At 35.5% G+C, this 288,358-nt stretch overlaps 1 protein-coding gene and 3 long non-coding RNA genes across 4 annotated transcripts; 3 read left to right on the top strand and 1 right to left on the bottom strand.

The window, feature by feature from the left end:
- Positions 1-60,324: 60,324 nt before the first annotated feature.
- On the bottom strand, positions 60,325-280,224 carry LOC131944537 (uncharacterized). Its single transcript, XM_059305211.1, has 9 exons — positions 280,113-280,224; positions 279,843-279,941; positions 279,558-279,675; positions 278,847-278,984; positions 278,040-278,494; positions 61,479-61,583; positions 61,290-61,314; positions 60,781-61,073; positions 60,325-60,351 (listed from the first exon to the last, which is right to left on the bottom strand). Exons 2-9 carry the CDS (start codon positions 279,939-279,941, stop codon positions 60,325-60,327), a joined length of 1,260 nt encoding a protein of 419 aa, XP_059161194.1. The 5' UTR covers positions 280,113-280,224.
- Positions 113,010-113,542, top strand: LOC131944534 (uncharacterized). The gene is made up of 2 exons (XR_009387042.1): positions 113,010-113,077; positions 113,386-113,542. It is a non-coding gene; the product is annotated as an uncharacterized LOC131944534 (long non-coding RNA).
- Positions 205,616-206,329, top strand: LOC131944533 (uncharacterized). The gene is made up of 3 exons (XR_009387041.1): positions 205,616-205,721; positions 205,824-205,973; positions 206,215-206,329. It is a non-coding gene; the product is annotated as an uncharacterized LOC131944533 (long non-coding RNA).
- Positions 217,323-222,592, top strand: LOC131944535 (uncharacterized). Its single transcript, XR_009387043.1, has 3 exons — positions 217,323-217,356; positions 218,748-218,821; positions 222,492-222,592. It is a non-coding gene; the product is annotated as an uncharacterized LOC131944535 (long non-coding RNA).
- Positions 280,225-288,358: the final 8,134 nt, after the last annotated feature.

Genomic DNA, 288,358 nt, shown 5'->3' with positions numbered 1-288,358 from the left:
TCTTATCTTATCTTATCTTATCTTATCTTATCTTATCTTATCTTATCTTATCTTATCTTATCTTATCTTATCTTATCTTATCTTATCTTATCTTATCTTATCTTATCTTATCTTATCTTATCTTATCTTATCTTATCTTATCTTATCTTATCTTATCTTATCTTATCTTATCTTATCTTATCTTATCTTATCTTATCTTATCTTATCTTATCTTATCTTATCTTATCTTATCTTATCTTATCTTATCTTATCTTATCTCATCTCATCTCATCTCATCTATCTCATCTATCTCATCGTATCGTATCGTATCGTATCGTATCGTATCGTATCGTATCGTATCGTATCGTATCGTATCGTATCGTATCGTATCGTATCGTATCGTATCGTATCGTATCGTATCGTATCGTATCGTATCGTATCGTATCGTATCGTATCGTATCGTATCGTATCGTATCGTATCGTATCGTATCGTATCGTATCGTATCGTATCGTATCGTATCGTATCGTATCGTATCGTATCGTATCGTATCGTATCGTATCGTATCGTATCGTATCGTATCGTATCGTATCGTATCGTATCGTATCGTATCGTATCGTATCGTATCGTATCGTATCGTATCTTATCGTCTCTTATCGTATCGTATCGTATGGTATCGTATCGTATCGTATCGTATCGTATCGTATCGTATCGTATCTTATCTTATCTTCTCTTATCTTATCTTATCTTATCTTATCTTATCTTATCTTATCTTATCTTATCTTATCTTATCTTATCTTATCTTATCTTATCTTATCTTATCTTATCTTATCTCATCTCATCTCATCTCATCTCATCGTATCGTATCGTATCGTATCGTATCGTATCGTATCGTCTCTTATCGTATCGTATCGTATTGTATCGTATCGTATCGTATCGTATCGTATCGTATCGTATCGTATCGTATCGTATCGTATCGTATCGTATCGTATCGTATCGTATCGTATCGTATCGTATCGTATCGTATCGTATCGTATCGTATCTTATCTTATCTTATCTTATCTTATCTTATCTTATCTTATCTTATCTTATCTCATCTCATCTCATCTCATCTCATCTCATCTCATCTCATCTCATCTCATCGTATCGTATCGTATCGTATCGTATCGTATCGTATCGTATCGTATCGTATCGTATCGTATCGTATCGTATCGTATCGTATCGTATCGTATCTTATCTCATATCATCTCATCTCATCTCATCGTATCGTATCGTATCGTATCGTATCGTATCGTATCGTATCGTATCGTATCGTATCGTATCGTATCGTATCGTATCGTATCGTATCGTGTCGTATCGTATCGTATCGTATCGTATCGTATCGTATCGTATCGTATCGTATCTTATCTTATCGTATCGTATCGTATCGTATCGTATCGTATCTTATCTTATCTTATCTTATCTTATCTTATCTTATCTTATCTTATCTTATCTTATCTTATCTTCTTCGCTTAGCTTGGCTTGGCTTGGCTTGGCTTGGCTTGGCTTGGCTTGGCTTGGCTTGGCTTAGCTTGGCTTGGCTTAGCTTAGCTTGGCTTGGCTTAGCTTAGCTTAGCTTAGCTTAGCTTAGCTTAGCTTAGCTTAGCTTAGCTTAGCTTAACTTAGCTTAGCTTAGCTTAGCTTAGCTTAGCTTAGCTTAGCTTAGCTTAGCTTAGCTTAGCTTAGCTTAGCTTAGCTAAGCTTAGCTTAGCTTAGCTTAGCTTAGCTTAGCTTAGCTTAGCTTAGCTTAGCTTAGCTTAGCTTAGCTAAGCTTAGCTTAGCTTAGCTTAGCTTAGCTTAGCTTAGCTTAGCTTAGCTTAGCTTAGCTTAGCTTAGCTTAGCTTAGCTTAGCTTAGCTTAGCTTAGCTTAGCTTAGCTTAGCTTAGCTTAGCTTAGCTTAGCTTAGCTTAGCTTAGCTTAGCTTAGCTTAGCTTAGCTTAGCTTAGCTTAGCTTAGCTTAGCCTAGCTTAGCTTAGCTTAGCTTAACACATTCAAAAAGACGTCACACCTTAGACATGATTTTGTCTTTTAAAATCACTGATTTTGGCTGAGCCAGTGTCTGACCACGCTATCTCCACATACGCTGACGTCACAGGTAAACTATACACTTACCCAACTCTACTTCACCTGCCAAATCTCTCGCCAAGTCTTAGACAACATGTTTTTATCGTTTAAAAAAAATATTTCTGCCGAGCATGGCTCTGACCACACTATCTATTTATATGACGAGGACAAAGAAACAGGTGAACTCTACTTAACCTGCTCTGTATTCCGCCAAGTTCCGAATGCATCTTTATCAGTCTCATCTAAAAAAAAAAAATTACCGTTGCCATGATTTGCCTCGAACCCGCGACACCCTATCACGCTAACACTTTAGCTATCTAGGCTCTACATGTCAGATACGATACATAGTCTATATTATACTTTGTATATATAGTACTTTGAATCTGCGTAAGAAACTTCACGAAAAGGCTCTAGTATTATTTCAAATTAAATTTTACCCCAATTTGTCCACTTCCGTAGCTAAACAAACACAGATTTATATAAAAATTACTAGACTTACCCGGTCAGCCCTTGGATAACTGTAGGTTTCGGGGGTCATCCATAAATGACATCACGTCTGTCACTTATCATCGCAAAATAATCAGACCCCACATTCAACAAGACGTTTTTTTATCTTTTAAAAACACCGATTTCGGATGAGCATAGGTCTGACCACACTATCCCTTCATATATGACGTCACAGGTGACCTACTCAACTCTACTTCACCTGCCCAGTGTCCCGCCAAGTCTCAGACAACATGTTTTTATCGTTTAAAAAAACGATTCCGGCCTAGCATGTCTATGACCACACTATCCCTTCATATGCTTAGGACAAAGAAACAGGTGAACTTTACTTGACCTGCCCTGTGTCCCGCGATGTCCTGATAGTCAACTTCATCATTCTCGTTTAAAAAGCAAAAATTGAAAAAAAATTACTTTGTCGTGATGTGTCTCGAACCCGTACCACTCGCACAATATCCATTCAACTGTCATCTTAGCTATAGCGGCACTGACTTACCAATGTAAAATTAGTCCTATACTGTACTGCAAAGTAAGAAACCAGTTACGCAAATTGGTCCTAATATTTTAAATTTAATTAGGGGCCTAGATCTATATCCCAAATTAGGCAAATTCCATAGCTAAACAAAGAAAGATTTATATAAAACTAGCGTACCCGTCCCCCGCGCGTTGCCGCGGGGTAGAAGTAAGTTTGACGAAATGTATTAGGATTTCAGCAACGCGTTACCAATTATATGTTCTAAGACGGGTGACGGTTTTTTCTAAAAGTGAGTTATTTAAATGTAAACAATGCCTGCGCTTAAATCATAAATATCGGGACACGGGTTTACCTACACTACCGCATGTAAACATTGAGTGTACATTAATCACTCACCGAAATAATGTTAGAACACACTACGGTGACCGCCCATGTGTCAGAGACGCACAGGGGCGCTCTCAGGGCCCCCACCCCCACGATTAGACTACCGCATAGGCGCGGCGTACGACCCCTGGCTCCTTAAACTAACAGGCGCCATCGTCCAAATAGCATCCTATTAATAATGATGCAGATTTCGTCATTCGCTAAAGTGACACAAATAAACAGGATTTTTTCTTTAACACGTAAAAAATTATTTAACGTGTTTTAAACATCAGTGTGACTGATGCGATATGCTAGCGTTACTAATGGTCTATTATTAGATGCTCAATCTCAATTTCTGACTGGCTTGTCTAATAGTAGATGCTTATTGCATCATTCGCAAAGTGACGAAACTCTACAGTAGGCTCCTCATATTCAAAAAGTTACTTTTTTCATCTTTGGAAAGGTGACGAAACTGCACTGAAGGATTTCCTCGCGTTACAAAGTTATGTTTAGAAGCATGTTGTAGTTTTACCGCTGAATATTATAGTACCCCTTTCTCTAGGATTGACTCTCTCTAGATCTAGAGAAATAGATTGTACACTGAAATTAGAAAAGTTTTGAAAATTGATAATAGTGTTGGAACCTTAAAAAATAGCAAACGGTCGTATCTTTAAAGCTACAGCCGACAGAAAATTAGCTTTATAAAGCATTAAACGCTAGAATAAATAACAAAATCTTCGATGGAAGCCGCCATTATTGTTATAAAAAGTTAATAAATCATGTGACTTCACTATAAGTAAAGTCCATCGTTCTGAACTTTTATAACTAATGTGGTTAATCTACCAATGAATATGTCAATACATTAATTAACGTCTTTAAATTAATTTCTGATTACCAGTATGTTTAAAAAAGAAAATTGTTCTCTACCTAATTACGTATTGTACAACACTACACATGGTGCAGATTCTCTCCTTTAACCAAACGGACAAAAAAAATAGTATTCAAACATGTAAACAAACTTGAGTTTTAGAAGTATATAGATAGATAGATTAACTCTAAAAACATATCTCAACCTCAACCACAACCACAAACCCACACTCAAACATAAAAACAACTATAAACAGAACCATATTTTGTACCTATATCTCTTTACTTAACAATACTCCTTAAATGTCCTTATTTTTAACCTTACCGGTATACCTAGTGCTATCGCTCTAGTTTTCCTACATTTGTCTTAAACTTCCGTTTCCGTTTCTCTGTCTCTATCCGATTTCATTATCCTTATTCATATCCCCATCGCGATCTCTTACCCATACCTGCAGCTGTCCCTATACTTATCTTACACGCTATCCCTGTCTAAAAACTATCCGTTTCCTTATTTCTGTCCTATCACATTTCACTTACCCCATATCGTTAACCCTGTCGTTTTCCTATATATTTCCCTATACAATGTCATTTCCCCTATTGCTATTTCTACTCTTTACCTCTATTGCTATTTCTACTCTTTACCTATTAATGTTTCTATAACTATATCTGCAGCTGTTACCATTTATGAACCTACTGTTCGAACAAAACTTATACCTTGTTACGAAAAGTTTATTTGGCCTATTCAACGCTTTATCCAACACAAAATACCCCAACCTTAAAAAATATCAGTAAAGCTTATGGTTGCTGAGCCGAAAAGACATGCGGTCGAGCCCCTGGGCAGATGAAGCCAAATAGATAAACAGCAACCCATCTGGGGAAGAAAACGCTGAAATCAAGCAAGTTATACTAACGCGGCATCATTGGACGTATGACCTTTCTATAATGGTTACTGGCCAGGGATCATAAGTGACTAGACGAACTTCCCCGGCAACGTTTTCGTGACCAAGTCACGACACCTAGAAGGAGCCAACCGGCTTTGGTCAGGCATGGAGAGGGTTTGACGACGCAATTTGGCACTTAGCCCTAGCCTCAACTCTTTAAAGTTAAGGGTTATTAACATTTTAGATACACATTTTAAATTTAACGTAGATTGTATGCCTACATTCATGTATAACACGTTTGAAGTAATTGAGGCTTCGACCCTTGCTCTTGACGACACACATTGTCTCCCTTGCATTATGGTTTTCACCCCGTGGATCATGTTAGTTTAATGACCTTATGGAATAATACCTGGTCATAGGATGAGATTACAATTAGTAAAAGTCTGCTGTACCTTTGACTGTTGCCGAAATATAATTGTTTTCTTGAAGTGTAATAGTCAATTATCAAGAAAAGTTAGTATCCATGCTTGAATCAAATGAGGTTTGTGTTAAAAGTTAAGATTACAAGACTGCGTTCCACGTGGGTTGAAATCAGCTAAAATATGTTGCTCATGCGCATGAAACACGGGTTCAGTTGACCTTGCAATAGCTGTCTAATGGCTGCTGGATATAACATTATCTATGCAGTTGATACCAGTATTAAAATTTAGCCCAACGTTTGGGGAAGAAAAGGGAATCGTTTAATTCTCACTACACATATCAACCAGGTTTGGTAAGCATTTCTTATCCACAGCGTAGGCCTATAGCCCTGGGCTTGAATTTGTGAAATTATTTGATTCAAATTATTAAATCAATATTAATATTGATGGTTGATTTAATAAAAAGAAAAACATTGATACTATCGTGACACGGATATACCGGCTCAGGAGTTGGACTCCCATTAGCAGCAGAGTTTCTTCCAGGCATCTCTTCGGGGGGGGGGGCCGAAAATTTTTTACCGCCCCCCCCCCCCCGAACGAATTGAAATTTATATAATTTATATAGAAAATATATACTTTTAACAGTGTCCGCCACCCCAAAGAAAGTTTACCGCCCCCCCCCCCCCCCCCCGAAAATTTCAAGTGCCCCCCGGAGAAAAAAGTCTGGAAGAAACACTGATTAGCAGTCAGGCCTCGACATGGTGAATTCCGACTAACTGGCAAAATTGTGGACTGAAACAGTCTCACGAAGATGTCGGTTTGAAAACCGCATGTTTGTCGCTCACCATCCGTAGATTCTTACCAGGCTTTTCTTCCCCGTTTACCATACGCCAGACTACGTGTCCGACCGTCTGGTATCCAGCTAGATCGCGTTCGGACGTTCTCACCAGGCTTATCATCCCCCACTAGATGCGGGGCACCTTACCCTACCATCTAGCACCCGGCTTGGTTAGGGGGTGTTTGGGTTAAAAACGGTCTTGGGATACGTAAATGCCCCCACGTATGGGGCCCGCAGTGCTGGCAAGTAGGTCCCCCAACCTTTGATAATAATGGTGATCCATTACAACTTCAACGGTTGTTGAAGAAGTGCATTTAACAGAGGTGAAAAGAATAGACGCCACTTTGAAAAAAGATGGATTAATATTAATCTCTGACATCTGCCGCTGTCATTTGGATGAAAGAGGTGTTACAATAGACGTAATCCCATTATTACAAAACAAAATATTCACTTTGCGGGAAATATTTTAGAAGAACTATTGTTACACTTGACAGTGGATACATAATACACTTCGATGGCAACATATTGATCCAGAAGAGTCCGAATTTCTTGTAACTTCTCTACTCTTAAAAGATCATGTGATAACAAGTCAGTATTTGACGCAGATTGTTAAAGCATGGATGACTTCGTTTCTCAAAATCGAGCGTATCGACCAATTTTGTTTTTGTCTGTGGACTAAAAATATATTAGCGTTCAATAGATGAATCATCACATACATTTCCATCTCTTTTTGAAATTCAAAGTGTGAAATAGGATACAATTCTCTTATCGCACAATCTCTTTTGATTTTAAATGTGAGTCAAAGCAATTCATAATCAGCGACAGAGTTTACAATAATTGTCACTCATACATTAGTCATGCTGCGCAACCATTCATTTATTACAAACAAGAAATATTAATTGTGCCGACATAGCGCATCAGCCCTAAGAAAGTTGCTTCCTGTAGCAAACCGTGAATACATCTACCTGATTGTTACAGTCTGGAAGACTTGCTATATCTTTTTATTATGGTTACATTTACTTATATTGACTAAAGTGCTATCTAGTATAAAATACAATTTGCTTAATATGTTTTGTTTCTGGTGTAATGTCGCATACAATGTTAATTACGTAAAAGCTTGTCTGATTTAATATGTTGACAAAAAACAAAACCCATATATCCCAACATTCCAAAATGATAAATATAAACAAGTTGATAATTAGTTTATATTTTTATTGACTACAACTACGTTGATAATAGCAATTTAATGAATACAATAACGAATAAAAAGTAGTAAAAAGACCGGAGATTATATTATTTAAAACTATTTTTTTAAATACAGAAAACGCTAAAAGTTATATATTGCAATAATTCAAAAAGATACTAGCGAATAATCCTCAAGATCACATGACCAAATAGAATATTCAATAAAGATATGTGACAAAACACAAAACAGCAGTTGATCGACAGGAATATTAAAATCCGCAGATGGTAATGGATCTGGCATGGAATGAGGTCAAAGCTCGAGGCAAGGGTTGGACTGGTAATTAGTAATTCTTTCCTAATCAAAACGGCATACTAATAAAAATATTTGCTTTCTTCTTCTTCTTCTTCGTTCTTAATTATTAGTGTTGAAGGGGATCGAGATTTATCTGCCAGTGGGTTTGAACTCGAGACTTTGTTCGAATTTATCAACCATGAGCTTTTTGCCGACTCGACCACGCCTCCAACACAATTAAGCGTTACGTGTCAACTTGTTATGCGCCATTGAGGCCATTGACTCCGATTTCAGCCTGCTTTTCTTTTTGGATTTGCTTCCATAGCCTTTGTCCAACCAAGAACAAACTACAAGGCAGCAGTTGTTTTAATTTTGGAGTTTTCTCTCCTAGAAGAGTGGCTGTCCCCAGTTAACGAGCCTCATCTGCCCGAGGGTTCGAACTCAAGATTTTTCGGTTTAGCAACCATGAGCTTTACCGACTCGACCACGCCGACCCCTATATTTGCTTTAAACCTGACCGGTTCATTGCGACTAACCGCTTTTTAGTATATAATCTTATTATTATCACTCTTATCATTGAACTTAGCAAAGTTGTAATTACATGTTATAACTAAATTAATGTCTAACTAGATTAAAATTGATATATTCTTGCATTGTCATTGGAAATGAATTTATTTGAAAAAAAAAAAACACAAGAAAAAGGAAAGAGAAAAAAAAACCGAACCAAATATATTATTACCTTATTACATTAACCTAATAAAACTTAAAAAAGAGAATAATTTACATACTCAAGCACATATATATTAGTGTGATATATTTTAAATGAATAATTATAATACTTTGGCGTTTTGGTTTTGGTTTTTACTTACATTTTAAAAGAATGTCTCTATTCGTATCTATTCTTACACACTTTTTAAAAATACAGGCCTACATCAATTTTTACTTAATTATTTATAAAACAAAATTAAGTTCATCAAAATTAATCTTTACTGGCAACCATTTCAGTTGTGAAAATATATAAATCACAACTGCATTCGTCTTTGGAAAATTTTGCCTTTGGCTCTCCGATATTACCAGTGTCGCTGTTTTGGTCTGCTGTAGACGCAAATAATGTATATTACACTACTGTTTTATCACTCTAATTAATAACTAAAATACACGTTAAAATTGGTTAAAATTTAAAAGTTTAAAAAATATGTATGTTTTACCTAAGCGTTTAGACCTTTTCGGTGGCACCTGTATGCAATTAAAAGCAGAAGTAAATAATTAACAAAATAATAATCGGACATAGTTTGACAAAGTAGTATATTACTTTAAATAATATTGTTTTAAAACATAATTATTTATTTTAGCTAAGGTTTTTTTTTTATCATAACTAGGACACGCTGAGTATGTCAGCGTTGAAAAAATAGAAACTAATATTAAATCACCAAGGGAAGGAAGAGAGCTCTGATGGATACCTAACCTACATTAGGAAAAGTAAAGGTATAGGCCAAGGTGGTTTTTACATTAAAATTGAAATGATATTAAGAGTTTACTATATTATATATGCGATAAACAAAAGATAATTTTTTTTAACACATAGATGTATTGCAATAAATCATTCCGACATTCCTATAACTATTGGACTTGTAAATTTAATAATATTTACCTGTTTAATGTTCTTTCCCTCCGATAATTCCCAAGAGATCAAAAGTGTGTCATCTATTATAGCTTTGCTATTGCTTATATCTTCTTTGAGTAGCTTAATAGACTTATTTGTTAAACAATAGTATTTGCCTTTTTTCTTCCACACATACGTTATTGATTTGGCTAGAATCCCCTCAGGAAACTTCATGGTAAAATCGATACTTTTTCCTTCAAATTTTCTGTCTTTACTTTCACCCGTCATAGATACTTCTAACTCATCATCATTTTCGTGAAAGTGTAAGTTGATCTGCAGGCTGTAGGACTTACTGCACGTTAAGTCTAAAAAGATAGAACTTGTCTTTGATTTTCCTTCCATTCTGTTCTTTAAATCAGTGATACGGTAATCTTTGAACCGTAAGTCAATATTATTGTTTTCAACAATGGTTGTACTGCAGTGTGCTGAATGAGTGTTAACAAAATGTTGAGAATAGTATCAGTTAATTAATTGCAGTATACTATAATATATATATATATATATATATATAAATATATATATATATATATATATATATATATATATATATATATATATATATATATATATATATATATATATATAAATATATATATGTATGTATATGTATATATATATATATATATATAAATATATATAAATATATATATATATATATATATATATATATATATATATATATATATATATATATATATATATATATATATATATATATATATACATATATATATATATATATATATATGTAACTAGGTGTAGTTACCAGAGACGATAACAACGCAATAGTGCAGGTGTTAGGCTGATAACGATCACAAAGCCGCTGCGCAGTTCACAGGCTGACGAAACAGTGCAGATGGCTTATTAATCGGACTGTATGACAGAAGCGGCGTAATTAACATTCTGATGCAACGATTAGAATCGATTACGATTACGATTACGATTACGAATCCGATTACGAATACGAAGGGATATATAGGAAGGCGACGGCTGAGATGAGGGAGACAGAACAGGAGACAGAACGAGGATCAGTAGATCAGGGAGATCAGTTCAGTCAGTCAGTAGGAGAGTGGCAGTATCAAGTTGGTTATTGAACGGGTTAGCCGTATTGTGTTAATAAGGACGATAGACATGTGCATTCAGTTATGTGAAGACTAGTGAGGACTGTTGGGGGTCAGTTGATTCAGACTATTATTGTGAAGCCTTTCTTTTGATTCATTATATTATTGTGAAGCATTTCTTTGATTCATGTAATAAAAGGATCAATAGTGAACCTGCATCTTCGAGTATCTATACTGTGGTCGATGTTGTGTAGAATGAGTGGTTAGACTCGTTAACATTTGGCACTACAGGCAAATAGACTCGTTACATTTGGCGTTGTCGGCAGGATAGACTCGGGAAGGTCACATTTGGCGCTGCGAGCAGGATGATTCAATTAGACCAGCCGCTAGGGCACCCATAGTCAACCTAGATCCAGTTCATAACTGTGTTTCGTGTGTGTGTGAATTCGGACATCCAGGAACAGTGAAAAGTGAGGAACGAGGAAAATTTTTCATACACACACGGTAAGAAAGGTCTTTTCTTTTTTGACTCAAGGAATAAAAATTATAATGTCTACTCTGGACGAGAAGCAGACCCATATTGTGGTCCTGCCCAGAGAGTCCCACATTAACAAATTTTACGGGGACGGTGATCCAGCTTTAACCAACAGGTTCAGTGAAGAGGTCAAAGCGGCCTGGGCCTCGAGATACTTGTCACCAGAGGAAAGATTAAGACTGCTGATGGGCAGTATAGGAGAGACGGTTAGGGCAGAGGTCAAATGCCACGATAAAACCATCCAATCAGATCCAGATAAGGTGCTGGATCTAATTATGGAGACCTTTGGGGAGAGACGGTCGGGATCGCAACTGCTATCGGGGTTTGTAGGCTTAAAGCAGAGAATGGCGGAGAGTGTGATGGAGTATTCACACAGAATGAACAGGGCCTTTGATTCGGTAAAGGGCAAAACACCTGACATTGATGTGCGCCTACCGAGGGACCATTTCATCGAGGGGCTAGCAACCCCGATCTTAAGGAGAGAGTTGAAAGAAGAGGTCTACAAAGACCCGCAGTTGACCTTCCTTCATATCAGGAACTCAGCGATCCGCAGGTCCGAGGATGAGGACCAATCGAACTGTTCGGTAGACAAAGTCTCTGTGCCGTAACAGAAACAATCCCCACCCACAGGGACCGGCAAGATGGAAACCATGATGGCTCAACTGTTGGCCCACCTGGATAAGGTTGACCAACGATTGGAGAGGTTGGAAAGCAGGTCAACAGCTGAGAATCAGGGCAAAAACGGGACAAAACAGGGACGGGTTGGACAGCCGCGACCTGCCGGTCCATCGCTCCGGTGGACGGCTGACGGTCGACCAATTTGCTGGTCCTGCTCACAACCCGGACATATGGCACGGTACTGTCAGGGAAACGGTCGTCCTCTGTAAGGCAGGGCCAGGCTACAGAGGGGCGAGGTTATGGCCCAAGAAACAAAATGATGGGAGTCTGTCCCGAAATGATGATTACGATCGGGGACATCGCGGTGAAGGCAATTGTGGATACAGGCTCCCAGGTGACGACAATTACGGAAAATTTTTACACCAAATGGATGAAAGGAAAAGACCATAGGTTGAGGTCTGACACATGCATGCGCCTGACGGCAGCTAATGGACTAACCATTCCATACTGTGGTTATTTTCTGGCGGATGTCGTGGTGGCGGGACATAGGTTGAAGCAGGTTGGGGTGTTCGTTACGAAACACAACCTAGAGACAAATGTGTCAAATATACCTTGCCTGTTGGGCATGAATATTCTTGGCCAGTTGCCAGAATTTCTTACAAATATTGTCGGATCGACCACACCAGGTCGGGGATCCAAGTTGGCCAGGTTTGCCAAGACCAGAGGAAGGATATCAGTCCCGGCAAACACGGTCAAGGCAATCACATTACAAATTGGTGATAGAAGCGTGAATGGTGATGTGATGATAGAACCATGTGGCGCCGCACTGAGGGCAGGCGTCGTGTTACTGCGGACATACACATCAGCGGAAAATGGACTAGTTCAAGGATTAGTGGCAAATGTTTTGGATGAGGAAATTTTTATACCGCCTAACACTCTGGTAGGAGTACCACAGAACGTCGAGGTACAAAGGTCGGCACAGTGCATCGAACTGAGCAATACCAGCAGTAATGAAGTAACAATTAGGTCGGTAAATGTGACGGCCGAGGTGAAGAAAGAGGATGGCCGATCATATACATTCCCGGAAACTGAGGACCCAAAACTAAATGAATTGCTGAATAAGTACAGGGATATATTTGCCTCGTACGAGGGTGATTTGGGTTACACGGAAGTAATAAAACACCAGATACCCTTACTACAAGACAAGCCGGTGGCGCAACCTTATCGAAGATTACCACCAAGTCACTACTCTGCGGTGAAAGCACACCTGAACGATCTACTAAAAAAGGGAATTATTACAACCAGCACGAGCCCGTATGCGGCACCGATAGTAGTGGTAAAAAAGAAGTCAGGGGAGATAAGACTGTGTTGTGATTACCGGAAATTGAACAATATCACAAGAAGGGATGCATTCCCCTTGCCTCGTATTGATGAATGTCTTGATGCGTTGGGGGGAGCAAGATTTTTTTCTACCTTGGATTTGGCTAGTGGTTACCACCAAGTGGCCATGCACCCCAACGATCAACATAAGACTGCATTTATTTCTCCACTGGGACTGTACGAGTGGACCCGTATGCCGTTTGGTCTAACTAATGCGCCTGCTACATTCCAGCGAGTAATGCAGAGTGCTATGAGTGACTTTCTATTTCAAATAATGTTGGTGTACTTGGATGATATACTAGTTTACTCAAAAACTTGGGAGGACCATCTAGAAAGATTAGAACAAGTGTTTCTCCGTCTTAGGGAGATAGGAGTAAAGCTGAACCCAGACAAATGCTGCTTCGGTCTGAAATCGGTACATTTTTTGGGTTATGTGATTTCGTCGGATGGCATCGCCACTGACCCAGATAAAATTGCAGCTGTTAAAGAATGGAAACAGCCAACAACTACGGTAGAGGTCAGATCATTCTTGGGCTTTGCTTCCAATTATAGAAAATTTGTGCCTGGTTTTGCAAAAATTGCCGCACCATTGCATGACTTGGTAAACAAAATGACAAAGAAACACAGTAAGGAGAAAAAGAAAGGTAAAACACAACTGATAGGTGAATTATGGACTGATGAATGCCTGAACTCGTTTAAGCTATTGAAAAAGGCTTTGGCAGAGGCGCCGATATTAGGATACGCAGACTTTGACAAACCATTTCGGCTAGAAATTGACGCCAGCTCTAAAGGTCTGGGAGCTGTGCTATCACAACAACAAAAGCAAGGTTTCAGGGTTATTGCGTATGCCAGTCGAGCTCTGAAGGAATCAGAGAAGAACATGACAAATTACAGCGCCATGAAACTAGAACTTTTGACATTAAAATGGGCTGTGACTGAAAAATTCAGGGACTATCTATTGGGTGCTAAATGTGTGGTATACACTGACAATAACCCCCTCAGTCACCTAAAGACAGCAAAGTTGGGATCCATCGAACAGCGATGGGCAGCAGAATTGGCACTCTTTGACCTAGAGATAAAATATCGCCCGGGGCGGTCCAATGGCAATGCGGACGCCTTATCAAGGAATCCTTACGAGAGACCGGGCGATGAGGAAGAAACGCTGACAGGAATATGTGAGGTCAGAGCGTCAACAGATATCCCTCACGGGGTGCAAGTGATGCAAAACGGGCAGACTGTGGTGGAGCACATATCCACAGAGCCCCGTCACATGGACATTAGTGATTTTAATTGCCTTAATAATAAAGAGATACGAGATGCCCAGAGAACGGATAGCGGGTTACAGCCGCTATTGAAATACGTCCAGGAACAAAAATTCCCAGGAAAGAGGGAAAGAGAACAATTTGGTCGGGAAACAAAGAAACTACTGAGTCAGTGGGACCGTCTCAGTATAAAGGATGGTGTTCTCATGCGGAGAATTCATGACCAAATAGATGGGACAATACACCAGGTGGTGGTGCCTGGACAATTACGAGAAGAAGTGCTAAGGTTGGCACATGACAGGGCAGGACACCAGGGTCAGGACAGGACACACAAAATATTACGACGGCGGTGTTACTGGCCCAATATGGAGATGGAGGTCAAACGCCATTGTGAGGCTTGTGTTAGGTGTCAGCATGCGAAAATGCCAGTTGTCAAAATGAGACAGCCATCAGGACACCTACTGGCGACAAAACCACTAGAGATTGTGGCTATGGACTTTACGTCGTTGGAGCAATCATCGGATGGGACGGAACATGTGTTGGTAATGACTGATGTATTCACCAAATGGACTGTGGCGGTGCCCACACGAGATCAGACTGCCAAAACAGTGGCAAAGGTCTTAATAGAACATTGGTTCATCAAATATGGCATACCAAGACAATTACACTCTGACCAAGGAAGGGCCTTTGAGTCAGAAGTAATTAACCAACTGTGCAGCCACTACGGGATCAACAAATCTAGAACAACCACATTTAATCCGAAAGGAAACGGACAGTGCGAGCGGTTCAACCGCAGCATGCATGATTTGCTGCGTACTCTAGAACCTGAACAGAAAAAACGTTGGCCTGATTTTCTCCCAGAGTTGGTATATCTATACAACTGCACCCCCCATGCCACAACCGGCTTTTCGCCACACATGTTACTGTTCGGACGGGAGGCTCGACTCCCTCTTGACTTGTTCCTAGGAAAAAAGGAAAGTATGACTGGCTCATACACCGCACTAGAATATGTGAATGAACATATGAGACGAATTAGAGAAATGTACAGGGTAGTACAGGAAAGACTAGAACATGAAGCACGGCGAAGGGAACCGCCGGTACAGACAAAGGACCCGCCACTCAAACTGAACGACAGGGTATTACTGCGTAGCCACCCGTTAGGCAGAAACAAAATCCACGACCTCTGGGGACAGGAGATATGGCAAGTCGTGGTGACGCCTAAAGTAGCAGGTGGCCCCTTTAAGATAAGACCCATCGATCACACCAAACCGGATCGGTTGGGGAATATTGCTCAATTAAAGAAATATTGGCATAGTCAAGAAGAGCATTTACATTCAAAGAAACCTAAGACAATTAGGGAACCGAAAACTATAACGGAAATTCACATACCCATCCCGGAACCATGTCACCATCAACAGCGCAACAGCGATACACAAGGGGAGGATAACGGCAACAAGGAGGATCCCGGTCCTCCCAGAAGCAGAGACACAGTAGAACAGCAGATAAGTGGTCCGCGGAGAAGTTTGAGAAACAGAAAGAATACGAGATTTTTCGTCAGCAACCATCAATTCTTTCATGGTCGCGCTGGTATGAGAACAGACTGTTCAAAAAGTTATAAAAGGGAACTGGTGAAGGCACCAAACGAAAAAGGTGGATGTGAATTCTAGAACTGCCTTGTGTCTGAGGAATATGATGTAGACACATTTGATATGTGAAATAGGGATAACTGTCAATCTTTTACGAATGTGACGACATTGACAGTGAATGGAACAATAAATTTTTTTACGATGGTGAGATTGACATTTAAGAAGTGCACCTACCAAGCGTTGTTTGTGGTTGAAAACACACAAAAAAAGGCGGCGGTGGATGTAACTAGGTGTAGTTACCAGAGACGATAACAACGCAATAGTGCAGGTGTTAGGCTGATAACGATCACAAAGCCGCTGCGCAGTTCACAGGCTGACGAAACAGTGCAGATGGCTTATTAATCGGACTGTATGACAGAAGCGGCGTAATTAACATTCTGATGCAACGATTAGAATCGATTACGATTACGATTACGATTACGAATCCGATTACGAATACGAAGGGATATATAGGAAGGCGACGGCTGAGATGAGGGAGACAGAACAGGAGACAGAACGAGGATCAGTAGATCAGGGAGATCAGTTCAGTCAGTCAGTAGGAGAGTGGCAGTATCAAGTTGGTTATTGAACGGGTTAGCCGTATTGTGTTAATAAGGACGATAGACATGTGCATTCAGTTATGTGAAGACTAGTGAGGACTGTTGGGGGTCAGTTGATTCAGACTATTATTGTGAAGCCTTTCTTTTGATTCATTATATTATTGTGAAGCATTTCTTTGATTCATGTAATAAAAGGATCAATAGTGAACCTGCATCTTCGAGTATCTATACTGTGGTCGATGTTGTGTAGAATGAGTGGTTAGACTCGTTAACATTTGGCACTACAGGCAAATAGACTCGTTACATTTGGCGTTGTCGGCAGGATAGACTAGGGAAGGTCACATATACATATATATATATATATATATATATATATATATATATATATATATATATATATATATATATATATATATATATATATATATATATATATACATATATACATACATATATATATATATATATATATATATATATATATATATATATATATATATATATATATATACAGTCCTTATGCTTATATGATGTGCAACAATTAGAAGTTATTATTCTTATTAATATATCATTACTAATAATTTTATCATAAGTATAATTAATAAACATTCTTATTATTCTATTAATATTACTTTTTTCTTATTTTAGTAAACCGTGAAATTTAATTAGCTAATGATTCGAAACATGCTTTAATCCGAATAGATACTTACGTTTAGATTCTTGAAAAGTGCAATCTGTCATTGCTTTCCTTTTTTGACCAGTTGATTTCTGACTTTTCTAAGAAAGAGATAGATAAATCATATTCTAAATGTTTAAAAATATGCATAAACCGGTATATTACAATCTAGGCGCATACGTTTTAATGCATTACATCATCATATGTCGGTTACCACTGATAGAATATGGGCCGCCAACTAAAGATATTTTTAATTGCGTCACCATATTGTGCTTATTGCCACCAAATATTGATCAGAAGCTACACACGCCTCTCTTTGAATCATAACATCTTTAAAATGTGTTTGTATTTTTTTACTAATGAATACTGCATATATAGTCAAACTTGATCGCTGTCGACGCACCGGATGATATCAAATTGTTTTTGTGTATCCTTTTATGCGGATAGATAATTCCTCCAATTACCAAGTATTTCAGTGCGCATACATCCACAAATCTTTCTCCTTTATAATTTTTTTCTCAAACTCGTGGGTATAGAAGAATTGCTCATAACCGTTCTATTTTGGCGGTTATGTCCCCTAAGAAAACTATAAGTCACTGCAAAATTCTGATTGTTTTATATTAACTGCTGTAGGAAGTAAACTAAATAATTTACAAATTAAATAAGAACATTACCTGTTTGGCCCCTTGTTTATTAGGTGTATCTGTGGGCGTCCAAACTGTTTGTACACTATTCTCATTTTCAAGATATACGACCTTAGGATCTAAAAGCAAACATATTAAATTAGCTTCTTTGCTTTTCAAACTTAAACATTGTTTGCAATTCTTGTACATTTCTTTTTCATTCATGTGAATCCACAACAAAAGTTATAGCCTTTAATTGTATTGTAAATATAGTATAAATATTGGCTAGTAATTGTAAATATTAAATACTTATTACATGATAATATTTAACGCGTTCTATACTCTAAAGCAATACCTGCATTGAAGAAAACTGTCTTCTTCATTTTTTCGGCATCCGATACAAAATTCAAAGGCATTTTGATACAACAATCCTAAAAAAGAATACCAATGTTAGTCAATGCCAAATCTAAATAGGGTGTAAATGAGAGCACTATTTTCAGTTTACATTTAGTCAAGAAATAAGACCAGGGGATTTAAGCTGTAAATATTGGAAGGAAACGTAAAATATGCACTTTTAATACTATGTTCTCAGGAATGTCGTATTAACGGGTTAAAAATCGAACCGTTTTAAGCTCAGTTTTTACTATAAAATGGGTACAATTTTAAATCCTCCCCACGCCACACCCCCCCCCCCCCCCCCCGTTCTTTGACTACAAGCAAAAATTAACGAAGAAAACATTTGGGCAAAAAAAAAATTACTTCTAAATTTATCCTAAAAGGTTTTCAAATTTAATACAAACGTTTGACTGCTCACTTGTACCTATTTAAAAGAATATAGCTGCCTTTAAACTATTAATTTACCCCATTCTTTGACTACACACAAAAATAAAAGATATAAACATTTGGATACAAGAAAAAAGGCCTTTAAATTTTAAACCAAACTGTTTTCAAATAGGTGTTAAAATTAATTAATAATGACTAATAGTCAGTATTTCTTATTGATAGCTTAGTTCTTCTTTCTTCTTCTTCTTCTGCGTTCTTAAATTAGATTATGGTGGAGGATTTAAACATAAGTCCAACAAGCATAAAAAAGGTCATCGTTTTTGAAGAAAAAGATACAAATCGATAAGCACTAAAAACATTATTTAAAGGCAATCAAACCGTTTTTCTACTAAACCAGTACAATTATCTCTCTAATAACAGTTTCGCTATTTTGTCACTCTGTCTGTCTATCTATCTATGTATATGTCGGAGAAGCTATATAGAAAACTAATGGAAAGTACAAACATTCACAGTCAAACTGAAAACGAAACGTGACGTCACACGGAACATAGAGCAGGAAATAGTCTAAGCCGGTAAAGTACAAAAAATAATATGATGTCATTGATTATCAAATAAACATAATTAAATAGCCATTGCCTCTTTCTAACTCAACGTCGTGAGCTGCCTCAGTGGCCAACCCTAAATTAAGTTCGTTATGTAAGCATACGTAGATAAAGTCATGGTCTTTTTGTGAAGTGGTCACGCAATTCTGGGGTCGTGTCTTCCCCCAACTTGAAAATCAAATTATTATTGCTGCCAGTTTTAACCGAGACTGGGTAGGTTAGTTAGAATTGTTATGTGTTGCTGGTACTTGCAAGTGCTGTACCTGGTAATATTCAGCCTACAGGTTAGAGACGTTATATATTGCCTGGATCATAAAAACAATATATATTACGTCTTTCCGCTTCAATTTCACATCATGATATATCATGTTGCAAGGTTTGACCTGTATTCAAAATAGAACAGCCACGCCTGCCTTGACAGCAAACACAAGCAACCCTTCGGGAATTTTCAATTCGGTGGGTTCATGGTTCAACACACTAGCACAAGTGCGTATAGTTGACTTGTGGCTTTCACTTGACACACCGTACCAAATAGTGGCACGATACAGCTCTACCTACAAGTTTAATTTGTCCCAGTTTCACACTTTCATGGGCTCTATCCAGCTGATGAGCCATCACAAAACAGCTTTCTCCTTAACAAGTCGTTCTGCAAGTATATGGTGCGTCAGCTTCTTGAATGCGTTAGTTCCCAGAATCATGGGCAACCGACACAATGGTAACATGGGAGTTTGGTGTCAGTGGCGTAGGCAGGGGGGAGGGTGGGTTAGGTATATATATAAAGTATGAAGGGGTGTAAATCGAAAGTTTGAGGGCGGTGGTGGGTGCAAATTGAAAGTTTGAGGGGAGTGCAAATCGAAAGTTTGTCCCCGGGTAAAAATTTGAAACCCCCCTCCCCCATGAGACGATCCTGGCTACGCCGCTGTTTGGTGTAATAGCTGCCGAACAGTGATAGTTAGTGCGTCGACCTGGATAGTCATATTAGTTGCTTCTCTGCTGCGACTGGGGACAGTTTTCCAATCCAGCCTTTTAACAGCTTTTAGGATGTCCCCCAGTTTCGGACTGGATTCCCCTGCGAAACTAAATGTACCGCGAAGTTCTAGAATAGGTGAAACCCCCTTGCAGAAGGTGTGATACCCCTTCTTCTAGGCGTCTGCCTAAGTAAAGACACGCTGTTGGTCCAGCCTAGTCATCTCTGACCAAAATCTCTTGGCTTTGGGTGAAGATATCTGTCGTCCGCACACCGGGTGTCGCCATAATTATTTTGCAGTATATACAGCATTTCCTTGACACTCGCAGCATTTTTACCAACTGCTCATAGGCAATCCCTTTCAGGCTGCCTAAGACGCGCGGAAACAGGGTAGGGAACAATGGTGTTTCGCAATACACACCCCCAACATCATGGGCCGTCGCGCACCTTCGTGTAAGTCCGCTATCAGCTCGGCCAGCTGCTGTGACAACTTCATTATGGGGTCGTCATTGTCAATGTTCCTCTCATGATCAAGCCTCACATTGGGCGCCAAAATGTAACACTGCCTTAGTATGGCTAAGGAGTGATGGTCATTCACTGATGTGTAGATCGGCCCAAGTATCTGTCTGCAGTATTTCGTCATCAAATATTTTGTCCCTGCGTTGTTCCGTAAATGAGATCATTTGATTATGAAATATTTTTGTCCTCGAAGTATTTTGTGTTAGTAACTTTGTAAAATATTTTTTAGAGATCATGTTTCCTAAGATTATTTGTCATGGAATTTTTCTAGCATGTTTTACTGCTAGGTTTAATTGTCATAAACAATGATTAATCCAAGCTAATTTCATGTGTTGAGACTTAACGTGCGAAAATTAAAAGAAACATCGTGTGAACCATTTAATACACGTTGCGAAAATGGTATTGAGTATATAACGGAATATATATATATATATATATTAGTAAGATACAAAGTTGTTGGATTTTTTTTGGATAAAACCGAAAATTCAAATGTCATGAAATGTGTTGGTTCTAATTGAAGCCAGAGGCGCGCTAAAGTTTTACCGCTACCGCTATGTGCATGGCTACCACTATGTTTATGTGTAACGCTTTAGTGCGCGGACTTTTAACCACAGGTGCTTTGACTATATGGGTTTGACAATAGGTTGTTTGACCATATGGGCTTTGAACATAGGGCCTTCGACCCTAGGGGGTTTGACCAAGGTGTTTTCTCAGCAGAGAGTCCTCAATCGCAGGTGGTTTTTCAACTGTTTTTTTTATCACAAGCGCTGTTTCCGGATTTGACCACAGGTCTTTGCCAACAGTTTACAGCATTGACGAGGTGGTGACATACTTCAAACACCCCTACATCCGATGTTGTCGCATCCGTGGTCGTGGCGAAAAGTACAAACCTGCTGTTTCCAGTTGAAACTTGGAACCAAATGCACACGATTGGCGATTGTGTAGCACGAACAACGTGCTGTTCAGACATTGGTCAAACAGATGTACTAACACATGGCCAAACAGATGTACTAACATATTTGCATGCTATAGCACATCTGTCATTTAGTTAACCATACAAGTACTACTTCTTTGACTATATTTTTTGGCATGTTTTTTAATCCTTTTTTATCCTTTATGTATGCTAAGTATTTTCAGGTACATCTACATTATCTATTTGTGAAACATGTTATATGTCGCATTTATGTTCCATTTATATTTTAAATAAATCTATCAGACATAGCACCAGCTTTTGTGTGGAGACTAACATATCATTCTTGATTTTTTTTAAGTACATGTTAATTTCTATTTATGAACTCCCAGGAAAAATGAATAAAATCGGGCAACAGAACATTACCCACATTGACTGTGGGTAATTACTCCGAGGGATAATGTCGGAAGGGAAATGTCCGGGGGTAATTGTACGAATTGTATCACAAATTTAAATCAAATAACGGTTTATAATTTCTATTTTAAAATCTATTTATTATAATCAAAACACTGTTGTGGTCAAAGTCCCGCTCTTCATTGGGATATAAATTTATTTGCCGTTTCCGGGAAATTAAAAGTATTATTTTCATGTTGAGTATTAGTTTACATCGAAGGGGCATTTATTGTAACTAGCCATCGGTACCCGTTTCACGTGAATTATAGGCCTATATATTTTAATTTTAAAATGTTGTACTTGTTTGAGAAAAATAATTCATGAAATTGTTATTGGTCAAACCCAATGTGCTTTACTACACGCTGAACGATATTAGTGACAAAGCAAAGAAATAACTAATTAGCTAAAAATCCGACACATTTAACATAACACAGGCACACACTGATTAAGTGACTTAAATGATTCCGTTAAAAATCTGGCTATTCAATGGTTATTATATTGTTTTTAAATAATTTGTATTAGTTTGACCGATAAAATTTTATATATTTCATGGCGTACGTCTTGATGATTAGATCTAAAGATCTAGATCAATTTGAATGAAGTAGTTCCTTTTTTGATAGTCTAAAATCGGATGATTCACATATAAAAAAAAATTTCGACTTGGTATGTCTCGATCAACCACCACCTGCGTGGTATTAAGTACACTATCCTCTCAGCTACTTAGGAACCTTATATTTAATGGAGAATGAAAGACATTAAAAAAGTTAAACTTATGCGAATATAGTTAAAAGAATAGTAAAAATTAAAGATACTTGATTTTAATGGGATTTTTAAAGACTTCATTACTTAGTTTGTTAAAAAGCTAACCGAACACATTCAAACCGCTCATAATTTAAATGTGTCTTAGTCAATTTTTAAACTCGAACACTTGCGATTGTTATATGTAAAATGTAATAACAGGTATTGGCTGTTATGTAGTGCGCTTTCTTGAACAAACGATTTAAGGTCATGTTAACCTTCTGCAAACAAACACAATTGACCTAAATACCAAAATACTCAATGGAGATTTATTGTGCTACGATTTTATTTGTGTCTATTGTAATCACAAATTTACATGCTGCAAAGAAATATTTATGGTTGACTGCGTTTCAAATAATGTGGTTGTTATCATCCCGTAGACCAGTGGTTTCCAAACTTTTTCGAGTGGTGACCCCCTTTTATAAAAAGTAAGTGACCCATGACCCCCATAGAATTAAAAAGCCGAAATTAGAATGGAAATTAATAAGCGATAAAATAAGACTTTCAGTATGAACTACTTTTGATAAATGTTTTAATAACATGAGTAAAATTGAATGCTATTTACGAAACATTCGCGGCTAAGTTTTTATTAACGCCAGCCTATGTTTTTATCAACATTCAATTTATTTCTTAATTTCGTTTTTTATCAGAGAGTAGTGTTGAAAATCTATTCTCGAAAAGTCAATCAATTTTACGTTTGGGTACGAATAGTGAATACTACACCAAAATTGTATGAGCATTTTTTCATCTTACGCGAAATTATTCTTCAAATCAAGGAATTTATTTTGTAATTCATCGGGAATGCTGGCAGCATCAAAGGAAGAAGAATGGGCAATGCGTCAATGCAGATTCTTCTTTTTTTTTAGCTCAGAGAAGTAGCGCTGCAGTTTGTTTTCAAGATGCCCAGACATCGCTTTTTTACTTTCTCGATTATACGAAGTATAGAGAAAGTCTTGTAATCGTGCAAAAAATAAAACGAGATTTTTGCAAATCTCGACGTTTTACACCTCACTGATACGGAAAAACATAATTTTGCAATCTTGTCCGTATGTCTGTGTGTGTGTGTCTGTGTGTCTGTCCGTGTGTAAACACGATTACTTGAGTAATGTAAATGTTTAAAGTACTAATACTATTGCGCACTAGTATGCACTTTTTTATTTGGCGTTCACTTGGTGTGCAATTAATTTGTCTACGAGATTTTATTCTATTTTTAAAACTTTAAGTATTTAAAATGGATTAAAAATCATGTCTGTAGCCCGAGTTCCCATCCCCTGTTATTTTATATAAGAATATTCGAGAAATTTTAGGAGAGATCACTCCCGGTTTATTAAAACTTTAAGTATTTAAAATTGATTAAAAATCATGTCTATAGCCCGAGTTCCCATCCCCTGTTGTTTTATATAAGAATATTCGAGAAAGTTTAGGGGAGATCACTCCCGGTTTATTCAAAATGTTATTTATCTCACAATTAGATTCATCTACCACACCGCAGAGTTTCTCAAATTTACAATATTTCCTAGATTTATTTTCTTCGCCGATTTTACAGCTTTGAAGTTATCATGGAAAGTGTTAATATTCGTTCGTTTTCCCTGCAGTTTCAAGTTAATCTTATGTTGATGTTCGAATACATCTGCTAGGTATGATACTCTCTCCAACCACTCTATTATAGTATACCAAAAGGTCTTGTTTCCTTTGCACTTCCAAGAACAATATGATTAATGTTTCATTCAAAAATACGATTCACAACATTTTGTACAGCGTACTGTAGTGTAGAAAAGCAGAACTTCGTGATCTTTATTTATCTCTTTGCTCAGTTCTTTGAAGGCTCCAGCTTTAATATAATTTACGACTTTTACTAGCAATGGAGTCTTGATGGCGAGAACAGTGGTTAGGGAGCTAAAATTAATCTTTTCTGTTTTCTGAAAGTCCGATTTTGACCTAAAAATGGATGGCGCACCATCTGTACAAACCCCCACAGCCGTTTTAACCCATTTTAATCATACAGTTTCAAAAAACGAATTTATTTTCTCCATGCTTTGTCTTGTTTTCAATAAAAATGTGTTATTTAACACATACGGTCATGTCTGTAAACCGCTGAATAGTATTATTAAACTGAGATATTTTAAGCATCTTTACTGCACAGAAATCCCCAAGAGTTAACTTCACCATCTTCAACATGCAAGGGCCGCTCTTCTAACGAAATTTTTAAAAAAATGGCAGAAAATTTTACAGGAGTTTCTTTCTGGTCTCTATTCGAGGTGAGAGGCAATTACAATTGAGCCAATTTTTTCTAAAGATAAAATCGTCAAACACAATGGGAAGTCGTTTAGAATAGTTCAGACAAACCTCTGCTGAACGTGAAACTCCTAACACAACACCACACATGAGGGGCAGCGCCTCTCACCTCGAATAGAGACCAGAAAGAAACTCCTGTAAAATTTTCTGCCATTTTTTTTTAAATTTCGTTTGAAGAGCGGCTCCTTGACAGTAAGTCGGTTCGGTTTGCCACCCAGAGTGTCCCAGCGGCTGTATTAGCACCTGGGGTCAGTTAATTGGGTGTGATGTACAAGTGGTCATGGTTGATGATTAATTCAACGGCCAAACTGCACATGTGAATAAGCTGGATCCCACGACTCCCCCATCTTGAGCACTACGGCGCATACACTTGTTTTAATGAGCACCATGCCCTATGGATAGGGAAGGCGAAAATCAATGGCGAAAGAAAATAAGGGGTGTCCTCCAGCCGCCTCGGCAATAGTATACAGTTGGGCACCCAAGTCTCTCCATTATAATTATGTTATGAAACAAGTTGTAGATATGCCGCTGGGTCAGTAATTTGTCCATCCTAAGTATCGAACACACAGAAGCAGCTAAAATGGACTTCAAGGAACATTTGCAAACTTATAACAAAGAAAATAAATCTAAATAAATCAAGAGCAACTTTTAAGGGTAGACACCACGGATAGAATTTTTTTTTTAATTTAACACATTTCTGGGTATTTAATAAGTACATATGTTAGTAGTTGTTAAACTATTGACAAAAATAATATGTGGCCGTCAATAACAGTACTGGTTGCCATGGGAACCGCGAAAAGGTGTGAAAACTAACACCTTTTCAAATCGCTAAGGCTTTGTTCCCATAAGCAATTTTGTAAAGCGGATGAAAGATTTAGATTTACGAAACCAAACTATACATTTCTACGTTTGTTCATTGCGATAGCTTGTACTCAATTTTTATTACAAATTTTTACGTAAATTTAAGTACAAAAATTAGGGGGTGGTATAACATAAGTATTGATATTTTCTAAAGTATTGTAGTAAACTTAATGTACAAACGTAGTTTTGTAGATGGTATAATGCTAAATGCATGTGGAATGTTTCAGTGCTGTAAGACTAAGGGTTCCAAAGCCTTAGCGATTTGAATGTTGAATTTTGAGTAAAAATGCAAAGTTGAGAAAACGTGAAAAGAAAGGCAGAAAAAGGCACTGTGCGTTTCCTCTTATAGCAAACAGAAAATGACTTCTTGTTATGTGTGGAAGAACCATTTGGCTAATAAAATACGCGATTATTCATGTTGTAAGTTTTAGATAGATTTTTCTGCGTAAGCAGAAAATATGCATACAACAGAAAATAAATTAATGACTGTTAAGTCTTAAACATCCTATCATTTGATTGTTATTCTCAGAACAGCTATCATCAAACCAGATTAAGTTTTGTTTGTTAGCCGGTCTTCTCACGTCAATAGAATGTCTATTGTAGCTTACACAAGTTTATTGCCTTATGATAATAGCCTACTACACAACGCTGGGTACAACGCTTGAGGTTAGACACGCCCCTTCACCCCACCCCACCGCTGGATAGTGCGTGAAGAACCGATGAGCCATAGATTACCAATGTTCATTCAACCGTGAATAACATGTCTGTGTAGATAGGGTCAAGTACAAGGCCTAAGTGAATGCTTATCAGCTATCCCATCTAGTATTTCCATTAGTTGCTAGCAAACCCTGTACGGAGAGATGGGCGGGCATACACATTAACACATGTGTCGTATACAGTCCGGTGTAAAGCCTGATGAACGCGTTCAAGCCTATCACAGCATGCCGTAACAAGATTATAAAACAGCCGTTGGTTGAATGGCGAGAAGGGGATGAGGGGGATAAAGGGGATGGACTTAGTACATTCTTCAAACTGATAGACATGTCCATGACGCATTGTTTCAGCTTAGTATAATAAAGCGTACGAAACAGTGTTTAATAGTGTTCCAGTGACAATCAACAGAACATTTGTTGGTAAAGTTTCAATTATTAAACTTAATGTTGTTCTATAACTTTAAAACAACAAATAGAAGAGTATACGCTAATGATGTAAACAAACAAGACAGGTGATTGTTTTGTTTATCTAGAAACAAGATGGCTGCCTTGCACACGTGGTTAGTTGCAACCTATCGCAGATTATTTTGATTTACTGTACTATTGTATGATTGGTCAAACGTATCAATGAATCTCTTCCCATTCATAATTTTTACGCACATGCCCATATATGGACTTTGACATCAAATTTTACTTGGTAGAAAACAACGTTTATCCCACTTATTTGTAGAACAAAAGAAAAAGTCACTACACCAGCGGGTACACGAGTGCTTGGCCCTTAGATTGCTGTAAAGTTTATGGTGCCTCGCGGGCAATAAATGATGTAATACTCGCTCGAAGATAGCCGCTGTCCACGTAGTAGTGTGAAAACTTGCCGGGGGGTACCATGTTTCACATGGCAATAAACGGATAACCGTAAGGCGTAGAAGTCCGAAATGTTCGGGTTAGATAGATAAAAGGTATTAGTACCGAATTAAGAAATAAAAATTTTGGGGAGCAAAATTATTTTTTTATCGAAAACATGGGTATCTTGTATCCTTAAAAATGTGTATTTGGTTAGTGGCGTCATAAGTTTCTAATATCACCAGGACGTTTAGTGAGTGTCACCCCCACCCCGTCTAACAATTATGCATTTTCTGTGAAGTGTTGCCCCCTCTCCTTAATATTTTATTATTTTAAATTAATAAAACATAGTTTTGACAGTAAATTTTACGAGTTTTCGTTATGGTGTCACGCCTAAATTGTGAGGCCCCCACCTCGTGAAGCTACTGTGTTGGGTTACTTAAAGTTTACAGGCATACAATTAATTAGTTAGTTTGTTTTTTTCATATAGGTGATTTAAAATCAACGGTATTTTACGCTACGTGGTACTTCATATGAATACCGTATAAATTCACAACTATGGAAGTATAAAATACACAAATTGCAGATTAAGGTAGAGGCCCAATAATAATGTTTGCATACTGGCCCGAAAAAAATCCTAGCTACGCCACTGCACCACTGCCTTTAGTAATATTATTGTTTATGTACCGGTATGTAATCAATATTAAGTAGACTAAGTACGTAGGCATATTCCTAATATTTTTATTAGTTTTCTTCAATAATAATAAACTATACTACTTCCTTTGCTTATTAGACCCAAACATTGTCTATATGTATAAATTAGTATTATTAGATAAATATATGCAAGTTGTTCTAAGGAACAGTTTGTAAACATCATTACTATATTATTAATGTTATACATTATGACACATTTTTTCTTTAATTTTAGCACCACATTTTAAACTCTTTATTATGGGCTTAATAAAATCGCACACTGATTATATGTATGTAAATAGTACTGAGTAATTGCAAAATCTAAATAAAATTAGTATACAATAGCCTAATTATTGACTATATATCTCAATTGTTACAACTTATTTTTTGGTAAAATTACTCACCTGAGATTGTGTAATGGCTTTCTCAAGAAGAAAAACACGGCCTGTGAGTTTTTTTTATTTTCTCAAAAATACCTCGACCTCAATTGTCCGACCTGTGTAAACAAACGGCATTAAATTCGAATTGTACAAAAACAAACACTCATAAAGTCTGTTTCAGGTAAGAATTGGGTAAAAAATGATCAAGCTAGAGTATGGCATATTAAAAACTCAGATTTTAAAATGTTTGTAGATTCATTGGGGGTTTCTTCACTTTGTAGCAACATTGTACAAAATTAAAACGATAGATTATAACATCCATCAACACGCCATTTTTTACTAACTGACACACAAGGTAACAAAAGAACATTTGGCAACAGCAACGACAAAAAATCAAGCACTCCAAAAAAAAAAAAAAAAAAAAAAACGACGAACATTGATCTAATAATTGAATTTATGTATTCAAGACAAACAAAGCAATCACAAAGATTATTAAGTTCAAGAGAGAAGAAAGAAGATAACTGTAGCTCTGCGATGTCGACCGTAGAAAATATAATTCGATTTTTAATTTCAAGTGCTTTATTGCATTTCGATTGTTGATCAACTAAAATATACTATTTCTGACTTGAATATTGGTTTTTAAATTATTTATTTTCTCAGGGGGAACAAATTACCAGCTTCTATCTACAAAAATAAACACTACCAACCTAATAGACACGTACATAAACATATTCGTCACTATTTACTGTATTCTCTCCAAGTCAAACTGTCTACACAAAAATGACATATAGCAGCTTACCGGTTGATCCAGAAAAGGCTCTCACCAGCTATTTTAAATTTAGTAATTGTTTAACTGTTGATAAGTTATCGTATGAAATACACTGTTTCTGTATATTCTCGACCTCATCAATGACGAATGCATTGTTAAAATGGATGTTTAGCGTTTATTTAATTTTTGTCGTAAATTCTTTCGACTGATATAAATTAATATGAATTGTTTTAAAGTTAAACAAATAATCTACACCAACTAAACAGAAACCATGTAGAAAATGAACACTAGTGACAATGTATCCAATGTATTGTTGTTTGCTGTCTCGTCGCCCAGTCACATCAACCAGTCTACACGGGTAACGCGTCTCAAGCGGAATTTAATTGGCGGTAAACCCCTGTAAAGCTGGGAGAGGTCACTACGCTTCTAAATGCCGAGGTGCGACATAGAGCTAGATAGGGAAATACTTTTTTTAACTAAGGCATCAACGTCTAGAGTCTCTCATACAATGTATTCGCCCAACAACATTTTACTGAGAAAAATAGGACTTAGAAAATCTGTCTATTTAAGCATTCAATTTAAGCATTTTTAAGTTTTTCAGTACTCAATAATATAAATAAACCGGGAGTGATCTTCCCTAAATTTTCTCGAATATTCTTATATAAAACAACAGAGGATGGGAACTCGGGCTATAGACATGATTTTTTAATCCATTTTAAATACTTAAAGTTTTAAAAATAGAATAAAATCTCGTAGACAAAAGAATTGCACACCAAGTGAACGCCAAATAAAAAAGTGCATACTAGTGCGCAATATTATTAGTACTATAAAAATTTACATTAGTTTTTTGAGAAATCGGAAGTAGCGTAAATTACTACTTCCTGTCAACGGAAATTACTCAAAACTTAACAGAAGTTAGAAAATTAGATCTTTTACACACATGTGAAACTTCGTTTATCTATCTGAAATAGTACTCAAGTTATAGGCTTTTGAAAAATTCAAAGTAGAAAAAGTACCACTTCCGGTTATCGGAAATCGCTTAAAAGTTGATACGGATCTACCATTTTGATAAAATACTTATATATGAAATTTTATCAACCTAGCTAGCTGTAACGGTACTCAAGTTATCGTGTTTACACATAGACACACACACAGACACACACACAGATACACAGACAAACAGACAGAATTGCAAAGCCCAGTTTTTCAGACTGGATTACGCATTAAACCTTTTAATTTTGATAAATCTGGATTGATAATTTTTGGCCGATTAAAATAAGTCCTCTATACTTCGGATGTGAAGAAGAACTGAGGTGTAATACGGTGAAAATTGTTAAAATTTCAAGTGATTTTTGTGCACGATTACAATACTTTCTCTATACTTCGTATATACGAGAAAGTAAAAATGTAATGTTCACACTTTTCTATCATAATTTTCCGACTTTTTAAAATATGTACCAGTAGCTCTTTCAAAAAGTTGTCGTGACAAAAGTTTTAATATATATGAAAATATAAGCCGTTTAAAATTCATTGCTTAGCTTTTTTAAAAGTACCGAAAAATTGAAAATGGCGGAGGTATTTTCGCATTTCCATGACAACCCAATTTATTTACCTTGTTTTTGCTGTTTAATACTTTTTTTGTGTGCAAAACATGGTCAAAGTATTCAAAAGGCTTTAGTCTTAAGTTGTAAAAAATAGAAAACAACAATACTTTAAGCTATTTAAAATAAATAATATAGTAAGATACACATGTGTGAGACGAATTCTAATTATAATAGCCTACTGGGTTAATGTTTTTGTCTTATGTAATGAAAGTAATGAACTAAACTTTAGCCCTTTAAAATCGACCCAATTATGCCAAATTTAGCTAGTGGGTTGACACACAATGAAAATCCAATGTGACAGCAGATTTAACTAAAGTGGTTACTTAATTTTCAACGAATTTATTGACGTTTCCAAATTAAAGCACTAAATCTAGGTATTATACGCACACTATTTGAGGTTTTCGTGCACAGTTCTTTTGTATCTTCCACTTTTTTTTTTTTTTGCTAACGAGTTTCACAACATGACAGATCGAAAATGTTTAAAATTTTCCCAATGTTTTTTTTGTTGTTGAGAAAATTGTGTTTAAAAATAGACACAATGGAATTCCTCGCTTCTATCTCCATTGTGCGATTTGTATACGACAACAGGTCAGACGTATTTGTTTGCTGAAGGTTATCTTGACCTGAAAGTATTGGTTCTGCACCCACAACAAAATAAGATAAACATGTTCTGCCACATTCCAAGTAAATCGTCTTAAGTTTTCGATTTAAAAACATTAACCAAAAAAAAAAGAAAAAAAAAGCTGAAGGCCTATAGTTTATGTTTGTGCAGTTGTATTCACATTTTAAGTGCTGTTTTCTCGGAAATGATGGCCGTCCTTAAAAATCAAGCCCAGTAACAAGTTTCTTTAATTTGTTTTTAAATTTTGCAACGATCTGGATGGTATTGGCAACTTAAGTAAATATATTAACAATATATATATATAAGCAATATTCACATTATTTTATATTAGTATATTAGCAAACTATTTAGTTTTGCCTTTATACCTGACTCAAGAAATTAAATATGTACATAACGCCACTTGCAATCAACAATTCCAAAACACGCACCCACATCTCAAACCCCAACATACCACAACTACCCCTCCCTACCAAACCACAACTAGCAACTTATGATTCCTTACCACCAATAGCAGCTACCAGTACCCAGTAAATACACCGCCAATATCCAGTATCCGATTTCCACACCCCATCACTACACACGCAAAATCTTCCGATTCCTAAACTTTCCACAGCCTAAATCAAACGCAAAACCTCAACTCCAAAAGACCCTCTCTGTAAATTATCTATGGCATACGATAGTCTTTTATGACTGAAATTTTGCTTGTATATTAGATACTCATTTATTTTGCGTTAAACTACAAATGATTTACACCACGCCCACAATTAATCCAACTTGCCCATCTCTACTCCATACTCTAGGATAAATACAGGAATGTTCCCTCCCCCAACCTGGGTTAAATACAGCAATGTTCCCTCCACCTATCTGGGTTAAATACAGCAATGTTCACTCCAATTTTCTGAGTTAAATACAGCAATGTTCCCTCCCCAACCTGGGTTAAATACAGCTATGTTCCCTCCGCCAACCTGGGTAAAATACAGCGATGTTCCCTCCCCAACATGGGTTAAATACAGCAATGTTCCCTCCCCCAACCTGGGTTAAATACAGCAATGTTCCCTCCCCCAACCTGGGTAAAATACAGCAATGCTCCCTCCGCCTACCTGGGTTAAATACAGCAATGTTCCCTCCCCCAACCTGGGTTAAATACAGCAATGTTCCCTCCACCTACCTGGGTTAAATACAGCAATGTTCCCTCCCCCAACCTGGGATAAATACAGCAATGTTCCCTCCACCTCCATGAGTTAAATACAGCTATGTTCCCTCCCTCAACCTGCATTAAATACAGCAATGTTCCCTCCCCCAACCTTGGTTAAATACAGCAATGTTCCCTCCCCCAACCTGTGTTAAATACAGCAATGTTCCCTCCCTCAACCTGGGTTAAATACAGCAATGTTCCCTCCACCTACCTTGTGGGCTGCAATTAATCGCACTAGCATTAAAGTAATTAATTACACAGTTAATCATACAAAAAAACTAATTACTATATAGATATCAATGAGCGACAGCCAACATACTTAACTTCTAACAATTGATTACTTTTTCGTTTATACAGAATATAGAGAAAGTTTTGTAATCGTGCAAAAAAAATATGAGATTTTTGAAAATCTCGACATTTTACGCTTCCCTGAGTCTAATAATGCACTTTTATGCACATTTTGTTTTGCATTAGCGTGGTGAATTTCTTTTTTCTTCGAGATTCATTCTATTTTAAAAAGTTTAAGTAATAAAAAATGGAATTAAAATCATGTCTATATACCGAGTTGCCATCCTCTGTTGTCTTATATAAGAAAATCAAAATAAAAGCAGATGCTTAAAAACATAAGATAAAAGCCTTTGCAGTTTAGATTACAATTGCCATGTCATAGCGTTAGGACAACAAAATAACTTTTTTGCACGGACCTTTGACCACAGGTGCTTTGATCGTAAGGTTTTTACCATAGGGGGTTTGACTCTTTGTACATGATATAGATTATGCACATTTCCATTTTGCTAGCTTAGTAACAGTGTTTTAAAACTCAAACTTTGAAACCGGCCTGGCGTAAGTTTATTTCATTGATATAATTGAGCCTTACATTACAGGTCTAGGTCTAGGTCTAGGTCTAGGTCTAGGTCTAGGTCTAGGTCTAGGTCTAGGTCTAGGTCTAGGTCTAGGTCTAGGTCTAGGTCTAGGTCTAGGTCTAGGTCTAGGTCTAGGTCTAGGTCTAGGTCTAGGTCTAGGTCTAGGTCTAGGTCTAGGTCTAGGTCTAGGTCTAGGTCTAGGTCTAGGTCTAGGTCTAGGTCTAGGTCTAGGTCTAGGTCTAGGTCTAGGTCTAGGTCTAGGTCTAGGTCTAGGTCTAGGTCTAGGTCTAGGTCTAGGTCTAGGTCTAGGTCTAGGTCTAGGTCTAGGTCTAGGTCTAGGTCTAGGTCTAGGTCTAGGTCTAGGTCTAGGTCTAGGTCTAGGTCTAGGTCTAGGTCTAGGTCTAGGTCTAGGTCTAGGTCTAGGTCTAGGTCTAGGTCTAGGTCTAGGTCTAGGTCTAGGTCTAGGTCTAGGTCTAGGTCTAGGTCTAGGTCTAGGTCTAGGTCTAGGTCTAGGTCTAGGTCTAGGTCTAGGTCTAGGTCTAGGTCTAGGTCTAGGTCTAGGTCTAGGTCTAGGTCTAGGTCTAGGTCTAGGTCTAGGTCTAGGTCTAGGTCTAGGTCTAGGTCTAGGTCTAGGTCTAGGTCTAGGTCTAGGTCTAGGTCTAGGTCTAGGTCTAGGTCTAGGTCTAGGTCTAGGTCTAGGTCTAGGTCTAGGTCTAGGTCTAGGTCTAGGTCTAGGTCTAGGTCTAGGTCTAGGTCTAGGTCTAGGTCTAGGTCTAGGTCTAGGTCTAGATCTAGGTCTAGGTCTAGGTCTAGGTCTAGGTCTAGGTCTAGGTCTAGGTCTAGGTCTAGGTCTAGGTCTAGGTCTAGGTCTAGGTCTAGGTCTAGGTCTAGGTCTAGGTCTAGGTCCAGGTCTAGGTCTAGGTCTAGTTCTAGGTCTAGGTCTAGGTCTAGGTCTAGGTCTAGGTCTAGGTCTAGGGCTAGGGCTAGGGCTAGGGTTAGGGTTAGGGTTAGGGTTAGGGTTAGGGTTAGGGTTAGGGCTAGGGTTAGGGTTAGGGATAGGGATAGGGATAGGGTTAGGGTTAGGGATAGGGTTAGGGTTAGGGTTAGGGTTAGGGTTAGGGTTAGGGTTAGGGTTAGGGCTAGGGCTAGGGTTAGGGTTAGGGTTAGGGTTAGGGTTAGGGTTAGGGTTAGGGTTAGGGTTAGGGTTAGGGTTAGGGTTAGGGTTAGGGTTAGGGTTAGGGTTAGGGTTGGGGTTAAGGTTAAATCAATGTCTAGAGTTGGGTTTGGTTTTTTGGAAATTGTGGGTGAGGTGAATTCTTAGGATTTTCGTCAGATTCTATCTTATTGGATTGATGGGTATGTGAGGGTTATTGTTAGTGTAATTGACAGTGGGTAATTGCTCCGGCTGCGGGGGCAAAATACGGGGGGGGGGGATGTCCGGGGTACGGATCGGCCGTGGGGGGGGGGGGGGTAATGTTCTGTAGCCGTTCAACATACGCTTTGGTTTGTGTTAGGATTGTAACATTTAAGTATTCGCATAGATTCGCTTTTGTTTACATGTTTTTATTACCCTTCAAACTATAATCTATTTTAGTTATATTGAAATTAAAGAATGTAAATAAATAGTACACACAATTATGTTGAATAGTAACGATTGGGAGGGAAGTGACATATAGCGCAGGATATTTAGAGTTTAGGTAGGGTATAAATGGTGGAGTAAGGAAAGTTTGGCGGTCCATTCTCTAATAGGCAGTCTAGGTCTCGATCGTTTTTTCAAACAATAAAGAAGCTTATTATATAAAGAGGCTTACCTGTCATGTTAAAATAAATAGCATGTAATTGAGTTAGTTCGAAGTGAGTTTTTATAAAGACCAACGCACTGATTAAGGCTGTCGAAAAAGATGTCAAATATTCAATAATGTCAATGCATTATATTAAAAGAAAAAGATGTCTAGTGCAGTTTACAAAACTAACGAACAACGCCGATACCTTTTCTGTGTGCGGAAATTTCTGTGTGTGCATTTTTTCTGTTTGCGTTTTTTTTTTTACTTTTTTCGCTTTTTTTTTGTTTGAGCTGTTTTTAGGTTGCGCTTTTTTCCGTTTGCCTTTTTTTTTGTTTACGCTTTTTCTGTTTGCCTTTTTGTGTTTGCGCTTTTTTCCGTTGCGTTTTTTTCCGTTGCTCTTCTTTCTGGGAACCACTTTTTTATGTAAGTCATAAAACAGTTCAACCTTCCCCGCTAGTTTATCAGCTACATCTACGTCGTGTGTCACACAATACATGTGCGTCTCTGTGTCTGACCCATTCACCTCGTACCAATAAATATTGACCACTGAACTTTTCTCCTCATCAAACCACAACCTACACGTGGACTGTCTCGACTCACTTGAATCAAAAACCACATGTCTGGCTGCCCACACACGAACCTGCCACCACACTTTGCTGGGTGTGTCCGAGTGGTCACATTCAGGACATGGAAAAGTTCTGTAGTCCCTCAACCCCTCTGTGTACTTGATCACATCCCACACCTTTCCAGTCCCTGTCCTCAGTAAGTTCTGTCGCCTGATGTTGTAGCAAGGATATGGATCTCTAGTGCCTGGTACAAACTCTGGTATGTTTGGGTTGTTGAACTTGACGGCTATACTCATAGTTAGATCAGCTTCGACTTTAGTGAGATCACATAAGTCAATGTCATGAAAACCAGGAGGAAACTGGTTTATACATACAAACTTATCAAGGTCAGGATGTTTGTTGTAGTTTGTATTGCATGTGTACCTGTACAAGTAAATAAAACAATGGTATTACTGTAAACGTTTCATTAAATGGCACACCCACAGAAGTAGAAAAAAGCCAGTACTAGCTAGCGCAGGTATCTCAACAATTACCATAAAACAACCTGAATGCAAATAACTTAAGCACTTCATCTGATTTAATAATGTCATTGGTGTTGATTTCGCTCTGTTTTTTGTTCGATTTCAACAAATACAGTTTTGAATAAAATAAAGAGCTTTTGCATGAAAAGTGAAAACAAAATGATCTTACCTATAAAACATTTAGAACTTGCAAACTCACAGGTCAATTTGTGTGTATGCAACTCTACTTTTTAGTCATCTTGTTGCCGTCGTATAGACTATCCTCTACTTCTCCTGTCATGCTGTTCTAGTCGTTTAGATTATCCTACACTATATTGGCCATCTAGTTATGCTATTTTTGAGGACAAAGTATTGTTTATTCACACACTAAACGCATGTCATAATAAAAGATGCTCGCGCTTACACAGAAGATATGCCAATATATACTAATGTGACAACACCCAATACAAAACTAAACCGCTAAACTAAAATACTAAAGGTGTAAAACTAAAAAGGTCTTGACAGGGTTGATAGACAATGATGTTTGAGGGTTACAAATGGGAGAGAGTTCACGGTCCTTCTCTTAAAGACAAACTTGTGCCTAAATCTGTCAACTTCTTATATACCGTATTGACGTAGAATATTTTGGCATGTATTTGCAATACTTTTAATAAGTAATTTTCGATGCGAAAACAATAATCAAATTGTTGATTAAATTTTCAAATAATATAATCTTATATTAAGAACATACCAACCATACATTTCTTATTAGGTGAATCTAATAATATTAAATAATAATATTAAACAGACAATTGTACTTGCACGTTCTAAAAGATATCATTAAAAATTTACCTAGTGTCAAATAGCGTTGTGTGAAAGGGATTGTCTTGGAATGTAGGCAGGTAAGTTACTAAATATAACGCAAATACGTCACAAGGAAAACCGAGTTCAGCAGTTCCCACATTATCCGACATAAGAATTGAACAAAGAAATATTTTAAATCTTTTACTCAACAAAAACATAGAGACGGTTAACTTTGTTGTATTGCCTTATACGGGGAATTAAAATGACATCAATGTTAATCTACAGCTTTAATATATTTAAAATAAAGTCAAATGTAATCTAAGCCTTTAGCAGTGTTGTTTTAGAACAAAACTTTTAGATTTTCTAAAGATAACAAAAAAATTTACTTTGGAAATATAATTTTTTTTATTTTATCTATCTCTCTCTCTCTCTCTCTCTCTCTCTCTCTCTCTCTCTATATATATATATATATATATATATATATATATATATATATATATATATATATATATATATATATATATATATATATATATATATATAAAGCAATGTATTTTTGTTTGTTTGTTTTTTTGTCTTTTATGCATTACTAGACCTTTTATCCGATCGCTATGAAACTTTGGGAAGTTGTTGAGAATACTTATGGGGAGGTTTCTGCGAAAAAAAAATTCAAATTCGCAGGTCGCAATTTTTGTTTTTTCAATATACAGTATATAAAAATAAAAGTCAATTTTGGTTTGACGCCATTCATCCGATCGCCATCAAATGTTGGTGAGTTCATTATAACAGCCGGGGGAAGCGTTCTTTAAAAAAATCATTTTTAATTTCGCAAGGGCGGCGCCACAGGAAGGTGCGATTTTTCTCTATATACAGTATATAAAAATAAAAGTCGATTTTGGTTTGACACCATTCATCCAATCGCCATCAAACGTTGGTGAGTTTATTAGAACACACTGGGGAAGGGTTCTTTAAAAACAATTAATTTCGCAAGTGCGGCGCCACGGGAAGGTGCGATTTTCTCGATGTACGGTATATAAAAATAAAAGACGATTGCGGTTCGACACAGTTTATCTGAGTGCCATAAAACTTTAGGGAGTTGATAAATACTCCAGTGAAGGTGTGGTGCGAGTGATGGTTGGAGGGTGGATTTCATTTTGCATGGGCAGGTTGCGATTTGGCGCCTTGGTCTTTCCCGTGAACGCTATAGCGACTACGTTTGGTCTAAACAGTGTGATAGGCAATGGATAGGATGAGGCATTACGAATGCTCACTACATTGCATCAGGCGTATTCGCCGGCGCCCTTGTAGGGTGCGATTTGGCAGCAAACAAAAATTTCAGTTTCGGCCCTAAACGGCTCACTTGGGCCGCTGAGGGCCATGTTATACGTTTTATTTTTATAATCAGAAAAATTAACCAAGGTTAGATTATTAACTGGGATGCTTCTTTTTGTCCGTAAAAATAATCCAAACAGTTTCATAACTTTGTGAATGATGAAATTAGCATCTACTTTTAGACAATCCAATCAGAAATTGAGATCGAGCATCTAATAATAGACCATCAGTAACGCTAACGTATTGCATCAGTCACACTGATGTTTAAAATAATTTTAAATAATTTTTTTTAAGTGTTAAAGAAAAAATGATGTACATTTGTGTCACTTTAGCGCATGACGCAATTTGCATCGTGGTTAAAAGGAGGCTATTTGGCACGATGGCGGCTGTTAGTTTTAAGGAGCCAGGGGCCGTACGCGTAGCCTATCCGGTTGTATATTTGGGGGGGGGGCTCCTGAGTGCGCCCCTCTACGTCCCTGACACATGAGAGGTCACTGAAGTGTGTTCTTCTTCATTATTTCCGTGAGTGATTTATGTACACTAAGTTTTCATGCGGTAGTGTAGGTAAACCTGTGCCATCGATATTTATGATCCAAGCACAGGCATTGTTTACTTTAAATAACACACTTTTAGAAAACAAGGTCACGCGTCTAAGAATACAGGAATAGTAACGCATGGATGAAACCCTTCTTATATATTTCGTCGGAGTTTCTTCTATTCCCGCAGCAACGCGCGGGGACGGGTACGCTAGCAAAATATATTTTAATCTGTTTAATGTGCTAAATATCAAATCAAATTTTAACATAGAATACAGAGTGTGGTTTTCGCTGAAATTATTTATGTGTATTTAACAATGTCTTATGCTTGCGCCCATGTGTATAAAGAACAGACCAGTTAATTAGCATATCCAATTATTCTAAATAATTGCTATATTAAATACATTAGGTGCAAATTCATGATTTTTATTATTAAAATTAAAGGTATACAATAAAGTGTTTCTTAAATTGTAAATGTTTTACCGGTTCCCTCCCTTGTAACATCATGCGAATTATTCCAGTACTGTGGTCCCCACTTTATCTCGCCTACTCGTTGATTAAAACTTTCATGTCTGAGTCCAGCTGTTGTTTAAACCACACCTCCATCAATCACTCCACACATAATGTTTGTTTAAGTCTTCTATAATAGCATTCTAACATACAAACAAATGTAAACCACACCTCCATCAATCACTACACACATAATGTTTGTTTAAGTCTTCTACAATAGCAGTCCAACATACAAACAAATGTAAACCACACCTCCATCAATCACTCCACACATAAGGTTTGTTTAAGTCTTCTATAATAGCAGTCTAACATACAAACATATGTAAACCACACCTCCATCAATCACTCCACACATAAGGTTTGTTTAAGTCTTCTATAATAGCAGTCTAACATACAAACAAATGTAACCACACCTCCATCGTTCACTCCACACATAATGTTTGTTTACGTCTTCTATAATAGCAGTCTAACATACAAACAAATGTAAATTACACCTCCATCGTTCACTCCAAACATAATGCTTGTTTAAGTCTTCTATAACAGCAGTCTAACATACAAACAAATGTAAACCACACCTCCATCGTTCATTCCACACATAATGTTTGTTTAAGTCTTCCATAATAGCAGTCTAACATACAAACATATGTAAACCACACCTCCATCAATCACTTCACACATAAAGTTTAAGTGTTATATAAGTGTTATATAACATACATATTGAGAATCGCAAAACCCAGACTCTGCAGAGCTTCAATGTGTTAAACCAGCTCTTACGTGTTCTTTAGTCAAGTTCTGGGCATTGTACTGATCGTTCATTTATATATCTGGTAAAATCTTTTAGTCGCTATATAAAAATTATGGAACAATGGTTTCAAATTTTAATGTTTTTACAATAAATCATTGGCGAAATAATTTAAACACAAACACAATAAAAAAAACATTTAGGTTTTCAGTGCAATTCGACAACTTTACAAAAAAAATTTCTTAAAAAAAATGACAAGGATTTATGTTACTAATAATGAAATCATTGAAATGATAATTTAAGCACCACAACAATATGTTGAAGAGCAGACAACCATTTTACGCCTTGTTTGTTTATATTCAAGAAAAGAAAATCACGAGACGTCATGTTTTATTTACATTATAGCAAAGATAGACAAGAAATAGATGTTTTTTTTTACACTACAACTAGAGCAGTAAACTACAAGCCTTAGTCCGCCCACACCCCACTATAATTTAATCCTCCAGAGTTAGCTCCACTGTGGGGATGGTCAGACCAGTCACACCCTGGTCTGTAAACTAGAGCCCCACTGCTACCTGGACAGGTACTCGTTGTGTACGTGTACCTGGTCCACTTACCCGATTTCTGCCTGTCTACTTGCCTGTGTACCCAGTGACCCACAGAGACCTGCTTAGAACAGCCATGAGGATGTGACACTATAATGGTCAGCTTGTCCACATCTCTACGACTCGCGTATTTGTCCCTTACTTTATTATGTAGAATATCAAATCGCCTCACCATTTTCTTCAGTTTATCAGCTACATATACGTCATGTGTCACACAAGACAACCAACACCAGTCTTCATCAGTGTCTGATCCAACCGTCTTCCACCCATAAATGTTGACCACTGGACTTTTATCATCATCAAACCACAACCTACAGCTGGACTGTCTCGCCTCACTATCATCAAAAACCACATGTCTGGCTGTCACCAAATGAACCCTCCACCACACTTTGCTGGGTGTGTCCGAGTGGTCACATTCTGGGCATGGACAAGTTCTGTAGGTGTCCTGCCAAATACCATCTGTGTACTTGATCACTCCCGACACCCTCCCAGTCCCTGTCCTCAGTGCGTTCTGTCCCCTGGTGTTGTAGCAAGGATATGGATCTTTAGTGCCTGGTACAAGCTTAGGTCTGTCTGGACTCGTGAACTTAACGGCGATTCTCACCGTTATGTCAGCTATCGCTTTTGTGAGGCAATACGATTTGTTTCTATGGAAACCAGAAGGAAAATGATGAACACTTAAGTGATTTACTGGTACAAACATTTTATGACCAGGGTTTTTTTCACAGTTTGTCAGGTGTGTGTGTAGATCTATCTCACCTTGACCTTCAAGACATTCTTGTATTTCTTTCATACCTGTATAGGTAAACAAAACAATTTTATTAATGTAAACATTGTTTCGCTGTTTAAGTATGGTGAAAAAAATGAAAACTCTCTCCAAACTCAAACTGATACTGTAACATCAACCACCACCACAATGCCTTAAAGAAAATAATAAATACATGTTTCAACAATAGGGCTTATTCAGCATTGAGCAGTTTCAGTGACGCCTTTCAATTTTGAACATATTTTGCTACATTAAAGTAAAATAAATAAAAGGACATTACCTGTAAAATATTTTGAAACGTCTTTTTCACAGGCCGTTCTCTTGTCGTCATCTAGACTATCCTCTTTCTAACTTATTCCTTTGATGAGTTTATATTTTTCAGTTGATGTGTTACCAGTTATAAATCTCACTGTAAATGAATTAGGTCACTGGTATCGATAGAAAATATGTATTAGATTTAAAATTGAAGAGTTTAAACAAACAGACATTTTGTTTTTATTAAAAAACGTATTTTGAAATCGACAGGCCCTATATATGTAAGCCCTGCTAGGGGGGGGGGGGATACCTTAAAATCTATCTAACTGTCCGGGTCAGTGCAACCGTGGTGAAACCCACGGTGGTTATATCTTATCCTTAGTCTAAATAAAATACTAAAATAAAACAAAAACTTTAACAGTTAACAAAATTTATTTATCAAAATTAAGGAACCAATGGAAAAATCACAGAAAAAGAATAGATAAAAACTGACACAAAACAGACAAAACAAAACCAAACAAAACATTACGTTTGACCATTTGATGGTGTTGCGCCGACTTATGATGTCTAGGATGGTCCAGGCCCTGACACACAGAAACCTCCCTTCATCCATTCTCGACATCCAAAAGTCGACACCAAACAAAACACAACGTACAGCCACTACGTACAATACATTACGTAGAAAACATTACGTATAAAACAATACGTACACAACAAACCTTTTACACCAAACAAAACAATTCATGTATAACAAAACATTACGTTCGACTATTTGCTGGTGTTGCACCGACTTATGATGTCTAGGATGGTCCAGGCCCTGACACACAGAAACCTCCCTTCATCCATTCTCGACATCCAAAAGTCCACACCAAACAAAACACTACGTAAAACCACTACGTACAATACGTTACGTACAATACATTACGAAGAAAACAATACGTACACAACAAAACTTTTACACCAAACAAAACAATTCATATATAACAAAACACCCAGCCAAGTGGCACAAGCAACCTCACTCCACGCGTGAGCTGCGCCACGCGCCCACACAAAAACCGAAACCTGACCCGACCTACATCTCGCCTCGGGTCAAAAAAAAAAAGAAAATCCTCCGAGAGGTCAATTTATACTGACCGCTTCGGGCGGAAGGGGACCCCGTGGCCGTTCCCCATTGGACCACTATGCACTCACAGATTCGCACCAAATAAAATAATACAAAATAATCCATTCACCCGCTCACATATATATATATATATATATATATATAAAGAGAGAGACACAGAGAGAGAGAGAGAGAGAGAGAGAGAGAATTATTTAGCGTGTCTCATTATAATAATAATTTTTTTTTGTGTTAATTTGCTTTTTACAAAACTATTTAAGTGAGCTTTAAGGAAACCCCTATTAAGACAAGTCATGGAAGTAAATGTTTTCGCAACAGTAGAACAATCACCGCTGTAGTAGATCTATCAAGTTACAAAAAAAAAATTCTTTCGTTTTTTTTAATACGGTTTTTGGGACCCGTCCTTTTCCTGGGGTCATTTTGCATAGTAGAGAAAAAAGCAACCTCAGACCAATTGACCCTATTGAGTGAAACTAAATTTTTAACCGACTACTTGAGTGTTGATTTAACCTATATTGCCCCATTTTGACATTTGGGAACGTACAATTGTGAACACACACAAATCTTTAAATTTACAGGTCCACATAAATTATAGTGTTGCATCCCTTTATTATAACCTCCCTTACAAAATACAAAAAAAGCTCAGCTTTAGAAAATAGGGTCATGTGTCTAAAAATACAATATCTTTGGTAAGTTTAAACATTACCAAACGTTACATTTCTGAAAGTAATGTTTATGGAAAAACTCGATTCTACTCAAAGCCCTCGACTAGAGCGAAAACTTGACCGAGAGTGAAATTTTCCTTTCTAGTGTTTTAAATCAAAAACTTTTTTGCCAAACGACCAACCTTGATATTTTTTGAGATAGTAGAATAAATCTTAAAGTTATCAGAAAAAAATCGCTAGACCAGGCAAAAATCTGAAGAGTGGTCAAACCTTACCCGTCGAATTTAACTATATAATCATTGTAAAACATGTGAGAGTAATTTTAACACAGATTTTATGGTACATTTTCCTATTTCTTCGCATGCACCTCTATAGCTGACTAGGACGTATAGAAAAAATTGTTGATCAGATTCTAAGCCCTCGCTGAGGGCTAAAAATTGACCGCGAGTGAAATTCTCAATAAATGAACTATAAAAAAAAAAATATTGCCTAACGACCCCCCCCCCCCCCCCCCCCCCCGCTAATATTTTGTAAATTCGTAGACCGATCCTGGAGGATAACCAAAAACCGTCAGAAAAAAAACACTTGGACTGTTAGATTTGTCTAGATGTTATATTTTCTAATATAAACGTAGTAATGTTTTTGTAACAAAATAAACAAACACCATGGCATTCGGTCTAAGTACAAGGAGGTAACCTTTTAAAGTAATTACTTTTTTTGTAATTATTATATATTAATTTCAACAAAAACAGAAAACGACGCATTATATTATACGTTTAAGAAATAAATTATGTTGTAAATTAAGGTATATATCCAAAATAAATGTTAGTACTAATTTTAAAAGTCAATAATCTGTGAGCTATACTATCAAGGAACGACCAGAAGTTTTAAAAACCTTTCTAGTAAGATATTGCAAACATTCCAACAATTTCTCTAGAAAAAAATTACATTTTAAACTTAAGCATTCCACATAACAGCAAAACATTAATTAATCATTCAAAAACCTAAGCGAAGCTAGGCAGTATGCCTAATTATTTATAAAAAAAAATATTTACCGATAAAATCAACCGAGGCCAAATTATTTACTTATTTTATCCAAAAAGCCCAAATTTTACTCTTAGCCGCGAACATACAAGTAGTTTCATGATGTACAAGAACATGGACAAATGGGAAATGTGCAATTTAAAAAAAGAAAAGTCAAGGCCACCGATTGTCTGATTGTTTGAGCGATTTTATATTACACTAGCCGACCCGGGCAGGCCCTGCACTGGCCTTTATGAAAAACCTATATGTATTGGGCCGTGACTTGTATATTTAATAAGCAGCATCTTATACTCGGCATTGTCCGGGTTTATGAAAGACATTGCATTTCCAGTTAGACGTCTATATTCAAATATGGACGTTTCAAAAACATATATAAACCTAACTCTATCATTAACTACAATCAACAACAACAAACAAAATGACAATCGCAAACGCAATCGTAGACTTGTACCTAAACACAAACATAAACTTAACATCAAACATGAAAATAACTATAAACCAAACCTCACTAAAACCTCAAACTACAACTCAACCACGAACATAACTCTCAAAGAACGAGGAAGTGATAGATCATTAGTTGGAAGAGGAGAAAAATATTGCTGTGAATTAGGTGCTTAGAGGAGAGAGCGAGAAATGGGGGTTAGATCATCATGGGGGTTACGATTTTTGGAACAGATGTTTATGTGTGGGGGGGGGGGGGGGGGGTACTCTGTCCCCTGAAGAAATGCCTGGAAAAAAACTCTGCTTAGGCTCACATAACACAAAGTTCTCATTTGTCGATAATAGATCACACAGACTAAGACTAAATCTACATCTAAAACCAAATTCTGTTTTCTACATGGAGACTCTAAACATAGATCTATATAATATAGACCAATATTAATTTTTTATCAGAAATTTTAACCTTTTTATATTAGACCACGACAGACAGACACCTATTACTCACACTTAGTCGCTTCACCTAGACAGAACTAAATGAACAGTTTACTTTCTTGACGTTTTAAATCTGTTTTATGACATTGGTTTTTATTGTACCTGCTTATCCTCATATTTTACATTTTTACAACAATATTTATTTTTCATCTGCATTATTATGTAATTCGTATTTGCCGTTTAGTTCTTATACATACACTTAAAGAAATAAATTCGGCGGTGATATTAGTGTCATACTTATCCATTATACATTGTGTCATTTTTTTTGTGTATCATTTTCAACATTTGACTATCAATTGCGTTTTAATCTAAAACTAAATACTTTATTCTTGTGTGTACTTTGTAAGTTTTGTTTATAAGACTTTAAATTATTTTTTTCTTCTTTGTTTCATGTGACAGCATTCTCTCAGCCTGTGAAAGTTTTTAAATTTCAAGTTTCTTTTTACTATATTTGTGTCTTCCATAAACATACATATAAAGGTCAAATGGATTATTTGTTTCCTTATATTTGTAGGCCCCCATATGTATCAAGATACACATAATCCATTTGACCATTTTTTATAAAGTTCCCCTTTCAAACCTGACGGTCTATAGGGCAAGTGAAGTAGAGTTCCCTTGTTTCTGTGACCTCAGGGACGGTCTACTGACTTGAACCCGGATTCGAACTCTAGACTTGCGGGTTAGCAGTCCAGCTCTCTAACGCTAGACCACTCCCTTTTTTATAAGCTAATATATAATATAGTAAGAAGAGTATTATTTTGTGGCATTAATTTATAATGTACGTAGGCTCCGGGTCTAACCTACGCTTAGTTAAAGTCTCACTCACGTCCGAAGCAAAACATACGTTTGACATATGTACAATTTATCACGTCATGTGTCTGGTTTTATGATATTTTACCTTTTTAAAACCCAAAAAATAAAAATATTTAGGCTTAAATGTATTTGACAGTTATGAAATGTCTGATTTTAGTATTGTCAGTAGCAACGAATTGAAATTATGTCGCCTAATCTATTTAGAAACTGACAAAACTTGAACATATGCCTGTTTTAGTGTTTTATTATTATGTTTTTCAATTTTGAGAGTTCTCTTTATGTGTACGTGTGTTGCGGGGGGGGGGGGGGTGTAAGGATCAGAATGTGAAAGGGAGAAGACACCACTAGGCTATCTTACGGGCAATAATACCTGCTGTATTGACGTCTAGATCCGTAGACACAGTGGGAGATTATTTGTCCTGATTACTAGTGTTTGTTTAAATGGCTGCTGGTACTTGTACAAATAGGTGTAGTCAAACTTACGGAACGATCCAAGGAACATATTTCTCAATATGCTAAAATTAGCAATAGTCAACTTTGCGAAGTTGTAATTTTGCCTCTGTGTTAAACTCATAGGTCAAGACTCAGTTTTACCAAACGCTTAATCATGTTAAAGTTAGATGCTAGTGTTTTACTTACCTTGTCGTGTATTTAAAGTATTACACTAGAATATACATCGTTGTTAGATGACTGTGGACAGTTAATTGTTTTAAATTTAGTTTCGAAAAGTTAATGTATGTGTGTCGCACATTCCATTTAACACAGGTTGGTCTTAGCAGTTTTTCAATTATTGACACTCCACCCTTAAATGTTGACCACGGGACATTTATCAACCTAAACGTCGACTGTTTCGCCTCACTCACATCAAACACATGACAGTTTTCCATATACGTTACTTACACGCGTCTTCCACCACACTTTGCTTGTTGTGTCCGAGTGGTCAAATTCAGGACATGACAAGTTCTGTATTTGCAGTCTAACTTGTCCATCCCCTCTGTGTACGTGGTCACCCCATACACAATCACATGCCTTGTCCTCAGTGAATTCTGTCCCCTGGTGATGTAGCATGTTGATGATGTGATAATGTGTTATCATGTTGTTGTTTTATAGCCGACGAGCCGACCCGCGGCGTATCATATTTTCTATTTTTTATTTTCTACTTTTCAGTAATTCATAATTTGTGAATTCGACAGTACCAATGCCTCGAATAAAAATGTTTGCTTTAAAACATAATCAGTAGGTCGTTAAGGACGATATCCTCCCCCCCCCTCATTTCCCCCAACCCTACCCCCCTCCCGTGAAAACAGCATAATCTTCGTTACCTCCCCTAAGTTTAAAATCGTTTCAAACTAAATTATCTGCCCCCAATAGCTGTCACTAAACCCGGCTCTATGATTGTAAACATTTAGCGTGAACCACAGCTCACCAGACCATGTGGGGTGGGGGTGGTAGGGCTATGCCCAGAGAGGAAGAAAGGGGGCTGCAAGGCGCGCTTACAGCTTGGTGTTTTATATTGTCTCCAAGAAGAGAATTAGATATATACGAGCCGACCCGCGGCATATCATACGCCACGATTTAGTTGTTTTATTTTCTACTTTTCAGTAATTCATAATTTGTGAATTCGACGGTACCAATGCTGCTACTGAAAATATTTGCTTTAAAACACTATCAGTAGGTCGTTAAGGACAATAATACCCCCATCCTCCTCTCCCCCAACCCCTACACTACACCCCCCCCCCGTGAAAGCAGCCTCCTCTTAGTTACCTCCCCTAAGTTTAAAATAGTTTCAAACTACATTATCTGCCCCTAGTAACCGTCACTAAACCCGGCTCCACGACTGTAAACATTTAGCGTGAACCACAGCTCACCAGACCATCTAGGGGTGGGGGTTGAAAGGAGCGCGCTTTCAGCTTGTTTTCTAGCGTCTCTAAGAAGAGAATTATATATATATAGATAGATTGATGATGTGGTCTAGTGTGGTGGTCTCATATTTTAGCTCATGCTGTCGTGTCAAAGTGTCATACTTTGTTCACATATTGTGGTCTTGGTCTAATTTTCTTGTCTGATGTTGTGGTCTGATGTTGTAGTTCGTGTTTTAGCATAATTGTTTTTGCAGTATAATTTCAAATAATGAAAGTAATTCACCATATACAGAAATGCGACCAGTGTTTCTTTCAAAATTTATCCTCCTCGGAGGGTGGGTTTTGAAATTTCCGGGGGTGGGGGGGGGGGGGGGGTGGGGGGGAGGGGTTGACTAAATTACTTGTGGATGGTGGCGGACATTGGTAAAAGTGTATTTTCTCTATAAATTATATTTGTTTGAAGGGGACGGTAGACGTGCTGGGAGCGGCGATCTCCTTAATTTCCCCCCTCCCCGCGTAGAGTCGCCTTATCTCTACATGCGACTATTGTCATGTTTTAATTAGGTTTAAGATTTAGGGGTATGACTTTGACTATAGTAAGTATCAATGTGGAGAAGTTACGTGTAGATTAAGTTTAAATTCGGTTAAAAATGCCGATTCTGGATGATAAACCAATAATAATGACATAATCGATACTTGATAATAAAGACAAGTACATTATTGCCTAATTTATTTGTCTAATCTTAATAGAGGTTTGCGTGCAGTTTCTTTGAAGCATATTCACGGATAAGGTCGAAGACCCCTCCTCTCCAAAAGGAAATAGAATTTATATAGGAAATATACATTTTTATTTACAATTGTCGGCTTTAAAATTATAGGATTTTGGAGGTGGACTAAATTTTCCGGTGAAGAAAGGGACACTAGTATATGTATAATTTATTTATAAGTTCTATGTCATTATAGGGGGCGGTAGACTTTCTTCGGGGGTGCCACTCCACCCTCCCGAAAAGTTTCAAAAAATAAACTCTATATGCGACTTTTGTCAAGTTCAAGGTTAGTTTCAATGTTTTGGTTATGACTACTACTATATTTAGTCCTAATGTTGGAACCTAATTTTAAAAAAGCAGTCAGACGTATTGATAAAGCTATTGACTAAAGAAAATTTAGGTTTCAATAGCGCTAGACTTTTGAATGGGGAACATGGTCTTTCATAGAAACCTTCATGTTTGTTGTAAAAAAAGGTAACTGAACCATGTGACGTCTATTATGTAATTATTCTGAACTTTTATAATTAAAGTGGTGTTTCTACCAACGAATATATCAGTAAATTAATTATTTGTCTTTAAATGAATTTGCTATTAATAGTTTGGTAAAAAAGAACATTATTCACTACATAAATACGTATTTTACAGTTCTAACCATAGAAACATAGTGCAGATGCTGTCATGTAACCAAACAGACAAAAACCAATAAACAAACATGTAAACAAAGGAGACTTTTTGTAGAATATAGAAGCGTAATACACAATTCAAGAAACAAAACACATAGAAAAAAGAATTATTTCCAGTGAAATTGTTTATTTAGGCTACATTCATATTTACAATAAAAGTCGACAAGTCAATTTTTTATTATTTCACTCCTATTCAGGGAACGATAATCTTTAATAAAAATAGTCATAAATTGTTAAAATATTTTTTCAGAAATCAATAATCAAGAATGTGCCTAGAAATATATAAGAGCAGACAACAAGTTTTAGTCAGGGAACACACCACTGTAATTAAATCCATTAGAGTTTCTTCCGCTGTGGGGATGGCCAATCCCCCAGCGACAACCAATTCTATAGACCATAGCCCCACTGCTACCTGGACAGGTACACGTTGTGTACGTGTACCTGGTCAAGCACCCCACCACAACCTCCCTGTCCACCCAGTGACCTACAGAGACCTGCTTAGAACAGCCATGAGGATGTGACACTATAATGGTCAGCTTTTCCACATCTTTACTGTTCTCGTATTTGTCCCTTACGTTATTACATAGACCAATATACCGCCTCACCATTTTCCCCAGTTTATCAGCTACATCTACGTCATGTGTAACACAATACAACACACTCACGTCTCTCTCAGTGTCTGACCTACCCCTACTCCACCCATAAATGTTGACCACTGGACTTTTATCATCATCAAACCACAACCTACAGCTGGACTGTCTCGCCTCACTTGAATCAAAAACCACATGTCTGGCTGTCCACACACCAACCCTCCACCACACTTTACTGGGTGTGTCCGAGTTGTCACATTCAGGACATGGACAAGTTCTATAGCCCAACCTTCCCTCTGTATAATTGATCACTCCTTCCACCCTCCCAGTCCCTGTCCTCAATGAGTTCTGTCCCCTGGTGTTGTAGCAAGGATATGGATTTTTAGTGTCTGGTACAAACTCTGGTCTGTCTGGACTGGTGAAGTTAACGGCTATCCTAACCGTTATGTCAGCCAGTGCTTTTGTAAGGTCACATAAGTCATTATCATTGTTGCCAAATGAAAGATAATTTATCGGTACAAAGCCTTCATGACCAGGATTTTTATTGCAGTTTACTAGGTGTTTGTGTAGATCTACCTCACCTTCACCTTCAACACATTCTTGTACTTCGTGTGTACCTGTACATGTAAGCAAAACAATTTTATTACTTTAAACATTTCATTAATGGTATGTCGCGGACTAAGTGCGAAAACGCTAGACTGCTAACTCGAAAGTCTGGAGTTTGAACCCGGCTTCAAATTAGTAAAACATCCATGGGTCCATCCAGCTCTGATAAGTAGCCTAGCTAACACATGTTAGGGAAAGTAAAGGAGGTTAGGCAAAGTGGTCACCCCCCCCCCCCCTCCCTTATATGCCGCGGTCGATAAACATATGAACTCTACTTCATCTGCCTATTGGATGTGCTGTGTCTAAATTGGTCTTAACTATTTTCAAACATTGCATTAGCTGTAAAACTTAAACAAAAAAAGAAAAACATAATAAATACAATTTTCAACTGTCACAACCAGCAAGCACTAACATACAATACAAACTAAAAACTACGTAATGTTACAACACAAAGATTTCATCAGCAACCTATTTAGCTCTGTTAATGTTAATTTTCATTTTGATCTTTTTTTTTTACTTTCTCCTATATCAAAAATAAAGGACGTATTTTAAGCTTGCAAATAATCGAAAGCCAGATTTTCACAAATCTTGACGTTTTTGCACCATTTTGAGCCGAACACAAAACTATTTTACAATTTTTTTCCATATGTCTGTGTGTGTGTGTGTGTGTGTGTGTGTGTGAGTGTGTGTGTGTGTGTGTGTCTGTGCGTGTGTGTCTGTGTGTATCTGATAACTTGAGTACCGTAACAGTAGATTGACGACATTTCACATATTATACCAAATTGTGGTTCTGTGTCGCCTTTTCAGCGATTTACGGTAACCGGAAGTAGAACTTATTAGTAAGTACTGTTTCATATATATGTAAAAAGGTCTAATTATCTGTTTTCTAACGTTACCCTATTTCCGTTTTTTTTTTTTGCAAAACAACGCACATGATTATATTTGTTACTTGATTCCTCTGACTTTCTTAATAAATTACTAATGTTACGCACTGTTTTACACAGATTATTTGCTGTTCGTTTGATGCGCAATTCTTTTCTTTACGAGATTAAATTTTATTTTTAAAAAAAAAAGTTGAAAATGATTTTCAAAAAATCACTGCAATGGAGTTGCCATCATTATTAGTGTTATCTAAAAATATCCAAGAGTGTGTAGCGGAGATCACTCACACTTCATTTTCTAAATAAATGGAAAAAAAAGATGGACATTACCTGTAAAATACTTGGATATGTCGACTTTACTGGCCTTACTGTTATGGTCATCTAGAAGACCATACTCTTTTCTTTCTCTTTTTGTGTGGTAATTTAAATGTTTTTTATTTGATGAGTTGCCCATTATATATCTTTATATATATTTCTGTAAAAGAATTGGTTGTAACATTATAATTTACTAGCCGTCCAGGCTTTTATGAAAAATCTATCTGTGGAGAACCATGACTAGTCTAAATATATAAAAATAAATGTATGTCTGTTTATTTTATACACTGGACGTACTGTTCACTAATTATTGTTTTCAATCAATAACAGTTAAGAAGCCGCTTCTATCTTTCGGTTTGCGGATAAGCTGATTGAATGGCAGTCATTCACTCAATTGAACCAGGCACGCCCGGCTGGGTTCGATTTGGCGCCCTGGGCTTACCTGTAAGCAACATTGTGCATACGCCCGTTTTACACAGTGCTATAGACTATAAAAAGGCTTTGTGTGATGGCGTCAGGAAGTTTATAGAATACACTAAAAACACATTTAGGCTATGTATAACAGTCTCTTTTATTTTCCTCAATCACATTGTCAGTTCCACATCAACCTGTCTACTTTCACCCCAACCAACAAATGTCGTCCGCATACATTCCTACACACATCATTCCTCCCTCTCACAATACACCAGTTGCTTCCCTTGTACCCTCGTTCACTCAGTACAACAACACACGTCAACACACACGGCCTTGCGCACGATTACAGTATAAACACACATTGTTGTTGTATAATTGTTTGTGTTTTCTTTTTGTTTGTATTTCTGTTTCTGTTTGTATAAGAGGTTTTTTTTCGTTTGATATTTTGTTTGTGTTTGTGTTTTCTTTCTGTTTGGGTTTGTGTTTGTGCTTGTTTTCTCGTTTGTGTTTGAGTTTGTGTTTGCTTTTTTTGTGTGTTTTGGTTTTGGTTTGGTTGGTAATATATTTCCAAACCCGGGATATGCTGGGTATATGCTGCTTAATGAACACACGTCGTGGTCCTTTACTGATAAGATTTTGAAAGAGGCCAGTGCAAGGCCTGGCCTGAACGGCTAGTTATATATTATCCTCACTCGACCACTAACCCTCACTACAGTTAACACAACCACAATCATAAAAACATGGACGTAAACGCAACAATAAAGGCTAACGTACACGCTAACATAAACCTAAACTTAGACGTAGACACGTAGCTATCCGGTGTTAGAGCCGTGTCGTGGCTTTCTATTTTATGTATCCCGACAACATTTAGAGCTATACCAGCGGGAATGTAAACTTATTGTAGTTCCAACCAGGCTGAGAAAATCTGCATGGGGTTAAAACATAAGGCAAGCAACCTGATCTCGAAAAATCAGAACCGCTACAGTAACTGCAAGTACACAAACCCAACTTGCTCGAGGTAGATCCTCTCTAGTACATCCCTTGATATCTAAAACTTACTCTCCCCCTGCATATGACGTGTAAAATTATTTTCCAGGGAAAAAAAATTACATCATGATTCACTACAATTCCTCAAAAAACTAAATGAAAGCAAGGAATGTCATTCAATGGCGAGCAGCGGATCTGTACACAAAAAAGCCTTTCAACTTCGGCATCCCACACTTTGCCGTGTGCACCAGAGCTTGTCATTTGATACTTGTGACGTCCACAGGATGTTTGAATAGGGAGTGGGACCACTCGACACGTAATGTGGGTTAGTTTACATTGAAACTCTTACCTTGAAAACCCTGATCAGATTTATTGAAAGTGCCCTGTTTAGTCTATATATCTATATCTTTAAATACGACAAAGCCGGGTATATACTGCTTAATAAACACACAAGTCACGGTCCTTTACAGGTAGGTTTTTCGCAGAAGCCAGTGCATTGTCTTACCGGGACGGCTAGTTAAATGTATAAGGCAAGAGGTGTTCCGTACGTACGGTGATCACATTCGACTGTACAGTATAGAAATATAAATGCGTCTATCGATTCGATTTATTTTCGACACACTTGAGAATTATAACAAAAGAAATGTCATCAAGATCTTTCTAGCTAAATATTGTTAATATGGATAACATTCTTTTCTGAAAATATTTTGACATCATGGTGGTAGTAACAATTTAAAAAAAAAACTTAAGCCTAAAAATTATTTAGTAATATAATATTTTTAGAATCAATGTTAGAAAAGTTGAGTTTAAGACTAATTTCTATTTCATCAAGTCTAAATTATAACCTTTGAAAAACATTGATTTGCTATATAGGAAATCCAAGATCGGATTTCTACAGCCCCTTATAAAATAGATAGGCCGATCGTGTAAAAAAATGTGCCCATAAAGTTTATAAAATTATATTATTTTTAAACCATATGAATAGTTGTGCCATTGTTGTTTACATTTGAATACTAAAATTTATTCTATCCTATCGAATAGCAGAATGTCTTTGTTTTTGTCGCAAATTACGACGTGAAAACGAAATTGCTTTTGATTTTTTTAAAATTGTATTTCAATTACTTAAAGTAATACAAAGTCAATGCATCCACTCTTTTTTAAAGTCCGGAAAAAAAAGTCAGGATAATATAAACATATTCATTTAAATTACACCGTGTATGTTTAATTTTTAATTTAATAGGCCTCACAAAAAAACGTATATGAAATTAGAGCTATCGTGTTAGTCATATTCTTATAGTTACATCTAGTTAACTCTTGCATAATCATAACTACTGAGAGTAATTGTAGGGTCTACGGTAAACCTGCACAGCGCGTATAAGCTGGTGATTATTGTGGTCACATCAACGTTTTCTTTTAGAAATGAGAATTATCTCTGATGTTTATAAGGAATGGACTTGCAAATAAAATTGATAAAAAGCATAAAGTAAAAATTCTAAACATAATACAATATAATAATTTTATCAATTATTTTACATTTCAGTCATTAAAATGTGAATTACAACAACATTTTATTATTTATTGCCGCGGAAATAGAAGAAAGTCTGTCCAAATATATATGAAGGGTTTCATCAATGCGTTCCAAGTCCTATATTTTTAGACGCCTGAATTTTTTTTCGAAAAATGAGTTATTTAAATGTAAACGATATCTGCGCTTGAATCATAAATATCACGACACGCATGAAACCCTTGGGTGTACGTTAATCACTCACCAAAATAATGAGGTAGAACACACTACGGTGACCGCCTTTGTGGCACCAAATCGCATCCTGCCGGGGGTCGCCCGTGCGAAATTAAATGCCCCTCTTCTTCAGAAACCTTCTCGGGGGTATTCATCGATTCCCTAAAGTTTTATGGCACTCTGATAAAAGGTGTCGAAACGCATCCAACATTTTTTTTAATACATCGTATATAGAGAAGAATCACATCCGCCAAGAACGTCGCCCTTGCGAAATTAAAAAATGATTTTTTACATTAGAACACCTGGGGTGTTCTAATCAGCTCCCCAAAGTTTGATGGAGTTTGATGAACGTTGTGGAACCGCAATCAACTTTTACTTTTTATATACCGTATATAGAGGGAAAAAAATCGCGCCCTGGTAGGGCGCAACCTCTGCAAAATTGAATTTTATTTGTTTTTTTATACATAGATAGACAGATAGATATAGATCTAAGCTGAGTCTACGATTTTGAAGAAAATAAGTAATGTACTTAAATTGTTCTGTGTAATAATAAATTGTGTAATAAATCATATTTGAAAAAAAAATGAAAAATTCGTTTGTACTCATGTTAATATTCATAAGATAACCAACGTAATAAGTACAAAATTTAGTAATGCAAGTTTAATTGTATTAACAGCTATTATTTATAGCGGATCTTCAGACTTACTGCATATTTTATTCCGAAAACTTAATTGCTTTGATAAAACTTCTAAAACGATACGGTGAGCTAATATTTTTGTTTTATGTATAGGTAATGTAATCCCCGATAAAATAAAGAGAAAGTATACAATTGTAAAAATAAAATAAAAAATAAGTAACTACCTTATTACATTCAGCTTGTCCACAACTAGTCATTTAACTGCACACAACAGTTATGTAAGTAGGTGATACGGGTCGTGAACAGGAAGTCATCTGAGTATTACGTCAGCCACGGGTTTTGTTTGTTTACCACGCTTGAGTGGCTTTATAAGATCAGATTTGAAACGGATCTGCGTCTACCGTCGTTAGTTGTTTTTACTGGAGGCGTATTGAAACATGATGGTGTCATGTACCATAGTTAAGTCACCTGAAAATTTAAGACACGTAGACATTAAGACAAGTAGAAAATACGACAGTATATCATGGACCAATATAACATAGGACCAGCTGAATATAAGTCCAATATAATATCCACTCCTTTTAATGCCAACTATGACATTAGTTACGGACAGCTGAAAACGTTGACAAATTTGAACTAAGGTGCATGTAAATACACTAGACACATGTAGACTTAGACACAAGTTCAATTCGAGAAATGTATAGATTGACACCTGCATATTTGGGCACATGTAGGCTTTAATACAGGTACAAATAGATACCTGTATACACGGACAACTGACTTTTATGTAAGCATATAATATGTTATACACGTGTGTCGAGGCATTAAAACCAACATTAATTGACTAGCCTGACAATTTTTTTTTAACGTTTAGAACTCCAAAACTTCAGTTACACATTTAGTTAGCATTATATTTACATAACAACAGTAGCTAAAGTAAACAATAATTCTGTACTTGCAAGAAGCGGTTTTATGTTCTTTCAAACTTTAAGAAGAAAGGTCACTGACACGTTATTTTTAAACCAGATGACTTTAGTTCCATTAATGTTTAACTTGTAATCTAATTTAATTGTTGAAGTTAGTAATAAACATTCGCTTTTTGCCGAGGAATTACTAATATAACAAACATATCTTTCACAGCATGATTTTTTTCAGAAAAATTCTTTAATGCAACAAGAAAATAACAGGGACATAGCCCCGCTAATAAATAAAACAATCTATTAGAACTAGAACGTCTATTTCGGTGAAGTAGAAACCAACAGATTCATGTTGTAACCTGACACAAGAGACTTGAAGCGGCTGGTGTGTCCCGTTCTATGACACACATAGTGACTTGTTTGTTTGATGAACCTTTGCATTGGTTGGCTTCAAGTTAAATGTTTACATGTTATTTTTAGACTTGGTTTTTCTGACTTACATCACGATCTAAAATTCCTTCTAGTTTTGACTTTAAACTTCTGTAAAACGTCAGTGGTGTCGTTGTAATTTGAGTTCATTATTTGTAGCCGACATTTTAAGAAAAAGTGTAAACTCACATCTTCAACTGCAAAGTATGATATTTCTCCTTAACTGATGGTTTTTATTTAATGCCATAGAAACAAATCAATTCAAATTGTCTGTGACACCTCTGGAAACATGAGGTATGGACTTCATAATTACGTACACTGTAAAGCAGGGGTCTCCAAACTACGGCCCGCGGGCCGGATACGGCCCGCGAAGTCCTCTCATCCGGCTCGCTGAGATATTTTTTTCCAAGAAAAATCCTTTGTTGGTGATGGCCTGGGAACTATGCCCAGAAAAATCAAAAACATGCCTGGAAGAAACTGGCCCCCGAACTGAAATTTGATAGTTAATTAGGCCCTCGGACTGAAAAGTTTCGAGACCCCTGCTGCAAAGCGATAGTCTGTATTTCATACCACACGACATGTGCTTACTACAAGACATACGGTACAACACTTGATCCAAGCGTTAGAATTGCAGGTGCAGTTTAATGAATTGTAATGGTTCAACTAATTGTATTAATGTCTAAGGACATGTTTCTTGTGGCCTACTTAGAAAACCGGGGAATGGGACAAGCGAAACTCTTAAGATTACTACAATGCTATTTGTTAATTTTAGAAATTATGTTACAACTATTCACAATGAGAAACAACATTATTAATACACTACACCATATTCAGTGGCTAGTGTTACAGTGGAAACTTGTGACAGTGGCTAGTGTTATACTAGAAACTTGTGACAGTGGCTAGTGTTATACTAGATACTTGTGACAGTGGTTAGTGTTATACTAGAAACTTGTGACAGTGGCTAGTGGTATAGTAGAAACTTGTGACAGTGGCTAGTGTTATAGTAGAAACTTGTGGCAGTGGCTAGTGTTATAGTAGAAACTTGTGGCAGTGGCTAGTGTTATACTAGAAACTTGTGGCAGTGGCTAGTGTTATACTAGAAGCTTGTGACAGTGGCTAGTGTTATACTAGAAACTTGTGGCAGTGGCTAGTGTTATACTAGAAACTTGTGACAGTGGCTAGTGTTATACTAGAAACTTGTGACAGTGGCTAGTGTTATAGTAGAAACTTGTGGCAGTGGCTAGTGTTATAGTAGAAAACTGTTACAGGTAAACAGAACAAATCAGCGGCCTTTAATTACATTATGTCGCGCAAGTGTTCATTTTTTAATGAAGAAGATTTTGTCATGTCCAGTAGTGCACGCCATCCTACACTGTTGTGGTTCGACGTTAACAAATATTTAGAAACAATGAAGTAACATTTGGAATTTCTAAAAGGCAATACATACAATATTTAGAATGACAAAAACGACACATACAATATTTAGAATGACAGAAGCAACACATACAATATTTAGAATGACAGATGCAACACAAACAATATTTAGAATGACAGAAGCAACACAAACAATATTTAGAATGACAGATGCAACACAAACAATATTTAGAATGACAAAAACGACACATACAATATTTAGAATGACAGATGCAACACAAACAATATTTAGAATGACAGATGCAACACAAACGATATTTAGAATGACAGATGCAACACAAACATTATTTAGAATGACAGATGCAACACAAACAATATTTAGAATGAAGGATGCAACACAAACAATATTTAGAATGACAGAAGCAACACATACAATATTTAGAATGACAGATGCAACACAAACAATATTTAGAATGACAGATGCAACACAAACAATATTTAGAATGACAGATGCAACACAAACAATATTTAGAATGACAGATGCAACACAAACAATATTTAGAATGACAGAAGCAACACATACAATATTTAGAATGACAGATGCAACACAAACAATATTTAGAATGACAGATGCAACACAAACTATATTTAGAATGACAGATGCAACACAAACAATATTTAGAATGCAGAAGCAACACATACAATATTTAGAATGACAGATGCAACACAAACAATATTTAGAATGACAGAAGCAACACATACAATATTTATAATGACAGATGCAACACAAACATTATTTAGAATGGCAGAAGCAACACATACAATATTTAGAATGACAGATGCAACACAAACATTATTTAGAATGACAGAAGCAACACAAACAATATTTTGAATGACAGAAGCAACACATACAATATTTAGAATGAAGGATGCAACACAAACAATATTTAGAATGACAGATGCAACACAAACAATATTTAGAATGACAGAAGCAACACATACAATATTTAGAATGAAGGATGCAACACAAACAATATTTAGAATGACAGAAGCAACACATACAATATTTAGAATGACAGAAGCAACACAAACAATATTTAGAATGACAGAAGCAACACATACAATATTTAGAATGAAGGATGCAACACAAACAATATTTAGAATGACAGAAGCAACACATACAATATTTAGAATGACAGATGCAACACAAACAATATTTAGAATGACAGAAGCAACACATACAAGTATTTGAAGTATCACATTTAGATTTACATAGTGAAGTATCACATTTAGATTTAAATTGAAAATTATCACATATAGATTTAAATCCAAAAGTATCACATTTAGATTTCCACAGTGAAGTATAACATTTACACTATCCAACAACCAATGCTGTGGCTTGCTACAGATGTTAAATTAAAACGTTTTACAAATTGTGCAAATATGGATCTAACAAGTGGGTGTGTCGAATATAAATAATTGTTTTATTACACAAAATAATACGACAATATAATCTTCGATGAACTATGCCAGAAGAGTGAATCTCGTAATTAGTTTGTGAAAAGGCACGTTTGTTGGTTTTAATCTCTTGTTGTTGTTGACCTTGTTTATCATTACTATGTTTACTGCAATAACCTTAGTAAACATGTTATACTTCTGACTGTATTGTGAAAACAATTTAGGAACAAATTCGGAAACAACTAAACAGTGAGCAATCAGTCAATGTTACACTCGTGCTTGCAAGACACAATTTTAAATACAATTTATCTCCCTCTTGTAGATCTAGAACTGTTAGACAGGACCCGTGTGTGACCTTATCCCTAATCCAAACTTCACTTATATAATCTTCTGTGTTGTTGTCATCTTGATAGCCAGTCTTGGTTTTTGTTGACAAACGTTTGCGATATAATGCGATGGATGCTTCACCCTTGAATACTGCATCTATATTAAAACTGAGACAGTAAAGCCCGTCTGTGGGTACTGTAAACTCTCCAGTCGTTGGTTGAAAGCATCCACCAGTATTACAGAACACTTGACTAAACTCTGTAATGGCGGCACCAGCGGTGAGAGATAAATCATGTTTTATCATGGCACTAAACCCAACATTAGATTGACATTTTGTTTCTGTATAAAATATAAAAATGATAAAATTAACATTTGCTCATTGATAACCTATGACTTTATAAAGGTAAGCGAAGGCTTAAGGTAATCTATATCGTATGTGTGTAAAGACATTTATAATTACATTATTAGATCTAAGACAAAACTTAATAAAACACATTTTTTACACGCATAAATTAGATGTCTAGAAAAAATATCACATGTTGCCGATATACTCACCTAATGCATCAAGCTTTTCAGTTAACTGAAGATGTACATGGAACAAACATAAAGACATATATTTAGCTTCCCTTAACTTTAAAAAAAAATTCAAATGAATATTCCTAGTATCTCACAGAAATACCACATAAAATCTAGCTTACGATTCAATTTACCCGAAGACCTAATCTAAAATTAAAATCAATTTACCTGAACAGAGCTTTGTTCTCTTGATTTCATCAGTTGACTGAAGACATTTTGTAAAGACTCAAATTGTGAAAATCTTTTTGCCAGTACTTGACACATGGCTCCAGTCTGTACAGATATAAAGGGGTAAATTTACTTGTCTATAATTTCATAAAGGATTAATTTAGTTGTTGTGGTTGTCTTTAATTTATAATTGGTTAATTTATTTTTCACTGAACCGTGGTTGTAAATAATTTTATAAGGGGTTATTTTATTTGTTCCTTATCTGTAGCTTTCTATTATCTAATTAAATGGTTCATTAAAATCTAACGTAACAACAATCTCTAGTATTTTTTGAAGGGTTTGACTTGGAATGGATAACGTGTTAAAGATAAGAATGTACAGCTACCTTTAATTCACCTTGTGTTAATTTTGTATCAGTTCTAGACAAACTTTCTGATAATTCGTGAAAGGATGTTTCGTGATCATTTGTTGTCTTGACCAGACCTTTAGTGACCACACTTAGTTCTTCTATGTGTTTCTTGTTGTCACAGCTAGCTTCATTTATTTCTTGTATTGACGTCATCATTTGCCTCATGTTATCAGAATGTCTTTGTGTCGCGTTATATTGTTCTTCTACTTTTTCTGTCAACACATCCAAGTTTTTCTCTATTTGTTCTACCCTTCTATTTTGTTGTTTTGATTTCTTTGCTTGAGATTTTAGCTTGCCTTCAAAACGTGTGAGTTTATCATTGACTGTGTTGATATTTTCTTCTATCTGGAGATATTTTCTTTCTAGTGAACCAGTTGTCATGTCAGTGACGTCTAGCTTGTGTAGCAGAGACTGGAACTCTTCTATCGAGACTTGATGTAAATAATATGTAAGTAGTTAGATACACATACACACTCGAATCTAATAACGATTATGTTCTTCGAAACAAGTTATAAAATAAACAATAACAATTCTATTATCGAACACAGACGAACACAAATAGCATATATATATATATATATATATATATATATATATATATATATATATATATATATATATATATATATATATATATATATATATATATATATATATATATGTATATAAAGTAGCTACCATATTTGGAACTGCCATCTGTTGATTCATGTTGTGATTTTTCAAAACTGCCACCTGTGTTGCGACTGTCTGATGGTGAAGTACTAGAGAGATATTCAGCTGGTCCTGGGCTATGGGTTGTGTCCCGTTGATTTTCTGCAGTATATACACAACACACGTAACAGTTAACTCAAACATAATAGATCATTTTTTTTAATAAAAAATCTATCTTACTTTTAAGTATTTATATCTAAATCTATTCATATACCTAATAAAGAAGAATAACTCCTCAATGAAGACATATGTGTCTCTTCTAATCCTTGCATCAAGTCTATAAATGATTTTGTGTTTGTATCTGTATCTGTTAGCCAACAGTTACATTCCTTTATAACCTGGATTAAATGTAAAAATGCTATAGGTATATCATCTATAACATTATGCCTATTAATATTACACGTACATCCCCAACACCTTCAATCCAACATGTTAAACACGATGATCGTATAAACTTCATGTATGTGTTTATTTTAATAGCGTTAACAACTTACATCATTGATGTTATTTAGTACTGGAGTCAACACATTATTTTGATGTTCTAAAAACTTTAGAAATGTTGATAAAGTTTGTACCTGATAAGTTGGTCTCATCTAAAAAAAAAGTTTTAGAAAATTGTTAAGTAAGTGGTACGTCTAATTGATAGCAGTTTAGACTATAATATTTAGAGGGTAGTAAACTTGAGATTTTTGTTCATTTTTTAATTATACTTGGAATATTGCCCTTTTTTAAAATAATTAATTACAAAACTGAAAAATTTAATGTTTACATTATGATGTTACAATGTTAACTCAGTGAAGGTCGTCAAATGTCATGACACAGTAGCTGGACTAGTTAACGAGAGATTATACTCAATATGAAAAAGAAATTTAACACATCAATGTATTGTGAACCGTATTATAAAAACAGATCCAGATGGACAGACTTACTTTTCTAAAGAATTTTTGCTGTAATGGCGACAGGTTTACACTAGACTTTTGATTTCGGTTTTAAAATTTCTATTTTTATAAGAAAACATGTCATATCGGGATTTCCCAATGTTATTTTAAAGGTTAAAAATATTACGACATGTCTCCGATTAGTTAGCACTATACAAAACGCGAAATCAACTTATTGATTATATTTTTCCACTTGCCCTATTCTAGGTATCGATAATATTATATTTAAAGATTTGTTTTTCTATCTATTTGTTATTATTGTTATTTTTTGACAACAAATTAGAATGGTACATTTATCCACTATTATCCAGAAAAGTGAAATTTGGCAACATCCGTCTTTTCTTAACTTATTCCTATGGTTTGCGTCTTGATTTACTATGCGCACTTTTCTTAATGTATTTAAGACAATGGAACCATTTAGTTAAAATACGTTAGACAATGGTGTAGTCCGGCTGTAGACACAGATCCTGGGCTCGATGCAGTAGGTCGTCACCTGATGGACTGTCCCACATGTCCCAACCAGGTGCTGGATTACATGGGGAAGAAAACAAAATACCAAAGGAAGCCAACGTGTATAGCTACTTGTAATGTGGGTGAGAGAAATTCGTTATTCTCAACCATTTTTAGAGTGTCTGACTAATTAGCAATAGCTTAAGCCGGTAAAGACCTTATAGTTGGCCGTTTAAAAAGTATAAGTAAATAAAATAACAGACATTTTAAATCATAGAAATGTTTACACGCTTTGTATGAATTGTTAGTAGAATTTGTTATTACATTAAATATGAATGTATGTGGGAAATGATTTTGAAATGGATTTGAATATAATTTTTGTTTGTTACATTTCCAACAAAAATTAAAATAGAAAATGGCTAAATACCTTTCAAGACTGATACATAACAGAAGTACTTTTTAAATTCATGTACTAGCCATGGTGATGTTTCAAAGCTAATATTACTCTTTATAGACAATCACCAATTATACCGTTTGCTTTAGATTTAATCCATTTCCCTTGATAAAGATACTACAGATTTGTGTTGCTGTAATATTCATATATAAGTATATCGATCAGAAGAACGTTTTTCTCTTAATAAAAAAAATACTGTTCTTTTAAAAAATATATATATATTCCTAATTACTTCCTGTTTATTCGATTAGCATTTCAAGGGAAACATCAGAAATTAATATTTCATTTACACAAACAAACAAAAAGAAGGGACAAAATGTTCACTATAACATATGTTTTTTTTTATTTACAAAAACATGTTTACAAAATAAATGTTTTTCTCGCCGTATTAATCTTACATAAAAAGTATAAATAAACAAGACTATGTGTAGATTTGCTGTCCATTTGCACAACGTTCAAATTCTAAAATAAAATGTACTAAGTAAAAATATACCGTTGAATATTGGAAAGCTTAGGGTAAGCTGTTCAATAATAGTTTCAGAAATATTTTAAACATATTTTTGTTTACATTTAAGAAAAACCAACAACTAATCCTCGTCCCAGTGCACCCCACTAAAATTGAATACGCCGTAGTTAGTTCCAACGTGGAGGTGATCAGACCAGTCAAAACGCAGTCTGTAGACCTGAGCTCCACTGCTTCCTGGGCAGGTACATGTTGTGTACGTGTACCTGGTCTCTCCTAACTTCCCATTATGTCTGTGTATCCAGTGACCTATAGAGACCTTCTTAGAACAGCCGTGAGGATGTGACACTATAATGGTCAGCTTGTCCACATCTATCCGACTCTTGTATTTGTCCCTTACTTTCTCTCGTAGATCATCAAAGCGCTCAACCATCTCTCCCATTTTATCAGCTACATCTACGTCATGTGTCGCACAATACAACAAACACGTGTCTCCAACAGTGTATGACAAACCCACCTCATATCCATGAATGTTGACCACTGGACTTTTATCATCATCAAACCACAACCTACAGCTGGACTGTCTCGCCTCACTTGAATCAAAAACCACATGTCTGGCTGTCAACACCCAAGCCTTCCACCACACTTTACTGGGTGTGTCCGAGTGGTCACATTCAGGACATGGACAAGTTCTGTAGCCCCTCATTCCGTCTGTGTACTTTTCCACAAACCACACCATCCCAGTCCTTGTCATCAGTGAGTTCTGTCCCCTGGTGTTGTAGCAAGGATATCGATCTTTAGTACCTGGTACAAACTCTGGTCTGTCTGGAATGGTCAACTTAACGGCTATCCTGACTGTTAGGGCAGCCAGGTCGTTGTCATGGTAACAAGAAGGAAAATTTTCAACAGTTAACTTATTTAAGGTATTAATTTTTTATGGCCGGGATTTTTGTTGCAAATTACCAAGTGTTTGTAAAGATTTATCTCACCTTGACCCTCAAAACATTCTTGTAATTCAAGTGTACCTGTACAGGTAAACAAAAACGGGTCTACGACAAATTCCCGAAAGACACTTGCCCGAATGCCGTTTGCCCGAAGGCCGATTTCCCGAATGGACACTTGCCCGAATGCGACAAATGCCCGAATGGACACTTGCCCGAATGCGACAAACGCCCGAATGCACACTTGCCCGAATGCGACAAATGCCCGAATGGACACTTGCCCGAATGCGACAAATGCCCGAATGGACACTTGCCCGAATGGGACAAATGCCCGAATGGACACTTGCCCGAATGCGACAAATGCCCGAATGCCACTTGCCCGAAGGCCGTTTGCCCGAAAAACGTTAACATTATATATTACTAAATTTAAAATGTTGGTAAACAAAACACATCTACGCAAAAAGAAAGTGAAAAAAATAATATTATATATTACCACGCAGACATTTTAAATTAATTTGAATTTGATATTTAAAAAGTTTAGAAACATACTTTCTCTTCCATATATGAAATTAGACAAAAATACAATTTTCATTCATCTCCGGATTTTAAAATGAGTTTTGCTTTCTTTATTAAGTAATCGCTTCAACACATTGTCTTAACAAGGTGCATTAAATGGAGATCAAACATATTTGACTACGTTTAGTTTCTAAATTTGCCACCTAGACCTCGCCTCATTCTTCTGTTAAATGATCACTACACAAGTTAAGCATAATAAGATAAATCAAACAAACGCGCCTCTGTTCAATGTTGCGAGACGCCGCGCCGCCTACACCATGTCATAAGCGCTATATAACCACTGCGACACGTCGGCTAAACAAGGTGTTCAAAACATTCATCAAAAGAATGTTAGAACACCGCCGCCAACATCACCTTACATTTATTAAAGAATAAAGTTTCTCTTACTGCACTTTCTTAGTTTTGAAAAAAAAGCTAAATTTAAAAATATAAACAACATTGTTTTATGCTTAGAATTGTGTTTATAATCAAAGTTTAAAATTTAAATTGATTAAAAAATGTCTATTTGGATATATTATTTATTATCTAATATTAACATTTTTCGGGCAAACGGCCTTCGGGCAAATGGCATTCGGGCATTTGTCGCATTCGGGCAAGTGTCCATTCGGGCATTTGTCCCATTCGGGCAAGTGTCCATTCGGGCATTTGTCGCATTCGGGCAAGTGTCCATTCGGGCATTTGTCGCATTCGGGCAAGTGTCCATTCGGGCGTTTGTCGCATTCGGGCAAGTGTCCATTCGGGAAATCGGCCTTCGGGCAAACGGCATTCGGGCAAGTGTCTTTCGGGAAAACGTCCGGCTCCCAACAAAAACAGTTGTATGATTATAAAAATTACATTTGCCGTTAAACATTAATAAAGTAAAATAAGAATATAAACTCTATAACTTCATGTATTACAACCTTTTCTATCATCATTACCGTCCATATGATATCCGAGCAATAAAAAATTAAAAACAAAATATTTTATAATCATCGAATAATTTAAGCTGGCTTATTGACAACGTTATTTAATTTGTGTTGTTTTATATGAATAATATTTTACATAAAATAAATATATTGGAGCTACCTGTGAAATATTTGGTTAAGCAATCCTCACTGGCCATACTTTCTGAATCATCTAGACTTACAAAGGTACTGTAATCTAAAAGAGGATATGTTTGTAATAGATTTCTTCATTGATAAGTGTTTATAAAGTTAAATAAAAATACTACCATTGGCTTCAATCACACAATGGAATGCAAAAAAAAACTCCCAAAATCTAAGACATATATTAAGATGATGTAAAAGTTCTAATATAATTAAGATGTCTTATATACTCTAAGATTCATTATACATATATAAGATGATTCATTAGACATATATTTTTGAGATGTTCAAAACACTTCCTACCTAATGTATTATGTTTTTCAAGTAAATGAAAAAAAAAAAAAAGATGACAATAATTTAACGAAAATAAACGTTTGTTCAATAAACATAAAATAAAATGACCTAAACTGTGTACAAGCCTTATTAAAATGTTGTCGATGATTTAAATACGTGTTTGAATCACTTCGTTGATCACATCTTGTTGCTCATAGTTAGTGTTCGCATTGTTTAATGTGCTGTTATGCAGCTATTCCTACCTTCGACTGTATATAAAAAAGTCTATCGTCTTGTTTAGTAACAAAAAGACTGAGTCCACTGGTGTCCACGGTTTGGAAATGTTTTGGGCACGCCACTATCGCGTCAATAACTTCCTCATTCATTTCTCCAGTCACATCGCGTACCTGTCTATACTGTAGACTAGACTAACAACACACATACTCACCATTAAGGGAAACCCTTCCAATACTGTAGACTAGACTAACAACACACATACACACCATTAAGGGAAACCCTTCCTGTACTGTAGACTAGACTAACAACACACATACACGCCATTAAGGGAAACCCTTCAAATACTGTAGACTAGACTAACAACACACATACACACCATTAAGGGAAACCCTTCCAATACTGTAGACTAGACTAACAACACACATACACACCATTAAGGGAAACCCTTCAAATACTGTAGACTAGACTAACAATAACATACACACAATTAAAGGAAACCCTTCCAATACTGTAGACTAGACTAACAACACACATACACACCATTAAGGGAAAACCTTCAAATACTGTAGACTAGACTAACAACACACATACACACCATAAAGGGAAACCCTTCAAATACTGTAGACTAGACTAACAACACACATACACACCATTTAGGGAAACCCTTCAAATACTGTAGACTAGACTAACAACACACATACACACCATTTAGGGAAACCCTTCAAATACTGTAGACTAGACTAACAACACACATACACACCATTAAGGGAAACCCTTCAAATACTGTAGACTAGACTAACAACACACATACACGCCATTAAGGGAAACCCTTAAAATACTGTAGACTAGACTAACAACACACATACACACCATTAAGGGAAACCCTTCCAATACTGTAGACTAGACTAACAACACACACACACACACACCATTAAGGGAAATCCTTCCAATATTGTAGACTAGACTAACAATGCACATACACACCATTAAGGGAAACCCTTCCTATACTGTAGACTAGACTAACAACACACATACACAACATTAAGGGAAACCCTTCCAATACTGTAGACAATACTAACAACACACATACACACCATTAAGGGAAACCCTTCCAATACTGTAGACTAGACTAACAACACACATACACACCATTAAGGGAAACCCTTCCAATACTGTGGACTAGACTAACAACACACATACACACTATTAAGGGAAACCCTTCCTATACTGTAGACTAGACTAATAACACACATACACACCATTAAGGGAAACCCTTCCAATACTGTAGACAGACTAACAACACACATACACACCATTAAGGGAAACCCTTCCAATACTGTAGACTAGACTAACAACACACATACACACCATTAAGGGAAACCCTTCCAATACTGTAGACTAGACTAACAACACACATACACACCATTAAGGGAAACCCTTCAAATACTGTAGACAGACTAAGAACACACATACACAACATTTAGGGAAACCCTTCAAATACTGTAGACTAGACTAACAACACACATACACGCCATTAAGGGAAACCCTTCCAATACTGTAGACTAGACTAATAACACACATACACACCATTAAGTGAAACCCAGCAAATCTATGACGTCAAACAGTGGGGTTTTTAATGAAACAGGCGACACTTTCTTTTGGCGTTTGCTCAAGTACACCCAACTGTAAACGTCTTTTTGAATTCTAAAAATAGAAATGGAAACATTATTGCAGTGTTGTTTTTTTTAATCTAGACCAAAGTATTGTTTGCTGACCGTTTTGTTTGATTTTTAAATTTTTTGAGTGCACTATGATTCACTTTGCTCTTTGGTTCCCTACACTAGGATACGGTGGGCGACTAAATTTGATGATTTATTTAAAACAGGGACGCACACGACTCCTTTCAATAAATAAAATTGACACATCCTATCATAAGTTGTGCTGTCCGTTAGCTTTAGATACGTTACATTTTCTTATAGCTTGAGCTTAATATAAGTTACAATGTCTCATAGCTTCAGATAAGTTACACTGTCTCATAGCTTCAGATAAGTTACACTGTCTCATAGCTTCAGATAAGGTACACTGTCTCATAGCTTCAGATAAGTTACACTGTCTCATAGCCTCAGATAAGTTACACTGTCTCATAGCTTCAGATAAGTTACACTGTCTCATAGCAAAAGCTTCAGACAGCTTACTCCATATAGTATACCCTAACTTTTAAAACATTAGCAAAAAGGTAACTATGCTCCACAAATAAATATATACCATAATTGTTAACTATAAAACAAGTCCTAACCGGTTGCCACAACAAGATACATTTTTCTTGTTTACTTTAATTAAACGAATTAGTTAATTAACCCCAATAAAGAATAACCAACTTAATAAACAGTGTAAAAACTGTGGACAGCAGCTCGGCCCACGCACGTATACGGTACGTGTACATTTTTATTTTACCTTTAACTGAATACTTACAACAAACACAAAACTGTATGCTAAAAGAGAAAGATAAAGCAGTCATTGTCTAATTCGTGAACAAATATTTGAGTATGAATTGTAAACTACATAGAGTGGCTTCTATTTACTTGAACGAAAATATTAAAATATTATTTTGTTTGAAACATGTAGAATACACTTTGTTTTTAGTGGTGCTTATGTTGGTTTTCATTTGGCCTCGACAGTTAAAAATCATGAGAAATTAAAACAAGTAATAAAAATGTTCGTCTCTAAGGGTTCATAGCTGGGTAAAACTCCATTTCAGCGTATTTTATTCTCCGTTGCTTGTTTACCTCCAGTTGAGCGTATTTTATTATAACAACCGAAACACACCAAAACATTAGGAAAACACGATTTATTTTTTGTATTGTATTTTTGTTTTAGCAAATGAATAAAAATGAATATTTAAAAAAACACGACTTGTTTAGTTGTATTGTATTTTTTTAAAAAAAAAGGCATTTGTCTCATGGTGAAACTGATACGCTGTTAATCATTCTGTTTTGTATTTATGCAACAAATGTACAAACTCTGTGTTTTTTAATTTGACAGTTTTGCTAAAACTGAAAAAATTATTTTACTATAGAGTTGTATGTTATTTAAATTCATAGTAAATCTACCATCCTTCCCTTTTTTGTATGAGTAAATTTCTGACTTTTAAAAAAATTGATGTGGGGTCGTCCATAAATGACGTCACACTCGTAAGGGAGAGGGGGGTCAGCAATTTTATGACGGTGTGTGATGAGGGGGAGGGGGTGGGGTTTCAGATGGTGTGACGTCCCTTTTTTGCATTATAAAAAAGCAATGTTAGAAAAACAAGTTTTAGCCGTTATTTCACGTTTTAGAAACCGGTTTTAATAAATTGTAATATGAATTGATCAAAATACTCTATGTTGACAGAGTTCTGACAAGATTTTGGAAAAATTATCGATGTTTTAAGAAAAATTCAACAGAAATTTTGAGGAGGGGGGGGTTGTAGGCTGAAGTGTGACGTCATTTAACGGAGGGGAGGCGGGAGGTAAAAATCGTAAAAAAAGCGTGTCATCACAAAAAGCAAGACCCCCCCCCCCAAAATGACGTAGCACCATCTGAACCCCCCCCCCCCCCTCATCACACACCGTCACAAAATCACCCCCCCTCCCCCTACGAGTGTGACGTCATTTATGGACGACCTCTAACATTTTTTTTAAAATGACAACGTGAGTTGTCACACTTTCTCTAACACTCCAAGCCATCCCTCACCAAATTCCACCCCCCCCTCGGCCAACTTTCGGCAGCATCATTGTGCCTTTTAATACTTTTATTCAGTTTAGTTGAAATTGGAACACTTAATTGTACAAAGTGTGCATCTCTATTTTTGTAACCAACAAAGCACTTCAGTCAGTCTCTTTGTTGTTTTTTATTCATTTGTTAAAACAAAAATACAATACAAATAAACAAGTCGTGTTTTTTAAACATTCATTTTATTCATTTGTGAAAACAGAAATACAATACAAAAAATAAATCGTGTTTTTCTAATGTTTTGGTGTGTTTCGGTTATTATAATAAAATACGCTCAACTGGAGGTAAACAAGCAACGGAGAATAAATTACGCTAAAATGGAGGTTTACCTCATAGCTGATTACATAGTACATATACACGGGGTCTGTTTGTTATGTCAATAAGGGAGTGATCAAATTAGTAAACAGAGAGAACAGTGACGCACGTTGGTCTGTCCCGTAGCTCTGTCCCGTGGCTCTACTCTGTCCCGTGGCTCTACTCTGTCCCGTAGCTCTGTCCCGTGGCTCTACTCTGTCCCGTGGCTCTACTCTGTCCTGTGGCTCTACTCTGTCCCGTGGCTCTACTCTGTCCCGTAGCTCTGTCCCGTGGCTCTACTCTGTCCCGTGGCTCTACTCTGTCCCGTGGCTCTACTCTGTCCCGTAGCTCTGTCCCGTGGCTCTACTCTGTCCCGTGGCTCTACTCTGTCCCGTAGCTCTGTCCCGTGGCTCTACTCTGTCCCGTGGCTCTACTCTGTCCCGTGGCTCTACTCTGTCCCGTAGCTCTGTCCCGTGGCTCTACTCTGTCCCGTGGCTCTACTCTGTCCCGTGGCTCTACTCTGTCCCGTGGCTCTACTCTGTCCCGTAGCTCTGTCCCGTGGCTCTACTCTGTCCCGTGGCTCTACTCTGTCCCGTGGCTCTACTCTGTCCCGTGGCTCTACTCTGTCCCGTGGCTCTACTCTGTCCCGTGACTCTACTCTGTCCCGTGGCTCTACTCTGTCCCGTGGCTCTACTCTGTCCTGTGGCTCTACTCTGTCCCGTGGCTCTACTATGTCCCGTGGCTCTACTCTGTCCCGTGGCTCTACTCTGTCCCGTGGCTCTACTCTGTCCCGTGGCTCTACTCTGTCCCGTGGCTCTACTCTGTCCCGTGGCTCTACTCTGTCCCGTGGCTCTACTATGTCCCGTGGCTCTACTCTGTCCCGTGGCTCTACTCTATCCCGTGGCTCTACTCTGTCCCGTGGCTCTACTCTGTCCCGTGGCTCTACTCTGTCCCGTGGCTCTACTCTGTCCCGTGGCTCTACTCTGTCCCGTGGCTCTACTCTGTCCCGTGGCTCTACTCTGTCCCGTGGCTCTACTCTGTCACATGACGCTGTCCCATGGCTCTACTCTGTCCCGTGGCTCTACTCTGTCCCGTGGCTCTACTCTGTCCCGTGGCTCTACTCTGTCCCGTGGCTCTACTCTGTCCCGTGGCTCTACTCTATCCCGTGGCTCTACTCTGTCCCGTGGCTCTACTCTGTCCCGTGGCTCTACTCTGTCCCGTGGCTCTACTCTGTCCCGTGGCTCTACTCTGTCCCGTGGCTCTACTCTGTCACATGACTCTGTCCCATGGCTCTACTCTGTCCCGTGGCTCTACTCTGTCCCGTGGCTCTACTCTGTCCCGTGGCTCTACTCTGTCCCGTGGCTCTACTCTGTCCCGTGGCTCTACTCTATCCCGTGGCTCTACTCTGTCCCGTGGCTCTACTCTGTCCCGTGGCTCTACTCTGTCCCGTGGCTCTACTCTGTCCCGTGGCTCTACTCTGTCCCGTGGCTCTACTCTATCCCGTGGCTCTACTCTGTCCCGTGGCTCTACTCTGTCCCGTGGCTCTACTCTGTCCCGTGGCTCTACTCTGTCCCGTGGCTCTACTCTGTCCCGTGGCTCTACTCTATCTCGTGGCTCTACTCTGTCCCGTGGCTCTACTCTGTCCCGTGGCTCTACTCTGTCCCCTAGCTCTGTAGCGTTTTAAGTGGTGAATCTTTAAACAGTGTACTGCAATTTACAAAGCTTATTTGTAATTATATATTAACAGGTTGCATTTCATGGTACTATTACTTAGTCGGATAGGCTCCCGAAAAAAAACGGGGAAAAAAACTTTTTAATTAAAAAGCCTTTTACATTTATTTGCGTATGTATAAGTTACAGTACTTAAGGAAAAATATTTGGATGTACCAGGGACTCTTCTGAAAATATGGTTGCCATGGAAACGGCGGCGATCTTGGAAAAAACTACCTATGTGGAGTTCTAAAATTTCCTAAAGTAACATATAAACCGCCCATATAATCATTGATCTTTATTGTACTAACACCAATAGAGACAGCTGGCTAATTTTTGTAACCGAAAAACAGCTAGACATATTTTTTTCAAATTTTCAAAAAACATTTTGGTGAAATTCCATTGAATTTAGCATTATTTTCATTGGAATTTCGTCACACCAAATTTTGAAAATTAAAAAAAAATATTTCTAGAGTGATTTCTGTTACAAAAACTAGCCAGCTGACTCTATTAGCGTTAGTACAAGAAGGATCAATGGTTATATAGCCGATATTTATGTTAGTTTATGAAATTTTAGAACTCCAGAAAAGGATGTTTTTTTCAAAATGGCCGTCGTTGCCATGGCAACCATATTTTCAAAAGAGTCCCTGATGCAGGGAAATATTTTCCTTCAAGTACCCTAACTTAGATATACACAAATGAATCAATAAAAGCTTTTAATTAAGAAGTTGGTTTTTTCTAGAGCCTACCCCCTTAAAAAAAATCTCGATTATTTATTCATCAGAGTTTAAAATTACTTGAGCAGATAGGCTTACACGATTTAGGATGGAAATATATCTACAGTGGTTTTTGGATATCACACATTTGAACTGTTGTATAAAATAAACTAGATGTTTATTTATACGTCTTTTTTTAAATTTGTAATTTCCTTTAACGTATGTACTAAAAATGTGTATTTACATAGACAAAACATGTTAGCTTTTTTTTAATTGTTTTTTTTAATTATGAAATATAATATGGCGACACAATGCAACATGTGCAGACAGACGACAGCAAACTATTCTACATCCAGATAATTCTAAAATTTATGTACAAACAGGAAAAATAACAACTTGAGAAGAAATAAAATATTGTGGAAGTGACCCGCAGCATGATACGACATAAATGAGTAAGAGAAAACGCAATAGGGGTTAGCTTGCACTGGAGTCAATCATGGGGTAAAATAAGGAAAAGCACACAGATTTAACTGTTGAATGGTAAATTATGATTATTTAGACAAGTTTGTTATTGCTTGTCATGAAAATACAGTTTATATTTTTCAGTTTCGATTCCATTTATTAATCGTTTAAATAAAATGTTAATATAAACTATTAATTACAAAACGCTTTAAAATGTAGTTAATTTTTTAAAATTTAAGTTTAACTTTAAAACGGTTAACTAAATAACAGTACCATGAAATGCAACCTGTTAATATATAATTACAAATAAGCTTGGTAAAAGGCAGTACACTTTTTAAAGATTCACCACTTAAAACGCTCGACAACAAATTTTTTTTTGGAGTTTAAAAAAAAATTATAACTTGAATTTTGTCAGCCTGCTGAAGGGATCAGTCAACTAATGGCATTATCGTTATTAAATATTCAGAAAACAGTCTCTAACAAACATATGTGATCTTCAGTTACTTACACTCCGATCACTCTCAAGGGAAATAACCATGGTATTTGTTATACAAGGGACGTTATAACTAACACGAAATAATGTAACAATAACTAACAAAACAAAACATAACACGTGTGTTTGCGTGTGTATGAGGGCGTACATGAGTTTTTCCACTTGAATGCGTGTCTGTATGTCCTCATGTATTTGCTTGCGTATTTCATCAAATCATTTAACGGTAGTAGGCTCAAGCAAAATAGTTATTTAAATAGAAGTCTATAATTTATGTTCTACTTTTTAGTGCATTAGTACTTAAAAGCTTGTTATTAAAACGTTTTTTATGAACATTTTTTATGCATCTTCTGCTTGTAAGAACCCACCAAAATACGAGTCCGCCTAACAAATACCCAATATATCCTATCTGAGCAACACAACGACTTAAATGAGAAAATGTCTGGCATCTACTATATTGTTACCGAATGTATAAATAAAGAATAATGTTACAGTGATAAATAAAATAACACAATGCATTATAACATAACAACTGGCTGTTTTTAATTTAACAAACATAAAACCCTGAAGACTATCACAAAGTTCAACCACGTTTAAACTATTCAAAAAATTATCTGATCGAATTGCAAGTATTGATTACACGACAGACATGTTTGTAAATTACCGTCACGAGTTTAATTAAACCAATCAAAGAATTGTCAGATCAAATTACAGCTATTGATTACATGCAGGCACGTTTGTAAATTACGAGTTTAAATAACTTCAGGCCGAGAAATCGACATAAAACTGCAACACTTATCTGCATCGAAAATAGCGATTAATTTGAGTATATTTTTACGCGTATTTTTTACCAAGTAACTTCCCGAAGGGTATACATGAATTTTCGCAAATCATTTAGCAATCCGATAGACTGGGTAGTAATTCAGTTCAAGTCAATTGTAATAATGGACATTTACTGGAAACTCCCACTCAGCGGGCACAATTTTCATCGAATACTAAATAACAAAATTCGTTGTAACAGCTATATGTAAATGATATCGCTAAATGCCAGGGGAAATATAAAGTGGTTTTCTAACTAATTGGATAAAATTGTAAGTGTGATGTAGTCGAAAATTGGATAAAATTGTAAGTGTGATGTAGTCGATTATGTACCGTAGGCTGTCACGTGATCTTGTCGTTTAATTAAATCGATTAGAGACTACACGTCAATACACCTAACGACTTATAACATCGATGTATATGTCAATAGTGGTTAGAACAAGGGAGGTAACTGCCTCAGACAAATGCAGTAAATATTTCGAATCTTCTACAACTTTACAACGCCGTTGAAGCATTAACAAACACAAGTTTTTTTTTTAACCATCCACAGCTTAAAGTTATTCAATGCTCTATATTAAATTTACATTTTCTCTTTTACTTAGTTATTTTTAAAAACAATTATTTCTATACCCAGAAAGCCTATATGAGACGATATTTTTACCAGAATAATCGGTGCATGATTTGCACGAGAATCGAGGTTATAATCACATTAGTTGTGGTTGTTTTAGAATAAAAATAAATAAATACACAAAAGAGTATTTTTCTGAGAGTTTTTACAAAATGAAAACTAAAATAATATTTTCTCTCATGGTTATTTAAGCATTTTAAAATTACCTAAACTTTTAACTGAGATTTATTTTTTTTATCACATTCGCTTACTGGTTTACTAAAATAAAAATAAAAATATAATAAAAAATATAATAAAATGATACAAGTTAAAACTGTGTATAAAAGTAGGTACAAACAACCAATAAAAGCTCTATAATATTAATTTTGTCAAATTACATTTTAACCTGTGTTTACTATCCTTATCATACCCATCTTCGTTGCCCTTTCTAAAAAACACCAATATATATCAACATATATATGTGCATATTTATACATAATTTATATATAGTAATATATAATTGAAGTTCAAAATGTAATCTACATAGAATAATAATTTCAATATATAACCGAAATCTATAGTTGGACAATAAGCAATTAAGTTATAAACACTAATTAATTAGTAGCTCGGTTATTGAGTGGCTCCGAAAGACCATGAGTCCCAACACGACTCTGCCCACCGAGAGCCCCCCCTCCTTGTACGTGCTTGACCCCCACATCGTGGATCTCGTCCTGACAGTCCAGATCTTCATCTGCGGCACCGCCGGGCTCTTCGGTATCCTAGGCAACGCCATCAACATCCTGGTCTTCTACAAGCAGGGCTACAGCGACAGCGTCAACATCACCCTCACGGCACTCGCCGTCAACATCACCCTCACAGCACTCGCCGTCAACATCCTGGTCTTCTACAAGCAGGGCTACAGCGTCAACATCACCCTCACGGCACTCGCCGTCAACATCCTGGTCTTCTACAAGCAGGGCTACAGCGACAGCGTCAACATCACCCTCACGGCACTCGCCGTCAACATCACCCTCACGGCACTCGCCGTCAACATCACCCTCACGGCACTCGCCGTCAACATCACCCTCACGGCACTCGCCGTCAACATCCTGGTCTTCTACAAGCAGGGCTACAGCGACAGCGTCAACATCACCCTCACGGCACTCGCCGTCAACATCACCCTCACGGCACTCGCCGTCAACATCACCCTCACGGCACTCGCCGTCAACATCACCCTCACGGCACTCGCCGTCAACATCCTGGTCTTCTACAAGCAGGGCTACAGCGACACCGTCAACATCACCCTCACGGCACTCGCCGTCAACATCACCCTCACGGCACTCGCCGTCAACATCACCCTCACGGCACTCGCCGTCAACATCCTGGTCTTCTACAAGCAGGGCTACAGCGACAGCGTCAACATCACCCTCACGGCACTCGCCGTCAACATCCTGGTCTTCTACAAGCAGGGCTACAACGACAGCGTCAACATCACCCTCACAGCACTCGCCGTCAACATCCTGGTCTTCTACAAGCAGGGCTACAGCGACAGCGTCAACATCACCCTCACGGCACTCGCCGTCAACATCCTGGTCTTCTACAAGCAGGGCTACAACGACAGCGTCAACATCACCCTCACAGCACTCGCCGTCAACATCCTGGTCTTCTACAAGCAGGGCTACAGCGACAGCGTCAACATCACCCTCACGGCACTCGCCGTCAACATCACCCTCACGGCACTCGCCGTCAACATCCTGGTCTTCTACAAGCAGGGCTACAGCGACAGCGTCAACATCACCCTCACGGCACTCGCCGTCAACATCCTGGTCTTCTACAAGCAGGGCTATAGCGACAGCGTCAACATCACCCTCACGGCACTCGCCGTCAACATCACCCTCACGGCACTCGCCGTCAACATCACCCTCACGGCACTCGCCGTCAACATCACCCTCACGGCACTCGCCGTCAACATCACCCTCACGGCACTCGCCGTCAACATCACCCTCACGGCACTCGCCGTCAACATCACCCTCACGGCACTCGCCGTCAACATCACCCTCACGGCACTCGCCGTCAACATCCTGGTCTTCTACAAGCAGGGCTACAACGACAGCGTCAACATCACCCTCACGGCACTCGCCGTCAGCGACACTGGGGCGCTGGTGACGCTCCAGGTCTTCTACCTGCTCATGAACCCCTGGTTTCTCAAGGCCGACCTTGACCTTAACCCCACAGATCTGATCATGATTATATCCTTCTACCCCCACAACTATTTCATGAGGGTGTGTGGGTTCATCACGGCCTACGTTCTCTAGAAAGATGCGTGTGTGTGGTCTGTCCTTTAAAAGTTAAACGCATCTTCACCAACAAAACCGCCATCGTCACTGTGATATTAATCTTCGCTATCACGACACTGGATCTGTTTCCTCTGTACTACACCATCTACTTAGACTGGAGTTTATCACCGTCTCTTAATAAATCCACCCTTCACATCATCTACCGCCAAAACCCGTATATGGTGTTTAACATCTCGTACTACATCAACGATCTCATGGCGCCGTACACAACCTTCTTCATTATACTAATGAGCACAGCCATCATTACATTATACTAATGAGCACAGCCATCATTACATTATACTAATGAGCACAGTCATCATTACATTATACTAATGGATACAGCCATCATTACCATCAAGCTAAAACAACAAGCCAGATGGAGACAGTCCATGTCACATGTCAAGACAGAGACACACATCTCCAGCAAGGAGAGTAAGACAGTCGTCATGCTGTCTACCATCTCCATCGTGTTTATCGTCTGCCTCATCCCGCAATCTACCATCCTGACGGTGGTCATCTTCGTGCCAGACATCAGCTATGGGGGGAGGTACTTCTACCTGGCATTGATGGGCTACTGCGTCTCCTACCTGTCTGAGACCGTACTCTCTAGCGTCAACATCTTAGTCTACCTCAGGATGAGCCACAAGTACAGAGAACAGTTTTTTAGCATCTTTTCCCGGAAGAAGATAATTTAACAATAAATGTTGTATCGCGTAAAACAGGATGTGGGATTGTTGTATACTAATAAAAGCCTTTTAATAGTCCTGGTGATGGTCATTGTTCTTGTATTTATAATGGTTAGATAAACAAATCTCGACTTCGTGACACCCGACCTCGCTACGCCACTGTTTTTAATTAATTTTTAGATACAATTTTTATTTAGTTTACATCTACAAGCCAGCCCATTGAATTTCCAGGCAAGTGTATGCGTAATACACATTAAAATCAATTCTCAATTTCTAAACGAGAATGCTGATTTCATCACAAGATTGTACACGTTGTGAAGATTTTCCGAACACAAATCTCATTAACTATTATTGTAATTCAAGAGATAATTAGATGTAAATATAAAATTCCGAAAAAAATACCGTAAACATGCTAAACATGATAAATAAAAGGAATAGCTATATTATTTTATATTTCAGTAAATAAAATGTAAATTACATTTTATTATTTATATATAGATCTACGCAGTCTACGATCGTCACGAAAATAAGTTATAATCTTCAAAAGTAATGTGTAATAAAAAATGGTCTAATAAATTAATGTCATATTTGACACTAATTAAAAATTCATTAGTACTAATGTACAAAAAAAAAACACCAAATTAATGAGTGATGCAAAGTTAATTGTAATAGCACCTATCATTATATATATATATATATATATATATATATATATATATATATATATATATATATATATATATATATATATATATATATATATATATACATATATATATATATATATATATATATATTGTACATTTTATTAAGAAAACTTCATTGCTTTAATAACACGATTTAAAACGAAGCGTTAAGCAAGTTGCCTAGACAGGATCGGCTTATGGAGGGGGGAGTGGATTTCAAAATATTCTAATCATATATATATATATATATATATATATATATATATATATATATATATATATATATATATATATATATATATATTTATATATATATATATATATATATATATATATATATATATATATATATATATATATATATATATATTTATATATATATATATATATATATATATATATATATATATATATATATATATATATATATATATATATATATATATTTACATACGTATTACCTGTAATATAATATGTATATTTTATTTTCAATATCTCATTTACACCCGCAAAAAATTGAGAAAAAAATGTAATGTCTGGCAAGCCGGTCAAAAGTATGTATACTCGGAGCTTAGATGTGTGTTATGGTTTCCCGTGTTTGTTTTATTCTTTTATTTTTCTGCATTTATATACATAATTTTTAACAAATTTATTTTTACAGCTGTGTCTATGTAATAGTGTTTGTTAGTTACTGTTGAATAACTACTGCTGTAGCAGATATTGAAACAAAAATAAAAATCAAGGTGAAAAGGTAATTATTTCGATGTTTTTTGTCGGATTAAGAGTCCACTAACCGGCCTTGGCTTCCCCCCCCCCCCCAGCGGGGTCTGGTGGTACTTTGGGTACCTCATTGCACGAGATCAGTACGGGGGTAGGATTTGAACTTCATTTACTACTGTCTGGTCTTTTTAGGTCTATTGTCTTACCCAGCGTATACGTATGTGTGACTTTAATGTCGCTCTACACAATTACGACCTGTTCCGTTCTGGTGGTGAGTTGTTTTTTTCAGGATGGGTAGGGGTTATAAACACCCATAACCCCCCCCCCCCCTCCTGCCTACGACACTGCGCTAAGTTAATATTTTTTAATGTATAGATAACAACATACTCGATAAATTAAAAACAAAGAATACAATAAAAGAAAGTATATTTAACTACCTTATTAAGTTCAGCTAGATCACAATACCTCAGTTAACAGCACTCACCCGTTGTGTAAGGAAGTGATATGTGACGTGAACAATAATTCACCTGAGTTATATACCGGACACGTATTTTAATCATTTACCACGCGTGAATGGCTTTATGTGATCAAATTTTAACGGATCGAAAAACATCTAACGTAGATAGTGGTGTTTACTGGAGACGCGTGGACACATGATGTTGTCATGTAACAAGGTCAGGCCACCTGAAAATTTAAGACAAGTAGACATTAGGACTAGTAGAAAATTTAAGACTCGTAGACATTTGGACCAGTAGAAAATTTAAGACAAGTAGACTTTAGGACTAGTAGAAAAAAGGACAGTATATCATAGGACCAATATAACATAGGACCTGAAGAATATAAGACCAATATAATATCCAATCGTTTTAATGCCAACTAAAACACTTTTAGGTAGAGACTTATAGGTATGGACATCTGAAAACGTTGACAAATTAGATTTATTGTGCATGCTAAGACACTAGACATCTATACAAATAGAAGTATGTATAGATGGACACCTGCACAAAAGAACACATGTAGACAAGGACAACTGCGCATTTAGACATATGCTGATTTGTACACAGGTACAAATTTATACATGTTTGCATGGACAATTGATTTGTACACAGTTACAAATGGATAAATGTATACATGGACAACTGATTTGTACACAGGTACAAATGGATACATGTATACATGGACAACTGATTTGTATAAAAGTATATAATCTGTTCTACAAAAATGTCGACGTATTAAAACCAAAATAGTTTGCTTTTAAAAATATTAAAAACTATTAAAACAACTTTTTAAAAAATTCTTTTCATGAGGAACATTTAAGCACCTAAACTAAGGTAAATTAATTGCCTCTTACAATACAAAGATAGTTCTTAAACTTTAAAACGTAATTCATTGTCTATTACTTAAACAAGATACCGGATCAAACTGAAATACTAATGACGTCACATGCTTATATTGAATAGAAAGATCAATTGATCGATCATTGAAATCGAACTATGCTTTATTCAGTGACCAATTGTTTTTAAAGTTTATAAAAAGCAAAACGTCAGGAGCCCATAATGATGTTAGCCCTTCTATTTACATAGCAACAGTTGCTAAAGTAAACAAACATGCTGTACTTGTAAGAGGCTGTTGTATTAGATTTAAAGCTTCAAGGTCAAAGGTCACTAACAAATCATTGTTAAACCAAACGACGCTAGTTCCGACAATGGTTTACGTGTAATTCAATTGTTGACGTCAGTTATAAACACTGGCTTTTTGCCAAGGACATTGTAATATTACAAAATATCTTTCATTACATGAATTTAAAGTTAAAACACTTTAAAGCGACAAGAAAATAACATAGCCACGCTAATAAGAAAAACAACATAATACAACTAGACCGTCTACCATAGTGAAGTAGAAACCACCTGACTCATGTTGTGACCTGACACACGAACCGGCTGTAGTGTCCGTTCATAGTCATCTACTCGTTTGATGAACCTTTGAATTTGTTGGATTCAATTTAAATGTTTACATTTAATTTTAGACTTGGTTTTGTCTGACTTAAATCATGATCTAAAATTCTCCCTAGTTTCGAATTTAAACTTTTGTAAAACTGGTGTCGTTGTATTTTGGGACTGTTTGTCTTAGCCCGCACTACATAATAATTGTTCATTAGTAGTAGCCGTCATTTAAAGAAAAAGCATAAACTCACATATTCAAATGTTAAGAATATCTCACATTAACTGGTGGTGTTTTTTTTTGTTCCTATAAAAACGATAGTTCTCCTATTTGTAAAGATGACTAAAGACATGTTTCATCGGCTACAGGACATTACCCCCCTGGAAATTACCCCCAGGACATTCCCCCCCCCCCCCCGTATTTACCCCCGGAGCAATTACCCCCCTGTCAATTACCCCCCTGTCAATTACCCCCAGGGGAATTACCCCCCCCCCCCCTCTCAAGTTAGAATCCTAACGCTAACTAGAATTCTATACCTATATACTACTTTAATCCAAACCTTAAGAAAAAGAACAAAACCTAAACATCCACCTTAGTCTAAAACTTCACACAAAACCAAAACCAACGCTAGACATTGGTTTAAACTTAACCCTAACCCTAGCTCTAACCCTAACTCTAACTCTAGCCCTAACCCTATCCCTAGCCCTGACCCTGACCCTGACCCTAACCCTAGCCCTAAACCTAGCCCTAACCCTAGCCCTAGCCCTAACCATAACCCTAACCCTAACCCTAACCCTAACCCTAACCCTAGTCCTAAACCTAGCCCTAACCCTAACCCTAACCCAAGCCCCAAAACCTAGCTCTATCCCTAACCCTAACCCTAACCCAAACCCTAACCCTAACCCTAAGACTAGCCCTAGCCCCAAAACCTAGCTCTAACCCTAACCCTAGCCCTAGCCCAAAAACTAGCTCTAACCCTAACCCTAGCCCTAACCCTAGCTTAAACCCTAACCCTAACCCTAGCCCTAGCCCCAAAACCTAGCTCTAACCCTAACCCTAGCTCTAACCCTAGCCCAAACCTAAACCTAGCCCTAACCATAGCCCTAGCCCCAAAACCTAGCTCTAACCCTAACCCTAGCCCTAAACCTAGCCCAAACCCTAGCCCTAACCCTAGCCGAAACCCTAACCCTAGCCCTAACCCTAGCCCAAACCCTAGTCCTAACCCTAACCCTAGCCCTAACCCTAGCCCAAACCCTAACACTAGCCCTAACCCTAGCCCAAACCCTAACCCTGTCCGGGGAGGGGAATAATGTCCTACTGGGCGGGGGTAGTTGACAGGGGGGTAATTGACAGGGGGGGGGGGGGGGGAAATTGACTGGGGGATAATTACTCCGGGGGGTAATGTCGGGGGGGGGGGGAAATGTCCGAGGGGTAATTGACAGGGGGGAAATGCCCTGATCCCGTTTCGTCTGGCCTACTTAGAAAACAGGGAGATAAACAAGCGAAACTCTTAAAGATGAATACAATATATTGATTTTAAAACATGTTACAACTTTTAAATTGGGAATCAATATTGTATATTACACCTTAATCAGTGACGGAACTTGATAAAAGCACACACCCACCACTGCCAGAAAATATTCTTTGCTACCCTGTGTAGCCTATGTGTAGACTATAGGACAAGACATCTAATTTAGCAAAACTGTTTTAATATGTGTCCTATCTGTTGTATTAAACTAGATTTTGGTGAAGTCGATAAAACCTTAACATTTGTAAAAGACTTTATTTGATTCATTTAATCAGTTTCATATATGTTGCGGATTGTCGACATTCGATTATGTTGTCTGACAACACATTCAGGCTAAAACACAACTGACACAGGTTTTTTTAAAGTTCAAATAGTAATTAAAGTTATTTACAATATACACAAATACTAAATCCTATTAGTATTATATGTTATACACTGAGTCCTACAACCCACCCAACTGTAGTTCGACTTTTTAATTCAACATCTACTTAACTATCCGTGAATAACCATTTTCTACTCATGGATTTAATCATTAACTGTAACTTCCTATTACTACGTCATCTACAGCCCGAATGACTTCGTAAGCCGTCTCTGACTATCTGCTGTGACACGTGACTGGTCATCTCACTTCTCTTCTGAATATGATTTTTTTGTCCATGATATCATCTGTCTTGATATATTTTGTCCATGATATCATTTGTCCTGATATATTCTGTCTTGGTTTCTTTTGTCGTGCGATCATTTGTCCTGAGATCTTTTGTCCTGAGATCTTTCGTCCTGAGATCATTTGCCCTGAGATCTTTTGTCCTGAGATCATTTGTCATGGAACCCTATCATTTTATCATTTTGACATTCCGACTGGGACAGAGGCTAGTGTTATACTAAAGTTTTGAAACAGAGGATAATGTGATAGTAGAAAAACTTGGGACATAGGCAGAGGCGTAGCGAGAGGGGGGGGGGGGGGGGGGCGGGGGTTCAAATGTCCCCTGGCGCCGAAATTAGGAGGGGCGCCAAATCAGTGTTTCTTCCAGACTTTTTTCTCCGGGGGGGCACTTGAAATCTTCGGGGGGGCGGTAAACTTTCTTCGGGGGGGGGGGGGGCGGACACTGTTAAAAGTATATATTTTCTATATAAATTATATAAATTTCATTTCGTTCGAAGAGATGCCTGGAAGAAACTCTGCGCCAAATGGGTTGGAAAAACAAATTGAAAGTTTGAGGGGGGTGAAAATGAAAAGTTCGAAGGGGGGGGGGGTGTAAATTGAAAGTTTGAGGGGGGTGCAAATCAAAAGTTCGAGAGGGGGGGGGGGGGGAGGATATAAATCGTAAGTTTGTCCCCGGTCGCCGGGAAGGGTCGCTACGCCTCTGGACATAGGACCGTGTTATAGCAGAATCTTGGGGCATAAGATGATGTAATAGTAAAGACTTTGGACAGCGGTTAAGATTATAGTTGCATTTTGGGACAGGTGGTAATTATTGTAATTGATGTTACTTCAAGAAAGTAATGACTTGAAACTATATGACATTTGTAATGTATTATTTACCCTATGTAATTTTATATATAACAATGTTACCACAAAGACTTTTGATAACTAGATAACGCCGACTCGAATTAATGTGTGTGTTAAGTAAGACGTTAAGTTAGTATTGGTAGCGTTGCGAGGGTTTACATCAAGGTTTGTTGACAGTAGGTAACTTTGTGCAACGATGCATGCCGTTACCACAAGTTATGTTGAAACTAGTTCATGTTGTGCAGCTAAGTATCACATAACTAAATTCTAGTGTATTGAAAACGGTTAAAGGTAAACAGAACAAATCACCGGCATTTAAATTATGTCGCGCAAGTGTTTATTTTTTAAAGTAGAAGAAGTCTTCGACTGGTCCAATAGTGAACGACATCCAACACTGTTATGGTTCGACAGCAACAAATATTTAGAAATAATGAATCAACACATACGACTTTTAAATTGGCTGTAGGAACAAATATAACAGTGTGATTGCATTAACATACACAACATTTAAGATGACTAACTTACAACGTGTAACATTTAGAATGATTGCTTTACGAATCATAATGTTTAGAGTAACTGCAATAACTCTTTAAAATTATGTATCTGATACAGCAATGAAGCTAGTAGCCTCAGACTAGTTAACAAGGGGAAACAGATTATAACATGCCCAGTTCATCCATTGAGCCACAAACTTTGGTAACTACGTTGGCTGATACGCCATTTTCTATTTTCATCGTACAGTAATGTATAAATTATAACATCAAAAAGTATTCGTTTGACAAAACGTTATTCTGACCTGATTAGTAAATCAATTATAATAATTTGATTTTCTCAACTATTTGCTCAAACATGAAGAATTAAACATTTCTGTAACTCATGTTACAAGCTACTTTAAGTTGTGTTGCCTAGTCCAGTGTATCACACGGCCTGCTATTGGCATGTTACAAGCTACTTTAAGTTGTGTTGCCTAGTCCAGTGTATCACACGGCCTGCTATTGGCATGTTACAAGCTACTTTAAGTTGTGTTGCCTCGTCCAGTGTATCACACGGCCTGCTATTGGCAAGAGAATAACTTCCAACAAAGGACCACTTAGTTAGAGTGCCAAAATATTATGACGTTAGGGTTTATCAGATCGTGCCCTAGTTATTGATCAGTATATAGTTGAACTAAAATGTAAAATAAAAATAAAATGAAATATATTTAAAAAATACCAAAAGCTAGAAAATCTATAATTATTTTAAGTCTAATTGTATATCTAAATGATTGAAGTTCTTTTAAATATTGCAGATTGAAATATATTGTATAAACCTAATGTCTCTATGCCGAGCACATTTGTGGAGAAAATCGGTTGCTTTTTACATTCGCTTGAAATGATGGCAGTATGTTTGAGACAAGAAAAGATTCAGTGTCATGATGCATAGTAGATAACTGTCAAATTATCAACAAAATATTTGCAAAAGTTGTATAAGGACTATACGGTTCAAAGGTTACTGGTATTTCTTAATTTCTTAGCTTATAGACTTAGAAGATAATGATCCATTATTATGTCATTTTCACATCAAGATGACCAGGTGACAATTCATATATATACGAACTCAGTGATTCCTTAAGAGGGATCTTTTGAATTTTTCAAAAGCCTATAACTTGAGAGTAGTATATTAGGTCACTTTTGGTTATCATGGGTGAGCAGGAGCAGGAGCAGGAGCAGGAGCAGGAACAAAGGCTATATAGGAAAATACTCCCCCAGCCTGGGACAATGACATATAGCAAAATACTCACCCACCTGGGTGAGCAGGATGGTGAGCCTGGGACAACGAGATATAGTAAAATACTCCCTGGGTGAGCAGGAGGTACACCGACATATAGCAAAATACTCACCCACCTGGGTGAGGGTGGGTGAGCAGGTGGCGCAGCCTGGGACAATGACATATAGGAAAATACTCACCCACCTGGGTGAAGGTGGGTGAGGGTGGGTGAGCAGCCTGGGACAATGAGATATAGTAAAATACTCACCCACCCTAGGGTGGGTGAGCAGGTGGGGGAGTAGGTCAGTAGGTCACCACCGGTGACCTTGTGACGTAATTAGTAACATTATGACGTAATCATTGACCTAGTTACGTAATTTTAATGCGTTTTTTAATTAGTTTTAATGAGTTTTTTAAATTTTAATTAATTTTTGACCTAGTTACGTAATTTTATTGTTTTTTTAATTAATTTGATTTTAATTACTTTGTTTGTGTTTTGTTTGTTTATTTTTAATAAGTTTAATTAATTCGATTTTTTATTTATTTTGTATTTGTTTGATTTTAACTTTTTAATTATTTTTATTTTGTTTATTTTTAATTTAATTATTTTATTTTTAATAAGTTTAATTAATTTGATTTTTATTTATTTTGTATCTAGTTACGTAATTTTAATTTTATTTTATAATTAGTTTGAATTTTTATTGACTAGTTATGTAATTTAATTACTTTGATTGTTTAATTAGTTTGTTTACTTGTTGTTTAATTTAATTACTTTGTTTATATTGTGTAATTTTTATTAACGAGTTACGTAATTTGGTTATTTGTTTGAAATTCATTTTAATTAATTTGATTTTAATTACTTTGTTTAATTTATTTATTTGATATATTTCTTTTCTTTGTTGTTTAATTTGTTGGTTTGTGTATTTGGTTGTATGTATGTTTTAAATTCTCCCCTACAACGACCGTGTACAAAAAACAGGTTAAATTCTCCACCACAACGAACGTTACAAACATAGAACATCCATTAAAGATAACGATCAGCCACAGCTGTTACGTATCGACCCGCCCGCGAAGTTTTCTCACCGCTGCCCGTTTTAATGGGAATGTATTGATCGCAGCCGCTGGCCCATCACACCTAATTAAATTTTTGTTATGCTTCACCGAGTTTCCCCCGAGCGGTTGACAGGTTATGGTAATTAACGACGTACATTAAGTGCCTCTCGGCGTTAAGTGTGGGAACATCTGTTACCACTTTAATTGATTTTTTCCCCTGGTTGGGTCCCTTGCTTTCCACTAACAGTTATACAGTGTCATGGGTTTTTAAGTTTCTGGTACGATTATGTTAAACGTATACACATTCATACAATCACAGAAACTCACTTTCTTACTTTTATATTAAAAGACAAGTATGTGTTATTGTTTTGTTACTTGTACCTGTAAATTATGTAACCCGGTATCCTATATAAGATTTTTGACTGGAAGCAAAATCAACCATTTAAAACGATGGATCCGAGATGGAAACATCCGTTTACCGCTCTGATCGCTGGGCCAACTGGGAGTGGTAAAACAGTATTTGTCAAAACCTTTTTATCCCAGGTGTCAGAGATGATGGATCCGGCACCCGAGGAAATTTATTACTGTTACGGGGAGTGGCAACCTTTGTTTGATACCATAAAGAACGTTCAGTTTGTGGAAGGTCTTCCTGACTTAGAAAATGGATCAATGGGGGATGGAAAACGTCGACGTCTAGTCGTCATCGATGATTTGATGGCGGAAACAGATGAGCGAATTACAAAATTGTTTACGAAAGGGAGTCACCATCGTAATATTAGTGTCATGTATATTGTCCAAAACCTATTCGGGAAAAATAAAGAACAAAGAACCATCAGTCTCAATTCGCATTACATAGTGTTGTTCAAGAACCCTAGAGACGGTTCACAAATTACAAATTTGGCAAAACAAATGTATCCCGGTCGCGTTTCGTATGTCCAGGAAAGTTTTAAGGACGCAACATCGGCCCCTCATGGTTATTTGTTGATCGACCTTCGACAGGAAACACCGGATAATCTGAGATTACGCAGTAGTATCTTTTCTTACGAGCAGCAAGTCGTTTACGTCCCGAAATAAAAGCAACCATGTCTGAGTCGGTAAAACAACAAGGTGAGATGTTAAGGTTTTTGGCTCGGGCCAAACCACCCGCCGTGAAAGCCGTTGTCGAAAATGCTACCCCACAACTCGTAAAAACGTTATGCGAGTGCTGTCACAATGTCTTAAAAGGCAACGTTCCCCTCACGCCCGGTCAGAAGAGACGTTTGCGTCGTCACAAAGTGAACTTGAGACAACTTACCAAAAAGTCATTGACCGTCAAAAGACGAAAGCAAATTTTGCAGACCGGTGGTTTCCTAGGTGCTTTACTCGGACCAGTTCTCGGTGTGCTTAAAGGTGTCTTGGGATTTTAAAGATGGCCAGGAAAATGCTTTTAATGGATCCTCGAATATTAGAGTCTATGCAACAAAAAGCATATGTACCACCCGATACACTCAACGATAGTCTACGCCTTTTGGATATGCAAATGGAACATATCTTAAATAGGGAAGATTTGTCACCACACGACAAAGTGAGACAATATCAAAAGACACTACAGCTCTACACGACGCGACTTAGCGATTATAGAAACAAGTCCCTAGGATTAGTCGATGTGAAACCATCCACCGTGAATACCCCAACGACCGAGGTTGAAAAACCACAAGAAAACATAACCGAACCTAAAAAAGAAACGATAGACATAACAGAATCTGAAACTAAAACGAAATCCGGCTCGCCTGACTCTGATATTCACCCCTCGAAGAAAACGAAGACACACGTAGAAAAAACACCACCATCGAAACGTACCAGAAGTAAGAAAACTAAAACAAGCACTACCAAATGGGACGCGTGGGAAAAAACCAAACACTAAAAAGACATTTCTATGATCCTAGTAGACCAGGTGCCTACGGCGGCGTGTTTAAGCACCCTGAAATTGGAACTAAGAAAATTAAAGAATGGTTAAGTCATCAGGATACATACACGTTACATAAACCTCTTCGGCGACGCTTTCAGAGGCGCGCCACCATCACAGGTGGGATAAATCACCAGTTTCAAGCGGATCTTATAGATATGCGCATGTTACGAAAGTACAATGGTGGTGCTTCTTACCTAGTGACCTGCATCGATGTGTTTAGCAAATTCGCCTGGGCGATTCCGATAAAGAAAAAAACGGGTAAGGCTCTAGCGGAGGCCGTACGTAAAATATTTACTACTAGAAAACCTATAAATTTTCAAACAGACAAAGGTAGTGAATTTGTCAACAAGACATTTTTAAAATTTCTTAAAGATGAAGGCGTTCATTTCTTTACCACTGAGAATGAAGATATTAAGGCGGCTATAGTTGAGAGATTCAATCGAACATTAAAAGAAAAAATGTGGCGGTACTTTACAAAAACAAATCGTCTTCGTTACATTGATGTCGTAGACGACTTGATCACCAACTATAACCACTCGTACCATAGGAGTATTCGTATGGCCCCTGTGAATGTTAATTTGTCTAATCAAGAAAGGGTCTGGAATACTTTATACGAACATGGGGACATTACTTATCGAAAAGTATTTAACGAAGGTGATCGTGTACGGATCGGCCAAAGCCGAAACACGTTTAAAAAGGGTTATACCCCGTCGTGGACGGAAGAACTGTTTACGGTGAGCCGCGTGAACGCGACAACGCCTGTAACATACGTCTTGAAAGATGATTCAGGTGAAGAAGTGAAAGGTTCGTTTTACAAAGAGGAGCTTCAGAAAGTGGGGGACAAAAAAGTGTACCGCGTCGAACAAATTATACAAGAAAGAAAGGGTGTCGGTGGTAAAGAGTATTTAGTCAAGTGGTTCGGTTATAACCCTTCATTCAACAGTTGGATTTCAGCTAGAGACATTTCGAAATATAAAGACTAAGGATGGAGGAAACGGTAAAAAGCCTAAGTCTGGATGACCCCGTGTTGGAAGAAACGCTCAGACCGTTCGGTGGGATCGAGGTGAGACCCAGAGCCACCACGTCTTCTATCGGTTCGACCATTTCGAGTTGGTTCGGTAGACTAAGGACACGACCGGAAATCGTTTTCATCTCTCAAATGTTGGTTATATTTGTCGTCATTGCTTTTTTACTATTTAATCTGACGCGTGGAACGGTCGACGACAAAGAGGGAAAACTCTGGGTCGTGTTGTTATCCAGCTGTCTCGGATATATTTTACCTAACCCAACCATTGCAAGGACCAAAATTTTACAATGAGTTTTTATGTGACCCTGCCTAGCAATACATCACCGAATGTTTTTCCAGACAACGAGGCTGGGCATTTTTTCGTTAAATTACCACAGACTATCGATGTGAGTTTACACTACGAAGTTGGTCTGGTCGAGATTCAAATGCCGAACGCGTTTTGTATGCTTAGAGAACATCAAATTTGGCTCCAGTATCATTCCAGTACAGAAGGTGAAGACGTTAACCTTTTCATATATGGAGTACGACAGACCAAAAATAATTACATAGACCCGCTTGTTAACGCTATTAAAAAACTAATAAAAAGAGATATTGATGAACAAAAAGTGGAAGTTATAATTTCAAACTGTAACAAGGGATTTAAGAAAGTTGTCGTAAAAGTAATTGCGGCTGGAATAGAAAGTACCATCCGTGACAGGTTGACAGGCTATTTACATATTCCTGGTAGAGTTAGGGAGAAACATCTCCCTGAAGACGAAGTAAAAACGGTATTCGTCTATTGTGACCTCGTAAAAACGAGACCGGTTGGTGATGTCATGGTCCCTTTGCTTCGAACCGTACCGATCGTTGAGAAGAAACCAAGTTCCGTTTTTCGTATTTACGACAAACCACACTACATCCCCCTGAACCGCTTTTCATTCGACACTGTGGAAATACTTTTATGCGATGACTTGGGACAAACGCTCTCATTCACAAGCGGAACGTCGGTGTTGACACTCCATTTTAGAACACGTAAACATTTCGATCTCGAATAACTCACACCATGGTGAAACACACACTTTTACATCGAAACCCTAAATTGTACGAGGATTTTTACTGTAACCAGTACGGTGATGGTTTACCCGTTTTTATCGGTGGACGAAATCAGAGAGGACACGGTATTGGTAGTTTCTTTAGTGGTCTAGGTCGAATGGTCCTCCATTGGATAAAGACGGGAGGTAAGGCTTTACTCAGAGAAGGTGTTAGTACCGGGTTGCAAGTTGCAAACGACGCATTAGCGGGAAGAGACGTTGGAGAATCGTTTAAAGAACACGCCAAGGAAGCCGGACATCGTTTATTGCAAGGCGCCGTTGATCACCTAGGACAAAACCAATCAGGAAGCGGGTTGAGAAGAAAGCGGGGGTTCTCGAGACCACCGGGTGAACCCTTCGAACAACAGATAAAACTAACACGCAGACCAAACCACAAACATTCGAAGACGTGTGTTAAGAAGAAGCATCCCAAGTATTCAGATATATTTGCTTAACCATGGCTCTTATTCACCCGAGTTCCTGTGAGTGCTTACATTCTGGATTGGATTTATTTAGTACACCCCCGACACAAACTGCCGTCGAGGAGGGTCAATTTGTTGAAATACATCCCCTGGCGTCCTTGGCACAAGGTGCACCTATAGAATTTGCCATTTCTGGCAACAGTGAAGACTATCTCGATTTGTTTAATACTTATTTACACGTGCGCGCTAAAGTGACTTTAGCGAATGGTGATTCAATACCTCCTGACGTTGATGTCGCACCCGTCAATTATTTTTTGCACAGTTTATTTTCACAAGTGGATATTTCTCTAAACGATACGCTAATTACTGCTAGTGAGAACACCTATCCGTATCGCGCCTATCTGGAAGCTACGTTAAATCACGGGGAAGAGGCCAAGAATGGGTCTCTATCGGCCGCTCTTTATGCGAGGGACTTAGCCTGTTATTTCGAGGAATTCAAAGATGACAATAATGAAGGGTATAGGATTCGCCGCACCACCGCTGCTGAAAGTCATGAGATCGATATGATGGGACGTATACACTCTGACATTTTCGCTCAAGATCGGTATATGCTGAATGGTGTTGACATTAAAATTAAACTTACACCCGCAAAAGACAGTTTCACTCTCTTGACAGCAGAACCAAACAAGGGATATAAAGCGGTTATAACGTACGCAACATTGGTGGTTAGAAAAGCCAGACTTAACCCCGCCATTTCTATCGCACACGAAAAGGCTTTAACGACAACAAATGCAAAATACCCTTTTAAACGCGTTGTAATAAAAACCTTTGCTATACCGAAAGGTATGTTAAGTCACAACCAAGACAATTTGTATATGAGTCAAACACCGACCCGTTTAGTGATCGGTCTAGTCGCCTCTACCGCCTTTAATGGAAGTTACACGAAAAACCCCTTCAATTTTCAACATTTTCACTTGACGTATTTAAATGTAAGCGTTGATGGTCGCTCGTTATCGGGAAAACCACTGGTCATGGACTTTGATAAGAAACAAGCCATTAGAGCGTTTTTCAATAGTAACCTCGCTCTTGGTATGGTTGGAAAAGATGCTGGTAATGGGATAGATTATAAAAACTTTAAGAACGGGTATACCCTGTTTGCTTTTGATTTAAGCCCTAGTCTTTTGGGTGGTGAACAATTTGAATTGGCTAAATCCGGACCTGTTTCTATTGAACTTAAATTTTCACAAGTTACAGCTGACCCGATTCAAGTTATTGTGTATGCTGAACTTGATTCGGTGTTAGAAATTTCGAAAACGAGGCAAGTGCTGACAGATTACACCGCCTAACTTGGCCTATAAAAGAAAATGAACACAAGAGAACTACAAAGTATACTGGCCGCGGACTTATTTGTGCAACGCACAACTCTCTTTGCCGTTTTAGCGTGCGATCAGTTACCCGCGCGTCTCGATAGAACGAAGCAAGCGGCATTCATTATCAATCTAGATTCGTCCTCGGAGGCAGGGAGTCATTGGGTTGGTCTATTTTTCAACGGACTATCGCAATTTACTTATTTCGATAGTTTTGGCTTACCACCTCGGGAGCCGGCCATTTTGTCTTTTATAAAAAATAATTCAAACAGACCACTCGTTTACAATTCAAGAGTGTTACAAGATATTCTAACCAACAGTTGTGGGCTATATGCAGCCTATTTTGTTTTGAAGAAAGCTCGAGGTGCAAATTTAAAAGTTATATTACAACCCTTTTCAGCGTCAGCGAGTCGTCAATATATTAACGATCGTATTATAACACGTTTAACACTTCAAATTATTGGAACTAGTTATAAAAGATTATTTCAAGATGTCTAATGAAGATTGGATACTTGTGGCCAGAGGTAACAATAAAGTGACTGAAATACGAACGATGAATCACACCGGATTTAAATTGGCGATTGTCAGCCAATTCATGAACAAAAACACTTTAAATCTTAGAGAGCTTATAGATGGGACCGATCTTAATTTTCCTACAAATTCTGGTGTTAGTATGAGTCGCGTCTGCTTTGAGCGCCTAATAAGTTTACAGGATGAAATTTTAAAAGCCTTTGATGAATTGGAAAAACGTTAATAAACAAATAAAATATAAGAAGACTTTTGTTCTAATTTTAGTGTGTGTATGTGTGTGTGTGTGTTGTGTGTGTATAGCGTGTAGCATACGCGTACTAGAAACTTAAAAACCCATGACACTGTATAACTGTTAGTGGAAAGCAAGGGACCCAACCAGGGGAAAAAATCAATTAAAGTGGTAACAGATGTTCCCACACTTAACGCCGAGAGGCACTTAATGTACGTCGTTAATTACCATAACCTGTCAACCGCTCGGGGGAAACTCGGTGAAGCATAACAAAAATTTAATTAGGTGTGATGGGCCAGCGGCTGCGATCAATACATTCCCATTAAAACGGGCAGCGGTGAGAAAACTTCGCGGGCGGGTCGATACGTAACAGCTGTGGCTGATCGTTATCTTTAATGGATGTTCTATGTTTGTAACGTTCGTTGTGGTGGAGAATTTAACCTGTTTTTTGTACACGGTCGTTGTAGGGGAGAATTTAAAACATACATACAACCAAATAAACAAACCAACAAATTAAACAACAAAGAAAAGAAATATATCAAATAAATAAATTAAACAAAGTAATTAAAATCAAATTAATTAAAATGAATTTCAAACAAATAACCAAATTACGTAACTCGTTAATAAAAATTACACAATATAAACAAAGTAATTAAATTAAACAACAAGTAAACAAACTAATTAAACAATCAAAGTAATTAAATTACATAACTAGTCAATAAAAATTCAAACTAATTATAAAATAAAATTAAAATTACGTAACTAGATACAAAATAAATAAAAATCAAATTAATTAAACTTATTAAAAATAAAATAATTAAATTAAAAATAAACAAAATAAAAATAATTAAAAAGTTAAAATCAAACAAATACAAAATAAATAAAAAATCGAATTAATTAAACTTATTAAAAATAAACAAACAAAACACAAACAAAGTAATTAAAATCAAATTAATTAAAAAAACAATAAAATTACGTAACTAGGTCAAAAATTAATTAAAATTTAAAAAACTCATTAAAACTAATTAAAAAACGCATTAAAATTACGTAACTAGGTCAATGATTACGTCATAATGTTACTAATTACGTCACAAGGTCACCGGTGGTGACCTACTGACCTACTCCCCCACCTGCTCACCCACCCTAGGGTGGGTGAGTATTTTACTATATCTCATTGTCCCAGGCTGCTCACCCACCCTCACCCACCTTCACCCAGGTGGGTGAGTATTTTCCTATATGTCATTGTCCCAGGCTGCGCCACCTGCTCACCCACCCTCACCCAGGTGGGTGAGTATTTTGCTATATGTCGGTGTACCTCCTGCTCACCCAGGGAGTATTTTACTATATCTCGTTGTCCCAGGCTCACCATCCTGCTCACCCAGGTGGGTGAGTATTTTGCTATATGTCATTGTCCCAGGCTGGGGGAGTATTTTCCTATATAGCCTTTGTTCCTGCTCCTGCTCCTGCTCCTGCTCCTGCTCACCCATGATAACCAAAAGTGACCTAATATACTACTCTTGAGTACTGTTTCAGATAGATAAATGAAATTTCACATGTAAGTAACAGATATAATTCTCTACCTTCTGTCAAATTTTGAGTAATTTCCGTTGACCGGAAGTAGACATTCTTGTACTTCATAAGACATTCAAATGAGTTACTGCCATTAAATTTCAACTGATATCATATTTTCCTTAGCGATATAGGTCATCACTATTTGGGGGTCTATTGATGGTGTGATTTTGAAAGGTCTTGTGGTTGTTTACTGCAGGTCTTTTGATGGTCTATTGATGGTCTATTGATGGTCTATTGAAGGTCTATTGATGGTCTATTGATGGTGTGATTTTGAAAGGTCATGTCGTTGTTTACTGCAGGTCAACTTTATTCTGGTACTAGACGTGTGTTTATAATCTCCATCTACATTTACATCTCACAAATCAATCTCCCAACTTGATCGACATTTACCTTCTGATGTTTATAATCTCCATCTACATTCACATCTCACAAATCAATCTCCCAACTTGATCGACATTTAACTTCTGATGTTTATAATCTCCATCTACATTCACATCTCACAAATCAATCTCCCAACTTGATCGACATTTAACTTCTGATGTTTATAATCTCCATCTACATTTACATCTCACAAATCAATCTCCCAACGTGATAGACATTTAGGCTACCTTCTAAATATCATGACCAATCAGCAACAAATAGCAAACATGACATTACCACCCTGGTAAACACATAACCCTCTGTCAGCTTGTGTATTGTATATCTTGATAACCTTAAGAGCTTACCACCGGGTTTTCAAAATCCTAATTGGCTCGACCAAGGTGGTAAAATATGTGCAGGTAGGGTTTGTACGAAAGCCAGCAGTCCTCCAGGTTGGGGATTGAATATAAAGCCAAGACTATATTAATTAATAATAAAAACATTACACAACTTATTTAACTAAAGTTTTAAAATCGATGAAAACGTCGATAAAACCTGTGACATAGAATCTGACACCCTAACAACCAAACGATTGTAGGAAAAAAAGTCACAGGAAAAAAAACACAGGAAAAAAAACACAGAAAAAAAGTCACAGGAAAAAAAGTCACAGGAAAAAAAGTCACAGGAAAAAAAGTCACAAATATATATTTGCATGATATTTGTTAATATTTTTATGTATTAAATATTTAGAGAGTGCAAATTAACTTAGGATTAATTAAATGTAATGTAATGTGTGTAGGCTGTGTACGCATAGGAATTTTTATAATTCATCTAAAAATATTTATTATGAAGTATGTAGATTGTAATTATTTTAAACTTAATATTAGTAGCATTTAATAGAATTCTCCAAAGTCCACGTTTTTCATCGTGTTTTTTTAAATACTTATATTAAATAACCGTGAAATGGTAAGTTAATCTGACTTGCTGCCCTCAACTCATAGCAACAATAGTTATGTTTAGTTCAACCACCTTTACTGCCCACATTTATCACGCTCATTACATAACAAAACTTAGGATCAAAACAGAAAGCCGACAAGGTTTAAAGGCAGTCATTGACACATAACGTCAACAACACAAAATATGTTCGGACAATGCCTAATGAGGAGAGGCCGACCAGAGAATAGCCTACGGCAAAATGTGCCTAAATTTCTTTTATAATTAACTTTTCTGCCGCCTATTTAACTAAATACGTAACAAAAGTTGAGATTGTTGTGTTAATTATCTTAGAGTATTTTTACTTACAATTGTTATAAATTATAATGCTTTTAACGTCTATAAACAATTTATGCTGTCAAAAAATACAACCCACAACAATAAACATACAAAATTTTACAATTCTTAACAAATTAATAATAATATTTCTAAAAAGATTTTTGTGACTTTTTTTCTGTGACTTTATTTCTGTGACTTTTTTCCGATAAAATTTTTCCACTGTGACTTTTTTTCTGTGACGTTTTTTCCTAGCAAAAACTGTGACTTTTTTCTGTGTTTTTTTTTCCTGTGACTTTTTTTCCGTTCACCCAACCAAACCCCAGACACCAAAACCGAGTCGTTTCCACCACAAAAGTAAAAGTAGGTAACTGATACAAAAGGATGCTTAATATGAAAACAAGCAGATGAAGATGGATCATATTTGGAAGTATTTAGGATACAAGATACACATATTTTCGATTTTAAAATATTGCTCTTCAAAATGTTTATTTCTTAATTCGTTACGAATACCTTTTATCTATCTAACCGAACATTTCGGACTTCTACAGCCTACGGTCATCCTTTTATTTGGATCTGAAACATGGTACCCCCCCCGGCAAATTTTCACACTACAAAGCGGACAGCGGCTATCTTCGAGCGGGTGTTACATCACTTATTGCGGGGCACCATAAACTCTACAGTAATCTAAGGGCCAAGCACTCGTGTACACACTGGTGTTGTGACCTTTTCTTTGGTTCTAAAATAAGGGGATACACGTGATTTTTTTACAAAGTAAAATGTTAAGTTTAACTCGATATAAGGGCATACGCCTAAAAATAATGAATGGGAAAAGATTCAATAATATTGTAGTACAGTAACTGAAAATAATTAACGACAGGTTGCAACTAACCACGTGTGCTAGGCAGCCATCTTATTTCTAGATAAACAAAACAATTGGATTGTGTTTGTTTAATTATACAACAATATTTAGGTTAATAATTAACTTTGCAAAGAAGTGTATTGTTGATTGTCGTTGGAACACTATTAAACACTGTTTGGTACGCTTCATACTAAGCTGAAACAATGCGTCATGGACATGTCAGTCAGTGTGAAGAATGTACTAAAGCCATCCGCTTCATTTCCCCCCCCCCCCCCTTATCCCCAACGAACAGTGTATAATCTTGTTACGGCTTGATGTGATAGGCTTAAACGCGTTAATCAAAATTTACATCGTTCTGTAAACGACACATGTGTAAATGTGTATGCCCTTCGCTCTGTATAGGGTTTACTAGCAACTAATGTAAATACTAGATAGGACAGCTGATAAGCATTTATTGCACGGAAACATAGTGCTTGAACCTATCTACACAGATGTGTTATTCACGGTTGAATAACCATACGTAATCTATGTCTCATTGGATCTTCACGAACTGTCCAGGGGTGGGAGGGGGTGGGGGAGGGGTGGGGGACGTGTGCGATGGGAATCCCGAGTTGCCACCCCTGTTGTTTCATATAAGAATATTCGAGAAAGTTTAGGGGAGATCACTCCCGGTTTATTTTAGAAAAAATGATATAACAATGTTTATTTTGTGGTGAAAGATAATCATAATGTATATTGCGTATCCACAGCATATCAAAACATCCACCTAGCCGATTTAAACAATGGACCGTCCATTGTAAAATTCCCCAAGGAAAACTAAAACCGCCTCACCATTTGCAGTTGTTTATCCCCTACATCTAAGTCACGTGTCAAACAAGCCTTTACACGCAGTTAATGAGAACATTAAAAAAAAACATAGTTTAAGAATTTTACTGCTTTTTGTTTAACTTCTTAGCTAATAAATTGGAATTTTAGATGTCTTCAAACAAAATTGACACAACATGGGTACAAAATATCCAAAAATTGTTTACAGGTATATAACTCATGTTTCTTAAAGTACCTTTCTATATTCATTGTTACTTCCCTTAGACCTTAAATCACAATTGTTTGTGTCACATATTCGTAGCATATTTCAAGATTGCAAATAAAGCCACATGACTTAAGTGTTAAATTGTCTAGTCAAGTACTGCCATATCAAGGTGTCGATCATGGCTTAAGTGTTAAATTTTCAAGTCAAGTACAGTCATATCAAGGTGTCGATCATGACTTGACGTGCTAAATTGTCAGGTCAAGTGCAGTAAAGAATCCTTCATCTAACGATCCATAGGGCAGATGAAGTAGAGTTTCTAATTAATGAAAAACGCAAGAAGGTCAATAGATCGCAATTTAAGCGTCAATATTGAGAATCGCTAGATCCAAGCTTTAGCGTCAATATTTAGAGTCGCTAAATCAAACGAAATCAAACGAAAAACGTTAGCGTCAATATTGAGAGTTACTAGATCCAAATTTTAGCATCTTTTTTTAGAGTCGCTAGATCCAAAGTTTAGCGTCAGTATAGATAGTCGCTATATCTTAACGTAAGCGTCAATATTGAGAGACGCTAGATCAAAACTTAAGCGTCAATATTGAGAGGCGCTAGATCCAAACTTTAGCGTCGATATTGAAAGTCGCATGATTAAAACTTTAGGGTCAATATTGAGAATCGCTTCATTCAAACTTTAGCGTCAATATTGAGAGTCGCTATATCCAAACTCTAGCGTCGAAATTGGGTGTCACTATAATAAAGCTTTAGCGCCAATATTTAGAATTGCTAGATGCAACATTTAGCGTAAATATTTAGAGTCGCTAGATCTAAACCTAAGCGTCAATTTTGAGAGTCGATAAATTCAAACGTTAGTGTCAATATTGAGAGTCGCTAGATACAAACTTTAGCGTCAATATCTAGTCCCTCGAGCCAAATTTTAGCGTAAATATTGAAAGTCGCTAAATCAAAAATTTAGCGTTAATATTGAGTCGCTAGATGCAAACTTTAGCGTCAATATTGAGAGTCACTAGATCCAAAAATTAGCGTCAATATTGAGACGCTAGATGCAAACTTTAGCGTTAATGTTGAGAGTTGCTATATCCAAACTTTAGCGCCAATATCGAAAACCGCTAGATCCAAACTTTAGCGTCAATATTGTGAGTCGCTCCACACAAAATACAAACAGAAACAAAAATGAAAAAGAAAACGAGTTGATTAAAAAATGTTTATTTACGTTTATTTTTACTTTCTCGTATATACGAAGTATAGAGAAAGTATTGTAATCGTGCAAAAAAAAAAAAATCGAGATTTTTACAAATCTCGACGTTTTACACCTCACTGATACGGAAAAACATAATTTTGCAATCTTGTCCGTATGTCTGTGTGTCTGTCTGTCTGTCCGTGTGTAAACACGATTACTTGAGAACCGTTACATCTAGGTTGGTGAAATTTCATATATAAGTATTTTATCAAAATCGTAGATCCGTATCAACTTTTGAGCGATTTCCGATAACCGGAAGTGGTACTTTTCCTACTTTGAATTTTTCAAAAGCCTATAACTTGAGTACTATTTCAGATAGATAAATGAAATTTCACATGTAAGTAAAAGATCTAATTCTCTACCTTCTGTTAAATTTTGAGTAATTTCCGTTGAACGGAAGTAGTAATTTACGCTACTTCCGATTTCTCAAAAAAACTAATGTAAATTTTTAAAGTACTAATAATATTGCGCACTATTATGCGCTTTTTTATTTGGCGTTCACTTGGTGTGTAATTAATTTGTCTACGAGATTTTATTCTATTTTTAAAACTTTAAGAATTTAAAATGGATTAAAAATCATGTCTATAGCCCGAGTTCCCATCCCCTGTTATTTTATATAAGAATATTCGAGCAAGTTTAGGGGAGATCACTCCCGGTTTATTTACAAGAAATTTGTGACAATTTTTTCTTCACTCCCAATCAAACAATCAACAACTTTTTCTCTGATAACAATAACGAGATAATTAATTAAAATTTTAATTAAGCACTACAATAATGTCAAAAAATATTTTAAGAGCAGACATCCAACAGGCGCCATGTTTGTTTACATTCTAGAAAAGACAGACAGACAACAGGCGCCATGTTTGTTTACATTCTAGAAAAGACAGACAGACAACAGGCGCCATGTTTGTTTACATTCTAGAAAAGACAGACAGACAACAGGCGCCATGTTTGTTTACATTCTAGAAAAGACAGACATCCAACAGACGCCATGTTTATTTACATTCTAGAAAAGACGGACATCCAACAGACGCCATGTTTGTTTACATTCTAGAAAAGACAGACATCCAACAGTCGCCATGTTTGTTTACATTCTAAAAAAGACAGACAATCAACAGACGCCATGTTTGTTTACATTCTATACAAGAGCAGACAACTACAAGTCTTTGTCCAAGTACACCCCACTATAATTTAATCCACCAGAGTTAGCTCCACTGTGGGGATGGTGAGACAACCAGCCACACCCCAGTCTGTAGACCACAGCCCCACTGCTACCTGGACAGGTGGCCGTTGTGTACGTGTATCTGGTCCAATGATCCACCACCACCTGCCTGTCCACCCAGTGACCTACACAGACCTGCTTAGAACAGCCATGAGGATGTGACACTATAATGGTCAGCTTGTCCACATCTCTACGACTCTTGTATTTGTTCCTTACTTTACCACATAGATCTTCAAACCGCCTCACCATCTCCTCCAGTTTATCAGCTACATCTACGTAATGTGTCGCACAATACAACCTACACCAGTCTAACTCAGTGCGTAACACACACACCTTCCACCCATAAATCTTGACCACTGGACTTTTATCATCATCAAACCACAACCTACAGCTGGACTGTCTCGCCTCACTTGAATCAAAAACCACATGTCTGGCTGTCGACACATAGACCTCCCACCACACTTTGCTGGGTGTGTCCGAGTGGTCACATTCAGGACATGGACAAGTTCTGTAGTCCCTACTCCCCTCTGTGTACTTGAACACCCCCCTCACCCTCCCAGTCCCTGTCCTCAGTGAGTTCTGTCCCCTGGTGTTGTAGCAAGGATATGGATCTTTAGTGTCTGGTATAAACTCTGGTCTGTCTGGACTGGTCAACTTAACGGCTATCCTGACAGTTAGGTCAGCAATGGCTTTTGTGATGTCATACACATCGTTGTCATGGTAACCAGAAGGAAAATGCTCAACACTTAACTGATTTACAGGTACAAAGTTTTTATGGCCAGGATTTTTCTTGCAGTTTGCCAGGTGTGTGTGTAGATCTACCTCAACTTGACCTTCAAGATATTCTTGTACTTCATGTGTACCTGTTCAGGTAAACAAAACAATTTTATTACTGTAAGCATTTCATTAGCTGTGAAACTTTGACAAACATAAAACATGAAAACTATCTACAACCTCCAACTGTCACAACCATCTCAACCATCATCACCTTAAGATACTCATCCAGTAAACATTTAGGACTTCATCAGCATAAAACATAGTAAGCATATAGTATATGGACATTACCTGTAAAATATGTTGAGATGTCCTCTCCACTGGCCATACTGTTGTGGTCATCTAGACTATCCTCTCCACTGGCCATACTGTTGTGGTCATCTAGACTATCCTCTCCACTGGCCATACTGTTGTGATCATCTAGACTATCCTCTCCACTGGCCATACTGTTGTGGTCATCTAGACAATCCTCTCCACTGGCCATACTGTTGTGGTCATCTAGACTATTCAAGTTGTTTCCTGTTAAATAAACCACAACACAAAGATTTGACACATTGTCTACATCAGCACTAAACCATGGCTGTACACTTGATTAATTAAATGATAATTAACAAACTTACCTGTAACTTGATGTGACAGATCTCTACTGGCCTTTACTGTAGTCTTATGGTCATCTGTGGCAGCTGTTTGATTAAAATAACCTTAACCTTCACATCACATTCAGCAGATGTCAGTCACTCTGTATAGTTAAAAATATTTTGACTTTTTAAAGATAGAAGTTTATATGGTACATGGACTAGTCATCAACCAGTTTCTTTACAAATTACATAACAATAGCCACTGGTCAATAATATGGCTAACAGAATTCAGCATAATGGTCAGCTTTAGAAGATTATGGTTAAATACATTCTAAGACCAACATGTAAGATAGATTGACTGACCTTTGAACTCCCCACTTGACTTAAAATAATATCAGTCAGCACACACCACTATGGAAGATCCTTCAGGCTCTGGAGAGAGAAATAAAATTATAGTGGAACTGTCATTAGCATAGAACTACAGAATGACAACATTTATGGTGGAATTGTCATTAGCATAGAACTACAGAATGACAACATTTATAATGGAACTGTCATTAGCATAGAACTACAGAATGACAACATTTATGGTGGAACTGTCATTAGCATAGAACTACAGAATGACAACATTTGTGATGGAACTGTCATTAGCATAGAACTACAGAATGACAACATTTATGATGGAACTGTCATTAGCATAGAACTACAGAATGACAACATTTATGATGGAACTGTCATTAGCATAGAACTACAGAATGACAACATTTATAATGAATTATAAACAATTAAAGAACAAAACATGTTTTTATAATTGTGATGTAACCTAAAGATGTCAAATGTTTGCAACACAGGGGAGAAATGTTTGTATCTAGATCTACCTGGAAATGTAGGTAACAGTTATACTTATAGGCCTGCAAGGAAAGTAATTTAGAGAAATATATTAATTGTAATCATGTTAATTCATATTGCATTAACATAGCAACTGAATGATAATAAGCCCTGATTATGTTAGGATTTTTAAGTTTCATTTTATCATTGATCAGTCTACATACAGGTTAATTGACATAGATCTACTAGTTAGTTACAATATTTTACAAAAGGTTTTTGCTCTAAGATATTACTGAATAGTTTTTAGTTTCCTAGCAATTTTAAATGAAGTGTTTTATAATAAAACCATTACTGCTTAATACTATTTAAAGACTTGAAATAAAAGAGCATTAATTTGAATAATTTCTGCAATAAATTGTATTGGCTGATAGTGTTACAGTGATAGTTTTTACAACGTTTAGGCTTATTTTAGTTACATAGTTTTAGTTTATGTTTCTGACAACACAATGCATCTATAGATCTAGAATCTAGATCTCGATTCGCTAGTAAGGGACTTGGATGAAATTTCAATTTTAAAAAAATAAATAATGTAGTAGCACCAGTTTATAGAGCTCATTTAGACAAGAACACAGATACTTTTATTTTAATTTTAGCTCAAACGGTTACGGAGTTATGAATTTTTAACGTATTTAATTTTCGGGTTTTTTTACTATGGGGTTTTCTCAATTTTTTGCTTCCCTGCTTTTTTGGATGCGAACTAAAATATCTGTAACTTTATAAATAGCAGGTATTTTTTAATGAAAATTCACTAAGATCAAGCTCATGATATCAGTAAAAGAGTAAGATAAAAATAATTGAACTGGATGAGAATGATCATAAAAAATAATGTTAACAAAGAGGGTCACCCCCCTAAAATTTTTGAATAAGCGTCTTTGATAGGCAACACACAATCTGTTGCCAAATTTGTATTATATGGAATATCTTACTGAAAATTGGCCTGAATAGTGCCAACACTGTATACATTAACAGAAAGTCAAAACATTTTACTTAGCTTATGTGGTTTTATTACAATGTTGGACAAAATAAAAAAGTCATATTTATTCTGCGCAACTACTTTTTTTGCAAGAAAGAAGTACAATGTTGAGCTGATTTTAGATTACTTAACTTATATGCAAGAAATATTGTAAACATGAAGGTTATTATATACTTTGATATTACCATTGTTCAAATTTGATTTTAAAAATATTTTATTTAATGAAAAAGGGGTTTAAACTCATATACCCCCCTTAATTTTAAACAATAAATTCTGCTATAGGCAACACATAATCTGTTGTCAAATTTTTATTATATGGAATATCTTAATGAAAATTGGCCTAATTGGTGCCAACATTGTATACATCCACACAAAGTAAAAATATTTCACTTAGCTTATGTGGTTTTGTTACAATGTTGGTCAAATTTAAAAAGTCATTTTTGTTCTGCGCAACTACTTTTTTGCAAGAAAGAAGTACAATGCTAAACTGATTTTAGATTACTAAAATTGTATCTAAATGTTGTCAATATTCATATTTCATTCATGTTATGTGTATGTTATCATAGAATTGATATAATTTAATTTACAATTATTGTTGAACAAATAATTTAATAATTGAAATGATTTTTTATATGGTGGAGTAAAGATCACCATTTAATGTTAAAGGTAAGTTTTATAATTTAGAAACATGTGTCATATATTTAAGTGACATCTCATGCTGTGTGGATAACATGTTTAAGTCTATTAGCTTGTGTCACTTTTTTACTTTAAAAAATAACACCATCAATGATTTAAAAATGAAATCTGATTAAACATCTACTGAAGCTGTGTCTCCTCTGGCTGATAGCTTTTAGAACTGTAATAAAAACCAGCAACATCCATTCTTAAGTAGACCTATTTCTCCTTCATTAAAGTTGCTTATGAGTAGATCCACATCTTTTGATTCTCTATCCCCTTGCTGAACTGGTACATTTTATCTAGGGCCAAGACTAGTAAAGCTCCAACTGAAAAATATAAAATAGCAAAAATACAGTATTATAGTGTAGCTTTACACAGAAAATTGTGTAAATGTACATAAACTAAGTAGTGAAAATGCCTAGAGTTATAATTGAAAAGGGCCTATACAAGTTTAACATAAATAAAGAGGACTTATGTAATAAAAAAGTAAAAACTTGCTCTAAAAAATCAAGTAGAAGGCCGAATAAAAATATACATATTATGGTTCATTTGGAATTAAATATTAACACTTGTAATAGATCTATATTCATTTTATTTTTTAAATATTACTAGACCTTAAGTCCCAACAAACTCACTGAACTAAGTCTAATAGCCTGTAATAGGTCTATACTAGGCCCTATCATCTATTATGCAAATACTTCTAATAGCCATAGGGCCTACTATTAAGCTTTAAAATTAACTTGTTCATTTAAGAAATTTGTATAGAAAAGCACACTAAATATAACTAACATTCTTTTGTTTTTAAATATAATTCTTAAGTTAACAATTTAGATCTAGAATCTACTGTTTAAAAAATAAACATCGCAAACTGAGAGAAAAAAACGATCTTATTTACAATCCTAAAATTACCTAATTAATGAATCTAACAACAAAATACAAATGAAAAGTCATCAAAAATAACAAGTTTAATAAATAACAAATGTAATTCGATAATTTAAAAAGCTTTTGGAGTCAGATTCATGTGGATGTTGCTGGATTTAGATAATCAAGTAGATTTACATTGTATAGCGTCATTAACAACAACACACCACTTCCGGTTTTAACATCGATCTTTTCCGGCAATCTTAAGCTGTTGTAAGCCCTATGCTTTCAAAGTTATTTATAAAAAAATACGTCGCTAATGAATAACTAAATGAAATTTGAAACACATATGTAAAAATGGTGTTTACGCTCGGAGATCGCATTTCTAGCCTAAAGCGACAGTAAATTTTTATGGAACAATAAGTTTTACTTACCCAATTTTTGCCTGAAACACACCATCACGCACTGGTAGCAGAAAAAAACAAAAATAACACAGCAATCGGTGAAATCCATTTGTCTTTCAGAATAAAGTGACACTTTTCTATTAACAATGGTGATTAATAGTGAAATTATTTTTTTTTAATTATCACCCACTGCCGCACGGCTAAATTCACTAGGTTACGGTATGGGGAAAAAACTCTCGTTTTTAGAGGGGCAAAATCTACGTCATCCAAGGTGACTGTAGGGCAGTGGCGTAGCGAGGTCGGGTGTCACCCGGTGCGGCACTTAATGGTGTCACCCCCCCCAGAGGCATAGAGACCCTTCCCAGGGACAAAGTTTCAAGTTTTCGATTTGCACCCCCCCCTCAAACTTTCGATTTGCACCCCCCCCCCTCGAGTTTTCGATTTGCACCCCCCCCCCTCAAACTTTCGATTTGCACCCCACCCCTCGAGTTTTTCTCTATATATTTTGCTATTTTTTGCCTTGGTGTCACCCCCCTAAATGGTGTCACCCGGTGCGGTCCGCACCCCCCGCCCCCCCCCTCGCTACGCCCCTGCTGTAGGGTTTTTAGTTTTTATGTTAGCTAAATTACTGGCATTTTAGTTTTCAGAGTTTTATTTAATAACATTATTTTAAGGCAAATGTAGTAAAAGTTTAAAGTTTTAAACTGCTTCTAGATCTAGAATCTTGACGTCTACTAAGGTCTAAAGTTAAAAAGCTAATTTTAAAATTTAAAGCTTGGAATTAAAATTATTAAAGCTAGATCTAGGCGATTCTAGGGCTCTAGATCTAGGACATTCTTCTTAAATCTAGATCTAGGACTAGGACATTCTTTTTAAATCTAGATTCTAGATCTAGAAGAACCAAAGCGCCAAAAGTTGAATAACAATAATTTAATATAGATCTAGATCTAGAATTCTAGATCTAGGCCTTGCCATAAATTCTCCACGACGTTTTAACAAAAGAAAACATGATTGAAATTAGATCTAGATCTAGCTAGATGAAGATCTAGATCTAGAATCTAGAATCTAGCTAGCAGCTAGTCTAGATTACTACAATTACATGGTACATAGCAGTAAAACTAAAACAATATTCTAGACCTAGAATTAGATCTAGATTAGAGATGTGTTGAGATCGGAGACGTATGATTTTGGAAACCCAAAAGTTGAGGCCGAGTGTACCACTGTAATGCAGTCTCGAGTCATCACTTTCAATTTTCATCGCTAGCAGAAATAAAGATCGGCCTTCGATGGCCAGAACAGTTTAAACTTTTATTGCCATAAACATCTTTAAAGAAGCAACAACAACAAAAAAATTAGTAGCAGTTCTACAATATCACCCCATGCGTATTGTCTTAACGACAAAAACGTTGAGTTTCTCTCCAATAGTGTTGATGAGAATAAGACCCTTCAAATCGTTCTTAAACGAGACTGTCGTAGAGAATTAATAAAAAACTCATAATTCCGAAGACTCTATATTTTATGGTTAAAAAAAAAGAAACGAAACGAGAAATGTAGCTGAAGATTCCAGCCATTTTGTTTTGACGAGAGCTAGTCCAGATCTAGATCCTCTAAAATCTAGATCTAGAATCTAGATCTACTTGATCAACGATTTACACTGATGTATAACCTACGTAAATCTGCAAGATCTAGATTTAAATTTAGATCTAGAATCTAGAAATCTACATTATTGACTAGAGAGAAAAGTTAAAAGTATGCCTATATAGTGCCTCGTAAGTAAATGATAGATCTAGCTTAGTAGTAATAGTAGCTAGTAGATCTAGAATCTAGATCTAGAATTTAGATCTAGTAATTTTTCAGTAGCACTAGAGATCTAGATCTAATAGATTCTAGATCTAGAATAGAAAGATAATTATTTCCGTGGCATAGCTGTCCTTTTGGATCTATTCAATTTTAAATCTCTTCTATTTCAAATTGTTTGTAGATCTAGATCTGTATGTACAAGCTTAGGCTTAGGTTAGGTCTAAAAATTACTAAAGCTACACATTAGGCCTACACATTATTCCTAAACTTAATGGAACATGGCTAAAATTCACGGAGCATTGTTGCACTTGGCGCTTAAGACTTAAACGTAAGGCCTAAATAATAATACTAAATAAAATTATTACGTCTACGTTAGCTTAAGTAAGACCTAGATTCTCTAATTTTCGTGACAGCTTTTTCTTCTTTTTTTGCCCTGCTTTATTTAAGTCACTTTTATGTGCTGGTAGCTTAAAATAAAACTTGTTCAGGAAGTTAATTTCTTTCTCCCTTTCATAATGCTGCAAATATGAGTAAGACGCATATTATTAAAATTAAATAGCTGCGATGAATAATCATTTGCATCTTTTTGGGGGTATTTCTTTTCCATGAACTGTGAAAGCCACAGAATATGGTATCTCAAATTTTGCTTGTAACTCAAAGCGATTACTCACTCAACTGCGCGTATTTAAAAAAATCTCGTATGTCGAGGCACTAAAATGTTGAGGTACCACAGGATCTACTATGTATTGAAAGAAAACATAAATTAATTATAGAATAATAGGCCTATAATAATATAGGCCAATATAGTAATAAAGGATAGCTTTAGATTTTATTCAGCCTACTAATAAATAATTAAATAGGCCTAAAGAAGTACTAGATATTAGATAAATCACTAGTTCAGACTGAGAATCATGAGCAATGAACAAAAATGTCATGTGTGTATTGTATAGGCTTATTTTTATTAAAAAAACAGATCATATCTTATACATTAAGGGCTCAATCAAATAAAAATAATTTATTTAGGACCTAGGCCTATGTATTGGAGATCTAAAATTCTAAATGAAAAATAAATTATTAATTAGACCAACAATAGGCATAGTAGTATGATAGTAGGCTAAATCTATTTTAGTATTTAAATTTAAGGCTCAGCCATCTACTAAAAGTATTATAATTGTCATAAGTTAAAACTAGACCAAGCCTATTTTATTAGTAGAAATAGTATTAGCCATTAGAGTTAAGATGTTATAGCCTTATGTAAATTAATGTAATCAGTGTTAGATATTATGATATCGAGAGCATATATTATATAATATCGGATAGGGGCCTGCACTTTCTTAGTCATTAGTCTATTAGGTCTTACAAGTAGTTTAGCTTACTTATATATATATTATATAGGCTAAGTTATTAAATTAGGCCAAAAGCTTATTAGGAAAAGGCTTAATAGGCTTTAGTTTTTAATTAGGCAACAAGGCAGAGGCTTAATGTTGCGTATAGATTTAATTTTAATTTATGATTATATGCTACTCTGCGGTTATCACTATAGAGTATATTATAGCCTAGGCCTATCTAAATAAAATAATTCAACTCACTTAGCTTACCATAATTTTTAAAAATGTTTTGTTAAGTATTCAGCTCTCTATGTCAGCTAAGGCCCATAATTGTAATTATCCTACTGTTAGATCTATTAATTATTTAATAATTAGTAGGCCTTATTATAGGAATTAGGTCTGATTCATTGTCCTATACATTGGTCGTAGAGTAATACTATTGGGCTAGTAATTGTATACAATATCTATACAAGCCTACTTATCGTTAATTTGGAAGTCTTTGCATTGACCTTAGTTTTCAGATGTAGCAGCCTAATAACTTTTTATAAAGGTATCTTGAATTTCAACTGGAGGTAGTTTTGATAACTATTAGTATTCTGAACATTAAAATAGGTAGACTTAAGATAAATTTGTTCTGAAAACATATTTAGAAATTGGTTTTAAAAAATGAGGTTAGGATTGGGGTGATAACTAGTTGAGGATAAGATATCACAAAAAATTCATTGTGTTTATGCATGTTGTAATTTCTCTTTTACAGGTTCACCCAAAAAAAGGGAAGATCTGATTTTTACCAGTAATAAGACTACAGCATACTAAATGACACAAGATGTTCTTTCTCTACATTTGACATAAAAGTAGGAAAAGGTATGACATTTATTAATAAGCTGCTTTAAATTTTATAATTTGTTTTTTTTATAACTTAATTGTACCACATTTATTTCCAATGATGATAAATATAATTTAGTGTCATTTATTTTTTAAATATTTATATTATACTTATACTAGATATAATTTACTTCTATAATATTACTATCCAGGTTTAACAGTCTATGCCTACAACATGGATCTCCAGGACTAAAACTGAAAAAATTTGCAATCAGTATATCACAAGTGTTATAATACAAGCATCTAATCTGCTTCAGTGGCCAGAACTGGGTGAATCCTCTCAAACTTGAATCAGGTAAGTTATCACAACTTTACTTTGGTTTATTTTGAACATGTTGATTGAGATAGATTTTTATTTGTATAAATATTGTATTTAAAAAATATTTTACCTAGTATTTTACCTTTTTAAATATTTGTTTTGCAAAATATGCTGATTTGCAGGCAGGATATATATATATATATATATATATATATATATATATATATATATATATATATATATATATATATATATCTTACATTATCATTTAGTGGTTTGTCTTACAAATTTGAATTATTTACTTAATTTGTCTTAACTGCTCAACAGGAACTAGCCATACCTAATGAGCGTCAAGCTGATACAGTAGATGTACAGAAGAGTTTATACACAAGGTAAATATTGATAAATTTTAAGTTTTCCTTTTTTTAGGGATACATGTAGTGTTTTGGGAGAAAGGAATTAAATTATTTAAATTAGGCCTAATAGTTTATTTCTCTAGCTTATGTTTCACTTAAAAGAACTTAAATTTTTCCCCCTTTATCACTAAAGCAAAACTTTATAGATATCTATGCCATGATTCATCCCATTCAATCACTTTTTTCTTGTTTTGTTTTGATGTATTAAACTAAAGATTATTTTTTTTTTGTTAATGTTATTATTTCAGATGGATTTTTAAGAAAATCATTTTGTTTTGTTTAAGGAAGTGAAAAGTGATGTGAAAGGCAACTAATACTTCCATCTACCATAGTTAAACAAGAATCTGCAAATGGCGATAATTGCAATAATCCTGATATATTCATTTTTGGCTTTAAATGCAATTGTCAGGTTTGATAAATAAATTATTTCGCAAAATTTGATGTATTTGGTTTTCTTACTGTGTACATAAGATGCGAGTGATTGAAAGCTGAAAAGTGTAGTATGTAGTTATAGTATTCCAAGCACAATTTGACATTAAAACAGTTGAAGCCCTTTAAAAAAAAAACAAAAAAACTAAAAATAAAATAATCTAGGAATGCTGTTTCTATTAGCTGAGCACATATTTGGAAAATAACTTAATTGTTTACCAGAGAATACTGTGACCCAGTTTGTACTCCAGGCAAAAAGTGCCTATGTTTATTATTATTAAGTTAAAAAAAAGTATCAAACAAACAGGATAATATTAATAATAAAGACCTCCACACTAGAGAAGTATGGAATGAGTGTTGCATGGAATCCAAATCAACTTTGATGTTGCTAATTGCTACACTGGCCATAATTGGCCTACATTGACTTTTGCTGAGGTAGGCAACTGTTTTTGTTTAACTTTAGATGTCGACTAAATAAAGAAGAAAACTGACACGCCAATACCAAAATCAAGAACTTGTAAAGTTCGTGGTTGCTAAACCGAGAAGTCCTGAGTTCAATCTCCCGTGTAGATGAGGCTCTATAGTTGGGGATACAACACTTGTTCTTGGATTGACAAAAGATAAGAAAAGAAATCCAGAAAGAAAAGCAGCTGAACGAAGAAGAAAAAGGCTGGATATATTCGGTATCAACTGTACAATTTTAACAGACACACATTTCAAATTACACATGCATTTCAATGACAAAGTTCAGTGAAGCCATATTGTTGAGTTTGACTGAATGAAGAACGATATTGTTATTTCAAGCAAAGTTAAGGTTTATTGTCTTAAAGACATTGTCGTGGATTGATTTAGACTAAGACTTCCGTGTTAAATAAGCCGACAACGATGGCTCTTCTTATTTCTCGTCTTTGATGTTGCTTTCAAGAACTTGAATGAGATTAGATTACCTACATAATGCTACAAAATTTGGAATCTTGGCTTTCTAATAGTGGACCTGGCTACATGACATTACCCCCACCCCGTCAATTACCCCACCCCCCGGAGGAGACCCCCCTCCCGTATTTACCCCCCGGGGCAATTACCTCTTGTCAATAACCCCCCTGGAGAATCCCCCCACCCCCCACCCCCGGCCTCAAGTTATGATCCTAACTCAAACTCTATACCTATGTATTTCCTTAATCCTAATCGATTAAAAAATGACCAAACCCTAAGCATTCACCTCAGCCTAAAACTTAACACATAACCAAAACCAACTCTAGAGTTAGGTTTCAGCCTAACCTTGACCATAACACTAACCCTAATCCTAGCCTTAATCCTAACCCTGACCATAACACTAACTCTAATTCTGAACCTAACCCTAACCTTAGCCCGAACGCTAACCCTAACCTTAGCCCGAACGCTAACCCTAACTCTAGCCCTAACTCTAACCCTAGCCCTAACGCTAACCCTAACCATAACCCTAACCTTAGCACGAACGCTAGCCCTAGCCCAAACTCTAACTCTAGCCCTAACTCTAACCCTAGCCCTAACGCTAACCCTAACCCTAGCCGTAACCCTAACCATAATCCTAACCTTGGCCAGAACGCTAACCCTAACTCTAACCCTAGCCCTAACGCTAACCCAAACCCTAACCCTAGCCGTAACCCTAACCATAACCCTAACCCCAGCTGTACCTTAAGAGGTGTGCCCGTGGGGGGGGGATGTCCTCCTTGGCGGGGGGTAAATGACAGGGGATAATTGCTTCAGGGGGGGGGGGGAGAGAACTAATAATCTGTAAGTCCTACTATTCAATACATTTGGTTAACACAATGTCGTCACACATGTAAAACAAAATAAGCAGTGTTTTTATTATTTGTTTGTATCCTTAAAAAATGCAAAATAAATGCTACGCCATTAACACAACCCTCTTTTTTCTCGTTACATATCGTCACATAAAGCCACCGCCCAAAATGATGGTGACGTCAATATACAATCATAAAGTGGTCACCCATTAACGACGACTCACTCTTCAGACGATTTTGCACCCAACCCCCCTTCTCTAATTGTAACACATTTTCACAAAAAGCCAGATCTTCGCTTCCCCCCCCCCCCCCACCACCACTCTTTTTAAAAACACCACACCTCAACACATAACCCCCTCCGCCGTTCCCCTGAAACTGCATTTTTACTTTCTCGTATATACGAAGTTTAGAGAAAGTCTTGTAATCGTGCAAAAAAAAAATCGAGATTTTTTACAAATCTCGACGTTTTACACCTCACTGATATGGAAAAACATAATTTTGCAATCTTGTCCGTATGTCTGTGTGTGTCTGTGTGTAAGCACGATTACTTGAGTATCGATACAGCTAGGTTGATGATATTTCATATATAAGTATTTTATCAAAATCGTAGATCCGTATCAACTTTTGAGCGATTTCCGATAACCGAAAGTGGTACTTTTTCTACTTTGAATTTTTCAAAAGCCTATAGCTTGAGTACTATTTCAGATAGATAAATGAAATTTCACATGTAAGTAAAAGATCTAATTCTCTGCCTGCTGTCAAATTTTGAGTAATTTCCGTTGACAGGAAGTACTAATTTACGCTATTTCCGATTTCTCAAAAAACGCACGTAAGCTTATAAAGTACTAATAATGTTGCGCACTATTATGCACATCTTTATTTGGCGTTCACTTGGTGTGCAATTCTTTTTTCTACGAGGTTTTATTCTATTTTAAAAAGTTTAAGTATTTAAAGTGGATTAAAAATCATGTCTATTTCCCGAGTTGCCATTCCCCGTAGTGTTATATTAGAATATTCGAGAAAGTTTAGGGGAGATCACTCCCGGTTTATTATAATATGTACTGACCTCGATAAACATTGAGTTAATAAATGAATTAATACCAAAAGCAACCTTTTAAAGCCCGAAACAACGGATGAAAGCACAAATGTGTCGTCACACTTTCCGATCACCCCTTCCCATAAATGAAAAAAAAAGCCTGAACATACTAAAGGAGAGTATGGATGTTGATGGAGGATCCCAAAGTTAAAAATTAAAACAGGGCAAAATTTCAGGAATCCATGTTACATATTATTATTTTCCTTAGGTATAACAAAAGTATTTACATTGTGTTTTATATTTTACGAGCCGCTATCATACGCCGCTATTTAGTTGTTTCATTTTCTACTTTTCAGTAATTCATAATTTGTGAATTCGACAGTAACAATGCTGCCACTGAAAATATTTGCTTTAAAACACTATCAGTAGCTCGTTAAGGACGATAACCTCCTCCTCCCCACCCTCCTTTCCCACAAACCCTACCCCCCTCCCAGTGAAAGCAGCCCCCTCTGAGTTACCTCCACTAAGTTTAAAATAGTTTCAAACTAAATTATCTGCCCCTAATAGCTGTCACTAAACCCGGCTCTACGATTGTAAACATTTAGCTTGAACCACAGCTCACCAGACCATGTAGGGATGGGGGGTAGTAGGGATAGAGAGAAAGAGAGGGGGCTGCTAGGGGCTCTTACCGCTTGGTGTTTTCTATGGTATCCATGAAGAGAATTATTTATATAGAAGAAATATATATTAAACCAGCGTACCCGTCCCGCGCATTGCTGCGGTCTCAGAAGACAGACTGACGCAATATTTTAAGAGGATTCCATAATTACATTAGCAATCGCGTATTTTTTTACGCTTGACATTGATTTCTAAATCTAAACAATTTAAATGTAATCAAAGCCGGTGTTATATTGCTTTCATCATAGTTGTTGAGGCGCAAATTCTACCGCAAACAGTAGCCCATTGTATCCATAATGTATCGCACTCTTTAAAACGAACGTAGGCGCAATACTGTTTATGAGGGACCCACACAGAGGCGCTAGACCACACGCCAGTGGTGCAGTAGACAAAAGTTTCCCTACTGTAGGGCGCTCTTTTAAAACTCATAGTGTTCCTCCCGAAGCCAGGGGCGCACCGGGTCAAACGAATTGTTATCGAAGAGTGCTCTTTAACACAACCTAAGGATATCCCAGGGCGCCAAATCGCATCCTGCCGGGGCGCCGGCTGACGCGCCTGATTCCATATAGTCAACAATTATTGTTGCCCATCGTGTCTTTAGTGTATAAATAAAAAAAAACGAACGTAGGCGTCATAGTGTTCACATGGTAGCACGTAGCGCTTCGGGTTACGTAATATCCGGGGCGCCGGCGGCTGCGCCTGTTGTTGCTTTTTTACCTTAGCCCCCCATGCAGAAGGCTCAAGTTTTAATATTGCCGCCCTGGATTTTCGGGCGCCAAGCCGTTTATTAACAAAAATCGCACCCTCCAGGGAAACGCCCATAATAAATTTTAATTTTTGTTTTCGTAATAACCTTCTCGTGAGTGTTTTCATTAACTCTCGAAAGTTTAACGGCACTCAGATGAACGATGTCAAACAGCATCCGTTTTGTTTTTTACAAACTGTGTAGAGAAAAATTGCACCCTCCAGGAGCGCCGCCCTGTTAAAATAAAAAAAAAAGAATTTCTTACTGTAACCTCCCCTGAAGTTTTATAACGAGCGTATGAACGGGATTAAACCGCAATCTACTTTTTCGTATATATACCCTATATAGGGAAGAATCGATTCGCGCCCTGCTGGGGCACCATGCTTGTGAAATATATCCAGTGGTATTCTTAACTTAAGTTGCATGGCCATAGGATGAAAGGTGTAGTGCTGCATAGAGGACATAAAAAACCCACAAACAAACAAGCAAAACTTCATTATATATATATACATAGAGAGAAATATACATAATTCTACATATGCATATATGCATATATATATATATGTGAGCGGCTGGAGTGTATTTTTATTATTTGTAACTTAGAAGGCGAATGTATCGTTTCGTTTCATGTCGTAAATTGTTCGTCGTTTTAGTTGTGTAGTCCCGTATTATGGCGCCGCTGTCTCACTGTTTATGTTCCTGGTTATAGCTAGTTTATATATATTTCGTTTATATTGTTGTCATTGTTTATATTAAGTGTCTTTTTATAATATTCTGTTGCATGTTCCGTCGTGTTTGGTTTGTTATCCGTGAATTAGGGACCATTTGTTTACGTGTAGTGTGTGAGGTGTGTGGAAGTCGGTTTCCGGCTTGTTCAACTCTGTCTTTTGTGTGAAAAGCAGCGGTGAAGAGAGCAGGCAGTCTCTCTGGTCATCGAGTGAAAAGAATAGCTAATTCGCACCATCCAGCCTTATTTATTTTGTGTTTGTGTTCGTCATAGTCCTGGTAAGTTAGATATAAGTTTATTTCTTTGCTATGTTTATTTTTTTGCTATGCTGTTTATTTTGGTTACTGGCCATAAGATTTTTGTGATTGTTTTCTGACCGCCATTGTGGTCAGGCCATGTGGACTCAGATTCTGAGTTTTTATTATGTTATAGTCATTTTATTACTTTGTTGTATCTCTTGGGCTTGTGTGAAGCCAAGAATACTGCTTAATTATACTTGGCCCACAGTTATGGTTTACTCCTGACTGTTGGGTTAAGTGGTATACGTATTCTATTGATTGTATCCCTTGGGCTGCTGTTAAGCCAGGGATGAAGGTAATTTTAGACTTGACCCGCAGCTATGGTTTACTCCTGGCTGTCGGGTTAAGTAATACGCACATTCTATTGATTGTATCCCTTGGGCTGGTGTTAAGCCAGGGATAAAGGTATTTTTAGACTTGACCCGCAGCTACGGTTTACTCCTGGCTGTTGGGTTAAGTAGTAGAGTTGTTGTTACCTGACCCACAGTCACGGTTCGTTCCGGACTGTCGGGTTTGGTTATAATATTGTTATCTTTATAGTGACCTTTCGCTTCCTGTGGTGATCATGTTGATCCCCAGGAGAGTGTTCGGTTCGTTCTAGTCACTGTGAAGGTACACTTGTTTTTTTAATAGATTTTATTTTACTTAGCCTTGTGTTAGGCTGGTAACTGCGTTGAGCTAGTAGTTTGAGCTCAGTGTCCTGGCAGTGTTCCAGTTAATTGTTAAAGTATATTCTGTGTGAACTACCTGCAGGCGGTGGAGATGTAATCCAGCCAGCCTGTGGTTAATGCTTTGTATATAACTTTTTTGTAAAGTAATTAATTTATTTGTTTTCCTTTTTCTAGGACGAAGTCCGAAATTGGGTGTTTTGTTTGATGTAAAAAGTTTGTTTCGTTTGGTTCTGTTTTGTGTCAGTTTTATCTATTCTTTTTTTATAAGTTTTGGTTCCATATTTTGTTGAATAAATCTATATTAGTCATTCTTGATAAATAAATTGTATTAACTGTAAAAGTTTTTGTTTTATTTTAGTAGCTTATTATTTAGACTAAGGTTAGGTTTAACCACTGTGGGTTCTACCACGGTTGCACTGACCGGACAGATTAGTTAGTTAAGCCTAGAAGGGTAGATTTTAGGTGTCCCCCCCTAGCAGGGCTTACATATATATATATATATATATATATATATATATATATATATATATATATATATATATATATATATATATATATATATAGCTACATTTGGTGACTTCCCATTTTCCCCAATGCGTCAAATTTTGCACATAATCCACCTATTAATTCATGTGAAAAAAAAGCATCGTTTTCATCGTAAATTATTAGATTTTGGTATCAGCCTCTCTCCGGTCGTCGCTTAGCAAATCTGTTATCCAAAAATTCAACAAGCATGTATTCACCTGTACATTTTGCCGTTTGTGTCATCTCCCTTCACCCCCCCCCCCCCTGGGTGATAGTTTTTAAACGTGCACAGTTAATTGTATATTTTTTTTATCTGCAGTCAGTTATTAGTACAGTTAACTTTCATTAGTCATTTATTGAACTGGCAAAAATTCATACTTCTTCTATATATTTTGCTATTTTTCGCCATGGTTTCCCCCCCGAAATTTTGCCACCTTGCGCAGTCCTCAGCCCCGCCACCAACCTTGTGACGCCTCTGGTTAGGGGTACTACTTGAGTACAGTAAATATGTATATATATATATATATATATATATATATATATATATATATATATATATATATATATATATATATATATATCGGGGGGGGGGGGGTATAGCCCCTTGGCACACCTTGTACCTACGCCACTACATAATCATGTTCTTAAGATTATTTAGCATATTCTATGTATAAATTCGATAAAAATAGCTATTACGTATTCAACAATTTTATATTTGTAATAACATATTGTAAACGAAATGAGTCTTAAATTCGATTACTAAATGGGCCTTTATATTACGTATTTTTTCTATTTTGCAATCATACCATATATTACTTGTTGTATAGCCTAGATTCTATAATAATATACTAATATATTCTATATTACATAATCCTATATTATATCGTTTAGTAATCTCTACCCTAATGTTTTCTATACCGAATAATCAATATTCTGTAATTCTAATTGTGTATAAATTAATCATAGAATCTCTAAAATTAATCATAACTATGATCACAATTAAATTCAGCAATCCACTGTATTAATTTATATTGCTAAAAATAATTTAATTTTCAATTTTAAAGACAGAAGATACATTTTTTATAATATTAATTATTATTAGCTCTGTAAAATGAATGGTTGTTTAATTTTTCTTATATTAAATATTTTAAGCGATTAATTAATCGAAATGGTTTTATTCCGTTAGCTAGTTTTTACAGTTTATAACTATAATTAGAGTCTCAACGACAGAATCAAAAGAGAAAAAATCTATAGCGTTATTATATACCGACACTGTTGATAAGCCACTCAACGACATTGTCGTTGAGAATAGTGTATGATCGGCTGACAATATCACTATCAAGTATCAGAGGCTGTAACATAAAATAAATAGATCTAAATGGGAAAAATAAGAAGTGGCGTTTGAGTATGGGAAATGGGACGACGCCGCTCCAGTCCCAAGGCTGTCTTTACGAGTTTGTCAACATTAATAATGTGTTCTGCGGTAAAAATAAATAAATAAAAGAAAAATAAACTATTGATAACAGTGTTTCTTCCAGAGTTATTCTCCGAGGGAGGCACTTGAAATTTTTTTATGGGGTGGGGGGGTTGGGGTTGCAAAAAGTATATATTCGCCATATAAATTCTACTTCGGTTTGGGCGGGGGGGGGGGCTGTAGATGGTTTTTCGTAGGGGTTGCGCTTATTATCCAGTAGCTAATTTAATGCTATTGTTAAAATAATTATAATATCTCTTCCAATGATGATTTTTTTTTCTTCTTTTTGGATTTGCTTCTTTAGCCTAAGGCAGTTGTGGGTCTAATTGTTGTCTCCCCTAGATTGTTTACTGTCCCCAGTAACGCCTACGGTTTAAAAAAAATGTTTTTCAAGATGACTTGAGTTATTAAAAACGAAATGTATTTACCTTTAATTTGATTCCAATTCTGATTATCAAAATTAATCGGTAGCCTAGAAAATGATTTGTAAAAACAATGCATTGGAATTTAAATGGCTATAAATTATATGACGGATATGGTGGGTTAATTTTAAGGAGTGTTGTTATGACGCGATTTACCGTACAGTTAAAATGTGTCGTTTATTAGATTTCTTTCCATTCAAATACACACGGCAAAATGGATGGGCTTAGTTAGCTGTTATCTGGGCCAAATTTTTTTTAAGTTTCTTTTTTTTTTAAACTGCATAATTTTTTTTCAATTAATGAAAATAGTTTAGAAGGACTTAATATATACATTTTTTTATACTTCAGCGTATTTTTGAGAATTTTTACAACAATATTAAATACTGTAATTAACGTTTTGCCTATTTTATATGATTATGCTTGATATTCTCAGCGATTAGACCAAAAAATGTACATATGGTGTTCGTTGAATAATACGCAGAAATAACGCTTATAAGCATATATTTCTGAAATGAAAATGAAGCTTTGTTTTTACAGCCATCATTTCAGGCTAATTTTGTCATGTCCAGGCTGTCTGTTGTCCACTCCCAGTGATGTATCATATTATTAAGTCTAGCTAATGCTTTTGAGGTTCCTCCAGTTTTACTTTTCTCCCTAAAAAGTTTACATTCAAATGTTGGAGCTCACAGTACAAAAGCTCTGCTGAATTATATAATCATATCATTTGTATAATTTAAATCATCAATTTAGATATAGATAAGTTATGTGTAAATCGAACAGCTCATTCTGAAAAATTTGTAATCTAAATAAGATACCGGAAGTATAAACTAAAAGTGCATTTGTGTGTATAAAACATGCGTGATTAACACTTTTAAAAAAAAGTATAAATAAGACATTTTTTCTAATTCGTAAAATTTAATGTCATGATATTCCAAATTTCATCCCGTGGATGATATTAAAAAACATTTATATCTTAAATAGCAGGCTATGTATATAAATATGTATCTGTCTTTGTTGTAATTCGAGTATTAAGTATTTTACTATGCATTTTATACTAATTATATCCATCATATTGTATTTAATCATAAAAAAACGTGTAAATTAAAATGATAATTTATGCCAGTTTGTCAATTTGGCAAGCCTGACATTTAAATGGTATCGGTGTTTAATTTTCTAAACTAGTATCGATTCTGATACTAAGCAACGCATAGTGAGTATTAAAAAATAGAATATAAAAGCAATTTTCACAAATTCGGATATATATTCTTGAATGTTCTGTTTTTAATGAGAACGTTAATTAAAATAAAATTATTTTCTATATTTGTAAATTTTGCACATCCTACAAATGGCGGGAAAATACATTTATTTCTATATCGATATTTTAAAAGTATCGATTTAGAATCGTCTGGAACATTTTTGCCTAAATACCGATACATTTAATATAAAGATTTTTTTGTGCGAAATATAAAAAGCTATTAGATTAAACAAAATTCCGATTATCAAAACTTAATGATACAAGGTTAATTTATTGTAATTTCACCAATCATTGGAAGTGATCGATTAACCTACTATAAATTTAATTCAGTGAAATTTTTTGCTTTATTGAAACCACTTAATATAGTGCGGCTTACCTATTAAACAATAATTTGAAGATAAAATAACTCCCGAATAAAATATAAAATCAACGTATGCTTTATTAATTACCTAATTAAGTCCCGCAAGTCCAAATCTAATAGCAAACAGTGCACACACCAGTTGTGTAAGGAAGTGATATGTGACGTGAACAAGAAGTCACCTGAGTTATATACCAGACACGGGGTTTTATTTCTTTACACGTCACGCTTGAGGGGTTTAAAAAGATCAGATTTGAAAGAAACCCTGGTATCTACTAGAGACGAGCGTAAATATTTTGTTTTAATTTAACATGACCATGAATCGTCGTGGCTAAATGTACTGTAGGCTCTAGACATGGACACCTGTAGACGTGGACATCTGTAGACGTGGACATCTGTAGACGTGGACACCTGTAGACGTGGATACCTGTAGACGTGGACACCTGTAGACATGGACACCTGTAGACATGGACACCTGTAGACGAGGACACCTGTAGACATGGACACCTGTAGACGTGGACACCTGTAGACATGGACACCTGTAGACATAGACACCCGTCTTAAATTTTCAGTGTTTTATTATGCATTTTCAATTATCTATTTAGGTTAAAACTAAACGACTTCAAGAAAATTATCGGATGTCTGTCCATATTTATTGATGTCTGCAGACGTTACTTGTCAATTTCCGCCCATATTTGGACGTCTGCTGACATTTAACAAGCAACAGTTGTTTAGTGTATATCACGTGAACATATTAGATCTCTGTACTGAAGGATTTGAGCAGCTTTTTATTTTGATTATTGGCAGTCTTTTAACTATCTATGCTGTAAGTGTAAAATTTTACCTTTAACATGTCTTTCTACTGGTTAGGTAGACATATATACGACGTCATTGCGTATTGTGTACGTCTTACGTACGTCTGATGTTATCTTATCACGATCTCGACTTTGACATATCCCAGGTTTACGACAACGATAAGCAAAACGTGTGACGTCAGTGGTGTGAAAATCTACTCGTGTCAAATACAAACAGCAACTCTATCGCACGTGATAGTCAATAGTGCAGATAAAGTAGAGTTCATCTGATTTTGGGATATCACCAAGCTAAGTAAAGTGTAGTCAGGAATGCGTTAGAGTAAAATGGACTCAAGAACGCCATACACACAATCTCGAGAAATTGGGTTTAGCGGTATGTGCTCTATCACGCTACCACACCATCCCATCTCTACAGATCTTGTGAAGCTTTATGTAATGAGATAGCAACACGGTTTCCTCATGTCACAGTCTAACACTGTATCAAGCTCCATTCAATATCTAATTCATGTCACTCTCCTCCATTGTGTCAATTTTCACAAGTGTTGCAATATGTATGGCTTTAGATTGTGTTTAGTCAACTCAAGATAGTACTAACAAAAACCAGATAACATTTCTTCTAAGTTGAATACTGGGTTACATTGTAGAAGCTACAGTTTTTCTTCAACGGCTAGGTTGGTTTTTTTTACAAAGATTTGTAAACATATTTGGACGAACTCCAAATTCTTTAAGTTTAAAACTTTTTTCTTTTACGTCAGCAATACAGCTTAGAAAATTTTCTATTAATTACTGGATCTCTAAATATATTTGTCAAAGATACCTCGACATGAACAAAATGGTGAATACAGCACCAACACGACCCGTGTTTCGTACGTGTGGTTTTACACGGCCGTCTGTAGGTTATTTATGCCATATTGATTTATCGATTGAATTGTGAACGCTACGTTGGTGTTAGATGATTGATTTTTATAAATTTTGGCAGAAGATCAAACGTTTTTAAACAGTTAAACGTCATTCAGTTTGGTGACGTCATCAAGACGGGAAAACTATTTTTAAATGCCGTAAATAGATCCAACATTTGAAAACACGAGAATAGGTCAACTCTAGCCTGTACTGACGTAGTTTCTTGAACAACGACACTGTGGTCCATACAGTGGAGTGGAGTTGACGAATAAATACAATAGAATTTGTTAAATAAAGTGAACATTTATTTTATTACTTTTAATATCATATATCATACATATTAAATAAAGGACATTTTATATAAATTTACGTCATGTTATTGTAATTAGTTTTAATTGAAAAATACATACTTTACTTTTTCAAAAGTCGATCAGGCCAGAAATGAGTATCCTATCTTCGTATTATGTGTTTAAATATATATATATATATATATATATATATATATATATATATATATATATATATATATATATATATATATATCTATCTATATATATATAAAACAATGTATGTGTGTTTGTCTGTCTGTTTGTTTGTCCTTTATGCATTACTATACCTCTCATCACATCGCCGTGAAACTTTGAGAAGTTGTTGTGAATATTCCTGGGGAGGTTTCTGCGAAAATAAAATTTCAAATTCGCAAGGGCGGCGCCACGGGAGGGTGCGATTTTTTTTTCTCTAAATGCGGTATATAAAAATAAAAGTCGATGTGGTTTGACAGAGTTAACCCGATAGCCACGAGCCTTTAGGGAGTTGATTAGAACACTCTAGGGAAGGGTTCTGTACAAAAATCATTTTTAATTTCGCAAGGGCGGCGCCACGGGAAGGTGCTATTTTTCTTTATATACGGTATTTAAAAATAATAAAAGTGAATAGCCGTGACACCGTTCACACGATCGCCGTGAAACTTTGGAAAGTTGTTAAGAATTTTCCTGCGGAGGTTTCTGAGAAAAAAAATTCTAATTCGCAAGGGCGGCGTCACAGTAGGGTGCGATTTTTCTCTATATACGGTATATAAAAATAATAAAAGTGAATTGCAGTGACACCGTTCTCACGATCGCGATGAAACTTTGGGAAAATGTTGATAATACTCCTGGGAAGGTTTTTGCGCAAAAAACATTTTCAAATTCGTAGGGATGGCGCCTCCGTAGGGCGCGATTTGTTTTTTCTCTATATACTGTATATAAAAATAAAAGTCGGTTTTTATTTGACACCGTTCATCCGATAGGCATGAAATTTTGGCAAGTTCATTATAACACTCTAGGGAAGGGTTCTGTATAAAATGATTTTCAATTTCGCAAGGGCGGCGCCACGGTAGGGTGCGATTTTTCTCTATATCTATCTATCTATATATATAAAGCAATGTATGTGTGTCTGTCGGTTTGTTTGTTTGTTTGTCCTTTATGCATTACTACACCTCTCATCACATCGCCGTGAAACTTTAAGAAGTTGTTGTGAATATTCCTGGGGAGGTTTCTGCGAAAAAAAAAAATTCAAATTCGCAAGGGCGGCACCACGTGATGGTGCGATTTGTTTTTTCTCTATATGCGGTATATAAAAATAAAAGTCGATTTTGGTTTGACAGAGTTAACCCGATAGCCACGAGCCTTTAGAGAGTTGATTAGAAAACTCTAGCGAAGGGTTCTATACAAAAATCGTTTTTAATTTCGCAAGGGCGGCGCCACGGGAGGGTGCGATTTTACTCTATATACGGTTTATAAAAATAAAAGTCTATTTTGGTTTCACACCGTTCATCCGTGTACCATGAAACTTTGGGGAGATGGTTAGATCACTCAATGGTAGGGTTCTGCAAAAAAAAAAAAATATTTTTTAATATTGCAAGGGCTGCGATTTTTTAATGTTGCTAGGGGGGTGGGGAGCGATTTTTTTCTCTATACACGGTATATAAAAAATAAAACTCGGATGCGGTTCATCCGAGTGCCATGAAACTTTAGGGAGTAGATGAGAATACTCCCGAGAATATTTCTGCGAAAAAGAAAACTAAAGTTTCTTATGGGCGGCGCCATATAGGGTACAACTTTTGTCAATACACGGTTTGGCGCCCAGAGTTTTAGAGCAACTATGTTGACACTTGGCATCCGTTAATCGAGCGTCCTGCATAGCGAGTAAGGGGTACTACTATGTTCAGCGGTAAAACTACAACAGGCTTCTAAAAATAACTTTGTAACGCGGGGAAATCCTTCTGTACAGTTTCGTCACCTTGCCAAAGATGAAAAAATAACTTTTTGAATATGAGGAGCCTACTGTAAAGTGTCGTCACTTTGCAAATGATGCAATAATCATCTATTATTAGACAATCCAGTCAGAAATTGAGATCGAGCATCTAATAATAGACCATTAGTAACGCTAGCATATTGCATCAGTTACACTGATGTTTAAAACACGTCAAATACTTTTTTACATGTTAAAGAAAAAAATCCTGTTCATTTGTGTCACTTTAGCGAATGACAAAATCTGCATCATTATATATGTGTCAATGTTGTCTGTCTAACAATATGTGTCAATGTTGTCTGTCTAACAATATGTGTCAATGTTGCCTGTCTCACAATATGTGTCAATGTAGCCTGTCTCACAATATGTGTCAATGTTGTCTGTCTAACAATATGTGTCAATGTTGTCTGTCTAACAATATGTGTCAATGTTGCGTGTTGATTCACAACAAGCTGGTATTAGGTAGCAGTGCAGTTTTCAGGAAAATGTTGCGAGAGGCTTTTTTTTCTGTGAAAATCAAAAGTAGGTCACACTTGTAACTGTCGGGGAAAAAAAATTCTGAGCTGGTAATTACTCAATCAACGTCGTTTTTTCCCAAACGTTTAGACTGCGTCTCTCCACGTAGGCAGAACGCATAAAATTTAAAAGAAATCCCGCAAGTAAAAATAAAATGGGGAATTTTTTGGATTGTATAGTCATTGTTCGACAGTCAGGAGCTAAGACTAGCACCACAATAAAAAAAGTAGTCAGTTTCCTTTTGTTACTTACATATCTGCCTTGTGCTAAATGGATATTGTTGTAAAATGCACATTGTTGTAAAATGCACATTGTTGTTAAATTTACATTGGTCTTAAGTGAACATTGTTCGTAAGTGAACATTGTTGTTAAATACAGATTGATTCTAAATACACATTGTTATTAAGTGAACTTTTTTTGTTAAATGCAGATTGATTCTAAATACACATTCATTGTTATTAAGTGAACATTTTTATTAAATGCAGATAGATTTTAAATTAACATTGTTATTAAGTATATATTGTTGCTATAGCATCGTTGTTAAATGCAAATCTATTTTGTTCCAGGCTGATAATTAGGTATCAGTAGCCACTCATATAGAATGGTAAGGTGATGCTATCATCTCTTGTATCTGTTATCTGATTGGTTTAATTATAATCACACGATGGCGACTTAATTATTACGTTATTCAAATCAGCGAGTTAAGGGACTGCTAATTAGCGTGTTACTTCAGGAAGGAGAACATATGCAGTGGCGTAGCTACCGTAAATCGAAAGTAAGCAAGGCATAGGGACCAAATGCACATAGGGGCCCTTTTCCCTCTTTAAATAAATTGAAGCTATTCCATTGGAATTTTAGTATTTGTTTTAGATATAAATAATTTTAAAAAGAAAACAGAAATCCAGTTTATTTTGTACTATAGAAATAATTTAAGGGCTCCAGTTATTTCTTACTGCACTGGCAGTAGCATTCGGGGGGAAGTGGGGGGGGGGGGGCAGTGGCGTAGCTAGGATTTTCGGGCCCCTATGCAAATATTATCATTGGGCCCCAAAACCCACGGTTATTCAAGAATAACGGGTAGTCTAGTTCAAGTTAAGCACCTGCCAAGTTTTACCTTACACCACGTGACGTCGTCAAATATATTCAAAGAGATCGATCAATCGATCTTACCACCTGTTATATTATATTGTGAACGAAATAACTCTTACCGTTTTGAAAGTCAAAACGTCAGCAGCACATTTATTTAGCTCTTATATTTACATTTACATTACGACAATAGCTAAGGTAGACAAACATTATAGCGTCGCAATAGTTTCCTAAAGCAGTACAAATATCGGTTTCTTTCATAGCTAAAAGTGAAAAGTCAAGGACATCATTTGTACTGAATTTCCTTGAAAACATCGGAAATAAATGTAGCTGTTTACCCCTGCTTAGCGCTTGAGTGCCATTTGATATTCTTACAAGACAATCAAAATTGTTTACATTTATTACCTTTAGTGTATGCGTTAACTATGTTCTGTTTTTTTGGCTGTTGATAAAACGCTTGTAATTATGTCAAGTCAATTTCTAAATTTTTGATAGTTTGACATGCATTTTTAAGATGCGACTGTTTTTACAAGCAATGCAGACTTAAGAAAATAAAATTATTTTAAAGAACATATAGATTTTTACTAGGTAGTCCAAACTGGCGAAAAAATGCGTTTTAGGGTCAGTTTTTGCGGTTTTCAAAAATAAAATTTCACTACTTCTAGTTGTCCTATAAGAATAAAAATTAAATGTCAATAAAGTTTAAGCCTTTATCTGTCGTAATCTATAATTTTTATTTCTGTAACACATGTTTGAATGTGTTTTATATTTGTTTGAAAAGTATCAGTTACGTCAACAAATTTCACCGTTTTGCTTGTACCGATCGACCCACACTGTTTCATTTTGTTGCGGCTTCGCGACGAAGCATCGTAGAAGCATAATCTTAATGTCATTTTAAAGAGCGAATTCTAGTCTATCGTTTGATGTATAAATTGAAAAAATAACTTGCTTATTTCATTTTATAAAATCAGTTTTTAAAATTTAAATGACGATATATGCACGAAAACAAAATAATTATGTTTCAATCTTTACACCGATGTAAAGTTCACTTTTATAACTACTTTGTGTTGTAAATTCAAGTCTTTCTGATTTACGGTCGCGAAGCCGTCCCCTCAATAAGCATATAAAACTCGAGTCAACTTTCATCCCCGAGTGAGTAGCTCGCCAAACGGTTTTACAGGTTGACGATCGATGATGCTAAACGGATTTTACCCTTGCTAGAGCCTTCAAACAAGTTGTTAGTATCATTTTTAAAGTTTCATTTCCATTTTAATAAATGAATGTTAAGTTTGAATGTCAGTTTAGTTTAATTAGCACACGTTATTAATGTAAATTTGAACCCTACTAGTCCACGGTTTTAGCGTGTGAACTACGCTTGTACACATGGTGTGTTTAAACGTGAAGCTATTTAATTCAGGACATTCTAGGGACTTAAAATATGGATGCACTTAACTATTAGATGCTAGTGTTTACTAATTCTTTAAAATCTATCGAATGGGATTAATGATAGGGTCGTATTACTACAGTTTATCTGTCAAAATTATGAATCGACAAATTCAAAATGGCCACCAGACATTCCTGGTTACTATGTGGGCGAACTCAATTATTTACAGGGAACGAAGGTTAAATACTTATAAAATATTATTGAAACACAAAAGAAACTTATAATTATAATAACTATACATTTTTATCAATTTATTTAAAACAAAAGACACTAAATTTTAAGGACTAATGTGATTAATTTTTAATATTCTGTTGTGCACTCTGATTCTGATTCCCCTGCTGAATAATGTGAAATGGTCTGCGCCAGTCTCCTTAATAAAATGTACCAGATCAATTTTTAGATGTTGGTGCAATTTATTAAGATTGTATATGTTGTGACTTAGTTTTAAATGTTATATTAGTTGTAAGTGTAAGTAGTACTGGTAGTATTTCTCATTATTTATTTTATATGCATATAGTACCACTGAAGAACAGTTAAGTTGTCCTATATGATGTTGAGAACTACAGTATGGCATCTTCATCATTGGATATCACAACCAGTGTGGCACAAACAACGAATATTTCATTCAATAGAATTAATGTTCAAAATATACTATCAAGTATAAATTACTTTAAACAAAAAGGTGTTTTCAGGCTTTTTCATGTTTCCAGCTACAGTCATAGGAAAAATAGTAGGCCTACACAGTAGGCTAGTAGTAAATCTAATTATATTTTGTTAATCACTAAATCAATTATTTATTCCATAGCTGGAGACATTTATGGTGGCCTATCCACCATCATTTATTTCAAGAATTTACATGAAGTGATTAGATGTCTTAATGAAGCGTACAATAAGCAGGTAAACTTTCTTAAAACCCAGCCATTATATGATACCTTAGGACAGTGATAAACCGATTTTTAAAAAAAACCGGCATCATTAGACAGAATTAACGTTGTTATTACTGACAAAAATTACTATTCTAACGTAAAAATCATTAAATAGCTCACCGCAATCAAAACAAATTAAGTAAAATATGAAAAATAAATAACTGTGTTTTGCTTGCGATAGTAGGATTGAAGATGGATGCAGAGAAGAAAATGATTGTCTTATCGTAGAAATTTTATTGTGAGGTTTTAGTCTTTGAAGAAGTAATAAACGTACTATGAATCCCTTATTTATCTTTCGTAAGTGTTATTTGAATTTATGACTGCATTTAACTTGGGTTTTGAAGTAAACATAATATAAAACATCGGTAGAGCGTTTTTTTAATCGATGTAGTTAGTTTTGACAAACATGTTTTCGTGTAAGGCTACACATGTTTGTCTGTCACCATATCAGTACCAAGAAAGTAAATATTATGTTTAAAGTTAGTACCCAAAATGTTGTATTAAAATAAAAACCTGTGAAGTCAAGTTTTACCATACAGGCCATCCATTTTACTACCTGGTCTATGGTATTGTGAATGTGAAAAAAACTTTTCTGTTTGAAACTTGAAACGTCAGCAGCACATTTAGTTAGCTCTTCTATTTACGTGACAAAAGTAGAGAAAGTAAACAAAATGTGTAAAGTTGAAAACGTTTATAGTACAATTAGCGGTTTCTTTCATGGCTAAATGTAAAATGCCAAGTACGTCATGTGTTCTTAATAAACAAGTTAACATAATTTTTAAATAGCAGTGTTACAGTGTAATGTGTATACGATGTGAAAGTACACAGTAATACGAGGTTTAACTTTTAAGCCGACATACAATCACATACTGTTCAATACGAACTCGAAAGAATGGAATAGCTTTGCCAACAGTTGGGTCTCTTTTGAGTATATTTTCGCGTAGCTCCAAACCGTGGACATTGATTACATAGTTGCTTTGTTAAGCTATGATCATTTCTAGATATTGAGAACTCATAAAATGGACACCCCTAAACATGGATACCTGTAGACATGGACAACTATAAACACAGACACATCTAGAAATGGACACTACTTGACATAATTATAACAACTTCGACTATGTGTGGCGGATCTCTAAAATTACCACACTGTCTCCAACCCTTCCCCACACGCCCATGTTTTTAAAAAGTATGTAAGAGTCACCTGATCAACATCTATTCATATTAGTGGCACATATAAATATCGATCATAAAACACGTGCCAACTGGCCACTGTGAAGAAACTCCGAACCAAAATTGTATTTATTTATTGTACATGGAAATATTGTATTAACTTGATATTGGAGAAGCCGTTTTAAACCGATAGGTACGGTAAAGATTTTAATGATTTTTAAATCGATAAAGTTTATCGATTAACTTTATATCATGAAGTTACCCCGCACGAATCCCCCCCCTTCTGAATGCACCTTTAACACGACGGTCTAACTGACGAATAATACACACCTCAATATGGATCTTTGGTTCTTTTATTCTACGGCAGGGGTTCCCAACCATGTGCACGCGGGCGCCATGGTGCCCGCTGAACGTTTCGTATGTGCTCGCCTATCACTATTCGACAGAGACAGAATTTTGTTCATAAACATTCTTTTAAAATATGCTTTATTTTTATTCATTTGTTACAGTTTTAATTTTTTCTTTGACTGCCTAGGTTTATTAAATATGTTCTATACTTGTCCCAACTTGTCTAGCGGCGATTCAGACTGCACTATTTAGTAACTATTTACGTTTTGTAAATATATTTCTCTGTGTGTATGTAATTTGAAAAAAATGCCAACTATTTTTATTATTTTGAAACATTTGTGTTTATTATTTATTAATACATTATGACTATAAGAAAATAAGAAAATAAATTATGGGAAAATGACAAGTTATGGAAGGCGTTTGTCGATTTAAAATAGGTGGTGCCCGCCACCCTACCGATATTTTAGAATGTGCTCTAGAGTAAACAAAAAAAAGTTTGGGAACCCCTGTTCTACGGTATTTATAAACTAACTGAAATATTACCAGTATTCCTAGACCACACAGTAAATAAAACAGCTTTCTTTTCCGTCACAATAGACAATGTAGATGTTTTAAAACAAAATGCTAATAGAAAAAATCTCCCCAATCTAGGATTGCAATAACAGTTGGTAATAATCCGATTGTCTTTAAGGTTGTTTTTTATAAAAAATAATAGAACAATCATATATTAGTCTAGTTCTAGCGTAATTAAATAATCTGCATAATTGAAAGTATAAAAGCATGTTTTTAAACCTACCAATAATTTATAAGGTAAAAAATTACTTTTTCAATTGAAAAACATTTTACTTTTTTAAAAACGCGAATACAATAAATGTATTTTATGTCAATCTTTAAAAGACACAATTGGCTAGTTTTATCTGAAGTGAGTGACTAGCGGTAACACCAGATGCTGAATGTATTTCATGTTTGGTTGAATTAAAGGGAGTGAAAGATTTTAAAATATCAGGCACGAATACCATGATCGCCTCCGTGTAAGATCCTTAACTTTCTAAGCCAGTTAGCCACAGTTTGGGTGGGGTTAGCTAGAACAGAATGAGAGCAATTTATTAGCCAGTTAGCCAAATTTTGCGTGGGGTTTATGGGACGGAATGAGAGCAATGTATTAGCCAGTTAGCCACACTGTGATGTTACATGAATTATTGGTTTCTACCTCACTAAAGTCGGAGCTCCATGCTGCGCTACACCAATTACTGAAGGTCATTTAGATTTTATTTGAAATTTAATATTTTATCAGCAATTCACAGTTTGCATACTATTAAATATTTAACCCATACAACATTTTACCTCGCGATATAGATCTTCACTTTTGTGGTCTGTTGATGATGTGATAATGTGGTGTCATGTTGTTACTACAGGTCGTTTGTTGAGATCTCATATTGTGGTCTCATGTCATATCTCATATTGTGGTCTAATAATGTGGTCTCATATTGTGATCTAATAATGTGGTCTCATATTGTGGTCTAATAATGTGGTCTCATATTGTGGTTTTCATATTCTGGTCTGTTGTTGTGGTCTCCTAAGTTTGTTTGATGTTGCTGTCTCCCACGTAGTTTTATATAAGAATTATCGAGAAAGTTTAGGGGAGATCACTCCAGCTTTATTGTCAATATCGACAAGCGTAGTATTTTACAAGTGTTGCTTAGCTTTAAAGAAACCTGATACTCTCATTACCAGTAGCTCTTGCTGCGATTTTAATTTAGCCTTGTCAATTAAACATCACGTGCAATTACAATACACTGAATTAATGATGGCCTACCCAAACAATGTTCAATGCAACCAGTCACATGCAATCATCTAGACAATCTAAACAAGATTTTACAAACTAGTTTCTATTTCCTTGGGTTCTGTCCCGTGATGACAACCAGAATAACGAGGTAGGCGACAAAATAACAATTGTAGCTGTTGGACTTTACAACATCGCAGCTAACGACACCAGACTTGAATAAAGTGTAGGCTGTTAAAGAAGTTCACGTCAAGATTCTGAGGGTTTTAAACTTTAAGCTTCTTGTATTCACAAATATAATGCTACATAATATATGAATGAAGGACATTTTTTCAAACAAATCATTTCTTTACACACTGGAATAAACTAAACGACAGAGCTGTAAAAAAGATTGTGTATAACATGGAATTGCTGGCAAAACTGTGGACTTTAATTGGTGTAGTAGCCCTTTGTAGCATCATGCAAGGTTTGTGATAAGTATTTGTACATATGTCGTAAAATTTATTGTTAATATAATATCGAATAAGCAGACATGAAATTCAAATTCTACCAGACCTACGTGAAAACGAAATGTTACAATACTAAAACTAAGACAATGTGTGCCAGACTGAATAACGTATAAGATATAATAATATAAATCAGAATTTAAAATTAACATATTTCGAATTTGTTTTAAAAAATTGTGTAATTATAAGAATATTTTATTAGGGCACAGTTAAGTTAAAAAGTTAAACCAAAAAGTTTAAAGTTATACGCATTTTGTGTTTGCGCTTTTTACTCGTTCTTAACAGGGTTAAAACGAAAATGTGACACGATTCAAACAGGTTAAGCGCTAAATTTCTTATAGACTCCTACTTAAGCCAATTAATTTGTCTTGACTTACTTTCATAGCCATTGTCCAACCTAGACCAATCTGTGTTGGTTCCATGCTTTCATTTCATGTTACGGTCTGATATTGTTGTCTTATGTTGTGGTCTCATGGTGTGGTCTCATGTTGTCGTCTCATGTTGTGGTCTTATTTTGTGGTCTCATGTTGTGGTCTTATTTTGTAGTCTGATATTGTTGTATCATGTTGTTGACTCATGTTGTGGTCTGATATTGTAGTCTCATGTTGTGGTCTGATATTGTTGTCTGATGTTGTTGTCTCATGTTGTGGTCTCATGTTGTGGTCTCATGTTGTGGTCTCATGTTGTGGTCTCATGTTGTGGTCTCATGTTGTGGTCTCATGTTGTGGTCTCATGTTGTGGTCTCATGTTGTGGTCTCATGTTGTGGTCTCATGTTGTGGTCTCATGTTGTGGTCTCATGTTGTGGTCTCATGTTGTGGTCTCATGTTGTGTTTTGATATAGTTTGTCCGTGCCCTTTAGTGCATTTTACCCTGTAAATTATTAGACAAAAACAACTCAAGACAACACTTATAGACAGAAAATATATAGCGTATGTGTTTACTGTAAAACAATACCGAGCGGATGGCAACAACAAAATTTATTTACGATAATTAAACAGGATAACTCTTTATTAGATAACCAATTGTTAAAAAAAAAATGTATTAAAAAATAGACCGGTGTGTCCATATGTACGGTACATTTATTTTACATTTGATTCAAAACATACAGCAAGGAGACGCTAAACAACAATCTTAAAAAATGCAAATGTTGAAACATAAAAATCACAGTTTTGAATAAATTATAAAATACATATTTGCTATTTACGCGTGATATGATTCGAATGTTATCTTGTTTGAAACATGGATAATACACAATGTATATTTTTTGTTTGTCATCGCATAAATAGATACACAGTAATTAAAAAAAGAGGTGAAAATGTTGAATAAAACATGTTGTACACTACTGAACTCTAGTTGTTTTTTAATTGATTTAACGAAAATACTTTAGCTATGTAACTTGTAAAGCGGATTATAAGCTTTGGGTGTTTCCGAGATGATTAATAATACGTTGATCAATTACATGAGAAATGCAGCTTTCCTATGATGCCAAACACAATATGATGACGAATATAATAAGTTTCGTAAAGAGCTTGTAAGTTGAGAAAAAAAAGATGTTTTTTAATTCATAGGGTCACAAAAATTGTATTTTAAACGCAACACATTATTTTTCATTAAGTCCATTATTTTCGTAATAAAAATATGGACACGGTATCCAAAATCGCAAGAAAACCCATCATGACGAAATCCATGAATTTGGTGATTTTGTACGGAGCTAATCCCTTTAAGCATTTGACAATCGATATCATATGGTCGGATCATGTTTATATTTACGTGGTGTTGTGTCTAGCATTAATGCTAAAGTGTTATTTCAGGATCTCAAGAATATTTTCAAAATACATTATGCAGTAATGCTGTTGTGTTATTTCAGGATCTCAAGAATGTTTTCGAAAGTATATTATGCGGTATTGCATTGTTGTCTGATTTTGTCGTCTCTATTGTATATTATGTTGTGGTCTGATTTATTGGTATTGTATTGTTGTCTCATATTGTGGTCTGATGTTTTTTATTATGTTGTAGTCTGATGTATCGGTCTGATGTTTTTGTCTCATGTTGTGGTTTCAAGTTCGGGTTACATACAGTTCATCCTTTATAGCATTTCAACTTTGAAACTATTGGACCAAAGCCACTGTAGACCCCAACAGCTTATTCTACTCATGTATACGGTACATTTATATATTTACATTAATTTATTACCTACAGCAAACAGACGCAAAACAACGGGCTTAAAGTGCAAAAATAAAACATCAAATGTTTAATTATATAGAAAATATTGTAGTATCAATTGTAAACTACATAGAATAGTTGGTATTTACTTGAACGAAAATACTAAACTGTTGTTTAGTTTGAAACATGTATAATACACTTTGTATTTAGTGGCACTTGTGTTGCTTTTGATTTGGCAGAAATTAAACAAGCAATAATGAAGTACGACTGTATAGGCTAACTATTGTTTGCATAGTACATATATACGTGGTGTAAATAATGGAGTGATTAAACAAGCAAATACAGAAAACAGTAACACACGTAGGTCTGTCACGTAGCTCTACTCTGTCCCGTGGCTCTACTCTGTCCCGTGGCTCTACTCTGTCCCGTGGCTCTACTCTGTCCCGTGGCTCTACTCTGTCCCGTGGCTCTACTCTGTCCCGTGGCTCTACTCTGTCCCGTGGCTCTACTCTGTCCCGTGGCTCTATCACGTGGCTCTACTCTGTCCCGTGGCTCTACTCTGTCCCGTGGCTCTATCACGTGGCTCTACTCTGTCCCGTGGCTCTACTCTGTCCCGTGGCTCTACTCTGTCCCGTGGCTCTACTCTGTCCCGTGGCTCTACTCTGTCCCGTGGCTCTACTCTGTCCCGTGGCTCTACTCTGTCCCGTGGCTCTACTCTGTCCCGTGGCTCTGTCCCGTGGCTCTACTCTGTCCTGTGGCTCTACTCTGTCCCGTGGCTCTACTCTGTCCCGTGGCTCTGTCCCGTGGCTCTACTCTGTCCAGTGGCTCTACTCTGTCCCGTGGCTCTACTCTGTCCCGTGGCTCTACTCTGTCCCGTGGCTCTACTCTGTCTCGTGGCTCTACTCTGTCCCGTGGCTCTACTCTGTCCCGTGGCTCTACTCTGTCCCGTGGCTCTACTCTGTCCCGTGGCTCTACTCTGTCCCGTGGCTCTACTCTGTCCCGTGGCTCTACTCTGTCCTGTGGCTGTACTCTGTCTCGTGGCTCTACTCTGTCCCGTGGCTCTGTCCCGTGGCTCTACTCTGTCCCGTGGCTCTACTCTGTCCCTTGGCTCTACTCTGTACCGTGGCTCTACTCTGTCCATTGGCTCTACTCTGTCCCGTGGCTCTACTCTGTCCCGTGGCTCTACTCTGTCCCGTGGCTCCACTCTGTACCGTGGCTCTACTCTGTCCCCTGCCCCTCTCCTACGATTCTATATCTTATATTTCTACATTGAAATATTTTTATTTATTACACTGTGCGCTATATAACATCAAACACACCGTCACTAAACACTTCACGCCTAACTGGAAAATATTTACTCGACATAAAGCCTCCATTAAACTTTTGAACATTTTCCACTTCAATGCTAGCCATTTTGTTTACACATTCACTCACAAGCCAACATAATTTTTATTAACAGTGCAAATATTTCGTTGGTTCCTTTTCATCAGATGGTGGCGAGGCCACACACGTGCATATATTATTGTCAATATTCCATTTAAAATACCTTTATTGCAGTTAAGTTCAAATAAAAAAACATTGTAGCAAACAGGCCCGTTTGTGTTCTTCTATGCACTAGCGAAGTTGTAATTGTAAATATAAACGGAGCTGTTGAAGTATACATTTTGCACACTATTTGATGCTAGTTGTAGTGTTATTGTTATAAAACAATAGTTGCTATAAAACACCCCAACTAACGTCGCCAAACTAGGAGACAGTACAGAAACATCAAACAGCGTAGGGATAAGATTTTCCTGTTTTTCTCTTTTTAATATAAGAAGGGCACCGTCTTGTTACATTTATATAAAGAAACTTTTAGTTAATTAAAAAAATTATTTTGTAAGTGGAAATAATTATACGACTCAGTAGAATACACGTTGTGTAAGGATTTTAGACAAGCTACGCAAACATGTGGACCATATTCGTTATAATAGCCCAGTTTATCATCACACAAGGTTAGTAATATGTTGTGAGTTTTTTTGTTAAGTTTTATTTTAATAAGCAGACATGATGTAGCCAATAATATAGGAATTGTTTAATTATGCAATATACATGAATTGACACAAGCACTACTATACATTACCATTTAGTTTATTTAAACACAGACATTGTTTAGCAGACGTGACACCCTATTATAGGATATCGTATAATGTGTTTAGATCAGGGGTCTCCAAACTTTTCAGCCCGAGGGCCGCATTGACTATCAAAGTTCAGTTCCGGGGCCAGTTTCTTCCAGGCACGTCTTTGATTTTTCTGGGCAAAGTTCCTCAGCTATCACCAACAAACGTTTTTTCCGTGGACAAAAGGATCTCCGCGTGCCGGATGAGAGGACCTCGCGGGCCGTAGTTTGGAGACCCCTGGTTTAGATGATTCGTTTTACACTAACATGTTGGGCCGGCAGATTTTGTATTTATTCATACCCTTTCTACAAATGTATGCTGAACATATTTCTAGACCTAACGGTATGTTTTGGCGGCTGATATTCTGTATGCATTTAACACAACTATTATTAGGAAATATTTTAATATTTTGGAATATGAACACCAGTAAAGATTCCATACAACCAAAGAACTTATGTCATGTAGAAACAATACTGTACATCACAATCTGTATCTAAATAATATCCTACTAACCCGAAAACTGAACACAAGATGTTTAGATAAGTTATTATGTGCTCTACAGATAAAAACCTGTGTCCTCTCATAACCATAACGGAAATTTTAAATTAATAAATGTTTTTTATGTCTTAAGTTCAGTCAAACAACTCGATAAAACAAACCCAGTATAAAGCTGTTGACGACACAAACTTGACCACACTGCCCATCAATGTAGAGTTTGACCAAGTCAGTCTTTTGTCCTGCGCTCATCTTTGTTCCAAGTTCCAAAAAAACGTGCTACAGCTACATCTACAACGACACCACAAAAAGTTGTAGCTTGGGTAAGTTGATATATTACACATGGTTTGGTCTCTCACTTGTTTAACCTAGTTTTACTCACATTCTCCGAAAGTCACTAAATCAAACATACAACAGATGCCTTTCACAAATGGTAATTATGTAGGGCTCATCGGTTGTGGAGATAGAAAACAAAAGTACCTAAACTCGTATCCTATACATAAGCTGTATAATAATCAAACTAATATTAAACTTTGAACTTTCAGGGCGGTAAAAGTATATATTTTCTATTTTAATTATATTTCACTCGGGGAGAGGCGGGGAGGGGGGGGGGGGATAGAAGTGCTTAGTGGATGGGGGTTTCAGCCTATCTTCCAGATGTGACGTCTGATAAAAATTAATCTGTAGTGTAGTGTTCACTATTGAACGACTGTAGGGGCCAAACTGCTAATATGTGAGCCCGGGTGGCCCCGCACTCATTGGCCCGTGTGCTATACACAAAGAGAGGATCACAGACGCAAAGATAGCCAGATCCCTGGGCGCTAAACCACACATTTCACAGGGGTGCCGCTATTTCAATAATAAAACAAATAATACAGCTATGTAAGAAACATTTTCGGGGCTGTAGGCTACCTAACAGCTTCCCAAATTTTAGATGAAAGGTGTAGAGATACATAAAGACACAAACATGTTTTACATATATACACCTGTATATGGCGAGCTCACGTGTTGGAAATAACCTCGCGATTTATGGGTTATTAAGAAATGACGTCACGGTTTTTTAACGACTTGCAAAAAGCCAGACCTTTACTTATGAATAGTAATTGACTATGCGTAACTAAAGAAACATTTTAATAATATAAAATACTGTCGAGCCTTATTTGTTTTGTTAATCAAATAATATGCAAGTAAATTAGTATCTGCTGAAAGATGCTAACTAGTGTGACAAGCATTTTGAAAGTTCAAAAACGATACATTTAGCAATTTAATACTTAAAAAGGAGGGAAGTGGACTCGGTAAGAAACTTGAACGAGACAACATAAATACGAATTACGTCAACAGAAATAGTTTCACGATTCGGGTGATTATATATTAAGTGTAGTAGGTGTAAAGTGTAATAAATTTCAAAAATAATTTTAGGAAAAACGCGTTTATTATAATCACATATCACAAAACATCACAAACTGTATTTCAAATTTGGTCTAATGTAATAGGTTCCTGGCTAGTCCCATTAAAAGCTTCACAACAAAAAGTTCAAGGAAAAATTTTCTCTAGTGGAAAGTTCTGTAACACAACCAGAAACATCACGGTCCTGTCTGATGGCTCCATCACTAGAACCGACTTTCTTATTTGTACAGGTGATGTAAAAATATCTTACCTTACAATTTATGCAAATGCTGATGTGGATTGAATTCGCTTTTTTTATCATCTATTTTATGTTTCAACATATGTTAAGTGATATATCAACATTTAACAAACCCGTGTCTTTAGTGTAAGTCACATAATATGTTCTCATGCAATCCTTCTATACGCACATACATCTATTCCACTCTGTTGTTTATGGACGTCGGTCCACACACCTCTTCTCTCTACTCAAGCAACGTAGATAAAACGTTTTAAATAAGAGTGACAAAAGGAAAAAAATTAATTTTCAACAGGCACGCTTGATCCATGCTTAAAAGTAAACAGCAGTGACCCCCGACCTTTGGTGACCCTAACCTCTGGACTTCAGGTCATGTGTGACACAGTGACAGACGGTGGAGGATGGACCATTTTCCAAAGACGTGTTTCTGGGACTGTAGATTTCTACAGGAACTGGACGGAATACAAAAATGGGTTTGGTGATTTTAGTTCAGGTAATTTTTACCTGGGCAATGAAAACATTTATCTCTTAACGTCAAACCTTCAAACAGAACTGAGAGTGGATATGATCTTCAATGGAACAAAATATTTCGCCAAATATTCCAACTTCAACATATCTAGCGAGGCAGACGGCTACAGGCTACATGTTGGTGGCTACACAGGAGATGCGGGTGACGGTCTAGCCTACAACAACGGTATGATGTTTTCTACATTTGACCGGGATAATGACAAACGCAGTGATAACTGTGCCGTAGCATATCACGGAGCGTGGTGGTATTACAGCTGCCACAACAGTAATCTTAATGGCTATTGGGGTGTTAACGACGCCACTGGTATGAGATGGCTAAACCTCTACGGTGCATCGTTTAGTGAAATGAAATACAGAAATGTTTAACATATTGACATATAATTTTCACATTATTTAGATATGTTTTACTGATTCTGATTTAATTATAAATATTGTATTATTCAAAATCTGATCAAGTCGTTCTTATAATTTGACTGCTTCGTTTTGTTTACATAATAACTCATTATATCTCTATAATTAATACATTAATGAAAACAATAACTGCTAGTTTGTGAATCTGGCAAGGCTGATCAGAGTGTGTGACCTTAAAGATCATTGATTTCAACTTTTCATTAATTGTTTGGTCTAAACAACTTTACACTTATTATCACCGTCATAGGTGACAAAACATAAAATGTGCCCGGTCTTATGTTTAAAATTAAGATAAACCTGAGAATGATTATAAATAACATAGCAATACTAAGTTGATTATAATACTAGCTATAAGGATCATTGAGTTAATGAATTTAATTTCTTTAATTTTACTTTATTTTACGTATTTTGTTTACTTTAATACTTTAGAATATATTAATGATAGTGTAGCACTATCCCATTATTTTTGGACATTGTTTAATTTGACGTAAACATTTTGTATTTCGCCAAGTATTCCAGCTTCAACATTTCTAGCGAGACAGACGGCTACAGACGTGGTTGTTTAAGGAGTCCTCTCATCTTTACGCTGGGGTACAAACACCTTATACTGGTATTCCCTGTATAATCAAACATTCAGTAAAATAAAATTTAGAGCAGTTTAACATCGTTGCGAGCTTCATTCTTCATTTGATACATACAGTATGCTGTATATATGATGTAGCCAATTTAAAGGCATTTTAAAGCTTTGAAATATTTATTTTATCTTGATTATAATTGTAGGTCTAACATTACTTTAAGTGAAAGAAAAAAATAACGTAATTTCTCGTTATCAAACGATGTATTAGTTTTGTTGTCATGCAATCTTAATACATTTATAGAAAAATAAAAGTATGTTTGTGTGTCCGTCTGTTGGTGTGATTATTTGTCTTTTTGTACATTTCTACACTTTTCACCGATTGCCATGTAACTTTTCAAAGAATACACTTAGAAATATTTCCGCGAAAAAAATATAAACTTCGTCTCCCAAGGGATCCAAAGAGCCACACAAAGAAAAATTAACTTGGCTATTTCCCTTTGTCCATAAAATGTGCTATTTAGAAACTGCGAGTTAATACTTTAATACGTTTTTCTTGGGATTGAGGAGGAGATAGGGGTTGGTTTGATACAGGGGTCGATGTAGATCGTATATCGCTTCTAAATAAATTGTATTTGTCTTCATTTTGTCTAGCTAGTAATTGTGCCAATAGTTAGTGTACTGTTGGGTAACACGAGTTTCCCCGCGTTTACCTAACTGGGGTCAGTTGGTTAGTCACCAACACTGGCGTCATTTGATTAGTCGCCCAGTATAGATACCAGCGTATCCACCGTGAACGTGGTCATGTGATCAACTGTACGTAGGGCTCCCCATTAACGAGCGACCAAGACGATTAGTTTAGGAGGCTACTATAATCTATTACTAAAACGAAATAGGGCGCTACCCGGGTCCACAGTTCGACTGGTGGCTCCCGCAACCCTCCTTACACGTGGACAGTTGACGAGGGGTGTTCTACCTGGCCCTTCCTGATACAATATGCACCTGTTTTTAAAGCATCGACAGAGATAGATATCGACAAAAGATTAGGTAACTTATCTAAAAATATATCATTGATAACAATAAATTGAATCCTATCATAAAGAGTGCAATGAAATCTTTTGTTATGAGACCGCATCAGCGCGCTTGGCACAAGTTCTTAAAAGACAACCTGTTGTGAATGGACCTAAGTGTATGGAATGAGTTTGAGAGTATGTGTGTAGTTGAATGGAGTTAATATAGTTGTGGATGGCTTGAGAGTATGTGTGTAGCGGTATTAATAAAAGATTATGAATGCGTGAATAAATAAGGATGTGACGTAAGAGAGAATGTTTTCGTTGTTATGATGATAGTTGGAAGTCAGTCTTGGTCTTGTCGTCGTCTTGTGAAGATGTATAGAAGTCGTCGTCCTGTCTATCGTCTATGTAGCTGTTGATATTATATGTAATAAAAGATGGAAACATCGTAGCGTCGTACAGTGTTCTCCTTTTGGATCGTCGTCATCTATTGTTCGTCACGTTCAGCATCGACCCGTACCGAAACTCACTTTGCAACACAACCTTTTGTTTTTTGTTACACTGCAATGTCTAGTTTAGTTTTCATTTGTGAACTGTTAGACGCCATCAGATAAATTAACAAATAAACAACACATTTTATCGCTGTTTATTATTATATTACTAATTAATTAATACAATATAATATTAAGTTTAGTTAATGAACGTTTTACACTAGTTTTTAATCCATCAAAATATGATTTTTACAAGTCTAAAATTTTAAAATTTTAAATAGTTTTCTGCTTTTTATGTACGTTGATGTGCTATTTATTATCGATTAATTTCATAGCAGTTTCGTGATATAATGGATTTAAGTTTGGTTTATTTCCATCTTAATGTGCATATAGCTTTGTTTCGAGATGCGAGTTTTATATTTTTTAACTACTCTCAATGTTTTATACATTTTTAAACCAAACTTGATGTTTATACTTGATGTTACTTCAACAAAGATACTGTTACAGGTCTACAACTGGTGTTTACGACAATTGTCTGTGAGATAAACAGACAGAACAAAAAAATCATAGATTGTATTCTGCTAAACACAATAAAAATGTTTGCAAATATATAGACTTTTGTTAAAAGATTAGCTTATATTAATTTGACATAAATTTCGTGTTTCGATACACGTAAAACCATGTATTGGATACAAATGTAAATATACAAAACGAGATATAACTGTCAATTCACACTAGCAGAAGAAAACCAAATCCACTAAAAAAAAAACAATTATTGTGAAAAATTTGCCTCTTTAGTTTTCCAACAAATTAAATTTTGGTATGCTTTAAATGCAATAATGTTACACCAATGTTTCTTCTTAAGATTAACGTTGAAGTGTTTTAAGGCCCACGTTTGTTTTTACATTTGAATTTGACATAAGAATAAATGCAGCTACAGTACAATATAAAACAATGGCTATTTTTAAACCACCATCTGGTTTAATGTAAAGACATTATCAGCCATTCTGTCTATTTTCTCAAATGTTATACTACCTATTTGACACTTTTTTGATTAAAAAATACTTGCATTTTTTAAATTGTTATAGTTATGTAATATCGTTTTTCCATACTTGTAAATTTTTATTGTATTTATTGTACTGTACAGTTTGGGAAAAACACAAATTTTCATGCACTGTTCAATAATTTTATTTACTAAACAAAGCGTAATAAATGTATAATGTGTAATCAGGTACACAACACTAGTGAAAATCAATTTCTATCTTAAATGCACGTAGGATACAGTTGATTAACTAACTGCAAGCGACGATATTGAATTTAAAAGTTTCGCTCTCAACACACAGCTTTCCTTTTTAGCACTCCTTGTGGATAAATACAACTACATAATGGTAGAGTGGGTAAATGGGTTCGCATAAAACATTCAATAAAAACATATTAAAGTATGTAGAATTTTTTGTATTCAGACACATAGTTTACATGAAATCGACACATACATATATACATGTATCCTTGAATTTTCAAAGGTATATTTTCTTTAGTACTAGTTTTGTCTTTTTCTTAATCATCGGTGTTGTGTTAGTTTATTCCAGACTTTCAGAAATAATACACAATTAAGTCATTGGATTAACTGAACTAAAAAGAAATCGCAATTATTTATTCATAAGAGTTTTACATTTTAAATTACTTGAGCAGATAATATATTTACTGTCTTACACTCTTTAAGAAGGAAATAATTCTATAAATGTTTTTGGATATCATAAATTTGAACTGTTGTATAAAATTGACTAGAAGTTTTTATATGACTTTTTTGAATTGGTATTTCCTTTCAATATGTGTAATAAAAATATTTATTTACATTGACAAAAATGTTGTTTTTTTTTAAAATTAAACGGCTGATGAGATACTCAAAAATAATTTTGGCGACACAATGCAGCATATGCAGACAGACAATAGCAAACAATTCTACACCAGATAAAATTTAAAATCTATCGACGAACAGTAAAAATAACAACTTGAGAAAAAAATAAAATATTGCAGAAGTGACCTGGAGCATGATACGACATACATGAGTCAGAGAATGACACAATAATCGTTAGCTTGCACTGAGGTCAAACATGGGGTAAAATAAGGGAAAGCACCCAGATTTAACGGTGGAATAGCAAATCACGATTATCCCCCTTGACATGTTTGTTATTGCCTGTAATCAAAATACACAGTTTATATTTGTCTGTTTCGTTTCCATTTCTTAAGCGTTAAGTAAACTTTTAATATTAACCATTAAATACAAAACGCTTTAAAATGTGGTTAAACTCTATTAATTTGAGTTAAACTATGTTTCATCTGTCCATTACATTGACCGTATCTTTTGTAATGAAATATTGTCTAACAATGTTGGTCAGCTGTTATTACTTTTAAGTAAACACAATTAATGTTCCTGTCAAGACATTTTAGTTAAACAGAATGATAGTACCAATGTTATGTAATGAGCATAATTAGACAAAATATATTTTTGTAACTAAAAATACCGTCAGAATTTTAATACATTTATAGCTACATAAACATAACACCTACTCTGAAAAAGACGTTTAAGCTAATCATGTGATTTCTTTTTTCTAGTTTAGTTCCATCAAAAACATAATTTCGTAGGGAACGTTGTGCTCTCAACTGTCTAAAAGATTAATTGTCTTGAAGCATGATGGTCAGTTGATGATTCATAATTTACATGGTCCAAAAGATTAACTTAATGATTATGTCGTATCGTCATGTAATGGTAAATAATCAGATAGCGAAATGTTCACGATTGGCTCACAGCTTGTGTTACATATATTGTGTGACAAACTAAGTAATGTAATGCTACATGTCTAAACGCAATCAACTGCGATTTCAAAACAACAAGGCGCACAGTTAATTTAGTCATTTAAAACGTGTATACAATCAAACGTTAGCAAAATTATATTCAATCGAGTTATGTTATTTACAATGTCACAAACACCATTAGTTGTAACTGGTTGAATCGTTTGTTATAATGTGACATTTAAGTTCATGTTACATCTCTGGATACATTGATTGTCCAAGTCCAGAAAAGAGCAGACACGTAAATGTCTTAGTCTTTTTCAACTCCACAATAATTTAATCCATCAGAGTTAGGGTTAGAGTTACCTCCGCTGTGAGTATGGAAAGGCCAGGCACACCCAAGTCTGTAGACATGAGCCCCGCTGCTACCTGGACAGGTACATGTTGTGTACGTGTACCTGGTCCAGTCATCCTTCATAACCTGCCTGTGTACCCAGTGACCTACAGAGACCTGCTTAGAACAGTCATGAGGATGTGAAACTATAATGGTCAGCTTGTCCACATCTCTACGACTCGCGTATTTGTCCCTTACTTTATAATGTAGACCATTAAACCGCCACCACATCTCATCCAGTTTAGCACCTACATCTACGTCATGTGTCACACAATACAACACACACTTGTCTTCCTCGGTGTCGAATTCATCCACCGTCCACCCATAAATGTTGACTTTTGGACTTCTATCATCGTCAAACCACAACCTACAGCTGGACTGTCTCGCCTCACTCTCATCAAACACAACATGTATAGCTGTCCAGACTTCAACTTTCCACCAGACTTTGCTGGGTGTGTCCGAGTGGTCACATTCAGGACATGGACAAGTTCTATATTCACCTTTTGACTTGTCCATTCCCTCTGTGTACTTGTCCACCCACCACACCCTCCCAGTCCCTGTATGGAGTGAATTCTGTCCCCTGGTGTTGTAGCAAGGGTATGGATCTTTAGTGCCTGGTACAAACTCTGGTCTGTCTGGACTGGTGAACTTAACAGCTATCCTGACAATTAGGTCAGCCTGAGTTTTCGTTAGGTCAAACAAGTCCTTGTCATGGTAATCAGAAGGGAAATGTTGGACACATAACTGATTTACAGGAATAAAATTTACATGACCAGGATTTTTCTCACAGTTTGCCAGATGTTTGTGTAGATCTAGTTTACCTTGACCGTCCAGACATTCTTGTACTTCGTGTGTACCTGTACAGGTAAAAATAAACTATTTATTAACGTGAACATTTCATTAGCTGTTAAAATAGGACGAACATTAGACGAGAAAAAAAATACAACCTCTATCTAAGACAACCATCTTAATCACCATGAGATATTCATACAGTAACAAAACAACATAATCTTCAAAACAAAGAACAGCATGCAACCAATATTGATCTTAAATTTTTATACAGAACAGGAAATTAAATGGATGTTACCTGCAAAATATTTTGATAAGGCATCTTTATTGGCCATTCTGTAGACTTGCAGATTATAAATGTTGTTTCCTGTTAATACCATGCAAATAAAGATTTTAAATTTACCTAATTGTCTACATGGAAATCCTCAAACGGGGGTGTAATTAAAACATAAATAACAAAATAATTTTCTTTATACTAATTTGGCAAATATTTTTCTGCCATCATTGTAATCTTTGTGGCATGTGCTGTTATAATTTTGTTGAAATAAATTTGACCATCAATTCAAATTCCTCGAACTTTTATGTTTCAGTTCACAATTTTTATAGATTTAAACTTGACCTGTCGCAAACTTTATCAGCTAATAAAATTCTTAAAAGTTAGTCAGCTATAGAAGATTATGTACAGATATAATCATAGACTAACATACCAGAAATAATAAAACTGATCTTTGATTTCCACACTTGACTATAATCAACATAAGACAGCACACACCAAAATGGAAGTCCTGCAAGCTCTGGAGTGAGAAATACAGTGGAACTGTCATTAGCATAGAAATTAAGAAAGGCACAATTTATTTATTTCAATCAAATATTATTAATTTTTATTTGTGTTACTTGTAATGTTTAATTAAGGTGAATAGTTTCTTATTTATTTAAATTTAATAGGCAGGAAAATGCACGAAATATTATTTCGATATTTTCAGAGTATCGACTTTGAACCATCGATAATTGTTCTAAGTATCGATACATCTTATATAATCGTCATAAGTGACACAAATTAAAGTATACAATAACAAAAAAGTAAACAGAATTTAATTTAAGCCGAATATGAACGTTAGTGTTGCAATGTGAATTGTAATATCAGAAATCTTTGGAAGCGATCGATGTACATTTTATTCAGGAAAATAATTCGCATTAAAAAAAGTATGTATCTAAGCAAAAATCGTGTTCGAATCCGGACTCAATTCAATATACTATCCCTGGGATAGTAAATAAGGCTGGGCAAAATGCTGAACACACCTTCCCTTCGTATGCCGAGGTCAAGAAACTCAACTTTATAAGGCCAATAGATCGCTAGGTCTAATGATAATTCCTTAAGGAAAATATAAAACAAGAATTTCTAGATACATAAATTCACGATCAAAGTGAAATCTAAAAAACAGGATAATTAATTACCTAATTAAGTCTCGCGCGTCCAAATTTTATCCCCAACATTTCACACACCAGTTGTATGTGTGACGTAAACAAGAAGTCACCTGAGTTATATACCAGACATGGGGTTTTATTTTTTTACACGTCACGCTTGAGTGGTTTTAAAAGATCAGATTTGAAAACAGCACAGGTATATACTGGAGACGGGTGTAACATGACCTTTTTACCCAGTATCATATATCGTTACGGCCAAATGCATTGTAACGTTATGTTATAAGACATATGTGGCATAGGACCAGTAGGACATAGGACCACTAGGACATAGGACCAGTAGGACATAGTACCAGTAGGACATAGAACCAGAAGAACACATCACAAGTAGGACATAGGACCAGTGTGACAAGATCAGTAGGACATAGGTCCTATTGAACATAGTACACGTAGGAAATAGAGCCAGTAAGACATAGGACCAGATGATCACATGACAAGTAGGACATAGGATCAGTAGGACAAATGACTAATAGAATACAGAACTAATAGAAAATAAGACCAGTATTTGTAAATGTTTGTTGTCTTCAGTCTTGTAGAATCATACGTTTGTCTCCAGATCAGCATACAAAAAAGGGTAAGACTTGTCAGGTTTATAGATGGTACCAAATGCAAATCGAATGGTTGCGCTAACTCTGCTAACTCTTTGAGGGTTGATTATTTTGAGCACTGTAGTTATGGTCTGTTGCTTTTACCGTACGACATCCGCTTAATTCAACGTTTGATCTACTGGTCATAATTTGTTATTAAAATAACCGAAATGTAAGGATGTATAAAAATTGAGATTCTGTTGTCGAAATCTCACTCTAGAAGGACTGAATAAAATAATTTCATTACATTGATTTGATATCCGTTTAAATAGGTGTAGCTGGTTGTCATAGTTCTATTTTGATGTAAAACTGTATTCTTCTATGACAGTTCTAATTTTGTAAGTTTTTGTATAACTGATGTTACTTTGTGACGAAAATTTGACCAAAGTATAGCCACGTTAAACACTGTTTACAACATTAGGTATGCCAGCACCTATGCCACGTTTATTTGCCTGCTTTAGTTATGACGTTTGTTGTTTTGGCCTCGTTAACAAATCTTTTAATCCAATCAATCACCAGCAGTCATAGCGTCAATAAAACAACACTATCATAGTACAGCTAATTTTAGACAATTCCAGCTGTTTTAGCTTTAAAAACTTCATAGATCTTGATGAAACCAGTTTAAACACAAAGAGGCTTATTTAGACCCCAAAGATTATTGATTCGTGTCACGTTCCGAAGCTCTGATTTTAGACACGTTTTTCATTACGTGCCAAATATGTTGTATTACACTTGATCATGGAAGTGTCGTTAAAACGTTGACGTCGGGTAAAAACTTCTATTGATTTTTTAATCATTTACTCCCCCGCCCTCTTGTAAACACATACATACAACAATCCCACTATAAATATAGTAAACGTTACACTCGTTGTGAATTGAAAATAAATATTGTTCTATTTATACAAAACTTTGTATCCGTACTGCTCAATTCGTGTACATTCAGCTTAGGCTAGAGGAAATAAGCAATGCGCTTTCCTCACCCAAAGACTTTTGATGGCATTTAATTTATTGTTACATCTCACAACGTTTAAGAGAAAATAAGCGCGTTGCTTATTACAAATAATTACAAATAATATTAAAATAAATTTGTCTGAAGTAAATAGGCGTTCGTAGCATGTGGACTATATAATTTTTCGCTTCGATCAACACCATTATTATTTCATTCTTAGACTAATCATAAACATACCCCAAGACTTCACAATTAACTTAACGCTAAGAACGAAGACGCACCACAATAAATTTATACCAAGCCTGTGTTTGTTTAAAGGTGTCATAGACCCGGACATAACCAGTTGAAACATAATAGCCCTAGCTAGACCCCATGTTCAGGTTATAGAAGCAAGTGCATTGGCTAAGACAACTTTTATTACGTGTCAAATCTGTGTTTAATGATCCTTTAAATCTTCACCACTGAAATTTTTTCATTAATTTTTAATCAAAGTATTTACAGTCTAAAGTTACATCCGTTTAATAGAACATTCCCCCACCCCACCCCACTAGATTTTTACCAACGGTTAACGTGACGAATATTGCAAATCTCAATTTCGGATCACTAGTCAAGTCGAGCGACCGACGTTTAAAATTTTTAATAAAATTTGATACACGAGGCAAGTAAACCTCGACTTTCAGAGTACATAAACAAGAAAGAGCCATTTTAAGTGTAACGTGCAACGTAGCTTTTTTATGATATTTTGTCTAATTCTAATTGTCAACATTATGAAAGAGAGGAAGACACAACACTAATTGATAGGTTTTGTTATACCGGGCTGCACATGAGGCTGAGCAAAGTGTGACAAATCTAAAAATTTAATAAATTATATAAATATAAAAATATAAAAATTATTTGTTTCAAAATTAGTACGAATACTGTTATATTTTGTAATGGGTATATGAGACATGTAGTCGCCAAAAATTACCATGATCTATAAGTGTTTTTTATGTAGCTGTTGACGTCATTGCGTGCTGCTTTTATATACAATAGGAACTGCAAATCAATGATATCGATCTTGCAACATTAGCCTGAATTGGTGAAAACAACGGTACACTTTCCATCAGAATGTTAAGGTAAGACACGTGTAGAAACTAAATATGTATTTTTAAACGTTTTAATATAATACAATAAAAAATTGTTAAGCACAATTTGACTAAATTAGCACTATTGTATTTTTTGTTGTGTGTTTCGGTTATTTATAACCTCTCTTTTGACAAAATTTTAGTTTGCCTGTAAATCTCTGCTATATATTTTCAGACGTCACCAGGACATCACGAGGTGGAGGAGTGCGAGACAGACGATACAGGTGAGAGAGAAAACAACACCAACACCAGGTGGACAAGGTGTGCCAAGAACCCAGGTCACGTCGGCTTTATTCCCATCAAAGACTTTTCTTTAAGTCACCTACCTGCTGGTTTCCAAGACGACGACTTGTACCGTCTGATTAAAGGTATCGCTGATCTAACAGTCAGGATTAACGTTAAGTTACTAGGTTAAACAGACTACAGTTCTTAAACAAGACGTCCCTACCTTACCCTTGCTACAACTTGATATGGACTAAATGGATTAAGAATGGGACGGGGAAAATGTGTGAGAGAGAAATAGAGATATATATAGAGATAGAGAGATAGAGCGAAGTGCGCACATGTGCTTTTACTTATTGGGATAAAGTCTCAGTAAACTTTTAGATCAAGTTCATGTTTGTCATAACTATCTAATTAAACTAGCAAACTAGACAATTTGAGGGACGGTCTCAAGTTTAAATCCGGGTTCCAGTCAGTAAAATGTCCTTGAATCCGCCTAGGTGTGATGGGTACCTAACTCACTAGGGGAGGGGTTGCTGTGCATGGTACTGACCACACTATCTTTTCAGATGTCGAGGTCTTCGAATCAGATGTACTCCACTCCATCTTGCCCATGTGTATTGGGTGCGAAAGGATAAAAAAAAGATTACGTCCGCTTCCTGCTGTATAAACACTACACCGCACCAGACGTTTCTCGTAGGCCGATACTGTTTTTATTTTTTTAATCGATCGCTTTTTAATGTGTTTTAAAACATTGAGGTAAATGAAAAATAAGCTTGCAAAACTAAATACAACAATACACGGAACTTGAAGCCACGACATCAAACCGTTTCCTGATATAAAAACCAGACCATTCATTGGTGTTATCCTAGCAATAAACCACATTGTGAAACAACAACAAGAAAGGTCAGCCCACCCTATTCTTTTAGTACAAGCTCTAAAGTGTCAGCTGAAGAATCAAATAGCGACACGAAACATTAAACACTTTGACACTAGAAATGTTACTTTATGTGTAGACCGTAATGTATTTCATTCAAAAGTATTGAGTCCACTTTAATGTCGAGTGTAATGCTCCATTATATGTCGCTGCTACAGGTTTCTTTGTAGAAACACATTTCAAAGAAAGAAGTAATAAATAAAATATCTAGCGTATAAAAACTTGCAATAATGTCAAGCATCAATTTTGTAAAAATAAAATTATTCGTCCAAGCGTCTTCATCTTTTATAATTCACTTGTATATATCATTGGGAGCAACTGTTTAAGGGGGTCTTTGGATCACGATGATATTTACCCACACCATTCACAGGTTGTCAGTAATAACAAAATATCATGTCCATCACTAAATTTTACTATCTAAAACAACAAGATAACACACCTTTTGAAACCACTATTTGACACATTCAGACATCACATAGCGACATTCATATTTCATCTCTCGTTGTATAAGCGGTGTATCGACATACACATTTAGATACAAATAGTGGCCTAGCTGTCAGATTATTTGCCGGATGGCTGCCCTTTCTACTTAGCGGTCCGTAGAATAATTTCTTCTTTAGCTCAGTAGATCGATCCATAACAATAACTTCTATAATGATATCATTAGAAATCGATGACTTGAAAAATTAACTTGAATTAATGTAAACCCAGTTGTAATATTTTAAAATAAAAATATATGCCACCCAATTTATGTCATTCCCGGAATATTTTGTTACAATAGCAGCTAATTGTCTTAGGCTAGACTCGTTCTTGTTCCAGATATGTAATGAATTTATGGGTGAATATATAGAAAGAAGCTTTATCAACTTGCACATAATCCGTTATATGAATGAAATGTCTTATGGCAACTAGCGTCTGTTTTTTGGTGTTTTAAAGTTGAGGTGTCATTTTATGTTAAGTCCTGTCTCAGAGTCCAGTATTGCTGCATGACGGTGAACTATATTATAGTGGTGTATTCTCATGTTGTGTTGTTATATTGTGAGCAAACAAATGCATATAAAATATGTGCGCGTTTGTGAAATTGATATTAACAGAAAACAACTTGATACAACGGTGTAAATTATTGTTCCAATTGTATAACTCCAGTAACAGATGTAGGTTTAAAAACGTTCATCACGTTGATTGTACTTTCGTTAGCTTGGTTAATCGCATGAATGCATCACAGATAATAACAAAATTAACGAACAGTTCAGCCTAACAAATGAGGTCGTCAGCAAGGTATGAAAATATCGAGCGATCAATTAAAACTTGTAGGGCTAAATTTATCTCAGTTAAGTCAATGGGTTGTTAGTGGAACTTGAGTAATTAGGTGTGTTGGAACGTGTGCATATTATATTTTAAAATATACTGACAGTATTAAATTATCTTCCCAGATAGTCGAGCAAATGTTATTGACTTACTTTCTCTTTAAAAAAAAGGTTTACGTCTTGAATTATTTTTCACATTAGTTCATTTAAAATATAATAAACATTTTAATATTATTTTTAAAGCATTAAGGTTTCCTTTATAATTTTATTTTCTTAAAAACAATTGTTTTGAATTGATTTGACAATCGAAACATTGTTTGGCCAATTGCGTATAGGATTATGCATTACCATATTTTAAAATAACAATCACCTGATTCTAAGATTACCATAGGTACTGGCACGTTTCCAGTTGAAATATGGTCTCATATAAATGTCGGATAAATAAATGGAAGGATGTTTTAGTCTGCTCCTGTGGTCTCATAATGAAGTCTAATCAGTAGAAATAATGTAAACTTTTGGAAAATCTATCAATACAACGGTACAACAATATATCTTTATAGAAGTTCATCATGCATGGTTTTATAATATAAATTCCTCTCTTTAACACAATAGCAGTAACTTTGTAAACAATGTGCTGTTCATCAGACTAGTTCCTATTCGCATAAATGGATCAGTGAATAGAGGAAAACATAAGCATTTAAAATGTAAAAAATTAATTTACACTCGGGTGGATACTGGCAGTTAAAGCTGTAAATGTTGATCCGTGGAATCGTTTTCAAAGAAACCATAGATTTTAAAAATCATGTCGTGTACAATACAATCTAAGCTGAAGTAGCCTACTGATACAAATAATCTACTAATATATGAATGTAACCTTTTGTAAACGACAATATAAGAGTGTTGGTCAAAACATGAGGCCACAGCATTACACCACTTCATTAAACAACAAAACATGCAGTCATGGCAAAAGACAAAAAACAGAAAGTGACTACAAAATGTAGCAATGATACACGCGTATTGGTCTGTTTGATATATTGTATGACATGCTCTGATACTGTCCTATAGTTGGCTTAGGCTGGTAATTTAATTTAACTTTAATTTTTCACTGTCGAGCTAAGTCAAAAAATGTGTTACTGTTTGTCTTTATTTGTCTAATCTGTAATCACATTGTTGTGTGCTGACGAAGACCTTGGGTCGAAACGTCCATAGCACTTGTAACTGTCTTTAACTTGTGAGGTAACTAATACTATCTGTTTTATTCCTAATTTAATTTAATGAACGTCACTTTGTTACTTTCGTGTCACTGGGTCTGGTAATTTAATTTAATGAACGTCACTTTGTTACTTTCAGTGCCACTGGGACTGGTAATAAATGTTCTTGATTTTATGTTTTTTCTCAATCCATTCAGCCGTAAAGCAATAACTAGTTCATGCAGACATTGGACTTTAAGGTCAAAGTGACATTCATTCCTATTGTTTTCCTTAATGTTCTATATTTCCGGAGGTTTTTTTGTCATCAAAATTTTATTAAAGTTTTTTTTTTTTTATGTAAGTGAAACGTCGCTAACATGAATGACTCTATTAGACTGAATCAAAAGAAATATAATTTTCTAATATAAAATAAAATCCAACACAAAGTTCTAATATACATTCATTCTAGTAACGATTGACGACATATAGTCTAGCAGAGAGGGTGTGACCAGTTATACGGCCGTTCAGAGTAAGTTAAATTTTGTTTCAATTGCATAGTCTACGTATGCTCATATTTAACTACAACTTTAGCAAACTCCTAATCGTTTACTCATCTTTTATTTTTTTTTTCTTATAAAATAGTTTACTAATGTAAACAGTGTTGCAACTTAATCTAAACTTATTACTAACTTGTGTTTGTCGACTGTAAATTAGCGTTACAGATAATCTTTTGTCTGGTTAGATTGTTATACTAGACTTTTTTTCTGGGGTTGGCCTGTTACAAATTCTATATTCTAATTATTAATATATACACATTTTTGATGTGTTATAAACATCAGTGTGACTGATGCAATTTGCTAGCGTTACTAATGGTGTATTATTAGAAGCTCGATCTCAATTTCTGATTGGATCGTCTAAAAATATATGCTAATGGCATCATTCGCAAAGTGACGACTCTGTTAGGATTTTTTTACGGACAGAAAGAAACATCCCAGTTAATAATCTAACCTTGGTTTATTTTTTCTGATTATTAAAATAAAACGTATTACATGGCTCTCGGCGGCTCATGTTAGCCTTTGGGGCCGAAACGAAATTTTTTGTTCTCAGCCAAATCACACCCTACCAGGGCGCCGTCGGACATGTCTGATTAAATATAGTGAGCGACTATTACGCCCCATCGTGTCCATTGTCTATCACACTATTAAGAACGAACGTAGTTGCCATAACACTCACGGGGAAAGACCAGGGTTCCTAATCGCATCCTGCCGGGAGCCGCCCATGCGGATTTTACTAGTGAACTCCCCAAAGTTTCATGGCGATCGGATGAACGGTGTCAAACCGCATTCGACTTTTATTTTTACAAACACTATATAAAGAAAAATCGCACCCTCCCTGGGCTCCGCCCTTGCGAAATTAAAAAGGATTTTTGTACCCTTCCCTGACGTATTCTAATGAACTCACAAAATTTTGGTGGCGATTGGATGAACAATGTTAAACTGCAATCGTTTTTTATTTTTATATACCGTATATATAAAAAAAAAAACAGGGCTCCACCAATGCGAATTTGATTTTTTTTTCTTCCGAGAAACATCGCCAGCAATATTCTCAACAACTTTCCAATGTTACATGGCTATCGGATGAAAGGTGTAGTAACGCATAAAAGAAAGACAGACACATACATAGGTTTTTAGATAAATAGATAAGGTTACTAATTATTAAATGAATTAATTGAACATTATTTATAGTTGATTATTATTAATAAATGACGTCACTTAAGGGTGGGGTCTTCCTTTTTGTAAATCGCTTAATAAGCATAGCATCATTTGTGAATGGCCCCCAAATCAGAAGGTTTTCTCTCGCACGAGCTGGAAACATACAGTTGTACACATAAAATACATGTCTGTGCCTTCTATGCATTACTACATCATTCATCCGATCGCTATGAAAATTTCGGAAGCTGTTGAGTACAGCCCCGGTAAAGTTTCTGTCATAGGCCAATCATATTGGAGTGCCCCCCCCCCTCCTCGGAAATATGTGATTAAGCACACTGAGATCCCCAGTGGCTTCCTTTGCACCTCTGATTGCTTATTGCGTTTGCTGCACAGGGTTACTACCTGAATCCACCGGTGGCTGTGTCATCCGGAGCGCATCATACATTAGCAGTTTAGCCACTATACTAAAAAAATAGTGCTCACTAGACAAGGTATAAGTCTCATTATTATATGCGATGACTTAATCTAACCAGGGGTTGCACCCATAACCCGTGAATTAATGTAACCCGTGGACCCCGTTTAAAACACCACAACTAACTTCTCCAACTAGGATACATTACAGGAATATCAGACAATGTAGAGTTAGACTTTCTTGTTCTTTAAATTTATCTTATGCTCCTTATGAATTAAATAAACAAAGTATATATCTAGAGGTTTTTTTATTATACACAGGAAATAATTATACGACTCAATAGAATACACGTTGTGTAAGGCTTATAGACCAGCTACATAAACATGTTGATCATAATCGTTATAATATTACAATTCATCATTTCACAAGGTTAGTTAAGTGTCGTGAGTTCTTTCTTAAGTTATATTTTTAACATCATTTATTTTATTTTTTATATAACATGTTAAATTTACTTCTCGAATAAATTTGAATACATTTGAAATTTGAATTGTTTTTATTTATGGATTTTGTTTTTTAATAATGCAAGATACTCTATTTCTTGAGTTTATTTCGTGATAAACAAATATTTTTTTATTTTTATATATTTTTATTTCGTGTAAAAACAAATATTGTTAGAAAATACTTTTATATTTTGGAATATAACCAGCAATAAAATTTTACTTTCGCATCCGAACATACACAATGTAGATATGATACTTTTTAAATGTATTTCTGAACACGTTATGTTTAGGGAAGTAAAGACAGAAGAGTTTACTTTTTCTAAATATGTAAAGTATGATCTTGGTAGCCTCAATAATGTCTTATGACCCGAGAACTGAACACAAGACGTTTGGATACGGTGCTATGTGTTCTACAGATATACCACTGTGTCGTATCATAACAATAACGGATAGTTTAAATTCATACATATTTTTTCTACCAGTCCAGTCCAACAACTCGATAAAACAAACCCATTATAAAGCTGTTGATGACACAAACGTGACCACCCTGCCCATCAATGTAGAGTTTGACCAAGTCAGCCTTTTGTCCTGCGCCCGTCTTTGTTTGAGTTCCAACAAAACGTGCTACAGCTACATCTACAACAAAACCACAAGACATTGTAGTTTGGGTAAGTCCAAGTGCTTTACGTTGAGGGTTGATAAAGTTTACATGTTTGTTTTACAATGACAATCACCAGTCCCATGAAAAAAGTTGTGTGTGTACTCTAATTGAAGAACTTTTTATGACCATATCTCTAGTGTACGAGTATAGTGTAATAGCTATAGCTTGGTGATTAAGACAAGAGCCTATTCATCTAACTAGTCTAAAAATAGTGTGTACATTGACGTAGCTTATAACTGGTCCATAAAGAAAAATTAAATCAATTAATAAACTTTTTTCCATAAAAATATTAACAGCTGCCTGCCATGACTCCCAAAGACGTCGCGAAGGGGGTGCGGGGGGTGCAGACCCCACCGGGTGACACCATTTAGTGGGGTGACACCAAGGCGAAAAATAGCAAAATATAGAGAAAACAATGATCGTTCCAGTAAAGTGAAAAATTAATTACAGCTAAATAATCTTCTAAGAGCCAAGTTGACAAATTCCGACAAGTATGGGTGGGGGGTTGGTGATACCATGACGTAAACCTACTAATGGTAGAGAAAACGCTGGCACGTCCAGATGTATTAATAACCTACTTATAGATAAAAATCGTTGGTTTTATCTGTGCAGTTTAAAGCTGTCACGGGGAAGGGGGTGTAACACCAACTAAGCGTTGTAACATTTGCCTGAAGAAAAAGCTTTTGTTGAGAATTGTAATAACTGATATGTCAATCGACAACTGGGATGGGGCTGACTCCAAATTTAATAAATTTCTACAAAAGCAATGACATTTTTTCCCACTTGAATTAATTATATTTAGAATTAGGCCACTCAAAGCTTTTTAAGGTGAATTAATATAAGTTGCAGCCCCGTGTGTTTTTGTGCTATTTCTATTGCCCCAACTCATGGGGACAGATATCTTACACAGTTTGTCTACTAGTGAAAACACAAAGAAGGTACTTAGATACCTGAAATTGGAGGTTTGGTCCGCCGTCACTTGGTGTGTCATACTATAATACACAAATTAGTCTCTTACGTTTCTTAGTTAATACTCGTTTTAAAAAAACACGTAACAAACTTAAATAATCTATTTAACAATCACATGTAGCCTAATGTGTGTTAAGAATAGCATTGTGTGTGGGTGCTACGTGGGGTGGTACAGTGCTATGTGACTGTGTTTCTAGATATCGGTTATTGTCACATATATAAAATCAATGTTACTAGTTTTACAGTTATACTCAAGGTATATCGTAGCACATGACCTCAAATCAATTACCTTCACTCACGGGTCAACAACACCATTGTATCTTACACATTTCTAAACGAGTATAGGAAATATGCCAACCTTCCAAGACACCCCAACCAGTTTTATAACATCAACACCAATACACGGATCAAGTAGGTGACAATAATCGTTGTTTATGTTATTAGGCGACCGTGTTTTATTATGTGTGCAATACAGTATAAAAAACAAAGTTAACAATAATAACCTTTAAATTCCACAAAAAAAAGTTATCTGGCAAAAGAGGTTGCTTTTGACTATTCGTAACCAATTTTGCCGCAAATTATACCCCTCCCAATGCATGAACATTTGTTTTAAAACACAAACATTATTTCATTGTAAAACACATTTGATAACTCTAAAGGACATTAGTTGCCATAGAGTAAGGACCGTTGTCGTTTTTCAGGTATAAAATAAGCTGTGAATACGGATGACACAAAAGATTTAGTACCTTATTTAATCAAACTTGCAATCAACTATCTTGCTTATTCATTTTCTTAAAAAAATTATTGAGTTACATACAGACATTGTGACCTAAGCAAAAGCTTTTTAAAAAAAACTTATTTTTATTGTAGAGTGTGGCTTATCATGTTTGATGATTTAGATTTAGAATGCCATAAGGATAGACTTACTGAAGTTAAGCTCTAACTGTTACTCTAACATTTAACATAGAGTTTATTCTATACAAATACATTTTATTGCGTCTGTTCTATTGTTTACGTTTAAGTTTTAGATTACGTTCGAGAACAAACAAATGTTGACGAAATGAAACAATTGTACACATTTTTTAATAGTACAACAAGAAATCAATCGGTTTCAACCTACACTCCTAAAAAGTTACACACACACAGCCGGGTCTAATGCGTGACTGCGGATCACAAAAGTTTTAAGTTTTGTAAATCTCACCTCTCTGTTAAATATCAAATGTCAAAGCTCAATAAATGGTATCGAAACCACTGGAATTCAGGTTTCATGGATTATTGGTAAATAGGCCTACTTATCTACATTGTAATATAGCCACTATATATCTAAATTTTGATTTAATAAAACAGGCTCCTGGCTAGTCCCACTGAAAACTTCACAACAAAAAGTTCAGGGAAAATATTTCTCTAGTGGGAAGATCTGTAACACAACCAGAAACATCACGGTCCTGTCTGATGGTTCCATCACTAAAACCGACTTTTTGATTTGTACAGGTGATGTAAAATATCTGACCATATTATTTCTGCAAATGAATATGTGGATTGGAATATCTTGTATAATATTCATTATCACTTATTTGATGTGTCACCATATGTTTAGTAATATATCAACATTTAAAAAATCCCGTGTGTTTAGTATAGCTCACGGTACACATACATTCATTCTATGCGCACATACTTCTATTCAACTTTGTTACCGGCCTACACACCCTTTCTCTACTCAAGCAACATATCCAATAAACTAGACAAAATAAAAAAAAATAATTTTCAACAGGCAAGCTTAATCCATGCTTAGGAGTTATCAGCAGTGACCTCCGACCTTTGGTGACCCTGACATCTGGATTTCAGGTCATGTGTGACACAGTGACAGACGGTGGAGGATGGACCATTTTCCAAAGACGTGTTTCTGGGACTGTGGATTTTAACAGGAACTGGACGGAATACAAAAATGGGTTTGGTGATTTTAGTTCAGGTAATTTTTACCTGGGAAATGAGAACATTTATCTCTTAACGTCAAACCGTCAAACACAACTGAGAGTGGATGTGGTCTTTAGTGGGTCAAATTATTTCGCCAAGTATTCCAGCTTCAACATTTCTAGCGAGGCAGACGGCTACAGGCTACATGTTGGTGGCTACACAGGTAATTTATTTGATGCACTAGCCTACCACAACGGTAAGATGTTTTCAACTTTTGATAGGGACAACGACCAGTGGTATGGTTCATGTGCATCAATCCACCACGGGGGGTGGTGGTATGACTCGTGTTATTTCTCTAATCTGAATGGCATATGGGGTGCAACAGTTGACACAGGCATCTATTGGTGTCCAATAAGCAGCGCCTCGTTCAGTGAGATGAAATTTAGATTTCTATAACACGTTTGCATCATTGAAATATCTTAACTATAATAATGAGGCAGAAAACTCGATCGCGGCATTAGAAGTTCACATGAGGGTACTGAAAAATAAATTAGGCAATAGTTTTCAATGTGTTTACTGATTAAATATTGGTATTTATGTGATATAATTATACTGTATTATCAAAACATACTTTTTAACAGACAAGTGTTTATTTAATTATTAATTTGTTTAGTAGCTGGTTCATGTAAGTTTACATTTGATTTGTATGTAACTTTACTGATCAGGTCAATAATTTATTACACTGCCGGTCATTGATGTTTTTCAATTATATGTGTAAATCAACTTACTTTTGAATAATTAATAAAATGTCTAATAGGTAAAAAAAAAATAACGAAACGCAGTATCATTAACATTAGTCGGTTCAATATGTCCAGGAAACGTTTTTTGATAAATGTGTAGGAAACGCTAAATCGGACAACAAATGTTGCAGCATTATCTTTGATCTGAAATTTAGCGGACTAAAATCAGACAGTAAATAACAGTGAAATTTGTTGTTCCAATATAGTTTTTTTTATGTGCGCATTGAATGTGATGCTGAATTTACCAACTTTACTGTCTATTGAACAAAGTTTTGATTAGGAAAAAGTTTTTTTTTTCAAATGTTTAGTGTGTGTTGTTTGAAAAATTTCTTACTGTTAAATTTGTATTGTAGTCGGTGTAACGTAACATTATTAGAAAATAATATTTTTAATGTAATGTTTATATATGGGTTTATTTATGACATGAGAATAACGATCAATGTGTACTTACTGACATACTTGTTTGATAAACCCAAGGTATAAAGTTTGTCACTGTGTATTAAATAAAAATATTTAAATGATCCAATTTTGCTAACTTAAAATAATAAGATTTGAATCCCATTAACGTTTTAATCATTAATGTTTGATCTTATTGTGTTGATATCAATTAAGATAAATAAATGAGTGACATTTTTCTCAACTTTTGTAAATAATTAAAATAAATCTACATTAAAAGGTAGAACGTTTTTGATGAAATGTGTTATTTTCAAATAAATGTTTATAATAAAAATATCGTGTTTTTTAACTTCTTTGTGTTTGCAATTTATTTATTAGGATAAAAGTTAACAGGTAACGAAAAACTGAAATACAATTTAGCCACATGTGTATGATGTCTATTACCTGCCCTGTGTGTTTAGTATGTTTCACCTGTCTATTACCTGCCCTGTTTGTTTAGTATGTAACTTTCGATAAGATTTTATGTGACTATCGTTTCGCTAAACCTGGGTAATATTCCGCAATTCAGGTTGGTTATACAATCAGATAAGCAGTAGGTAAAATTATGCAGCGAAGCGTGACTTTAAGAAACTCAAGAACGTTGCTAAAAGAAGATCATTGTTCAATGTGGAACATAATATAATCTTCATGTGGTCTAATTTTCGTGACTTGAGAACATATTTATGTGGTGTTCTGGGTTTTGCCATGAAGACTACGCTAAATTAAATTAGTTTTATTTCGGATATTTTTAGGTTATAAAATACATTCATGTCCTAGCTGGCTAGGTGCTACATGTCCTAGCTGGCTATGTGCTTTATGTCCTAGCTTGCTAGGTGCTACATGTCTTAGCTGGCTAGGTGCTACATGTCCTAGCTGGCTAGGTGCTACATTTCCTAGCTGGCTAGCTGCTACTTGTCCTAGCTGGCTAGGTGCTACGTGTCCTAGATGGCTAGCTGCTAAATGTCCTAGCCGGCTTGGTGCTACATGTAATGTTAACTTTTACACCATAATTTAGTCTTGCAATATTTACGTTTAAATTGTAACATTTCGATAGATTTGTTCGTTCAAAATAATCAGGTGCTTTTATTTTATTAACCTCCACCCCCCCCCCCCCCATCTATCCGGCAATTCAATTTTACTTAATGCCTCTAGTTCTAGAATGTATAACTATTAAGTAAACTGACGTCAACCGTTTTTAATGAAGTACATTAATTATTTTAGTCTTGTGACAGGGTCTGGTATATTATGTTTGTCTGGTGGTTCAGTAAATGTTTAGTGGTTTCGTCTTGTGTTCTCTTATGGTGATTGTATCGTGCGGTTGTACCTTTTAACTGCATACAACAGGTAATAAAAAAATCAATGAATCATTCAACCATGCCAATGACGCCATCATCTTGTTATTAAAATATATTTAGATAAAAAAAATTAGGCTTGAACATTCTACTGCTTTTTTTCAATTTCTTACACTAGAAAAAATACTATTGTAATTGTTTTGCGTTAGGAAATTCAAAACGCAATAGAATATTTAAAAATATGTTTTTAAATGTGTAGAATAACAAATATAAATGCTATGTATATGAACATCTAAATGATGTTCAAATAAATAGCATACTGTCATGAAGTATTTGCAGTAGAATGTTTTAATGTTGACATCGCATAACTCGTTGCCCGTATTTAGTTGTAGTGTATTGGAATAATTTATATTGTCATAACTTGAAATTTTAGTCTGAGGCTGTAGTCGATTGTTGTTGTCTGATAGTCAGTTTGTAACATTGCTTACTTGTGGGTTTGGTAAACAGTATACGTGTTCTAGTTATGACAGTTTTCTCTCCTACCTGTTTAACTCAACCAACCGTCAGGAAATAATCATCTCGCGTCTACACTACTGGTCAACGTGGCATGTACTTTATTTTTTCCTTCACGCTCCATTTGACAGTAAGCTTTTGATCATAAGAGTTGTAAAAAGTTGTTTTTTTTAATGTACGAGCAATATCGTTAACATGACTGACTCTAAAAGTGAATCGATAGAAATCTAAAACTTCTTAAAGAAAACAAGGTATAGCAAGCATTACAGATATTTATTTATTCTGAAGAGACCTGACAACATACATGCAGGTATGAAAAGTGTAACAAATTATGCATTAATCCTACTTTAATTATTTGTGCAAAATAAATTTTTAATTTTTATAATTTTAACTTGAGCTAAAGATAATTGTAATTGTTTTTTATTTTATTTTTATTTTCATTTTACAATTTTATTAAGACAACTTTGTCAAAATTGTCTTGGGAATATGTAACGTACATGTGATTTTTGTCTCAGCTTTTGTTGTAACATAATAATAAACGAATTAAGGAATGAACTAATGATCGAAAGAACGAATGAACGAATAAACAAATAAACAAATAAACGAATGAACGAATAAAAAAAACTAATGAACGAATAAACGAACGAACGAACGAGCAAACGAACACACGAACGAACGAACGAAAGAATGAACGAATGGACGGATAAACTATTAAACAAATGAACAACTGAACGAATTAGAAAATAGCCGCTGTCGCTACCCCATCTCCTCCCGCTTGAAAAAAAAATCACTTTTTTCTTAGGCGGGTGGTAAACACTAAAACAGCTACATTACTGATACATTTACCACGAGCACTCCCAATTTAATGTATAATCGACATTTTATATACTTTTTAAAATGTATTTTTAAATTATCAAATTTAATTGATTTGTGGTTTAATTCCGCAAGTGGACGTCCACAATGACCCAAACACCCCTCCTCCCTCCCGTCCACACGCGCCCACAAAAGTCGATTGTTTACGTACTCCCCCCCCTCCCACTCGTGTGGTCGTCTTAAATGGATAACCCCTTAAGGTATATTTATTTTATTTTGTAAATTTAGGCAAGTGGTATCTTGCTAGAAAACACAGTCCTACACACATTTCAATGTTGTTGCTTTTTAGCGCAATTTCCATACGGACAATTGCGATTATTAACTCGTCAAGGATGGATGTGTGTCCGATGTGTGTCCGCAGCTTTAAGTCGTATCTCCTCCTCAACGAAGCAATATCGAGGACTAGTTCCAAAGCAAATATGTTAAGCAAGTTCCGAGGATGAATATAGGCTAAAAAAATTCCCGCAATTCCTTCCTGGATTTCCCGGAAAAGCCAAAAAAACATCGAAAAAATGCAGTTTTTGGCCCATATCTCGGCAACCAGACCACTTAGCGACTTAAAACATTTATCAATCAATTCCTGCCATAATTTAGAACAATATTGCCGAGGAAAGTTTTTAAAATTATCTTTTCGTTCGGTCACAATTTTTTTTTAAATTGTTATGAATAACATAAGGAAATTGCGCTTAAATTGTCACTAGACTTTTTATTAACTTGTTTTTTAAATCTTAACTTCCAATTATTCGATAAATGTTAAAATTAATGTTGCTTTATCCATGTTGGCTACTTATTAGAATAATACTAATCTATTGACAAAAGTATATTTTGCATTTGAGAAGTCCACTTGCAAAACCTGCTAAGTCAATCCTGACTGATTTAGAGAAAATTGATTTTGAGGAAAATGACTTACCTTTTATTTTCTTGTAAGGTAACCTGCCTAATGTTTATATTTTACTACTAATGATTTTGTTTTTATATGATACAATTATATTTTACTACTAATGATTTTGTTTTTATATGATACCTCTAAGATGAAAACTAATATACTTCTTAAACTGCCATTTGATTAAGAAGGCTATAAGAATACTAATTTTAAAAAAATAATAACGTGGACTTAGCAGGTTTTACAAGAAGACTCTTCGTTCTCAGGAATGTATACTCTAGGGCTATATCTTAAGTGCTTTATTTTATAATGCAAGTTTGATATAATTATTACATTGGGATACAGATTCTTGTTTATGTGATAATACAAAAGTAGATGAAACAAAAAGGCGCTTCACAGATATCCTTTTCTCAAAAACTACCTATACCAGCTGCATTTTTTCTTATTATAATCGTTCAGAAAAAAGAAATGGTTAGCGACCTATATTATTTAAATATCCATTGCATGTCTCGTTAAGGCTTATATTACAACAAGGACAATATTAAAAAAAACACGCGGTTCTTCAATATCTTAAAAAAAACAAAATACATCCAACATAATTCATGTAACTTAATTTAGTTGGACTTCAATAAATAAGGTAGCCATCCGATTTTATACCAGCCTCTCTCAACAGACCAGCCTCTCTCAACAGACCTGCCTCTCTCGACACACCAGCCTCTCTCAACAGACCAGCCTCTCTCAACAGACCAGCCTCTCTCAACAGACCAGCTTCTCTCAACAGACCAGCCTTTTACAACAGACCAGTCGTAACATACAAAAGAACAAACTCTTTTAAATGACCAATCTTACCATACAGGACACAAGAATATCTCAACAAACAAGTCTAACCCTCTTAGACACCAGCAACTCTCAACAGACCATTCTTACCATACAAAAAACTAGCCTCTCTCAAAAGATTAATGTTATCATACAATAGACAATTCTCTCTCAGCACACCAGTCTTACCATACAAGACACCAGCCTTTCTCTACAGGCCAGTCGTAACATACAATAGACCAGCCTCACATAACAGACAATAGACACCAGCCGCTCTCAAAAGACCAGTCAGACCTATCAAGAATTCAATGCGACAAATATTCGTGCACTATAGTACAACCCTGATGCTACTATCTACTTCAAAGTGAATTAGCAGATCTCTGGCGATTGCTAAGCTAGGGTCGTAAGACTATGATATCATCTATAGCCCCTGACAAGTTGTACAAGAGCAGAAAAAAAGCTGTCATATATGAGCACCTAAAAGCAAGTCGTAAACACACATTTTTATGATGATTTGCCTGATTTTAAAAATGTATTGCCATGTTAATGTTTCTTCATGTGACGTTTATTTAAAAAATAAATTTTAAAAATAAACACATTTTTTGGGTTACATTTTGTAAAATAAGTAAACATTAAATCATTATTAGATCTAATTTGATTAATGTGTTGTCTCATTCATAATATATCTGACAATAAGGTTTATATTTTAACTATTATCATTCTACAAACCCAGCACCCACCAGATTTAATAAAATAAACTGTGAGAATAGAAAGATGTAATAAATAATGCATAACCTTCAACAGTAAACAGTAAACAGTAAAGTCTAGTGCTAAATACAAACATAATGAATAAACAGTCGAAAGCGATAAAACCATACTAAAATATCTCTAATATAATTAAACTGACCCCATAAAGTAGACTAAACTCAAATAATTAAAATATGAGCCCAATACTTCAATCTTAATATTATAAAGTGTTAATTATAACTTAAAAGCATAAACATAACTTAAACACGTTCATTGGACAAAACGAACGAACGCAGCCAAATCTGCATGCGCACAGATAGACGGTTTGGCGGCGAGAATTTTAGACCGAGCAAACCGTCTATCTTTTAAAACCTGTTATAATTTTATAAATATTTACAAAACTCATTTTAAAACGCTACAGTATAGTCGGTAGAGAGTTTCTTCGCACATATCATTAAAAAAATTGTATTAGAGCGCTTTTTTGGAGTTAGACGGTTTGCGACCGAAACCATCGATATGTATATATATATATATATATATATATATATATATATATATATATATATATATATATATATATATATATATTACGGTCAAAGCCCGAAGTGTGGCCAAAGCCCGCATTGGCCGGCCAATGTGCTTATTGGCCGGCTCTCTTGGCCAAAGCCCGAAGACCTTAGCACTAAGAGCATATTTTGTACATTGGCCTGCGAATGCGCGCACTGGCCTGGACGTGCTGGCCAAAGTCCGAAGCGCTTAAACTTGACAGCGTATTTTGTATATTGGCCGGCCAATGCGCGCACTGGCTAGGGTGTCCTGGCCAATGTCCTAACTAGACTAAGTTTTGATGGCGTTTTCATTATTCTGGGTGCGGTTACATTGTTTGTGTCACACCCCATTTTGTCTATACGTGTGACTTACTTAATACCTCAAGATTTCTGTTATACTTTTATTTACACAATATTCATATCGCCCCCTCACACGGAGCATCATATTCACAAATATCCAACATCATGAAATAGAAATAAGAGTATCGATAAAATATTACATTAGTTATTGAAAAACTGCCAGACATAAAATTACGTCTTTTCTCACCAAGTCTCAGAATTACACTCTATCCAATATGGCTACCCGATCGCACTACTTTTTTCTTTCGCGCCTGTCCGTGCGTCCACAATATTTTGAGTTTTATCTTCATACATAGCCTTTCTTACACCCCCACTCGTAACACTCATTCTTCCCACACAAATACTCCCACATTTAACTGTTACAGTTTGGTTCTTGTTTGTATAGCATTCTGTATGCAATGCGACCTGGACTAAAAGGACCGCCAGATCAAGAGACAGACATACCAGATGGCTGCCAAAATAAATAATCAAAATTCTAATAGAAGAGAATTTGTGAATTAACTTATTTCTGAACTAAAGAACGTGTGGCCTGAACGGAATACCAAGGCATAACCAAAGCCAATGTCCTGTAGAATGTGCCAACAAAGATGTTCAAAACATGATGAAGACAAGGATGCAGACAAATAAATCAGCTTATTGGACTGAGAGTCTTAAATTCAATCAATTTATGAAAAACCGTAATTTTTATCATGGAATCCAACAATACAATCGCCATACGAAACCTTGTTTGGATGCAAAGCAAAAGTGGGACTTAGCACTTCAAATCTACCAAGAGAGGCCCTCGATAATTTAGCTACTGAGGAAGATCTTGAGAACATTGAACAAGAAATGGAGGTTGCCATTAATGCAAAGACATCCTCAGCTAACACATCTCCTACCGTGGCGGAACGTCCAGACCAGTTGCGTGACAATAATATGGTCAAAAAATTCTGTATAGATTGTGAAAAATATTATAGAGCAGCCCATTTTTGTCGATCGTGTGGCAACGATGTCCATGCAATACGCGAAATAGCGATGAAGCAGACGAAAGGCATGGAGGGAACAGTACTCGCAGAATATGTCACAATAAACAAGAAACCATGGACAACAGGTCAGCAGCTCATACTACCTTGCAAACTCCAGGTGCTTATATGCTAACAAAATTTAAACAAGCTGAAGTGGGAGATACTGGTCGCATCCATATTCCAGAAGTTGACAAAAGTCGCGGTGATCCCCAGTTGTCATGAGCTTCTGGGGTGCTTTCTACAAGCTAGGAATGGAACATGGTGTATTTGAACAACTATATGCTAGAAGTTTTTTCAATTCTTTACGAAAAACTGCTCTCATTGTCACCCGTTGGCACTGATGAAAATCAATACGAACCATAGCATCTTCACAATCACTGACGGCGGCCAAGGCTACATTTATTGCAATTGAAACGAAGTAAAGTTTCGGACTTTGGCTGGTCAATGAGAGGCGATATTGGCCAATGCGCGCTTTGGCAGATTTCGGGCTTTGACCGTATCATATATACGTATTGTTGTTACTAGATTAACTAACACTTTTTCCACCTGATTAAAAGCAAAAAAAAAAGTTCTCATCCAGCTCTCATTATAATTAAGTAACATTGTATAATTTAAAATTTTAAAGTTTTATATCGATATTTTTTAAAGACTGAATCATACTACAATACAAATAGGATTCTCTGTTCAGTTAAAGATTTAAATACGGTCGAATGAATGATACCATCTTCCCCAAAATGTGGATGTTATCAGTTATATTTGCACTGTGTACTATCACTGAAGGTAAGTGACTTTTATTTCACGTCATCTGCTAGTGTTTAAGTTAAATATTTTTTACACTAACATAATTACAGTAATACCTGCACTGGGTTAATCGGGTCTCAAATTTTGTCACATAAAGCTCAGTCAATGGACTCGGTTAAACTAACCCAGTATAAAGCTGTTGATGAAACAAACGTGACCACACTGCCCATCGATGTAGAGTTTGACCAAGTCAGTCTTTTGTCCTGCGCCTCACGTTGTTCAAGTTCCAACAAAACGTGCTACAGCTACATCTACAACAAAAATACAAGACATTGTAGTTTGGGTAAGTTCACATGTACACTATTGCTTGATTAAGTTCACAAGTTTGAGCAGTTAGCTACACAGTTAAAGCTAACTATATCGATATCTCGGTCAAATGTAGAAACATTGGTTCAGTATATATTATATTTAAACTTGCTCTCTACCCTTTTGCTAACTTATAGTTACATTATAAGTATTTTTGATTGCTGCGCTAGAAGTCGATACAAATTGAGTTACATATATTCATACATACATTGTGACCTAAGTAAAAGATTTAATTTTTTTTTTGTAGAATTTGCCGTATCTTTTTCACAATGGTTTAGAATGCAATAAGAATAGACGTGCTGATTTTTCACTAACATTTAATTTATAACATTTAACACAGCGTTTGATCTACACAAATACAATAAATGGAGGCGTAGGATTTAACGTATCTGTGATAATGTTTAGTGTACCACAAAATGACAATATTGTTCTAGAACAAACACATTTGGACGTCATTTAACGTATTTTTTTTAAACAGAGAGCAATGCTTAATTTCCACAAATATGCACATATTCAGCCAAATAAAATGTTTCTTCGTTAATGAAATGTTTTAATTTTTGTAAACCTTACGTCTCTGTCAAGCATCACATAAACACAGAGGCGTCGCAAGGCGGGCAGAGGGGTGCGGTCCGCATCGAATGACAACATTTAGGGGGTGACACCATGGCGAAAATTTGCAAATATACAAAAGAAATATGCATTTTCCTGCACAATTAATAATTAATAAGAGATAATACGCCTGTATTGATAACTAACAATAGTTAACCATCTTTACTATTAACTGTGCTAACTTTAAAACTATAACCGGCGGGGTGGGAAGGGGGGTGGGGGGTGGTCACCGACAGCAATAGTTAGAGAGGAAGTAAGACTTGTTTAGTATTTTGAATACCAGATAACTTAATCAACGACGAAAGAGGGGTTGACACAAAAATCTACTGACTTACTATGAAAACGATGCTTTTTTCACATACATTAATAGGTGCATTATACTCACAAATTAACGCCATTAGGCAAATTGGAAAGGGGGTGTCACCGATTGCAACTATATATATATATATATATATATATATATATATATATATATATATATATATATATATATATATATATATACATATATAAATAAATATATATATATATATATATATATATATACATATATAAATAAATATATATATATATATATACTAAAAGTCAAGTTTGTTTACATGTTTGAATATGTGTTTGTTTGTCTGATTTGGTACTGTAAGGAAACTGCTCTATATGGGGGGCTGTAAAATAGTATGTAGGTAGAGAACAATTTTTGATTGCAGACAGACTGTTAATCACACATTTATTTAAAGACGTTAATTAATTTATTGATTTATTCATAGGTAGATTAACCACATTAATTTTAAAGTTTTAGAACAATGGCTTAACTTTGACTGAATAGTGACGTTTGATAACTCATTTTTTGTTTGTTTGTTTTTTTTATTTGTTATTGGGGAGAATCTGCATTATGTGTAGAGCTGTAAAATAGTATTTTGGGTGGTAAATATTACTCTTTTTTAAACACACTGTTAATTACAAACTAATTTAAAGCCGTTAATTAATTTATTGATATATTCATTGGAAGATTAACCACACAAGTTATAAAAGTTTAGAACAATGACTTTAGTAATAGTAAAAAGATTATTTATTTTTTACAACAATGTTTTCAATTATTTTTTCTTAAGGCTTATATGTGAATGATAAGGTTGACTATCAGAACCTCGCGGGGCACAGGGTAGGTGAAGTAGAGTTCACCTGTTTTTGTGTTCTCAGCATATGAAGGGATAGTGTGGTCAGAGCCATGCTCGGCCGGAATCGTTGTTGTTTTTAAATACAAGCATGTCTGAGACTTGACGGGGCACTGGGCAGGTGAAGTAGAGTTTAGTAGAGTTTTAAAATATAAAAAACGTCTTTTTGAATGTGGGGTCTTGTTATTTTGGTATGATAAGTGCTGGCAGACGTGATGTCATTTATGTATGACCCCCCGAAACCCACAGTTATCTAACTAGATAACGGGTAGTCTAGTATATATATATATATATATATATATATATATATATATATATATATATATATATATATATATATATATATATATATATATATATATATATATATATATATATATATATATATATATATATATATATATATATATATATATATATATATATATATATATATATATATATATATTATTTTTTTTTTTCGGGTGTGGTGGGCGTGAAACTATAAGGTCCCGCACCGGGTGACAACGACCTCGAGATTTTATGGGAGATATGTAAATGCTTGATAATATCTCTCCCTTATATCTCAAGATTTATTTGATCTAACAGGCTCCTGGCTTGTCCCACTGAAAGCTTCACAACAAAAAGTTCAGGGAAAAAATTTTCTCTAGCGGAAAGTTCTGTAACACAACCAGAAACATCACGGTCCTGTCTGATGGTTCCATCACTAAAAGTGACTTTCTGATTTTTACAGGTGATGGAAAAATATATTATCATATTATTTCTGCTTGTGGATTGGAATATCTTGTGTTCGACATCATTTATTGAATTTGATACATACAGTAAAGCTTATATGGTCACTAGTCTTCATTTGTTTTCTTTTCCTAAACAATATATTTAAAAAAGCATTAAATCAAATAGGCCAAATAAATAGTTTATTCTTTCAACAGGCCAGCTTGATCCCTGCTTAAGATAAACAGCGTTGACCCCCGACCTTTGGTGACCCTAACCTCTGGATTTCAAGTCATGTGTGACACAGTGACAGACGGTGGAGGATGGATCATTTTCCAAAGACGTGTTTCTGGGTCTGTCGATTTTTATCGGAGGTGGGCTGAATACAAAAATGGGTTTGGCGATTTCAATTCAGGTAATTTTTACCTGGGCAATGAGCAAATTTATCTCTTAACGTCGAAAAACAAAACAGAACTGAGAGTGGATATGATCTTCAATGGACAAAAGTATTTCGCCAAGTATTCCAACTTCTACATTTCTAGTGAGACCGACGGCTACAGGCTACATGTTGGTGGCTTTTCTGGCGATACAAGCGATAGTCTAGGCTACCACAACGGTAGAATGTTTTCTACATATGACCGCGATAATGACGTAGCTAGCTTTAACTGTGCAGCTAATTGTCAAGGGGCGTGGTGGTTTGGAAATTGCGATAAATCCCATCTTAACGCAGTTTGGGGAAACACTTGTTTTTACTGGACACCAATGTATGTTTTACAATTCAGTGAAATGAAATTTAGAGCAGTTTAACACAATTAGGACTTTTAACTTCGTTTGATACATTAATTAAGCTGTTCATTTTTCAGTAGCAATGATATAGGTTATGAAAAGCCGTGTAATTTTCATTTTATCTTTTGTCACAGACTGTATAATTATGTATCCTTATTATATTGTGTTTTGCATGAATGAAGAGTACCTGGCTAGCGGAAGGACTGTCTGAGCGATCGTCATGTGTTTGTCCATGCTTTTGGGTGAGATCGCTCATTGTACGTAAGGGGAGAGAAAGTAGTGAATAAAAGGGAGAGCGAAAGGTGAACGGGTGTTGTGTGCTAGAACTTGAACCTGAAGACTGTGGCTGTGAATGTAGGATGTTACTACGACACTTTGTTTCTTGACTGTGATTGTACTTATACCAGTTGTGACCATGGATTTACTATGGATCTATTAATTCTCTGTACAAAGTGTAAATAAAGTTATTGTTTCACAACTACTGTTGCTCGTATGAGTATATTGAAGAACCCACAATAACAACAATGAAGAATACATACTGTTACATATGGTGTCAGAAGTGAGCGTCTACTGTTACATATGATGTCAAAAGTGGTTGAAGAAGTGGTGCTACTGTTACTGATTCTACTGTTACATTGTCAGAAGCAATTGAAGAAGTGATGTTGTTACATTGGTAAATTATATTGAAGTCTGAAATCGTCAACGAAGTTACAGTGTTACTACAAGTGATCAAGAATTGTCACATTATCATTGTAAGCAGTTTTCAACGTTTTTGAAGTGGTCTTCCACTGTTTACCAAGTACGTCAAGTTCTTGAAAGTCATCTATCTACACTCAAGTCAGAAGGGTTGCTGTAGTCAAGTCAGACGTCTTGTTCAAGTCAAGTCATCAACGTGATAATTTTTATCACCTTATTTCGATATTGTCTCACCAATGTCGAGTAAATATCGTCTGTGTGTTTTTTCTGTTTGGATTTAGCCGATCAAGTCTTAGTGTTTCTTTTCTACTGTTTGGATTTAGCTGTTCAAGTTTTTTCTATATGGATTAGCTGTTCAAGTTTTTCTACTGTTTGGATTTAGCAGATCAAGTTTATTTTTGTAACTGTTCCTAAACTGTTCCTAAAGATGTCTTATCTAAAACTGGACAAATTTCTACTCTGTAACAGGCTACTAGAGCTATTTTGAATTTTTTCAACTTTTTGGAATCAACAAAGTGAACTATTCTTGTACTATATATGTACTATGAACTTTTCTTGGATTACTAGATGTCTCTAATCAACTGAACAAAGCCAGAATACAAGAAAGGGTATTGTAAATTAATTAACATTTATCTATTGTCAACTAATGAATTTATATTTTATGTCATAGAAAATATATCAAAATGTCAAATTTTGAAACATATACAGCACTTGTGAAGGAACTTGACATTCCGAAGGAAGACAGGTTGGCATTTATAAAAGAACTACTAAAGAAAGATGAAGAGAAAGCTGCTAAAGAGAAAGCTGAGAGAAAAGAAGAAGAGAAGGCTAGAGAAGAAAAAGCTGCTAAGGCGAAAGCTGAAGAAAAAGAAGAAGAGAAGGCTAGGAAGGCAGAAGAGAGGGCTAGGAGGTTAGAGGAAAGGAATTGGAAAATAGAAGATGATGAAAGAAAGCACAAGCATGAAACAGAACTGGAAGAATATATGGAAATGGCGAGGGCACAAGGCATTAAGAAGATGAATAAGCAGATAGCCTGGGCAACCAATCGACTTGAAAAAGACATAGAAGAAGCAAAAGAAGCATGGGACGAAGAAACAGAACAACCCCGACGAGCTCATGGAAATGTATTGAGAGAACTAGATGATATGATAGAAATAGTGTGTAATAGATCAAGAGCTATTACAGACATGCATAAAGAAGAAGACATTTCAGAATTAGATAAAGTAGAAGAGACTGTACAACCAAAAGGAAAGCGGAAAAAAAGAAACAGAAAACAGAGAGCAGATAAAAGGGCTGAAACTATGGAAAAACAAGTTGGCCTACATGAACTAGCATATGAACAAGAACTATTAGAAATGAAAGCTATAAAAGACACAAATGAACCAAAATTAGAAAGTGAACAGACAGAATTTAAAGTAGAACTTGAAGAAGTAAATATTGGCAACCTTTGGAATCAAGAACAAAGTAACATAGTCCAGGAAGAATTGAAACCCAAGGATAAAACAGAGGTTGAACTTAATAATGATTTAAAGGTGACAGATACATTAGAATGTCTTAAGATTGACTCTTTATTAAATGAAACGCAGGTACACGAGAATATTATTGAAAGTTGTATCGTAAGTCCATCAGAGAATGGCAGTCAACAAGAAATAAGTCCATCAGATAATGGTAGTAAACAAGAAATAAGTCCATCAGTGAATGGCAGTCAAAATGATTTAATAAGCCCATCAGTCAATGGCAGTGATGATTTAATAAGTCCATCGGAGAATGGCAGGAATCATGATAAACTAATGATGATTAATGAATCAGTGAACTTAATAAGCCACAATGAAGAGAACGTACCTATTGAAGATTTACTTCGAAAATTGGAGTCAAACTATAAAGAAGATATACTAGAACTCAAGAATAAATTTAACAAAGAAATGGAGAAATTAACACAGAAATTTATGTGTGAATTAGAATCAATAAAGAAGCACAAGGAAGTTAAGAAAGATGAAACAGTAACTAGAAACTACAATGTCATTAATGCACAGAATGAAAGTAAAAGAAATTTAGCAAATTATGAATACAGTCAACATGTTAATAAGAATGTCATTAATGTCATTAATGCACAGAATGAAAGAAAAAGAAATTTAGCAAACTATGAATACAGTCACCATGTTTATAAGAAGCCAAAATCTAGATGTTTTTACTGCGGAAAAACAGGTCATTACCAAAATCAATGTTGGCATAGGTTGGCAAATCAGAGAAGAAACAATTATGTACACAGAAAGTCATGTGAGAAATACAGTAATTTAAGAAATGTATCAACTTCAAATCAGAATAACAAAAGTGTGAATAGGTATACTAATGGAAGTTACCGACGCAACACATATTATGAGAGGCCAAAGCAATGCCATAATATTTATATTGAGTTGGTTGATGAACCAAACCAACATACACAAAGCAAGATAACCACTGACGTTGTTCAGAAACCAGAGGAGAATATTAAAACAAATGAAGTAACACAAGTTACACGAAATCTAGGAAATGATTATGGTAGCACAGCTAAAAGCTACAATTTGAGGGAGAGATGGCATACAGGTCATCGTCAACTGCACGAGAACGATTACTCATGCTATAGAGGGTGCTAAGATTAAATTATCAATTTACAGTTTATTAATATTATACAGTCTGTAACTGTAATATATAAATATCAAACAATTTGTATCAGTAATATAAATTGTGTACTATTTCAAAAGATTGTAAACTGTATTATGTTAAACCTATTCTATACTATTAATTAACAGTGAATAAAGTAAATCAAGTAAAAGTTAGAGACTATTATTCCGCATAACAATAAGACGGAAGTCTCAATGATGAATTGTGTGTTAGCCATACCTGTGAAAGGCAATGTTGTTGTGTTGTGACCTAGATTTGTCTGAAATGGGTCAACTAGGGGAGACAACAAAGTATATTAATCATGCGTCGTAATAACATGCCTTGATGATAAGGAAGTTTTTTTTACTACATAGGATATAATTATTTAATTCATGAGTTGAATTAAGTCTTTGATAATTTCAACTATGTATTATAGTTTGGTAATTCACTAAACTCATTTGTCTTGTTTATACAATTACTTGGTAATTGAAATGTTTTTCTTTCTCATATTTGAATACATTACACATAATGCTTGTGCATTAGTCTACAAAGAATGTATTTTTCCATGTTTTTGAGATGCATAAAAATTTTGTTGTCTGGCACATGATCCTGCCCTACCAATATTGTATTTATAAATTTTGTTACACAAAATTTTAATTGAAGGGGGGACGTGTCACAGACTGTATAATTATGTATCCTTATTATATTGTGTTTTGCATGAATGAAGAGTACCTGGCTAGCGGAAGGACTGTCTGAGCGATCGTCATGTGTTTGTCCATGCTTTTGGGTGAGATCGCTCATTGTACGTAAGGGGAGAGAAAGTAGTGAATAAAAGGGAGAGCGAAAGGTGAACGGGTGTTGTGTGCTAGAACTTGAACCTGAAGACTGTGGCTGTGAATGTAGGATGTTACTACGACACTTTGTTTCTTGACTGTGATTGTACTTATACCAGTTGTGACCATGGATTTACTATGGATCTATTAATTCTCTGTACAAAGTGTAAATAAAGTTATTGTTTCACAACTACTGTTGCTCGTATGAGTATATTGAAGAACCCACAATAACAACAATGAAGAATACATACTGTTACATCTTTGTTAGAAAATCATTTTTAAAAAAAAATATTTTAACTGCAATGACATTTTTTCAAATGGTTGATCTCTAGTAACAAAATTATATATATATTTTTTATCATACTATCTAAAAATATAAAAACAAAAATATATAGGCCTGTGTATGGGTCCGTATTGATCTGTGGGTATGTCTGTGCGTTATGGTATTCTTTTATGCACTACTAAATATTTTATTTGATTGCCATGTGACAGGAATATTATTACATTTTGAATAATAAAAAGTTCACATAACTCGGATTTTTTTGCAAATAATATAAAAAAATTTTCTATGTACAGAAAAATGTCCATACAAATGTTTGGTACAATAAAACTATTACTTTCACCATTTATGTTCGCGAGGGAGGGAGGGGGGAGGTCAAATTTCAGCCCCATTTATACCTGGGTGGACGACATAGTGATTTATCTCACTTTTGCGGAGGTTCATTTATATTCACTGAATGGCTGGTCTATTTTTTTCTGATATTACATGCAACCTGTTATTAAAAAAATAAATACGTTATGTGTCAACACAAAAATTAGGTCTAAAAATACATTGGTGCGCGTTACGGGTACACTAATTCTTTGTAAAATACAAATTAATATTAACTTACAATGATAAAACGTTCATTCTAGTTTAGTTTTAAAATATATCGTTAGACGACATCAAATAAATAAAGAAATAAACAACGCATTTTAGAACTTTTTATAATTATATCGCTAATCAATTTAATAAAACATTAAATTCAGTTAATGAACGTTTAAGATTACTTATCGTTCCATTGAAATATAATTTTTATAAATTATTGACTTTATAGGTTAACAATTTTAAAAATTCATATGTTGTTCGATTTTAGTATGGGTTAGATACACATTGATGTATTGACTGATTAACGCTTAATCTTAATTTCAATACTTATTCATGAGCATATAACTTTATTTTAAAATATGCATGTTTTATATTTTTGGACTTACTTTGATGTTTTATAAATTCCATTCCTTAAAAAAGTTTGATGTTTTATAAACTACATTCCTTGAATGACTTTCATGTTTTATAAATTCCATTCATTAAATACATTTGATCTTTTATAAATTATATTTCTTTATTAGTCTACATGTTTTATTACTTCTATATTTAACTTTGTGTTTTATAACTTCTATTATTTAACAGAGATACTTTATAACTTCTATACTTTGACTAACGTTGATGATTTATGTTTTCTATCCTGTGACCTAGTTACGTCTTTTTAATAGTTTAAATGAATTAATACTTAAATGGCCTTGAGCTCCCATTTATTTAACGATCTAATTTTCCACCAGACTCATGTGAGGGTGTTCACAACTGTGCTCTTGTTACTCATGTATTGAACCTCCCCCCAGTCCTTGACTTTTGTGTCGTTATCCCATAATCCTTTGGTGATAGAAATATAAAAATGAGAATTTCAGAACACGAGATAAGAGACACCTACAGAAAGAGAGAGTCCAAAGGACCCATGTTATTATATTTAAACTAGGGAGTAATTACCATAAAGGTGAAATGTATTCTGTATTTGTGTATTCTTATTTTCCTAGTGTAGGCTGTGTTCATTTATTAGGTAATTTATCAAGTGTTAGTGTAGGTTTGAGGTGTATGTGTTATTCATGAAATAGTAAGTTGGGTTTTAAATATTATTATATATTTTCTTCATTGTATTTTACTAGTTAAAAACACTATGTTTTGTAAATTATGTACTTTAACTAAGCTTGATTTTTATTGTAAAAAACAGTCATTCAAGTAATCTAGTTTGTAAAAAAATCACCAATATGGTTTTAAAATGTAGAAATGTAAAAAATATAATTATGTTTAAAATGAATGTATAAGCAAAAATGTCTTTAAAGACGTAAGCATTTTTTTTTATATTTGTTTATAAAAACACACTTTTAATTATACAAACCAAGGAAAGCGACTACATTTTATAACGAGAGGACCAATATTCTAAACAAAAAATAGCCGTGAAGAGTCAAAATTGAAAAAAAAAGTTTAATGCACAAAAGCACTAAACGGAGGATCGTCGGTCCTTCGTGTTTTAAATTACTTTGTATAAAGCATAAAAGAAATGAACTGGATTTAAACCGCATTTTAAACGGCAATTAATCCATTAAAGCCATGGTTTAATGAACATTAATGACATTAAAATAATGGCTCTAAATACCAATAAAATCATGAATAATTATTTTTATCGGAAGAGAAAAAAAAGACAGACAGAAAGAGAGAGAGAGAGAGAGAGAGAGAGAGAGAGAGAGATCGGGTAGTTTACAATAAACCAAGATTATAAATAACCGTATTTTAAACTAAATTATTAAAGCAATATTATTAAAAATGTATATATTTTGGTATTTATTTTTCATAATGGGTTTTTTTTAATGCGTTTAAGTTAACTCTAAGTCAACACCCAGCACCATCTTCCCGCAAGCGTTCATGTAACTCGAATATTTTTTAACCCTTCATTTCATGTTGTAGCAGTTTTGCTACAAAGCGAAATAACTTCAAAAAATTTACAGTAAAAACTACCAATGTCGTCAAGTATAATTCTAGTTTTAAATATATTTTGTGTTTCAAAACATGCAAAGACGATGGATTTCATAGAAAGTAGAAATAAAAATACAAAAAAAAATGGAAGGGATATGGAACCGTTTTAGTTTTATCAGATATCAGGCTGTTTTCTTTTCTTTATAATTGCTTAAAAATGGTTAAACTGAAACCAATAAAGAAAATATCTTTAACAACCCAATAGTAATATCAACACACTTCACTATCTGACATCTATATTAGGCATGTGTGCACCAATATCGTTCGACCCTATCTGCTTTAGTTAAGATGTTGGGTGTACTATTCTCATTAAAACCAATACCCAGCAATTAGATGAATAGGCGTTTTGATAACTATTGGACTTTATGTTTTTAAAAATTATTTACAAGAGTGCACAAATACAAGTCATTTTCACTTCTAACCAGCTATATTTCGATCCATCAGCGTTAGCTCCATTGTGGGGTTAGCATGACCAGTCAAACTCCAGACTGTAGACTAGAGCCCCACTGCTACCTGGACAGGTACACGTTTTATACGTGTACCTGGCCCAGCTATATACCTCATCATGTCTGTGTTCCTAGTGACCTACAGAGACCTGCTTAGAACAACCATGAGGTGGTTTGGTTTTGGTTCGTTGTGGTTAGGGTGTATTTAAAAAGTAATATATTTCCTAAACCCGGGCAATGCCAGGTATATGCTGCTTAATAAACATACAAATCATTGTCCTTTGCAGACAGGTTTTTTACAGAGGCCAGTGTAGGGCCTGGCCAGGACGGCTAGTATATATTATAGAGTTGAGAGAGTTTAGGGGAGATAATTCTCGTTTTATTTTTGTTGACAACAATTGTGTATTTGTAATTTTTTTTTAAAAGCTTGTAATTATATTTTAGTTAATAATACAGCAACCTGGTTCAAGCTTTTTAGATACATATTTTCAATAACAATGCAAGAAAATCTAATTTTTTAAATGATTTTACAATAAGTCATATGCCTTTAATTTTGTCATTATAATGTAATTAAGATATTACTAAAATCATTTATAAACGTATAAAAAACATGGTTAAATACGATTGTTGATTCCACGTCTGAATGTATACTACAGACTAAGAAAGGGCAAATAATTAAAGAAGCGCAGCTAGATTTTATTTTATTGTGAGGTTTCCAGTGGTTTTTTTTTATGTTTATCGCTGTTATACGATAAATATAAGCTTATACAATAAATATAAGACACGAGAAAAATGGCCCATTGAGGATGGATACAACGGGCGCTAGGTTGATAGTGTTGTCTATTTTCTCTAAACTAAAACCAAAACCAAAATCACCACCTTAATTCAGTTTAACCGGAAACGAAAAATGACACTGAAAACAGATTGTATCCAGAATAGGTACTTTAATTTATACTAAATATAGTCATAGGCATATCCCTAAACCATGCACCTAATCACATTCATGACAAAAGTCGCATTTAGAGTTTCTTTCAGACAACTCTTCTTGGGAGGGGGGTGCTCCCCCCCCCCCCCCCCCCCGCACACACACCCCAAAACAATTTTAAAATTCATATGTCGTTCGATTTTAGTGTGTGTAAGATATAAATTGATGTAATGACTGATTAACGCTTAATCTTAATTTTAATACATATTCATGAGCATATAACTTTATTTTAAAATATGCATGTTTTATATTTTTAGATTTACTTGATGTTTTATAAATTCCATTCCTTAAATAACTTTGATGTTTTATAAATTACATTCCTCAAATCAATTTGATCTTTTATAAATTATATTCCTTAATTAGGCTACATGTTTTATGACTTCTATATATATACCTTTATGTTTTATGACTTCTATTATTTAACACAGATACTTTTAAACTTCTATATTTTGATTAACCTTGATGATTTATATTTTTTATCCTTTGATCTACTTTGGTATTTTTAATAGTTTAAATGTATTAATACTCAAATGGCCTTGAGCTCCCATTTATTTAACGACGTAATTTTCCACCAGACTCATGTGAGGGTGTTCACAACTGTGCTCGTGTTACTCGTGTTTTGAACCCCCTTCCCCCCCCCCCCCCCCAAAAAAAAAATAGTCCTTGAACTTTGTGTCGATATCCCATAATCCTTTGGTGATAGAAATATAAAAATTAGAATTTCAGTACACGAGGCAAGACACACCCACAGAGAGGAAAAGAACCCAAGGCATCCATGTTGTTATATTTAAACTAGGCAGCAATTAACTTAAGTTCAAATGTATTCTGTATTTTTGTATTCTTATTTTCCTAGTGTAGGTTGTGTTAATTTATTAGGTAACTTATCAAGTGTTAGTCTTAGTTTGAGGTGTATGTGTTATTCTTGAACAAGTCATATGGGTTGTAAATATTATTATATATTTCATTCATTGTATTTTATTAGTTAAGCTTGTTACGTTTCTGATTAAAAGTCTATTAAAGTCAGGAACTCCTTTTATTTTTACATTTTACCCTAGACATTAGTTAGCGAGTTTATTTAGAGTTGCTGTTTTAGTTGTCTTTTATAGTTTTATTTTTGTTCATCAGTCCTGAGACCAATCCAGAAAGAATCTGGGTGTGACGTTAAATAAATTAATAGTTAAGCACCTAACAATCCCATAATTAAACTTTATGCTTTGTGAATTATGTACTTTAACAAAGCTTGAATTTAATTGTAACAAAACAGTCATTCAAGGAATCTAGTTCGTAAAACAATCGCCAATATGGTTTTAAATTGTAGAAAGACGGAATAAATAAAAAAGACGGACAAAAAGAGAAAGCGGCAATATTTAAAGTCACTTAGTCCAAAACTCAGTGCCAATATTGAGAGCTACTAGCTCCAAAGTTAATCGTCTATATTGAAAGACGTGACATGCAAACTTAATTGCAAGATTCGATTTGATTAAAATTCATACAAATTTACGAATAGATGAAGGAGCAAAAATTATCTTTATTTACATTTATATTTATAAAACATGTTCACAAAATCTTTTTTTTTTGTGTCTCACACGCTCAAACACACACAAAAACCAAGACAACTTGCAAGTTTTACAACTTCCCATAACTTATCTGTCTATTAGAATGTACCAATACTTATAATTAATTAAGAGTTAGTCTTAAGTATAGTCTAGAATAATAATATTATTGTAAAATCTTTTAAAGCCATAGGCCAAGCTTGTTAACACTCTAGAAAAGAGAGACACCCAACTGACGCCATGGTTGTTTTTTACATTTTATACAAGAGCAGACAACTACAAATCTCAGTCCAACATCATCCCGCTATAATTTAATCCACCAGAGTTAAGGTTAGTTGTAGCTCCACTTTGGGGATGTTTATGCCTGCCACACCAAAGTCTGTAGACCTGAGCCCCACTGCTACCTGGACAGGTACACGTTGTTTACGTGTACCTGGTGCTTATACCCCACACCACCTGCCTGTGTACCCAGTGACCTACAGAGACCTGCTTAGAACAGCCATGAGGATGTGACACTATAATGGTCAGCTTGTCCCAATCTCTACAACACTAATATTTTTCACTTTGTCATGTAGACCATTAAATCGTTTACTCATAACCTCCAGTTTTTTAGCTCATGTGTCACTCACCACAACACACACCAGTCTCTTTCAGTATCTGTTGTAACCACCTTTTACCCATTAATGTCTGCACACCAACCTCCCACCACACTTTGCTGGGTGTGTCCGAGTGGTCACATTCAGGACAAGTCCTGCCATCTTCTCTCTCTGTGCTCTTGAACACCCCCCATATCATCCCCGTCCCTGTCCTCAGTGAGTTCTGTCCCCTGGTGTTTTAGCAAGGATATGGATCTTTAGTGCCTGGTACAAACTCTGGTCTGTCTGGACTGGTCAACTTATCCTGACAGTTAGGTCAGCCAGGGCTTTTAGGATGTACACAAATCTTTGTCAAGTTAATTTAAAAGGCAAATGTTCAATGGTAAATTGGTTTACAGGTAAACACTTTGTATGGCCATGATTGTTCTCGGAATTTGACTAAAGTGTGTAGATCTATTTCACCTTGATCTTCAAAAAAATTTTTAGCTACTAAACCTTGAAACACGTAGCATCTATAATTTTCTACAACCTCCAGCTATCTCCATCACGCAGTAAAATAACAAAAATTAAAATAAAATAAAGCTACAAAATTTTCAAAAAAAGGACTTCATCAGCACCAAACTATTCGGCTGCCACATTAATATCATGTTTTGTTTAAACTATATTTTTCTACCTAGAAAGAAAATAAATGGACATTACCGGAAAAATATTTTGATTCGTTTTCTTCTACCGGGCCTACTGTTGTTCCATGGTCCAACGACAAAAAAAAAAAGAAAAAAATAATGTTTAGAAAATACATACTTTAGCGGGGTCCAACTCAAGCGCCAGTCCCCAGTATATTAAGTGCCGTTCCTCTAAACCCTTTTCGAATGATTACAGTGACTCCATTCTTTTCACCCCCAACCCCCACCAGATAAAAAACATCTTACGAAATCTTTCTAAAAATCGATATTTAAACACTTACCAGGACGATATAAAAGACGAGTACTTGACGCAATATTTACCTGTCATTTCACCAGTGTTTATTTATTTGGTATCTACACACGTGTATAGATTGGTGTAATCACATACAAACTATTCGTATTATTCATATGTATTCAACATTTGAAACAGAATCTACTAAACCCATAATTATGTCGAGGACAAAGTTTGAATAAACAGCTAATTTTGTTGAGTTGAGTTGTTTGAGCTCTACCTAACTTTTCGTTTCTTTATGAAAGTAAAAACAGATGTAGCTACCAGCTGACTGGGCACATTTCATTTAGGACATTAAGGATTAAACTATTGTAGTAAGAGAAAAGAACAAAGCAAGTTTTTAAACCTTCGCTATGTTTTTTTTAACTGTGTTCAATATTTTTATAGATTGTTTTATTGACTATTGAATCTAATACCTATGTAATGAACAACAAATGGTAGCTGCAGTGAGGTTAATGTAATTAGTAATAAAACAGATAGTATTAGTTACCTCACAAGTTAAAGACAGTTACAAGTACTATGGACGTTTCGACATAGTACTTGTAACTGTCTTTAACTTGTGAGGTAACTAATACTATCTGTTTTATTACTAATTACCTATGTAATGTTGACATACTTATGGTCCATTTAGTAAAACTTGTTTATCAATACTCAAAGTAACATACCGATATATGTCAGTAGTTGATCAGAATAAGGCCAAGATAGGTCAGTCCTGTCCCAAAGTCCACTAGACCTTGACCTGACACACAAACTCTAATTAGGTCACCTGTCTGAAGATTGAAGACGCCACCTAATGAATACATGATCTAAAGCTTTAGGCAGTGGCTGTTTAACATAAATAGAATAGCTCGGTTTTTTTTTTAAACAAACAGTTACTAGTTGTACAGTGTGATTTAGAAGTGTATGAAGATAAAGGAGTTAATGTAGTGCACTTATTGATGGATATGGCTTATTCAATGCAGTATCACTACCCTAAAATTACATTGTTAGCTGTTGTACAGGTAGGTAAGGTCGTAAACATTGTTGGTCTGCCGCCTCACTTCAGATAGTTTCGAACCCGTAAAGTGTATATTATTTCTTGTAGCGTTGTTGATATATTTTGATGCAGTTGTTTCGTTGCATTTTTTGTCATTGTTTATCGATATCGATTTAGATCACATCTGGTTGTGTGTTAGGTCTGTTATATTTCTATTATCCGCTAACACCGTACAACCCACCAAAATCACCTGTATAAGCCGTCTCCTGACTACCTGTACAGTTGCTACAGCAGGTGTGAACTGTCCTCAACAAGACACCTGATAACACTGGGCTGGTGGCTGAGTGTCTGTGCACGTATTGGAACCACGTCTGAGGAAATATATTTGTTAAACATTTTGGATTGTGGAACGTATTCAACAGTCTGTTGTGCAATCATATTGAATAATGTTAACGCATATTGTGTATATCATATGAAGTATATGTAATGGCAACGCACAAAGTTAGATATTGATGTTAATTTGCCAAAATAACCCAGCTTGGTTGAACCTACCAGGAGTTTACACTCCCGCTGGTATAGCTCTGGGGGTTGTCAGGATACACAAGCTGCCAAGCCACGACAAGGCTCTAACACCGGATGACAGCAAAATAACATGTTTGTTTGATATTAAATTGGTCATATAGTTGATTGGAAAATGCCGGCAGTATAAAACAGATATTTTCTATCACTATGTGGATATATATTAAAATATTAAGGAAAGTCATGCTGATAAAACACTCATTAACGAAATTAGCATCTACAGGTTTAATATATTTTATAGCACATGTGGCAATGTAAAACAAGTCATACGTTAATAATAGATTATTTCAGTGAATTTTACCTGATAATGAAAATCAGCCGAATACCGAGTCGAGTTAGGTTTAAAGTTAACGTTACTGTACACGTAATACAGGCCTGGAATAGACAAAGGAAGTACAATTATTTAGGTGTCGTAATCAACTGAGCTCAGGTTCGCTTTGATATTTTCATCATTACTTTGTTCAAAGACTTGTGAATTCCAACTGTTTCAATTGAAAAGATGTAATAAAATATAAAATGTTAATATAACATTTAAATTAAGAAATTATGGTAAATAATTTAAGTAACATATTTCGCACTCGTGTATTCGAAATATTGACAGAGATTGTGTCTTGATTTTAATTAATTTGATTTAGATATGTTTGTAAAATGTTATGAATTTCTAGAATATATTCGCGTAAAGTTAAAAAATGTTTAAATTAATTTTTGTTTCAATGTTGTTATAGCCGATGGTGTCAGTGGGAATAAGCTTTCGCTATTTAGAAATACTTCTAATATACAAGCGAGTATCAAAATACTCTGACAACCTTGTATAGCACACGGCCTCCACGTGTGGCATAAAGCACGATGAAACTGCTTTGCTAACAGGAGAAGGGGTTAATTGCGTCTACCGTGGGCCAAAAAATAATCGTAAACCTCGGGCAGATTCGGCCTGTCCGCCTAGTAAAGCGATTCAGGTAATAGAGGGCACACTCTAATTTAAAGCCCAGATGCCTCAGGAGCAAAACGTCAGGAAAAATAAGTAGTGGAGCCCTATAGCCGATATTGGTACCAGTTCTGGTCTTCTTTAGGCAGCATCTGTTACTGAGTTGGTACCAAATGTATTGCCTAGTATAACACTGGATGTACCGGCAAGGTCGAGAGGGGGATCATGACGTATAGGCAACCCACGATCTCTTCATTGTACGTCCAGTTTGGCCTACGCGTAGTAAAGAGGAAACTCCAGCGCTCCCTCAAAGATTTGAATATTGATTTTTTTGTTCGGAGCTGATTTTTGAACACCAAGATGATGTGGTACAGCGCCTCCGTAGTGAGCATTCAACTCTATCGTTATTGTTGTGGTGATGTAATGTGTATGTACGGTGAATACGTGGAACGGATCACTGAGTGTGTGTATGTAGCATGTAGTGAGACGCGAGGCCGGGTGTGTTGACGTGTATGTTGTTGTACGGAGTGAACGAGGGTACAAGGGAAGCGACTGGTCGGGTGACAGTGGCTGTGTTGTGAGCGGGAGAAAGGGGGTGTGTAGGGATGAATGCGGACGGCAGTTGAAGGTTGAGTGTCAAAGCAAGGAGGTGTATTTTGTGACCGGAGGACTTGAGATGGTGAAATAAAGAATTCTATAATAGTATCGTGTTGTGCTTTCTTTGGGATCCCTGACACCCTCACATATTTGGTGGAGCTGCGGCACCCAAAACTGGGTAATAGACGTGTATCTGCTGTCGTACCAACAGACCTCCTGTAAGTGGCACTTTTTGAATTTGTGAATTAGATAAATTATCTAACAGAAACATGGAGGGACCTGTTAGTTTGCCAGAGATGTATAGCCTGGGTAGAAGCAACGGATACGAGGGAGAGAAGTTGGACGAGTGGGTGGAGAAAAGACTGAATGAGAATGAAGAAAGGAGGGACAGATGGTGCAGAAGGGAAAGAGAAAGAATGAAGATGGAACAAGAAAAGATGGAGACAGAAGCAAGGATAGAGAACGAAAAAATGAAGATAGAACTCGAAAGGATGAAGCAGGAGCAGGAATTCGAACTGGCACGAATGAAGCATGAAAGTATGAAAGACATACCACACATAGACGGGAGCCATCAAAATATCCTATCAAAGTTGCCGAAATTTCATGAAGATTCGGAAAACATAGATGCGTATATCAGGAGATTCGAGACAGTGGCGAGGACGACAAGCTTGAGCGATACGCAGTGGGGAACTCAACTCCTTGTCTTGATAGGAGGGAAGGCATTGGATGCATGTCAGGGCCTGAGTGAGGGTGACATGAAGGACTACAGAATATTAAAGGAAACCCTCCTTGAGTTCTTCTTACATAATGAAGACTCGTATAGGAAAAAATTCCACAACAGACTACCATCCAAAGCTGAGGACTTCAAAAACTACGTGCTGGATCTAAAAACCACGTTTATGAAGTGGCTAGAAACGGCTAGAGTGGAGATGAACGTGGAGAGTATAATTGAATTCATCTTGATTGATAAAATATCAAATTCAGTAGATAAGCAGTTACTAAGTTACATACAGGAAAGAAAGCCAACCACTCTGAAAGACCTTACTGAACACTGCCAAAAGTACATAATTGCACACCCGGATAGACCATTATCTAATAATGAATCAGAATATGAGTCAATCTTCTATGCGAAGGCGACAGGCGGTACAGCGGAGTACGTTGGCCTAGAGGCAGGAAACCACAGAGATGACAATCGACGGCCAAGGAGATATGGAACACAAACCAACGGCACAAGATACGTTGGGAGGTGTTTTAACTGCCAACAACAGGGTCACATGATTAGGAACTGTCCACATAGACATTCAAACGCTGGGGTCAATAACCAGGCTGCGGGTCAGGAATACCCCAGGGACTCAAACACTCCTGCGACACGCGGGTATTACAGCCAACAACGTAGACCGGGGCAGGACGGAAATCATAACAATGATTACAACAACCACAACAGTAGCCCAGATAATGAGGGAGTAGAACAAGCACCGTTACTACAGATCACACCGAAAATACCAACACTAATGGTGAATGTGGGAGCTCATACGGTAGAGGCGGTTAGAGACACGGGTTGCTCTACTATTGCTGTAAAAAGTAGCTACGTCGAACAGCACCAATACACGGGTGAATGGAAAATGGTAGAGGTGTTTGGTGGCACGGTCATACGCCTACCGATAGCACTGATAAACATTAAATCACCGTATGTGACGGGACAAGTACGAGCCTTAGTATTCGAACGGGGATCATTCGACGTAATCATCGGGAATGATATCGGGAGAGAGACCATACCACACAACTATCATTCTAATGCAGCGGTAAGGTGACATTTGATCTGGTCACAGTCTGGGACGGAGCACACAACAAGACGGCGGTGAGACAACACACGTGTAAGACATTTGTTATACAATATACAGTATGTAGCATGGCGTCTTTCGACAAGTTGTACCGAAGGAGAGGAAAATAGACGTCGTATCCAAAGTTTAAAACAAATACCGGTATCCTTTTGTTAAGGTTTTTTGTCGTATGTATGTGTATTGTTAATTGTTATATACGAGAAATGTAAATGATGATATTCTTACAGAGACTGAAGGTGGAGTGTACCCAACAAAAGTATGCCACTGGGGGTGCCGAGTCAACGATCGGTTGTCGTTTGTGTGTGATGTTTTAACATATTTCAACTGTTCTATACAGGGTTACTATGTAGCTATTTTCTGGAATGTAATATGTACATGATGCCATGTTTTTGTACTAGATGTATTTTACAGAGTACAAGTCTGATATGGTGCGTCTATTCTGTGTACTACAGACTTACGGAAAGTCTTTGGAGGGACCACTTAACAGTCCCATTGAAACTGTTAACATAGTAGTTTTGTATATATACATATTGTGTTGAGTTATTGGTTTTTTTTCTTGTTAATTCCGCTGATTGCATCAGCTAGGGACAGATGGAGGGTATGTGGTGATGTAATGTGTATGTACGGTGAATACGTGGAACGGATCACTGAGTGTGTGTATGTAGCATGTAGTGAGACGCGAGGCCGGGTGTGTTGACGTGTATGTTGTTGTACGGAGTGAACGAGGGTACAAGGGAAGCGACTGGTCGGGTGACAGTGGCTGTGTTGTGAGCGGGAGAAAGGGGGTGTGTAGGGATGAATGCGGACGGCAGTTGAAGGTTGAGTGTCAAAGCAAGGAGGTGTATTTTGTGACCGGAGGACTTGAGATGGTGAAATAAAGAATTCTATAATAGTATCGTGTTGTGCTTTCTTTGGGATCCCTGACACCCTCACAATTGTGTAGATCTTACAGGTGCAGGTAACACTACTAATATATTCACAAGTGTCTGTAAACTGGACCTAAGGTAAGCAGATATAAATGGACACAGGTGGCAATGTGTGAGCAGATGGTCCAAAACAGAACATCGGCGAGACACGGTATGCGGTCTGGCATCCTGTTTGTTGGACGCACAAGAGACGATTCATCTTCTGAGAGGAGATGGAAAAATTCGGCCCCAAACATTACGGACATTAATAATGTGCATATATTACTGCAAATATTGCAATAATTGACATTATAAGCCACACTAATATAAAATAACTTTATTCTAATGTCTGGGCACGTATTAATTTCTAATAAGACACATAAAAGCAATATGTTATCGTTTCAGCTTCAATATGTGGTAAATACAATAAAGGTTATATGCGAAATGAATTAATTGTACGAAGAAATCGAAGTTGTTATCTATAAATAAAAGTTGTTTCCACCTGTGTATCTGCCCTTGACCTCTTTTAATTTGATATTTGACACTAAAGTTGTCTCACATTATTTAAAAACCCACCTGAGTATCTGATCTTGATCCCCTCCCGTGTGATGTTGACGCCTGTAGCGTGTTGGTGGATGTTGTCTGTTGCTTGTTCGTTTAATTCAAGGATTGAGTGGCTTGTAGGGTTAAAGATGGGGTCTAGCGAATTGACAGACAAAAATGTTTGATTTAAGTATCTTCAAATACACAACGTACTGCATGCAAAAGATGCATATACATGTATTATATATATATATATATATATATATATATATATATATATATATATATATATATATATATATATATATATTAGTTACCTTCTACATTGTCTGTACCAGGAAACCTTACAGAAGGAAACAATCTTACATGTGCTGAGACTGGAAACTGGGCATTCGTTATCCTGTCTAGGTATAGAACATTACACAGCTGAGTAAAACAAGATATTGGTAGCCATTTATTAGAATTTTAAATTAATAAAAATCATCCGAAATAATTATTCTGAATGGATTTAACCTCCACAATTTTATTATAGCTAAAAATGTGTTTAGTTAAAAAAGTATTTCTTGTAATGTTCTACTTACATGACATTAAATTTTATAATATATTTTTGAAATGGTAAAATATATTTAATAACCTGAAATATTGTTTGTATAGTTACGTTTCTCTTGTGGATGGAAGTACAATATCCTCAAAATTTGGTTTGACTACGAGACAAATCAATATATATATATATATATATATATATATATATATATATATATATATATATATATATATACATACATTTATATATGTATGTATATATACATAACTATACAAATATATGGTGTTTAATGCATTGTTTTACATAGCCATTTAATATACATGGTAAAATCTTAACTTAGTACTAAATGTATGCCGTGTAATAAAATTTTACAATGATGAAACGAAAATTTAATATACTTAGAAAGAGGTAAATTATAGAAGCTGAGAAAATGCAAGTCTTTAAAAAAAAAGCTTAATGATATTTCATTTTAATCATACCTTTTGTCCTCTATAAAGATGTATTATTATGCTAGTGTAAGTAGCCAAACCTGTGGCGACCAGCAAAGAAACCACAGACAAGAGCAATGACATTCCTAAAAATACGTATGTATATGTATAATATATATATATAGATATATAGATATATATAAATAAATAAATAAAGAAATATATATATATATATATATATATATATATATATATATATATATATATATATATATATATATATATATATATATATATATATATATATATATATTTATAGATTAAATAAATAAATATTAAATTTATTTTCCGCACCCTATAACAGATAATTCAAAATTGTTTACTTATGTCTCTTTCTGCCAAATTAAACTAAGGCTTACGTTGTCTTTCATGTGAAGCTAAGTAAATAAACACTCAAGGTTAAGATTTTTAGACATAATGGCACTTTAAAATGTCGGTTAAAACTTTGGTTTTTTATAGTTGTGTTATAAAGGAAGAATTTATAATTTAAGTGTTATTAAACTTAAGTAAGAAAACAATTCAATATGTAGGTAGCTTTATTGTTTTTTCTCAAATATTTTTTTCCTTCTTTTCCATCATAAAAATATATCATATAAGTAAACTGTTATCGTTCTTATGTTGCTAACTATATGCAGCAGATAATTTTATTGGAGCTCTAGCACAAACTAAAGGGGGGGGGGGGGGAGATCATTTGATTAGATTTTAGGGTATTTGTGGAGTAGAACAATGTATTTGGCGAAAGAGAAGTATTATGGTTGATCATTTTTGTTTGCTTTGGAGCAAGAAATCTTACGAAAGTCTTACCTCGGACTACCACAAGGTAAAAAGGAGAGGATATTGTTTGTTTTTAATTGTTTTTAAATTTAATATAGGCCTATTTGATATATCGTTATAAATAGTTTTAGATAAAGCATCTGTTGCATTTTCAAATGAGACAAAATAATTCAACGCTAATTTTTAAAAAAGCAGTTAAGAAATAATTTTAAACAGGAAAAACTTACTGTTTACAATTGGCTAGGACGTTATCGTCACCAGGAAGTAAAAATCCAATTTCTTAAACTGGTGACACAAAAACTGAAGTCCAGATCCCATGACAAGCTGAGTTATATTCAAATAAGATATGTGTCTTAGCCGTGTTTTGAGCTATGATAAGAAAAATGTCAACAACCTTATCAGCTACTATTGTATAGGCCAAATCTCGATTTAAAAGTCGATTCCTGCCGACATGTCTCGATATCGTTGTGTGATTTAATTTATTCGAATACCTTATCTAACCTTAAAGAGCGTTTGCAAACGTTGCCTAGTGTTTGCCTAGACCCCAACTTTTTATCTGGCAGTTACAAAACTGAAACTCTTACACAAGATTGACATGTGGTTACCAGTGGCGGAACTAGAAAAAAAGGGCCACCCAGCAAAAACAATTTCTGGGCCCCCAGAATATATATATATATATATATATATATATATATATATATATATATATATATATATATATATATATATATATATACAAACACAGAATATGAACATAGGATACTCATTTTTGGCTTGATCGGGTTTCGAAAAAAATACATTGTTTTTGGGTGTTTTCTTTTCCAATTAAAACAAATTACAACTTTTTTTTTTTACAAATTACAACAATATGTGCGTGAGTACATTAGTCTGTTTTGAAAATCTGTTATATTATAAGTTTCCTGAAGAGTCATACCGTAGGCAGTCAAAAGAATATAAATCGTGAAAGCTTTGTATGCGTAATGGTTTCTCGTGTTATGTTTAGTTTATGTTTTTTTGGTATGTATGTTATTAAGTTTAAATACATTTCTTTTATATACTATGTCATTCTTTAGTATATTTTTTTATATAATAAACACGAGAAGTAATTACTTTTTAATTTGTTCAGTACAAATCTATTAAAAGGAACTTATAAGCACCCCTATTTAAATATTTAAAAAAAAGGGAAATAATTCATGGAAGTGTTTTGAACGTTAGCCTATCTTTCACACTGTATTTTGTGGTTTAAAACAAAGGGAAAAAGAATTAACAAGAGCGTGGTATGGTGTCTATAGAATAAAGATAATCTAGCCGCAGCTACAGTATTCATTTACAAAACATCCATCAAGTCAAAAATGCAAGAAAATTAAATTGCATTAACTAAAAAAATTGATTTATGGTCGGCTGTGGGCCCCTAAATGGCGTGGGCCCCCCCGCATTGCGGGGTCTGGCGGCACTGTAGTTCCGCCCCTGGTGGTTACTCATAGTTCTCAACATTGACACTAGATTAGAAATGTATTCAACTCGGCACTAGCTATAGAGAAGACAAGAGGCCAAGAACAGATAACTGTGGTGTAGAGTTAAATAAATGACACGTCTGTTAACATTTAATAGAAGCGCCATTTCTAAGAAATAGTACATTTTACAAACGTATTGGAAAGATGTAATAGTCTTCTTCTGGTGTGATTGTTTTATTTTTATTTTTATTCACTGTATTATTTAGTTTAGACTGTATGTGATAAGGGTTGTAAAACAACATAGTTTCAAATACGATCTTAAAATATTGCCTTCTTTATAAAACAGGAAGATCAAAGTGTATCGCTCGAGGGAAATTAATTTCTTCAACTACGACCCAATGTCCTCAATTGACGCAGATACATCACAAATATCAATATATTTTAATCATTTGTTGAGTACATTTATCTATTGCATATTGATCTATTGAGCGGTTTCAGCGTGCTCTAATCGGTAAATTTCATAGTTGATAATACTTCAATTTGTTCTCACGGGCGGATTAGTCTCGATAAATTGTTTTTGGTTGGACAAAGTTTAAGGAAGAAAATGTAGAAAGAAAAAACGCTGAAATCTGAGTCAACGACCCATATGGCGCATTACACTTTGACAGGAACAGGGCATTAACCCCCGTCAGTTACCCACCGGAATTGCCCCTCCCACCCCCGGTCATTACCCCTCCCGGAGTAATTACCCCACTGTCAATTACCCACCTGTCAATTACCCCATGCCCAGTAGGACATTACCCCTTGGGCATAGCTTGGTTCAGCTAGGGTTAGTACTAGTGTTAGGGTTAGGGCTAGGTTTAGGGCTAGGGTTAGGGTTAGGGTTAGGGTTAGTGCTAAGGTTAGTGCTAGGATTAGTGTTGGGATCAGGCTTAGGCTTAAATCACTGTTTAGAGTTGGGTTTGGTTTTTGTTTTATTTTAGGCTGAGGTGAATTCTTAGGTTTTTGTCTTTGCCTTAAGGTTAGGTTCAAGGTAATATATTGATATAGAGTTGGAGTTAAAATCAGGTTTCTATCTTGGTGGATAGGGGAGGGGGGGGGGGGGGGTAATTCCCAAGAGGGGGGGGGGGACTTGAAAGGGGGCTAATTGCTCCATGGTAAATACGGGGGGGTGAAATATCCGAGGGGCGGGTAATGTCCTGTAGCCCACTTTGACACAATGCTTAATTGTGTTGGGAGATATATCTTCCAACATTATAAGTATAAACAATGGTGTCGGGAGATATATCCTCCAACTTTATAAGTAGCAACGATGGTGTCGGGAGATATATCTTCCAACATTATAAGTAGGAACGATGGTGTCAGGAGATATATCCACCAACATTATAAGTAGGAACAAAGAAGATCTCCTTGATGAAATGTAAGGTGACTAAATTTGATGTTTAGTTTCGTTTTAACGATAAAATTAGAGAGACCTCGCCCATATATATAAACTAATTTTTAAGGTGATATGCTCCTTAAATAACAACAAATTTTTGGTTTTCTCGTCATGATGAGTTTCTTGCACTTTTGGATAGGCCCGTACTTTGTCTATTTTTGTCTTAAGAAATTAATTATTTTTAATGAGAATTTGTTTTTGGTTTAAAATACCAATTTTTGACCCTATAATTAAAAAGTAATAAATTATTCCCTATCTTACGAGCTCTCTACGATAAGTTTTATATTAGTCATTATATTGTATTTGGCATGATTGGAAAGCTGGATATCTAATGTATTTGATGTCATCTCAGAAACACCGAAAGCTTACAATCGCCTGCTACTTTTTTATTTATTAAACTAATGGTTACTAAAGAATGACATGGCATGAAAAAGAATGTATTTAAAATTTAAAAAAAATATAAATTCAAAAGGTGTGGTAATGCATAAAAGACACACACACACAGACAGACACACACACATACATTGCTTTATATATATATATATATATATATATATATATATATATATATATATATATATATATATATATATATATAAAGGTAATACCGATCGACATGTAACATCGGGAATTTTGTAGAATAAATAAGGAATTCTTAAACGATGTTGTCGATTATCTCATATATTTTAAGGATTGTTTGATGATGCATATTTTCTTTCCAGCACAGTCAAGTGTGATCTAGCTTATAACTGTGCCGGTGTACAGTTTAAAATAGTCCGTAGTAGACAGTAGAGGCCTAGATAGGCTAGATCAGCATTAATGTTAAAGTAAGTATGATGACTAAACTTCGAAATAACTTCACTCTACTCGCTATAGTCCCTTCTTGGAATTGTTTTGAAAACGACATGTACTCAAGTTGTTATCTAACATGTTTGATGCTGTTGGCTAATAATACAAATTCAATATGTCCAATTAAAAAAATAATTAAGTAGGCCTATGTTGCTTTAGCCTAAATGCCAACACACAACGGGATTTCCCGCTAACGTGTTGGTATTTAAAACTCTCGCCTTACGTGGCACACAGAACTCCAGATTTAGAAACATTCAATATGGCGGCTACAAGACTGTCGCCAGTAAAAACGTATTAATATTTTGTCACGTAAGTAATCGGAATATTAAACATTTAATGTACGTATTTCAACAGTAAAAAAGGTAATATAGGCCTACAGTGTATGAAATGGCGGGGCTGTATGTTGTTTAAAAAGCATCATTATTAATTTAAGAGTATACATAATTTAATCGCTTCAAAATAAACAAGATAATTTGCGAGACATGTTTTATTTCATGCATTTGGTTGTATGTTAGTTGTTTTTTTACTTATCTATTAGATCCCAAGATTATTTATATGTGTGAAATGTCTAGACTCACGAAATAAGATTAATTACACCTTTGTCGCTTCTAGACTTACCATACAATTTTTATTATTTACTAATGTCGTAATCGTGAGTTATTTCAAATGTCAAAGTCCAGATCGTGATGAAATAACATACAAGTAAGGTACTTAAGCTGCTATTACGTCGAATATGTGTTTATGGTCTACGTCATATGTAAAATGACACGTAAGATGCATATGTTTACACTTAAAAGACTGCCAATAAACAAAATAAAAAGCTGCTCAAATCCTTCAGTACAGAGATCTAATATGTTCACGTGATCTACACTAAACAACTGTTGCTTGTTAAACGTCAGCAGACGTCCAAATATGGGCGGACATTGATAAGTAACGTCTGCACACGTCAATAAATATGGACAGACATCCGATAATTTTCTTGAAGTCGTTTAGTTTTAATTTACCTAGATAATAGAAACGTTTAATACAACAATGACGATTTTGAACGGGAGTCACTGTCTTAACGCTGTTTATGTATGTGGCCTAGTTCGACGTGGCAGTTGAGTGTACATTTGAGTTACCTACTACAATACTTTCATCCCGCACGTGTATCAGCCTGGGAGATACTATATTATAATATACTGCATCATTTTATTTGACTACAGGCCGTAAACCTTTGCCAGAGTCAAGGGGTCACTGGACCTGGTAAAAAAACATTATCAATCTAATAAGGCTGTAAACTCTGTGCTTTGTATTGCTACTTAGTCATCAGACCTTAATGATGCTACATCAAAATATACTCTTTGTATTGCCACTTAGTCATCAGACCTTAATGATGCTACATCTAAATATACTCTTTGTATTGCCACTTAGTTATCAGACCTTAATGATGCTACATCTAAATATACTCTTTGAATTGCCACTTAGTCATCAGACCTTAATTATTCTACATGTAAATATACTCTACAGGTGTCCATGTCTACATGTGTCAATGTCTGCAGGTGTCAATGTTTACAGGTGTCCATGTCTATATCCTTCCTTAAATGTGTCACAACGATTTTCAGTGGTGTGTGAAAATGTTAAATTCAAACAAAATATTTACACCTTTCTCCAGTAGATACCAGTGGTTCTTTCAAATCTGATCTTTTAAAACCACTCAAGCGTGACGTGTAAAGAAATAAAACCCCGTGTCTGGTATATAACTCAGGTGACTTCTTGTTCACGTCACATATCACTTCCTTACACAACTGGTGTGTGCACTGTTTGGGATTCTATTTCAACTCTCTCGACTTAATTATGTAATTACTTAGGTGTTTGTTAATTTTTATATTTTGATCGGTAATTATTTTAACCTTAAATTACTGTTTTAATAAGTTAGCTGCACTATTTTAAGTAGTTGAGCTAAAGCAAAAATTTCTCTGAAAGAAATTAACAGTAAATCAATCGATCACCTCCAATGATGGCCGGCATTAGAATTGATTGATTAACCTTGTATCATTATGTTTTGATGATCGGTACTTTGTTTAATCTAATTTCTTTTTATATTTACACAAAAGGATAATTTAAATGTTTTAACAAAAGACGATGATATTAAATGTATCGGTATTTAGACAAAACAATTCACGACGATTCGAAGTCGATACTCTTAAAATATCGATATAGAAATTAATGTATTTTCCCGCCATTTGTAGGATGTGCAAAATTTACATAAATAGAAAACAACTTTATTTTGATTAACGTTCTCATTAAGTAAAACATGCGTTCAAGAATATATATCCGTAGTAATAATTTGTGAAAATCGCTTATATAGTCTAACTTTATTTTTAATACTCACTATGCGATGCGTATTATCAGAATCGATCCTTGTTTATAAAAGTAAACGCCGATGCATTCTAAAAGTCAGGCTTGGCAAATTGACAAACTGGAAAAAAAATTCTTTTAATTTACAGATTAGTTAGAAGCAAATGCAATATGATGATAGATATAATTAGTAAAAAATACATATTAAAATACTTAATCGAATTCCAACAAAGACAGCTACACATTTATATACATAGACTACTATTTAAGTTATTATATATGTCTTTTTATTACCCTACACGGGATAAAATCTTAAATATCAGGACATTAATTTTTACGAATTAGTAAAATTGTCTTAATTAAACTTTTTTTAAAAAAAGTGTTAATAACGTATGGTTTATACTTACAAATTCTGATATCTTATTTGGATTTTAAAAATTCAGAATGAGTTGTTCGATTTCCACATAAATTATCTAGATCAAAATTTTTTATTTAAATTGTAAAAATGCCATGATTATAATTCAGTAGAACTATTGTACTTAATGCTCCAACATTTGAATGTAAACTTTATAGGGTGTAAAATAAATTGGAGAAACATCAAAAGCATTTGCTAAACATACAAACATGATACATCACAGGGAGCGGACAGCAGACAACATGGACATGACAAAATTAGCCTGCAGGCTGCCCAGTGACCGCTGTAGTTAGTGCCGTGCTGGGGGGGGGGGGGTAATTTTCTAGTTCCCAATCATCAGCCCACTGTCACGTGGGAACTTGTAAGCGACGGAACAGATTTAAACACAGGCCAGTAAGAGTTTCGATCGAGCCTTATCTGCCAGATGGTTTGAACTCGAGACTTTTTTTTATCGAATTTATCAACCATGAGCTTTTTGTCAACTAGGCCACGCCTCCATCACAATTAAGGTTACGTGTCAACTGGTTATGCGCCATTGAGGCCATTGACTCCGATTTCAGCCTGCTTTTGTTTTTGGATTTTCTTCCATAGCCTTTGTCCAACCAAGAACAAACTACAAGGCAGCAGTTGTTTGATTTTGGAGTTGTCTCTCCTAGAAGAGTGGCTGTCCCCAGCTAACGAGCCTCATCTGCCCGGGGGTTCGAACTTGAGACTTTTTGGTTTAGCAAACATGAGTTTTACCGACTCGACCACGCCGACCCCTTATCGTTCCAGTAAAACGTAGTGTTGCTAAACCGAAGAGCTCTGAATTTAAACACCCGTGCACATGTGGCTCTATGTAGTCTGTCGCTTGACCTACTTCTGTTTACCGTCGTCATGGTAATAATGGCTGCCGAAAACGACGATTCATTGATTCCGTTTTTTAACAATGCTTCATTGTCTTTTCAGAAATATAATCTTATAAGCGTAATTTTTTAGTATTATTCAACGATACAGATCTAGTTTTAACAATGGGCTTCTAGTGTTTGAGGCAAACTAGACATTTGTACATTTGTTTGGTATAATCGCTGAAAAAATCTAGCAGAATTATATAAAGTAAGCAAAATTATAATTACTGTATTTAATATTGTTGTAAAATATTCAAAATACTCAGAACTATATAAAATTATTAAATACGTCATGCTAAACTATTTTCATTAATTAAAAAAACAAAACAAAATAATACAGCATAAAGACAAAACCTTCAAAAAATAACATTATAAAGACGTCAGCCAACAAAGCCCGCCAATTTTGCCCGCTGTGTCTTTGAGTGAGAAGAAATCTAACAGACGACATATTTCTGCTGAATGGTAAAACGCGTCACAACAACACTCCAATAAAATTTACCGTCGTATCAATGTAGCCATTTAAAAACAAAATTAATTTTTTCACAAATTATTAGCTGGGCTACCGATTAATTTTGATAATTAAAACTGGTTATAGATCTAGATTCTAGATCTAGATTAAATTTCTAACTTTGTTTTTTAACTTTAGGCCTAGCAGTTTAGACTAGTTAAGTGTAAAACTTTTTAACATTTTAGAAAATAATTGATTTAAAATTGCCAGGAAACTTAAAACTATTCAGTAATATATTAGTATTCTTTGAGCAAAAATCTATTGTAAAATATTGTAATTGTATAGGCCTATAACTAGATCTAGTAACCTGTAGCCTAATCAATCAATAATAAAACATACAAATCCCAAAATAATAAAGGCTTATTAATTATCATTTAGTAGCTAAATTGTTGCAATTGTTAAAAAATGAATAAACATGATTACTATGAAAATATTTCTCTAATTAACTTTCCATGCATGTCTATAACTTTTACCTACATTTCCAGGTAGATCTAGATACAAACATTTCTCCCGTGTGTTGCAAACATTTGACATCTTTAGGTTACATCACAATTATAAGAACCATGTTATGTTCTTCTTTAATTGTTCATGATTCGTCATAAATATTGTCATTCTGTAGTTCGATGTTAACGACAGTTCAAATCATAAATGTTGTCATTCTGTAGTTCTACGCTAATGTCAATTCTATCATACATGTCATTCTGTAGTTCTATGCTAATGACAGTTCCATCATAAATGTTGTCATTCTATAGTTCTATGCTAATGACAGTTCCATAATAAATGTTGTCATTCTGTAGTTCTATGCTAATGACAGTTCAAATCATAACTGTTGTCATTCTGTAGTTTTATGCTAATAACAGTTCCATCATAAATGCTGTCATTCTGTAGTTCTATGCTAATGACAGTTCCACCATAAATGTCATTCGGTAGTTCTATGCTAATGACAGTTCCATCATAAATGCTGTCATTCTGTAGTTCTATGCTAATGACAGTTCCACTATAATTTTATTTCTCTCTCCAGAGCCTGAAGGATCTTCCATAGTGGTGTGTGCTGTCTAATGTTAAAGTCAAGTGGGTAGTTCAAAGGTCAGTCAATCTATCTTACATGTTGGTTTAAGAATCTATTTAACCATAATCTTCTAAAGCTGACCATCATGCTGAATTCTGTTTGCCATATCATTGAGTAGTGGCTATTATTGTGAACAAACGGACACTCCTTGCGGGTGATCCGATGCGTAGCGCAACACATAAGACAAACAACCACAAACGGGTTACAATACAAGACTGAATAAACAAAGGCTCGTTGAAAACTAAATGATTTTAACACGTTTTTCTTAACTCAGCTTCGCGTTTGTTTGTTTGTTTGTTTGTTGTTAAAATTGACATCGAAAATTAGCCCACTTCTGATTGCTCTAGAGATCTGAAATTTGGCATGCTATTTTCGCCTAACAATTTCAGATGCAATCATAAAATCTAGCAATTAGAGACCTAAATTAGCTTAATTAAATTACGCCCCAAGGACCATAAAATTGAGGACATGATTTCTAAAGCAAAAGTTATCAATCCAGATTTATCAAAATATCAAAATTAAGAGGTTTAATCAGTGGCGGAGTGGTCTAGCGGTAGAGAGTTGGACTGCTAACCCGTTAGTCTCGAGTTCGAATCCGGGTTGGACTGCTAACCCGTTAGTCTCGGGTTCGAATCCGGGTTTAAGTCAGTAGACCGTCCATGAGTCCACCCAACTCTGATGGGTACCTAAAAAATCCACTAAATTTATATGTATTTAAAAACACTTAGTCAAGTCATACTTAATTCAAGTCATTAGATAAAGTAGAAAATAAACTATATAAAAACTTTTTAAAAACCACGTTTTTCATGTGTAGCAACGGACTAAAAAGGAGAAAATAAAATACTTTAAAAAAAACTTTAAAAAAACCACGTTTTTCTTGTGGACTAAGAAGTAGAAAATAAATTTTGTGCTTCATCGAGCTGTGCAGGTTCTTGTGATGACTGTTCATACATTTGATGACAAAAAACGTGGGTCGGGGAGATGGGTCGGGAAATTTGATGGTGAACGTACCCACGTTTTTTGTCATCAAATGTATGAACTGTCATCACAAGAACCTGCAAAGCTCGAGGAAGCACAACATTTATTTTCTACTGTTTAGTCCACAAGAAAAACGTGTTTTTTTAAAGTTTTTTTTAAGTATTTTATTAATAGTATATACACTATCTACACATAACACAGTCTAGTCTATACACAAAATACACAAGCTAGTAAACTAAGATACAGTGGCTAAAAACTAGTATAAACCTAACCTGTACTAACCTTGGAGATCTGGACAAAACTGTGGCCATCACACACGTTTTCATACACCTTATATACCCTTTTATAAACTGGTACAAACCGGACTATTACAACTCACGCACCAGAACTGATTAAGGACGAACGGGTTAGGGTACCAAGTCACAACAACATTCACCCCCATTCATCCTCCTTCACTACACTATTGTTATGTAGTTTGTAAAGAAACACTGGTTGATGACTGGTCCAGGTACCATTTAAACTTCTTTCTTTATAAAGTCAAAATATTTGTAAATATAACAGAGTGACCGACTGCTGCTGAATGTGATGTGAAGGTCAAGGTTATTTCAATCACACAGCTGCCACAGATGACCATAAGACTATAGTAAAGGCCAGTAGAGATCTGTCACATCAAGTTACAGGTAAGTTTGTTAATTATCTTTTAACTTAATCAAGTGTACAGCCATTGTTTAGTGCTGATGTAGACAATGTGTCAAATCTTTGTGTTGTGGTTTATTTAACAGGAATTAACTTGGATAGTCTAGATGACCACAACAGTATGGCCAGTGTAGAGGATAGTCTAGATGACCACAACAGTATGGTCAGTGGAGAGGATAGTCTAGATGACCACAACAGTATGGCCAGTGAAGGAGACATCTCAACATATTTTACAGGTAATGTCAATTTGGAAAGATATTCAAAAGGTATCTACCTGCATGCCTAAATGTTTTGTGCTGATGAAGTCCTTATGTTGGAACATTCTGTAGTTTGAAATGTTTACTGGATGAGTATCTTAAGATGGTGATGGTTGTGACAGTTGGAGGTTGTAGATAGATTTCATGTTTTATGTTTGTCAAAGTTTAACAGCTAAAGAAATGTTTACAGTAATAAAAATGGTTTTGTTTACCTGTACAGGTACACATGAAGTACAAGAATGTCTTGAAGGTCAAGGTGAGGTAGATCTACACACACACCTTGCAAACTGTGAGAAAAATCCTGGCCATAAAAACTTTGTACCTGTAAATCAGTTTAGTCTTGAGCATTTTTCTCCTGGTTTCCATGACAACGATGTGTATGACCTCACAAAAGCCCTGGCTGACCTAACTGTCAGGGTAGCCGTTAAGTTGACCAGTCCAGACAGACCAGAGTTTGTACCAGTCACTAAAGATCCATATCCTTGCTACAACACCAGGGGACAGAACTCACTGAGGACAGGGACTGGTAGGGTGTGGCTGGTGACCAAATTCACAGAGGGTAGGAGGGACTACAGAACTTGTCCATGTCCTGAATGTGACCACTCGGACACACCCAGCAAAGTGTGGTGGGAGGTTCGTGTGTTGACAGCCACACATGTGGTTTTTGATAAGAGTGAGGCGAGACAGTCCAGCTGTAGGTTGTGGTTTGATGATGATAAAAGTCCATTGGTCAACATTTATGGGTGGGAGGTGGCTGGGTCAGCCACTGAGGGAGACTTGTGTCAGTTTTATTGTGTGACACATGACGTAGATGTAGCGGATAAACTGGAGGAGATGTTGGGGCGGTTTGATGGTCTATGTAAGAAAGTAAGGGACAAATACAAGAGTCGTAGAGATGTGGACAAGCTGACCATTATAGTGTCACATCCTCATGGCTGTTCTAAGCAGGTCTCTGTAGGTCACTGGGTACACAGGCAGAGGGTGGGGTGGGTAGAGACCAGGTACACGTACACAACGTGTACCTGTCCAGGTAGCAGTGGGGCTATGGTCTTCAGAGTGGGGTGTGGCTGGCATGGCCATCCCCACAGTGGAGCTAAATCTGTTGGATTAAATTATAGTGGGCTGTGGGGGGACTTCGACTTCTAGTTGTCTGCTCCTGTATAGAATGTAAACAAACATGGCGCCCGTTGGATGTCTGCTCTTGTATAGAATGTAAACAAACATGGCGCCTGTTGAATGTCTGTCTTTTCTAGAATGTAAACAAACATGGCGCCTGTTGAATGTCTGCCTTTTTTAGAATGTAAACAAACATGGCGACTGTTGGATGTCTGTCTTTTCTAGAATGTAAACAAACATGGCGACTGTTGGATGTCTGTCTTTTCTAGAATGTAAACAAACATGGCGTCTGTTGGATGTCTGCTCTTAAAATATTTCTTGACCATATTGTAGAGCTTTATTAAACTTTTAATTAATTATCTCGTTATTTTTATCAGAGAAAAAGTTGTTAATTGTTTGATTGGGAGTGGAGAAAAAAATGTCGCAAATTGCTTGTAAATATAAACGTAAATAAACGGTTTTAAATCAACTCGTTTTCTTTCTCATTTTTGTTTCTGTTTGTATTTTGTATGAAGCAACTCTCAATATTGACGCTAAAGTTTAGATCCAGCGACTCTCAATATTGACGCTAAAGTTTGGATTTAGCAACTCTCAACATTAACGCTAAAGTCTGGATCTAGCGACTTTTCCCAACCTTTTGCTGCGTCTCTCCACGTAGGCAAGACGCCTAAAATTTAAAAGAAATCACGAAAGTAAAAATAAAATGGGGAATTTTCTGGACTGTATAGTCATTGTTCGACAGTCAGGAGCTAAGGATAGCACCACAATAAAAAAAAGTAGTCAGTTTCCTCTAGTTACTTACATTTAAATCTGCCTTGTGCTAAATGGATATTGTTGTAAAATGCGCATTGTTGTTGAATGCACATTGTTGTTAAATTAACATTGTTCTTAAGTGAACATTGTTCTTAAGTGAATATTGTTATTAAATACAGATTGATTCTAAATACACATTGCTACTAAATGAACATTTTTGTTAAATGCAAATCTATTTTGTTCCAGGCTGATGATTAGGTATCAGTAGCCACTCATATAGAACGGTAAGATGATGCTATGATCTCTTGTATCTGTTATCTGATTGGTTTAATTATAATCACAAGATGGCGACATAATTTTTACCTTATTCAAATCTGCGAGATAAGAGACTGCTAATTAGCGTGTTACTTCAGAAAGGAGAATATATGCAGTGGCGTAGCTACCGTAAATCGAAAGTAAGCAAGGCATAGAGGCCCGATGCACATAGGGGCCCTTTTCCCTCTTTAAATGTATTGAAGCTATTCCATTGGAATTTTAGTGTTTTAGAGATAAATAATTTTAAAAAGAAAACAGAAATCCAGTTTATTTTGTAATGTAGAAATAATTTAAGGGCTCCAGTTATTTCTTACTGCACTGGCAGTAGCATTCGGGGGTAAGTGGGGGGGGGGGGGGGGGGGGCAGTGGCGTAGCTAGGATTTTCGGGCCCTTATGCAAATATTATCATTGGGCCCCAAAACCCACGGTTATTCAAGAATAACGGGTAGTCTAGTTCAAGTTAAGCACCTGCCAAGTTTTATCGTACAGCAAGTGACGTCGTCAAATACATTCAAAGAGATCGATCAATCGATCTTACCACGTGGTCTATTATATTGTGAACGAAATAAATCTTACCGTTTTGAAAGTCAAAACGTCAGCAGCACATTTATTTAGCTCTTATATTTACATTACGTCAATAGCTTAGGTAGACAAACATTATAACGTTGCAATAGTTTCCTAATAGTTTCATATCTAAAAGTGAAAAGTCAAGGACATCATTTGTGCTGAAATTTCTTAAAAACATCGGAAATAAATGTAGCTGTTTACCCCTGCTTAGCGCTTGAGCGCCATTTGATATTCTTAAAAGACAATCAAAATTGTTTACATTTATTATCTTTAGTGTATGCGTTAACCATGTTCTGTTTTTTGGCTGTTGATAAAACGCTTGTAATTATGTCAAGTCAATTTCTAAATTTTTGATAGTTTGACTTGCATTTTTAAGATGCGACTGTTTTTACAGGCAATGTAGACTTAAGAACTAAAAATTATTTTAAAGAACATATAGATTTTTACTTTCTCGTATATCCGAAGAATAGGGAAAGTCTTGTAATCGTGCAAAAAAAAATCGAGATTTTTGCTAATCTCGACGTTTTAAAACTCACTGATACGGAAAAACATAATTTTGAAATTATGTCCGTATGTCTGTCTGTGTCTGTGTGTCTGTGTGTCTGTCAACACGGTAACTTGAGTACCATTACAGCTAGGTTGATGCAATTTTATATATAAGTATTTTATCAAAATCCTACATACGTATCAACTTTTGAGCAATTTCTGATAATTGAAAGTGGTACCTTTTCTAATTTGAATTTTTCAAAAGCCTAGAAATTAAGTACTATTTCAGATAGATAAATGAAATTTCACATGTTAGTAAAAGATCTAATTTTTTGCTTTCTTTCAAATTTTGAGTAATTTCCGTTGACCGGAAGTAGTAATTTACGCTAGTTCCGATTTCTAAAAAAAACCCATGTAAATTTATAAAGTGCTAATAATACTCCACAATATTATGCACATTTTATTTGGCGTTCACTTGGTGTGCAATTTTTTTTCTACAAGATTTTATTCTATTTTAAAAAGTTTTAGATTTAAAAAATCATGTCTATATCCCGAGTTCCCATCCCCTGTTGTTTTACATAAGAATGTTCGAGAAAGTTTAGGGGATATCACTCCCGGTTTATTTTTTTTTCTTAAAGGGAAATATTATACTATGGGAAATATTTGTTTATATGCTAGAGTAGCTACAGATCGCTGATTTTAAACGTTTTATTTTTTTACGAGCTGACACGCGATGTAGCATACGCCTCTATCTAGTAGTTTTATTTTCGAATTATTAACATTTCATAATTGGTGAATCTGACACCACCCCTCCACCCTGCCTCCCCCACTCCCACCCCCACTCCATCTCGCCCAGTGAAAGCAACCGTTTACAGACGACAATGAAAATATCAATCAGAACGTGTTATCTCCACTTAGTTTCAAATCGGTTAAAAACTAAAATATCTGCCCCTAGTAGCCGTCACTTATTCGAACCAAACCGGCTCTACTATTGTAAAAATTCGGGGTGAACCACAGCTCGCCAGACAGGTGGCTAAGCTGCGTTGTGTTTTCTATGGTCTCTGTTGTGAATGGACTTAAATGTAAGGAATGAGTTTGAGAGTATGTGTGTGGTTGAATGGGGTTAATAAAGTTGTCGATGGTTTGAGAGTGTGTGTGTAGTGGTGTTAATAAAAGATTATGAATGCGTAAATAAATAAGGTGGTGATGTAAGAGAGAATGTTTTGGTTGTTAGGTAGATAGTTGAGAGTCAGTCTGAGTCTTGTTGTCGTTGTGTTAGGAAGTCTTCGTTTTGTGTCTGCCGTTGATGTAGCTGTATGTATTGATGTAATAAAATTATAGAAATGGATAAAGCCGCCTTGTCTCATCTATATTCCATCTATACCTCGTTCGTCACGTTCAGCGTCGACCCTGTACAGAAACTCACTTTACAACACATGGTAGATGCAGAGGTTTGCTGAACCTATCATTCGTAGTACGTTCCCATCTACACTTGCGTGATGTCATCTCATCTGTGGCTAGCAGCACGCTTTCATCTAGATTCGCCCGTTATCTACAGCATTACGTCGTAATCTACAGTATCAAGGGTTGTTTTTCTTTATCGGGATTCAGTTGTGTACCTTGGACCGTGATGAATGGACTTTTCGACGCGTGATGTGGCCTGCTCGATTCGTCGTCATTTGCCAGAGACGGACTTCTGGTTGACCGGCGCGATATCCAGCGACTATATCGTGTCTCTCATCGCCCATTGATTCCAGTCAAGGTGCAGATGTGGCCTCTTTCAACGTTGGTTCGTGCTGAGCAGTAGTTCAAAGGCCGGCATTAATTTGATGTCCACAGTTGTTTATTATGACGTAATCGCCACTCGTCCCCGACCTTCTACAATGGCCGTGCTGTTTTCGCCGTGAGGAATACTTTTATGCAGATTTTCTTCATGACCGTTGAAGAATACTGAATTTTCGGGTTTCCACCTACATCGCCAACTGTTGGTTGGAAGGGTTTACTTCATCATCTTCGTATGACCCACATCGTCGTGGTGGGCTGAATTATTTAGCCTACAAGTTTTTATGACGTTATTTAAATTCCGTCCTTGACCTTCGTCATGTCAACAAGAATTGAAAATTCTTCGTGGTTGACTTTATCGACAGTGTAGACGAGAATTTTCTGCATTGCGTCATCTTCGTTTGTTCAGTCCAGTATTGGTCGAGATGAATCCCCGTACTACAAGACCTATATTATCTGCATGGATTCTCGAAGTACAAGTCGCCGTCAATCTGCGTCACCAATCCAGTGGATGTGGATATCCAGTCTACCCACTAAGTGACTGTCTTAGACTATACAAGTCATCGCCTGAATCTGATGTGGCCTATGGAGTGTGGGATCTGGAGTTGTTATAAAGACCTGACGTTTGGGATTGTTTTAAGTTGAGTACACCTCTTCCATTTCTTAGATACTAAGATCTAATACAATTTTGTGTGTGTTCATTTTAGTAATATTTATTTAGGCCCTACTGGTTATAATTTGTTTTCCCCAACATCATTGATCTAGATCTAGAATCCAGTTACCAGTGTCATAGTTCACACTAATTGTGACATTTCATAATGCCCTTTAATTTAGAATCTAGTTTTATTTAATATTTAGTAGTGAATCATGTAATATTGGGGCATGCTATCTACCATCTTAGTAAGTTAAGATGCTTAGTTTTAAACAATACCAGTTACTTAACACAATTAGATCAATATGGTTTTACTCTCTCCAGTTACCATCACGGAGATAGAGTACGTTATTGTAATATTATGTATATACATAATTTTAGGCTGTTGACAATAATTTAACTTTAAACGTACAATTAAATTTTCTTTTGTTAATTACAGTTTACTATTCTCAGTTAGGGAAGCGCCTTGGAGAGGGCGTTATTGAAATATATAGCGTTAGGTTCCCTTTTTGTGGATGGTCTTAATATGTATTAACTATAAGTAATTTGTTACTTTGTTAGTGCTAGGTTTAGGAAGTGTTTGGTGTATTAGATATGATATCAATTGAGGATATACTTTCTGATTTGGTTGTTGGACCCAGTATTTTTCCTGTTTCCAGTGTAGAGTAGTTGATTTTATTGTCGTAGTCACCCAGTCATGCTGGATGCTGTCTGGTTGATACGTAACTTAGTTATATGATAGATATTGATTATGGTTATTTGGATCTCGATGGTTTGCCGAGATATTTTGTTTGTCCCGGGGTCATGGAAAATTGTCCTCCATTAGATATTATATTTCTATACTAATAGTTGGTTAGGCGTCATCATGCACCATTAGTTGATATATGTGATTAAGTTATATCGTGATATCCAAAGTACAATGTGCTAAATTATAATATCCTAAGAGGTTTGATTTTCTTGGTTGGATAATGAACCCATCCATTAGCTTATAATTTTTATGTTGGAGATAATTGATCTTCATCGCTAGATAGTTGATTTTGTTTTGCGAGACTGAGGATGCAGTCCGTTTTATTTTTGGTATCTCGAGGTTGTGCCGAGTACCTGGTTGTTGTTTTGGGGGTTCATGGGAAATACTCCTCTATGGGATATAATATTTGCTTATTGTTATTTCTGATTTAGTTCATTAGTGTACTCCATTGTATAAATTGACTATAATCTCTTTAAGGTAATTGGTTTAATTATGACGTGCATGTATTTGCTTGGACTGTTGATTTCCTGATAGTTGGATAGTAGTTTTTTATGCTTAAGGATCAATTGAGTTATATAATATATGGCCAAATCGTATTGATTTTAAATATTAGTTGTGATTTAATTTTCACATGTTAGAAGCCATGTGACTTTGCTATTTGGTAGTAATATTATATTTTAATAACAGGAATAGGTACTCAACAATGTTAATTTTAAATTAGAAGCTATTGTATAGTTTAGGTACATGTTGGTCCTGGATTATTTTTTTGTGTGTTGATGTCCAGAGACAAGAAACCAGATGCATAAGTCGATGTGTGGACAAAGGGTGTGATGGGACCAAAAGATTTGTGTGGCCAAGATGTTGGATGGGACCAAAAGATGTTGATGATTTATCATAGACCACAGAACATTGTGTTTGTTGCATGTTTAGCATATTGTATGGGTGCATTTCTGAGAAAGAAAAAAGTTGAAGCTGAAAATAGTTTGATAGTTCTGGTATGTATTTTCAGCTGAAGAAAGGAGAGGGGTATGTTGTGAATGGACTTAAGTGTATGGAATGAGTTTGAGAGTATGTGTGTGGTTGAACGGGGTTAATAAAGTTGTCGATGGTTTGAGAGTAGGTGTGTAGTTGAATGGGGTTAATAAAGTTGTCGATGGTTTGAGAATAGGTGTGTAGTGGTGTTAATAAAAGATTATGAATGCGTGAATAAATAAGGATGTGACGTAAAAGAGAATTTTTTGGTTGTTTTGAAGATAGTTAGAAGTCAGTCTGCGTCTTGTCGTCGTCATGTAAGGATGTCTAGAAGTCTTGTCGTCGTCATGTAAGGATGTCTAGAAGTCTATCGTCTATGTAGCTGTTGGTACACCATATTAAATGCACACATTGACTAATAGACATAATTGATTCTGTTAAAAACTCGGCTATTCAATGGTATTTCTCTTGTTTTTTTTTTAAGTTATTTGTATTACTTTTGGCCTAGGTAATTGCATACAATTTATAGCGAACGTTTTGATGAGTAGATAAATAGATCTAAAAAACAAATTGGAATGAAATAGAAGATGACGCTTTTAGTTTCGTGTTCTTTCTGTAGTTTAAACATATGGCATGTGATGTCATTATTTCTTTTTTTTGCGTTCTTGACGCAACAAAAACACTTTTAGTGTTTCATAATTAAAAATTAGTTTGCATATTCATTTTTTAATTTCTTCGGATATCTTGAACACAGTTAACTAAAGTACATATTGCCAATGCATTAAAAGATAAATTAGTGAAATAAAATTCGAGAAAAAGAAACTCTAAAATATTTACATCACTCAACACGTCATTTTTTACCAACCGACACCCTAGGTAACAAAATAACATTTGACAATAGCAACGGCAAGAAAGCAAGCATTCAAAAAGAAAAACGTTAAACATTTATGTATAGGAGTCAAATGCAAGTATTCTAGACAGACAAAGCAATCACATAGATTATTCAAATCTAAAGAGAAGAAACGGCAATTTCCCACTATAAATACAAACAACAGACAGACACATCTAAATACTACCAACACCAGATAAAAGCATATTAATCTTCATGCTTTCAATAATAATATTCATTTCAAGCGAATGTGTAACAGTATATTTTTAAGTATATTAAATAAGTATAACGAAGCGTAGTACTGGAACGAAAAAAAAGGTCAGACTATTCCTTAGTTACAGAAATGAACATACGTGAATAAAGTAATCATATTAGGTTTAAGTAGTTACATATATTAATGTTATGAAAATGAATCGGTATATATCTAATATCAGTAGTTTCTTATCACTATATACTGTATTCTCTGAAAGTCAAACTTTCAACACAAAAATGACAAATACTAGCTCACAGATTGATTCAGTAAAGTCTGTCACCAGCTATTTTAAATTTAGCTTTAATGTTTGAATTAATAATTGATAAGTCATCGTTTGAAATACACTGTTTCTTTACTTTCTCGACCACACTATTTGTGTTCATTTCGTGCACAATTCTTTTGCATGTTACACTACTTTTTTGTTCTCCAGTTTCACAGCCTGGCAGAGGAAACAGTTTTATTTCCCATATTTTTTTTTGTTTGGAGAAAATACTGTCTTAAAATAGACACAATTGAATTCCCGACTTCTGTCTCTATTGTGCGCTTTGTATAGGACAATAGGCCAGACGTGTTTATTTGCTGAAGGATATCTTGGAATTAAAGTATTAGTTCAGCACCCACAACAAAATATCTAAACATGTTCTGCCACATTCCAAGTAAAACGTCTTAAGTTCTCGACTTAAAAACATTAACCAAAACAAAACAAATTGAATATTTTCTATTTGTAGTTTGTGCATCTTGATTTACCTTTATCTCAGCAATGATTGGCCTTCAGTAAAAATTAGACCATATGAGACATTTGTTTTTTACCTTAAGACCTACCTCAAGAAATTAAATCTGTTCATAACGCCACCACCAATCAAATACGTACTCAACAATACCACAACCAGCACCCACTTCTCAAACCAAATCTTACCACCAATATCCCCTCCCCACCAAACCACAAGTAGCCACTTCTGTTTCTATACCACCCATAGCAGCTACCAGTGCTGGTGTATTCTGGCCATGACTTAATACTTAATGCACGTGAATTTAGTGTGTAACATTATATTAGTTAAGTGTATTCACTGTAGGGCTCTAAACCACATGGTATAATATGCTGAGTTATATTTTATTGCTATTGTTTTAGCATAACGCGGTACTTAATTATCATTCTACTGATGGCGAACATAAAAAGTATCAAGCTTGATATATAGTTGGCGAAAAGAGTGTACAATAGTTATTTTATTTTACTTAATATACTTTATTTGATGAAAAAATCGAACAAATGTAGCTCAGCTAGTCAAAGTTTGGATTTATCTACAAATAGCTAAGTTTAAAAGTAGATTACTGAACAGACATACTTTTTTTAAGGAGATATGCGTCTTGATTATTACCGTTAGACGAATAAATCATTTCTTCGGTGGGGCGGTGGGTGAGGGGGGGGGGGTTGGACGACTGCCACCGAAATATCTAACGAAAATAAAAAGAGCGGTTATTTTGTTTCATAATATTTATAATGTCAACAAAATAGATTAAAAAAACTACTTTAACGTCTAAGCCAACAGTCCTCGAGAGGGATTAAGAGGCAGGAATAATTGAAAATGAAACCTGAACTTCCTAAAATTGTTTTTTGTTTTGAATACATTAACTTGAACATTTTTTAACAAATAAGAAAGTGAAGACGAAGATCTCGTATTTATTAAACCAAAGCGTTCGTGTTTTATTTATCAACTAGCGTTAACGTAATCGCGCGTTGTCGCTGGTTTAGACGAAAGTCTGACGAAATATATTAAGAGGGTTTCATCAATGCGTTACCAATCTATATTATTAGACTTGTGATCTTGTATTCTAAAACTAAGCTATTTAATTATTACAATGCCTGCGCTATATTTCTTGGATCAAATGTGTCGGGTCACGGATTTACCTACACTACCGCCCAGCACGCAACAGGGCGTGTTGTATGTAAGCCTTGGGTTTACGTTTATCGCTCTCCGTTATAGTGAGGTAGAACACACTTCATTGACCGCAGGTGTTAGGCACGTAGAGGGGCGCTCTCGGGAGCCCACTGTTACACTACGGCAGGGGCGCTGAGTATGGCACCTGGATCATCAAACATCGTGTGCAGACGTGTCAGTATCAAAGGGTGCTCCTTAAAACTAAAAAAAAGCCACAGCACTCACGGGAAACCACGGAGATGCCAACAGCACCATGCATTTTGATATAATACTTATATATGAAATGTCATCAACCTAGCTGTAACGGTACTCAAGTTATCGTGTTTAAAGGTACACATACATACACACACACACATACACACACACTTAGACATGCGGTGCCAATCCACAAACGAGTCTAGCAACATCGGTACTGGACTCCCACCTTTACGAGATCCACCTGTCTTTAGATCACAACTATACCAGACTGATAACAAATCTCTTGCCACATTTCGGTGGAATTCAGTGAACCTTTGGTAAGAAGAAAAGGACATCACTTTCAAAATGTCATTCTAAATTTTCATATGATATTAAATATAGACAGCAAAACAAATATATATGTAATACACAGATCAAATACGTGAATTGCGTTAGGTCACATTGACATCAAAAGAATTTAAAAAGCACTGCTTCAAAAAATATTTATCTCTATAGTTTTAGCATAAAAAACCCAAAACACTGAAACCCGATACAGTTGATACTGATAGTCTACTGCGACCTCAAGAGTCGCTGGCGCGTTAATCTGCATATATTTATCTATTTATTTTAAGACCTGAATAAGCGTAAAGATTTGTGCTTGATTCTACATTCGCTATCGGACTCTTCTCGTCAGGATTCCGACCAATATACAGAGGTATGTCGTTTCATTTTGAATCGGTTAGAAATGCAAAGCATAATAAACATAAGAAAATTTAGACATAAAGACAAAGACCTATACCCATACCCAGACTGCAACTACAACTACAACTACAACTACAACTACAACTACAACTACAACTACAACTACAACTACAACTACAACTACAACTACAACTACAACTACAACTACAACTACAACTACAACTACAACTACAACTACAACTACAACTACAACTACAACTACAACTACAACTACAACTACAACTACAACTACAACTACAACTACAACTACAACTACAACTACAACTACAACTACAACTACAACTACAACTACAACTACAACTACAACTACAACTACAACTACAACTACAACTACAACTACAACTACAACTACAACTACAACTACAACTACAACTACAACTACAACTACAACTACAACTACAACTACAACTACAACTACAACTACAACTACAACTACAACTACAACTACAACTACAACTACAACTACAACTACAACTACAACTACAACTACAACTACAACTACAACTACAACTACAACTACAACTACAACTACAACTACAACTACAACTACAACTACAACTACAACTACAACTACAACTACAACTACAACTACAACTACAACTACAACTACAACTACAACTACAACTACAACTACAACTACAACTGCAACTGCAACTGCAACTGCAACTGCAACTACAACTACAACTGCTACTGCAACTGCAACTGCAACTGCAACTACAACTACAACTACAACTACAACTACTACTGCAACTGCAACTACAACTACAACTACAACTACAACTACAACTACAACTACAACTACAACTACAACTACAACTACAACTACAACTACAACTACAACTACAACTACAACTACAACTACAACTACAACTACAACTGCTACTGCAACTGCAACTGCAACTGCAACTGCAACTGCAACTGCAACTGCAACTACAACTACAACTACAACTACAACTACAACTACAACTACAACTACAACTACAACTACAACTACAACTACAACTACAACTACAACTACAACTACAACTACAGCTACAGCTACAGCTACAGCTACAGCTACAGCTACAGCTACAGCTACAGCTACAGCTACAGCTACAGCTACAGCTACAGCTACAGCTACAGCTACAGCTACAGCTACAGCTACAGCTACAGCTACAGCTACAGCTACAGCTACAGCTACAGCTACAGCTACAGCTACAGCTACAGCTACAGCTACAGCTACAACTACAACTACAACTACAACTACAACTACAACTACAACTACAACTACAACTACAACTACAACTACAACTAGACCTTTGTTAATATATACATAACACTAGCTCTAATCTATGTTTTTTTCAGTGCAAAAATGTTCCTGTCATGCACAATAATTGGAATAGCATTGCTGTTTTTGGTGGTTTTATTCTTTAAGCAAAGTATGTTGAATATAATTTTTAGACTCTACTATTGATGTAATTAAAAACGTATACAAGTATTTCTAGCAACATGCATTTAAATTTCCCCGAGAAAAAGAAATCGTAACGATTATAACTAAACTAGACAACCCGTCATTCTTTGGATGGCTGGGTTTCGGAAGGTCATTCGTAAATGACATCACGTCTGTCACTTATCGTCACAAAAAAACCAGACCCCACATTAAAAAAGACATCACACCTCAGTTTTTTTTGTCTTTTAAAAACACCGATTTCGGCTGAGGATGGGTCTGACAGCGCTATCCCTTCATATGCTGCCGTCACATGTAAACTATACACCTACCCTTCCCTGAGGGTGGGGATTTTTAAGAGGAGTCACGAATCCAATAACGCAAGTTCAAGTTCAAATATAAAATGTTCTTTATTGAAATTATAAAATCAAGTTCTACCTAACTAACTAGCCTATTCTATACTCCCTACTATTACTGTCTGCCGTTTCCTAGATCTACCTATCTGACCGTTCTCTTCACTAATTATCAACTGTTACCTAGCCCTACACATCTCGACCGTCTCTGTCTGACCGCTTCCTAACACCTTCTCTCCTCGCTAGCTACCTATCAACTGCTGCTAATCTCTCTACTGACCCACACCTCAGTGGTCAGCTGACCGTCCCACGTGACCGGTCAGTTCCTGTATTTTTATTGGTCTCTCTCTGACCAACTCGCTATAGCCCGTTTCTGCTATCTACCTGACCTCTCCGACGCAACCTTGCGTCATCACACCAACTCTACTTCACTTGTCCAGTGTCCCGCCAAGTCTCAGACAACTTTTTTGTCTTTTAAAAAGACAGATTTTGGCAGAGCATGGGTCTGACCACACTATCCCTTCATTAGCTAGGGTAACAAAAACAGGTCAACTCTACTTCACCTGTCTAGTGTCTCTCCCACTCAGACATGTTTTTGTCTTTTTAAACACTTATTTCGGCTAAGAATATGTCTGACTGCACTATCTCTTCATATACTGACGTAACAGGTGAACTCTACACATGCCCAACTCTACTTCAACTGCACAGTTTCCCACCAAGTCTCAGACAACATGCTTTTATTGTTTTAAAAACACTGATTTCGGCCGACAATGGATCTGACCACACTATCCTTTTGAAAGCTGAGGACACAGAAACAGGTGAACTCTTCTTCACCTGCCCTGTGTCCCGCGAGGTCCCGATAGGCAACTTTATCAATCACGTTAAAAAAAAAATCAAGAAAAAAAATTAACTTTGTCTTGATGTGTCCCGAAAACGTGCCACCCGCAAGTTAGCGATTCCACTGTCGTCTTAGCTATAGGGGCATGACCACCAATGTAAAATTAGTCCTATAATGTACTGCAAAGTAAGAAACCAGTTAAACTCTGTTTAAAGACGTGAATGTAGTTCCTTAACAACACTATTAGAGCAGAGTAAATTATTGCACTTTGCTACATACTTAACCCATATTATCCCAAGGTCTCAAATTTTTATAATTTTTTGATATGGTTTAGCTTTTGGGCACTGAATGAAGGAATGACTATGGATTTTTTTTTAAAATCAATACTTTTTTAAATATTGATTTTTTAAAAAACGTCCCATAAATGGGACGCTAGCAACGAACGGCCCCATGTACATTTATTGAAAAATAAAATCATGTATCACGAAATATGGCTATTCACGTGAAAATTAAGCTGTATACTGATTTTGTATTGTTAGACTAATGATTACATTGTTTAGGACAGCTAAAAATACTGATAATGATCAATTGGGTTAGCCATACCATGGTCTAAAATGCAGACATTCTGTTCAAAAGTCTAGTTTTCTTTCAATCTAGCATCCATCAAAGTGAATAACACTTGGAAATAAGTAAAGCTGTGACTAGTACATCTAATTAGACACACATGATCACAAATATTGTTATTATTCATCGAAACTGTAATATAATTAAATATAAATAATTGATTTTTTGTTGGGCGTACTTGAAATTTTCAGGGGTGGTGACTTAAATTTCAGGGGAAGGGTGGACATTGGTAAAAGTATGTTTTGTAAATAAATTACATTTTGTTCTGGGGGCAGAGCCCCCCCCCCCCCCCCTCTCCTCCGAAATGATGCCTGAAAGAAACTCTGCCATCAGTGAAATTGCAAAAGATGATCCGGTCCAGTCCCAGATGTCATCCAGCCATCTTCTCTTTTGTTACCCTCGCTATCCCCCCCCCCTCACAGGCGTACATTAGGACATCAGACATCTTATTTCTAGGGCACGGATCCGTCTCTGGGGGCTTGCATTGTTGTTCATGGCTCTCATCCATGTATGCACCTCACTATGCGAACGGCTCCCAATCTAACACCAGGAATCTCCTTAAAAAGTTAACAAAGTAAAACTGGTATCGGGAACCTTTGGAGGGGAATATTATTGGGGCATGACAACAGTACACAGCTAATTCACATTTCTGCTACACAGCTAATTCACATTTCTGCTATATGTAGCTTAAGCTCTCTTATATGAAGAGAGTTAACCAACCCCCATGACTGAATCATTTCACCTAAATCATGGCCATTGTTATTATTCTGGTTTTGTTATAATTTTAATATCACGCGCTAGTAAATTTACAGCAATACTAAATTAGTTTGTATTCAATGGTATTAAATACTTCAGTAAGTGTAATTCTGAAAACTTAAAAATAAAATGTAAGTTTTTCAATATTTGCAATTTTTTAATACAATAATATATAAGAAAATATAGCTCAAGGTCATAATTAAATATCTATAAATACTACTTAACACCCCAAAGTCAACAGTTAACAAAGTCAACAATTGTTTCACCATAAATAACCATTTAACATAAATATTTGCATCTGTGTTTCTTGCTAGTGTCCAATAAATGTGATGATTGTGTAACAATCTGCATAAATATAGGTCAAGGTCATAATTAAATATCTATAAATACTACCTAACACCCCAAAGTCAGCAGTTAACAAAGTCAACAATTGTTTCACCATAAATGACCATTTTTTATAAACATTTGCATCTGTGTTTCTCGCTAGTGTCCAATAAATGTGACGTTTGTGTAACAATCTACATGGGGCCATTCGTTGCTAGCGTCCCACTTATGGGACGTTTGTTGTACACTTGATATAACGAAGTAGTAAAAAAAAATTTTTATTCTTAAATTTTTATCAGATAGAAATATGGTACTGCTACAAGTTTCAAATGTATTTTGCACTTAAAATGTTAATATTTTAGAAGATATGCTTTTTCCTGTGCGCATGTTTTCTTTTTTCCGCCATTTTGACAAGTCCTGCAAATCCGGCACTATAACATTTTTCTAAATTAATTTTTTTCACAAAACACACACAAATTCAATAGTCTAGCCATTTTCAAATACAATGAAACATAATTTGTGTTTTAACTAGTTTTTAATAAATTTTAGCAATTTTTTTTACAAGCGTCCCATAAGTGGGACGCTAGCAGAACATGGGTTAATATCCTTAAATTGGAGTTTCTCTAATAATTACACAATGTTACAGTATTGATAATGTACCAAAATCTGCTTAAACACAGCGTCAACATTTATACAATGTTAAAAATTACACACACTTTGATTTATATTTTCATTGTTTTAAATTGTATTTTCATAAATGAATGAAGGCGTTAAAAATAACACAAATCCGTGTGAGCAGATACGTACCAACACAAATGGAAGCATGATGTGTTCTTGCGAATCTGGATACAGCATAAGTACTATGGACCCAAATCGGTGTGAAGGTTAGTGAAGAAATAAGCGTCGACTGATGCTCTTTGCATTATTTATATCAATATATATATCAAAATATTACTAACACTTTTATTTCAACTAAATTATTAGGTACGGAAGATTTCCAATAACTACGCTCTAAATATTATATTTTTAGAGTTCCGACGTTATTGTTATTTTTAACATCTATAATGTTAGAAATGTGTTTGAAGCTTGTCCCTAACACAGTCTTGCACATTTTCTTAGCACTGTAATTTAAACATAGTATCAATCCAATGTAAAAAGAATCACTTTATAAACGATTTTGGTGATTTTTGACAATGTCATGTTTTGGCTTCAGAATTGGTTACATTTGATGCTTGTTTTTCCTAATCTTTTTATACTAACAAAATTTAAAAAAAATTATTATTTAAAAATAAATTATACTGAATAATAATGTAGTTATAATAATATTTTTTTTAAATTAATAACATACATACACAACAATTTGTAACAAAACATACACAATAAATTAATAAACATATCAAGCTTCGGTATTTCATATACTCTTGACCGACATGCCAAATTTGAAGTTTAAAGCTTTTAAAAATTATATTATTTTTTATCCTTTAAAGAGATCGGGGATCATTTTTTAATGGTTTGTTATACCCTACATTTTAATGAAATATGTTAAATGACTACAAAAGGAAATAATAAAATATAAACTTGAGTGAATTAGTTATATATATATATATATATATATATATATATATATATATATATATATATATATATATATATATATATATATATTTTATATATATATATATATATATATATATATATATATATATATATATATATATATATATATATATATATATATATATATATATATATATATATATATATATATATGAAAAACGAGGGGCGCAGAAGTAAAAGTTTTTTATCGGTCATTGTTAATATAACATGTAAACGTTATATTACTATTGATTAGATCAGGGGTCTCCAAACTTTTTAGTCCGAGGGCCGCATTAGCAATCAAATTTCAGTTCGGGGACCACGTTCTTTCCGGCATGTCTTTGATTTTTCTAGGCAAAGTTCCTAAGCCATCACCAACAAAAGTTTTTTCCATGGACAAAAAGATTTCCGCGGGCCGGATGAGAGGACATCGCGGGCCGCATCCGGCCCGCGGGCCGTAGTTTGGAGACCCCTGGATTAGATAATACTATTGAGTTTTATTAGGGAGCTTGTAGAGAGTCAACAGTATTAAAAACTGTAAGAAAATCACGGCGCCCCACGTTTTTCATTTTTTTGTCATAATGCGCACGCAGTTAGCGATCGCTTATATTAGAGTGATCGCTTGCATTATTGTGATGTATAGCATCTATTTTCTACTTTTTAGTTCAATCAGAAAACGTCGATTTTAAAAAACTTTTTTAATGATAATTATTTTCTACTTTTTAGTCTTTGTCTGTTTGCATTAAAATCTTGCTATTGGCTAAACGAAGACAACTCGTAAAAAACACGTGCCTTTTCCAATCGTAAGCCAGAAGAGGGAAAGTACCAAACCTTGATTTATCAAATTACAATTACTAGGTTATGTCCCTTTTTCCCACGTTTTTTTTTTGTACAAATCAATAGGGGTTTAAAATGATCAATAAAATTTTTCCATGGATCAATTTAGTAATAATAATAATTGAATATTGTATTGCCATCGGAAACAAAGCTTCCCTGAAAATTTCAGCGCGCTAGCCAACTGGAAAGTGCCCGTAATTTCGATCGCAAGATTTGATTGGAAAAACAAACAAACAGACGTGAAAGCAAGTTAAAGAAAACGTGGGAATAAGCAAGTTCACTGAAGATCTGCGTCTGTAGAAGAATTATAACAGCTTATGCATTTTGTTTATGAAAATGTGGAATTTTCTCTTTATTACGAACGCTGTTCTGTCAGTCGCAGAGCTAGCGAACGCCCCGAGTTCGTTTTGAGAAGCCTAATGACAGATGTCAACTACAAAGGAGTGTGAAACACAATAAAAACAACTCAACGTGGGCTCGTGAATAAAATTTAGGGGAATAACACGCTGAACTTATGTGACTGACATCAACTTTAATCTGTCAACAACCGTTTAATATGAGTACAGGAATAAAAAATGACACTAGGTCTATACAAAATAATATAGAATCTAATAGTACAAAATAAACCAAAACACAAAGTACTGTTGAAGAAAAATCATTAGTCTACATTATTTTCACACTACGTTGTTTGTATGCAAATCTGATTAAATACGACAGGGATAAAGTGTTCAAAAATTGTAAAATTGTAAATAATGCAGCATTATAGAAACACACTAAAATAAAAGAACGCTATTATCATAAGTCCATGTGCTAACTTCTCTCTCTCTCTCTCTCTTTCTATCTATCTATCTATCTGTCCGCAAGATTTCTGTACCTTTGTCTACCTTCGGGTTGAAATATTACTTTCTGTTTATATTCCTATTTGAAGCAAAGTGATCAATATTGTCAGCGATATATTCAGCATTTAAAGACACGGAAATGTGTTAGATGCTTTAAAAATTTATATATTCATTTTATTTAAAGAAGGAAAATAAAAATAAAGACATATTCAAATGTAGAAAGACATTCTAAATTATGCAACAGGGAAAAAAAATGTTAATGGGACAGGGACTCAAAAAAAACAACGAATTCACATGTCACATATTTCAACTACGGAAAGTACACAAAACTAATGGCGTCATGTTTCAATTGTAGAATATGAAGAAATGAACTATTTCATTCAAATTGGATTTAGATCTATAGATCTACTTATTAAGACGTAGATTAAGACGTAGGCCTACTCTATGATAAGTATACACTTTGTCGGCCAAAAGTAATACAAACTACTTTAAAAAACACATTAATACCATAGAAAAGCTGGTTTTTAAAGGAATCATATAATTCTCTTAATCAGTGTGTGTATTTAATATGTTACTGTGTTGACAAAAAATGTTTATAATTTGGTTTCTTCAATAGGTATGTTGTTTTAAATGTGTCAGATTTCAGCTATTTAGTTATTTCTCTGCTTTGTTACTAATATCATTTAACGTTTAGTAGAGCGCATTGCGTTTTGACCAATTTTTATTTATACAATATGTTTCTTAAACAAGTATATTAAAATAAATAATATGGCAAGCGGAAAAATACACAGATGGCAATTCTTAGTATCGACAAAAGACAACGAAACACAAATTCAAAAAAAGAAATGTACGTAGATTGTAGGTAAGTACACAAAAACAATGCAAACACACGAAGATATTAAAAACCAAAAATCACAAAAACGACAACCAACAAAGCAATCAGACTTTATTTAATTAATACAAATAGACAAAGAATAGAAAATAAAAATAGAATGGTAGCAACCGCTTATTATAGATGGAACAAAGACTAAAATTATAAGTTATGCTAAAAAGTACTTTGAAGAAAGTACTATAAAAATATTTAAGGAAAGCTATGAAAGAGGTTTGGAATTATATATATAGGTATATAAATATATATAGGTATATAAATATATATATATATATATATATATATATATATATATATATATATATATATATATATATATATATATATATATATATATATATATATATATATATGTAAGTCTTACCCTTTTATACAATACATGAAGAAATTACACCTTAGGGTGCATTCCCATTCAGCTATACCTTCTTGACACCGATTTCTTTACTAAATCATTATCAACATTTCTGTTTCAGACATTGATGAATGTTATATTTCAACTCTAAATACATGTGAACAAATATGTACAAACACAAACGGAAGCTACTTGTGTTTTTGTATGCCTGGATACACAATAAATAGCACCGACCACAGTAAATGTGATGGTAAGTTATCTGTAGCTATGAGCTATGTTGCAGTTTGTCTAATGATCTTGAGCTCTGCCCAGGGAGTCAGGGGTACTTAATATATCAATGTTTAAACCGCTTTTCCTGAGTAATAACACATCATTGTATTTTCCATTATGTGTCTACGACACGTGGTTCCGCCACAGAAAGTTCTTTCAGGTTTTGCTTATCGCTTGCAATTGTCTTGGCAGTCCTCCAACATAGTCCTGCCTTAGTCAGTTGCTGTTCCACTGTGCGCCTCGATGTCCCCCTTGGAATTATATGTTTGCTTTTCCTTGGGGCGTCCAGTTTAGTGATATTTCTGCGGTATTATTGGGACTCATTCTTAAGACGTGCCCTTTTTTCAATAAATTTGAAAACTGCGTTGAATTCCATCTCACATTGTAGTCTATTACTGCAGATCGTGTAAGGCCAGTGCATGCCTTTTATTCTTTGCAAACACTTTGGTAAAATCTAAGTAATTTTCTGTTTCTGGTAGAGGAGGTTACTTTCCAGCATTTTCTGCCATACAATTAGACGCTAAGGACATTACTTTTTTAGAATTCTGCATTTGGTCTAGGAGTCAAATTTGCTTGATAGACATGTTTCTTTCTTATTGGCAAAGGCAAGCTTAGCATTTTAAATGCCTGTTTTAATTTCATAGGTGCAGTCTCCTTCATAATTGACAATAATGCCTAAGCATGCAAAATCTTCCTCTAGTTGCGTGTTGCTTATTTTAACGTTTAATCACAGAACCAGTAGTGGAACCGACGCCCTTTTAAAATAAACTTCATTAACAAAAAAATGTTCCGTATATAAATGGCTGTCAATTAACCCATATTCTGCTAGCGTCCCACTTGTTAAAACACAAATTATGTTTCATTGTATTTGAAAATGGCTAGACTATTGTATTTGTGTGTGTTTTGTGAAAAAAATTAATTTAGAAAAATGTTATAGGGCCGGATTTGCAGGACTTGTCAAAATGGTGGAAAAAAGAAAACATGCGCACAGGAAAATGCATATCTTCTAAAATATTAACATTTTAAGTGCAAAATACATCGTCCCATAAGTGGGACGCTAGCAACGAACGGCCCCATGTAAATTGTTACACAAACGTCACATTTATTGGACACTAGCGAGAAACACAGATGCAAATGTTTATGTTAAATTGTTATTTATGGTGAAACAATTGTTGACTTTGTTAACTGCTGACTTTGGGGTGTTAAGTAGTAATTATAGATATTTAATTATGACCTTGACCTATATTTATGCAGATTGTTACACAAACGTCACATTTATTTTTCACTAGCGAGAAAAACAGATGCAAATATTTATGTTAAATGGTTATTTGTGGTGAAACAATTGTTGACTTTGTTAACTGTTGACTTTGGGGTGTTAAGTAGTATTTATAGATATTTAATTATGACTTTGAGCTATATTTTCTTATATATTATTGTATTATAAAATTGCAAATATTGAAAAACGTACATTTTATTTTTAGTTTTTCAGAATTACACTTACTGAAGAATTTAATACCACTGAACACAAACTAATTTAGTATTGCTGTAAATTTACTAGCGCGTGATATTAAAATTATAACAAACCAGAATAATAACAATGGCCACGATTTAGGTGAAATGATTCAGTTATGGGGGTTGGTTAACTCTCTTCATATAAGAGAGCTTAAGCTACATATAGCAGAAATGTGAATTAGCTGTGTAGGCCTACAGTTGTCATGCCCCAATAATATTCCCCTCCAAAGGTTCCCGATACCAGTTTTACTTTGTTAACTTTTTAAGGAGATTCCTGGTGTTAGATTGGGAGCTGTTCGCATAGTGAGGTGCATACTTGGATGAGAGCCATGAACACTTAATACAAGCCCCCAGAGATGGATCCGTGCCCTAGAAATAAGATGTCTGATGTCCTAATGTACGCCTGTGAGGGGGGGGGGGGAATAGCGAGGGTAACAAAAGAGAAGTTGGCTGGATGACATCTGGGACTGGACCAGATCATCTTTTGCAACTTCACTGAGGGCAGTTTCTTTCAGGCATCATTTCGGAGGAGGGGGGGGGAGGGCTCTGCCCCCAGAACAAAATGGAATTTATATCCAAAACATACTTTTACCAATGTCCACCTTTCCCCTGAAATTTAAGTCCCCACCCCTGAAAATTTCAAGTAGGCCCCCCAAAAAAATCAATTATTTATATTTAATTATATTACAGTTTCGGTGAATAATAACAATATTTGTGATTATGTGTGTATAATTAGATGTATAAGTCACAGCTTTACTTATTTCCAAGTGTTATTCACTTTGATGGATGCTAGATTGAAAGAAAACTAGACTTTTGAACAGAATTTCTGCATTTTAGACCATGGTATGGCTAACCCAATTGATCATTATCAGTATTTTTAGCTGTCCTAAACAATGTAATCATTAGTCTAACAATACAAAATCAGTATACAGCTTAATTTTCGCTTGATTAGCCATATTTCGTGATAAATTATTTTATTTTTCAATAAATGTACATGGGGCCGTTCGTTGCTAGCGTCCCATTTATGGGACGTTTTTTAAAAAATCGATATTTAAAAAAGTATTGATTTAAAAAAAAATCCATAGTCATTCCTTCATTCAGTGCCCAAAAGCTAAACCATATAAAAAAATTATAAAAATTTGAGACCTTGGGATAATATAAGATTGCTCCTGTTAATGCAACGAGCGATATATTTCTTCAGTTAGTACGACTTTAGGCAAAAGGCTATCGCAGCAAAACATCATGGTTTCCTAAAATCGGCATATACATTACGCTCTCTCAATATATTATCAATTTGGGTTTAAAAATATGCTTTCTGGCAACAACCATTTGGAAACATTTTTTTAAAGTCTATTATGCACACATTATTTACTTTCATGTTGGTGCCCGAGGTGGAAAAGCTGACGAAAATAGACAAGTAGTTTAGATATACCCGTGCCCCGATAAATCTGATCCAATCGCAAGCATTATTTACATTTAAACAACTCAGTTTTTAAAAACAAGGTCACATGTCTAAGAATATAGGATTTGTAAAGCATTAATGAAACCTTTTTAAAGATTCTAGGACTGAGGATATAATAGAATTATATATTTTCTTAATTTTAAAAGCTGTCATAATTATCAAATCTGGTTTTTATTTTATTTTATTTGTATTTAAAACCCAACAAAGCTGTATTTTTACAAGCTTTTATTTAACTTACTTCCTTTGCCGTCAATCGTCAGTCTGTCGTCAGTCTATCTATCTACATCGAAATGACCGAGCAAAATTGTGCAGGCTTTTCTGACAGATACGGTTCGTAGTTGGTACGTGGGTCAAGACATGAAGACAGTGCAACATGGCATAAAATTTGACTTAATTGATCGCCTGATTAATTTTTTAAGAACTATTTAAAATTTTGTCCACATAAATAAGCTGTCTCATCAAACAATTCCGCGTTATTATACACGTGTCATCACGTTCAATATAGCGTCATCACGTTCATTAGGTGCGCAATGGTTTCTAGTCATGTAACTCTATTGTAAATAAAACATGCATAGTAGGCTACTTTAAAACCTTTCATTAAAAACATTTTACTAAATAGCTTTTATGTAATAATACACTAAAAAGTAGAAAAAAATATATACAATATTAATTAAATTACTATTTTAAAAAAGCGTGGGTCTCTTCCTAAATATAGATAAAGGTATCCATGGATACTATAGTGTCCCATGCTTTACTTTATAGTAATTTAAATAGTAGTGTATAATTTATTTTCTACTTTTTAGTGCATCCTAATATATAAAGGTCATGTGCGCTCTTCTCTCTCTCTCTCTGTCCGCAAAATATTTTCGCCGGACATCACGTCAGAATCGGCAGCGATATATGGATACCTTTATACGGACTTTTGTTGAAAATAATATATTAGATGTTTTAAATGTACAACCACAATTTTATTTAAAGAAGAAAAATAAAAAATAAAGGCATATTCGAATGTAGAAAAACAATTTTAATTATGCAACCGGAAAAGTGTTTAATTTTGGGACAAGAACGGATTTAAAAATGACGTCGCTTATTGTTTACACTAAAAAAAGAGCACGAAACTGATGACTTCATTTTCCGAGTTTAGAATAAAAATAAATGAACTATTTCATTCAAATATTATTTAGATCTACGTACGCTATAAAATTTATACAATACAATTTTGTTCGGGCTAAATTAAAAAAAAATTCAATTAGGATTCTAAATCTAGATATTCTATAATTATATAGATCTACCGAAAAACTAGACTTACACAGATGTAGACCCTACCTAGATCTAGAATCTATTCAAATAATACATTTCTATACTAAAGTATTTCAGGCCTTAATTACTTTATTGAAATCTTTGTTTATCTATGCAATTTGCTAATCTCTATAATATATAAAGCAAAGTTGTCAAGTGTCCTATAGGGCACTTCCCGGCGCCGCAGGCGTTTCAAATTTGGCAGGACCTTGCCTTGGGGCGACAGAACACGGGGACGGTTGGCCGAAAAGTCTACGATGATGGGGTCGAAACTGACCTCGACTGACCGGCGCCTTATATGAGCTATAAATCGAAAAAAAATGTCCATGGAGGAACCTCTTCATAACTACTGAGGTCGTAGACCGACCCTCGGGCGAATTAATTAAGCATTCAAATTCTCAATGTTCTCGAAAGCCTAAGCGAAGCTGGGCAGCATGCCTAGTTATTATATAAAAGCTTGTTATTAAAACGTTTTGTTTTTTATGAAATTTTTCATTAATTACAACTTATTTTGTCACTACTTATGGCCCAATTTTGCCAACTTTTTAATGTAAAATAGGACTGAAGGTATACATAGTTTTGTTATAATGCTATAATTTAAAATGGCGCAATAAAAATAAATCGGGTTGTGTTAAAATTTGTAATGTTTAATACTTTCTTTTTAGCCTAACTGCTTTCAATTATTATTATATTATTACTTTGTTTATCATGAATAGAATTTTAGAAATATTTCATTATACAAATTAAGTTGGGTTAATGTTACAATACGTTACAACTTGATTATTTCTGTAGCGATAAGGTCAGTTTAAATGTATATTTTACTAAGATTAAATTGAGATTGAGGAAATGTTATTAAAATTCAAAATAATTACTAATGCATATGGTTAATCATACTGATCCATTTAAGTTTTTTTTATGAATTATTATTATTTGTGTCAATTACGATTGGTGTATTAGCAATATACGTTAGTTATTCAAGAAAATGCGCGTATTAGCTTACTGTGGGCTAGCTTTTTTATGAATTTAATTTTAAAGTAGGCCAAACAAACTATTAGTAAAGTATCAATTGAATATAAATTAACGCATTTAGCTTAGATTGAATCACAAGTTTGTTTGTGTAATATGTTTAAGATGTGTGACAAGCGGAACGGGACAATGATAAAAAAAGTGACGAAAGATAGACCTTGCCAACCTGTTTCGTCTTCTTCGTCCCTATATTGCACGCTTATTTATTTGAACATGCAAAAAAAATGTTCTATGCTGTGTTTATGTTATGGGTAGATCATAGATCACTATTATATAAATCATTTGTAAAAAAAAATATGGGATATTGCTTTGTAATTTATATTATTTAACCAATCTCGATCTTTTATAACTTATATACCTTACCTAAGCTTGACGTTTTATACTTGATATACTTTAATTAAATTTGATGATTTGTTCTTGATATACTTTGATTAATTTTATGTTTTATGCTTTATATACTTTAAGTAACCTTTATGTTACTTTGATAAAGTTATTTCTTTGGGTAGGGAATTTAGGAATTCCTCTCTCAAGACCAGAGATTTGAGCTGTTCAAAATCCTGACATTTTCTGAATGGAACCAACCAGAGAAAACGTTTTCTTTCTCGAAGAGATACTCCACATAAGATTGGCTAGGCTGTTTTCTAAATTACGGAATTTTATCCGATAAAATGGTAGCTTTGACCAGCCCATAATTAATTTCTACATCCCGAGAGAGCTAAATTTTCAAAGGAATTTTTCAGCTGTAGACAGCGAATGGAAGCTTCTTGGTAAAGAGTGTAAAATAAAGTGTCCCATCGCTCCGTTAAATGAATAGATACAATTTATGATTTCAGAACCTACATATTTTTAAGCCCGATTTATTTTTAAAGTCCCTTACTGTTATAAAAGAATATAAAGAAAAGTTTAGGGGTGCTAAATGCGACCGTCATCAGTTGTATAATCAATAGAAATGCAGTTAACTCTAAACACAATTAGTATACGGCATGGCTTAATATGCTTTCCATTGTAAACTATATAACATCAACTTTTAACATTAACAATTTTACATTACAATACAAGGTAACATAGTTCAAAAGAACCTCAGATCTTGATGATAAAATTATTAAAACTAGCAAATAATATAAAATATAATATAATTTATTCATTTGAAATATTTAATTTGTTTATGTACTTTTATTACATTACTTTTCATCATACGGCTTCGAACTGTATAACTAAAAATGACCAAAAAAACGTTTTATTTAAATGTTTTTTAAAAATATCCATACACAAATAACATTTCAGACATAGATGAATGCGCAGACTCCAATCATCCTATTTTTGAGCAGAATTGTACCAACACTATTGGAAGCTACTCATGTTCCTGCAATCCAGGATATAATATAAGCAGCACATACCCCAACACGTGTGAAGGTATTTATTTTTCTCTGGTTAAATCACTGATTTAATTGCAAAACACAATAACAATGTTCTGTTATTGGGTAAGAATACTTAAGTAGTAATACATAAACCCCACCTAATCAACGCCTCCCCCCTTCTGTCAATCAACCCAGGATAAATTACCCTACTATGTCATTATTGTAGGGTGTCCCTTAATACTAACGTAGGCACAAACGTGCTCACAGTATAGCATAGACAGACAGACAGACAGACAGACAGACAGACAGACAGACAGACAGACAGACAGACAGACAGACAGACAGACAGACAGACAGACAGACAGACAGACAGACAGACAGACAGACGGACGGACGGACGGACGGACGGACGGACGGACGGACGGACGGACGGACGGACAGACAGACAGACAGACAGACAGACAGACAGACAGACAGACAGACAGACAGACAGACAGACAGAAAGACAGACGGACGGACGGACGGACGGACGGAAAGACGGACGGACAGACGGACGGACAGACGGACGGACAGACGGACAGACAGACGGACGGAGGGACGGACGGACGGACAGACAGACAGACGGACGGACAGACGGACGGAGAGACAGACGGACAGACGGGCAGAAGGACAGACAGACAGACAGACCGACAGAAAGGATAAACCGATTTAAATTTTTAAACGAAAAAATTTAGAACATGTATTTTTTACATTTAATTTTTAAAATTTAAACGCATTAAATTTGTATTAGACATCAACGAATGTTACACTAGTGCTGAACCTGTGTGTGAACAAAACTGTACAAATTCACCTGGAGGCTTTAGTTGCTACTGTGGAGATGGCTACAATATTAGTCCAACAGACCGAACCAAATGTGTCGGTCAGTATTTTGTTTTTATTACTTTATATAGAATGCCTATAAAAATATGAATTCAGATTCAGATTAACCTTTAATGATAGCATATGAATCAAAAAGGTCAGTAAAATGTATACAGACATATATTACAGTTTAATTGGCTGTTATGTAGACCACTAAAGTTAAAGCAGTAATTTAAAATTAGAGAAACGTTGAAGGAGTATTCGCAAACTATTATTCGCAAGTAATTGGATCTACAGAGGCTTCGTCTATAGTATAACTCAAAAATTATATTACATTAACTTTTAAAATTAATTTCTTTAATTTAATAATAATACATACCTATATTTATAACAACATTCTTACTTAATCGAATGTTATGTTTCGCCATTTTCTGTTTTTGATGAAAATAAAAAATACATTTAATTTAAAAAATATTACTTAGGAAAGGTTCCCCCCTAGTTTACAAAGTGAAAACCGTAGTCTTTGTTTTTTTTTAAAGTATAATGCTTATGTAAGAAATACGGCATCTGGACAAATCTACCTTCCCTAAGGGATTTCTCAGACGGGCTTAAACTTTTTTGTTACCATCTAGGGTTGGTTTAGAAAATATTTATTTAAAAAGCTTAGCAAAACATAGGGCCTAACTTAATTAAAATCAATCATGCTTAATATAAACATCTTCCTACAGACTATTATGATTGCATGAACTCATATAAAAATATGTTGCATTGTGTTAAAAGAACAAAGCCGCCAGATTTACTACTTTCGTGTATAACACTCTGAAATCATTAATCGAAAAAATGTCCGCACATGCAATCCATGAATTGCTCAATGCACACTCACACACACTGAAAGCTTATAGAAATGGCATGTAAACAAAATGATAATTGCGTTTCTTGGTTATACTATTAACCCTTCAATGATATAAATTTATGACTCGTTATACTATCAATCAAAAGTGGTTTGAATTCGACTTGATAATCGCTCAACAGTAACCCCCTTCCATTCTAGCCATATCCTAATCCCTGTCACAATCTGCGAAATTTAATTTTCTTTCATCAAGCAGGTTGTTATGCTATGAGAAAAATATCATCTAAAGAATTTTATTTTTATTTTTGAAAGCATACTGGGTTCATAGGAAATAAAAAAGTTACGCCACACCCCACCCCCCAATAAATGAAATACCCAACCCTGTATTCCACCCACTCTCCCCGCCTTCATACACATACATTCACAGACAGGTGACACATTTTAGTCGTTGCTACATTATTTATTATTTCTTTAAGAATCAGGTTATAGCGCAGAATTTCAACATGCGGGGTTCGTGCGGCCTGCTGAAATTCCAGGAGGTCTTAGAAAACTCATAAAATCTTAAAAAAACATAAAAAACCTCCTGGAATTTTCATGAAATTTTCTAACTTCTAATGAAATCTCATGAAATATCAATAATCCACGCAAAACCCGACTGAAATTATTTGATTTTGCTCTGCCAATCATTGAATAGTAGCTTTTAAATGAGACGAAAATAAAAATAATTCGTCCCGGCATTTATGTGTGTCGTTTGTGTGGTCGAATAATGGTCCTTGTTGTGTTTATGAAAGCTAGAGGTCTGACCTTTCGGGTCAAGGGTCAAAGACACCCCGCGTCTACCTGCAAAAAGCTACGACATTGGTCGACCATGAAAGCTTTATTTTTGTAGGGCTGATTGGCTGAAGAGGTTACACGTCTGACTTGATGCACGGAAGGCGAGTAGGTGCCGTGTGGAATGGTAGGTTCGGATCTCGTTGGTGTCTGACTGCTAGTCTTTACTTGAACTATTGTCTGTACCTTTTTCTACACTTGGCGTTGAAATATCACTTTCTGTTAATATTGCTATAGCTGTGGAGATCTAGGCGGCTGACCTGATTGGATGATTCTATAAAAAATAGCTAAAGATAGAGACACAGTGTTCCCGTGTTAGGCTCGTCGGCAATTGCATTTTTATATTTAAGTAGACCGGCATGGTTCATAACTTTGTCTTAAACTATTGAAACGTCAAAAAACAATTGTAGCAGTATTTACGGCTCAGGACTAATCGTCAAAATTAATCTTCTTTAGAAATTAATCCGTATAGCTGCAACTAGTGCTATCCGATCAAACAATACTGATGTGATTGGCGTAACGGTTCATTATTTGATTTTTGTTATGATGCATGTTCTAAGTGTAGATCGGTGCGAGTGAATGTTGGTGCGAAAGGTATGTTGAACGCATGGAATTATGACGCGTATAGTGCGACAGTGACGATTTTGTGTAGAGACTGGTTGCTGGGGAGTGTGTGTGGGGCAGTCTTCTCTTGATAGTCGTGGCGGAAAGATGTACGTTAGTCAAGTATGATAATAAATCTAAGAACACGAAACCTGCGTTCATCTCATTGATTGGTCGTCACGTGTATTGTCTCGGTGAGCAAGTGCATGAAGCCGGTCTTGAATACAACCCCTCTACATGGTAGTGCAACGTAATATAGTGGTATGGAATCGAATCAAGTGAAACCCTCTCACTAAGTTATAACATGGTTGAGCAGCGGGGTATCGATCCCCGTACAATTGGCTATAAAAATAAATTAAATTTACCCGTTGCTCATTTCTTCGGTTGATTAAAAAAATTAATACTATTTCGTGTGCAGAGTTTCTTTCATGTTTCTCTTCGGGTAGGGGCTAAGGGTTAGGTTTTAAGATATAGATTGTTTGTATAGAATTCAGAAATGGTTTATTTGCGGGAAAAAGAGGATTGAAGCTGTTCTATCTTAACTTTATAAACCGTTGTTCGATTGTTAATGTTCAGTCTAGGAAACTAATTTTCTAACTTTAATTAAAGTCAGTTCTAATTTAATTTTTGGTGATGTTTATTTTTATGCTAATATAAAAAGCTTTCTGATTTTTTGAAGAACCTATACCTGGCTGGAAGGGAAGTGGGGATGATCATATTCTGGAAAACTCAATGGGATGTGGGTCGGGGGAGGAAATGGATTTAACGTTCCGAATGAGTGAGTTTCGGACTCGCCAACTAAAAAAAAACGTTTCACCCCTCTCCACTACTCCTCCCTTATGGACTTATAATTGTGAGGGGGGGGGGAGCGGAGAGGAGGGGAGTGGGGAGGGTGCGTGGGGTAAATCGTCATGGGAAGAGGGGTGCAGAGCTGGAACGTTTTAGCCTTTCGCTTGCGTCAATTATGTACTGATAACAAAGGGTGAAAATTGGCCATCGACAAAAAAAAAGACTGTATCTTCATCAAGTGTTAACTTCACGGTTTTAAAATGTTAAGAAGAAACTTTGATTGGATGGCATATGGAAAATGTGGAAATGGGAAAATCAAATCGGTATTACTAATTCAGTCACATTTGCTGCCCACAATTTGTATACCAAAATTAAACATACTTATTTCAGACCTAAAAGTTTTTTCCTGTCTTACGAGACAAGTTCATCCTACACACATATTTAATGTAGTTAAAGTCAATCCGCTTTTTTGCGATGATATTATATTTAATTGAATATACCTGCTCATTATTAATCTCTATCCTCCCCCTTCACACATGTACTTTGTAAAAGAAGATTTTAACAAAACAGGATGTCGAAGCCGTAATTACATGAAATATATAACATCTTAATCATGCTTTTATGGACGTATATTTTGTTCTGAAAATATATTTTCATAGCTTAAAGGCATTTAAATATATTAAGCATGAAAGATTTTGTTTTTGGGTTAGGAAAGTATTTAAATGGAGTCGTCTATATCTATACTAATAGTTTCGCTGTCTGTGTATGTATCTATCTGTCTGTGTATCTATGTATTTGACAAGAACGCTAAAGAGAAAACACAAGCAAAATAAATACTTTCATAGTTAAACGAAAACGAAACGTGACATCACATGGAGCATAAAGCAGAAAATAGTCTAAGCTGGCTATAGAGAGGGTGGCGATGGTCGGAGCTATAATTTTTCGTTTGAAAATCATTACATAAACAAAACAGAAAGCCGAATCAGGAAGAGCGGAAAAAGGGACCACACAAAAGAATGCAATACATGATGTGCCTAAACTGCTTTTATAATTAACATTTCTAGAGCGTATTTAACATTGTGACAGCATTTTAGGGCCACTCACATGACTTTGCTAAATTTACAAAGGAATTGAAAAAATCGACCAAATCAACCTCGTTAAACTTCGGGACCAGCTTACCGAATTTGGCAATTACCTGAGCAACTGATAACTGTGCAGGTCCTAACTCAGACCTCACACTATCAATAACCCTACTGAACTCAAATTCTAACCTCCTCTTATCTAAAGCTATCTTTGCTTCTAACTCTTTTTCTTTTAAGACCTTCTCTAAAGCAGTTTTAGCTTCCAACTCCCTATCTACAGATTTCACTTCACGAGTTAGGACATCTGCTAAAAGATTCTCGTCAAACACTCCTTCATTAATGAAGTACATAATAATCTTGTCTTTCAAAACTCGTTACGTTAGAATAAAGGAGTATTCTAATTTCAACTCCTTCACAACACCAATTAAATATTTCCTAGCTAATATCTCCAATTCTTATACTGAAGGTTTCAATAAAAACGACTCCATTTTATATCCAACTGCACAGTTTCAGGAAAAGAGAACTCTTGATTAACACACAACAAGGATCTGCTATGAACTCGCCCTACACAGGGTACGTAGCTGGCCTCCTGACCTAAATAACAAAACGACTAGCCCTAGGCGGTTTACAATGGCCTCTGAACGGGGAGAAAACTAACTCTAGATATTAATGTAGTGTCACAACATCAAACCTGTACTACAAATAAAGCTCGGACCGGCGACCACTTGTTACGGCGCATCTCTACCACTGGTAAAGCTAATGCATGTACCGAATTCTTTTGGATGGTTATAAACAGATGACCTACGAAACTAAAAGAGTACCAGCCACAAAAACTCTACGGAAACACGAAACTAACGACTAGGGGAAAAACACGAAGAACTCCTGTAACTAATAACACTTTTAATCCATTTACAACCTTTTAAAATGTGTACAGGTCCAAACAAACTCTAGATTCTATATAAAATATATTCTATATTCTATATACAAATAAAGCAAAACCCAACTTACGAGTTGAAGAAAAAAACACAAGGTAACTAATAACACAGGATATGGCACTTAGGCAATCAACACAGCCTATACGAAACTAAGTTAAGGCCCATAATAATAAATAAATCATAGGTAATAAGGGTAAAATGCTGCTTAACTTATGAAATACAATATGGCGTCGTACATGGCATTCTCTCCAGGTATGTCTGGTCAACTGCCTGGAGAGTCAAACATTCCTGGTATTTATGCCATCCCAAAATCATGGGAGGTCACCCTCAAAGTCTTAAGACTATTGGGTAGGAAGTCGACAAAAGTACAAATCAACCAATCGAAATTATTGGTGAATTATTGGAAAATTTCTGGTGATTGCACCACAGACAACTCAAAGTAGATTATATAATTGTAAAACTAAATAATATAAAAGAAAGGTCTTAGCGGATTAAATTCTCTGGAGGGTGACACTGGTAAAAGTATACACTTCTATTTACACGTAATTCGTTCGGTGGGGGGGGGGGGGGGGGGGTAGGGCGGGCGGCATACGTTATTCAGCGTGGGGGAGGGGGCCAGAAAGATTAGATAAATAAAATAAGTGGTAATGTTAATTTCTTTATCAATGTCGCCCACTGGAGTTCACTGTTACAAGTTGTTTAGGGCACGTAAGAGTAGTATATTAGGTCCCTTTTGATTATTATCCGCAGGCGCAGGCGCACCCAGGATGCGCAAAGGATATATAGCAAAATACTCGGATGCGCAGGCGCAGCCTGCCGCAGCCTGGCGCAAAGGCTATATAGCAAAATACTCGGATGCGCAGGCGCAGCCTGCCGCAGCCTGGCGCAATGAGATATAGTAAAATACTCGGGATGGGGATGCGCAGGCGCAGCTTGCCGCAACCTGGCGCAATGAGATATAGTAAAATACTCCGGATGGGGGATGCGGATGGGGATGGGGATGCGGATGGGGATGGGGAGGATGCGCAGGGATGCGGATGGGGAGTAGGTCAGTAGGTCACCACCGGTGACCTTGTGACGTAATCACCGCAGGTGACCTAGTTACGTAATTTTAATGAGTTTTTTAATTAGTTTAATTTTTTATTTTGACCCAGTTACGTAATTTTAATGAGTTTTTATTACGTAATTTGATTATTTTTTTTTTATTTTAATGAATTTAATTACTTTGTTTATATTTTGTAATTTTTAATTAGTTTGAATTTAATTTAATTACTTTGTTTATATTGTGTAATTTTTTATTGATCTTGTGACGTAATTTTAACGAATTTTTTAAAATTAGTTTTAATGAGTTTTTAAAATTATAATTAATTAATATTACGTAATTTGATTATTTGTTTGATTTAAATTGTTTAATTTGATTGTTTACTTTTTTGTTTAATTTGTTTGAAATTCATTTTAATTTTTATATTCTCCAACACAACGACCGTGTACAAAAAACAGGTTAAAGTCTCCAGCACAACGCTAAAGTATACAAACATAGAACATCCATTAAAGATAACGATCAGCCACATCTGTTACGTATCGACCCGCCCGCGAAGTTTTCTCACCGCTGCCCGTTTTAATGGGAATGTATTGATCGCAGCCGCTGGCCCATCACACCTAATTAAATTTTGTTATGCTTCACCGAGTTTCCCCGCTCGATTTGACGGGTCATGATGATTTATGTGGGTTCGCGAAGCGATCCCACCGGGGGGTATGGTAATTAACGACGTACATTAAGTGGCTTTCGGCGAAGCCAGCGTTAAGTGTGGGAACATCTGTTACCACTGTATTGGTTTTTTCCCCCGGTTGGATCCCGTGCTTTTCACTAACAGGTATACGGACAGTATCATAGGTTTTTGGTTTTCACCGAGGCAATGTTTTGTTGTTGGTTGGTGTAGAGTTTATACGAGGGTCGGTGAAGTTTTCACCGAGGTTGGTTTTGAACTCGAACCATACATGTTTAAGAATTACTAGGTGTAGAGTTTATACGAGGGTCGGTGAAGTTTTCACCGAGGTTGGTTTTGAACTCGAACCATACATGTTTAGGAATTGATAGGTGTAGAGTTCATACTAGCGTCGGGGGAGTTTTGTTAACACCGAGGTTGGTTTCGAAATTTGTAAAGCGATGTTTAGGAATTGGTTGGGGTAGAGTCTATACTAGAGTGGGAAGGATTTTGGTTTCACCATGGCTTGGTTCAAAGTTGTTACATGCATGCTTTGGAGTTGGTAGGTTTCAACTAGGGTCGGTGAAGTTTTCACCGAGGCAGGTTACAAAGTTGATACAGGCATGTTTTGGAAGTGTTAGGGGCCGAATCCATAATAGAGTGGGAAGGATTTTGTTTTCACCGAGTGATGTTGGTATACGATGTTTTGGAAGGGGTTGGTGTAGAGTCTATACTAGGGTCGGTGAAGGTTAGTTTTCACCGAGGCAGGGTTCGAAGCTAGACCATGTATGTTTAGGAATTGTTAGGGGTAGAGTTTACACTAGCGTCGAGGGAGTTTTCACCGAGGGTGATTTCAAAGTTGGTACATACATGTTCTTGGAATTGTTGTGGGTAGAATGTATACTAGGGTCGGTGAAGTTTTCACCTAGGTAGGTTTCAAAGTTGTTACATGTATGTTTAGGAATTGTTGACAGTCGAGTTCATACTAAGGTCGGTGAAGTTTTCACCGACGCATGTTTCAAACTCTGTCCATTCATGTCTTGGAGTTGTTGCGGATAGAATTTATACTAGGGTCGGTGAAGTTTTCCCGATGTAATATTGTTTTTGTCTTTACCAGTTCGTTTTCTGATGGTGTGTGTGTGTGTGTGTGTGTGTGTGTGTGTGTGTGTGTGTATGTGAGAGCTTTTTGGTTTGACTGAAAAAGTTTGGTTTGCGGTGTATAACTTACACCGATGTTTTGACTGCGTAGGATTTCAAAGTTGGATGGGAAAGTTGTCACACCTTTTAATCAGCTATTACAATTAATCACAAAAGAGCATTTAAATGTACATAAAAATTTTATTTACTTAAAACAACTCCTGATTGTGTGTGTGTGTGTGTGTGTGTGTGTGTGCAACCCGTACAAAAGGACAGTCTGGATAATAGCGTCGATGTTCTTCTTCTACCACATCACCCGTTTCCCAACCCCTCAACGTATTCAAACAGAAAATACACTTGACAAGGTCACCAGGTCCAATGAAGATAAAACCATTTTTAGCCAAACTGATAGGGTCGACCGGGTAGACGTCGGACCAACACCCCGAAAATGTTTGCAACCTTTCCTCCTCATCATGGAACCTGATGTCACTGTCCCTGTCAGAAGCTGGGTTGGGTGGTGGTGGTGTCTCATCAAGGGGCTCAATAAAGGTTCCACCTATAGGTCGCTGTACAAACACTCTCTCATAACCTAGATTCATCTCCCCTTGATTAGTCTCATGAAAGGTACTGATCATCTGTACAGGATACAATCTCACTTCCTCGGGTCCAATATCAAGAACCGTTTCCGTTTGATCCGACATTCCCGTGCTCTCACGGGAATCCCATCCACAGCACTGAAGACAAAAACATTCACCGGACATGGTATACGGTTCTTATACGGCGGTGTTTATAGTATTCCCTGAATACCACACCTGGGTGGGCTATCGATCAATACCGTAAAGAGCGGTTTCCAACTCGGATCCAGTATTTTAAATGGTTGATTTTGATTTCAGTCATGCCTCTTATACAGGATACCGAGTTACATAACTTTCAGGGACAAGTAACAAAACAATAACTCACGTCAAAAATTTAAAAAAGATCGTTTATATCATAAGTTTTTATTGAATAAAAACAACCCCATCAGCATACCGTCATGGTTCTGTCTTATTTACATATTTACATTAAAGTCTCGTTAAAGTCATGGTTGGTAAACTAAAGGGTCTTATATGTCTAGGGGAGATGTTGTGACATTGTCTGCGTCTACTTGTCTTTTAATGTAAAAGTAAGAAAGTGAGTTTCTGTGTTGGGTGTAAGTGTATATCCCCGTGTTGTATGCTCTGAACCCTGTGTTTGTCCCACCACTTGGTTCCTTTGTTGTGAGGACCTGCATGAAAGATTCTTTGCCTAGTGTGTTGTGATTTTTAGATAATCCTTTGGTTGATGTTTTATTATACTCGCCAAAACAGTGGTACGTCTTACTACATAAAGATACCATCCCATCCCCTTCATATTCTAGCTTAAACAACCCCGGTGTTCTTTTTTCATAAATTTTCCTAGCCCTACACCCCAGACAATGACTATCTACCGTGCATTTGCCGCTTATAAATTGTGGTCTATGTGAGTCGCATACTTCTGAGGGGAACCATTTGTCGTAAATGTCAAAAAACTCGTGTTCTAGTCCCGGTCTAACGGCTTTTAACAAGTCATCGGTACTTAAGGCTAAGTATAAACTGTCCGTGTCCATCTCACATAGCTGAAAGTCGGTTCTATCTATATATTTGTCTATAAAGTCATAATAAAATTCTAACATTCTAAGTTTCGCGTACTGATAAACGAAAAAGCCTATCTGAAGAGGGAGATCCCAAACTATCTTCTTTTTTAACGTTTCTACTTCGTAAACAGCGTCGGTAAGTTTTGTCATTTTTTTAAATCGTGGATTATTAATACAATCCCCTATATCCCTATCACTACAGTAGGTCATGTCCGCATGTCGTGTTTTATCCGTCAAAGTTTTACCGTATGCCGCGTTTCCTAACAATTTCATTGTTTCACTAGTTATTGCGTATTTGTCGTCTATGTCCCCCTTTCTTCGCGCGTCTGAAACTGTATCCCCAAATGTCTTAAAACATGCAACCGGATTATATTCAACGACTTGATAAATTTTAGTTACCACCAACCCATGATTTAAATACCACTTTAAAAGGGGGGTCGCTAATAAAATTTTCTCCCCTGTAAAGCTACCGATTAAAGTCCGTCTACCGCTAGTTAATAAGTTGTTATCGATCGCGTATTGTCTCATAAACGGTCCGATGTCGTCGCGCGTAACGTCCGTATTTTTAAAAATAGGTGTCATCTCACTAAAATGTTCTCTTAAACTATCCGGTACTTTAATGTCGCATTCTATCAGTCCAAAACACGAGTCGTCTAAAACAGAATCGATGATCTGTTTTTCAGTCAGGGGCCATTTCTTACCATAGGTCGGTGTCGGTGTTTTTTGTGATTTGTCAATAGATTTTAAATAGTCTTTAATAGTTGGGTTCATTTTTTTCTGGTTCCCCCACTCACATTCCCACATTTCTACGACTTTAACGTCAACAGTCTCGGTAAGGTACTTCGTAATTTCGTTTGTCTTTTTAAATAACTCTGTCAAGGGTCTGTTACTAATAGGATTTACTGTTCGGTCTTTGGTTAAGGGGCAGTCGGGGTGTCCATGAAAGAGGCAGCCATGGAACTGATAAACGGTTCGACTGTTCGCGTCCCACCCGTCTACTCTTATATGGCGTGATCCTAAGCTAACTTCACCCCCGTTAAATGCCGTTTTTAAAGTTACCCCCTTTGTTTTTGAAACCCACGATAACCACTGAAAGGCCTGTTCCCCATAATGATTCGTTTTACGCGGTCTAAACCCCTCCTCACTATTTCTAATAATCGGAAATCCCGTCGGCATTTTTTGCATTAAAGACCATAAATAAAGCGCGTTTGCGTCGTACCCCTTAATTGCCTGTACCACCTTATTACTATTCCCCCTAATGAACGTTTCACCCTTTTCGTGATGTCTATGAAAAATAATGGAGGGGCCCCCTACGATATTATTTCGGATTGTTTTATGTAACTCTGATTCGCGCTCGGAACACAAAGAAAAAGAAACGTTTTCGGGTAGTGTTTTGAATAAGTATTTTAAGGTTACCCCCGGGACAGAAATCGCGTCTTTAAAAATATCAACCCCTAAATTTTTGTAAAAATTAGTTTGCTGCTCGAGCGCTTCGATAAACGGTTTTACATCGATATTGTTATACCAAATAAGATAATCTTTAAACGTTTGCATCCCCTTCTCTACCCAAATTTGGCTACACGTCGCGTACTCCTCGTCTGAAATGTTACAATTTTTTAATGATGAAAAAAAGGCCGAATGCGGAGGTAAAGACGTTTCATCTAAGACGGCTAAATTTTTGACATATTCGTACGGAAAAAATCCCTTGGTCTCTTTAACATTATATGCGGCGAGGTATTTACTATAGCTAAACCCCGGTGCTAGATAATTAACTATATCTAAGAACTTTAATTTATTTGTTGATATACACATAAAATTATTATTTCTTTTAACTACATATTTAAACGGTGTTTGTTTATCTTCTACGTCGTCTTCATCATCGTTACAACTAGATCTAGGTCCCTCCTCTAACCCCTCTTCTGTGTTTGAATAAGCTAAAAAGTACTGAATAAAATACGGCTTAACGAGATTTATATCATATTTTCCTGAATTAAACCCTATAACTGGCATTTGTCGCAAATACTCGTCTAATCTACCGCTAAGAAACCTATCAAACCCTTTGTCGTTCGACTTATTATCACTACCCCTAGCTTTAGGTGGAAATAACTTCCTGATTTGCTTAAAAACAGGCTCGAACTGTTTTTTCAAAATTCCATAAGCTGCCTCAGCAATTATGTGGAGTCTGTCAATAACTCTAGTCACTAATTCTTGAGGGTCACCAGTCGAAATAAAACAGATGGGTTCGACGAACCCATCTACGTTTGAGGCGACAGAGCAAGACAAAGGCACGTGTTTGGCAACGCTTTTTGTAACTCTACCTAACGTGGGTAACTCGGTATGGTCGAAATAGCATTCGAAATCGTAAGTTGCTCTGAAGGGATAAACAAAGTTACTATCTACAACTAACCCATAGGACGCTAAAAACTCCCAGATTGTTTGCTGTGTCTGATAAAGCCCTCCCTTATACCTATCTACGGGTTTCCCCCCATTACACCCTTTCACGTGTCTGTTTAATTGTTTAACGGTGGGCCATAATTTGTTACACACAGAACACGCGAAAGCGTGACCCGCCCCACCTATATTATTAATGTACATAAACTGATTTTGAAAAAATAAAAGATACACAGTCTCCCTAAACCTATCACTACTTCTAATTTTCGGAGAAAGGATCTGGTTTTCGTTAAATTCAAAAAGCTCAATATTTACACTAAAACAGGACTCTAAGAGGGGAATTTCGACCAACCTAACCCCACTAAAATTATCCAAGGTCCCGAGACCTTGGTACGCCTGCCACTGTTTCGCGAGTTTTAATGTTGGCTTTCTAAGATTTATTATGGATGCTCCTAAATGTGTGGCTAAACATCTAAAAAAGGAAAAATTGTCTGTGTAGGGTTTTGAATTTGAATCCTGTTGTAACATGTTAATGGCGTGATTATGTTTAATAAAGTCAGGAATGTCTGTAAGAAGGCATGTGTGTGAAGCTTTGTCTGTGGTCGGGTGTAAGTCTACTGCATCTCCCCTAAGGTCGTCTTCAGGAAAACTAGTGGTGTGTGAATTAAGGTTACTGTCGTTGTTAGTCTTTACGCGTTTGTTGTTTGTTATGTCGTCATACGTCGTATGTCGTTTTAAGGGGCTAGTGTTGGTCGCGGTACGAGCTGTTTGACTCGCTGATGGGGGTTGGGGAGTATGTGTGTCGGTCACTAATGTGGGTTGGTGTGTTTGTCTGTTGGTTACTGATGGGGTGTCGGTCGGTATAGTTTGGTTGTTGTGTGCTGTCTTATAATGGTTCGTTAAATTACTTAGTCTTGTAAATACTTTCCCGCATGTTGTGCAGGGATGTCTTTGTCGTCCGTGTGCAGAGTCTTGATGTCTTGTCAAATCGTTTCTGCGGGTGAATACCCGCTCGCATATGTCACACTTGTTACGGGTCATGGCTGGGTGGCTGGTAGACTGGGCGGCTTCCATTATTGATGAAGTGTCTAGTAGTCGGATGCTTGGGTAGGTCGTTGGCTGTAGAATAAAAAGAATTACATAAAATAAAATACATGAAATAAAAATCATACTTAAAATAAAATTAAAAAATGAAACGTACCTATGGGTTTGAACGTCTAAGCTGAACGTGAAGTTAACTGTATGTGGAGATCCGAAGGGGTGTAGTTGGATGTAGTTGGATCTTTGGTTCAGTGGATGCCTCGGGGATGGGTAGGTAGCTCAATAGGTCAGTCGATGGAACAGTTGTGTCGATGAGTCGGTTGTACACTAAAAAGGAATACAGTTGCCTACTTATTTAGATACATATTTATTTAAAGGATATGTAAAGGATAATTCATACTATTAACCTTACCTCGGTGTACGATACAAAATTAAATACCTGTGACTACTTATTTAATAAGATTTGATTTTAATGGGGTTAGCACCCTTAAAACAAAAGTAATATTAACCTTACCTTTAATAGAATAAACACGCACAAAAGATGTGGTCCGTGGAGGGTTAGGTAGATGTGATGGTTGATAAAGCTGGCGTGGGTTAGTCTCAGGAGTCAACAGAGGTCGCAGGCTGGATAAGTCGCAGTGAAGCTTGGTTCGGAGTGTGAAGTCGAAGTGATTAGAACACAATTTTCGCGGTCATTTATACGATTGCTCAGCGTAATTACACCACCAGCTGTCGTACAACAGCTGTTGTATAATGACCTAAGCGCTTCGCGGAAAGCCACTTAATGTACGTCGTTAATTACCATACCCCCCGGTGGGATCGCTTCGCGAACCCACATAAATCATCATGACCCGTCAAATCGAGCGGGGAAACTCGGTGAAGCATAACAAAATTTAATTAGGTGTGATGGGCCAGCGGCTGCGATCAATACATTCCCATTAAAACGGGCAGCGGTGAGAAAACTTCGCGGGCGGGTCGATACGTAACAGATGTGGCTGATCGTTATCTTTAATGGATGTTCTATGTTTGTATACTTTAGCGTTGTGCTGGAGACTTTAACCTGTTTTTTGTACACGGTCGTTGTGTTGGAGAATATAAAAATTAAAATGAATTTCAAACAAATTAAACAAAAAAGTAAACAATCAAATTAAACAATTTAAATCAAACAAATAATCAAATTACGTAATATTAATTAATTATAATTTTAAAAACTCATTAAAACTAATTTTAAAAAATTCGTTAAAATTACGTCACAAGATCAATAAAAAATTACACAATATAAACAAAGTAATTAAATTAAATTCAAACTAATTAAAAATTACAAAATATAAACAAAGTAATTAAATTCATTAAAATCAAAAAAAAAATAATCAAATTACGTAATAAAAACTCATTAAAATTACGTAACTGGGTCAAAATAAAAAATTAAACTAATTAAAAAACTCATTAAAATTACGTAACTAGGTCACCTGCGGTGATTACGTCACAAGGTCACCGGTGGTGACCTACTGACCTACTCCCCATCCGCATCCCTGCGCATCCTCCCCATCCCCATCCGCATCCCCATCCCCATCCCCATCCGCATCCCCCATCCGGAGTATTTTACTATATCTCATTGCGCCAGGTTGCGGCAAGCTGCGCCTGCGCATCCCCATCCCGAGTATTTTACTATATCTCATTGCGCCAGGCTGCGGCAGGCTGCGCCTGCGCATCCGAGTATTTTGCTATATAGCCTTTGCGCCAGGCTGCGGCAGGCTGCGCCTGCGCATCCGAGTATTTTGCTATATATCCTTTGCGCATCCTGGGTGCGCCTGCGCCTGCGGATAATAATCAAAAGGGACCTAATATACTACTCGTAAGCCTATTGATCTACACTGTCACAAGTTGTTTAGGGCACGTTCGACTATTGATCTACACTGTCACAAGTTGTTTAGGGCACGTACGACTATTGATCTACACTGTCACAAGTTGTTTAGGCACGTACGACTATAGATCTACACTGTCACAAGTTGTTTAGGGCACGTACGACTATCGATTTGTCACAAGTGTGTTTAGTTGTATTTTTCAGCTGTAGACAGCAAATGGAAGCTTCTTGGTAAAGAGTGTAAAAAAAAGTGTCCCCTCGGTCCGTTAAATGAATTGATACAATTTATGATTTCAGAACCTACATATTTTTAAGCCCGATTTATTTTCAAAGTCCCTTAATTTTATAATAGAATATAAAGAAAAGTTTAGGGGTGCTAAATGCGACCGTCATCAGTTATACAATCAATAAAAATGCAGTTAACTCTAAACACAATTAGTATACGGCATGGCTTAATATGCATTCCATTGTAAACTATATAACATCAACTTTTAAAATTAACAATTTTACATTACAGTACAAGGTAACATAGTTCAGAAGCACCTCAGATCTTGGTGATAAAATTATTAAAACTTGCAAATAATATAAAATATAATATAAAATATTCATTTGAAATATTTAATTTTTTCATGTACTTTTATTACATTACTTTTCATCAAACGTCGTCGAACTGTATAACTAAGAATGACCAAAATAAAACTTTTTATTTAAATTTTAAAAAATATCCATACACAAATAACATTTCAGACATAGATGAATGCACAGATTCCAATCAAACTATTTGTGAGCAGAACTGTACCAACACAATAGGAAGCTACTCATGTTCCTGCGCTCCAGGATACAGTATAAGCAGAACAGACCCCAACACGTGTGAAGGTATTTTTTCCTCTGGTTAAATCACTGATTTAATTGCAAAACACAATAACAATGTTCTGTTATTGAGTAAGAATACTTTAATTAGTAATACATCAACCCCACCTAATCATCACCTACCCCCTTCTGTCAATCAACCCAGGACATCTGGTAATCCAAAAAAAAGTTCATAGTACATATATACGTCCAAAAATAGTAACGTTCACTTTGTTAATAAATTTCAAATAGTTGAAGAAAATTTCAAAATAGTTCCAGTAGCCTTTTACAGTAGAATTTTGTCGAGTTTTAGATAAGACAGCTTTAGGAACAGTTTAGGAACAGTTACAAATAATAAACTTGATCTGCTAATCCATTACAGAAAAAACACAAACCTGCTCAGCTAAATCCAAATAGGAAAACTTGATCAGCTAATCCAGATAGAAAACACATTTGTAGGTGTAAATATAACCTGTTACAGACGTTATGTATTCGACATTGGTGAGACAATGTCGAAAATAATGTGATATCAATTATCACGTAGCTTACTTGGACTTGAATGTAACAAAACTTTCGACTTGACTGTAGATAACTTGGCGTGGTTGCTTGATACACCGGCGTTGATCACTGGCATACAGTGGAAGACCACTTAAGACTTCAATATCTAACAAGAATATTAGAACAAAAAACGTTGAGCACTGCTGGTAGAAGACTTATGATTTCAATGTAACAACTTGTTGACTTGTAACAATTTCAATTTAACATCACGTAGACCAATGTACAGCTCTTCTGATAAAATAACACTTGACTTGCAGCTTCTGACAATAATAATGTAACATCATATGTGTTGTAGCAACATCAATGTTTTGTCTCCACTTCTGATAACAATGTAGCAACAAACTCGTCAACCACTTCTGACACCATTGTAACAACAGTAATATCCATTGTTGTTGGTGGTTCGTTTGATACACTAACACAGTGGTTCCCAACCTTTTTCGAGTGGCGACCCCCTTTTATAAAAAGTAAGTGACCCGCGACCCCCATATATTTAAAAAGCCGAAATTAGTATGGAAAATAATAAGCACTTAAATAAGATTGTCTAGTAGACTTTCAGTATGAACTACTCTTGATAACTATTTTAATAGCATGAGTAAAATTGCATACTATTCACTAAGCCTTCGTGGTTACGTTTTTAATTTAAAATTTTTGTTAACGCCAACCTATGTCATTATAATTATCTTAATTTTATTTTCAATCGAAGAATAGTGTTGAAAATATATTCTCGAAAAGTCAATTAATTCTACGTTTGGGTATGAATGGTGAATACTGCACCAAAATTGTGTCTGCAGTTTTTCATTTTACTCGGAATCATTTTGTAAATCAAAGAATTCATCTTGTAATTCATCGGGAATGCTGGCAACATCAAGGGAAGAAGAGAATGGGTAATGCGTAAATGCTGTTTCTTCTTTTTTCAGCTCAGAGAAATAGCGATGCAGTTCGTTTACAATATTTCCAAGATCTATTTTCTTTACCGATTTTGCAGCTTTGATAAAAATGCCCCGAGATTATCATGGAAAGTTATAATATTCGTTCATTTTCCTTAATCTTCAGGTTAAGCTTATCTTGATGATCGAACACATCTGCTAGGTATGATACTTTCTCCAACCACTCTATGTCGTTTTAAGTATACCGAAAAGTCTTGTTTCCTTTGCACTTCCAAGAACAATTTGATTTCAATTCGAAAACACAATTTACAACATTTCGTTTGACAGCCAGCGTACTGTAGTGTAGAAGAGCAGAACCTCGTGATCTATATTAATGTTTTTGCTCAGGTCTTTGAAGGCTCCAGATTTTATACAATTTACGACTTATACTAGTAATGGACTCTTGGTGTCGTTGGTTAGGGCAGTGGTTAGGGAGCTAAATCTTTTCTGTTTTCTGAAAGCCCGATTTTGAGCTAAACATAGATGGCACACTATTCGTACAAACCCTCACAGTCGTTCTAACCCATTTTAATCATCCAGTCTCAAAAAAGGTATTTATTTTCTCCATTCTATTTTCACAAAAGAGCAACTCTTCTTTGCTATCATCCGCATGAATATAGACATAGACCAGCAACGCGAACACGAATTCACGTCTGTTGATTTATCAACTTGAAAAGCAAACAATGGTGAAAGCTTAATTTCAATAACAATGTGTTATTTAACATTTACGTACATGCAGCGTTTGATGAGATTTTCTCCTATTGTTTTTTTTTTTTTTTTGCTTGGCATTTTTTATCGCGACTTTATTTGATGGTTGCACTAATGCTGGTGAAAACTTCCTGTTCGATCAAATCTCTGGCGTTTGCAACTAGCTTCATACTGACGAAAGAACTCCATATATTTTTTTGGTGTGTTCCGAATGACTCGTCTCAAATGTCGTCTTAGTTTGAAGATTTCATAGATTCGTGACTGAGAACAACTTTGCACAGTGCGCTTTGTTTCTTCTCTATTACATTTCCAGTGATGTTAATGACGCCGAATTTCGAAAATTCTTCTAAATATTTATGTTTTGTTTCAAATTACTAAGGTTTAGTATACCAGTTGGCGACCCCCCAGAAAGACCTTCGCGACCCCCAGGGGGGTCGCGACCCCCATGTTGGGAACCCGTGCACTAACACAAGCAACAATATTTTGTAACTTTAAAACTTTATTTACAATATCCACAATGAAATGATAATGATCCATAGTAGAAGAAAACAACTGTTACAGTACAATCTAGAAGCAAAGTAACGTGGTGACATCCTACTACACAGTCACAGGCAAGCACGCTCGTTCACCTTGCGCTTCACCTTTTGTACACAACTTTCTTTCTCCTTACGTCAGTGAACGATCTCACAAAAAAGCATGTAAATACATGACGTGTCGCTCACACTTACTTCCGTTGGCCAGGTACTCTACATTCACGCAGCTTCATGTCATTTACAATATAGTAATTATACATAATAATTCAGTCTGTTACAGATTCTATATACAATATTATAAATATACAAATAAAGCAAAACCCAACTTACGAGTTGAAGAAAAAACACAAGGTAACTAATAACACAGGATATGGCACTTAGGAAATCAACACAGCCTATAAGAAACTAAATTAAGGCCTAAGATAATACTTAATTCACAGGTAATAAGAAAAAAATGCTGCTTAACTTATGAAATACAATATGGCGTCGTACATGGCATTCTCTCCAGGTATGTCTGGTCAACTGCCTGGAGAGACGAACATTCCTGGTATTTATGCCATCCCAAAATCATGGGAGGTCCCCCTCAAAGTCATAAGACTATTGGGTAGGAAGTCGCCAAAATACGAATCAACCAATCGAAATTATTGGTGAATTTAACCACATAGCATAATGGAAAATTTGTGGTTATTGCACCACAGACAACTCAAGGTAGATTATATAAATGTAAAACTAAATAATATAAAAGAAAGACCCAAGTAGATCACAAGTAGAGCGTGCGGCATACGTTATTCAGCGTGGGGAGGGGGCCTGAAAGATTAGATAAATTAAAAAAGTGGTAATGTTAATGTCTTTATTATTGTCGCCCACTGCAGTTCACTGTCACTAGTTGTTTAGGGCACGTACAACGAACGATTGGTCAGAAGTTGTTTAGGGCACGTACGTCTATCGATTGGTCACAAGTTATTTAGGGCACGTACGACTATCGATCTACACTGTCACAAGTTGTTTAGGGGACGTACAACTATAGATCTACACTGTCACAAGTTGTTTAGGGCACGTACGACTATCGATCTACACTGTCACAAGTTGTTTAGGGCACGTACAACTATAGATCTACACTGTCACAAGCTGTTTAGGGCACGTACGACTATAGATCTACACTGTCACAAGCTGTTTAGGGCACGTACAACTATAGATCTACACTGTCACAAGTTGTTTAGGGCACGTACGACTATCGATTTGTCACAAGTGTGTTTAGTTGTATTTTTCAGCTGTTAACAGCCAATGGAAGCTTCTTGGTAAAGAGTGTAAAATAAAGTGTCCCCTCGGTCCGTTAAATGAATTGATAAAATTATTTCAGAACCTACATATTTTAAGCCCGATTTATTTTCAAAGTCTCTTACTGTTATAATGGAATATAAAGAAAAGTTTAGGGGTGCTAAATGCGACCGTCATCAGTTATACAATCAATAAAAATGCAGTTAACTCTAAACACAATTAGTATACGGCATGGCTTAATATGCATTCCATTGTAAACTATATAACATCAACTTTTATCATTAACAATTTTACATTACAGTACAAGGTAACATAGTTCAGAAGCACCTCAGATCTTGGTGATAAAATTATTAATACTTGCAAATAATATAAAATATAATATAAATTATTCATTTGAAATATTTAATTTTTTCATGTATTTTTATTACATTACTTTTCACCAACGTCGTCGAACTGTATAACTAAGAATGACCAAAATAAAACTTTTTATTTAAATTAAAAAAAAATATCCATACACAAATAACATTTCAGACATAGATGAATGCGCAGACTCCAATCATCCTATTTGTGAGCAGAATTGTACCAACACTATTGGAAGCTACTCATGTTTGTGCGCTCCAGGATACAACATAAACAGAACAGACCCCAACACGTGTGAAGGTATTTTTTTTCTCTGGTTAAATCACTGATATAATTGCAAAACACAATAACAATGTTCTGTTATTGAGTAAGAATACTTTAATTAGTAATACATCAACCCCACCTATTCATCCCCTACACCCTTCTGTCAGACAGACAGACAGACAGACAGACAGACAGACAGACAGACAGACAGACAGACAGACAGACAGACAGACAGACAGACAGACAGACAGACAGACAGACAGACAGACAGACAGACAGACAGACAGACAGACAGACAGACAGACAGACAAACAGGCAGACAGACAGACAGACAGACAGACAGACAGACAGACAGACAGACAGACAGACAGACAGACAGACAGACAGACAGACAGACAGACAGACAGACAGACAGACAGACAGACAGACAGACAGACAGACAGACAGACAGACAGACAGACAGACAGACAGACAGACAGACAGACAGACAGACAGACAGACAGACAGACAGACAGACAGACAGACAGACAGACAGACAGACAGACAGACAGACAGACAGACAGACAGACAGACAGACAGACAGACAGACAGACAGACAGACAGACAGACAGACAGACAGACAGACAGACAGACAGACAGACAGACAGACAGACAGACAGACAGACAGACAGACAGACAGACAGACAGACAGACAGACAGACAGACAGACAGACAGACAGACAGACAGGATAAACCGATTTACATGTACATGTATTTTTTACATTTAATTTCTAAAATTTAAACGCATTAAATTTGTATTAGACATCAACGAATGTGATGAACCTGTATGTGAACAAAACTGTACAAATTCACCTGGAGGCTTTAGTTGCTACTGTGGAGATGGCTACGATATTAGTCCAACAGACCTAACCAAATGTGTTGGTCAGTATTTTGTTTTTATTACTTAATATAGAATGCTTATAAAAATGTGAATTCAGATTCAGATTGACCTTTAATGAAAGCATGTGAATCAAAATGGCCAGTAAAATGTATTCTGACATATATTACAGTTTACCTGGCATGCTGCCAAGTTTCGATTAGGTTTAAAAAAAAATTAAAGTTTGAGTAATTGGCTGTTATGTAGAGTACAAAAGTTAAAACAGTAATTTCAAAATAGAGAAACGTTGAAGGAAACTATTATTTGCAAGTTAATTGGAAATACGGAGGCTTTATTTGTAGTATAACTCAAAAATTATATTACATTAACTTTTAAAATTAATTTCTTCAATTTAATAATGATACATACCTAAATTTATAACATTATTCTTACTTAATCGAATGCTATATCTTGCCATTTTCTATTTTTGATGAAAATAGAATACAGTTAATTAAAACAAATATTACTTAGGAAAGTTTCCTTCCTTGTTCACAAAGTGAAAACCGTAGTCTTTGTCTGCTTTTTTACACAAAAAAGTATTATGCTTATGTAAGAAATACGGCATCTGGACAAATCTATAGGCCCTAAGGGATTTCTCAGACGGGCTTAAACTTTTTTGTTGGTTTAGAACCTCACAAAATAACAGAAGGCGGCGGGTCGTACGGCAATATATATATTTATATATATATATATTTATATATATATATATATATATATATATATATATATATATATATATACATATATATATATATATATATATATATATATATATATATATATATATATATATATATATATATATATGTGTGTGTGTGTGTGTGTGTGTGACCAAGGGTAGTAGCGGCGGCAGCATGTGTGTCGTTCTTTGTTAGGTCTTGTGTGACCCCTTCCTCATGGCACCCAAATGCGACAGAGGCGTGTACAACCTCCTGTCTGTAGGTATTCTCCCGTGGCTTAGGAAATCCCACCTCTAGGCCGAGGACACCTCATTTGGTGCCGATCCACCCACCTGATATAAAGAAGCACACTCTGCCCACAGGTTCAATATTACTTCTCTTTATTTATTCATGAATAATCACAGTTCAGACATACATTGTCACAGGCCCACAATGTAATCAACAATGTTTGGCAGGTCCACTCCACTAATGCGAAACGCAAAAACATTAAAAGTTACTGTTCTACTTAATTTCAAAATCGTCACATTAATGCCTTTTTGACAGTTATTCCTATTTCGAAATACTAAATGTGTCTACATCATATTCCTCAGATACAATCACAACATACCTATTTTTCAATTTCTAAACATTCTAAAATATCAGCTAACAATCATAGCTAAGTTCCAAAGCTATCTTACCTTAACACTGAAACACAAAGTTCACATTAACTAACTAATTAATTAACCAAATCTTGTCTTGTACTTGGCCCCCATGACTGCCTTTTCACAACAGTTCTAGATTTCAGATTTTGAAAGAAAATCATAAAAACACACAGTCCGAATGTTAACAATCACAAACACTGTCATTGAATAATGTAAAGAATCATAGAATCATCAACAGTACCTTCAATACACAGTTCTCAGTGTGTCTTGGGCGAATCTATCTATAAATAGAAATTATTCCCTGTAACAGTCAAAAAGTTCCGTGTAATCGAATACTGTTTATTGGCACTCCCATTTCTGGACTACACACGATACGCATCTTTTCACGGAGCTTGAAATATACAACGTGACGTCACTTTTCATGCAGTCGTAGTTAGGCCTATTCGAACTAAGTCTCTGGTCTCTCCACTCCTTTACTAGAGGTGCACTAAACCTGTGTCCGACGCACCCGTCGCTTCATAGTGCATCGGATCACAATGAATGCCATTTAATGCTGGTCTTGTTGAATTCGACCTGCTCGCAGCGCCAAATGTGGCCAAGTAGTAGTAGTGGCCAGCAGCATGTGTGTCATTCTTTGTTAGTTCTTGTGCGACCCCTTCCTCACTTCACCCAAATTCGACAGAGGCGTGTACAACCTCCTGTCTGTGGGTTTTCGTCAACGGCTTAGGAAATCCCACCTCTAGGCCGAGGACACCTCATTTGGTGCCGATCCGCCCACCTGATATAAAGAAGCACACTCTGCCCGCAGGTTCAATATTACTTCACTTTATTTATTCATGAATAATCACAGTTCAGATAGTTAGGTGAATCTCAACAGACCTCCGCTGTCAAGGGCCCACACACCGTATCACTCCATATCTCAATCTACTAACACTTGTCTCTGCATTCAGTCCATTCTACATCTCTCTTCATTCCAGCGCCCGATCATTCCATCTTCTGTATCTCACATCTTCTGTCTCTCAGCTAATATCTTCGATCTCTACGTTTCTGCATACATCTGTCTCGCTCTACATCTTCTGACTGGCTCTCCTCATACCCAAAAGTCTCGCTTTTATATACACACAGAGTCACACCCAGATGTACATCCAGTGTTGACAACAATGTCTATCAAGGTCAAACTTTTCTACTTGGGTACCAACTATTGCATCGTTTCTATTAATAACTTGTCAATTTGTCTTCAAGTTCACAAGTCAAATTATATAATAGTCCCATCAGCTATATCAGTTGCATATGCATCATAACTATAAATAACTAAGTTCAGTTCTGGCCTTGAACATGTCCTTGTTGACAGACACTATTACGTTGTTTTTTGTAACTATACTAGTTACATATATATATATATATATATATATATATATATATATATATATATATATATATATATATATATATATATATATATATATATTTCCATGTCGCTTTCAAAAATATTATTATCGAAAGCTAGTACTAGAAATAAAGCAAATAACTTCCAATTTACTTTCACACAGAGTCTCTCGTAGACACAGGGACAGAATATCAAAAGTATTATAAATAATTAAATTTTATTAAGTCTGCTATTTTTTTAAGGACAAGTTTTATATAAAAGAAAATATAAATATACATAACAATGTATATTAAGAAGACTTTTGTTTATTTTCATTCAGTGAAGACGTATAATTCATGCAATGAAGTATCCAGCAATGTCCCTCGACTTGTCGTGACCCTAGTCTCTGGACTTCAGGTCATGTGTGACACAGTGACAGACGGTGGAGGATGGACCATTTTCCAAAGACGTGTTTCTGGAACTGTAGATTTTTATAGGAACTGGACGGAATACAAAAACGGTTTTGGTGATTTTAGTTCAGGTGATTTTTACTTGGGCAATGAGAACATTTATCTCTTAACGTCTAAAAACAAAACAGAACTGAGAGTGGATATGATCTTCAATGGACAAACATATTTTGCAAAGTATTCCAGCTTCAACATTTCTAGCGAGTCAGACGGCTACAGGCTACATGTTGGTGGCTTTACAGGAAATGTGTATGATGCACTAAGATACCACAACGGTATGATGTTTTCAACCTTTGATCGGGACAACGACCAGTCGTATGGTTCATGTGCATCACTATTCCACGGGGCGTGGTGGTATAACTGGTGTCGTAATTCTAACCTGAATGGCTTATGGGGAGCCACAAATTTGACAAGCATCTTTTGGCAACAAATGGGCGATGCCACGTTCAGTGAAATGAAATTTAGATTTCTATAACAAGTTTACAAAATTGAAATGTTGTAACTATATTAATAAAGGGGGGTAGGGGGTAGGCAGAAGACTCAATTACGACATTCAGTAAAATACTTGTGCATTATTACATAAAAGCTTGTTAGTAAAACGTTTGTAAGCTATTTCGCACCAACTGAACATAAAATGGTCTTAGGGCTATACTAATAAAAATAGATCCCCTTCTTAAGTTAGTAAATTTAATTATGTATTTAGTTATGTATTTATGTGATATAATTATATTTTACTATCAAACCATACTTTATAACAGACAAGCGTGTATTTAATTATTAATTTGTTCAATAGCTTGTTCATATCCGTTTATAATTGAATTGCATGCAACTTTACTGATCAGGTCAATAATTAATTACCTGCCCTGTGTGTTTAGTATGTTTCACATGTCCATCACCTTCCCGTGTGTGTTTAGTATGTTTCACCTTTCCATATTGTCCATGTAGCAGAATATATACTCTACTCTTTTGGGTAGTGAAGGAAGCATACACACATTCTTACGTTAGAACATATATAATCCCACACTCTGGCACACTTCCGCATACAATCCTACAACACCCACACTTACACACACACACACTCTCTATATATATATTACACTCATACACACAGACATATTGTGTACATTAATTAATTAATTAAGGGGATATGCGCGAAAAAAAATCACAAAATTTCTTGTTTTTCGTCATGATGGGTTTCTTGCACTTTTGGATACTTTGTCCATTTTTGTATAAAGAAAATAATAACTTTAAAGAGAAAAAAAATATTTTATGTGTTTGAATTACGATTTTTATGACACTATTAATTAAAAAATAATCAATTTTTCCCAATCTTACAAGCTCTCTATGAAAAGTTTTATATCCGTCATTATATTGTATTTGACATCAATGGAAAGCTGGATTTCTCATGTATCTAATAAACTTAATTTCCTAGATCTCGGAAACACCCAATGCTTACAATCGGCTTTGCAGTTCACACAGATATGGTACTTTCCTGACACTTTTGGCTGTTTTTCTCAGTTCGCATGTTTTTAACACTAAAAAGCCTACTACTTTTTTATTTATTAAACAATGTTAAACATATTTTCAGAAGTTGTTCTTCGTGCAAAAATACAACTTTTGTCACGAGGGAATTGTGATTGCTTTCATAGAAAAAAAGTATTTGGTAATTAATATGCACATTTTGAAACTTTTGAATACTAAAAAGGGTACGATTTTTTAGACCTTGTAAAATTCTTACTAGTAATTATTTCAAAAAGTTGTCGTGACAAAAGTTTTAATATATACTGAAATATAAGCAGTTTAAATTTGATTGCTATAGGGGCATAAATAAAAAAGCCTTAGTATTTTTAAAAGTACTGAAAAATTCAAAATGGCGGAGGTTTTTTGGGTTTCCATGACAACCAAAATCGTTTTCGACCTTTTTTTTTGCTGTTTAAAACTTACTTTTATATGCCAAATATGATAAAAGTATTCAAAAGGCTTTAGATCTTAAACTGTAAAAAATAGAAAAAAACATAGCATATCCCCTTAATTAATATATTATTTGATTACACGTGCATTTCGATAAGATTTTCTGTGACTAGAGTTTAACTGTACCTGTGTAATATTACGCAATTCAGGTATGTCATACAATTAGATAAACAGTAGGTAAACACATGCAGCAAGCGTGACTTTAACAAAGTCAAGAACGTTGCTTAAAGAAAGTCATGGTTTTATGTGGAGCTGGATACATCTGTAGTCGTAGTGACGGGACATTTGAAAGTATTGTTACAGTCCGTGGTTGTTACAGTCAGTGGATGTTACATCCAGTGGTTGTGTTGTTACAGTCAGTGGTTGTTAAGGTCAGTGGTTGTTACAGTCAGTGGTTGTTACAGTCAGTGGTTGTTACAGTCAGTGGATGTTACATCCAGTGGTTGTGTTGTTACAGTCAGTGGTTGTTATATTCAGTGGTTGTTACAGTCAGTGGTTGTTACAGTCAGTGGTTGTTATATTCAGTGGTTGTTACATCCAGTGGTTGTTACAGTCAGTGGTTGTTATATTCAGTGGTTGTTATATTCAGTGGTTGTTACAGTCAGTGGTTGTTACCGTCAGTTTTTGTTACAGGCAGTTGTTTTTACACCACCCTGTCTTCAGCGAGATTTCTATTTACATATCTAAGACACAATCCCGTCAGTCAGCTGTTTAAGTACTCCTCTATTCAATTAATTAATATCCAGTTTCAAACCCCATCCACTTTGTTAAGGGTTTAGAGTTTGCCTCACCTACATGGTTTAAACCCCCCACATCCCCTCCCCCGTCAAATAAATATCTGACGAAGAGACCATCTAGCTCGTCCTTTATCAAGATGTATCCACTCTAAGAAAAAATTTCTCACCGTTGTTGTCGACATTTAGTCCGGAAAGTTTTCATATTTAGCCTTGATGTCAACGAGTAGGTAAACTAGCATCAATATATAGCTCAGTTAACAAAATCACAAGACCCCAATGACTTTGCCTTTTGACCGGTATCTCAAAAAATACTGATGAATTTTGCAAGCGCTAATAATATTCCGCACTATTATACACATATTATTTACCATTTACTTAGTGCGCAATTCTTTTTTTATATATTTTAAAAACTTTAAATAATTAAAAATGAATAAAAAATCATGTCTATCTCCAGAGTTGCCATCACCCGTATACGAGAAAGTAAAAAGTTAGTGTAAAATTGTTTAATTACATTTATATCTACACAAAAATTAAACACATCGTTTTTCTCTTTCACTTCCTATTAACAAAAACTTGTGCACATCATTCCGATACTTTTTCTGAAAAGATAACCATACAATTAATTAAATTATTTTTATTGATGATCAAATGTTAACAATATTATGTTGCGAAATATTTTAAGAGCGGACAAACAACATGCGCTGTGGGTTTTTTTACAATCTAGAAAAGACATGGCAAATACAAGTCTCATTCATACCACGCCCCACTATAATTTAGTCCCTGAGAGTTAAGGTTAGAGTTAGCGCCACTGTGGGGGTGGCCAGACCAAGCACACCGCAGTCGATACACCAGAGCTCCACTGCTACCTGGACAGATACACGTTGTGTACGTGTACCTGGTCCATCCACCCACCTTCTGCCTGTCTACCCACTGACCTACAGAGACCTGCTTAGAACAGCCATGAGGATGTGACACTATAATGGTCAGCTTGTCCACATATCTACATCTCTCGTATTTGTCACTTACTTCCTTGCGTAGGCTATCAAATTGCCTTAACGTTTTTTCCAGTTTCTCACCTACATCTACGTCATGTGTCGCACAATACAACACACACGTGTCTCCCCCAGTGTCTGAACCACGCACCTTCCACCCATCAATATTGACCATTGGACTTTTCTCATCATCAAACCACAACCTACAGCTGGACTGGCTCGCCTCACTTGAATCAAAAACCACATGTCTGGCTGTCCTCACAACAACCTCCCACCACACTTTACTGGGTGTGTCCGAGTGGTCACATTCAGGACATGGACAAGTTCTGTAGGTCCTGTATGTATTGTCCATCCCCTCTGTGTACCTGACAACCTCCACAACCCTCCCAGTCCCAGTCCGTAGATATTTTTGTCCCCTGGTGTTGTAGCAAGGATATGGATCTTTAGTGCCTGGTACAAACTCTGGTCTGTCTGGACTAGTGAACTTAACAGCTATCCTTACTGTTAGGTCAGCTAGGGCTTTTATGAGATCAAACTGGTCACTCTCCCCAAATGAAAGGTATTTTATAGGCATAAACCCATCATGGCCTGGATTTTTCTTGCAGTTTGCCAGGTGTGTGTGTAAATCTGCCTCACCTTGACCTTCAAGACATTCTTGTACCTCATGCGTACCTGTGCAGGTACACAAAACAATGTTATTATAGTAAGCATTTCATAATTTGTTAATTTTTAATGTCATAACACATAATAACCATAAACTTTATTTAACTGTCACAATTATCACAATAAAGTAATACAAAAATAAAATTGCAAAATTTCTCTACACAAGGACTCCATGTGCATCGAACAATTAAATATTTTCAAACATAATATTACCTGTAAAATATTTTTTTTTGACTTGCCATACTGTTATGATTATCTAGATTATTCTTTACATCACTGGACATACCGTTGTGGTCATGTAATTTATCTTTTTTCTTACTAGACACCTTATTGTGGTCATGTAAAGATTTTTAGTTGATGAATCGTCTACTATGATTCAGTAAAATAATAAGGTCAGTGGTATTAATTATTTATTTATGCCATACGTATATATATATATATATATATATATATATATATATATATATATATATATATACATATTCAATGCATTTTAACATTGACATCTATGTAATATGGGTTCTGTGAGAAGAGGTGCACTAGACCTAACAAAGAACGACCTATAATAATTTTCTCGTGACATGGGTTTTAGTTTTGCATGAAGAACAATGACTGAAAATATGGTGGGCAATACCATTTTTTTTTCTTTTTAGTGTTAAAAAACTCAAACTTAGGAAAAACAGAAAAATGTAAGGAAAAGTACGTCACGAAAAAAATCTTTGTTAATTGTAAAGCCGATTGTAAGCTTTGGGTTTTTCCGTGGCGATTGAAAATGCGATTATCAAATACATGAGAAATCCAGCTTTACAGTGATGCCAAATACAATAACATGACGGATATAAAACTTTTCGTAGAGAACTTGTAAGTTTTAAAAAAAAATATTATTTTTTAATTAATACCGTAAAAAAATAGTATTTAAAACACCTACAAAATGTTTTCTCATTAAAGCTCTTTCCCGCATTTCTCAAACTGTCTCCCCTTCTCTAAATTCGACCAACTAATATATTTGTTAACTTTATATTTATCTGTAGGCATTGTTATCAAGAGCTTGGTTAAGTCAAAATTTCATTAGTATTCTCTTTAAGGGAATCTGCTCATTACATAATCACCAAAATCCTTACTTTTTTGTAATGATGGGTCTGTTGCACTTTTTGATACTTTGTCCAATTTTGTATTAATAATAGCTATTTGCGATGTCCTTTTAAAAAGTCTCCAGTTTTAGATAGGCCTATGGGACCGGGCTACTCTCGCTTTATTAAAATACTAAAACGTCAAAGTTCGTCATTGTTGATTGTTACAACTGAGACCACGGTTGATGTTAGTGAGTTATCATACACCTGAACAGGCTGTGATTCAATAGGAAGACATTAGTGCAAGAAAGAGTAGGGATGTCGCATGGCATTAGCTTGACTTGAGTTGACTGGCGATGCGAGTATTTGAGTGAGAACCCCACCCGCCCCAATCCCCTTCCTCCACCACAAAGCCCATAAGATACTGTATGTAAATTTGAGAAACACGTAATGTGATACCCTTATGTATTCGGACCAATGTAGAAGTTTTTTAGTCAGCATGTGAGATGCCTTTGTTAATTACGGACCTAAGGAATGCTAGTGTTATTTTGTTTCGAACAGTTTATATATTAGTAAATGATTTTATTGAAGTTTACTTATAGTCAATTACTATTAATAAATGACGTCATGTTTTTTTTTACTTTGGGGGGGGGGGGGGGGGGGGTGAGGGACTGGCTTTTGTAAGTCGCTAAAAAAGTTTGAGGTCATTTGTGGATGCCCCTCCCCCCCCCCCCCACTAAATCAGAAGGTTATTCGTCCCTCGTAAGCTGGCCACATACAGTAGTACATATAAAAAGCATGTTTGTGTCTTTTAGGCATTACTACATCGTTCATCCGATCGCTCTGAAAAGTTGGGAAGCTGTTGAATACAGCCCCGCAAAGCTTTCTGTCATAGGCCTAACATTCGTTTACTTATTGGAGTTGTGACGCCCCACGGAAATATGTTATTTTGCGCCCCGAGATCCTCAGTGCCTATTTTTGCACCTTGGATCCGCTTATTGTATGTCATGCACAGGGGATTTTAGTTACAAATTGAATCAACCGACAACAATGTCATCCGGAGTGCATCACATATGAGCAGTTTTGTCCCTACAGTCGTTTAAAAGTGCATACTACATTTGGCATAAGTCTCACTACTATATCAAAAATATGTAATCGGTGGCTCTCTAGAGCCCCGAAACGCCCTTGAATACTGGGCCGTCGCAGAGGGGTGATCATTGTAATCTCGAGCTAATAACATGCCCTGGGATTTCTCGTTGGTTATGTGGACTAAACGGCCCCACAAAACTAAGATCAAAGAAATGAAGTGCCTACACTGTTCACATTTAATTAAACTTCTATTTTAAAATATGTATGTTTTCTGTATAACTTTACGAAGGTCAGATTTATAGCATGCTGACGTTAAGGAAAGTAAAGGCAGCTGGGCTTAGTGCTGACTATACAATCATCTCTTAGGCTAAGGTTATAGAAACAGGTAAACTCTACTTTATCTTCCCAATGAGCGGCCAGGTTCAAAATTGTATTAAAATGATTTTTTAAAAAATGAATTTATCCTTGCAACATACGTTTATTTTAAATGAATATATATATATATATATATATATATATATATATATATATATATATATATATATATATATATATATATATATGTATATATATATATACAAAACGAAAATGTGAAGCGAATTGAGCAAAGAGATGTATTGTAGACTACCATAAATTTAGACCATACCTTATCATTTTGCAAATACATTACGAAAAACCCCGATGGAAATTAATTAAACATGTTATATTTTGGTAAATTTTGAAAAGCCTCAATATTTTTTTTTAAAATTGCTTCTTCGTTTCAAGTATGATATCATAATGTTTGTTACGTTATTTGAAATTGACTCTAATTACATTAAAATAATATTTTGTTATCATTTTCGCTACAATCAATAATATTCTACAACAAATTAAAAGAATGATAAATTTTAGTATATTTAGTATAATGTAGACTTTAATGATTATGCAGATGCATGACTGAATATTTTAAACATATGTTCAAAATATAACATGAGTCGTAACATATTTTTAACAATATGTAAGACAATACCAAATCATTTGTAGCTAGATAATAGCTATGTCTTTATCATAAGTTTTTAATTATAATTTTAACAGAATTAATTTTAAACACTCACCAAAAATTCATCTTTAATAGTAACCGTTGCAAGCGACAGTTGCAAGTGGAAGAAAAATGTAACGGTAACTAGAGAACGTGTTATTTTATCTACAGGGTTATAAGTCTTTATTGATGAAATCAACATAAATTATGTGACGTCATTTAATGATATCTCCTGTCGAGTTTAAGTATTTCATGTACAGATAACGCATAGCGTGCGGGTGGAGTGGAGCGAATTAATCATACTATCGAGTGGAGTGAATGAAGTATTGTTTTGGAATGAATCAAGACAATAGTTGTAAAGGTTGGAGTAAAATAAATATATTTTGACTAGATTGAAGCAAGAATGTAAACTACTGTAAGGGTAGAAGTGAAGCTCTCCAGCTTGCCTTGAAAATATATTTAATTTTTACTTTTACAGAATAAACTCGCTAAAAATTAAAAGCGGCTAGCTTACCATGTACAAATCTATTGAAATTATTAGACTATTTAAATAGGGGCGATAAGTCATGGAAGATGTTTGAAGGTTTGCCTATCTTAACACTACAGCTCATGTTTTTTGTTGGTCTGGCTGCATGGTACTTTGGGTACCTAATTACAATGTTTCCCAAATGTACTTAACAGATCAGTATGAGATGGAGAATGGGGGGGGGGGGACAACTTCACTCACCACTTCCCGGTTACTTTAAGTCTACTTTTAGTCTATTACCTTACCCAGCGGATACTTGGTGTGACACTTATGTCGCTCTACACAATTACGGCCTTTCGCGTTCTGGTGGTGAGGTGGTGGGGGGGGATAACCAACTCTGAGTGACCAAAAAGTCAGCTTTTTAGCTGTCCTAAACAAACATATAAAATTATATACATTTACTAATTTAGAAATTGATTTAAATAAGTTACAGTTGCATTAAGGCAATAACATTTATTTTACACAGGAGTGTATTGGGAGGTTATAACCCCACCCTAACACCCCCTGCCTACACCATTGGTTAACATGTTTGAGTTAGAGCTAACTTAAAATCCAGTTTACCACTAGTTCTAATCTGACGGTAACGTAAGAGAAATAAAACATAAATTCTATCGAAGGTACACAAATAAACACGAGCTACTTCCATGAAGTATCTGTAATAGTCACTATACATGTTTTCAACACAATTTCAAGGATTTACTACAGAATATACAAAGTCATAAACTTTATAGCACATCACAGAGCTGTAAAACATTTTATGATTGCTTGCAGGAAGACGACACATTGATCAAATGGCGCCTTGTGGATTTTTTTATAGCTAAAAATATCAACATAATATCTTATCTAACACTGTTATCAGACTATTGTTGACTATTTAATGGATTGCCATTCTTAAGTGGCTGACATTTATGGGCCTGACTAAAACTGGGTGGTTCCGTTTGCTGTATTTGATTTGCTCTTATCTATACTATTTACAACCGTTTCATTTTATTTTTACGGGCCAACGTGTATTGGAGAATATAAATTACTCTAATAGTCATTCACTTGCGTGGTTTTCTTGTTGATGTCTTTTAATATGGCCTAATATTGTGGTCTTTTGTTAGTGATGCGTGTTTGATTTCTGATATTTTAGTCAGTTATTCTTATCTGTGGTCTGTTGTTTCTGATATTGTTTTGATATAACAGTTTGTTTCTCATTGTCTCTAGTTTAACCTTATGACTTCAAATGGTGTGTATCGTAATAACTATCTTAAGTTGATCAATTGGTGCGACTTTGTTGTACACACCAATATGTATTTACACAAACAAAAGCTAAGGATACAAAAAATTAAGTACAAAAGTTCTAATAGCGATTTAATTCGTATAAAGCGGTTTGCAAGTTATCACATTTCCAGAGTGTTTATAGAAAGATAACAATCCTCGGAAAAATTGCAAAAGAGAATTAGAGGAGGCGCAAAATAGATCGGTATAATGCCTGTTGTGGCCATTCACGACATCGAACGTTTTTACCTCAGGCTTCTCCTTACCCGTTCCGTAAGCATCACAAGTTTCAAGCATCTACGAACTGTCAACGGCGTGGAATGTAAACCTTTCAAAGAGGCGTGCTAACTATTGGGTCTTCTTAAAGACGATACACTTATAGAGGCATCTGAGATATAAATGCCAGTGTTTTTGCGACAACGTTTCGTTTTGATCTGTTTCCTCGACGAACCATCTTTGGGACACGCATAAACTCTACCTTTTTGAGGACTCTCAGAACATGATCCACACGCACCGCTTGCATGCATGCTCTAGCAGAAATAAATGACATGCTTCAACCACATGGCCTCAACCTGCACAAATTACACCTACCCCTCACTGACATTCTTACGATGTGTCATTCATCTTCCGTCTTTGATGCTCAGGCTGAACACTCCCACGCTATAGAACACTACGACAAACTCAACACAGAACAAAAGCACGCTGTTGACACTGTTTTGTATGCTGCATACACAGACTCCCATCCGCGACTAACCTGCTTCCTCTTAGATGGTCTCGCAGGAACACGGAAAACCTTTGTCTATAAAACCCTGATTTATACCATAAGAACCAGAGGAGACTTTCCTATAAACGTTGCATCTACAGGAATAGCTGCAACATTGATACCGGGTGGACGTACTGCACATTCGGTATTTAAAATCCCGTCGTAACTCACTATTACTTCCACTTGCACTATCAAACCTATCTCGCAACACGCGCAACATATTCTGCAATCTAAATTGATTATATGGGACGCGGTGCCAATGACACATGCATACGCATTTCAGGCAGTCGACAGTTTGTTACGTGATCTCACAGGTGAGACACACCCTTTTGGATGTAAAACAAAACTCTTGGGTGGAGATTTCCGACAAATACTCCCCGTCATTCCGCGTGGCTCCCGAGCACTCACATTCGCCAGTTGCATTAACAAGCAACTTTTGTGGCGTCACATGCATGTACTTACACTGTCGCCAGTTGCATTAACAAGCAACCTTTGTGGCGTCACATGCATGTACTTACACTGACGACAAATATGAGAGCTCTTCCTGACGAACAGCATTTTGCAAAATGGCTTCTTGAAGTTGGAGACGGCACAATTTTGAACACCTGTAACTTTACCGTCACATTCTTTTCCTGTCCATTCTGATCCCGTTCATCAACTATATGACGACCTCGACTTCTCAACTGTCACTTCGGAACAACTCAGTACGTGAGCTATATTAAGTGTCAAGAACGAAGACTCCTTGCACCTGAATGAACAAGTATTGAAACTTAACCCAACCGACGAAGTAACTTTGACCAGCGTTGTCTCCATCGTCACAGACCATCCCGCAGATGAACTTTCCTTCCCCGTAGAATTGGTTCAGTCGTCATGCTTTTAAGAAACCTCACGCCAGCAAGCGGTCTGTGTAATGGCACTAGACTGATTGTAACACACATTCACCGCAACGTACTGGAGTGTAAAACTATCGCAGCTGCTACCCCACAAACTGTCCTTATTCCCCGGATATCACTGACTCCATCAGATTCAAATTTGTCTTTCACTTTTACTCTCAGACAATTCCCTATCAGGAACTCTTCGGTCATTAAATAGCGGCTTATGCCACGCCGCGGGTCGACTAAGATTAACCCTTCATTTCATGATTTAATTTTGTAAATGCTTTTTGAGAAAAAAAAATCTTCTAAGGTGGGCTGTGGTGTGAAGAGACCATAAATAATGAGGAAATTGAATTATTTTACAGATTTACAATAGTAATATTTCTTTCTTACTTGTAGCCGACTTTCATTCATTTAAGATGGTTGTTTACTTATACATAGATCTAATACAAATCGTTTAAATAAAATAAAAATAAAACAACCAACCTGAAAATGCAAATGTGCAATTAAACGTGCTTAGGGCACTTGTTTAAACAGTCAGAGTAATGTTTTGTCATGCCATCTGTGGTAAAGTATTTGCAAAATTATTACTCGCAAGGTTATTAGAACTGCAAAGGCTTTCTTAATAGAATAAATAAGCCATACAGATATTAAATTTACTTTGGCAATTAATTTTTTACAATTTCATTACAATACATGACTTAATTCATAACGAAATATGTATTTAAACGAATGCTATACTTTGTGATTTTTGTTTTCTTTAACATAGTAAAATCATTTTTTTTAATTATTACTTTAAAAAGCTACCTCCCCTGTACATATACCAAATGACGTTATTGTTTATATAAGAAAATACGGTATCTAAACAAATCTAAGGGGTATTTCCGAGGGAAATAATGCTTTTTTGTTACCCTCCAGGATCGGTCTGCGACCTCACAAAATATTAGGGGGATCGTTTTAAATGTATTTATATGTATCTCATGCAAGGAGAATTTTAATCGCGGTCATTTTTAGCCATTTTGGAGGGCTTTGAGTCGAACCGACAGTTTTTCCATACGGCCTAGCCATTTACCTACGTGCATGCAAAAAAATTAGCTAGATGTACAGAAGGTAAGTGCCTGAAAATCTGTGTTGAAATTACTAAATAGTGGGATTTTTTTGTTTTCTTATTTTGCAAAATATTTACCTAGGGGTTTCATGCAATATGTTTCCTGAGACTAATCACAATGTATTTTTAAAGATTGTTTGTCGTAGTACACAGAAGTCTTATTGGTAAAAATTGTAACTACTATATTTATGTAGCACAAAGTATCGAATGAATAAATATTCATATTTAGATCTTGTTTGAAACCTATTAGAAATTACAACACTCACTGCGCCAAGTTATTCCATATTCCATGTTAAAAAAAAAACCCTATTAAAAAAACCCGTGATCTAATTGTATCCTAGCTTGTACAGCTATTCATACTTTTCACACCTTCAATCCTATTAAATGTAAGCTAACGACAACGTCAATACTAACATTTAATAAATTCGATCCAGATTTAGTGAGTGGAGAATTTAGAGTACACCATAGCAAAACGTGGAATAAAGAAAAACAAACTGACCTGACAAGTTGTGTCAAGCCCCGGCTACTAAAGAGAAATTGTTATATAATAAAAATGCATATATAACTAATACATCAAGTCGTGGAAAACAATAACTTGCTTTATTTGTAATGGCTTTTTTTTTGTATATCACAGAGAACGTGGCTAATATAATAGTTCGTGGCTCCGAAAATATTGGAATATTAATTTAGCTCACTGTCCATGTCAGTTTAAGCAGAAATTTCGACAATGATAGATCGTGGATATGTGAGAATATCTCTTGTTAAAAAAATAAACATCTAAATTTAAAAACTACTATATCCAATTACTATATACTCTAATAAATGTGGAGACAATACGATAAAGGAAATACTAGCGATAGCTGGATAAGATGGCGGTAGAAGGTGAACTCATTTCACGGTTTGCTGATTTTTGCAACCTATCGTTGCATACGAACTAAATAGGGGCGAATGACTAAGCTTTAGAGATCACAAGCTAATAGATGAATTTTAACGCAAATATTTTAGTCTTAGCCTATTTAGTGTCGACTTCATTTTGAATGAATAACTAAAAATGAAAAGTAATTATCACAAGACCATTTTCATAAAAAATTATTTTACTTTATTCACGAATCATAAGAAAATTTAAAAAATAAATGTACTAAAACGTAAAAAAAGTAAATTTCGTATTGTATAACTTTGTTAAAGCTATCTGGTGGTATAACTACAAATAACAGTCTGGACGCTTGCTAATGGAGAATATATTTCCTTTCGTGGGAAGTTCATTGACAGGTTTTAGCTCTACAACATACGACCCATCTTCAATTTTTGTCATTATGTGTGTTTTGTGTTTCCCCTCCCAGCTCTCGTTTGGAGCTAACAAGCGTTACAGAAGGTAATGACCCCAGGGCATAGTTGATTTTACAGTTAAAACTTACAAAAAAAAAATACACTATGTGCTGATAGATACAGCATAAGGAATAGAATAACTGGAGTAACACATAGGCTACAAATTTATAATTACACATAGACAATTTTTACTGGAATTGCCCACATACACCGTTCACAATGGCTGTAGTGGTTTAGCAGCATTGAATCATCAATCATTAATTTTTTTTGTTTTTTCTAATATCCTTACCTATTACTTTTCTAATTTGCCTTATCTTTAAACAGTTATTAGTCTTGTAAAATAGCAAGGTAAAAGAGCAACGTTAAATAAATTGCATTTACTTCCCTTAGGTTGTTTACATGTTGTTACATTTAAAAGTTATACTTCTGACTTTTCTGTGACGCAACCATTTTAGGAAACAATTTGAAAACAACTAAATAGTGAGTGACCAGACAATCTTATGTCCTTGCTTGCTTGGAAAACCTTTAAATACAATTTATTTCCTTGTTGTAGTTCTAGAACGGTTGCACACGACCCAGATGTGACGTCATCAGCAACACTAACACTAGTTATATAATCTTCTGTGTAGTTGTCACCATGATGAACAGTGGTCTTGTCTGTACAATCTGAAGGCTTTGTTGGCTCTTGTGCTTCTGATGCCTTGGATTTTGCTGACAAACGTTTGCGATATAGACCGATTGTTGCTTTACATTTGACCAGTATATCTACATTAAAACTGAGACAGTAAAGTCCGTCTGTAGGTACTGTAAACTCTCCAGTCGTTGGTTGAAAACATCCGCCAGTATTACATAACACTTTACTAAACTTTATAATGACATCTCCAGTGGTTAGAAAAAAATAATGGTTTATGCTGGCACTAAACGCCACACTAGATCGACAACACTTTGTTTCTGTATAAAATAAAGAGACGATCACGTTACCACTTGTTCATTGATAACATATGACCTTATCAAGTTAAGTGAAGGCTTAAGGTACTCTATAATGCTTGTGTGTAAAGACTCGCATGATCACATTCGTACATTTAAACAAAAATGTGATATAATACATTTTTACCTGCATAATTTAGTTCTCTAGTGTAAAAAACATAAATAAATATATTTTGCCTATTTACTCACCTAATGCATTGAGCTTTTCAGTTAACTGAAAAAGTAGATGAAATAAATATAAAGACCCACTCTTATTGTATTATCAAGTTAGAAGAATTGCCAAGCGTGTCATATGGAAAATTGATTATAGTGTTTGAACCTAATAAAAATATCAAACAGACATTTTATCTTTGATGCTATAGCCGACAGAAAATCAGAAAATTTAGTCGCCATGATAATAATTAAATAAATCAGTGACGTCACAAAACAGGTGAAACGTTTAAATTTTTCGTGAACATAAATACTTGTTTCGAACTTATATAATTATAGGTGTGTATCTACAAATGAATATATCAATACATAAATAGCGTCTTTAAATATTTTTTTTAAGATTGGTCTCTACAAAAATACCTATTTTACAGTTCTACACATAGTACTGATGCCCTCATGTAACGGAGCAGACAAACTATTAAATAAATATACTCACGTATAAACATGAATATACAGTTATTTTCTTTTTATTGCATTATTCACATTATTACACCTTTTTTACTTTCTCGTCTACAGAGTATAAAGGAGTATTGTAATCGTGCAAAAATCGATGTTTTAGACCTCCCTGAGTCGGAAAAACTTAATTTTGCAATCTTGTCTATGTGACTGTGTGTGTGTGTGTGTCTGTATGTCTGTCTGTGACACTATAGCTTGAGAACCGTTATAGATAAGTTGATGAAATTTCATATATAAGTATTGTATAGAATATGTAATTCTATATCAAGTCAGTGATTTGATTTCTGGTAAATGTTAGTGGAACCTACTAAACTTTTGGTGTTTTTTTTAAAGCCTATAATCTGTATACTGCTTTAAGTAAGATATAATGAATTTCCTGTATTTTAGTAAAATATCTCATTTTCTATTTTCTGACAATTTCGAATAATTTCCGGTGAATGGAAGTAATACTTTACCCTATTTCCAATTTCTAAAAAACAAACGCATTAGAATTTATTTTAACTTGATTCCTCTGTCTTTGTTTATAAATAACTAATGTTCCGCACTATTATACACGGATTATTTGATGACCATTCGGTGTGCAATTCTTTTTGGAAAGATTCTCTTCTATTAATAAAAAAATCTCTCCCGGCGGAACAGATGTTTATTTCTCTAAAAGCGAATAAAACTAAGAATAACACTGTCCCGTTGAATTATTTTAGTGTTTGGGGTAACACTATTAGATACACCTAGACAAACGACGAACTTAAAGGCTAGTGCCTGATTCAACAACCGAGCCAGTCACGGACTAAAACTCAGTATCACTTCCTCTTGGTACAGTTAAGTATATTATGTTATAAATATTTATCAAAGATCTTACATGCAAAGAATAAAATGTTCTTATTAAAGTAGTTTTTCCTGAAAGACCAACATGCACCCGTTAGTTATTCAAGCAATAATAATATTAGCAGTACTTCTAAGCAACTGAGTTCATTTTACTTTTTTCATCTACAATAAATGATTGTTATGAAGTTATACTTTTTAAAAGAGGAACAGTTAATACGTTAGAAAGAGACAGTGAAGAATGTTTTTGACTAAGAAACATTATACTTTATTTAACCCCTTAACGCCGACTGTCGCGTTTTCGCGACATACCTATTTAGCGCATAGCATTTGCGCATATGTAGATTTATCCTACTGCTGCCGGTCGTTGTGTATTGGGTAGATCCAGACGGTTGTATAGGTACCAGCGGTCACGTTGTCAAGTCGAAATTTATGACGTCACACTCTCCTGAGTCACGCGCATCGTAATTTTTTTGACTTCGTGAATTCGTCCTACTTACATTGATTATTATTACTAAATAGGTGATCCGTTTTTTCTACAAAAAATACTAATAGCTTTATTATTCATTCTTTTATGTATATAAACAATATAAATCACATATGAGAATAATTTTGGAAGTTATCTGCTAATTACGGTTTGTCGCGTTTTCGCGACATCCGGCAATAAGACAACAAATGGAACTTGGGTGCCAAGCAGGTATAACGATATACGATGCATCGCCAAGCTGTCATTCATTCAAGTATGATTACAAATAAGTAAAGGATTTACAATATAGTCTTCGCCTATATATAAAAGTGCACTTTAGAACGTTACGGTCAATGTGGTAGGTGAAGTAGAGTTCACCTGTTTCATTGACATTAGCATATGGAGAGAGAGCGATGCTTGAATGTTGTGATCATGTTGCTGGGTACAATATAACTAATTTAGCTTTGAAATAGTATTGTAAAATATTAGGAGAACATAAAAAACATAATAGACAACAGGAAGTGAGGTGGTGGACTACTATCCTGGATACCACCAAATAAAGGTCTTCACGGTGACCTTGACAATAATAACACTGCGCAAAGACCTACACCTCGTAATAAATACAGTGAGGTTGAGTACTGACAAACATACCCTTTGCAGTGCTATTGCATACCCACATTAGTGGCATTATACTGGTATTTAGTACCAACAGCAGTGTTATTGAGTACCCACATCTTCAGCACTTAGTACCAACATCAGTGACACTGAGCAACTACAGTTTGAGCACTAAGCACTCACATCAGTGATACCGAGTACCTACTGCTAAGGCTGAGTACCCACATCAACGTTATCGATTACCAACAGCTCCAGCGCTGAGTACCCACAGCAGTTACACCAAGAACCAACTGCAGTAACACTGAGTACCCACAGCTTCAACAGTGAGTAGCCACAGCTTCAGCACTCAGTACACATGGCTTCAACACTCAGTACCCACTCTTTCAGCACTGAGTACCTATACCAGTGGCAATATGTAGCTACAGTATTGTCATTGGTAATCAATATCAGAATCAGTCGAGAACAATAGCCGTAGCACGAATCGGAAACATAGGGTACCATCAACAATAGCAGTGAGTACCCACACCGGTGGCACTGAGTACCCACAGCAGTGACACTAAGTACCCACAGCAGCTGCATTGAGCATGGACGAATATACAATGGCTGAACACTGTCATTTAGGACAGTATTTGTTCACGTGCTTTGTGTGTATAGCAAATATAGGTCAAATGAGAAATATGCGTCTTTATTAGTTGACCTTGAATAAGAGATCACGAAAATTACGTAACCGGGGACAACTAAGGCTCTACACGTTGAAGGAAGTCCTTCCATATGTAGTGTGTTACTGTAGTGTAGTAGAATTACGACAGCAAGACATCAAAATACCTATTCATAAGAGTTAGTCAGTGAGCAGGTGCAGCAGAGTTATGTAACTCTATGCCTGAGCTAATAAAGTATAGTTTTCATGAATTTTGCAAGTGATTCTACATCTCCTTGCATGTCCGTATGTTCAGTTTGTGATATTTTATTGTTTCTGCATGGATATTTAGAGAAACATGTAACAGCAAAAATAGTAAAATGACCCGGACTAAAATAAAATTAAATTACTGTTTGGTCCATAAGTGCCTGATGTCGCGTTTTCGCGACATACCGTAATTATCATCCAAAATAAGTCCAAATTCAAAAACAACTATATACCTCAAATTCATAATGAGAGAAAATCAGCACAAATAATTTTTTACACGCTTGGAACATAATTCAGGCATTAAGGGGTTAACACATCGTTTTCTAACGAGATTTTGATTCTGGATTAACCATGGCCAATTAACTAAATATTTCTATTGCAAATAATGTGTCTTCTTAAATTTCCAAAATAAATAATATATTTACCGTTGTGATAAAATACCAGAATAACTGAGTTAAAAATAATTGTAAAAAACAGGTTATTCAGTACAGTTTACAATTGAATTTTCCCAAAGAACTAACGTAAAATAAACATATCAAATACCTGAACAGCGTTTTGTTCTCTTAATTTCATCAGTTGACTGAAGACATTTTGTAAAGACTCAAATTGTGAAAATCTTTTTGCCAGTACTTGACACATAGCTCCAGTCTGTACAGATATAAAGGGGTAATTTGGTTGTTACGGCTATGTGGTTGGCTATAATTTATAAGGGTTTATTAAGTTGTTACTGGGCTGTGAGTGTTTAAAATGTTACTAGCCATCAGTACCTGTTACACGTAAATTATAGGCCTACATTTTTTTTTATGTTATAGGCCTACTTGTTTTAGGACTATATTTCTTAAAATAGTTGTTAGTCAAAACGTAATGTGCTTTACACCACGTTGAACGATATTAGTGACAAATCAGTTAAATAACTAAATAGCTAAAATCCGACATATTTAATTTAACATAGGCTATCTTACCTTTTAGAAAAAAATTAAAACTAAATTATATACATTATTAGTCTACACTTAGTCATTCTAAATGCTCACACTGATCAATGACCTAAATGATTCCTTTAAAAACCAAGCAATTCAAGGATATTTTTACTGTTTTTAAAATAGTTTTTTTTGCCTGAGAAAATGTTATCAGTTTCGATATTAGAATTCAATTTGATATTTTTCCTAAGTGCTTTGTACTTTACGAAGTTTAAACTTTTTTATTTACATTGTTTTTAATTTTATTTTTCTATTTATTTCAAGTGAAGATATTCTTTTTTGCCAGTAATAGTTTTAGTGCAACTAATATGCACTCTAGGTCGTTTTTTGTCTAAGTAATAAACACTGTTTTCGGTTGCATAATCGAAGATCTGTTTCTACATTTCAACATTCCTTCATTTTATTTTCCGTCTTTAAATAAAATTTAATTCATACATTTAATACATCATACATATTTCCTAAAAAGTCCGTATCTTTAAGTTTTCCATATATTGCTGAATGTACTGATGTAATAGCCTCGGAAAGTAAACTGCGGACTGTTAAAGAGAGAGAGAGAGAGAGAAATAGGTGCGCCCATATGTTTTATATATTAAGTTAAGGGGATAATTTAAATGTTACCTATCTTAGCTTTCTATTTTCTAAATAAAGTTTTCTTTAAGAGATAATGTAATAGTTATCGTCTATTATTTTTAAGGGTTTAATTTCGAATGGACATAACAGAACGTGTTAAAGATAAGAATATATATATATATCTACCTTTAATTCCCCATTTGTTAATTTTTCATCAGTTCTAGACAAACTTTCTGATATATCTTGGACAGAAGTTTCATTATCATTTGTTTTCTTGACCAGATCTTTAGTGATCACACTTAACTCTTCTAGGTGTTTCTTGTTGTCACAGCAAGATTTATTTATTTCTTGTGTTGACGTCTTCATTTGCCTCATGTTATCAGAAAGTTTTCTTGTCGCGTTAGCTTGTTCCTCTATTTTTTCTGTCGACACATCCAAGTTTTTCTCTATTTCTTCTACCCTTCTATCTTGTTGTTTTGATTTCTTTGCTTGAGATTTTATCTTGCCTTCAAAACGTGTGAGTTTATCATTGACTGTGTTGATATTTTCCTCTAACTGGAGATATTTTCTTTCTAGTGAACCAGTTGTCATGTCAGTGATGTCTAGCTTGTGTAGCAGACACTGGAACTCTTCTATGGTCACTGGATACACACGGTAAAGTTGGATTTAAAATACAATGTTTATTGATAAATTGATTAAAGGATGAAAAGAGTATAATTGAATTTAATTTTCAACCTATCATTTGTGTTTTACTTGTGTTTTATAATTCTTATTGCATCTTATTGCTGCGTTTTAATCATATAATTGTTACTATAAATATTTTGGGATGTTTAAAATCTATAGCATACAATACGTAATCTAAAAGAAACAAAACAATATGGATAATGCTATCTAAATAGCCGAATAATGATGCTTTTTACTATTGTTAAAAAATCATAATGAATATCAGGGCGCATAGTGTCTAAATTCTAAAATAAAACATAACGTTACTACCACTGTAGTAGAAATATCCCTCACCAAACTTGCTGCATGTTTTGTCCTCTGTGTTGTCTTGTTGTGACGCTACAACATTTGTGTTGGTGATTGGTGGGTTGGTGGAGGAAATGTTGGCTTCTGTCTGTCCTGAACTCTCTGATCCATACAGGTGGGTGCATGATGTAAAGATACACAATTAATACGCTACAAAATATATAATAATGCGTAAATAAACATGATCTTTCCGTTACCAAAAAAATATAATAATGCGTATATTATAATTTATGTGTACGTATTTTGCTACATTAAGATGTTGATAGTTTCTTATTACTTTTTTTTCAGAATTTTACATTATAATACTTTGATTGTTTAAATCTCTTTTACCTTATTCAACCGTTTTTGATAAACTTTAAAATATGTTGTTTAGAATGATTTTGTGACACCGAATTCTACACACTGATATAATTAGACTCAACTAAATCATAGGTGCAGCCCACCCCCCCCTCCTAAACCTCCCCTCCCCCGAAGAAAGTCTACCTCATCCCCGAACGAAATGGAATTAATATAGAAAATATTTTTTTTACAGTGTCCGCACCACCCCCCCCTGAAAATTTCAAATGCCCCCCGATGAAAAAATGTCTGGAACAAACACTGCATGTAGCTTTGGCTTTAACAAAGCATACTTATAAACAAAAAGCATGAAGTAATTAGTAACGTTACACCTAGTACCTAACAACGCCGACACCTGTTCTAATGTTGAACTATTTGTGTCCTCCAGTTGTAGCATCATTTCTTTAAAAGTTTTTCTGTCATCGTCCTTTAGCCAGCATTGGCGTTCGACCATGGTCTGTAATTAGAGAGTAATTCATTTAAGTGGCATTAAGAATGTGTAGCCATACTTTAAATTTAAAGTATTTTATTAGTGAAGTAAATTATTTGAGGTGTAAATAACAATGTAAACAATTGAATTAATGTTGCTCTTAAAAAGAAAAACAAATTCCGTGTTTGACTTACTTGATTTAACGAGATTAATATCGGATTTATAACATCTCTCAGACTGTCCAGATGTTTTAGAAGCAGTGAAATAGTTTGTACCTGGTACAATGGTCGCATCTGGTAAAAATCAACAATATAGGCTGATGTTAATCACCAAACATTGTACATAGACGACTGCTTGTATTTGGTTTAGTTTTAAAAAGTCGAGCAAAGTCCCAAATCTTGTACCCCAAGAACGATAGAATGAAATATTATTTGACCCGCTTTTAGAATCTACCTACTACTTACCTTATTGTGATGTTTTCTATAATGCAGGAATAGAAGGGTTAATTATTTTTTAATGTGCTCTTTCAGTGTTCTTTCAATCAAGTTTTAATAATAATCACCACTTGTGGTTTCGACTCGACTTGTTTGCTAATAATTTGAAAGCAAAGTAACAACGGGTTTTTCCGATATTAAATTTACACCTAAACTTGCCAGATGTTTAGATATTTAATAAGCCAACTTTAAGTTAAGCAGTTTACAATTTTGTTTTCCACGACAGAACATAAATACATTCATATGATAACACTACCATTTAAAATTATTTTTGGAATTTAATTTTTTTGTTTGTAGTAAATAAATGTTAGTCTGTTTAATGCCTTACATTTTATATTAAACCTCAACTAAGCAAACGTGGTATGGTTTTCGTTAATTAGACCGATTGTTGCTTTACATTTGAGGAATATATCTACATTAAAACTGGGACAATAAAGTCCGTCTGTGGGGAGCTATCGCAATGAATAAACGTAGAAATGTATAGTTTGTTTCGAGAAATCTAAATTTTTCATCAGCTTTTAATTTATTTTTACGGAAACAAAGTAATAGAGGGTTGAACCGGTGTTAGTTTTCACACCTTTTCGTGGTTTCCATAGCAACCATTACTGCCATTGGCGGCTATATATTAATTTTGCCAATAGGTTAACAGCTATTAACATATAAATTTATTAAACACCCAGAAATGTGTTGAATAAAAAGATTATTTTCCGTATAGTCTATCCTGAAATTAAAAAAATAAGTTTTACTGACGTTTGGGTCATGACTCATCTATTTATATTTCCTCGACGTATTTCTAGCAAGATGGGAACAGTTATTGGATTGATTTTCTATAAATAGATAATGATTGATTGATGTATCGATTGCTGATCTAAACCTCACAATAAATCGATGGAGCTGGTTATATTGATTAAAAGACCCCATTCATTAGAGAGGCTGAACCGGTGGACTTTGTTTTATTACTTATAGAATTGCGTCGAGCCGTGTGATTGAATCAATACAAATCGATAAATAACTTTTAAGTCATGTTAGAACCTGAGCTAGGCAACATGGGGGAAATAACGAACTGAAATCGATACTTTAGGGCCAATCGTTAGGGACGTAAACAGAGTATGCAGGAGTGTTATAATTGGGGGTATATCACATTCATAACCCCCCCCCCCTCTCAAGAGTGCAGACATGGGGTCTCAGGTGTACTTTATTTTGATATCAGTAAAGGAAGGGTGGATTCGGGGGCTTTGAAACACCTTCGCATTTGAGAGGTGACTGTTTTAAAGCTTGTGACTTTCACTTTATTTCACTATCTTTTGTAATTTTTTTTTTCTTCACGCAATAAAGTGTTAGTATGAAACGATCGAGCTAGCATGTACAGATCATCACTGACGTAGGTAAGTGATGATCGAAGTTTAGAACGCCCGATAGACAATGACGATTAATGTATCGTTTTATGTTTACCATTTTATTTTATTTTATCATTTATATAATAATTTAAAGCCACTGAAAATGCTTTGAAACAAATAATAAAATATTATATATATATATATATATATATATATATATATATATATATATATATATATATATATATATATATATACATATACATATATAAAATCATATGAACCCTCTATATGACCAGTGTTTGGGTACGCCACTGAAACGAATGATAGAAAAACAAATCGATGTATTTACTTGTATATGCCAGAAACAAATCAATATGTCGGTGCCGTTGATTGTGAAACCATGGAAACGGTATAAACAATTTCTTAAAGAAGCTTACCTCAACGTTAATATTTAAAAATCGTGTCATTACTAGCAGCATGTTATCTAATCATAGATACACACACACATACAATTGCTAATATATGAAATGTTGAAACCTTAAGAAATTAATTGAAAAGTAGCTTTTTTATGTTTCAGTAATGTGTTTCTTTAATTTCGATTTCTAAATATTTTCTGCATTTTTATTTTATCTTTATGACTAGTAAGTTTTGGCACATATTGTTACTTAACCTTTTAAAACAATGAATTCGGAAAAGGTCTTTTTGGATGTATAATTTAAACGATGTTTAAGTTTCGTGTTGAATACAAACAATGTAAGAAATTGACTACAACACTTGAGATGTTTTAGTTTGGGTTAAAAAAACAAAATCTAATTGTGATATAATGTCTGACGTGTGGTACATAGATGATGTCGTACTTTTGACGACTGACATCCGCAAGTTCCATATCATCAACTTTATACTTTACCTGCTGATGTAAATAATGTAACTCCATTAGTGATAGGCCTATATTGATTTCAGATGTACATCATGTGGTCAATCTACAGAGACAGCTGATTGCTGTATGGACCAAAAATAGCTTTTCATTTATGTTTTATTTTAAGTTTTGATATTGAAATTTATTTTAGACTTTATTAAATATCATACTTTTCTGACTTTTATATTCTAATACGGAGTAGTCTAGCTGTAGAGAGCTGGACTGCTAACCCGTAAGTCTCGTGTTCGTATCCGGGTTCAAGTCAGTAGACCGTCCCTGAGTCCACCCAACTCTGATGGGTACCTAACTCACGTTAAGAAAGTAAAGGCGGCTGGGCATAGTGCTGACCACACTTTCTCTTCATATGCCGAGGTCACAGAAACAAATGAACTCTACTTCACTTGCCCCATAGACCGTCAGGTTTGAAAGGGAAACTTATATTCTAAAATATATTTATGATGTGATGTAATGTAAAACATAATATCCACTAAACTTGGTACAGAATGAGATAAATGTGTCTTTTTATACGCCGACGTGTGTGTATCTTGTCTTACCGTACATTTCTTATATATCTTGTTTGTATGAAACAATATTTTACATAAAGATGAATTTATGATTTTCAAACAAGCTTGTGTCTGTAATACAATATCCATACGAATCTATTTCTCCATGGGGAGAAGGCAAGTAAATTTTACAACGGACCGGATCTTAAGTAACCAGCCATAACCGCTGTCGTTAAACAAGCATGTGTCACCTGATCCCTAAGATGTGTCAGAAATAAAATTATTGACTTTCGATGCTGGTTGTTTCAAAAACCGTGTTCTTTTGTTTTCTTAGTATCGTTATCAGATAGTGGATAGAAATATGAAGAATGAAAAGAATAATGTTTTATCACTGACAAGCTGTGGGTGGTGTGGGGTCACTATCACGATGCACCATGTTGAATTATATGCCGGATATTGCATTTATTTGTTTCTTTGAAATGTGTTTCTACAAAAACAAACATGTATCAGTGACATATAATAGAGCATTACACTCCAGATTAATGTGGACTTAATACTTCTGAATGGAGAACATTTCATGCTGCACATGAAGTAAACGTATATCGTGTAAAAGTGTGTATTGCTTCGTGTCACTATTTGATCTTTCAGCCGAAATGTTAGAGTTGAACTAAAAGAACAACGTTGGAGGTTCTTTCTTGCTGTGGTCTGACAAGATGGACTAATGTTGGGATAACATCAAATAGTCATATTTTTATGACAGGAAACGGTTTAATGTTGTGACTTCAAGTTTTATTGAATTGTTGTATTTCAGGACTCTACTTCCGCGTGGCCGACGTTACCCGCCATGTTGCCGGCTTTAGCCGGCATTTAATTTGCATTTAAAATTAAAATCATGACTTACTTTCAAAATACTGAGAGATTATTTTTCGCTCGAAATGCTAACTAAAATAAACAAAGTACAGTGTTACTTCCAGACTTTTTTCTCTGCCGGGGGGGAGGGGGCATTTTAAGTTTTCGGGGAGGTGGGCAGACAAAAATTTCCGGGGGAGGGGGGAGGTCGCACAATGTTAAAAGTATATATTTTATCTATAAATTCCATATCGTTTGGGGGGGGGGGGGGGGACGGTAGAATTTCTTCGGGGGGGTGGGGACTAGCCCCCTTCCCCCCTCCAAAGACATGCCTGAAAGAAACCCTGACAAAGAAAAATATTTTGATTTTAACAGAGTTGAAAAAAAAGTTATTAAAGTATGGAAGCACGTATTCTATAGTTTGAAATGTATGTATACATTAAAAATAATACTATTGGTAGGTATTTTGATTTATAATACTTGCCTTTATAATATCATATAATACCACTATCTTAAATGTTTACACATAAAAAATATGAAATAAAAACAATTTTAATACTTTATTCATTTAAATGAACTGAGTGCTAAATATAATAGAGTAAACAAAACAGTGTGCATTCGATTACAACGCAATCGTCAAAAGCACTTTTTATTTACATATTTTTTTTTATCTATCACCCAGACACTCTCAATTAACTGTGGAGTATGGTCTGCCAACCAGACACTCTTATCTGCCGTGTGTCTTGTTTGTAACTTGTTTTAAAATAAGTTTTAACATTGTGTTTGTTGTTATTTTATTATATAAACTTGACATAACTTTTTATGTGTTTGTTTTGTAATATCTATACTTGAAACAAGTTTTAATACTGTAATAAAAGCTGATGTTGCTGTATATAAATACGTGTGTTGGGTTATTGCCGTGAAAATGTTACTCATCCAGTATTCTCTTCAGTCCAGGCATTATTAAAATGTTGAAAACGAAAATAATTAGTATGTTAGCCATTTCTAACTAAACAAATATTTTGTAGTTTTATATAATTGTCCTCAAAGGTGGCATAGCAACCAGATAAAGAAACACCATTGACCAGCAACATGTATATCTTTCTAAAAGCTGTTTTTTCGTTTAATATGGTCCTAGAATGTCTTGGAAAAATAATCGTAAAACATTTAAATATTTCTATTAGTGTAGGTCAAATTTCATCTGAAACACATTTTGTGCACAATATTTGGCCACCCCTCTTATTTGCTGAGTAGATTTCACTCAAGCGCCTGTATAGAATGCTACTGTAAGATTTTCTAAAATGGGTCTATCCAGCATCGCTTCTTTTCCCATACCCATGTTGAATGGTAATTTTTCTACCTAATGTATATGGAGAAGATAACAATTTCACATGCATTTATCAGTGTATCGTGTGTCGTAATTATGGCACTTTTGTTGCGTGAAACAAATTAGCAACATAAAAAAGATGTTATGTCTTGCTGTTTTGTTACAATAGTCACCACCTTCACGAAGAACGCCGACAAGGTTTATTTTATAAACTGACTGGCTGGCACCAAATTCACTACGACTTCGTATATTTCGTACACCTCATGTTCTCACTACACATGTTAAACGAAATTGTAGAAACAAAATACACATTCTCATTCATCGCTCACCACGCCCTCCGTTGGCCCGAAATTCTACGGTAATACAAAGTCAAAACAAAACATAAAATACGACACAGTATTACATGTTACAGTTATCATCAATGTAAAACTACATACCAATACAATTTCAAAAGCTGCCTTTTATTTTCGCACATATTGGTTAAATGAGTACACATGCATTGAATTGTAATTTTTAATATAATTATATTCATAATTATGTGATTATACAGCTACATGATATTAAGAACAATAAAAAATATATCAAGCATATATAAGTTTCAAGATAACACAAAACTATAACCCGAAAAATCAAGCAATATAAAAATGTGCCGCATTAAACACCTTCACGAAACAGTAAAGAATGAAAACAGGTTAGTCATTAACAAAAAAAAGAAGAAAAAATACATTAAAAAAAAATACTGTAAATTTAATAGGGTCGCAATCAAAAACAGAAACATGTATTCAATGAAGCACAACCAGCGTAATTAAACCGTTATTAAACACACTCTTTTCATATTATATAAACATTCTGTAATTTGAACATGCAAAAATATATCTGCAGAAATAATACATTTCATTTTTATGAAATTAAAGATATAGGGGAGAAGTGGGTTAAAAGTCACAAGGGTGAAAAGTCACAGCAAGTTGTAGGCTTAAAAAACATACTTTTCATTCGTTCATCAAGAAAAAAATGTTTTTTCGTCGCTTACTTCCTATTTAAACTCTCTGAACGGGAAGTGAATTCGGAACTTCATGTACATGGTTTCATTGACAAAGTGGGAAAATGAATCAACGAAATCCTGTAAGTATGCTTGAATCTTTCATTATTTTCGTGTTTTCATGCAATGATTGTTTTCTAAAGCCATAATAACGTCAGTCTGGATTGATAGTCTTCATTTTTAAGAAATCGATTTGAAAGTTTAGATCATTTTTGTATGACAACCTACTGCCGGGGTAAAATGTCACAGGCCATGGGGTGAAGAGTCACACTTTCTCTTTGTTGTGACTTTTCACTCCGGTCATTAGAAAAGAAGACCGTTTTGTACAAAACATGCACAATAACAGGAGGAACGTACGAAACATTTTGCAGCCCATTTTGTAGGAAAGTCGCTCCGTAAAACTGCATCAGACTGTGGGGTTAATTAGAAAACCCTTCAACGCTATGTAAAGCTGCACAAAACAGACGGCTACATTGAGAAGGCAACTGTTGGCTACAGCACGCAGAAGAAGCGCATCTTCTCAGATGAGCAAGAATAAGTTTTGCTGGACTATATCCTTGAAGCCTCTTTAATCTACTATGGCCTAACTCTGAGAGAATTACGTAAACTAACCTATAAAGTTGCTATCGCCAACAAAACAATATCCATGCCAGAATCCTCGCCCTCTGCGAAAACTGTAGGAGAGGATTGGCTGAAGGCATTCAGGCAACGTCACAAAGACAAGCTATCTCTGCGGAGTCCGGAGGCAACATCACTCAATCGCGTACAGGCATTCAACAAAACAAACGTCAAATTGTTCTTCAATAATCTGTAGAAAGTGATAGGGAAACAAAAGATTCGGCCAGAATGCATTTAGAGCATTGACGAAACTGGGTGTTTCACTGTACAAACGCCTAAGCGACAACTAGCAAAGAAGGGCGAGAAACGTGTGGGCTCCATCGTGTTACTTGAGGAAGGGAGCACCGTCAGACTATGTGTGTGTTTAAAAAAAAATCATTACTTTGGTGACAAAGTCTGACATTTCTGGGACAAAACGCACCAAGAGTGGCCATGTGTTCATTGAAGATATCGTGGAATATGCAGCCTAAATATTCTTAAATGTTAAATGAAAGACAACCTAACATTTCTTTTCAATTTTAGTACAGTCCTGTATTAATATCTTTTACCACTGTCCTCTTTATGGGCCTGTGGTATGTCTGCGGCTCTTCCCGTTTCCACAATAAAAATGTATCTTCTACTGTGTCAATTCAATCTTATATACACTTTGTAATAATTACAAATTTTGTCCGCATTTACACACACACACACACACACACACACATATATATATATATATATATATATATATATATATATATATATATATATATATATATATATATATATATATACACTGGCCGTCCCGGCCAGGCCCTGCTCTGGCTTCTGTGAACAACCTTTCTGTTAAAGACCATTACCTGTGTGTTTAGTAATCATCATAAACCCGGCATTGCCCACCCAAACCACATCCAACCAAAACCAAAACAACAAAACGCAAACATAAGGCTAACACAATTACAAATACAAATGAAAACAAAAACCTAACAACAAACCCAACCACAATCACAAACACCAATACGAACACGAAGAAAAACACAAACGAAAAAGCAAATGAAAACAAACCAAATCCAACCGCAAAACCAACCACAAACACAAACACAAACCCAAAGAAAAGAAACACAAACGAAAAAGCAAATGAAAACAAACCAAATCCAACCGCAAAACCAACCACAAACACAAACACAAACCCAAAGAAAAGAAACACAAACAAAAAAGCAAACGAAAACAAACCAAATACAAACACAAAACCAACCACAAACACAAATACAAACACAAACCCAAAGAAAAAAAACACAAACGAAAACGAAAAAAGAAAGAACAAAAACGAACCAAATCAAAACGCAACCACTAACGCAAACCCAACCTAAACACAATGAAAACACAAACGCGAACATAAACGCAAAGTGCTCACAGTCTAGCCCGGGGCAGAATCGCCTGTTTCATACCCCAACTTATTCATAGTCTTTTGCACTCATTTAACGAACGTAGGCCTAGTTGCCAAACCAAACCAAATGAACAATTATAATACTCCAAGCTTATCCGTAAAATACCTACAACATTTGCACTTGATCAATCCCCGCTAATTATGTAATTATTTTTTTCCCAACACCAAAACAAATTAATAAAAAGTAAATTCTTTTCA

Source organism: Physella acuta, unplaced genomic scaffold (assembly GCF_028476545.2).
Source record: "Physella acuta isolate Inbredline_101_S28 unplaced genomic scaffold, ASM2847654v3 ptg000496l, whole genome shotgun sequence".
NCBI classification, from domain to species: Eukaryota; Metazoa; Mollusca; class Gastropoda; family Physidae; genus Physella; species Physella acuta.
This window is presented reverse-complemented; position numbering and strand designations above follow the sequence as displayed.

Excerpts from the sequence above, each read along its gene's own strand:
- LOC131944537 (XM_059305211.1), bottom strand. The coding sequence starts at position 279,941 with ATGCGACCATTGTACCAGGTACAAACTATTTCACTGCTTCTAAAACAT. Across the intron at positions 279,676-279,842 it reads TATTAATCTCGTTAAATCAA|ACCATGGTCGAACGCCAATG; the intron begins GTAAGTCAAACA and ends CTCTAATTACAG. Across the intron at positions 278,495-278,846 it reads GGGATATTTCTACTACAGTG|TGACCATAGAAGAGTTCCAG; the intron begins GTAGTAACGTTA and ends GTGTGTATCCAG.